Source organism: Rhamphochromis longiceps, linkage group LG3 (genome assembly GCF_057381845.1).
Source record: "Rhamphochromis longiceps isolate RC_006_pf linkage group LG3, R_longiceps_female_GT1.1, whole genome shotgun sequence".
Classification (NCBI taxonomy): Eukaryota; Metazoa; Chordata; class Actinopteri; order Cichliformes; family Cichlidae; genus Rhamphochromis; species Rhamphochromis longiceps.
The window spans coordinates 48,921,983-49,164,482 of record NC_140559.1 but is presented as its reverse complement, the minus strand read 5'-3'; the positions used below and the strand labels follow the sequence as shown (position 1 = coordinate 49,164,482).

Here is a 242,500-nt window from a genome sequence, read left to right as displayed (position 1 = left end):
GACTTGTTATTTAGTTGCCTGTTACGCCTACGATTAATGTTCATCTGTATTTTGATCCTAGCCAGCTCACGACTCTGCTCTGGGCGTCCTCGTTCACCATTAACCATGACAACTATCAGTCATGGACTGACCTTTTAAGAGCCCGGACCTCAACATTATTAAAGCAGTGTGGGATCGTCTTGACAGAGAAGTCAACAAAAAACAGCCAACATCCAAAGCTGACTAAGAGAGTTCCTAGGCGATGACTTTCAAGCTTGTTAGAGTCGTACAAACTTTCTTTTGTTTTATATACTGTACTTCCATCTCTGTTTGCACATGTGCCTTTAGATTTCTCCATCTGTTTCTCATGTTCCTAGCAAAACCTAAGGAAATGTGGGTATTTTAACTTTTGCACATAGCCATAAACTAGGTTATTAAAATATGCAAACAGCAGATGCACAGACAGACATTTCAAAAATCACAAATCAGTCAGATGGGCTAACATTGCGAACACAGAAAGGAGCACAGTTCCTACTTCTTTATTTTTACTTTTTTGGAATCAGATTTGGCTTTAGGGTCAAAGCTGTTGAATTATCACCTCAGCGGTGAGTGAATCCTAAACTGAGAGGCTGTCGGCTAGGGGCCTGTTCCTGTAAATGCTCTCACTCTCTTGCAGTAGTGCCGTGTCATACTCCATACCAAGGAAACACAGGGGCAGTAATGCCAATACTGATGCCGATACTTTTAACCTGTAATGTAGGGGAGAGCTTTTCAGATTCTGAGCACATTTGACAAATAAATCACTGTGAGCTTTACTTTCCAAAATAATTAGCTAAATGTGCCTGTCTCTGAAGTACCTTGGGTCAAATGTGTGTTTTCCGCCTGTGTTTAAGGCAATAAAAAAATAGACATGACAGTCATTACAAAAAGGCTCAGACATTTTTCATCGTGCATGTTTAAAGTACAGTTTTTCATTCCCAACATTACAATTAATTTAACACAGTTCAGTAGGATACACGCTGAACTAAGAGGACAGGGTCAAAGTATCGACCATCTAGCACTAGTATCGATCTGATACCAATATCATCTATCTTACACCCCATGTTATTCAAAAACCTGACTGGGCATCATGTAGTAGCTGGCAATTGTCTGACATTAAAACATTACTGGACAGCAGCCTTCACATGAACTATATATAATATAATATAATATAATATAATATAATATAATATAATATCTTTGGGCTACAAGGAAGAAAAAAATGTTTTGCTGAGGTGTTTCCGGATCAGTTATAAAATATCACCCTCTATATTTGTCTGTGAGACCTCTATATTTATTTCCTGACTACCTTCTCGGTAAACACCCATCTCATCTCCGTATTTATATCCTCCCAGTGCACCTTTGGCATTACTCTTTATCTACACAATAATAAACTCTTACGTCTCCTTGTTACCTAATTATATGGTTGCTGTAAAACCCTACGGTCGACGCGCATAGCTGCATATCCCATGTGACGCCTTCGGCTGATTATCAACAACATCATCAACGTTTTCACTTTGGCTCTGTCTCGGTAAATAAATGCTCTCCCCGTGATCCCATCTGGTCTCAAACCGCTCTCATCGCAGCTCGACTTATTAAAATAAAGATGAATGTTTCCGACTAATGAGATCATGAATAATTTCAGCTCAGTCAACAGGTGACCAAATTTGAAAGTTTGCTGCGAGGCACCCCGCGAGACAAACGCGCACAATGCCACAACAAGGGAAGCCAAATGTAAGGCCAGTGCTCCCGTTCACCCTCTCTCGCCTCTCCGGGTGACTGAGACAGGACTACAAGACGCAGACATATGCGCTCTGCTGCGGGCCTCGGCTTTAAGGGAGCGCGCTGTGCAATGTGCACCACCTGTGCGCTTACCGGCTGTAGCTACAGTCGCTACGACAGGCTCAGCGGAGGTCATTTGCATACTTTATGATTCCAGGTAAAAGGGGACAGCGATCATGAGAGACAGGCGGGGAATGAGAGAGAGAGAGATTGCAAAAGGCTTTCTGCGTCAGTCATAAGGGCTGCCAGTTAAAACTGCTCTTAATCCATCTGTAAGCCCCAAGATGTGCTGATGGGTGAAAGCCAAGCAACTTTGAGGTAGGTTACTTCTTCTTCGTTCTGAGAGGGTGAGAGTTTGTTTTTCCTCTAACAGGACACGTGTTTTGTGATGCTGTCTTTCTGGTGTTCTTCTGTGGGTTTTTTTCTTTTTCTTTTTTTGTAGCTTGCTCTCTCTACTCCCGAGGCTAGCCCAGGCTCAGACTCTGGGAAGCCAAACACACTCCTCTCCTTTTTATTCCCCCTCCTGTCTTGCCTGCAGCGGATAAAACAGAGCGCCCAGAGAAGCGATTATCTTAGTGGGGAAAAAATAATAATAAACTCTTCTGGAGGCTGGCTACATTTAAAATGTCAATAAAGAGGGCTGAGTAGGATATAAGGGATTACAGTTTATACCTATTTGGGGGGTTTTGTTTTACATAATAACCAAATAACATGAAATACTTGCTGTTTAGTGTTTGGTGTCAGGGAACTTAAACGTCCTCATCCTTTTTTTTTTTTTTTTTTTTTTTCTTAAATGACATCAGAAACAGCAGTATGCGACATTACGTGATGGCAGAGCTTCAGTTCATCCTTTGTCATTTTTTTTTTTTTTTTTTTTTTTAATCAATAGGACAGGGGGAATGAATGAGAGAAAGAGGGGGAGAGAAAGAAAGAAAACCAAAGGGGAGAAGAGACGGTGAGAAGGGGGGGGAAGAGAGAGAAAAAAAAAAACAAAAACTCCTGGGTCACCTGTATGGAGAAAAAAAACAAAAAAAAAACAAACAAACAAAAACAAACAGAGGAGACAGCAAATAACAAAGAGCAACATAATAATAGAGAAAACAAAGCACCATCACAATAAACTAGCTAGTCATAGATATCAGTATTTACTAAGTAATAAACGATATTGTGCAGCACGCAAGATAGACAGCGCACAGTGTGCTTTGAGGCAGCAGCCAAGAAAGCTTTAGTCCGCGTCTGTGAATACCCATGTGTGCATACCTGTGTGGATCAGCATGCTTGCATTCCAAAGGTTTCTCCATGTAATGATCTGCTAGGGAGTGTGGGGGGGGGCCACAGCCCCGTCCTCATCCTAAACGTCCTCATCCTACAGGTGGACAGATCGAATATCATAGTATCGATACCACCACTGCTATTGGTATTATATTGATCAATACTTTGTTTGTATACTCCAAGTTCAGTATGTAGCCCACTGAAATCATGGCACACTGCTCTCCACTACATAAGCTGCTTTTATAAAGAAAAAGTATCGGTATTGGTATCAGCATACTGACCCTGCATTTATTCTGTATTGATGTCAGATTGATACCACAATTTGCAGGATGGCACAGCACTAGCGTAACAGCTGAGTTAAAAGGGAGTCAAAGTGAACTTTAACCCATGCTGAGCAACCTTACTCCCATGCTAATGATTTACTCAGTGCCAGGGCTGCTTCGACAGCCAGCGAGCTAAGTATAAGCAATGCCGCATAGCGTGCACCTTTGTACGTGTCTTAATGAGTCATTTAAACGCCAGCGATTACTGTTTTTTAATTCATCAGTTTAATTTATATCTAATGAATGAGTAATCAGGGCCTGAAAATGACTGACAAGTTGATCCGAGTAGATGAGAGCTTAGAAGTATTACTTCCCTCTAACTAATTACATGTAATGACCGCTTTAATATCAGTAATAGCGTTCTGACTTATAATCAGTTTGACAGCTTAAGGTTTGTGTGAATAAAGGGAGTAATTGGTGCAAAAATCAGATGCAGGTTAAACAGGTGAACAAAAAATGTTTTGTCCAGCGTGCAGATCACAAGGACGTAAAAAAGTTTTCAGAAGAAGTTGTTAAAAGAAAACTTGATGTAAACTAGCACTGCAATCCCACTGATGCCATCAGCAAAACCCCTGATTAGGCTGATCATTTCAATTTAAGCCATCTGTGTTAGAAGGATACACTCAGTGCCTACTTTGCTCTCTAGTTTACAGTTTTAGAAATGACTTGATTTATTGTGGCACAGATTAAACAAGGTGCTGTAAACATTCCTGAGAGATTTGTGTTTATGTGGACAGATGTGAATCTCGTGCTCCACCACAAATCTACCGGAGGTTTCTTTGATTGATTGATTGAATCTTTATTTTGAACATGTTGAAAAAGTATTAAAAAAAAAAAAAAAAAAAATAGAATTAAAAGAGACAAATGAACAAAGCAAACAAAAGGAAAACGAGCAACCACAACTCCAAATAACGTCCATGTTCAAAAAGGAGCAGGAAGAAGCATAAGCTTATTTAATCCCACCCCTTTTCCACTATCTAGTATCAATAGACTACAGAATTACCTCCTTGTAATTACATTATATGTTATGTGTAATTTTTTTTTTTTTTTTTTTTTTAAATATATACACATATATGTTTCTATCTATCTATACCTACGTATATACACACATACGCACATATACACATTTTCAATAACCCCATTAACACCTGAAGGATACACAACCTACAATTACATATATATATATATACATACATACATATACACATACATATATACCCATACCAACAAACCCGTGCATGCGCACACACATGAAAATATTAGACAAGAACACCCTATCAAATCTCTACCTTTTCCCTGTACCCTGTAAAAACCATATCCTTAAACCGCTTTTCGTTCTTAAATGCAGTCATAGTTTCTTCTGTCCTTACACGTCTGTATCTCAGTTGTTCTTCATGCTGATTTTTCTTATAATTAGTGTCATAAACTGCAAAAACTGGTAGGTGATCACTGATGTCATTAATTAATATTCCGCTCACAATGTTGTTTTCCATATTGTTAGTGAAAATATTGTCAAGTAAGGTGGCACAATGTGGTGTAATTCTGCTAGGCCTGGTTATTTTAGGATGTAAACTCAAACTGTACATAGTGTTTAGGAATTCGTCGGTCATTTTATGCTTTTTTGGATTCAACAGGTCAATATTAAAATCACCACAGATAAACATAACTTTTTGATTTGTTTTAGAGAATATTTCCTCTATGAAGTCATTAAATACTTGAATACTAGAGCCAGGTGTTCTATATATACAGCTAATTATTACATTTTTTTCTTTTTCCTTATAAATTTCAATTGTTATACATTCTAGTAAATTATCAATTACAGTTGTCATACTTTCTACCACCTTGTAGTTTAGGTTTTTATCCACATACACAGCTACTCCCCCTCCACTCTTGTTCCTTCTATTTACAAAATTCACTTCATATCCCTCCAGTCCAAAGTCCATTCCTTTCTCCGCATTGATCCATGGTAAAAGGAAGTTTTTCCTTCCCACTGTTGCCAAAGCGCTTGCTCATAGGGCGTTGTGTGATTAATAGGGCTCCTTTCCAATAATGTAGCGTCTTGACCTTGTGATAAAAGGCACCTTGAGGTGACTCGTCTTGTTATTTGGCGCTATATAAAAGACCAAAACACAAACATCTTCTGATGATGCAGAGCTGAGCTCTTTCTTTGAAGTGTGTGCTTTATTTATTCTCAGAAAATAGCTTGTCAAGCTAATTCTGCAACAGCATACTCATGTCAAACCATCTTCTAAAGCAAAGGCATAATGGGTAGATGTCCTTGTCAGCCTAGTAAGTAAATAGATGTGTAGTGCTTTTTCTTCTTCTCTTTATAATAGATTCTCTCTTTACAGTGTGCCGACTGTAGAGAGAAGTATTTCGTTTATTTAGTGCATCATACTGATATTATCTTATCCAGAGTGTTCCAGAAGGGCTCATTATTTACATCTGATGTTGAGTTCTTTTCCTAACATCTAACGCTGTGCTGCGTGTAAGAAGACCGACCTTGCTGCAGTTTTCAGAAGCTAATTGTACAACTGTGAGCAGTGGGGTCAAGAATCTCTTTTAATACCAAGTCCAGTAGGGCTCTCTACTTACATTGCTGAGATTTCTATGTGTGGCTCTAAAAGAAAATTAAGATCCATTTTTGGGTCGCTTGGCAGAGCTGGCACAGGGACAGGCAGGAGACTTGCCTGAGGGAGAGCACAGGGAGGGGACTACTTGCTGGTGAGGTGCAGTGTTAGAGTGATAGCAATGCAAAGAGAAATGGCAGATTCTTGCAGCTTCATCACTTCGATCCTTGTGTCCTACAGCTGGATATAGGTTAACAGGTGAAGGCCAGATGGGTCTTCATCCTTGCATCCGCACGTTATGCCGTTTTTATTGGAAATATGCGGAAATATGTACTAGTTATTACAGCAGGCAGGACTAAAAGCAACAAAACTAAGGTTTTGGCATTTGCAGCTAGTGTTAATACATCAAGCCGATTGGGAAAAGGAAAGATGTATACATTTATACATCTGGCTAAACGTAATGCAGTCTGACATAGTAGTTCTCCAGAAGCTAAAGCAGCCACCTTGAAATTATTCCAAACTCTATCAAGGTTATAATGTTTTAAACAGTTTTATAGAGGTGTTAATTCCATTTTGCAAGATGTACTTGCAAGACGCTGTTAAATTGCATTGCATTACAGAGAGAGGTAATATAAATGGGATGGCAGAAATGTTCGTCAGTGCAACACAAAACACCTGAACAGGAATACAAACGATAACCTCCAAAGCGTGCACAGAGTTTGATAATGTGCATTGATCTGACGAAGGTGTTTTGTTTTGTTAGTGTTTTGAAAGACAGTGAGATCATCAACCTTGAGCTAAAATGACCAAGACTGGAGACAAGCAGCTTGAGAGCCCAGGGTTTCTGTGACTCTCAAACTCACAATGCAACAAATGGAAGCCCTGCATTTAGCAGCGTTTTAAGGGGAGAAAAGAGGTTTTGGAGCATTCTGAGGATATGAATGGACCAAGGAGAAGTGGATTATGGAGTGGCTTTAAAAGTTTCCGTGGACATTTTAATGTTGTCTTTTACCGTGAAACTGGGTCTGAATCCATTGTAGTCGCCATGAATTCAAACTGCAGTTTTCTGTGAAGCAGGTAGAATAAAACGTTTCAGTCCTTTTATGGATGTTGAGTAAAAGTTGAGTGCACCTCAAGTGCAGAACTGTTGATAAAAGAAACCGTTTACCCAGGTTACTTTTTTGGGCGGGGGGAGACTGACGTTATGATGCTACTACATGTGATAATGCTTTCCTCAGCTATCAGTAATGTAGGTATTGCAGTATGATACCCACATTAACGAGATCACCACAATATAGCTATTCTGTCATACTCGATACAAAGCAATATCTGTCATGTCATTGCGCCTTAAAAAAACAGGAACCAGGTATTGTGTATGCATTCACTGCCAGCTGGGTCACTCTTTTAAATGTTACCCTCTTTCATCACGAGACGTTGTGACTGGCAAATCAAATTGTGTGGGAATTTATTGAGCTTGTGCATGATTTAAGAAAATCACAAGTGTATTGACAACTCCATCATAACAGCAAATAGTACAACATATTTTCTAGTGCTGTCAGCGTTAATCTCGTTAAAATGACGTTAACGCCATAGCCGCATTAACACGGCAAATCGGCGCTAACGCATTGACGAGCTAACTGCGCTAACGCATTGACGAGCTAACTGAGGCTAACGCATTGACGAGCTAACTGAGCTAACTGCGCTAACGCGTTGATGCCGTGCAGCCCCACGCTTTTTATTTTTATTTATCTTTCTTGACCTCACTGTCTCTGCCTTTACCTGCAACAATGCTTGTGATCAGTGTGTGAATAGGCAGTGCACGTAAGCTGTAAACAAATTTCCCTTTTGTGGGATGAATAAAGTTATCTCAATTTGAATGTTAGTTATTGATTTGGTATCGATACTATCAGTAGTTTGATCGTCCTCCCACCCTAATAAAAATGTGTTTTGAGGAGTTGTTTAAAACAAATCAACAAGCTCAGAGTGTGATCGCCTCTGGTTTCAAAATCAAAGCGTGGGACGGTTAGGAGATAGAGCGTCAGAGTAGGGGTGCAACGATATTCGTATCGATATTGAACCGTTCGATACAGTGCTTTCGGTTCGGTACGCATATGTATCGAACAATACAACATTTGTAATTTATTTTATCAACTTTCCTTCTGACGATGCTGTCTGTGTTGAGCGCTCAGTGAATCTGCGTTCGACTACTCCGCCTAGGCTGCACTGTCGAGCTCAGATCCACTGAGCGCTCAACACAGACAGCATCGTCAGGAGGAAGAGCGCAGGGCAAGCTAGCAAGACAGAAGTTAAGCTCTCCTTGCAAGATGGACCTCCCCCACCCTCATTCAGATCTGGCGTTTGGAATTATTTTGGTTTTCATGTGACGTATGACCCTGAAGGTAAGCGAGTCATGGACTAAAGTAAAACAGTATGTTGGATGTGCCATGCAATGCTTAATTACATTGGTGTGAACTAGTGTGTTAGCGCAGTTAGCTCGTTAACGTGTTGGCCGTCTAGCCCCATGCACGGGGCGATCGGCGGTAGCTCGTTAACGGAGATTTGCCGTGTTGTGGCGTTAAGGTCATTTCAACGAGATTAACCTGAAAGCACTAGTGGGAACACAACGAATATGACTGCACATTTACGCCGACATCATCCTAGTGCAAAGACAAAAACAACAAGCATGCTACTAACTTTAGCCGAGTCATTTAGACAGCTGTTAGCACGTGATTCTCCTTATGCTGCTGAGAATATAGCCCAGAAGAAGCGGATAGTATAGCTTTTATTTTGGAAAGAGACATTTCTCTGTAATAAACTCTCTTTTCCAAAGATGAGTGATTCCTCAATCAGATACAGGGCTCGCAATATCGCTAGCCCGACGTCCCGGAGCTAGCGATCTTTCCAGTCGGGCTACAAAAATCTCTCTGCCCTGCCCGTCGGGCTATTGTAGGAAAAATATATGTCAATGCTTTTGCATTCTTTCAGAAATGTAGCTGGGTAATTATGTCATTGGCATCGGTGAGCCACTGTCAATATGTGACATATTGAAATCGCGTTTGAATTTGCGCTTGTTTTTTTGCTTTCACTTTGCAATGACAGCACTGATCTGTGAGTGATGATAATTTGTGCACCAATTCCTCTGACATCGTCTTATTAATCGTTAGCTTACTATGCAAACATGACAAGTGAAATCTCCCGCAGCAAGCTTAAACATGTGAGAGGTTGATCGCGCAGAGAATCGCTGAGCTTATGTGAGTCCGTGTGTAAAAGCAGCAGGATTTATATTTTAGTTCTGCTGAGCCAAATAAGACAGGTCAGGGTGAAGAAGTGACAGCCAAAGAAAAGCTTACCACAAAACGGAGAAGTTATGACAAATCAGACTATAAGGCAAAAAGAAAGTGCAGCTTTATGGTTTCATGGACAAAAGAATTTCTGTGGCTGCAATATGACGAGCTAAATAACCAGGGCTGCACATAAGTGGTCCGCAGGTGTGCATTCGCTGTCAAAATAAAAAACGCGCACAAGGGTTAGTGTTAAATTTAAAAACTGTACTTTTGAGTTAAAATATATATTTATAATTTTAATAAATGACAAATTAAAAAGGCATGAACATTTTTTTGTATCGAAAAAATATCGAACCGTGACACCAAAGTATCGAACCGAACCGTGAATTTTGTGTATCGTTGCACCCCTACGTCAGAGAGGTCTCAAAAGCTGTGAATATGAACAGAGGCCTGTCCTTGTGGAGCTTTATATGTTAATAATCAGATTTTCATAAGGGGGAATCTGCACCGACTGGAGACGAGCCATGGAGCACTGAGAGATCCAGGCGGGAGAAGATTAAAATGTACTAAATCAATACTTTCCCCCACTCTCAGTGTTTTGCATCACAAAGCTGTGATTATGAAGTCAGAGTTTTTTCTTCTATATTCAAATGTGATCCAAAATTGCAGGTGTCAGTTTTAAGGATCCTTTGAACACCTTTGATAAGCTTTAATTGAGTGCTCCCCTGTTATCTTGATATAGCGCTATCTCTTTGAACACCAGTGATTGGTGTATTGGTGTCTAATGGAGTAAAGCAGCACGATTGAGGCGACGTGCTTGTCGGTGTAGCAGCTGCACTTAATACAAATAGTACCTTTTCCCCAGACTTGCCTTCTCCGCTGTATGATTTCCCGCTGTAGCAAAGTTGTATGGAGCTTGCGATCGAGATACTTGGAGGGGAAAAAAGACGGATTGGACAAAGGAGCGCAGGGACCATTATACCCTTCACAAGGCTATGGCGACCCCCTTGTAACTGATGTTGCAGTCATTTGCTGCTGTCCTCTGCTCTCATGCTCTATGACAAATATCTGTTTTCTCTTTCCATCATCCTAAGGGCTGAAATAATGCACTTTGCTGTCCCTACTCCCCAAATGCCAGGCATGCATCAGCACTTATATCCTCTCAATACGCTCCTTTCTTTTTCTTCTTTTCCTTTTTTCCCCCAGCGCTGTATTCTTTCCCTTTTCTCTCATTCCTTGATTTTTTTTCTTGGGGCTTTCTTTGGAGCTAATGATACAGCAAAAAGCTGATGCCGGCGCCTGATGGCCGTAGTCTTGTGAAGACAAAAAAATAAAAAGAGAAAGAACTCATTTCAATTATTCTTTGTGCTCCAAGTCGTAGATTAAAATGATGATCTGGAAAACACTTCACTTGTATGGTTTTGTTCTCCGGAGAACTGTGTTCGCTGTGTTTCGCAACACTGCGGCTGCAATGCAAATCACAATCAGACTCCTCTCTTGTTACTTGTTATCTCTTCTTTAGATGTGGGATCGGAAGAGACTCCTTGAGCTCGGGCTTTTCCACAACGCTCACCCACACACGCCGTCTTTCACAGACAAATCTCTCTCTCTTTGTTTCTTTTTCCTAGATACCAATGCAATTCACACACACAGATTTTTCTGACATATGGCTCAAGTCTATTCTGAGAGATGTTGTTTACCCTTCATGCCTGACGTGATTTCAGATTGGAGGTGGTGCCAAGCTGTCCTTCTCCTGCGTGCTACATATGAAGGCGAGGCTTGAAAGCTGGGCGAGACAAATCGACAGACCAATTACGAAAGCATTTGTTGCACTCAAGTGCCCATGCGTGCTCTAGGCCTCCGTGTCATGACCGAGGTCATCGGGCGCTTGTAGAGGTCCGAAACGATCTCCTTAAAAATACACATGAACCGTGAAATATTGAGCAGCGCACTACAAGAAAAACTGCTTGCGTGTCTGATTGTAATCCATTTATCTCTGAACAATATGGATAGTTTGCCAGCAGCAGTAACGGCGTGATTCACTTAAATTGCCCTCTATAATAATATAACTTGGCATTGGTGGAAAAACTGAATTTAAGTGAGGAGATTCTGTGCTTCCTCTCACCAATATTCTCTAACTGATTATCGAATGGCCTTGAGCGCTCCCATTCTTTTGCCCATTAGAGCACTTATTTGGGCGTTTGGAAGGCCGCATCCATTTTCTCATTACGGTAAATAAAACATCCATGAAGTAGCATTAAATAATGTAGACGCATGTGGAGGAGATGGAACCTGTGCAGGAGGAGGAACTGGAGCGTTAACAGGTGGCACATTTGTCAGGACTACCCGTGGGCTAAAAGGCTCATCCGAATCCCTGCCTTCCTCACCTAGGGCAGGTGCCTGGGTCTTAAATGTCTTCACAGAACATGAGATGAAGTGCTCGGAAACATGTTTTGAGCACAGATGGGTAACATAACATGGGTGTTAAATATTAATACATTTCTCTGACTCAACACGTACAGATATGTGTGTGTGCCTGTCGCTTAACTGGCAAATACGTGTTTGGAAAATGTCATTTCAGGCACAAGGATAGGAAATTTGCTTAGTTTTTGTATTTGGTGGTTTGGACTGCAAGAATACAAAACTAAACTAGGAGGTACTTGAAACTAAACAAGCGGGCAGAACAGGCTGCTGGTGAATGAGAGATATCGCGACAAGGAAGAAGTGAAAACAAGGGGCTTAAATACTCACAAGATCATCAAGACACAGCTGGGAAAGACGAGGCGCAGCTGAACAGAATCAACTAAGAAGCAAGAGGGAAGCAAAACTGGACACAAACACACTCAGAGCGTGAGACTACCAAAATAAAACAGAAAACACACATTGAATTTGACAAAGTAAGGTCAAAGTAAGCATGAAAAGGCAAAACTTGACTTAAATATTATATAACAGAAACACAGACTGGGCATGGGGGAACAGAGAGCCAGAAACATTTGAGAATAACAAAGAAAAATATGAATACAAAATGATTAAAACCTAAACAAAGCAAAGGTAATATTTACACTGAAAACTACAACAAGGTCAAATGGGAAACATTAAACAGAAAAATGAGTCAGAAAATGCAGGACAGCCGGGAGTCAACTGCTTAAGATTAAAACTGACACTGAAACGTTTAAAAGTTACATTTTCAAACAGTAAAAACGAAACCGAAATAACAAAGTCCACTCTGGCAACTAAACTGAAAGTAAACTGAAAACAAAAGAAATTCAAAATTAAATAATAAAAAAAGAAAACTACGTTGAAAATCCAAAACTATAGCTTTCGGGCATCAGGATACGTCTGTCTGCTGTCTTCTTTTTTTTTGGATCACCCGTCACTACTTATTCTAGAGCAGGGGTGTCAAACATAAGGTCCACGGGCCAGAATCGCCCTGCCAATCAGCCCAAAGGACACCTTTGGAAAATGTGAAGAATGACATAAATTTTAGACATTTAGCTGCATTTTCACAAGTCCTATGCAGTTAAAGCAGTATTTCATTGCCATGTACAAAACAACAACAACAAAAAAATCTGAGATGCTGAAATTGCTCTTCTGTCCTTATATTAAAATATCTCAGGTGTTAGTTAACGTTTAGTTAACGTTCAGTCGTTCGGGCTTCTTAACATCAAAGCGGACGTCACAGGGTCCACAGTGCAAAATGACTTTGACGTCCCAGTCCTAGAGTGTTGGTCGGGTTTTACTCACACGTAACAGATTTGTACTCGAACTGTGCTCAAAGTCAAGGTCACATTTGTGGATTTACAGGCGATTTATAGGCAGTTACCTTGGATGGATTGCGGTCCTGATAAGATGTTGGATCGCTGCCATTCTGGTTTCTTGGTTCTTTTGTTGTGTTTTTAAGTATCTTACCCACATATTTTCCCCATGTTTTCGACATCTGGTCATCTTCATCACTGCTTGTCTTATCTTGATTTCCCATTTCTTAAACTGTGTGCCCAGAGTTCATTCAGTTTCACCTGTAAAGTTCTGTTTTTTTACTATCCTACCTTTCCACTCGTGGCCTGTCAGTCCACCTGTTTGCTTATCGCCTGTGTTCATCGCTCATGCAAACAGTCACACCAGCGTGATGGAGCAAGTTTGTCATCAACACCTGCAGAAAGTTTTGCATATGGGCCCTTACCTTTTGTAACTATGATACTGTAGGTGTATAAGTATTAAATATGTTTGCATTTAAGAAAAATGCAGAATAAATAAATTATTAATATATTATGGAAAAATGTTACATGTTTATTTCATGTATTGTTTGTAAATGTTTACAGATGATGTATGACTTCATCAGTAAAGTTGTCACATTTTGCAGTGTGCTCTCTAACAGAAAATCATGTATGTGTGAGTCCTCCACTGTTTTCTTTTAATATATTATAAATGTTTATGTTAAATGTGTGCGTGCCCAGCTGCTGCGGTTATATGTGTAGTCAAATTGACCATTCTTACATTAATTGCTCGCATAAAAACTGTAAATTGATGTAGAAACGCAGGCTAATGCCCGTACGTAGGAATCCGTAGGCATATGTTACACCTGAGCATGTGCCTTTTCTTTGAACGCATGAAACTAAGCGGACTGATTCGGATGCCACGACGAGCAGATAAATTAACTGTAGTCAGTGGGAGGACTGTCAGCTGTGGAGTTTTTAATAAAGGTCATACATGATGTAGCAGTGTAAAAATGACACAGCAGACCTATTTGTTTATTATCTGTGTAATCAGGGGTGAGTAGATAGTAAAATATGTAATAAATATTTTATGGCAGTCTTTGGTCCACATGAAAAGTGATGCAGTTGCCCATGTATTTTTCCCCCCTGACTTTTATTGTTCTCTGGTCACTAAAGAGACTGATTAATAGACAGGGAATTTGCACAAGTGTAGTCAATGAGGCAAAGACTAGAGTCTACGTTCCTCCTTTAAAGGCAAAACAACAGCAAAAAAAGAGATTTTGCTTTGATATACTTGTTTAATAAGCAGTATATATAAAACACCCTCACGGTCCTTAATAAAGACTCTTTGACTGCTAGACCCGAACTGCGTAACCTCCACGAGCTGAGCCCCCATCCTGAGATGTGCTGAGTGTAGGTGATAATAATTCTTAGAACAGGTGCTGCACCATAAGCCCCAAGGCCTGGGGAAGTGAATGATTAGTGGCACTCCCCCAAGATGCATTGCTCTTCTGTATTAAAACCAAACTCTGCCTTTTATTCCCTCCAGGGTTTATTAAGTGGGCCAGTTGCCATAGCGACACTTTGGCAGGATATTGCCAGGATAAGCCGTAATGGGTCTCCTGACGCAGTTCACTCTGCTCCTGTGGAAGAACTTCACTCTACGGAAGAGACAAAAGGTACACTTCTGTGCACTAACACCACCACCACCACCGCTTTGCAAATCAACCTATATCTGCTAAAATTGGTCAGCAATGGAGAGAAAATGAGGATGTGGTCCCAGGGTTGTGTTATCAAGGGCGACTAAGTTATTCATGGGAGGGAAAGGTAATAGGAGGGATTTACTAGGAAAATTGTCTACTATAGAAGTAAGCCCCTTTAACTCTCCCCTTAGAGAACAAGAACAATCTTACCTTAATGCCGACCAATTCAAAGTGTCACCTTCAATTTTTGGTGATCCATCTCCTGTGCATGTTATGTCACATTGGCTGGATTTTACTTCTAACAAAGCCAGTCTTTGGCCCAGTGGAAATGAATAGGGAGTGACAAATGTTAAACACTTTGTTTGAAGGGCAAATTTTCTTTCTGTTCTCCAACGAACGACCTGACCACTGTTACCCATAAAGAGTAGTGTCATTACAGTTTACGAAAACATGACCACACAATTAAAGGTTATTCATTTTCACTTTTCAAGCAATACGCCAAATTTTCTTTCTCATATCTCTGCTGCCCTCGGATTTAAGTACAGAAGGGAACTACTATCACTGACTACAGTTCAGCTGACATTTTTGCTGTTTTCATTCCTTCACTGACAGACACGTCCACCGCTTCACCTTAAGCTGTTAGGTTTTTTAGGTGTTGTGCATTCATGAGCATTTTCAGCACTTTAAGTGCTCATAAAGGGACTCAACTTAACATCAGATGTTTTCAGCAATTACACCTCGTCTGATTTCACCTGCTTTTAAGATAAGATAAGATAAGATAAGATAACTCTTTATTGTCATTGCACAGTCATACATAGTACAGTAGTACAATGAAATTGGAAAAACTGTCCTATGTCGGCACTACATATAACACAACACGACACGATATGACACATCACAACGTAACAAACAACACAACACAGTATATTAACTTAGTATAAAAAAGAAGAATAAGTGTATGTGTATTGCACACTGTTATTATTGCACATTAATTATTATTGCACCTTGTTATAAATATAAATATTATTGTTATCGTTTTAAACATTGTTACCTCCCCCTAAAAAGTCCAGGGAGGTATCCAGTCAGGTCAGCTATTTACATTGATCAGGGCTATTGCCCTGTTGTAAAAGCTGTCCTTGAGTCTATTTGTTCGGGACCTCAGCAGCCTGAACCTCCTGCCAGACGGCAGCAGCTTAAACACCCGGTGTCCTGGGTGTGTGCAGTCCCGTAGATACTTTTGCTTCTTATGTTAAGTCAGCACTTCAAGCTTGTTATCAAGTTATGATAACAACAAGTGTGGCCAGCTGTAATGTCACTATAGAGACACTATAGAGACCAATTCCAATTTCCAATTATTTTCCAAGTGTGTCATGCCAATAAGAATTTGCCACTATAACAAAGCAAAATCTACTTTTCTTAAATGCTAAATATTCTTTTCAAATTAAAAAAAGTTATGAAACTTAAACTTTAACTGTTACAGGACTTAAACTGTAAAGTTACAGGATCTTCTCTCATTGAAACAACTCAGTCAATCAATCAAATCTTTATTTCAAACATTTATGTAACAAGTGCTCATACACATTAAAAAAACCCCCACATAAATGCCAAGTCGAAGACGAACAACAAAATATTGACCATTTCCTGTTTGAAAGGGACGAGGAGGACGCAAATGCTGTTTCCTACCCCTATCTGGCTCATCTTATATATCTGTTTTGTTTTGGCACTTACCACACAAGACACTTTATCCATTTCAAGAGTTAGCAGCTGAATTTTTCTTGAAAATTGTGCACACTTCTCTTGAAGCATTTCTAATTTAAGTAAAAATAATAAAGCTTTAGATTTATAAGAAACAATATCAGAATTCTTTTCATATGAATGCGAGCCTAGTAAATGTATTTCATTCAGAAAACTTTTTCAAACAATTGTCCCTTGCTCGCGTACGTGGGCGGACATAATTGCCTGCCGTATCACCCGCACTGACCAGCAGTTCACATGCTGCGGGAAGATAACAGTTGCAGCGGCATTCCAAGGGCCTCGACCGGTTGTCAAGGAATCTTGTAAGCCTTGTTAGAGGCAGATATTGCTGCTGTAGAAAGCTGCAATGTGTTTGATTTATACCCTCGCAGTCGCATCCGCCCACTTGTTTTGTTGGGGGTTCGAGCGCAGCAGTGTGCCTGTTACCTGAGCAGAACAAACGACATCTTCAGACATTTCATCAAAGTTCGTACTTTCTTGGAATAACTCAAGGCAAAGTCATTTGCAATTTTACAACTTTATTTCTGGGAAACGTTCCTCCCTTGTTAATTTTACAAACCAGCAGAAAGAACAGTGTGGGCTCTTTTTGTAACAGGGAGAAATATGCAACTACTTTTCCTCAATAATATGTAAGAGGACAGCAGCGGTTTTGTGCATGGGATGTAGGATATTTGGCCAATGTCAACATGAAATATTGTTATTAGACAAAACCAGTGGGAGTTAGCAAGGACAATGGTGCTTCTGGAGGGCTTGTGGAGGTTAATGACCAATTATATGAATGCCTCACCAAGCATTTTAAGATTTTATAACAGGCATGAAACTGATTTTATGGTCCAGCATTCCACATAATTTCATAGGAGAAGATTATCTATTCACAAAGACTCTAGTGTCCGATGGCAAATGCCTGGGGAGCCAGACATTGAGAAAGTCCCCCATGATCTGTGTTCCCTCTCCCGGCCTTTTCTTTGGCATACATTATGATAATTCACCCTCTCAGCAGAGCTACATCCTCACTGGCACATAGACTAGAAGGAATTAAAGGTCTACATTTTAAATTCTATCTAGTTTCTTTGAAATATATGCAACGTGATTTTCTGCAGTTTTATTCATTGACAAATTCTACAACTGAAGATTCACTATATCCCTAAATGCCAAGTGAACTAAATGAAATGTGCTCAGACTCACTTATAAGGTCTCCATGGTGCCACGGCAAAGCAAGCAATATATATTATTGCATTTTCTTCACCTCTGCCTGCTCTGCGCTTTAATCATGAAGATAATAACGGATGTCTTCACTTATTATCTGGATGTGCTGTCAAATACAAAGTCCGAACATTTTGCAGAAGCGCTAATAGGGGGGAGTTTGCTGACTGAGGCTCTCCAGCCGTTTGCTCTAAGCTGGTTACTTTAACAGAAACGCTGGGAGTGCATGAAGATTGGGAGTTGGTGAGTGATGAATGTAACAAGGGCCATGCAAACCCCAGCTGGCAGGAAGTTGGCACTTACAAGTCAAGGAAGAATGAGCTGAAGTTTTAACAGTTCGATTTTTATATATGCTGTGTAATTATTTGTGGAGAAGCATATAACTCTGCTGAAACCACTTCATAGCAGGCTTTGTGTTAGAGCGTGTGTTACCCTCACTTGACACGTAAAGAAACGTTCACATTGACAGCACTGTAAGAGTTACCGTGTAGGTGAGTTTGGTAAAGGTGTAAGCTTGAACCTGTAATAACTATAATAAAAAAAGACTAGGTACTGATCAGACACGATATTAAAACCACTGAGAAGTGAAATGAATGACACTCATTATTTTGTTCCAGTGGCACCTGTGAAAGGGTGGGCTGCATTAGGTAGCAAGTGAGTAGGCTTGTTCTTGAAGTTTATGCGTTAGAAGCAGAAACAGGTGGTTGAATCATCTGTAAAACACTAAAACAGCTTCTTGGCTCTCTGGTTAGTGCGTACAAAAAGAGGTGCAATGAACAACCAGCAAACCCATGAGGGTTTATTGATGCATGTAGGGAGCAAAGGCTGTGCTGTGCAGCTACTATAGCACAAACCTTAAAGCTGGCTATGATGGAGCCATGTCAGAAAACACAGACACATATGCATGTCCCTGTGCACTTCTGATAGTAGCTACAATGGAGAGCAATGGAAGCAGGTATGTTTTTTAAGCAGGGAGGGGTTGGCGAGTGGCTGCTAGCAGAGGCAATGCAGTTCAGTGCAGTCAGTTTTCTGCTGAAAAACATTAGGCCATGATGGTTTTAATGTTGTGGCCGACTGGTGTATGTATTATACTAAGTTAAAATGAAAAGCTGTCGTGTCACATGGGGCACTTTCCTGCTAGCAGGCATAAAGTGGTTGTATTAAAGTAAGAAAGTGGTTGACATTCTTCATCCAGGAGAGGATTGAGTGGGCAAGGCGATGATAAGGAGTGAGTGATAGCTTCAGCTTGGGGAGTCACAAGCAGAGACTCCTCTCTCAATCTTATGCTTAGTATCTACATTGTAAATATACTGGGAGATGAAAAGTCTCACCTATTCAGGGCATGAAGTTATTTTCTGTCAATCTTTAATGGTTCTTGACTCAGAAATCAGCATTATTGGCTTTGCAGAAAATATATGTATATATAGCAATAGACATGTACGTCTTTGAATAATAATTTCAAATTGTAAACAACTCGGTAGCTTTGAAGTTTTAATTAATATAACCAGTGTTTTTTCTGCAGAACACCGCCAACACCTGCTGCTAGTCACTGGCATTAGAGTGTTTTTATGGTTGAGTTAGACAGCTGGTGCCCTTAGTCTACAGCTCAAACTCCAATTAGCTAAGCTTGACATATAGATTGGAAATAGAGAAACAATTAAATTCAATTTTCAATTCAATTTTATTTATATAGCACCAAATCACAACAAAAGTCACCTCAAGGTGCTTCATAGATACAGAGAAAAACCCAACATTCATATGACCCCCTATGAGCAAGCACTTTGGCGACAGTGGGAAGGAAAAACTCCCTTTTAACAGGAAGAAACCTCCGGCAGAACCAGGCTCAGGGAGGGGCGTGGCCATCTGCTGCGACCGGTTGGGGTGAGAGAAGGAAGACAGGATAAAAGACATGCTGTGGAAGAGAGACAGAGGTTTATATCAGATATGATTCAATGCAGAGAGGTCTATTAACACATAGTGAGTGAGAAAGGTGACTGGAAAGGAAAAACTCAATGCATCATGGGAATCCCCGGCAGCCTACGTCTATTGCAGCATAACTAAGGGAGGATTCAGGGTCACCTGGTCCAGCCCTAACTATATGCTTTAGCAAAAAGGAAAGTTTTAAGCCTAATCTTAAAAGTAGAGATAGTGTCTGTCTCCCGAATCCAAACTGGAAGCTGGTTCCACAGAAGAGGGCCCTGAAAACTGAAGGCTCTGCCTCCCATTCTACTTTTAAATACTCTAGGAACAACAAGTAGGCCCGCAGAGCGAGAGCGAAGTGCTCTAATAGGGTGATATGGTACTACAAGGTCATTAAGATAAGATGGAGCCTGATTATTTAAGACCTTGTATGTGAGGAGCAGGATTTTGAATTCAATTCTGGATTTAACAGGAAGCCAATGAAGGGAAGCCAAAAGAGGAGAAATATGCTCTCTCTTTCTAGTCCCTGTCAGTACTCTTGCTGCAGCATTTGGATTAGCTGAAGGCTTTTCAGTGAGTTTTTAGGACATCCTGATAATAATGAATTACAGTAGTCCAGCCTGGAAGTAATAAATGCATGAACTAGTTTTTCAGCGTCACTCTGAGACAGGAAATTTCGAACTTTAGAGATGTTGCGCAAATGGAAGAAAGCAGTCTTACATATTTGTTTAATATGTGCGTTGAAGGACATGTCCTGGTCAAAAATGACTCCAAGGTTCCTCACAGTGTTACTGGAGGCCAAGGTAATGCCATCCAGAGTAAGAATCTGCTTAGATACCATATTTCTAAGCTTTTCAGGGCCGAGTACAATAACCTCAGTTTTATCTGAATTAAGAAGCAGAAAGTTAGCGGCCATCCTCGTCTTTATGTCTTTAAGACATTCCTGCAGTTTAACTAATTGGTGTGTGTTATCTGGCTTCATGGACAGATAGAGATGGGTGTCATCTGCATAGCAGTGAAAATGTATGCTATGGCAATACATGTCTATGTTTAAACTGTGACAAAACTATCAATAAAAATTACAGTGTCAAAAAAAAGAAAATGTATGCTATGTCTTCTAATGATACTGCCTAAGGGAAGCATGTATAATGTAAACAGAATTGGTCCTAGCACTGAACCCTGTGGAACTCCATAATTAACCTCAGTTTGTGAAGAGGACTCTCCATTTACATGCACAAATTGGAGTCTATTAGATAGATATGATACAAACCACTGCAGTGCAGTACCTGTAATACCTACAGCGTGTTCTAATCGCTCTAATAGGATATTATGGTCGACAGTATCGAATGCTGCACTGAGGTCTAGCAGGACAAGCACAGAGATGAGTCCACTGTCAGAGGCCATAAGAAGATCATTTGTAACCTTCACTAAAGCTGTTTCTGTGCTGTGATGAGCTCTGAAACCTGACTGAAACTCTTCAAATAAACCATTCCTCTGCAGATGATCAGTTAGCTGTTTGACAACTACTCTTTCAAGGATTTTTGATATGAAAGGAAGGTTGGAGATTGGCCTATAATTAGCTAAGACTGCTGGGTCTAGAGATGGCTTTTTGAGTAAAGGTTTAACTACAGCCAGCTTGAAGGCCTGTGGTACATAGCCGATTATTAGAGATAGGTTGATCATATTCAAGATCGAAGAATTAATTAATGGCAGGACTTCTTTGAGCAGTTTTGCAGGAATGGGGTCTAAAAGACACGTCGATGGTTTGGAGGAAGTAATTATTGAAGTTAACTCAGAAAGATCAATTAGAGAAAAAGAGTCTAACTTAACATCAATGGTACTAAGAGTAGCTGTAGATAATATTACATCTGTGGGATGATTACTGGTAATTTTTTCTCTAATGATAAAAATTTTATTTGTGAAGAAGTTCATGAAGTCATTACTAGTTAACGTTAAAGGGATGGTTGGCTCAAAAGAGCTCTGACTTTTTGTCAGCCTGGCTACAGTGCTGAAGAGAAACCTGGGGTTGTTCTTATTTTCTTCAATCAGTGATGAATAGTAAGATGTTCTGGCTTTGCGGAGGGCTTTCTTATAAAGCAGCAAACTATTTCTCCAGGCTAAATGATGATCTTCTAAACTTGTGACACGCCATTTCCTCTCCAGCTTACGAGTCATCTGCTTTAGGCTACGTGTTTTAGAATTATACCACGGAGTCAGGTACTTCTGATTAGAGACCTTAGTTTTCACAGGAGCTACAGTATCCAGAGTCGTACGTAGTGAGGAGGTGAAATTATTAACAAGATAATCGACCTCTGTTGGGGTAGCGTTCAGATAGCTGCTCTGCTCTGTGTTGGTACAGGGCATTGAAGATGATAACAGTGGGTGGATTATATTCTTAAACTTAGTTACAGCGCTTTCAGAAAGACATCTGTGATAAAGTCTACTCTCCACCGCTGTGTAATCAATTATTGTAAATGTAAATGTTATCAGGAAATGATCAGACAGGAGAGGGTTTTCAGGAAACACTGTTAAATGTTCAGTTTCTATGCCATATGTTAAAACAAGATCTAGAGTGTGATTAAAGTGGTGGGTGGGTTCTTTTACAGTTTGAGAGAAGCGAATTGAGTCTAATAACAGATTAAATGCCATGTTGAGGCTGTCATTTTTAGCATCTACATGGATGTTAAAATCACCCACAATAATTATTTTATCTGAGCTGAGCACTAAATCAGATAAAAAGTCTGAGAAATCAGAGAGAAACTCTGTGTAAAGCCCAGGTGGACGATAGATGATAACAAGTAAGGCTGGTTTCTGAGTTTCACAGCTGGGGTGGACGAGGCTAAGCATCAGGCTTTCAAATGAATTAAAAGTATGTCTTGGTCTTTCCTTAATTAATAGGCTGGTGTGAAAAATTGCTGCCACAAACGCCCCCCTCGGCCTGTGCTTTGAGATTTCTGGTAGTTAGAACGACTCGGGGGTGTTGATTCATTTAAACTAACATAATCATCCTGCTGCAACCAGGTTTATGTAATGCAGAGTAAATTGATTTGTTGATCAATTATTAAGTCATGTACTAACAGAGACTTGGAGGAGAGAGACCTAATATTTAACAGCTACCTTGATTCTGTCCAGAGGTAATAAAATAAGCTGGTATCTCATTAATTTAATCCATACCAAACCAGGGGTAAAAAAAAGTTTGTATTTTAAGCTTTATTGTCTTGCTAAGCTAAGCTAACCTGCTATAGGTAAGCTAATATACTTGCTAAGCTAAGCTAACCTGCTATAGGTAAGTTAATATACTTGCTAAGCTAAGCTAACCTGCTATAGGTAAGCTAATATACTTGCTAAGCTAAGCTAACCTGCTATAGGTAAGCTAATATACTTGCTAAGCTAAGCTAACCTGCTATAGTTAAGTTAATATACTTGCTAAGCTAAGCTAACCTGCTATAGGTAAGCTAATATACTTGCTAAGCAAGCAAAGAAATCAGTAGATTTAGACACGCTATCATTCACAGCAAATTAATCAAATGAAAATACCTTTTCCTTTGTGTAGGTGCGACTGGTCATTGAAATACTGTGGCCTCTGTTTCTCTTCTTCATACTGGTGGGGGTGCGGACCACTACGCAACCAATTTACAAAGGCCAATGTAAGTACAAGCCTAGTTGCAATAATACATTTTGTTTTGTGAATCCATTAACAACTTTTAACTCGTCAACTTTTTGCAGATTTTGGACAAGAAAAAAGAAATGTCATGAACACGGTTAGATTAATAAGTATTCATCTCTATTCCTTTCAAAGGTCACTACCCTAATAAAGCCATGCCATCAGCTGGTGTGATTCCCTGGATTCAGGGTATGGTGTGCAACCTTGAAAATCCCTGTTTGCCTTATCCAACTCCAGGAGAGACACCAGGCCAAGTCAATAACTTCGACAACTCCATGTATGTACTGGGATGTTCTTTTTCTGTCTTTTAGGAATTTATAAACGAGGCATGATTACGAAGTTTTGGGAATGGGCCACTAAAAATCTAAAGCTCAGCTGATTTGGCTGATATTCTGTTCAAGATCATCTTCTCGTGCACCTCTGGACAGTTTTCTGCACAGCAACTATTTTTAGATAATTCAATCACTCCGTAAATGTCCCACATTTTGAATTTGCACACGTTAGCATACTAGCATATGTCGCAGTTTTACCGTCTCATCCTGGGGGACAATTTCACAAGACACTACCACGTAGATGTCAAAAAATGATGTGCATTCTTCATGTCTCTTAGCGTGATGCACTGCGCTTAGATTAGAAACTGTTGATATTGATATTTTTAAGAACATTTAGAGTAAATGTTTGTTTTTTCTCTTTTCAATTCACCAGAATTTCTGGGATGTTGATAGAGCTGCAGACTTCCCTAGTGGACAAATCTATTCTCAGCAGGGCCCAGCTGCTAGCAAATGGTGTTGACCAGTGGGCTTCAATTTTGTCACAGCCTAACTCCGCTAATGGTAAGTTCAGTGGTACCGCTAATGGTCATTTGATTATTGAAATCTTGATGAGCTATATCAAAAACCTATTTTGAAGCCATTATCAGGAAATACTGCAGAAACTGGTGACGAGCGACAAGGTCAAGGGGTGCATTTTTCTTTTTAGGCATCAGAGTTTTGCTGGTACTGACTAATGCTTCAAAATATAATTGATATAATAAATAATCAGCATCAGCAACAATCACTCTGCTTTGCCTTTGTTAAGTACTCTCCATCAAGAAAAGTATCCCCTTCATGAGGATGACAAGTTGGAGGATTTGTTATTCCCCTTTATCCCTCAAAAACAATGGCGTGTGATTATTTATGATGCAATTTGCCATCCAGACTGACAGATCGTTTGTCTTGATAAGTTGCTGCTTTGCATTAGGCTCATTTAGCCTGATGATATTCAGATTTTCATACAGCACCTAATTTGCAAAAAGGCAAAGCGGGGGTGGGCGGGTGAGGGGGGAGCGAGGTTTCTGCTGTTCAACAAACGGCTCGTGGGCCATTTGCATTTAGGGGTCGCTGGCTTGTAATATACAAGATTAAATCCATCAGAGATCTAAGCCGGGGTGTAATTAATGGGACTCGCTGTCTGAGGCGGGAGCACAAAAGGTCACTAACAAGAATGGGGAATGGAGTACTATCAAAACACTACGCTAGCAAAGGTGATTGTGTTGTCCTCCTCTTTGTTTCTTTCTTTTTTTAAGCCACGGGTTGATTAAAAACACTCCGGTGGTCTCCTCAATCAGAAAGCCAACGGTGTTCGGGAAGAGCGCGGAGCATGTTCTGCTTCCTCGTAATCTAACCCTGTCAGTCCCTCCTGATGCCCCTGTAGTGATGGGGGAGCATAATAATATGTGCTCAGCGGGAGACGCGAGGCCTTGTATAAGGTTAGCTTAGTGTATCAAAGTGTGTAATTATTTCCAGTTATTTTCACCAAACATTCATACTAATTGAACCCTGAATGGCCCGGCACAAGTGACTTCCTCCCTTTCCTCCCCCATCCAGATAATTGACTGACTTGCCTGTAGTACAAATACAAAAGTGATCATTTAATTACATTATGTCCCCCTCCCTCACCCCCCCTCCACCCCCGGCCCTCCGCATCAGTCGCAAATGTTGGAGGCCCAGCAAGCAGAGAGTGCATGCTGAATAGTATGGTGTTGTTAGCAGGATCCCTGCTACAGTGACTGTCAGCGTGCAGCGAGGACTGGTTTAGAAACGTCCTCTTTTTTAAATGCTATCTGTTGGCTGCTAATCAGGAGAAAATGGCTGGTTAACAATCTGGTACATGTTTAGCAACAAATTGTCTCCCCTCACACACTCGTGCAGCTCAAGTGTTCACCCCCTACTTGTGCCAGTGAAGGATTTAATTGCAACTGTCATCTCATTTAAACTGAAATTTATCAGGCTGTAATGCCACTCAAAGCAACAGGCATAACAAAACCAAATCAGAGTCTTCGCTCCTGCTTTTCCACTTTGTTCTGAGACCTGCACACATAGAGATACACAGGAGGTTTTCTTATTTTTATAGATTTAATGTTGTAGTGTAACATTTTCCCCACTGGCTGCACTGCAGTGATTTTGAAGACAGAGACTTAAGCTTTAACCTTGTCCTTTCAACAACAGAATAAATCCTCTGGTGCTTTGTGTGGACTGACCTTCCGTGGTGAAAGGGCTGCTACCCTGTTAGGTTTGGCGCTCCTTCATGTTTGGCATTGGTGTCCATTAGGGCAAATGGCACACTCGGCGCACAGATTTCTGCATGCATTCCCATTTGTTTAGAGTAGTATAGAAACCAAACACAGAACGGAGGCAGAGACATACAGCCTGTTGGCTGCAGAATATCTGCAGTGCAGATGGTGAGCGAGGAGGACTCATAGCCAAAGCTATCAAAACAAGGCTTGTGTCAAAAAGGAGCCAATCAAATGTTGATGCATATAAAACAGCAGCTTTTTAAAAAAGTAACACTAACTCTATATTTCTCTTTAAACTCATCCAGTCATCCTGAGGAATATTCTACGAGACAATGAAACTTTCTCCACACATCTGAAACAAGATTTATCGGTGCCAACAGCGGTGGCTGAAAGCCTCATGAATGCCCGGATTCAGATCAATCCAGTAAGTATCGCTACCAGCACGGTGGTAGTGTGTTAAGAATCCCAGCTAATTAGGAATATGGGACAACAGCTTTTTTGTGTAAATAGAGGAATTTAGATTTTACTAAAAAAGTTCAAAACAGCAAATGCGCTGCAAGCGCTGCACTCGGAAAGATGAGGGTGAAACAGCAGGTGGCGCTCCTTCTGACATCGTAATCACAAAGTGTTCTCAAGTTTTTGTTTGACAAAATGTAATTTAAAGCCGGCTGCAGTAGAAATCACAGTTGTCTGCAAATGTTCTTCGTCTAATAGCAAGTCTTATCAAAAAAGATGAAGTGGGCTCCGGTAGCACCTGAATACAGTGTGGACAGGAAGATAAAGATCTTACAGAAGTTTACGTGTGCTTGCTATTGTTTGTGTCTATCACACTTTTTGCTTTTGCCACTGTGGTGCACGAAGTTCTGCTTTTTTTGTATAAATATCTGTGGATTTAAAAACACATTTAAAATCAAAGCAGTATTTTAGCTCCTGTTCCGAAAAGCGATTTAGCATACCATCTGCTTGCACAGCAACCCAAAGGATACTACACATAATTAAATAAAATATGGTCAGATCCAAAGTTCTTCTGTTTGCCAACTTTTGCCGAGGCTGTTGTTTATTTTTCAGATGATGGGCATCCTGAGGCCAGACAGCCTGAGGAGCATCCTGTGTGAGGGGACAGATCTGGATCAGTATGTCCAATTTAGAAGCCAAGCTGAAAAGAAGGCTTTTCAGAATGTCAGCTGCTCCCTGACTCCACAGCAGCTGATTAACACCCAGCAAGTACTCCTGCAAAACCTGGATGCAAGGAAAGTGCTCTCTGAGGTGAGCTGTCCCCCCACAGGTCTCACAACTTTTAAAATTTCTGTTTGATGGGACTTGAAGAAGTTTTTGCATAGTAAGTTGGACCCAATTAACAACAACTGAAGGGATAGTGCATTGTTGGAAAAGTATTTACACTGATTGGGCATTTAAAAAGCCCTAATTCCTTCTTTGCAAGGTCACCTACATCTAGCATTCTTACAAATTATGCTGTCTGGTCTAATGAAGGTGCCATTAAAAATTTAAAATGAAGCTTTTGTAATGTGTCAGCCACTGCTGGTGCACTTGAAACACAATTTCGGATGATGTATTTTGACCTCTGTGTGCTTACCTTATATAAGGAAATGTTAATACATGTCTGATCCTGCATCTGTTATAAATACGTTACATTTATAAACAAGTATTTTGGGACAGGAACAGTGTCAAACAGTCAAAATTGGCATTTAAGAACTTTTTGCTGTTTATTTTTGATGTAACACAAACACTCATGATGCACCACATCAACGGGAGAATATTGTAGCCCTTCATTCTCAGAATACTTGTCCCTTTTAAAGACTAATTATTCCAATGGATCATTGTTTGCCCCAGTCACACAGACCTGACAGCCACATGTTGCTAGGGATAAACGTGTATTCCTGCGTGTTACTGGTCATAAAAAATGCACTCCGGCACTCTTTGCAATCCGGTCGTTAAGTGATGACGTGACAAATCCTACTTCCGGGCCTAAAGTAGTCTGCGTTTAATATGGCTTTTGTGTTGTTAATAGGGCTGCCACGATTAGTCGACTAGTCACGATTACGTCGACTATCAAAATCGTCGACGACTGATTTAATAGTCGACGCGTCGTTTGAAGCTTTGTAAGATCACAAAAGACGCAGGAATACCGGTAAGCAGTAGGATTTAAGAGTGTAATAACGGCCTGACACAGAAGATGGCAGCACTGCATGTACAAGGATGCCAGCTGCCATTAACCCCGAAGAAGAAGAAGAAGCTGTGTCCCAGAATTCATAGCGCAGCCCAGCTCAGTTTCCAACAATGGCGGCAGCTAGTTAGTTTTAATATTACTCTTATTATTCTTTCTGGGTCACAAAATAAACGTTTAACATATTTTCATGCGAGAATGTAGCTGTGTAAACCTCAAATATCTGCTCAGTTTATCAAGACACCACATATTTTCAAAAGCGCTCCGACGTTTTCGGAGACGTCTGTTACCCACTAGCTCGATAGTTAGCCGGGGCAAGGCTCACCCAAATCGTTTTCAAACCCACTGCCGTCTGTCGCTACTCAGGTTAAATATATATAAGTCACTTAGATAACTTAAAAATGTTATTGTTTGGCTTTTTTAATATTTTATTTGTTCCTGAGTAAATCGGTTTGGCTGAGATTAAAGTTATAGTTTTTACACAGCTGAATAAACAACTGGTTATCAGAAGTGTGAGATGCTCGAGAATATACTCCGGTGTCCCGTTATATTTTAGATAGCAAGGAGTTTATTAAACTTCACCGAAAGAATCTGCAAATTTCATTAAAATTTAATAAACTATCATCTTGTCTTTATTTTTAGTTAGCACATACCGTAAACACTTAAAGCTGTAAGCTAATGATAGTTATATAAGAGCAGATGCTGCTGGTGCAATAAGCTGTACGTTTTACGTCCAATGGATGCATGATCTGATTAGTCGACTAATCGCAAAAATAATCGGTGACTAGTCGACTATCAAAATAATCGTTTGTGGCAGCCCTAGTTGTTAACATGTTTAATGTTATGTATTTTCTTCTATTTAATCTCAAAAAGCTCCTAAAACAATCAGTGATCACTGTTGACCTCCCTCGGCTTTTATTACCGCTAATCATTTATTTAAGCTCAGTTTGTAAAACCTTAGGATGTAACTACAGCCCAGCCCATGCAGCAGTATATGAATGACTAACCTCGTATTGTGGATGGATTATCTCAGTTGTTCTCCTGGCTGAAGTTTGGTCCTTTTACAGCATCCTGCCATGCGATTACATTTGTTCCTGACCACTGAGAACACTCACGTTAACTTTTATCGAGTGGGAAAAAAAGTTAGCTTGTTTATATTATGCTAACATAGCTGTGTCGCTAGCGGTCACGTAGCACATCATTATATACCAGCTAGCCAAACTTCAGTAACCCTACAAACGTCACTGCTGTTTAGTTTTCTGTCTTCATTTATGCTGGAAGTGATAACAGAGATGTACGTTTTAATTTGTTTCCAAAACCCGCAGTCAGGACATGCTATATTGTATTTAGATAGAAGCTAGCGAGCTAACGTCCTGCTAACTTCTAACTCCGTTAAATGTCATAAATTCCGTTTTCATGGATGCCTGGATGTTAAACTCAATTGTTACACCTGGTAGAGCAGAACGCTGATCATTTTATTAAAGATGAAAGACTTTAGACAGTTCTTAACTCTCAATAATGCCATAGACGTCAGACTTAACGACCGGATTGCTTTGGTTGCTAGCAGCCGCCTGTATTTCGCATGGTCGACATCAACTTGTCTACAGTCACACACTAGCTGCTCTCTGAGCAGCAGTCAAACAAGTGTGTTACCAAATGAAAACGGATACAAATGTGATAGTTTCAACCACAAACAGCATGTTTGCTGCAGGAAGGCACAGCTTTGTAGGACTCAGTTCCTGGTTTGTGTCACACTTTATCAAGTTTCAATACAACTGGAAGAAGTTGGTGTTGTCCATGCGCACTATGAGTGACCACAGTAATCTGCACCCCTAGCAGTCAATGCCCACTCACCAGGGAATACACATTGTTCTTTAGCAACTGGAGATTGCCATGGTATCACCTTCTAGGCTGCATAGCTATTGATTGGTGTAGCTAGTTTTTTTCCTTTTAGTATGTCCAGATGTTGTTATGGCTAACAGGTTACATCCAAGTTTAATTTAATGCCCACCCACTGGGACATCATGCTGACATTGTCAGTTAGAGCCAGACGTCACTCATACTGAAGATCAGTTGCGTATAGCCGTAGCAAAATAAAATGAATATAAAATACTTGACCTTATGTTACATATTTATTATTAGCAACTTCTCAAGTAAAGTTAGACATTTATGCACCAAGCTGCTGTTTTACAAACTCTACAGTTTATTTGTAGAGGGTGGGAAAGAAAGGTTTGCCTAACCCCCCACCGCTGAGTTAATCTTTCTAATCCACGAGGCTATCCTGTCCGCCTGTGTTGGTGTAATTGATGGTTATGGTCATTAATTATTGGCTGTGATGTTGTGAAGTTCATGCCTAAGCAAAAATGAAATGCCAGAATTTCCCATTCTTCCTTTTGCATTTTCCGTGTGGGAGTTGAACTCAATACTCGCCCTAAATTGAGACCTAAGTAATAAAAAGCAAACGTTGAAGGACAAGATAATATTTATGGATATTCTTTCTGTATGTCTTATTTGAGTTTAATTACTGTGAAATTGAAATAAAGACAAATATATTCTGTGTCAGCCAGCTGGGTTAATTTAAAAGTTAAATGTTAGGTTTCTCCGACTGACTTTGAAAGATGAAGAAAATGTAAATCTCGCTAATAAGTCCTTCAAGGCCAAATGTAGTTTCATGCCTTACGTTCTGAGGCAGAGCTAACTGGTGAAATTGGTACATGTAATCTTTAATAGTTAGTTACAAAAGCACAATCTAGTAATTAACATGTCACTCATAAGCACATCCCTAATAACCTCTAAACTGGACTACAATGAATAATAGTAGATTATTTGTTTGAGATCCAGCCAGTAGATTAATGACTCATAAGGTGATGATTATTATGATTAATAATGATGATAATGATTATTTTAGATTTAGCTATGAACTTAGACAATGAGCTACTTTTTCATTATGAAATATATTAGTTTTACATGCTAAGTAGTGACTCAGTAAGTTCCTCATTATGTTAGGATTACTTCTCCGTTCGCCACTGTCTTTGAAAACTGTTGCGTTTTCCAGCAATTTCACTGGAACACATGTGATCAGATGAGACTTTGTTTGAAACAATGTTTACTTGAATTCTATTAAATCTTTCTGTTCCCTTTTGAGGTGATGAAAGTGTGCACTTTTCTTTGACTTTATCTTTGAGAGAAAATGCTGTATATGGGACAGCAAATCCAATAAATAAGTGATAAGGCAGGAAGTTCACAGGAGAGAGCATTTGAACAATTTAAGCCCACGGGCACTTTCAGACGTAGAGAAAAGAAGAGGCCGGACAAGATACGGTGGAAAAGCTCTTTAGCGCCTCAAGCAGATGGATGGGAAAGAGCATCAGGCCTTCGCACTTAAGGCTCGACGTTGCTGATTGATTGCGATAACAACAGTAACATAAGGGAAAGAACGAGTGAAGAAGTCAGAGTTTATCACTGAGGTAGTGATTGCCCAGGGGTAATTTGGATGTTTTCTTTTTACAAGGTTGAGGGTGGATTTTTTTGGAAATAATATCAGGATGTAATGTGCGTGAACGACAGTGAATGAAAAGCATTCCTCATTTTTGTCTTGGTGTTTTGATTCAATCCGAGTACGTGTGGTTTCTCCGATGGATGGTTGGATGGACCATCTATCCATGTATTTTCTTACCCTTATCCAATTCAGGGTCACTGGGGTAGGGCTGGAGCCTCTTGTTTTTAGAGTCAACTCACCATCTGAGACTTCAGAAAGACAGAGAGCTTGACAAATCTGTTGTGTTGCTATGGCTCACCTTAATGTGACACTGCTGTAATCTCTCCCTCTCACTCTACCATCACTGAGAGGGGGATTTTCAGACGTTTTTGCCATAAAACAGTCTCTGTCTCGTCTCCGTGCCTCGTCCTCCACTCAGTCACTAACAGTAAAAGTGATCCTCGGCGAAGCACTCGAAAATCGATGAGTAGGCAGGCTGCTGCTGACGGTGAGCTTCAGACCACTTCTTTTTTAGCATTTGAGTTTTATTTAGAAACTCAGCCGCAGCGTTGCGCCTTGATGCATGAAAATGGCAGTGGTTGAAAGGGCATGCCATTTAACTCTTCTAATTAGGCTCACACTGGACACCTTCATAATGTCACTGAAACGCACAGTAGCACTTGTCATTTTAATGTAACTTTTACTAGCTTGAGCTAGGATGGTGATGCTCGGATTCAACTTACATGTCAAAATGGAAAGAAATGGCGCGTGTTCCCAATATAACGGCACTTAAATTAAAAGGGTTGATTCTGAATTAGTGTTTTTAGCTAAAATGTGGATTTCACTTAAGAGTCGGGGTGTAGAAATCATGCCCACGATAGTTGGAGGACTTCTAAAAGTACACTTTTTAAAAAAGTAGTGCTCAATATTATTCCCAGCACATATTTATATTTATTGTTTTGTTTGGTCCTTTTTAAGCTTCCAGCAGCTTTGAACCTGAATGCAGCAGACGCGGCGACGCTGATAGGAAAAACCACTGCAAATGCTTTACCGCTGATTGAGGAGGTTAGTGCTTGTAACACGTACACGTGAAATGACTGGTTGTTTTTTGTGTTTCTTTTGCTTAAAAATGATTCGTCCTTACTTTGATATTTCCAGGTGGCCAGGTTGCAGAACTCCACGGCCTTTAAGGCTGCTAGTTCACTGAATTTCCAAGGCGACCTGATTGGCAGTATCAATATGTTTCTGTGTGGAAAGCAGCCTGACTCCAATTCCACCAATATGACCCTCGGTTTACTCTCACCTAGACAGATGGCTAACAAGACGTCAATTTCCATTACGGGCAACAGTTCAGGTAAGTGCTGCAGCAAGCTCCTTTGTAAAGCAAAGCTGTCACACAGGACTTTTGTCCTAATCATTTATCTGCATTTTAGCTCGACAGCACAGTAGGCGGTCATGGTAGCTGGGAAATGGAGAATATTCACAAGGCAGTGGCGCATAATGTGCAGCATCACGGGACACTGCGATTGATTTGCTGTAATTTTGCTGCCGCGGACATACTGCGTGGCTGTGTAGTGTTTGAAAAATGAGAAAGAGCTGAGAGTTGAGCTCGATCAGTATGTGCACAGGATGTCTGACCAGTCAAATGGAGTTTTCTTTTTGTTCTGTAGGGATTTTGATATTTGGCATAAAAATGCAGTACACATGCATCATTTAAATAACTGCTGTACATCTGATGAGTCACACAGTGCAGAACTACAGAAGGTAAGAACCAGTACTTCCTGTAGTGGAAATATCGGTGCAGGTGGGAAATTTTTTTTTGAATTGCACAGTGCAGTCAGCTGTGCACAGGATGTGACCAATTGTGCAGATCCAGGAAAAGGCACCTGTGGCACAGTTGGCATCAGAGCTGAACTGGGTTTGATTAGGAAGGCATGTGTCAGAGGCCGGTCACAGCCATAGCTAATCAAACCAGCTTTTCTCAGTCCGTTTAGAAGCCGCGTACTCCCTGCCCCGACGTGACGATGTTTTCTTAATGGGAATGAAAATCCAGACCAGCTTCTCCCATGTGGAAGCTTATGTTATTGCCTGGGTGGCGCTTTGGCACCAGGCGCAAATATATGACATCTTAAAAATGAACATATGGCAGTCTTAACTTCCCACAGAGGACAGATGGTGTCACTAGCACTTTTTTGGGGGAGATCTGAGCCAGTTTGTTTATTTATTTATTTTTTGTAATATTTAGAAAGGGAAGACAAGCATGGCAGCCATATTGTCAGCATTTGTGCTCAAATTCTCCTGTGCTGTTATGGATTTGGCTGCAGTTGTAGTTGTTTGTAGTGAGTTTGTAGTTGAAGTTAAAGTCGTCTGCAACTGAAGAACAGCCAAGTTCAAGCTGGGTGAGAAATATATATCGAAAAAACACAAAAAGTTACACTCCCCAGTTTAAGTAAACTTGGACCAACTTAAAACCATCCAGCTCAATTCTTCAGTTTTTGCCAAATCAACAGAAATCATCTGAAAGCAGTGGTTTGTTGACAGCTTGGTGATTTATTTTGATCGAAAAAAGCGAACTGTAGAAATTTGTAGAGATTTTCCTACATAGCTAGAAGTGCTATGGCTAGTGCACCATTGTTTCTCATACCTCATCCATACTGAGTAGTGTATAAACACGGTAACATGGTTCGTAGTTGTCTTGACAGCCAGATATGCGTACCTTGCAGCAGTGTGCTCCTTATTAAGGAGTTACTCCAAGTAGCCACATTGGAAGAAAGTGTGGTATCTTCACTCAGCTTTAAAAATCTGCACCTCGCCCACCTTCAGCATGCGTCAGCAGGTGACTGTGTGGATGGGCTCCTCTGCAAAATGCGAGTGAAACAGATATACAACTGCAAAATGCAAATAGCTAATGTAGAAACTGATGAATATATTCTATAAATGATGCAACATGAAACATGCCCCAACAAAATTCACGGGATATTTTCTGTAAGCAGGCACCCTGTTATTGTTTCATACTGCAGCGTATGTTTTTAGTAGACCGAAGGTAGAGTAGTGTGCAGAATGTGGTTCACCATTGTCTTGCTGAAATAAACAATAGTTCCCAAAGACATTAACTTTATGGTAGCACGTGTTGCTTCAAAACTATAAGCACTAATACATCATCACAGACTGAGAATGGACTGATCCCATATTTCGACTATCCAGGTCCAGATGTTGTTGACAACGAGCCGCTCTGTGGACTGATCCAGTCAGTTCAGCTTACTTTTTATAGTTTGAAGTTAGAGAGCTAATGTAGCATAGAAGAAGCTTAAAAAGCAAACTGACAGCAGTTTGGAGGCATTTAAACTCGAGCGATCCCAACGGCATTTTTAAAAATCCACACACTGATTCTGTCTTCATGACTGAAAAGCTCTGACGGCGATGACGCTCTCTCCGTCTCTCCTTCTTGCTTGTTCACCCTTGCTGTCGTTGTGCTCGGTGTAGCACTTGTTTGGAAGCTTTTACTGCACTTACCGTAACGTAGCGCTTGTTGTTGCCAGCTCCATTAACATTATTTCACTTCATCTGTCTGTTGTTAGTTCCTCTCCACATGCTGTGTGCGTTTGTGTGTGTGTGAAGGAGAGATTGATCAGATGGCAGGACAGTCTATCCCAAATGAGATCATGCCACGAGGCTGGCAGAAGCATCCTTCTCCTCTATTTTATGTTATGTTATTCATTTGCATGGCAGAATTTTCCATCTAGGTTTATTGACTTTTAAAGAAATTGTTCCTGAGTCACTTAACGGATTTCCTCTCCTGTAGCTCAGTTGTTTGCTCTCACAGCTAGAAGGCTTTGTGTTGTGTGTCTGTGTTGTTTGCTTTTTCTCCTTGTCCCTGTGTGAGTCTCCTCCTGGTGCTCCCTCGCCCTCACACATCCCAAAGACGATGATGATTCCTGGGTTAACTGGTTATTCTAAACTGGCCACGGCTGTGGATGTAAGCGAAAATTGTCTGACTCTCTGTGTTAGCTCAAGAACTGTTCAAAGCTCGCCTCGCATCTTACCCAGTGTCAGCTGGGATAGGTTCCAGCCGCACGGCTAAGAAAATGAATGTCTGGACGCGTCGAAGCAGTGGTGTCACAGTGCGGCTCTTTACCAGGTTGTTGCCTTGTTTTTCTTGTCTCCCAAGTAGGCCATGTTTTTGCAACTTGGCTCATGTATTTTCTCATTAACTGTGGAAAGAAGTGGCAGTACATCATTTAGTTTCTATTGCTTGTTGAAGCATTCTCGGATTAGCAGGTGGATTAAAGTTATTTGAACTGTCATAGTCTACCTGGCAACAGTCCGAAAACTTTGTGTGTTTTTCTCACAGCAGGACGGCGACCGTTATGGATAACCCAACACCTGGATGTTTAAAAGAAGACCTGGCCAGACCATGTGTCTGATCTTGATTTATGGGTGGATCCTTTAAGACTAACAGACTCTTTTTTTAATCATTTGCACCTGCTTAAGCGCACCTGAATCTATTTTTATATATTTAAAGGATGGTAGCTTTAACCACATGGGGATAAACATGTTTTAGCTGGATAAAAGTACCACAATTGTAAAAGTTTAAAGTTTTGGACTAATTCTATAAATATAAAAATATGTGTATGTATAAATATGAGTGAATCCATATAGGTGCAATTATATACAGTGGTAAACAAATTTATTATTAGGCCACCGCCCAATGTAAGGTGATTACCAAAATCCTTTTTATATTTCTTGATCCACCAGTATGCACGCGCTTACTCAAAATGACGTTTTAAGCCCAAATATAATTACTGTAATTTGTGAAATTTGAAGTTTTAGAAAAAAGCAGAAGAAATTAGTAAAGCGTATTAATATTTTTAAAATTAAAATGCCAAATCACAGCTATTTACCTTCATTCCTGACATTAGTTTTAGTGGTTGAATAATGAATTTCTGACTGATTGTGGGTATAAAAATGTGAATTCGATAGTTAATTTGAAAATAACGAATAAATTTCTTGAATAAAACATCTTTCTTGATTTTAATACAGACACAGAGACATAATTTAGATAAAGGAAACAGAAGGAATTAATTATCTCTCTGCATTTGGTCCATGGTGAGCGTGTAATTGCTGTCTACGTAAGTGCATAAATGTATAATTTATAAAGCTGCAGTGCGTTATTCTGTTTTAATGCATTTAATTCAGTTGGATGGTTCTAGATTACGTTACTTGTTATTTTTTAATGTAACATTGCCCCCAGCACAAATGACAGCTCAGAGAAAATCACTACTAGGTGATGCTATCTTTAATAAAACTCCAAACATGTTTCTTCCATAAAATCCTCGAGAACGAGAGCTTTAGTGTAACTTCCTACAGCCGCACGCTCATTAGAGACCGTGCAGCGCTGTTTCATTAAATGTCTTTTCTTTGGAGAAAACTGCACAAAATGAGATTTTAATAAGAAGCCTCTAGTCCCTGGGAAAAAAGTTACACCGTTAAGTGGGATTGCATGCTAGTGTCGGTGCAAATTAGCAGAAACATCGCCTCTTCCTTACGTGGTAGGCAGTAACATCTCTGTTAGCATGCTAATGGCTGTTTTGCATTTGCTGTGCTATTTCTTTGTGTTGGGTATGTACAGCTAAATAGATCTGGAATATGCAGTGTGTCTGCGTAATGGCCAATTACAACTCCTTTGTAAGTGTAAAAGTACACTCAAAGGAACAGTGAAATAGCAACAATAAAGGCCAGCGCTGAGGTTTTGTTAACAGCTCTGTAATGTCCCCTTCTCAATTAATTGTTGATGGTGACTTCTGCGGCGATATGAGGAAGAGTTGGTGCGGTAGCTGTTCTTACGTAACAGCGAAAGGGAATTGAAGGTTGTTTCAGTTTGTGAAGTAAAAAGGTGTCTCTGCAAATCATGTACTGACGTTATGCATTATGTAGGGAGATTTGTCAGATGTTGGGGGTTTTTTCATGCTCATGTTCAAGTTTTTTAATTATTAAAGTGGATGTTATCTCAGGTAATCCCTCTTCTCTGCAAACAGAAGCTGATCGGCCTCTTTACGCAAAAGTGAACAATCTGTGATGCACAAACAATCTTCTCTTGATTTATCAAAATAACCCCGTCATTGTCACGGTCCTGATTTTGCTGTGGGGATTTGACATTTACTGATTGTCTTGAGACTTGCACTTACAGTCCTCTGAGTATTTTCCCATCGATATATCTCTTTGAATAATTGGCAGCCTTTAGTTCTAGTTTAACCACATCTATTTTGCTGTAGCCGGCGAAGAGAAAATCCAGATCCATGGTGATAGAGTGAGAGTGGCTCTCGTTGTGCTGCTGAAAGTCAAAAGAGGCCTCTCTGTGTCTGATATGAGAGCGCGCATCAATAAGATTTATTCAAGCTTATTTGAGTCTCTGCTGAAATGCAGCAACACAGCACTATTTGTACTGCTTGTAAGAAATAAGTGCTGTTTTATTGATGCAGGGGGGTAGTTCACTTATGACTGACATATTTGGTGTATGTGTGTGCTGTACCTGTATGGATCTGTGCACCCAGTGTGTGTGTCTGCTTCAGGTTCTTCCTTTCATGAAAGGCATAAAATATGAGTAATGCTCAGAAGATAATACAACAGCATGTGCAAGACTGTGTTTGTGTGCGCGCACGCGTGTGTGTATCACGGGCATTCGTGGTGCTTCGACAGCGCTGTCTCACTGTTGTGCAGAATTGAGCCCATCTCCAGGGTGCAACTCAAATTGATTAAATTTGCGAGGTAAGTTGAGGGGTTGACTTGAGGCTCCAAGCAATTATTTGACTGTGGCTAAACCTGGTGTAAAGAACAGATTTTCTTGTTCTTTCAGGCTGCTGTTTTGTAATAAAGCAAAGTTCTGTTATCAAAAAAAAGAAAGAAAAAAGGAGTACACAGCCCTGGAGAATACCTAACCTATGTAATCCGATGCTCCCTGTAGCCCACAGAATATTCAACTGATATATCTTAACCTGATATATCGCATTAGACAAAGAGCTATATGCATTTGTCCCTGCCATCTCTAATCACGTTATATTGCTGAGTGAAGCGGTCTGCTCATATCATGTTATAACCCCTTTAATTATCAGATGTATTTATGTCTGTATTTATGAAATAAGGTTTCCAGAGATTTAAATAAAATCTACATGTTAGAGACACTCTGTGAATATTAGTGCTGGGTATAGGGATGCATATATTGCTGTTAGTGGAGGATATTCTCAGAGCACCAGTGGAAAGTCTGCATGACTGAGTGATGAAGCGGGTTGGAGTGACTCACAGCTGCATGACTTCACCGCATCCCATCCGGTGAAAGGCCGCTGCCTCTTAAAGGTAGTTTCCTAACATTATTGGCCTTTGGCCCTTTTAAAATGACACATTTGTTACTTGTGACAGAAATAATTTTTCCTTTTCAGGTTGTTACAGCAGCTGTGTCACAGCCGGAGCAGGTGGTTACGACTCAGAATGAGAACCACTGAGTTTGAAGAGGAAAAAAAAAACAGATTAGCTTAATCACATCATAGAATATGAATACAAAGACAGGTGGAAATAGTCCCGACTCTTTGGCTTTTTTGGGGGATATAATTTAACGGAAACCTCTGCATTATTGTTGGTCATTTATAGGTACACTACCGTATTTTTCGGACCATGAGGCGCGTGGGATTATAAGGCGCACTGTCGACAAACAAGCCTGTTTTCATACATAAGGCGCACCGGATTATAAAGTGCATTACATGAAACAAAACAGTCAGATAAGTCAAACTTTACTCAGCTCATTCCTCTTGCTTCCTCCACTTCTGTACCATTCATTCATTAATGTTGAATTCTCTGGTAGCTGCTCTATAAACACTGGAACAACAGTATATGTTCTAATTTTTAGTATGTAACTTTGCACTGTCCACTTTCTGCTGTAACAAAACAAATTTCCCACGTGTGGGATTAATAAAGGTTATCTTATCTTACATGAATGACTAACCTCATATTGTGGCTGGATTATCTCAGTTGTTCTCCGCTACTGAAGTTTGGTCCCTTTACAGCAATTTTCCATGCGATTGCATTTGTCAAAAAAACATCAGGAACTTTAATCAAGTGGAAAAAAGTTAGCGTTCATTCTCCAGGTTCACTGTGTTATGCTTTGGTATGCTAACATAACTGTGTCGCTAGCGATCACTAGCACAGCATTATATACCATCTAGCCCAACTTCAGTAACCCTACAAACGTCACTATTGTGTAGTTTTCTGTCTTCATTCATGTTGGAAGTGATAGCAGAGCTGCACGTTTTATTTTTTTCCAGAAATCTCTTGGTCAGAACATGCTATATTATGTTTAGGTAACTAGCGAAACCAGCGAGCTAACTTCCTGCTAACTTCTAACTCCGTTAAATTGAATAAATTCTGTTTTCATGGATGCCTGGATGTTAAATTTAATTGTTACACCTGGTAAAGCAGCAACACTGATCATTTTATTAAAGATGAAAGAAGTTACAGTGTTCGTTTGGGACCTGACGCGGACGGAGTTTTGGACCCAGATTACTATGAGCCGGGAGGCCATAACACTCAGACAATCCATCAAGCGGTGCGGCTTTGTAGCTTAGCAAAGTCCCACTAAAACATTTTTTGACAGATTTTTGAGCGCCGTGTACCGCATAAAATTGGTTCAAGGTCAGTAAACACAGCCAGAATTCATAGATAAGGCTCACCAGATTATAAGGCGCACTGCCGATTTTTGAGAAAATGAAAGGATTTTAAGTGTGCCTTATAGTGCGGAAAATACGGTACTTAAAAGTGTATTTCCAGCTTGCAAGAGAATTTTAAAGCAACCTAAAATAAAATGACAGTCCTAGTTATGGACTTCAGAACCTTTTTGGTGGGTATCATTTTTTTCTCTGCAGGAAAACCCTGTTCGCCATCAGGAAACATAGCTTTTAAAATCATAGCATGGAATTAAGATATTTTGTCTTGTCGTCTAAATGCGCCTGCAAGTGTCCTAAGGCGTGCTCAGGGAGGACAGAAGCCTGAAGGGCAAAAGCTTGTTTGATCTTGATTTTCAGCATAAATACTGGCTGTGAAAGAGAGGCCTCTCAATCCTTCTGACTTTTGGGGTTTAAGCAGGTGGTGTCGGGAAAGTCAAAATAGTGACATCGAGTTTTGCCCCTTTAATGTTGGCTCTTCCTATCATTGTGAAGCAGAACTCCTGCTCATTATGTGTTATTATAATAGTAATCATGGTCAGTATTAGACACCACATGGTACTGTATATGCTTGGAACCATTAGTGCCAAGTTACACCTGCAGGATAACACTGCAGTCTGCCTAAAAACATGGCATCTGGAAAGGTTTTAAGTTAATTCTGATGTGGTGAATTGTAGTGGTGGGGTCATGTTAATAATCCATTAAAATTTGGCTTATATCCACCAAAGTCTCCAAGGTCAACCTAATGATTTATTGGTTGAAAACTGACAAAATCCATATATAACTGAGCAACTATGTTCTTTATAGTGTGCTGTGCATTGTCAAAATATAGAAAGTATATTATATATATATTGATAGATATAGATAGATATAGAGATATAGATATAGCTATAGAGATAGATAGATAGATAGATATAGAAAGTGTATAAAAATGTAAGATATCATATCACATATGACCTGTGACCTCTCCTTTAAGATCAATAGATTGAGCTGAAGGTCACAGATCAGTGATAATAATGCTATATAGAGATCTTTTAAACCACATCTCTTATTCTCTGTATTGACAACAAGTAGACATATAGGGGATGATATATGGGGATTCTAAATATCACTTTACAGTTTGCATCCATACATCACGTAACATTTGACCTCTGACCTTAGTTTTACATTTTACATCTTCCTTTTTATATTCAAGTTGACCCCAAAATGTGTTTATGTCTTTAAAGAAAGAGAAAGAGAATGAGCTGCTTAGTTAGTTACAACTATATTGGAGTATAATATTATATAATAAGCTTCAATTATTCATGTGCCGTTACTTACAAATCAATGCCTATTATTCATTACCTACTCTCAGATAATGTCTGTGTAATCAAAGTACACATCGGTCATGCTACATTGATTTTTACTGCACTATAAACTTAGTAAAGTACGTTTAAAAAGAACAAAGAAAACAAAATGAATATATACAAAACACAATACTGTTCCCTTAAAAGTAAAAAGCACTGTATATGTGTAGGTGATTGAGACTTTCCAGTTAAAATGTGTTGAGTGCTTAGTTAGAGTAGAAAAGCTCTCACCTGTTAAATCCAGCCGGCACCGTCATGAACACAAGAAGGTGAAACAGTCACCAGGAGAAAGACGCTACTGTTATCAATGATTCACTCATAGCAGCTCTACTTTATTACAAACCACATATATAAACCTACAAATGCCAATATGGCAACACATAGCATGACACTCATCTACTTCCTGCACATATTTGTATAGTCTCTTATCCTATAAACTATGGATTATTATCTAGAAACATAGCTACATTTTTGGTATTTTTAAATGATTAAAACTATTAACAATACATCCAAAGCACATTTAGGTTATTCCGTACTGGATAGGAATGCTTCATATGATTTTATTTGGGCTGGGAGACGATCAGGCTTCTCTGTCCTCTATTTCAATCCCCGTGAGTTGCTGTATCAGTCTGTTCGGCTGTTATCTGCAGATGACAGTGGTGTCTCCTTCTACGGAAAATCTACTGCAAGCCCTTTCATCTTACAAGCACGAACTTCATATTTTTCTTAAATGCAGAAAAATCTTCCAATTTGTAGTCACTTTTTTCCCCCCCGGAGACATCTAACAGCCTATTGAACAGAGCTACCGAGCTATGCGCCACACATATGCCCTGTCTTTCAAGCGTTGCGATTGCAGGAGGTGGCATCTGCGTGTGCACTGTGTGGCAGGAACAGCTGGTCAGACCCAGATTAATTGCACTGAAAATGCTAAAATGTCCCCGGTGGGGGAAATAGTTGCCCCGGTGAGATGAGAGGAGAAAAGGGGGTGTGTTGCAGTCTTGACAAGGGAAAAATGAGAGAGGACTGGAAAAAGCACTGATGTAATGACAGGTGTCAGGACAAAAGGCACAGTTAGCAATAGAGGCAGAGAGCTATATTGACTGGCAGATGACACACTAAAGTGATCAGCCGTTTGATGGAGTGCCAAACTCCGGGAATAACACGTTTTCAGTCAGAACAATCCCGACACAGCCTAAAAACAAGCTGTCTAACCCCTGCAGATTCTCTTGCTTGCAGCGCAGGTCCTCATGTAACTTATTCAAGACTCTACCAACCTGGCAATATTCATGTTGGCAGATATGTTAAATAAGTAATGATCCTACCGCTGCTGAGCATATTGACTTTTTTTCCTCTAGAAGCTTTTTCTTATGTCCTCAGGTCTGCGTGTTTTTTTTTCTCCCTCTTTGTGATTTTAAGTAATAATTGATGCTTTTCTCCTCATAAATACTTTGCCGTGACTAAATCAATATCAATTACTTAAAGGTTTTCCTTTGATAGGACAGCGCAGGGCATTTCCAGGAAATATTCTCGCTAACATCTCGTAGATTAGAAAGCAAACAACCATCGTTTCACAATCATTGCAATAACTGCTCACGTTGTGTGTTATTCCTTTACAGTTCAGCTCTTTGGTTAAATATTGATAGATTACGCCGCTGAGATGGCTTTATGTAGATGTAAAGTAAGATAAAACAATAATAAGCCATCGCTGGAGCTTTCTTGTGACTCATGTTACAGAAAGGAGTAGAAAAAAGCAAACGACGAACTCATCATTCGAACTCTGTCGGTGCGCATGACCCTTATAAAACTGGCATTTACGAGCCTCTCCCAACAGTGTGCTGAAATATTGCTTTTATATTGTGCAAACTACAGTGAGATCTGTAGGGTCAACGTTCTTGACCCTAAAAAATTCTGTGAAATAAGGCCAGGAAACAGATTTAAGACTCACTTTAACCTCTTGAGTGAGTCAGTGGAACGGTCAAACATGAATCCTTAAATGTGCAGCAGGCTGGAATATAACGTTTTAACAGACATCTCACTGTCAAACCTAAAGACTGGATATTAAATCTGAAGCATTCTTTGTAACGGCCAGCAGGAGGCGACAACTCTGGTTGCTACCATTATTAGCATGTAGCGTCCCTCTGTTTCTCAGACTCACATTCGTCATGTCCACTTTCAAAATACCAAAATATTCAGTGTTTATTTTTGATTTTCTTAGGTTAGATAACGTTAAGTTCTTGTAATATTATTTAGTTAGGGTTTAGTTGAGTTTTAGTCTAGGTTATGTTTCACTTATGTCTCCGTGTTTGTGTCTTTTCCTGTCTTCTGTGTTAGCCTGCCGTGTCCTAATTGTTTAACGTTTAGTTATGTCCCTGTGTTCTGTGTAGTTATTGTCTGCGTATTTCATGTTGTCAAGCTTGTGTTGTCATGTTTACATCTGTCCATGTTTCATGTTTTATTTTGAAAGTTTTGTGTTCCCATGTTCAGTGTGTTTAGTTTTGCTTCCCCTGTGGTGTCAGGTTCAGCTGTGTCAGCTGTGTTTCCCAGATGTTTCTTTTCCCCTCATTACCCTTCTGTGTATTTAAGTCCTCTGTCTTCGTCTGTTCAGGGTCGGGTCATCTGTTTGTCTTGCATCACGTCTCTCCAGGTTTCAGGTTGTTTGTCATGTGGTTTTTTTTTTTCACACGCCATAGTTCCACTTCCACCTTTTAGATTCATCTTCATGGTCATTCTTTCTTGTCACAGTTTTCATAGTTAATCTTAGTTTGTTCCCAGTTTAGCTTTTAGTTTTATTTTATGTTCATGTATCTTTAGCCAAATAAATGGCTCGCCTTTGGTTATACTGAGTTTACTCTCCCGTGTCTGTTGGATCAGCTCCGCAAACATACTGGCTGCGCAGCCGTGACACAGTGGGAGGTTTTGCAGTGTCTACAGTAAGCAATGAGCGATATCGCTGTCCACTCTCTGTTTTAAGTACTGGCCAATCAGACGAGCATAGACCACACCTCTTAATCTTTAAATTCAAGTATTTTCAGTCCCATTGCTACAGGCATATAAAATTAAGCTAGCTAGCTCACTGGATTGAAGTATAATACTGTAATGGGATGCCACTCACTGACTGGTCATAAAATATCTTCCGACTAGATATTCCGCAATCAAATGTGACGGGTATTATTGGAGAGTGGAAGCATTTAGGAACCACAGCAACTCATCCAGCAATGTAATGTCAGACCAGATAAAGTTACAGAGCAGGGTTAGTACCTCAGTAACTGCAGGCATCCAAACCTCATCTGGCATTAACATCAGCACAAAAGTTGTGTGCTGGGAGCGTCAATACAATTTAATTGAATTAGACTCAGTGGCTGAGCAGCTCTTGTACGTGCAAACAGTACTTTTGGTTGTGCAGTGTATGCTCTGTGTTGTTTGTTGTTTCCTATACTGTACATTACACTTTTGATCTGGTTGGAAGTGGCAAAAATGCATAACTGGCCAAAGCAGGGGCTAGGTTTTCCAGTCCTGGAAGTGGGAAGGGAGCAGAAAAGTTTTTTGTTCAAAGGAATTAAACACATGTTACCTAGCTCATTTTTAATCAAGACTACATTAAGGAATCATTAGTATCAGTTCTGTTCTGAAAGGCAGTGATTGCATCAATACTGCCTATATGGTGCAGATGCGATCATTTGGCACGCTGAATACAGTAATGTACAGTTGTTCACATTCTTTACCGTGTTTTACAGTATCAATATAAATCAGTCTGCTCTTGTTGCATCAGTGAAAATCATTATATCCACCTTCAAAACTTTTCTTCTCCTTTTTAACAGCAGTGAACTTTTTAAACTACATAAATGTGTAATCAAACTGTTATTAGTACTATAAGTATTAATGAATACAACAGCTGAAAAGACCAGGAAGATTTTCTGAAACCTCTCATGTTCATATTTGTTCAAACTCTGCTGAGAACAAGTACCGAGAGGTCTGTTTTCGTAGCCACGTTTGAATTTTAACCTCGTGTACAATATTTATCATGTTTGCTTCTCGGGCGCTTCAATTCTGTGATTTTTGCACAGATCAAATAACTTGTCTCTCCTCTTTCCCCCAGTCCCATGAAAGAGCATGAATCCAGTATGCACTAGTTTGAGATTTAGAGTTGTTTTCGTAGTCTTGCCATGACTTTCGCTGTCTTCTCCCCTCACCTCCTCTGTACCGTAGATGCTTTTTGTCAGACTCTTGTCGACACCCTGGAGAGCACACCTGGTCTGCGCTACATTTGGAGCACCTTCAAGCCATTATTGCAGGGGAAAGTCCTCTACACACCTGATACACCTGCTGCTCGTCTCCTGGTGAAAGAAGTAGGTCTAGAGGGAAAAAGAAAGGTTTCTATATGTATGCTGACTTTTTGTGAACTTGAAAAGAATATATTGCTCTGGTCAGTTTAAGTTTGCAATGAAAGGTTCAAGCCACTATATCTATATTTATATATTCTTTTCTAAATTAAGAGTTAGCATGCAAATATATGTAAATCTTGCATACATAGGACCAGACTAATTACTGGTAGAAGGTGCCTGCAATCTGTCTATGAAAACAAAAAAGGAGGATGTCACGCATTAGTGCAGAGCTGGAAAATAAAACATTTAATCAGAGGGCTTGTTCATGCAATGCAATAAATATATATTGTTTTCAAAGACATGACATTTGTGCATGAGATTTGCATCGTTTTGATAGCTGCGTAACCAAAACAAACAACAGACATGCTGTGAGAATTTTGCATTGAAAATACATAACGAGCATGAGGAAAACCTGCCGACTTCACAGCGAGCGGCCCGGTGTTGGCGCAGGAGGCCCTCTTCACTCCAGACATAGTCGGGGTGTTTACAAGTGAATGTTCAGTGGTAAATAACCCCATTTACATTCAACACCGCGGGGAGGGATGGCAGTGTTACAGTGTGATGAGTTCCCAGGGAGATTAGCTGAAAGTGCAGTTGTGGAGTGCTTTCATGTTTGTATTGGCGCAGCGAGTATGTTTTCGGTGAGAAGGTGAGACAAATGTGTAAAATTATAGATTATTGTTTTCTGTGTTTCAGGCAAATAGGACCTTTAACGCCTTGGCTATGTTAAGGGAGCTGGCTGACTCTTGGGATGAACTCGGACCGCGTGTTTGGGATTTTCTGCAAAATAGCTCACAAGTCAATACAATACGGGTGAGACTCTCGATGGTTGTTTATTTTATGTAATGTTGCACACATTACCATGGTTGGTTTGTACAGTATGTTAAACATGGTCAAAGTTTCTGAACTTTACATTGCTGGCTTTTTTGTTTTTTACTACTCTTGGATTTGTGACATCATAGAGCAGGGATGTCTCACTCATGTACACTGTGGGACGCATAGCATAGCATCTTTATTTATAACGCACTTTACATCCAACAATGTTGGCCAAAGTGCTACAAATATAAAGCAAAGAGAAAACAGTTCAAATTACATATAGAATATCTTAAAATTCAAAATAATATAATTAATAAGAAACTAATTAAGAGACATCAACAAGTCCTGCTGTTCTGAAAGCCAAGGTAAATAAATGTGTTTTAAGACGTGATTTAAAAACAGATAAGGAAGGTGCCTGTCTAACATGTGAAAGCAACTCATTCCACAATCTTGGTGCTGCCGCAGCAAACGCCCGATCCCCTCTGAGCTCACGATTTGTCCTGGGCACGCTCAGGAGGAGCTGGTCTGCCGACCTGAGGGACCGGGAAGGTATGTATGGATGAAGAAGCTCAGAGAGGTACAGAGGGGCAGCATTGGACAAACATTTAAAAACAAATAAAAGCAGCTTAAAATGGATCCTAAAACGCACGGGCAGCCAATGAAGTGCATATAAAAATGGGGCGATATGCTCGCATCTACGAGTGCCGGTTAAAAGACTGCAGTGGAAAAACAGAAGATCGACTCACCCCAAATAAAGAGAATTACAGTAATCCAGCCGAAGGGTTACAAAGGCATGGATTACTGTTTCAAATTGCTGTCGCACAAGAAACTGCTTAATACAGCCTACTTTGATCTTAAGTGGAGTGGATCATCTCCCCAACATAGCTCCACATAAAAAGTCACCAGCAAACTTGGTGATGAGATTTACTGAAAATAAAAAATTCTGAAAAATACAAAAAAATGCAAAACGACCTCCTTCACTTTCTTTTTGCAGTAGAGCTAAATGAAGAAAACAGTAAACATACATTAGTGTCTTTTATAATTACTGCGGTGTGTTTTTTTCTCTTTGAACGATGAGCCTTACATCTGCTGCAGGTGAGAATGTACATGCTGTGTACATCATTTATTCACACCTTCTGTTAAATGTGGAGAGTGAGAGAGGAAAGTAATTATGGATAAGTGCAGGATAATTTTCATCCTAGCAGAAAGGATTATCTATAGAAGTAAAGGACACAGACTTCTCTCTCTTCCACCCTCTCCTCTCCTCCCTCTATTTTGCCTCTCGCCGTATTTCCTTGACACTGACATTACTCCAGTGTCACTCCAAATGAGCTTATAGGCAGCTGGAGGGAAGCAGACATTGGGAGCTCCATATAGCTAGGGTATTCATTACCCTAGCCCTAACCTTTACACAAATGGACCAGCAATCCTCCTTTGTCTTCATTTTCTCCCCACCCAGCCCTCTCCCTTTCTCTCCCTCTGTCCACCTCTCGTTCCGAAGCCGGTGGCTTCCGAGGTTTGTCATCTTCAGAGGTCATTCAAGGTCACGGACAAGCTTTCGTTTGATGGACCAATTGCCGTCGCCACCACAACTACATCTGAGTTGGGTGATTTAGGGTGTTAAGATGAATAAAAGGAAATACCGAGCACAAGACAGCTTAGACATAAGAGTATTTGGGAATACTTTTTGCCTTTACATAGTTATAATCTGCAGGATTACAGTTCTGGTTGCTTCAGTGACACCTGTAGGTACTGGTTGAATAAGTGCTGTTTGATAGTGCATGTAAACATCAGCCCCTTTAACAGAGGCACAACAGAAAATCTTAAAGCCCATTCCTCTGAGCGAGGGCCACTTACTGTCACATTATGGATGTTACTCTTCCCGTACTCAATTATCCGCTTACAAATGTATTACAAGAGCATGCAGAGAACACAACGGCCACAAAGGGCAACTTTGACCTTCAGATGAAGGTCTTAGCTAACCTGGGTACTCATGTAAGATAAGATAAGCTAAACCTTTATTAGTCCCACAGGTGGGAAATTTTCTTGGTCACGGCAGAAAGTGGACAGTGCAAAGTTGAGAGCAGCAAAAATTAAGAAAAAACAATAAAATATTCAGTAAAAGGACTAGATGTTATAATCCCTGACAAGGCATTGCTTTAAATGGAGAAAATCTTGAGGGATAATAATAATGGATTGCATTTATGTAGCGCTTTTCGAGACCCTCAAAGCGCTTTGCAATACCACTATTCATTCACTCTCACATTCACACACTGGTGGAGGCAAACTGCAGTTGTAGCCACAGCTGACAGAAGCGAGGCTGCCATATCGCGCCATCGGCCCCTCTGGCCAACACCAGTAGGTGGTAGGTGAATTGTCTTGCCCAAGGACACAACGACCAAGACAGACAGAGCTGGGGATCGAAACGGCAACCTTCCAGTTACAAGATGAACTTCCCAACCCCCCTGAACCACAGTCGCCCAAAACCTAACCATGGCTGTTGGGATGGCTGTTATGAGGAAAGGCAGCCCAGAAACTTTACCAGCGGCACACATCGTTGTGTGCTTTAACTTTCAGTCTTTTACTTGAGCTAATCTGCCATTTTTTTCCTTGGTTAGGTTTGGGAATTGGATTCTGATCTAGATTATCATATTAAAATTTGGGACACATCGTCAGTAGTGGACCTTGGATTCATCGGGTGTTTCGGCCATTATCACTAGACACCCTCATCCAAGGAGGCCCTGCCAGGGTTGATCAGGCCCCGGAGTGTGTCACTGGTTTATGTTAAATTGTTATAAAATAAAATAAAATTTAACATGATATATTGAAAACTGTGCACGCTAGCCTGCTAACAAACAAACAGACAGACAAACAAACATACAGAATCTGGATTAAGTTCTCTCCATGGACCCGATATTTCACCTTATCTTTACAGTTCAATTCTTCACTTCATCACATGACCAACAAGGTTAAAGGGCGCATCTCTGTGGTTTAAAATGCCACTGAACATTAAGCACCGGACTACGCGTTTAAGCGCATGCAGCAGTAGGCGGATGAAGAGATGAACTACTGAACCGGATAAAAAGTTACGGTCAATTTGCCAGCATAACTCTCTCTTACTGCACTTTCAGAACGGCTCCGATTTTTTTTATTTCCTCAAAAGACAATTTTGATGGATCGTGTCCTTAACGTAGCCACCACGATGATAGATGTACTGATTATTTTAAAAGGTCACACGCAGCGCAGAGATTACTTAATTTGACACTTTGTCCTTAGGTTAAGCAGAATATGATCAAAAGTGTTGACACTGAAATGCCACTGAGCACAGTGGGCAGAATATATCTGAATCTTTAACTCTGAATATCACACTGTAGAGGCCACTTTGTTCAATTGACGCGCAGCGCCCTTTGCTGACCAAAAGTCAGGCTCCGCATCGTCCACTTTGAAATGGTCACCACATTTAGCCGCAGCACGTGGGTCACATTTTAAAAAAGCTATATTAAATGGGTGATTTCATTGTGGGTTTGAAGTGAATTTTCCCCGTTCTTCTTATCAGTGTTTTAATTTTACTTTGATGTAAAACTGTCATTACAGGAACGGTGTCAGTTTAATACTTGGGTGTTAATATCAGAGCAACTGGAAAGCGAAGGAACGCTGTGTGAGAGAGGGAGGGGAATGACTGTGGTGCTGTAACTTGAGGGCAAACACATGTAAACCAATAGATGGGAGTCAAATAGCCTTATTCTCAAAGGGTTATTGCATAAGAAGCTTAGAAATGGTTATTTCTCTAAACAAAACAAAATACATATTCATGTAACGTGCTGTATGTAAGTGGGCCATTACTGCTGCAGCAAGGTTCAGTTTTCCTCCGCTTCTCAGCGTATTATCTTTATGAATTGGGTGCGTGATTATGGAAATTGCGTCTTGATCTATGACCCGAGATGAATGTAAGTCACACACATGTTCCTTACCATGTTAGTGAAAGGGAATTGAAGGGGAGGACCTGCGCCTTTATCTCTTTCATGGTGCGTACACGCGGCCTTGTTTGTGCATTTCCAGGGAGGAGATTTGATTTGCATTTGTTCTCTCTGTGGGTCCTAATACATCTGTACCATGCAAATGCATTTTTTTGTGCACGTACACACCCTGTGCTGTAAATGAGCTTCATGGCCATAGAGGAGAATAGCTGATGTGCATCTTAGAGCCGCAAGTACAACACTGCCATCTATCTTAATGCTGTTAATTAATTCTGCAGAAAAATGAATGTCAGCTCCAGCAAAGAGTAAAGCTGCCCCTCCCCCATCCTTTTTATCATCCCTTCTTTTTTTCTTTATTTCTCTTTTTTTTAAGGCTTTTGATTCTCATAAATATTCATTTGCATTCATACCACATTAATTTGAAGCCTCTAACAGGTGGCCATTGTAACCAACTCATTTAAATGTTAGTTATTCCCTCAATAACGCGGATGAGAAACCCTAAATCCTATATAAATAAACCCGTCTTCTTGCTTTCAAAATCAGGCTCTGCTGGTGAATCCTGTGTTTGCTGGAACCCTCAAGGCACCTCTCAATGGCACAGGGTGGACACCTGAACTGCTGGCCAACTTCCTGTACAACGGGCCTCCAGAAGATCGTCCACCCGGCATGCCACCCAGCGACTGGCGGAACGTCTACAACTCCACCTCGGAAATGCTGAAGCTTCTCTCCACTTTCTTGCGTGTATGTAATTTATCTGCTTGTGCTTTGTTGTAAATGCAAAACACCTCATAAATCCAGCTTCCACAGGGTTTCGCGACCTCTGCAGTGAAGTGAAAGATTTTCTAAGAGTGGGCTGTTCTTTGACATTTAAGTTTTTTTAAACATAATTCTCGCCCTTCCACCTCTATTCTTTCTTTGCCTTTCCTTTAGTTATTTTTGTTTATCTGATATTACCCGTGTGATTTCTTTGGCTGGAGTTGCTTTATAACCTTTGAAGTAGTCAAGCAAAATTGCTTTTTAGTAAAATCAGTGAGAGCTTTCTTTTTGGGTGGGTGGGGGGGTTGAAGAAAACAGCTCTTTTCTTTTGTATCCTTGCGCTGCTATTGTTCAAGCCAAAATCAAGACATCAGTTTTTTTGTTTTCTTCAAATCTTGCTCTCAAACTCAACTTTTGAGTCATTAGAAAACAGGCCTCTAGTGTTCATTAAACTTGAAGAACCTTGACTTAAAGAACTGTCAAATGCACAGCAAGGTCTACCACAGCATCCCTTCCCTGGTAATCATATAGCAATATTGCTATGGGCTAGTGAACCATCCAGAGTTAACATTCATCCTGTATATTGATTGTGCCACAGTTCAAAGCAAAATTGTTCTTTCTCCAAATTGCACGATCAAATATATGCACAAAGCCCAACCTCGCCCCACTCCTGCCCTCCCATATACACACACACACGCACAATATCAATCCGAGCACAGGTAAAATGACAGCTTAGGTCCCTCAGGATTTGCCGTACACGGACAATAAAATTCCACTGTAATGCAATCTATTTTCTGCCCTAATGGAAATTGCATTGCTCAGAATGGATAAGGAGCACTTATCAGACAGCCTTTACTGCAGCGATCGCTTGTCTGGATGCGTACATGTTTAGGGAAATGACATATTTTTTAGGATTGGCATTGCAAAGACGCTAAAAGGTCATTAAGACAATGTAGTCGTGCATTTAGTTCCATACATGGTGGATGCTTTATGTACACAACAAGGGAACTGAACAGAAAATACTAATGGCTAACATTATTTAAACCTGATTTTCTTACTTTTCAGTCACTGGTCAACAAAACCAACTACAATCCTTTATTAGTGCAAATCGATAGCTTTAGCATACATGGGCAGGAGGAGGCTAACAAGTTTCCAATGTGCAGACACAGGACATTAGAGGAAAAATGTGTGTTCGCCAAATGAGTCATTTGTATCCTTGAAATGATTTCTTGGTGTGAGCCAATTACTTTCTAAAGATTAAAACCCAACAATTTGTGCTCATTTTCAAATTGGCATGGCTCCTCTCTCTGTGTTGCCACCACCAGCATTAACACTAAAGACTCAGGCTGCATCTTTCTTAATTTTTTTTTAAATAGAGGCAAATTAGAGCCTCAAATTGCATGTCATTTCTTTCATAAACCTGTTTAATCCAACAGTGCCGAGATTTATAAAACATTAAGACGGGAGAAACAAACCTATAAATAGCATAAAAGGTCATTATGAAAATGCGCTGCCATGTCTTCGTAACTCTGGGGACAGAACTTAATCGCTGGCTTTAGATGAAACTCCTCTGGTGCTTACTGGGAATGTTGTGCCGCACTAATCTTATTTAAACATTAAGGGCACTTGAGGATGACACGACTGTATGAGCTGTTATAACTTTTGAAGCCTCATTAACATGGGCAGATAAAGTTGATTTGTAGCAGCACAAATAGCTGATTAAACATAGATTGGAAAGGCTCCAAAGGACGTTTGTAAATGCAGAAGAATCAGGTTCACCGAGTACATCTGTATGAAAAACATTGTGCCTACAAATAGGTTTGAATAAAGACGCTGTTAAAAAAATAAATTGTTTGCTCAAATGATGTGTTGGGTAGCATGAGGCCGCTGTTACTAGGATTAGCTACAGCTTGTACAGCTTGTCCCTATATTTCATTTAGCACTTGTCCAAACTTTGGGCCCGTGGAGCTCTTCACTGCTCTAATATCCTCCAGTATGTGCTGAACAAATGGTGTTGTTTGTGATATTTCTTTCCTACCATAGTGGGATATACAATACAGATTCCTGAGGGGAGAGATGATAAAACTATTGCAGCATTGAGATGTGTGGACAGCTGTCAGGTGTGACTGCCTCCCAGGATGGCTAGCTCATTATCGTCTCGTGAAACAGGGGGACAAGGCTACCGAGCAAGGGAACGCTAGCAAGGGTGGATCTCATTTGCTTGTCTCTACTGAAACTCAAAACATTTCCCACCCCCTGGCATCTCCAGATAATTTGGAACTGCACTCTGTGTTGTTTAATCACTAGCTGAATCATACTTTCTTTTCTAAATATCCATCTGCCTTTCTCCCAGTGAGCTCCTGCCTGCCTTTTGTGGCTGCTGAAAGACTGCAAAAACAGAATGGTTTACTGTAAATATAATAGGATGTTAGAAAAGTAAGACATTTGTGTGGGTCTGTGTTTGCTGACAGTGTTTGGATCTGGACAAGTTTGAGGCGGCCTCCACTGAAGGCCAACTGGTGAATAGAGCGCTGGATCTTTTGACAAACGGTACGTTCTGGGCCGGGATTGTCTTTGAAAACCTCCAGCTGAACTCCAGCCTCCCACCTCCTTATGTCAAGTACAAAATCCGCATGGATGTTGATGAAGTAGAAAGTACCAGGACAGTAAGGAGAAGGTATGTAACACTGTTATAAAAACCCGTTCTTTTTGCTGAATACCAAATGACTTTAACCTAATTTTATATTTTTTGTGCCATTTCTTCTGTCCCACATTTGATTGATGTCTCTGTTTGGTTCTTTGACAATACTAGACTAAAGAACTTGATGCCATATGTGTATATGTATATTAGGGGTGCAACGATACACAAAATTCATGGTTCGGTTCGATACTTTGGTGTCACGGTTCGATATTATTTCGATACAAAAAAATGTTCATGCTTTTTTAATTTGTCATTTATTAAAATTATAAATATATATTTTAACTCAAAAGTACAGTTTTTAAATTTAATGTTGCTGAAACAACAAAATAATAAAAAAAATAAATCTATCTGATTGAGAAATCACTCATCTTTGGAAAAGAGAGTTTATTACAGAGAAATGGCTCTTTCCAAAATAAAAGCTGTACTATACGCTTCTTCTGGGCTATATTCTCAGCAGCATATTAAACATATCAGGTCCCCGTAAGGAGAATCGTGTGCTAACGTCTGTCTAAATGACTCGGGTAAAGTTTGTAGCATGCGTGCTTGTTGTTTTTGTCTGCTTCCACTTGTCTTTGCACTAGGATGATGTTGGAGTAAACGTGCAGTCATATTCGTTGTGTTCCCACTAGTGCTGTCAGCGTTAATCTCGTTAAAATGACATTAACGACATAACGCGCAAATCTCCGTTAACAAGTTACCACGGCTCGCCCCGTGAGTGGGGCTGGACGGCGTCAATGCGTTAACAAGCTAACTGTGCTAACGCACTAGTTCCCACCAATTGAGCATTGTGTGGCACATCCGACACACTTTTACTTTTGTCCATGACGCGCTTACCATCAGGGTCACGCTTCACATGAAAACCAAGATAGTTCCAAACGCCAGATCTGAATGAGGGTGGGGGAGGTTTCGGTTAGTGTTGAGGCAGTAGCCATGTTGCAACAAGCTTAGCTTCTGTCTTGCTAGCTTGCGCTGCACTCAGTGGATCTGCGCTCGACAGTGCAGCCTAGGCGGAGTAGTCGAACGCAGATTCACTGAGCGCTCAACACAGGCAGCATCGTCAGAAGAAAAGTTGATAAAATAAATAAAAATTTTTGTATTGTTCGATACATATGCGTACCGAACCGAAAGCACTGTATCGAACGGTTCAATATCGATACGAGTATTGTTGCACCCCTAATATATATATGTATATATTAGGGGTGCAACGATACACAAAATTCACGGTTCGGTTCGGTTCGATACTTTGGTGTCACGGTTCGATATTTTTTCGATACAAAAAAAATGTTCATGCCTTTTTAATTTGTCATTTATTAAATTATAAATATATATTTTAACTCAAAAATACAGTTTTTAAATTTAACCCTAACCCTTGTGCGTGTTTTTTATTTTGACAGCGAATGCGCACCTGCGGACCACTTATGTGCAGCCCTGGTTATTTAGCTCGTCATATTGCAGCCACAGAAATTCTTTTGTCCATGAAACCATAAAGCTGCACTTTCTTTTTGCCTTATAGTCTCATTTGTCATAACTTCTCCGTTTTGTGGTAAGCTTTTCTTTGGCTGTCACTTCTTCACCCTGACCTGTCTTATTTGGCTCAGCAGAACTAAAATATATATCGTGCTGCTTTTACACACGGACTCACATAAGCTCAGCGATTCTCTGCGCGATCAACCTCTCACATGTTTAAGCTGCGGGAGATTTCACTTGTCATGTTTGCATAGTAAGCTAACGATTAATAAGACGATGTCAGAGGAATTGGTGCACAAATTATCATCACTCACAGATCAGTGCTGTCGCTCTCTATACACAGTTCGCACATTGCAAAGTGAAAGCAAAAAAACAAGCGCAAATTCAAACGCGACTTCAATATGTCACATATTGACAGTGGCTCACCGATGCCAATGACATAATTACCCAGCTACATTTCTGAAAGAATGCAAAAGCATTGACATATATTTTTATGCCCGACGGGCAGGGAAGAGATAGATTTTGGTAGCCCGACTGAAAAAATCGCTAGCCCCAGGACGTCAGGCTAGCGATATTGCAAGCCCTGTATCTGATTGAGGAATCACTCATCTTTGGAAAAGAGAGTTTATTACAGAGAAATGTAATAAACTCTCTTTTCTGGGCTATATTCTCAGCAGCATAAGGAGAATCATGTGCTAACAGCTGTCTAAATGACTCGGCTAAAGTTAGTAGCATGCTTGTTGTTTTTGTCTTTGCACTAGGATGATGTCGGTGTAAATGTGCAGTCATATTCGTTGTGTTCCCACTAGTGCTTTCAGGTTAATCTCGTTGAAATGACCTTAACGCCACAACACGGCAAATCTCCGTTAACGAGCTACCGCCGATCGCTCCGTGCATGGGGCTAGACGGCCAACACGTTAACGAGCTAACTGCGCTAACACACTAGTTCCCACCCATGTAATTGAGCATTGCATGGCACATCCAACATACTGTTTTACTTTAGTCCATGACTCGCTTACCTTCAGGGTCATACGTCACATGAAAACCAAAATAATTCCAAACGCCAGATCTGAATGAGAGTGGGGGAGGTGCCCTGCGCTCTTCCTTCTGACTATGCTGTCTGTGTTGAGCGCTCAGTGGATCTGCGCTCGACAGTGCAGCCTAGGCGGAGTAGTCGAACGCAGATTCACTGAGCGCTCAACACAGACAGCATCGTCAGAAGGAAAGTTGATAAAATAAATTACAAATGTTGTATTGTGCGTACCGAACCGAAAGCACTGTATCGAACGGTTCAATATCGATACGAATATCGTTGCACCCCTAGTATATATATATATATGGGTAAATATTACGCTATAAAGCCAGAAGTTCAACAAAGCCAGGCTTTCTTTGCACTGGCTGGCTCAACAGAACTTTAAATCCCAGTAGGAGATAACAGTTGTCATGAGAGCAGTTATCAAGCCAAGCTCACACAATAAGTGGCGTTTTACATGTAAAACTTTTTTTCTGTGCAAAATGATCCCTATGAGTGTCACCTACTTCAATCGCAGATGTCATCAGATGATGATGATAAAATGGGGATAAAAATCTATAAACAACATGAAAAATGGAACAGTAAAATGCAACACTGTTGCAAATAAGATGAGATATTAATGCTCCAGAAAGTCATTAATCTCAGGATGTAGCGCACAGAGCAATAAAATAAACAGTTTAATTGTAGTTAATGCTGAGTGCTGCTCTTCTTGCTGCTGTTTATTTCTAATGCGATGGCTGCAGAGTTGAGCTCTGAAACTTTAAACTTCATACATTTAATCATTAGATGTTACTGTCCTATAGCCTAATAAAGGACATATAGAAATAGTTTGGTCAGCAGATCAAGGAAAAACAAATTTTATTGCCTGAGTTGCTACTCGGTGAGTTTTCTGAGCTTTAGTAGCTGCAATTCCAGTAGATTAAAACAGACTATCTTTAGCAGCTTGATACTCTCCATACTGCATCTATACATCAGTGCACAGTTTGCACTGCTGTAACTTCACAGCTGGGTTTCATTTATAATGTAAGGTACAGCTTGAGAATTAGCACATATAAAACAAAAACTAAGCTGTCAATGAAAGAAGAAACAGATTTTTAACCAAAACTCTGAACATAACCTGCTCACTCCTACCCAGGTTATATGTTTAGCACAGGCTACCATAGTAATTTAGTGCAACAAGAGCCACTTTTAATGACACAGAAAACTGACTTTAAGCTTCACCAAGTGTCACCATTAATGATCCCTTTTAAAGAACCTGCCTTTATTTTCTCCCCATTTCAAATCTGAATGCTAATCAAGCTTTCATTTAAAGCTATAAGGCTGTGATAGGCAGTCTCCAGCAGACGTTATGACCCATCGTAGCACAGATGTAAATGACCAAATTAATTATCATCCAGTTCTATTTAGTGTTTTAGTACATTACAATGAGCATACACAATACCGGGGCTCCGAACCATGTAAATGGAACCAGACCGTAATTAGTGTTATTAATTATACCTTGTTTTCTCTGAAATTACAAAGCTTATGTAAAAGTGGCTGGTATATCTTCTCCTTAGACTCATGAGCAGAAAGCTGAAAATATTTGTCAGGTGTAAGTCTAGATATATAAAAAACAGTGGATCCTTGTCCTGTCAAGCAATCAGGTCTTTATAAATAAAGTTCCTGTTGCTCTATATAACCTCTAAAATAACTTATAATCTCGGGTAGTATTTCTGACCATTCTGGTTGTAGTTTACTTGCCCTTTGCTAAGACACATCATGGTCTGTCTTCTTTTAATAAGGTCATGGTCTCCCGGAGCCAGAGACAACCCCTATAACGACCTGCGCTATATATGGGGAGGCTTCGCCTACCTGCAGGATATGATTGACCATGGCATTATACGGGCGCACACCTCAAAAACCCAACCACTGGGAGTTTTTGCCCAGCAAATGCCGTATCCTTGCTATGTGGATGACGCGTGAGTACAAAAGCATTGTTTTTTCTTTTCTGTCAGCCTTGTAAATAGAGGAAGAGGGAAGAGAAATACAGCAACACAATGACTTTCCACTCTGTGCCACCACACAGTTCTCCTCAGTCTCTAAGCCTAGACCTATCAGATTCCCCCTTGGAAAGCTGTTTAGTTCTATTTGTGTAACTTGCCATTTATTTATTTTATGTGTTTCCCTTCTGCTGTCACAGATCACAGACGTAGGCTCTAAGACGGGGAGCACCCTTAATTGTGTCATTGTTAAAAGTAAATAGTGAAACTCTGAAATCTAAGAGTAAATGTAGTCATGAATTGATTTTCTGCAAGAGGGAGGAAACGAGTGAAACTTAGCGAGTGGAAAAGAGAGAGGCCAAACTATTGATTTTAGTCAAACCACAGGAAATTCCTGAATAGTTGGTGGATGCTGAATTATTTAAGCAACCACTTTGAATGCCTTCCTTTTTTGTACTTCCTTTTCAACAAAGTGAGCGTAGAGCAGCGCACGTGCAACACAGCTCCATTGCATGCAAGGATTGATAGCAGCCTTCCCTCTGTGTTCTTGATGTATTTATTGATATCGCTGGCTTCTATCGTGTTTGATCATCCACCCGGGGACACAAACGACGTGGTATCACACTCAATCTTCTACGCCCATAATTTCCTCCGAGTCCAGGAAAAAAAAATCTCCTATTCGCAAAACATTATAATCCCCATTAATAAAGGAAAAACCCAGCAATGCCACCAAGAGAAAAGATAATTACCAGTGAGATTTAAGACCAACAACACAATACCCACACTTTCAGTACACGCAAAGTTATTCTCGACCCATGGGCAAATGCATTTCCAGAAATTAGGAATCTAATTTTAAAGTATTATGTGGTTTGGGTAGCACAAGATTTTCAGTAAATCAACCTTCTGGGGGTTACAGGGAACATGAAAATGATGACTTCATATGTGGGCTGCAAAACTCTACAAGCCTGCTGTTGAACAGTTTTGAAGAATATTGCCCTGCGTGATGTATTTGTCTCGGAGAAATGAGAAACAAAACAAAACAGAGACATTTTGCTGATAGGTGATTTAGTGTAAACTACTAAACCCAGTGGAAACGTTCATTTAAAAGGTGTATTGTCATTTAAAGTTATCCATACTAAAGCATCACATTAGTAAGCATTAAGGTTCATGGTTAACGTGAGCTTTAGAAATGCATCTGTGTAGTGTAGTGGTAAGACTCCACACCTTTGAATCACAAGTTCGATTCCCACCCTGTATCCAGTAAGGGTCCTGGCCAGATCCGCATGCTAAAACCAAGCCCTGGAATGGTGCGTCTTTGTCTGGAGCTCTACATGTTGTCATAATTGTTCTGCAACGCATAGCATGAAAAAAATACATTATGTTGCAGAATTTAAAAACTAGTATGTGCCTGTACAAGGCTTTTGTTAATAGGGGGTCATTTTGGCCACAGGAGCTTAGTTACACTTTATGTACGTTAAAATCCCACGATGACAGTGCGTTTCATTTATAGCCAAACTTGAGCCTGACTTTACTTCAGTTGCTTTTCCACTTTAAACATCTTAAAAGTAGCATTATTTAATGAGGTTATCTTGCTAAACAAAGTGTTTGCTTTTGTAATAATAATCCAAAATACTGTGAAATAATCTTCTTTCAGTGGACAGAATTTCCCATGGACCTCCATACAGCCCTAACACGATTAGCATAGAGTATGTTTGTTATCACTGGAACTATGGCAAGCCCAGGCAAAAGAAGGAACCAAAAGACATCCCATACACTGTTCAACCCCCAGAATACAGCTTTGTTAGCACTAACCCTCCTAAACCGGTGCAGTGACCATTGTTGATTAGTCGCTCAACACCACCCTCAAACAAGAGGACAGCTACACACTGGATTTCACGTCATGAACTCGCATCATGAACAATAACAGTGAGGATCCAGCAGAACTGCAGAAATTTATAACACTGTAAATAAAACATTAGCGTCAGCACCTACAATCAGTCCTTGCACTATTGGCCCCTCCCCTTAGACTCCAACAGTACTTTTTGCCCTTTGGAGCAGCTTATACCCTAAAGCTGTTCAAACTTTATAATTATCAAGCCGTGTAATGTGTTTCAGAGCTCCCATTGGCACAAACATAAAGTGGGTGGGACTAAAGGACACAATGAGCATGTTCGGATGCAGTTAATGGCTTCCATCTTTGATATACAGCATTCTTTTATGATACAGAACCCGACTTTTCACTGAAAACGACTCCGAGAACCACCAAGAATACAAAACCTGCAGATGGAAAATGACTCTACTTGTTTTTATCACTATAGTAACAACAGCTAGCAGATTTTATTTTTTAAGATTGCTGTTAATCCACGAAATCAGAGCCACAATTTCCCTCTGGTCAGCTTTTTGCTGTGATCTTAAATTAGACAGTCATGGTGCAGCTTATTGGTACACATTGGCCTCTTTGCTTCAGCGGACATCTTCCTTAAAAACAAAGGATTAATAATTACAGATGATAAAAAGGAGCCGTAAACCACAGCAGTACCCCCTCATTCACTCCACCATTTACTCTTTCCTCTGCAGAGACATTTGGGCATTTCTATGAATTATTAACACTTGAAAACTGCTTTTTCTGTTATAAATAATAGAGAGTGAAATCACACAAAGGCAGATGCGCTTAGACACGGAGAGGCATGATGGGGAGGAACTTTGCTGGTAATTGTTTTCATCGTGAACTGTGTGTTACCAGGCAGAAAGAAGGAAAGGACACTGCGCATTTAGATGGCTATTAGTTCTTATTTCTGATTTTAAAATGTTAAAATAGTCTTTGGATGAATCATGTCCTGTTCAGAAAGTAGTGCTCTCCACCTAGAAGGCATATGATGTGTTGTATAAATGCATGGCATAAAAAATACAGTTTTAAAGTATAATATGTTTTAGTATTTAGGTTTTTTTTTTCTTCACATTGGTGGTGATTTAGTTTGAGTATATGATATTAATACAACAGGAAATGTTATGACAACAGCCCAGGAAGCCGTTGCCAATGACATCATTAGTTTCTGTCAGATCGTATCGTCATTTTTTTATTATCTTTGTAGGTCTGCTTTTAATCTCACGTAAACAATATTTCTACTCCGCTGATAAACTTCAGCTAAGAAGCCAGTATTATCTGCGCTGACCCCCAACCCTCATCATCAGACCTGCCTCGCAAATAATTTCCTTTTCGTGTCCCTCATTTCCTCCTAGCTTTTGGCAGCGGCGCGCGCTCAACGAGCTACGAGCAATCTGGACTCCTTCAGCCACAGCTGACCCTGTGGCATTTTGAAATTGAGATAACTAAACTGCATTAGCTCCCACTGTCTTCATATTCACACTGTGTACAGGACTGCAATGACAGTGCAGGATAAAGCCTGACCCCTGCGGGCTCTGATAGCACATAAACAGACCCTTTATCAGCGGCCTCTGAGCCATTGCAGGCTCTTGAATCAGAGGCATGCCTTGTTTGGATCCTAAGGCTGTGCTCCCCATCAATAGGTCTTTCACATTCACATGGGTTTGATGTTAGATAATAGTGGCCGGCACTGAACGTGCCAAATATGCAAGGATGTGTTGGGGAATACGCTTTTGTCCATCTTCAGTGGCTAATTAACCCGACGTGTGCACCGTTACTACTGAGAGGGCCTGAAAAAGCCGAGCATAATTAGAACATCTGACGCTTGTAACAAGCAAAAATCTGCAATTGATGTTTTGTTTCATGTTTATAGTGTTTCTGTGCTGTGCAGCGACAAGCTGTATTAATGATATCAGAAAATATTCCCAGCATGACTCCCTGTACACTGAAAGAGCCTTTTGTCACCGCGGCTGAAAAGAAGCTTTTAATGCTGGATAGTGTAATTCCAGCTTCCCAAAAATCATTTCTCCCTGTTTACAGGGGATGGGGAACAGAAGGTGCATGTATTGATTTGGTGTCTAATACAAAATACAAAAAAATACATCTGACAGCAGGATACTGGGGAATTTTTTGTTGCAAAAACTCTGTGCAGTGTGCAGAAATTGACATACTGGTTAAAACTATACTCCAGTTCCAGATGACAGTTTTTCTTAATGGTTTAGATATACGGTTGGCCCAGCATCACACTCAAGCCCAGAGAAGGATGCTGCTTCAGCTGATCAATCTACTGTTCACTGAAGCCTCATTAGAAATGGTCTGAGTGGAAAAAGTGCTGTGAAAAAGCAATTCTTAAGTAATGGAAACTGCCAAAATTATACAGCAAGTCTTATAGAGCAGCGGCCCCCACCCACCGGGCCACGGACCGGTACCGGTCTGTGAGTCGTTTGGTACTGGGCCGCGAGAGTTGAGGCTCGGGTGTGAAATTTATGGTTTTCAGGGTTTTTATTGTTTTTTGTCGTTATTTTGTTATTGTTTTTATCGTTTCCCTGGGTCTTTTCCCTTGTGTTATGACTAAATCTTCTCCTTTTTGATACCGGTACTGATGTTATTTTGTTGTATTTATCCGCGACACATTAAAGGCCGGTCCGTGAAAATATTGTCAGACATAAATCGGTCCGTGGCGCAAAATGGTTGGGGAGCGCTGTTATAGACGGATGAATCTAAATGTGAAATTTTTGGTGTAAACTATCATCAGTATGTACAGAGGAGGTACAATAACAGTGAGAGTGTGAGGGCGTATGGTGGAGGCTCTCCCACAGCTTGGGGATCCATTCCAACCAGCCATGTTAAAAATCTTGTCAAAATTGATGTTATTATGAAAGAAGGAAAGGTCTGACGTATGGTGACCAATAAATTCTAAAAAGCATCAGATGATTCCCAACAGACACTAAAAGAAAACACAGTGGGACACCATCAGTCATGGATTGGCCTCCCCAGAGCCCGGACCTCAACTTTATTGAAGCAGAATAGGATCAAAGCCAAGATCTAAAGAAGCGTTTTAAATGTCCTTAAAGAACTTAAAGAAATTAGATGCTACTAACAGAATTTAGGCCATGTCACCAAATATTGACTTTTAGGCTTATTAGAATTGTACAAACTCCTTTGCCTCATATACTGTATTTGTTTCAATAAATCCCTGCACCCATTCCTATTTTCCTAGAAAAATATAAAAAACGTGGGATAGCTCAAGACTGCTCTTTAATTAAAAAAAGACGTATTTTTACTCTATGCACTGTGTAAAACACCACTCCTTTCTGTTCTTTATTTTCTTGTATTAAAAGCATTCATCCAAACAAATCAGCACTTAGGGAAATCAAATTGCAGCTTTCAAACGTTTGTTGACAGTGTTTTAGAAAAATCACCGGGAGTAGAAGAAGCAATTAGTTTGAACCACCCCCAAAAGCATTTTATTTCATTCCTGAGTGGGAATGCTGCAAATCATGTATTCCCACAAATATACAAATATACAGGCATTTGAAAGTGTGCAAACTCCTCTTCAGTGTGTTTAGTAAATTTGCAAAATTATTAAAATCAGAAGCTAAAATGTATATTTTAAATTTTTAAAAAGGCACACAGCTTTGGATATAACATCCTGTGGTTCACACTCAATCATCCCACTGCCACAAACTTCCAGGAGCTCTCTGTAGAAATGTCTGATGAAATTGTTGCAAAGGATAGGTCAGGGGAAGAATATAAACCCATTTCTATGTCTTGTAGTGTTCCCAGGAGCACAGTGGCTTCAGTAATTGTGAACTGAAAGACGTTTGAAACCATCCAGACTCCACCTTGGGTTAGCTATTTGGCCAAAGTGAGTAAGCAAGCAAGAAGGGCCTTGGTCAAGAGGCCAGTGGTCTCTCTAATAGTGCTTCACAAGTCCTCTGCAGAGATGGGAGACCTGCCAGAATTATGACCATCTCAGCAGCACTCCATCAGACCTCTATGGCAGTAGTAGCTAGTTGGAAAGCACTTTTAAGACAAGGACATACGATGACCCACTTTGAGTGTGCCAACAGTGAAATCTGTCTGAGAACATGAGCAAAAAGATTCTTTGGTGAGATTACATGAGTGCTGACCTCTTGGAAAGTCATCACCTGGCTGCTTCCATCCCTCCACTGAACCATTGTGTTGGTGTTTCGTGTGTGATTACAACTAAACACAGACCGACACATAAAGAACATCTGCTCTGGCATGCAGGCTGAGACTGGGACGATGGTTCAGAGCACACATTAGTTAGTGCACGTTATAAGGAAGCAAAGCCGCAGACTAATATAATATGGATAAGTCAAATCTAAAACTGTAAAATATAAAAAAGAATCAGTAGCACTTTAAAATAATGTCACACTATTAAGCATTATTAAGGTATTAGGAAGCGCTTAATTCATCATTTATTTAGCATTACGCCTCCTTAGTATGCCATTTAAAAATTATATTATTATATTATTATGACTTTGATTATGATTAGGATAGTATTAAATGGCATACTCAGGAGGAGTAATGCTAAATAAATGATGATCTTAGAAATACATTTTTACTTAGTCTGAACTCTGTGAACATGATCCACCTTAAATTTTATTTATTTGATATATTGATTTTTATTTGTTACAAGTCTTAGTTTCTTCTTTTCTTTTTTCTTTTATATTTAGTATTATGAAACCAGCACATCACCATCAGTTGTTATCATCTTTAATACTTTAGTCTTTCTCTAAAAGAAGACGGATTTTAAAATTGTATGTTTTGTAAGTCTAATACATAAATTGGTAATGCAATTCTGCTTTTCTGTGTCTGATCTTGCTGTTAAAAATGAAAAACAGCATGCATTTACATCCTCTTTGTGTCAGAACATAGATAGGTATTTTTTAAAATTGTGGTAGCTTAAAAGTAATCCATATGTATAAATATAAACCCGTTTTCTTCTATGAATTTCTCAGTTGAATGAATTTAACAATATATCTTTTTTGAAACTGAGACAAAAACCTATTTTTATTTTTTTATTTTATTTTTTTTACTATAGTTCTCTATTCTCCCGGGAGGCTGTGCTCTGCTATCTCTCAATTTACTGAGGAATCAGTCTTCTAGCTTTCCTAAATTTAGGTCAGCCTGCCAATGTAATGGGAGCCCCGTAACACAGACCTGCCTGGAGTTCTATTACTTAAGCAAGTTTGATCGATCCGCAAATGTATAATTCAAAAGCATCTGGTGGCAAGGTTGTCAGAGTCAGACACAGTGTGCATGACTGATTTCTCTGCCTCCGGTGTGAGAAGTCACAGAAGGAGTTAACTCATGCAGACTGTCAGCTGTTACAGAGATGTTAGGGTAGAATCGGGAGCAGATAATGCCTGAATTAGTATTCACCTTGAAGCACTCGCTACTTGAGGCTGCTTACCTCCCTAGAAAAGGTGCTAATGTATCAATTTGCTCAGTATATTGATTCTGTGATCTCCTCAAGTGGAATTTTTGGGGTTCAAAGAAGAGATTTTATTTATGTAATCTTATATAGGATTTTAGATTTAGTTGCTCTGGTGTCTGAGCCTCTTGAAACTCTGTGTCAACCAATCCTTTCCTGCAGCGTTCCAGACCTCGTTTGAAAAGTGATCCATCCCGCGAGGGCAAGCGAGCATCCACAAAAAGCAAGCGTGTCTCTCTCTCTCTGTCGTTCAGGCTCTCGTGTAGCAGAGCTTCCTTCACGGTTTAAACGCTTATTTTTATTAAGTGTCCAGAACTTTTACACAAGTTTGTGAAATGTCGTCATAGAAAAAAAAGGGAAATAAACACAGGTTTAAGAAAACAATTAGCAGCTGTTTGAAAATTGAACAACAGCACTTATGCAGAGCTAACTAGCAATTAAGTGAAGTACTTGTTTGAGGTAAGTGTTCGAACTTGGCAAGTCTTAAAAATAACTTGTCAGGACTCGCAGGAGATATTTATTCTAAAGCAGCTCTGTGCTCTCAAACACAGCACGTTCACTTTGTGCTTCATCCGTTCATCTGTGCTCAGCGCTGCTTTGCTTGCATTACACCCTCAATATTTATGGAATGCAAACACAAGCGGTGTGTAGAGTTTATACTTTGTCAGAATGTATTTGATATCTCTCCTTCACTGTCTAATAAAGCAAAGGAAGCACTTTGTTATATTGGCAATGGGGAAGATATTGACATGGCATTTTGGTGGCATTATAGAGCCGGTTTAATATCCCCTTATTGTGTTGTAACAGCATCAAATCATACATCATCTCTGGCATGAGGTGAAGCACTAAATGCCCAATTGAGCTGATGCACCAAGTTTATAAAAGGTTAGCTCGGCGTAAAAATGAAAACACCTCAAAGGTATTGAGCCAGGCTGTAACAGAAGTTAAAATTTGAAAAAATGTAGGTGGAGAATAAATAAAACAAAATGTATATGATGTAAAAAAGCATCTGGACATCATTTCGTGCATGGAGAATGAGTAATTGTGAAGAATGTCCTCTTGTAGCGTAGTAGTTCTGATGTTCTTTGCTCGTTCTCTCCTGTACCCAGCTTCATTCGGAGTATTGGAAGCATTCTCCCCATGTTCCTGATACTGGCCTTCATGTACACCGTGTGCATGACCATCAAGGGTTTGGTGCTGGAGAAGGAACTCCGGCTCAAGGAAGTACTGCGCGCTGTTGGTGTGCAAAACGGCGCTCTTTGGTTTTCAGTGCTCACGGAGAACATTGTTCTGCTAGTCGTTCCCTGTGCGCTCATAAGTGTCATGGTTAAGGTCAGTAGAAAGGAGTCGCTCGGTGAAAAGCAGCCAAACACAAAGCATACGATGTAAGGATGTATGATACATTAAAACACTATAAATTCACAGTGCTGCTACGTCAGACCAAGAAAAAATACACATCCAGTAAATTTACTGTCCTTGGTCACAAGTTGTTCGGGTCACGACATTGTTTATGCTTTGTGTTTTGCTAAGCCCGCCGTTGTTAATCAGAATGAATTGCCGTGCACAGAATCAAATCACGACGGATGATTCTTGGATGATTAGGCCTCTCCTGCTAATGAAATCAGCACGCAACACAATCCTGCAAGATGTATTTAAAATTCAAGATGTAATCACGACCTGCTTTTAATCTGAGAAGTGCATTTTTATCATTCAGTAGCCAAGAAAATGGATATTTACTCTTTTTTTGCCACTTGGATGTTGCACGCTAATTTTACATGACATTTAATTTTAACTGTAAGGGGAGGGTGAGGGTAGTACCTGACATATACTTGATGCACCAGTGTGGACCTCAGTATTCTTTGCAGCCCTGTATCTGGACAGCTAAGACAAATTAGAACAAGTAATACTAAAAGCTGGCCTAAACAAAACTGCATTCCTCGGATAGAATTTGAAAGAACAGCAGAGATAGCGCCGCTTTATATAGTTTAATTATTTAACAGTATTTACATTTGCTGTATCTGATATTCTGCCAGCCATCTAATACATTTGTAATGTACACTGGGTCAATAAAATGAAAACAACAGTACAATCGAGTAGTGCACCCTCTGCACTGCAGAGCTCCTGGTGTATAATGAATTGTAAGTTTAATCATCAGGTAGGTGTAACATCACGTCATAAACAAAAGAAGATGCTATTATTCCCAAAGAGGGTAAAGAAGCAATAGGCATGCACGATTATGTCTTTCTTTGTTAGCAAGTATCTAAATATGAGAAATGAAAATAGTTGTTTGACTCCACATCTATTGATCTGGTTGCTTATCAGCGTGAGCCATCCACAGCTTGAAAAAATCAATTAAGAAATAACAAGAAATCAGCGTTATCATAAAAAAGGAGGCCGTTCACGCCTTTGATGGCGCACAATGGCAGCAGCGCCGTTGTTGGTCTCCTTTAGCTAGAGCGTGTTCTTCAACAGCCCCTTGTTTTGTAGGCGTAGTTAATGAAATAAAAAAGGATGGTTATTTAAGATTGGCCTAATCAATTTTTGCAGTTTAATTGGAAAATGTGGCTGGTAAATAAAAAGTGATATTTGAACAGCTGGATGAAATGTAATTTCCCATCAGCCTAATGTGTTTGCAAGCCATCAACAATTTGTAAACATTAATAACAATAAATTGAGTTAGTCGAGTGCCTTGGAGGAGCAACTGCACGCGGGATGTGTATTCAGATCACGGGCCCATTCTAAATGATAATTTCACAGCCATTTTCAGCACATTAATAATAATAGCAAATCAAATGGTAATTATCATAAGGCTGTATCTGGATTAGGTGTGACAACAACCGGTTTTGTCATCTGCACCTGAGTCCTCTGTCATTTTACACTTGTTTCCTCTTTCATTACGGAGGAAGTAATGCGTTTACCGTTTGGCATCCAGATGGATGTATTTACACACTTGGTTCTTATCTGAAATCAGCTGAATCAAGTTGTTTATTTGATGAGATTTTGGGCTACTAAAACTAACACCGATCAGCGCGAATCAATACGCATTTACTCTCCCGAGCAGTGTATTGTTCTTGTTCCCATAACACGAAATCACCTTGCAAAATGTTTTGATGTGTTTGTGCTCGGTCATTAAAACCGGATTAATTTGTTGTGCAGAAGAGCTGAAAAAAAGAGAGCAAACGACAACGTCAGAGACCACCTTCACAGTCGGAAAGGCCACTGATATCTGATTAATAACTCGGGCACACACAACAAAATAAATAAAAAGTAAAACTACTTGTTAAAGTGCGAGTGGTGAAACACGACTCTTAAATGTTTTAAAAGTACTTTTATTTCATTCTCTGTTATGTAGTTCCCTTGTTGATTAGCAATCTAAATACAAAACCTGTGTTAAAAACATACAGAGCTTTTATATGATAAACTAGCAATTAACATGAAAAACATCCAAACGTATACATTACTGCTACAAAAAAGGATTTTAGGATTTTATTACATACTCAATGAAAATTGTAATTGCAGCATTTTTACTTACATCTCGCAATGTTCAATTTTTCACTTTAACGTGTTTTTTTTCAGCTTCTGGAGTAAAAAATGTAACAAATGTATTTCATCTACAAAAATAAGTACTTGGTGTGAAAAGGACTGCCTTTAGCTGTTGTTTTAGCCCCTTTCAGGTCATTGTTTTGGTTTTATTCCCCTGCAGTTTGCTTCATGCAATCGTTTATAACTGCAAGCAGCTGCATTTAGCAAAAAGAAGAATAAAACCCTGTATTCTTAAATTCTAGCACCAACACCGATTTAGTGTTTGAATGTTGGTTTTACATTCATTGTTCAATTTTTAATTACCCAGTGTTGACTAAAAAGTTAGATGTATAGACTTAAAAGTTGAGATTGTCCACAGACTGCATATAATAAGGAACGTAGCCGCCCCACAGTCACCCACTGGTTTATTGACTGTATTTCTGAAGCCTCTTTTTAAAGATTTTGACCATCACCACCTTGTTTTTTTTGACACGCAAGCAGTCCTGTGTTGCCAAAACATCCAATCGCAAAGCGTACCCTGCTCTGTCCTTTGTTTTACCCTAAATATCACCATCATTTATAAGACTATATATAAGACTTTAAACTTATTTAAAAAACATCGAGAGTTTTCAGTAAGGTCATAAATGAGCTCTATAGGATTTTCTCATAGACCTAGATAATTTGTAGCATACAGTTTGTAGTATTGTCAGTGTCGTTGTTTCCACTGCCGCCCAGCTGGATAAGCGGTGCTAATTAAACTCAGAAAGAAAAAAAAATCTACCCAACAAGCCAAAAAAGCCATCTAGTTTCCCTTCTTCATCTAGTTGAGTCATGTCTGGCAAAAGGCCACGTGTGACCTCTTCACTGGAAAAGGGAAATGACAAGAGCTTGTAATGGAAATCTTCAAGGGACCGTTATTACACGCAGTATGAGGAGCAGTACATTCAATCCAAGCTTCAAAGAATAAATGGGTGAACGCCTGCATGACATTTTTGTCAGCGACCCTCGCGTGACCCCGCCCTTCCACACATCTCACAACTTATCACTTTCCAGCGCTGACCTTTCTATATCAGCCACTTCTTAGAATTTGACTTGCGCAGTGACTAGATTGACTTTTTCTTATTTAGAAATTATTTTTTTTACACTTTAAGGACATTTTTCTTGCACACAATGAGCAAAACATAAAAATAGTTGCCTGATTTGTGTATATATAGTGTATGATGTGAATGGAAAATTGATTATTCAAAGAATTAATGCTATTACGTAGAAGTCACAAAGTATGCAGATTTAAGAAAATGGAAAAAAAGTGCGATATTATCGCCAGTTACTGTGCAGATTTAACACCAGATTTAAGTATCTGGGCTGGGCTGGCTTCTCTCCACCTTTCAGGTTCCTCCGTTCGCTGGGAAGCTCCCTCCCCTTATACATGACTTTAGCCTGGATCTACTCTGTCGCCATGATCATTAAGGGTATCGTTGCAGAGAAAGAAGCCAGGCTTAAGGAGACAATGAGGATCATGGGCTTGAGAAGCGACATCTATTGGCTGAGCTGGGCAGTTTCCAGTGTGCTGCTGCTGGCTGTCAGCTCTCTCCTCCTTACCCTTATACTCAAGGTGATTCCACAATGATTAAACAATGATTCACTGAGGAGGACCCACAACGACTTTTAGAGAGTTTTTATTTATTTATTTTTGCTTATCAAGAACTCCTGAAGGTTCATGATAAATTGTTAATCAGGAGTGAAACCTAAGCACTAAAAGAAGATAATTTTACTGTGATGCTAACACAAGTTCATTTAGGCCGTCTAAATGTAGAAGCTCTACAATGAACAATCGTACAACTCCCTCAAACGGCGTCCTCTGTAAAGATGTGAATCGTAATTGCATTCGTTACAATAGCACCATTATCCCAAGAGTTCAAGTGGCTCTTTGAATTAAATTTTGACGAAGAAATCAGCATCACTGCTCACTGAGGGAGTCTGGTTCATTTGCGAGGAGCTCTCTAAAACTAGACAAGGGTCCTCCTTCAAAGTGGCAGAGTGAAAGAGTGACATGTTTAGGGATTTTTTAGATTATGTTATACAATATACAGTCAGCTGAGAAAATATGCCAGAGGATCGTCAAACAGCTTTCACTCTGAATCCTCCTGCTTGCTTGATTCTGCAATGATAACCTCCTGGATTCTCCACCTGTTTGTTATTGGATATCAAATTACATGTTTACTTTCCTCTGTTATTTTCCCCCCACTCCCACTCAATTCTTTTCACACAGTACGGCAAAATCCTCCAATACAGCGACCCCTCAGTGATCTTTGTCTTCTTCCTGGTGTTCTGCGTGGCCACCATCTCTCAGTGCTTCTTCATTAGCGTCTTCTTCTCTAAGGCCAACTTAGCAGCGGCGTGCGGTGGCCTCATCTACTTTGTCCTCTACCTGCCGCACGTCCTCTGCTACGCCTGGAGGGACGTGATGGGTTTCGGGGCCAAGGTTGCTGTGGTAAGACCGTCTTTAGCTGACACAGTTTTTAATATCTCCCCCTGCTGTTATTATACATGAGGGCTGACTGTACTCTGAGTTATATTCCCAGGTTGTGTTTTCTCGCCACTATAATCACACCGTGTCAGTCAGAGTTGCTTGTTTTTAAAAGAAATCTCGTTCTTATGCCTTTTAAATCCAAAAAGAAATAACTTTGACTTCACTGGTGCAGCTTGTTATGAAAGGAAGCTTTTTTCGTCTCCCGATAATAAGGTGCGAGCCTTCAAGATGAATTAAAGGGTCCAGTGACATTAAAATTACTACAAATTGTATTTATTGTCCATAATGTGACAATGAATTGTTTGCTGCTTGTTGAGGCTGACATATTTCGCACAATACTAAAGATTTCTTTATAAAACAAACAAAAAAATGCTCAAGTGACAGAAACATGAGACGTTTACCTGAAAGAAGAGACGAGGAAGTTGTTGATTTTTCTCCCATCCTCAGAGGGATAAAGATAAATTGTGTACCATTGCTCAACTTTCAGTGTAGCCTTTCTGCGTGACCTTTATGGTAGCGCTGGTATCATTTGTCCTCGAGCTGTCTTTTGCAGACAAAGGCACGCAATATCTTGAATCTTCATTGCAGCGTGTGCAAGTGCGTCTTCACAGAATTTTAATCAGGCCCGCCTTTTCTTTCATGTCACTTCGAGCGATGCGGTACCAGCCGTGGGTGGCCGGTCTTGTGTATCGTAGTTATCAATTTTTTGACATGGCGGCAATCAATAATATCTTACGCTGGGAGCTGATAGAAGTCACCCCTGCTTTTATCTTCAGAAACTGTTTGCTCACCTTGTTTTTGCGCAAACAAGCTGTTCCAGCACGTCGACCCGAAATTGCCTGTCTTTGAGTAGATCCTTTAAAATACAGTAATTTTGTTGGGGGGTTTTTTGAAAGAAAACTTTTCCTTCAGTTTCTTTTCACAGAATGCATGCAGGCGAGGTAGGTATTTTACATATAAAGCACAGCAAACCTTATTTAATCTCTACACAAAGTGCCATTGCTTGGTTCTCCCCTGGCGCTGAGATTTTTCTCCCCTGCTCCAAGTAGATGGATAGCCCTCTAGCCCTCTAATTAGCATGAGCAATGTTCCTCTGACCAAACCGCTATCCAGTTCATCCCGGCACTTTATCAGAGATGTGTGTGTATATTGTGTGTGTGTGCAGGTTCTCTCTTTCTCCCAGGTCGGATGAAACTACCTCGTGCAAGGGCATGCAAATTCTCCCCCACGTTGTCCTTGATAATGAAGTCCTTAATCGTAATCGAATTTCAAAAGATCACCTGAATTCATATGAAGAGTTTTTGATTGGAGCCGTGTGGCAAAGGAGAGCCGGAGGCAGTGTATCAAGAAGAGGGCCACTATAGTACAGGGTGCAGTCTGCTGTATCCTCTCTTACCTCCGTTTTTTTTTAAAGAGGTAGAAACAAGAGAGGGCCCACAAGTTCTTTCATGTTCTGGAAATCTGCAGATCTTTTCAATTAATCATCCTGTCCTGGAAAATCTTCCTGTGGAATGAATCGGTAAATTCACCTATACAACCAGGTCTACAGTGGTGCGGTGAATCTTCAGATTTTCAGCATATTGTTAAGTATTCTTTGGGCCTCCTCTGGGGCTGCAGCTGAGGGTTATTTTTATTATCAGTCAAGGTGGGCACAGGCTTAGTTTTGCATTTGTGAAGTAGCCGGCAGCATTGAGGCGGACGGGGAATGAGCGGAAAGAGAAATGCCACGCAACAAAAGCACCCAGCTGTGTGCTGTGCGCCTTAAGCAGCTATCAGAGTATCCTGCTGATCTCCAATTCATTCGCTGTCCATCACTTTACAGGTGGACAAACTTTGTGCGCAGCCATTTTCATGAATTGTGCTCGTGCAGTTTTTAAAGGAAGTGCATCTGTGTCTGCTGTACTTGTGGAGGGTGGCTTACGAAAAGACTTCGAAAGAGTGACCTTGCAACAGTGGGTTTTTTTTTGTCTGCAGCCGACTGAATGATGGCTGAATCTGCCGTTTGACACGTGTTCAATAGAAGGGGCTTCTTTTGTCTGCCTCCCAACTCGTGCCCTTTCCCCAAAGCCAAAGGAGTGGCTCCTGTCATTTCGTCAGCCATTCATAGAGAGGTCAAGGATAGGTGCCGACTAGCCCTCCTGTCAGCGCTCATCTACTGACTGATGGGCGGATGGTGACTAGAGGACATCACAGAAAGTTGCCCAGCAGTGGTCGCAGCCAGACTAGCGGTTTGGCATCAGCGCAGAGCTTTTCAGATTGTCTGCCTGGTAGTGTAACATCAGGTTTATTGTCTCCATGATGATTCGCCTCTAAAGCCTCAGCAAACACTTCTGCCGGAGTATAAATGCTGCGAGCAAATGAGGCGTGATCAAACAGCTGGCAGGCAACATGGCAATGCAGAGTGAGAGGCCATGGCAGATGATGTCGTCCGGGCAAAGCATCATTTGCAGTTTCCTACTGTGGGAAAGATCCAACATATCTTTGTTTGTCACAGACTCGTTTTAGTGTCCATCCTGTCTAAAGTTAGTCCTGAGATATGCAAACAAAGATTAGCATTTTCCCTTTTTTTCAAGTTTAATAAGTTGTACATGTAACCCTTCCTCTGGTTTTCCCCCCCGACAGGGCTCGAGTGCTGTGAGGATACTGTATCCTAAGAATGAGTACTGACACTTTAAAAATCATGGAATCATGCCGAAGATGTATCACTGCCTCTTTTTTAAATCTATTTTCTGAACGTGTGGTGTCTAAGCATTTTGTATGTAATGTCAGTATTTGTGTTGGGCTGAGAGTTAAGACGATGAGAGGCTAGCTGCCCTCATTTAAGTCTTTACACAACGCTAATAACTAGCAGCTAGCTTGCTCTTCTCTACACACCATTTAGTTATTTTTAGTTAGTTTGAACTTTCTGTAATCTCTTGAGAAAACAAAATAAGCAAACTATTAATGATTTCAATGGCATATCCTTCATTCCCAGAGTTTATTGTCATGTGTGGCATTTGGATACGGCTGCGAGAACTTTTCTAAATTTGAGGAGCAAGGCGTCGGTATTCAGTGGCACAACATCGCCAAGAGTCCAGAAGATGGGGGACGCTACACCTTCATCACATCTATCATCATGATGCTTATTGATGCTGTTTTATACTGGGTGCTCACTTGGTACATTGAAAATGTCTTTCCAGGTATATTTTTGTCTTTGTTGAATGATTTTGTTGATGCTTTTTTTAAAACATTTTTTTGGTTCGTGTTATTGTTGTTGTTGTGTAAAAATACAATGATGCGCTCAAATATCCAGGGGCATAGACTTTATGCTTTCCTCAGAGACTGTAGTTTAAAGAGCTCAGGATTTGTGCCAGGCTGTCAGGAGGAAACCTACATTGTAAAGTACCATATTCCCTTAAGCCAGGCCAATATTAAAATGTGAATAATGATCTCGGAAACTGATCCCAGGTCAATATGGAATCCCTAAGCCATGGTACTTCCCTTTTACTGCATCTTATTGGCGTGGAACGGCACCCGTGATTGATGATAAGCTCAGTTTGCTGACAGACTCCAACGTACACAACGGTAAACCCGACCTTCATATCTCACCTTTGCGGTGTGATGTATGTAACATGTCAAGTTTTTATGTGCAGCGTTTGTGACATTCTCACAAGTTTGTTCATGTGCTGGTTAGTTGGTTTAGAGACTCAAACATTAGTGGCTTACTTGTCATGTACGGCAACAACAGAGTTTCACTATGTTAGTCTTAAGTTAGCAATTTGCTAAAAAACTAACAAAACACAATTTCCAATTAGCATGGAGGCTACTTTGGTTTGGTTGTTGTGTTCTGAACATTGTGGTTTCATCTTCCTGTTTTACTATATGGATTGTAAGTTTATTTGACACATAACATTGAGTTTATATTTTGTGTTTGCAAATGAAATCACCTTAATGATCAGTTAAATGTTTTATTTCAGCATTTATGATCAGCTAATGCTGCTGATTTAATGTGCCTTTTAAACACATTTATTCATATTAGAGATTCCATTTCGCCTGCTTTTTTGCTTTTGTGTTTCATAAGTGTGTGTGTGTGTTTATACTGGTTTGCATTTCTGTCTGAAGAGCATATGGAGAAACCGCCACCTAATATGACAGCAGGCGTGTCAATCCAGAATCTTGTCAAAATCTACAAGACTGGAAAGAAGCTCGCCGTGGACGGACTGAGCGTGGACTTCTACGAGAACCAGATCACATCGTTTCTTGGCCACAATGGAGCTGGAAAAACAACCACAATGTGAGCTGAATGATGTAACTCTGACATGTTTCACTGTTTGGCTCAGTGTTCATTTCACTTCACGAGCTTCAGCTGATCTATAGTGTACACAATGCCGACTGTACTCCAGCCACATCATTTAAGTGGTCTCTGCTTTCGAAGAGTGGCCTCCTCTGTGAGGGCGTTTGTCACAGAGACTCAGCTGTTGTGTTGATAGTGGGAGCGATCTAATTGCTGTTTAAAAAATAGCAAAAAAAAGGTTGGAAGGGGTTTGGGACGACAGGAAATAAATGAAAGCCACTCGGCCAGAAAGTATGAGCGACAGAGAGAGCAAGTGATGCAAGACTAAGGGGCTAGAGGGAAGACATCCGTGCAGAGCGACTGGAACGAAACATAACAGATCACAATAAGAGAAAGGACAGTGGAAGGACTCTGTCGCACACATAAGAGCTTGCTGAGGCTTTTGCAGAGCACAGTAGCCATCAGTGACATGCAGTATTACAGTACAGTTAATAAAACACAAAAACATTTCCAAGCTGTTCATAGTTTTAACTTTTAATTTAATATTTCTGCATTTTTCTTAGTGTTAAATAGTCTGACGCAGTATTTTTTTTCAACAGTTTTTGATATACTTTATTTGATTATACTTTAGGGAAATAAAATTAGAACATCCTTAATAAATAGGACCTATTGAGTAGAATGCTATATATTTATAACACATGTCTGTTTGCTCATGAACTCCTCCTACCCTATCAGGACTAGAGCAGCCTAATTTTGCACACGTGCCTCTATATGGTAAATGGCCTGTATTTGTATAGCGCTCTTACTAGTCCCTAAGGACCCCAAAGCGCTTTACACAACCAGTCATCCACCCATTCACACACTGGTGATGGCAAGCTACATTGTAATGAAATAATGTCATCATGTTGTCTACCCTGGAGCTAAGATGACCAATTTTTTAGTACTGAACCACCAATAACACCATGAAAGCTTTATAATCTATTTAATGAGAGTAACATCTAATTTATATCTGCAATTAGATGACTACAATGGCATTTACTGTACAGTGGTACAGCAGGATGTGAGCACTGCAGAGACCCACACATGGGGATATATTTACACAATCAGTTTCATATTTATCATTTAGTTATTTATTTTTTTGGCTTTTCCCAGTGTGATTAAGTAAATCATTCCAGCGACGCCATGAACAGACCAAACAGTTCTGTAGCATGGGAATGTGCCGGTAACTCAAATGTTAAAATGGCCCAAATGTTACAGCAGATGTAAACATGTCTACAGCATGACTTATAGAGTAGTTTGTTCCACTTTGTGACAACTGGACAAGTGGTGACTCAGATGCTTAAATGATTATATTGCTTATAGTTAGCATTACCAATGCTCAACACTGAATGGGTGCCAAACTAATCAAATCCAAATCACCTGAAACTGGACCTCTCAACCATGTTTGTGGTGTGTAGGCCTTTATGTTTATGTTAGTTTACCAGTCCCACGTGCAGCTCTACTGTATGAAAGGCATTTTTGTCCAGTATAGGGTAGTTGCAAGGCAATGCAATGGCATGATAATATATCATATGTTTCATAACATTCAGGTTTCCTGTATAAATACTAGATGTTATTGTCATATTAATAAAATGAAACACAGGTATTCAGAAGATTCATAAGAAGTAAAATTAGATTAGAAAAGTTGTGTAGAAAACACAATTTCCATCCTCGTGTGGAGCCCTCTGTCCTATTGCTGATTTTTTAAAACTGTTTTACAAAGTGGCAAAAAGTATTTAGACTTTTTACTGAAGTAAAAGTTATAATGCTACTTATGTAGCGTATATGCTAACTATATTTAAAATGACTAATGTAAATGCACCCATCATGTGGAATTAAGCGTTTTAGAATCATATACATGATGTTATTGGATCAGAATTATTGATCCATTGATGGGTGTGTCACTTTAATGAAATCAGCTGTTCATGATTTTATTCTATAATTACTGCTTGGTAGCTTCAGCTATAATGATGCAATAAATCTGCATTATAATAAGTAACTAAAGCTTTCAAAAATTAGTAAATGGTATGAAGTTCTATAATTGAATTAAAAATATAGAGGGGTAAAAGCAGAAAGCTGCCTAACATAGAAAAGCTTAAAGTACAAGTACTTGAGACCTCATTAAACATGCCTGAGTAAATGCAATCAGCTGCATTGCTGCTAAGCTCTCAGTAGAGGGCGTTGGGGATTTCAAGATTAACAGAACTCTAGACCAGGGGGCCAATCATATTTCATAGGGGTTGGTGCCACCCAATGCCCCCCTTCTGGACACACCCCTGACAGACATATTTTGAGTATTATAGTAAAATACTTCAAACTGACAGCCTCTCCAGTCATTATGTGCTCAACTTTGATGGGGCAGTCTATGGATACACCTTGGCAACCATGTTTGCGAGCATTAGGTATTTTTGAGGCTACAGACCAATGGGCAACATCATGTTAGTTAAACGTATCTTTAGTCTGTGTTTCCCGCAGAGAGCTTTAATTTTCGTGCACTGGAAGCTCAATAACTCTGTTTATTAAGCAAAGATAATGTTAACAGCAACCAAAATGGATCACTTTTGTTCTTTTTTCTCTGTAGGTCTATTCTGACTGGACTGTTTCCACCTACATCGGGAACGGCTCTCATCAATGGCTACGACATTCGCACTGACATGGACAGTATCCGGACGTACTTGGGAATGTGTCCGCAGCATAATGTCTTATTCAATGAGTGAGTGACTTTAGCAGAGAGCTGTGCATTCACGTCCTGTGCTGGCCGTTGGTTTAATCGTGTTTCAACTGTATGAAAATTAAAAATGTATTACACCGCAGATCGATCACATAACAAGAGTTTGCCTTATGTTCCCCATCAACACTTCCCTTTCCTTTTCCTTTTAAAATTTAAAATGACCTTCCCTTCCTTGGCCCAGCCAGAAGTCTCCTAATGACATCATTCCCGACCATTATTCTATTTTTCTGTTTAACTTTTGAATCATCCTTTTCTTCTCTCTCACTCCACAAACTGATTACGTGAAACTAGATGCAAGCCTTACATCATAATTATGGCTGAGCACCTGCAAATTACTTTCATTAATATTAATTCCAGAGAGTGAAAGCATCTATATTAAGTAGGGTTAAAATATTCATGCAAACACAGAGGAAGGCATTACGACCTATCACAGCCTCACCTGTGAAGCAGCCACGAAACATTGATGCATGTAAGACTTTATTACGTAAGACTTTGTTTTAGTTCACGGACGTTTAATTAGGAAAATGTCTCGAAAAATACATTAATACTCCATATCGCCAGGCGTCAGTTTAGCAGGCGTTGTGATGTCATGTCCACCTTTCCAGGCTGACAGTGGAAGAGCACATTTACTTCTACGCCCGGCTCAAAGGACGCAGTCGCCAAGAGGTTAAAACTGAGATGGATCAGATGATTAAGGACGTCGGTTTGCCACACAAACGGAAAGAACTTGCCAAGAACCTGTCGGGTGAGTCTGTATGTTAATGTATGTTGCTGTATCCTATTGTGCGCACATGTCAATTTAGCCGTTGACGTGTCCTCCGTGCATTAGTTTCCCCTGGGAAGGAATATTACGCGTAGCTTATCCTGTCTATTCAGGATATATTGCTCCTATACCACACATTCACTGTACCTGTGTGTCACAGGTTGTAATTCATTGTCTGGGGGTCATGAGCAAGTCCTACTTGATAAATTGTCCCCAGTCATGGATTGCTTGTGAGCAAAATCACTGAAATATGACTTTCAAGGTTGATCTATCCTGACATTTCCACTACATTAGCACTACAGTGGATGCATTTTGAAGAGCTAAGCGAGTACAGACTGCAATAATGCTAGGACGGTGTATCTACTTCTCTGCCATCAATCATTTTATGGCATTACTTTAAAATATGGAAAGATAGATTTTGGTATATTCCGTAATCATTCTTCAATATTGTGCCCATTTTGCATGTGAAACCTTATTGTGACAGATGTTCGGGCAGGATTTGCAACGCGTTACAAGCTGAACGGCTCTTACACTAGCTTGTGCATTCCTTCAGGCCGTGATGTGTTTTTAAGCTGTGCTGTCTTACAGGTGGCATGCAGAGAAAGCTGTCCGTGGCCATCGCCTTCGTGGGTGGCTCAAAAATCATCATCTTAGATGAACCTACAGCAGGAGTGGACCCCTATGCCCGCAGGGGTATCTGGGAACTGCTGTTAAAGTACAAACAAGGTATGAGATCAGAGGTAAAAACCGAGGCTCCACTAAAAGCTTTGAAGCCCCCTTATGTTTGTAGAATTGACCAGAATGCGCAAAGCACATGTTTGATTTGTCTCAAACCGAGAAAGTTTCCAAAACTGAGCCCAGCTCAAAGTAAACTTTAAACTGACGAGGCTGAAACACGTCCAGCGCGAGAGCTGTTAAGGTAATGAAGCGGCCGGTTCCCTGCGATGTAATTCTTCTTTAGCCTCGCTGTGGGTGACACTCAATCATGGACGGGGAGAAATTGTGAATCGTACTTAAACAGATTGGAACGCGAGTGAAGACAAGTAAATCCAAGAAGAAGCTTTAATTGACATGGCTATTTAACAGAGTCCGTAATTGTCTGCCAAACCAGTCAGCTTGTCACTCTGTGTCCATAATATACTTTGTGGTTGCTGGTGGCTGTAAGCAGGACATGGACGTTATAGTAACACATTCTCTCAACAGATGTCTAAATGTTTAATGTGCATTGAGCGACATCCTGCCCTCTCTATGCCATTAGCTTTTCTCTCTCTCTCTCTCTAATCAAGTCTTCACTCCAATTGGGAGCCTGAGATAACTCCGTTATAATGAGAACCCCCTGCATATGGGCCGGTTGAGTGAGTCATGTTTTTGTGTCTCTCCACTCTTATTTCCACCGCAGTGTTACTAAGGTTTGTCATTAAGCAACAAAAAAGGCTACAGGCGGTCTATTTGTGTGAAAAAGCTTTAGGCTGATGCTGGACTTAATGCTGCGCTTCTTTACAGCTAATTAAGTGTGCAGTCCCCCCCCCCCTCACACACACACACACACAGAGACAGGTTGACCACGATGCTCCAAGGGGGTGTTTTTTTTGTGTGTGTTAAATTCACTCAGGGCTTATTTGGTTAGTGGCAGCTGAAAACTGTTAAAACCTGTCAAGATGCAGAGGAACACGAATGTGGTGTGCGTGCTCCTGCAGCTCAAATTAAACCCTCAGTGCATGTTTAAGTCAAGTACTGGATATTCATCAAAAAGCTAAAATTACAAGCTGGTCGATTTATGCATTTCAGGTGGGTTTTAATGGCTGTTCTGTCATATTTCATTTGAAAATTACTGCAGAAGGTGACGATTTAAAGTAAAAATTAGCAAATTATGAATTTTTAATTATTATCCATTACAGGAAGTTGATTACTATTAAATTACCCCGGTCATTATGCTGTAAAATGGGCCTTGAGGATGATATTAATATAATGGATATTATACATTTTGTGTTCGCCTCATGACAGCCGGGATAGGCTCGAGTGGAAGTTCTCCAGGTGTAAATGCCTTGTTGATGCCAAAGTTCAGGGGAGAATGGCCAGACTGCTTTAAGGGGAAGGCAACAGTTATACAGATAACCACTTGTTACAGCCAAGCTAAGCAGAAGAGCATCTCTGAACCTTGAAGCAGATGGGCTATTACAGCAGAAGACCACACGGGGTGCCACTTCTGTCAGCTAAGAGCACAAAACTGAGGCTACAGTTTACACAGGTTCAACAATAGACTATTTGACTTTTTATATTAGATTATTCTCTAATTCTCTTGCAAAATTCAGATGGTAGGAACTTGGTGTAAAGAACATGAAAGCATGGATCCATCTTGATTTATATCAATCTGGTCTTTAAGTCTGACGTCATTAGCCGTGCCTGGGCCCAAACTCCGCTGCAGGTCGCTAAGTCACACGATCACTGTGGCATCACTGAGAGTTAAAAACTGTCTAAATCTTTCATCTGTAATGAAATGATCAGAGTTGCTGCTCTACCAGGTGTAACAATTAAGTTTAACATCCAGGCATCCATGAAAACAGAATTTATGAAATTCTAACGTTAGCAGGGAGTTAGCTTGCTAGTTTCCATCTAAATATAATATACCATGTTCTGACTGAGGGATATTTCTGAAACAAATTAAGACGTACAGCTCTGCTATCATTGCCGAAATAAATAAAGACAGGAAGGTAAACAGCAGTGACATTAGTTGAGTTACTGAAGTTTGGCTAGCTCGTATATAACAATGTGCTACGTGATCGCTAGCAACACAGCTATGTTAGCATAATATAAACTGTGAAGCTGGAGGATGAACGCTAACTTTTTTCCACTCAATAAAAGTTAACTTGAGGGTTTCCGAAGGTTCTGGACAAATGCAATCGCATAGCAGGATGCTGTAAACGGACCAAACTTCAGTCAAAAGAACAGCTGAGAAAATCCATCCATAGTACAAGGTTAGTCAATAATATACTGCTGCATGAGCTGGGCTGTAGTTACATGGTAAGGTTCTAAAATCTGAGCTTTGAATTGATTAGCGGTAATAAAAACCGAGAGAGGCCGACGGTGATCACTGACTGTTTTTAGGGGCTTGTTGAGATTAAATAGAACAAGATACAAAGCATTAAAACATGTAAAAAACACAAACGCATTATTAAACGTGGAGTAGTTTGGGCCCAGAAGCAGGATTCATCACGTCATCACTTAAAGACCGGATAGTTTTATGGCACACTTTGGGTCCCTTAGTGCCTAATAGCATTGTTTCAGTACCACAGCCAGTACCTGAGTATTGAGTAAGTCCGTCCCTTTATCACAAAGCTCAGATCATCTCAAACTAGTTTCTTGAACATGATGATGAGTTCTCTTTACTCAAATGACCTCCACAATATCCAGATCTCGATCCAAGAGCACCTTTTGGATGGGCTGGAATCATAGATGTGCAGCAACTGTGTTGTGACAAAAATCTCTGAGGAATGTTTCCAGCACCTTGTTGAATGTTCCCCATGAATAATTAAGGCAGGTCTGAAGGCAAAAAAGAGTTCCAGCCTGGTACTAGGAAGCTGTACCTAATAACAGCTACTATATATTTTATAATATGTATCTAATATATCCAAGGATTTCACATTTTTACATATTTTTTTTACCAGGTGATATGAGCAGTAATGCAAAAGTAGTAAATATGGACAATACAAGTAAGTCATTAATGAGAGTTTAATCAGAATGAAATGCCAAAAATGCCACGAGCAGTACATCACAGCGTTACCTTTAATCCTTCCCTGACGGCAAGAACTGTGAGAAGCGATGTGCATTCAGCGTTTCAGAAGACCGAGAGCGAATATTTTCACACTTCTGTAACACGAGAGAGAGACTGATGTATAGATTTTGACAAGGCATGTGAGAAAAATGGCGCGCCGCTAAAGTGAAAATAAATAATGAATAATTATTAGGAGCGTGTAAAAATAATTTACCTGTCAGTCTGCAGTCTAATTTTCTTCTATTGTATATGTGTTTATTGACAAATGTCAACTATGCTTGCAGCACCCCCCTTTATTGTTGACTGTGAGTGCGGTGGTGTTTATTTTAGTACTGTATACAGTGCATTTTTGACAGGAGCACACAATAATGCGTGGTTGAAGGCAGTAGTGCAGTGCATATAGCATAAAAACATATCACTGGTTGTTTTTATGCCATGCTAGTTGTTCTTGAGGTTCAAGCTCCTCACAATCACTGCACCGTGAGTCTTTCAGCTGGTGTAACTTTTAAGCCGTGTTACAGTGAACATAGCGTCATCTGGTTATTCTAACTCCCCCGGACGGGCTGTAAACGGCGTGAAGGTAATTTCAAAATTTATTGATCTGAATTGATTGCCACAAACAGCCGTTAATACGGTTTTGTCCAGTAATTCATCTTACTGCCGACGCACATAATATCTGTCCAGCCTTTCCCACCACTGTGAAATCCATTTCTATCAACGTGATTTAGAGGGAAGGAAGCTAAATAAAAGAACCCAGATTTTCCAGCCTCTCTTTGCTGTGCGCAGTGCGAGTACTAGCAATTTACCTGAGCACACCCAACTCCATTTGATATATCACTTTGCGCTGTAATGCACCGCAACACACTATAAATCAGAATACCTATGTGGGCCATCTGCAGTCCAAACACATTTATTTTTCTCCCAACTCACAGATGATGCAGTGCTTTTTGATTTGTTTTTCCCCCTCTCCCCTTATAAACCACAACAAATCCCCAGGAAAATCATCTGAAAGTTTGAGCATCCCAAACAAAATGAGCTGGCGCAGTCAAAGTAAACCTCAAATCTCCTCAGCCCTCCCCCTTCATAAGCGTAGCTTTCTTCCTGCGTATGTTAAATTGACTGGGTTGCGGGCTTTGATTCAACTCGGGCATTTTGCTGGAGTTTATATAGAGTGAGATCCAGACTTGCTTGGCATAGGATAAAGCAGCAATACTTAACTGAGAAGGGATGGATTTAGCAGCTCAGCTGGTGGCAGTGCTAAGAGTGGGCGGAGGGGGTGGAGGATGAAAAGGTGGGGTAATAGTTGGCCAAGCAAAAATGCCCACCTTGGGCTGCGGTAGATGACCTCTGAATGTGTCCTTGTTTTTTGGGATGGTGTGACCTGTGCAGGATACAGGCGCACATTTAACAAGCTCAGTGTAAAAACAGCCCTGCTCAGCAGAGGCGCCTGACCTTTTCCACGAAACGCTCAGAAATTCAGCAAAGAGGTGACGTGCTATGTACTAGATGTTTCTTCCAAACTGGCTTCTCTTTGTTTCTCTCATCTAACACTCTCACAAAAACCTAAATGTTCAGGTGTTACTGTATTTTAATGGCTTCATAGTACCATAGAGCGCTTATAGAGCACTTCATTCTCAGAGTGAAGGTTCACTGGAGTTCCCAGGCAGATACACCTCTAACATTTCTGGGATTGGGCTTAAAATGTTCCTTTTATTAAAGCTCATAGTTAGGGCTGCAATCCCATGATGCATTATGCACTTCTCATATAGTAGCATTCACTTCACTGTTCAGTAAAATTAATTTCATAATAGATTTCAATAAAAAGTTATTTACTTAGGAACAAAGTGGATGTATTCAAATTATTATGTATGTAAACGGTTATAACCTGTTATTGTGATGTCATAATAAAGTCCCTATACAATTAGTCAACTATAGACAAAAAGGTTGCCGTGCCAACATGTTCTTGCAACTCGGAAAACCTTTTGTCATTTTAAGCATCTTTATATGGCATTATTATCACTTAGACCTTCAGATTTGTTCTGTTGACCTTGAAGGAGAGGTCAGAGGTCAAATGTGACTTATAAAAAGTATCGTATGAAGATTTAATATATGTTGACAATGCACAGCACACTTGTAAGAATCTTAGTTTCTAAATTATAAGGCTTTTTGGCACTTTTTGACCAATAAATCATGACCCCGCTCTACACGCCTACAAAGCTTTGTCAGAATTCATTCGATAACTGTAAACCAGCCATCAGTACTACAGGAAAGGTTGAGAGATTATAACAACCAGTAGGAATCGTTCTCCAGCACTGAATGTCACATCAGTGGGTTCAATGGTTATACCATTATTTGATCCTGATAGACAATTTTGATTGATCCACCAGTCGATACGGTGCCATCCACGGCGCTTTTCCACTAGCGTGGGAACAAATCTGTTATTAAGTATCATTTATTGAGTCTTTTGGCCTCAGCAGTTCAAAGAAATTAAGACACACCACTCTGGCAGCTCACTTTTAAGCAGGTTTCTTTCATAACAATATTACACGTGTCAGGTTAAATGTTTTTTTTTTTCAGCTTTAAAACATGGCAGGATCAAAAGTTACCCTGTGATACTGCTTTCATACAGACTGCAGAGACACGACCACGCTGTGACTTCATTATAGATCTAGCCCTTTTCTTCTGATTACCGGGGTACGTGATAATTAATATGTGTTATCTGATACAGCATGATATGAAAGGATAAGAACACCTGTGAATGATCTTGCAATGCATGCTTTAGTTGTCAGTGCAATTGGGCTCAGTTTGACGCCTCTCGAATCAAAGGACTCGCAGAACAAAAGGGAGAGCTGGAATAAAATGTGGTCTCATAGAAACGCTCGAAAGTAGGCTTAGGGTGGCCTTTATCATCATTTTAATTTTGTCCCAGATTCACGCCCACGCACTCTTCTGGAGTTTGCTTTGTTGCCATGCGGATAAGCACGAGTAAAAAAAGAGAAGAAGAAAAAAACACAGTGGGATCAACAATCCGGAGATAAGTGACTACCACGCAGATTGGGATGTTGGCTTGATTTGAACAGTTTTGATCCGTGGAATCCTTTCTTGTGCTGCTTACGCTTAATGATGACAGTTGTTGAAACAAACAAGGTCCAAACTGAAAAGAAATGGTTCAAACAGCTTTTTCTTTAATTAAAAAGAAAGCTTTGACTTGTTTTCTGCACATCATCTTCACACACGAGCGTGCACGACGTTGCTCGTCCCATTCAGGCGACGCCGTCCCAGCTAGGGCTGGGTATCGTCACTGATTTCTAGAATCGATTTGATTCCGATTCACAAGGTCCTGAATCGATTCGATCCACGATTCGATTCAATTCAATTTGAATCGGGAAATTTTGCCTCAGACAGTCAGAAATATTATAATTCAGATCAGTACATTTACATATTTTTGTATCTATAAAAAGGAAGCTGACACTTGCAAGACTTTATCAAAGGTGTAATCACACCACAGCAGGTGCCTTTGTGTCACAGTAGCTGAAGATAAAACACAGAAAAACATGAAGGTGGTTTTCCTGGCCTGGATTTTATAAAAATATTCTGCAGTAGATCAAAAACGAAACAAAACCATTAATCAAAATATGAACATTACCTCTGACGTTACAGCGGTTTTATTAGAGACACAGCGTTTTGCATTTTGCATCATTTTAAAAAGTTTAAATTTGTTCAGAAGCCTATTGAACGGCAGAAATTAGGTTTTCTTTTCGGAAGTAAGTAAAAGGAAAAGAAAAACAGCGGCCGACAGCGCTGTAAACAACGGTAGACTTGTGCGTAACAAGCAAGTGAATAATGCAGAAAACAGATTTCGGGGATAGACGGGAAACTGTTCTTGAAGTACACTGAGAGAGAGAGAGAGAGAGAGAGCTGTGCATGAAGTGTGATTTTATTGTGGTGGAAGCAAAACAGTAAAAGTCAGAGTGAATTCTTGACGATGTTTATGTGAAGCAAAGTTTGGATCTTCTTTTGCTGCTGGTCAATAATGTTTGGAGAGAGATAAAACTAACAGCTTTAGAATCAGCGTAAAAAGGGCGTAAACACAAAGCGCGGATCCGCCGAAACATCAGAGTCAGCGAGCTGTCGGCTTTCAGCCCCGACCGTGTCCGTGCCGTCGGGTGAGAAAGGCGACATCTCACCGATTCTGATCCGCGGGTCTGCGCTTTGTGTTTACGTCTTTGTGCAGAAGCTGCTCTCATTTACTGTTTTAAATGTTTGGTGGTTGTTGAAATTTTGTGACGTTTCACCTGAGATTCTGGAATTTCGGGCAAAATACATTTATATAAAAAAATCGATTCAAGATTTTAATGAATCGATATCACGTTATCCAAGCCAGAATCGATTTTAATCGATGAATCGATTATTAAAACCCACCCCTAGTCCCAGCCTCTCTCTGTTCCCCCTGCAGGCCGCACCATCATTCTGTCCACGCACCACATGGACGAGGCAGACATCTTAGGTGATCGCATTGCCATCATCTCCCACGGCAAGATGCGTTGCTGCGGCTCCTCCATCTTCCTGAAGAAATGCTTCGGCAGTGGCTACTACCTCACTCTGGTCAGAGACGGGAGCGGAAAGATGACAGCTCAGCGTAACGGCATCATCAGTCAGGCCAAAGGGGGGAAGAAAGTAAGCGCGCTTTAGGTCTTCAAACGTACTGAGAGGAAACTTACTTTAGCAGTGTTTTGATTGATAATTGTGATAATCTGCTCACACAGTGAGTGAGGCCACTTTTTTAAGGCCTTAGAGGACTTTAGATCTTTACAATCTTATTATTTAATTTAATGTTAAATCCTGCAAAATAAGGATTTTCAGCAGCAAGCACTTTGGCACAGCAGTAACCTCTTTCTCATCTGTTATTGACCAGCCTCTGACTTTCCAGAGTGCTCGCTTTCTCCTTTTACCACCCTCCCCCCCCTAATGATCTGTATTTAGTCTGCCCCAGCATGAGAATTGGCATGCGCCTACGTGCTGGATGATACTAATTGTCGCGGGGGAGAGGGGTGCTTCTCGCGTTCGCTCGCCAATGGTGCCTCGCACGCTTAGTTTTAATCAATTGGAGCAAATGAACAAGATGCACCGGTGCCAGCAGGGCGAGAGCGATTACCATTTGTCTGCCGAGTCTTCGAGGTGAGCGAAGTCATTTGTTTAAGAGAAAGAAACAAACGTGGAAACACCTTCGTGGGCGAGGTAGCGATTCAGCCCTCCTCCTTGTCCCCTGGATGTCATTTTGGTAATTAATAGGGAGAGTTTGCAATTACACACCTTTAACTGCTAAAAAAAAAAAAAAGTTTAATTGCCCCGATCTCATTTCCTTGTGATTGAACTCCATAAAGAGAAGCAGCCTTTTAAAAAATGTTTAACCTTTTTTCGTGCGCATGTCTTTGGCTGAACGACGGTGGCTTCATATTCCATTACAGGCTGACAGCATTATCTGTTGACGCATGCATGCGGCTTTATTTAGAGCAATTAAATAGAAACTTGTGGATGCCCGTTATTTGATTAATGCAAGACAGGAGTTGTCAGCGAGGCACTGTTCATCATTCTAAGAGGTAAGGCCTGATAAGGCCTTTCTAATCCAATTCTGATTAACAGGAGATAGACTGTCCTTTGAGCAGCAGCCCAGATGAAGGATTTGGCAGCCAAAGCTGGAGCAACTCTGATCCATCAGGTACCAACTATCTCCGTTTACTGTCTGTCATGTATTATGATTATTACCTTGTAAAACAGATGTTGCATGAACATTTTTATATAGTTCCTTTATATAGTTTTTAAAAACACACACAATTTTCAATGTGCGGTTTATTGGAGCGCATGCCAGTTCATCCTTTCTGAACCAGGAGAAAATAAAATCAACTCGTCATTACCAAACTAACAGATAAAACATTAAAGTATCTCCCCTCAAGATGGTTTTCAGATGTGCTGCTAGAGGGCATAAATAAAGTGATGAATTCATGTGGCGATAGTAGGATTTTTAGGATAAGAGAGATTAGAAATCTTTGAAACGCTGAAGTGTACTTTGACTAAAACGTCTTGCATGGTGTGAGAGGTTTCTGGTGATTTAACGCTGATCTTGATCTCTTGCAGCGGTAGTGAGTTGTGCGTCTTGTTAGTTGAACTCCAAAGCAGTGCTGATTGTCAACAGCCAGTGACACATTACTCACCTGTTCTCGTAAAGCGTTAAGCCGGAGCATTCAGTGGCAGCGGGGCCAACTTGCCTGTTTAGCTCTTAGATCCACTCTTCACTTCACTTACTGCGTGTTAAAGATCTTTTCAGTTTTAATCTGCAAGCAGCGATTAAGAAGTTTCACAACTCAGTTTTAAAGAAGCACTCGATTTGATTTTTGCCCATTCTCCTCACTCCCTGAAAGTCCCATTCTGTTTGCACACGAGGATCTACTGAGCTTAAACTTAAGCGAAGAGGAAAAATCTGCTTTGGTGTCAATCTCATCTGACCTGGCCGAGTCTGAGGCCCAGACGACAAACAGAAGAAGAGGTGAAGGTGATGCGTTGTGCTGCGAGAGTGACGAGGAGCATGCTGGATTCAGGATTTTGACTTTCACAGGCTTTGTGTGCCTCGATTTCAGTTATACATTTATATTTGCTCTGCTAGTTTATTACCCAGACTGTTCTGTAATAGTAAAATATAACGTTTTCATTAATTCACAGAAAATGTCATTTTTTCCTGTGGACTCACTGTAAAAAAACTACAAACATAAAAAAGAAACCAGATAGTTGTGTAACTGATGGCGGGAAAACAGGAATATTTATATAATTTAATCCATTAATATTATTATTATTTATCATTAGTTTAGGTGTAGTATGAATGGCAGTTCGGGCTTTATCAATAAGAAAAGCTGTGAAACTTATGAAAATACATTTAAACGTTAAAAATCTATAAACTCCTTCGTATTATCTAAAGATGTACAGTGAGCTCGTTTAGAGTCTTTTTTGGGCCAATTCTGGCCCCCGGACCTTATGTTTGACACCCCAGATTTACAGTGGGCGGTATATGGAGTTTTTCCTGGCGATGTGACTTTTTTACTGTTTTATTTTCTGTTTGTATTTTCTTGTTACTTTATATCTATATTTGCCCGTTTGACATGAAACAGTCAACCCCGCGGCGTCAGGTTGTCGCTGTAGTTCCACTGTAACGTCCTGACACTTCTCGGGCGTCTCGTTTGGTGGCAATGATCTGGTCTCATCAAACAACAGCTCCACTGCGTGAGGGCACGGATATTTGGCAACACAATCATTGCTCACGGCACAACCTACTCACCAAATTGCCTCTCTATCATTTTTTCGTCTTCCCCGAAGAAGTGTGGCATACGCACAAGAACACAAGAGGACAGAATGGGATTTTTAGGTAGGGTCGTGGAACGTGCTCCACGTGTAGTTCGTTTTCTCCAGCTGCTATTTTTCTTATAATGTTCTGCTTTATACATGATATTCTATCATTTGTTTGACACAAGTTTTGACTATGTTAAATATAGAAATGTTGAGAAACTGCAGAAATAGAGCAGATTAGTGCCCAACCAAATCTTCTGCTGGTTATTTGATTTGTTTTGATCATTCTCGGGCCTTGATCGCGTAAACAAAAGGTGCCCAATGCAAGTCATGATCAGAAGCAAACTCTAGAGCAGGCTCCAGGTTATTATGCATGGAAATAAAATCAGAATCAAACCTGCTGCTTCCTTTAAAAGGATTATATTTAAGACTGCTGATATAAGTCAGAAAATCCCATGAAATAAAATCACATTTCCTCAAGTGACAGCTCATTTCTCTTTATTGACAGACACAGGCAAGCAGAGCAAAACATACTTACGATTTCTCAAATATTTTCGACTGGTGTGAACCAGAGCCATTTACTTCTTCATAAAGGACCAGTGGTTGTTGAGCTGCAGTAATTATATATGAGAGGCTTTGGATCAATAATGGATGTGGTGCATTCTGCAACACTGTCTGCATAGATTCTCACTATAGAGATGGGTTCAGAATGGATGAGATGGGGGAATAAGGTCCACTGATCTGCTACAGTGCTTTTAAATGTCACCTCATCAGGTGTGTTGTGATTGCAATATGTTGCACGGCGGTTTTTAAAGGATTTCACTGGTGAAGTTTCTCTGTGCGAACGCTGAGTTTGAAAGATGCTGTTGTTTAAATATTATACGTCTCCGCAGCCCTCAGTGCCGCCGGTTCAGCTTCAGCTCTTTCCCCGTCTTTAGGAGTTGTTTTGGCATAATTTTTGTGACTTTCCATCCAGCAAATTTGTCAGCAGTGGGTCAGCTCGTGCAAAGACACGTCCCTGAGGCAATCTTCCTGGAAAGCATCGGTCAGGAGATCACCTACATCCTGCCCTACGGAGGAGCTAAAGATGGGACCTTTGGCACGCTCTTCCGAGAGCTCGACCGAGCCATGGCCGACCTTGGCCTCACCAGCTATGGCATCTCGGACACCACCCTGGAGGAGGTAATCTAAACATGGGACGGCCTTGTGCATATGTGTCATTTTTATAAATTCACTTTGCATCATATTTTTCTATTTAAAATCTCCTTACTAATTTCATAGCAATTTGGAAATATGATGACTTTATTTTGCTAGGAAGGTACAGGCACTGAAAAACAGCAAAACCAGTTTGACTAAGAGTTCAGACTGTGTGGTCACACCTTTCTAGCTTGTTAGAATTTCAAGCTTTTATTGTCATGTCTTCAGAAAAGTACTTGCTGAAATTCAGCCCCAAACCACGACAGAGTTTTACAGACGGGTGTAGTCACTCACTGTTGTCTCGCCTGACCTCGATGTACAGATTTTTGATTCATCACTCCGTCAGACTGATTGTAATTTAGCATATTTGAGCCTTTTCTTCTCGTTTCCCTTCTTAACATCCACTCTCCCACTTAGACCATTTCTGATGAGGCTTCAGATGGATCAACTGAAGGGTCAGAGGCCATTTTTTTTAAGAATTTGTTTTTGTTAGGAGCCCTGCGACAGACTGGCTACCTGTCCAGGCTGTACCTTGCCTCTCGCCCTAAAATAGCTGGGATAGGCTCCAGCCTATGGATGGATGGACTTTGTAAGGCTTCTTTTGTCCTCTGTTTTTGAGGACATACGGTTTCCCCATCAAACTGTGTTATCGTTAGTATTTTCTCATAGATTGCACTAAATAAATTTTTGCAAATGATGTTTTTGTGACAGAAAAAAGAAACAGCACTGGCTCATCCATTGAGTTATGCCTGAATGATTCATAGGTCAGTGTCAAGAGCATCAAGAAACCAAACATTCCTCTGAAAATGTTCAGGTACAAGGACTGGACGGAAAGTGAGCGAAATAGCAGCCGGTGTTCAAAGAGGAACTTTAAACCTTGAAAGCAAATTATAAAGAAAAGAGTGGTGGCTCAAGACTTCTGCACAGTACCGTAGTAGAACTTTTTTTGTTTTTCTCTTCTCAGTGATAATGGAAAAAAATGATTTGCAGACTTTTTGTAAATCTCACCCAAAACAAGTAAACACTATAATAAACCAACCTTTTTACATTTTAGCCAATAACCTGAGCTGTGGGTCTATTATTCACTCTTTCCTTCAGATCCTGTTAGTGATTTCTCTTTCTTCTACTAAGACACCGTTAATGATGAAAACCATATCTAATTTTAGAGCAAACAAATTCGTAGTGATTGATAAATTTTGGATGAACGTGCTCAATGTGGTTTTAACCAGACCAACACTGGTCTGCTTTCTAAAATTCTCCAGCGCGGTTTGATCGCCATTAGATTTTCCTCACATATTGTCCTGCTCCCTTCCTCGTTTTCACGTCATACACTTTTTTTCAAAACCATGACTCACCATCATGATATAAGAAAAAAATAATAAAAGACTTTCTCTTTGAACTAATATGTAAGCGTCATATTGTAGATTGCAAATCAATGTTCCCCAGAAGCACTGACCCATAAACAAATGACTCAAGCAGCATGTTTGCCACGCAGGCCCGTCTTGGATTATAAAGCCGAGTGACTCTTCCCTAATGCTCTTCATGTAAGGCCGACATGCATTAAACACTCACGGCCTGCGGGCGATGTGAATAATTCCTTTTGAATTCCCATAATTCAGCCACACCATGGTTATTTCATCCATCCATGTTTTCTTTTGAAGTCCAAACGCTCTGAAACACGCAGTTATTCGCTACGTGTGAAAATAAAACAGGAACTGACAAGGTATTGACGTTAATAAAGTAACGCATAAAAATAATATAGCTTTTCATACTGCTTTATGATGTCAGAGCTTGTATTTGGCACCCCCTGAATAAAATAATTCAACACATCAAATAACATTCAGTCTCCCAGCAGCGTGCCTTTTGAGAGGTCAAATGATGAAACGTAGCCTAACTCGTACACCCAAAAATGCTCACAAATAGGGAGAGTTATTTATTTCGCTGTGTAACCTGGATTCATAAATAAAGTCAAGGAGGGCGCTTCGCTCAGAAACTCCACTCGGCAGGTGTTCAAGTAAAGGTTGTGATCTGTGGATGCACATCTGTGATGTGATTCTGAACAGAAACCTTAGAGCGAGCACTCCAACATATGTAGAGGTTTATTTGTTAAGCATAGTTTTGATTTGTTTATTAGAAAAAAATAGCCACACAGTCGCTCAGTTAATGCTCCACAACTGCAGTATATAGATAATGTGCCTAATATGTTCTGTTCTTTACAGATATTCCTTAAAGTGGCGGAAGACACTGGAGTGGATGCAGATATACAACGTAAGTGGACCAATAAACACCACACTGTGCTATCATTATGATGTAGACACATCAACAAACTATAAATGTATGATTGTCAGTGTTAATGGGTTAGAAAATTTCTGTCAAATAAAAAAAATACATTTCTGTGAGGGGCGCTTAATTGTTATTCCATCTGTAGTGATATATTTTTAGTAGAGTGGCTTTGCTCAGGGCCTCTCCACTCGTCTACATGAATGTGGAAGGCCTGAAGGTGTGGAGTGCACAAGTGTCACATTCAGTGTGTATGGGATTGCTTTTTGGAAATGGCGTGAATAGTATGAAATGGAGGAGCTGAGTGGGTTGCAAAGCAGCTTGCAGAAGCAGCAGCAGCAGCTCTGCAGTCTTTCTAGGCCCAACTTTAATGGCCTCATATGAGATTTGCAAACAGGTTGCCTGAAGTGATGCTGTGGTTAATGCGTACACCCACCTTGTCCCAAATACATCAAATATGGCTGCTGTTTGAAAACTAGTGGCATCTCACAGACACCCACAGGGTGTTTTTTGGTGTGACTGTGATACCAAACTAGATTGCGGCAATAGTGAGATGGAGCTTACTACCAACTTGGCACGTATGGATGCTTGCAAAGCAGCCAGTGAGTGAAAGGAGGAGTAAAAATACTGCAACTGCTACCTTTTAGCCTCCTGGTAGTTTGACCTGTGGTATGGATGTGAACAACCTAGGTCACCTCATTGAGTTATCGCATTCACAAGATTTAGAGAAAACTTGCCCTTCTACCTTCTACGTGAGGTCGAGGTCACTAAGATTCAAACCTATATGAGATTTTTTGTGGATGTCCGTGTGGTATGAATTTGAAAATCCTACGTCGACTTCACAAACTTGGATTTCCACTCCACTGCAGTGGGCGGCGACGACAATACCTCATCGACCTTTTATGGCTAATGGGGTAAAAAGCATTTGAGAATGAAATGAAGCCGTATACAAACTCCAAACAAGGACACAACCCTCAGTCTCCTTGATGTCAAAGCTCTCAGCCAAATCTTCAACTTCCAAATGTGGACTTTAAAGACGACCCTTGGAGTCAAGGCCCCGACACCCAGGGGCATCATTTACACCAGCAACATGTAACAGGACTGGCAGGACTGCCTGGAGATGAGAACACCTTAGAACGACCCCTGAATGTTATAAACAAATCAGCCGTTTGCAGAGTAATTCCACTTCAAGCTTTTAACATCTTTTGATGACACAACAATTTTTATGCCATCGCTAAAGGAAGTTTTTGACACTGACACAGCAGGAAAATAAATGAACTCATCAAATATAAAGCAGCAAGCTTTACTTATACAAATGCAGAATATGGTTGCCACATAAGGCACGTCTGTATTGCCTTCAGCTTTTATTAGCGATGCTGCTTAATAACTAGCCATTTGGTTGAATTACGTAGACCCATTTAGGTAGCTGTAAAAGCAGTTTGCCAATCAGAACCTGGCATTTGAAGCAGATCCTGGCTCCAAAAAGGCCATTTGATTTTGGTGTCCATCCTCTAGATGCATTAATCAAAATGAACTAAAACCAACAAAGCAGCCTAAAGCAGGATTTAATTGCTGTGTGTAAAGGTCTCAGAAATCAGCACGACTGCATTAATGACGATGAACTAAGCGCACGTTCACTGGCTTCTCAGGCCACGAGTCACTTTTAAAGCAGTACTTGCAAAAGATGACTCAGATGTAGGTAGAAGTTATTTTCCTTGGTTTGGGTTCGTCTGCTGCAGTAGAGAAGGACGACTGAAATAAAAAAGACACGGCGCTTTCCAGCTCTGCTTTTATGTGTCACTGATTGACCTCAATGGCTAAATCTCCCGTTCCCATCTTTTCACAGTTTTTGTTTGCAGCCATTGCCGAGCAACCTCACTTATCGGCCTAATCTCAAAAAATCGGATTTCCTCGTGTTCCTGAAACACCTGGGTTTGTGCTTTTGCAGGGAATAATATGGCGTCTTGCAGTGCAGGTTGCTGTTCTTATTGTTATTTATAACCCTAAATTGGGTCAGGCCATAACAACATATCTTATTTGTATTCCCACAGCGACAAAGGAGCTGTTTGTGAGAGACAGCAAAAGAAGGTCCCGCGAAGCCAAGAGGAACAGCATTGCCAGCGTCCACTCAAAAACTGAGCAAACCACCGGGAAGAGTGGCAAGTCCTTCAAATTTATCACAGATTATTTTTTTTTAAATTAGGCAAACATAGATTTATTAGCAATATTTTAAATTTAAGAGTTTTAAAAGCTCGTTAAATGAACTGCACTTCCTGTTTAAATCTTGGTCTTTTTTTTGTTTCTCATCTAGAAAAGTTCACAAGTAAAGTTGAAGGTAAATACTCTGTTTTGTCCTCAATGGTTTGATCTTTACAACTGTTATTTTTTTCACACCACATCCTTTGTTTCTCAGTTATTAATTTGATATAGTTTGGCTTCAGTTTGATTGTTTCCCCTCAGGTGAGACAGCATAATACCAAGAAAAACTCACTTTCAAGCAGGCTTCCCTTTCACTACACATTATCTCACCTGTTTTTCACTCCTTAAATGTGTGCCTTGCATCACAAAACTGGCCTTTGATTCAAGCTTTTTTGTAAATTTTCACAGTGAATCCTGTAAAGAAAAGAAAAGTGCTTCTTAATAATGAAAATATGTAAAACAAAAGGTGTCCACGGCCTGTGTTTGTCAGTGTTTTCCTTTTGAGTCAGGCCTAGATACATGAAATGAGTAAAATTGCCACTTTGAGGAATGAGCTAGTGCTGCTGGCCAGTTTAACACTTAAGTTATTTTTTTGATCAGCCCATTAGTGGTGCTGAAAAGCATTCTCAGCAGATCTTTTACATAGGCATAGATGATAAATAATGCTGAAGGTTAACGCCTATTCCAGACATAAGGAAGAGCCCCAGTGACAGCGGGAGGGGATCCGCGGTCATCACCGGATGGAAGCTGATCAGACAGCAGTTCCTGGCACTCTTTATTAAGCGCTTCCACCACGCCCGAAGGAGCCGCAAAGGACTCATTGCCCAGGTAATGGCCTCAGTCTGTCATATTGATGGATTGAAGGGTTATGCTAGTAGGGTTGCATGGGAGGATCAAGGTAGGATTGCGCAAAATACATGTTAGCTTTCAAAATCAGTTAATGGCATATGTGATAGAGTGAGCTCATTTAAAACCTGGATGGAAGACTCATCCATCTTGATGGAGTCAATAGTTACGGGGTTTAAAATGTTGGGAGAGAAATCGAAACTGACGGCAGAATATGAGCGTTGAAAGATGTGAACGGCAGCGTCCAGGATGATGTAGCGTCGTGTCAGTAAAGTGCACGTCCGATGATCATCTCTATCTCCCCGACGGCACACGTGGGTGTACCAAAAGCATGCCCAGAGGACAAAAGTCAGGCTGCGATTGGTGCGGTGGAGGAGGTTTGAGTGTTTGGATCCAATCAGTCAGTTTCTGTAACTGGAAAAGAAAATGTCAATATCTGAGTCCAGGTATATATTTTTCAGTGTCAGCGTCGCACTTTGAAAGAACAGCACGTCTGCAGGCGGGAAGCCGTGAATCCGTTTGTGTGCTGGCTTCAGTTAGCGCCATCAGTTTCACCTGATCGCCCTGATTGGCACCAGAAAGCCAAAGTGACACCCATGATTTGTTTTTCCTTCATTCCACCGCGTGCTAATCATGTGCTTTCATTAGCCACGTATTAAATGCAATCGCATAACAATTACAGAGACGACAGATTGCCGTTAGCTTATTAAGTGTATGTCTATGTTATTTTGCTCCTCATAAACATAATTTCAGAAGTCAAAACCAATAAGCAGACGTAATTTAAACAAGTCAAAACCAATTTCAGTAAACAGCAGTTTTCCAGGTACTTCATTGATTATTTTCTCAACTTGTAAAAAGTGTGTTCTGACCTAAAGTGTGCTTGCGCTCACACGCGCGCACAAACTCCTTGCGTACGTAGACGTCGTGCCGTTGCATCATATGTGACAGCAGCCGTTGTGGGGAACTAACCGTAGCTGAAAACTAAAGAGTGCAGCTCATCCTTTCCTGTGTGAGAGGAAGGAGGAGAGAGGAGGAGAGCGAGCAGTGTTTCACCTTTGCGAGGTGCGGGCTCTTCTTGTAATTTGCTGCAGTACCAGCCCCCCATTAGTCACTGTCAATCTCGGACGTCCCTCTTTAGTGGGGACGCAGAGCAGGAATAGAAGGATAAGTGTGTGAATGCGGATGTACAAGGGAGCACATTGTCTGCAAGGGCACACCTCACGGCTCTTCCTCTTTATTCATTTGGTTAAAGGGTTTCTTCCCCCCCCCACCCCCGCCCTGTCATGTCAACAGCTCCCATTGTCAGCAGATATGATTGTGTAGTGAGGTAATCTGCTCCAATACAAATGGTTAGGGGAATATAAAAGAGATTGCGGCGAGAAACACAAAAGGAGTGATTTATGGGGCTGAAAAAAAGACATTTAACTTCAGAAACGGTCATTTCTAAAACCAACGGCGTATGAAGAACACAATCTAAAGTGACAAAACACTCATGAGCTGAGGCGTGTGTTCCGGAGCATTAACACCAGGAAGGCGGCCGGGCCGGATGGAGTGCTGGGCCGGGTGCTAAAAGACTGTGCTGCGGACCTGGCGGACGTCTTCACCTCTATATATAACACCTCGTTGTCCTGTTCACTGGTACCATCCTGTTTCAAAGCAGCAACCATCGTTCCCATCCCAAAACAGTCAAATGTCACATGTCTGAACGATTTCAGACCTGTGGCACTCACCCCCATTCCCGCCAAATGCCTGGAGAGACTGGTCATTAAACACATCAGAGCTGCTTTTCCACCATCCCTGGACTCGCACCAGTTTGCATACAGGGAGAACCGGTCAACCGAGGATGCGATCGCCACAGTGCTGCACACATTACTGAAGCACTTGGAACACAGGAACACCTATGCACGGCTCCTCTTTGTAGACTACAGCTCGGCTTTTAATACCATCCGGCCATACAAACTCCGTCCCAAACTCCACCAACTGGGACTTAACTCCTCTCTGTGCAACTGGATTGTGGACTTCCTCACTAACCGTAGACAGAGTGTCAGAGTGGGTAAGAACACCTCTTCCACCCTTGTGGTCAACACCGGTGCCCCTCAGGGGTGTGTTCTGAGCCCTCTGCTATACACTCTCTTCACCCATGACTGTATTTCCTCCTGCGCGTCCAATCTCATTGTTAAGTTTGCAGATGACACTACAGTGCTCGGACTTATATCCAACAATGATGAGACAAACTATAGGACAGAGGTGCAACAACTAGAGTCATGGTGCCACGACAATAACTTGGTCTTAAACACCAAAAAGACCAAGGAGATCATTGTAGATTTCCGGAAGAGGGGTCATAACAACCATCTGCCTCTCTTCATTGGCAGTGAGGCGGTGGAGAGGGTGAGCAGTTTTAAATTCTTGGGGGTAACTGTGACCGAGGACCTGTCCTGGGGCAACCATATCACCTCAGTTGTACGGAAGGCCCAACAGCGCCTCTACTACCTGAGGAGACTGCGGAGCGCACACATTCCCAGATCTCTGATGTTGAACTTCTACAACTGTGCCATCAGCAGCGTTCTGACGTATGGATTTCTAGTGTGGTTCCCCAGCTGCACCAAGGCCGATCAGCAAGCACTCCAGCGGGTGGTGAAGGAAGCTGGCAGAATTATTGGAACAAGTCTGCCAGAGATCAGTTATATCTTCCCCACTCGCTGTCTGAGGAGGGTGCACAGTATCCTGCGGGACCAACATCACCCTGCGCGCCACCTTTTCCATCTGCTGCCCTCAGGGAGAAGGTACAGGTCTATACAGGCCAGAACATCCAGACTGGCCAACAGCCTGTATCCACAGGCTGTGAGGCTCCTGAACTCTCTGCCCCCCTCTCACGGACAATAACCATATCCAACTTCTTAATAGCAATGAACTGGTCTGCATTGGTGCATCATATCTTTATTCTCTTCCCCCTCCTGCCCCCCCCCCCCCTCTTTCTTAAATAGATAACTATCATATCTGATATCATATCTCACAGTACAATAATATTGAACTGCTGAACACGTCATAGACACCTCAGCTTCACTACTGGAACTTCAACATTATGCACTCCACACTGTATATAAATGCCACTTGTTTTGCACATATTCAACTCTGTATATTTTATATATTTTATTATTATTATTATTATTTTATTTTATTTTTTTACTATTTAATTTGTAAAAATGTGTATACACACACACACACACACACACACACACACACACACACACACACACACACACACACACACACGTAGGAAAATATTTAGTATACACATCCAGAAATGCATACACTATTATATATTGTACATATATTTATTAGTTTCAGGTTGGCCATTCTTGTATTTTGCTCGTTTGTGTTGTTGTGTTTGCACATCTCTGTTGCTTGTGGGGCTCGCACACAAGAATTTCACTCGCATGTGCTGTGCCAGTGTGCCTGCACATGTGATGTGACAATAAAAAGTGATTTGATTTGATTTGAATGGGTTGCACTGTTGTATTTTGTCATGTTTCTCAGGTCTTTGTCTGAATTTCTACGAACATTATTGCTAAGGATTGTCTTATTGCATTGGAGTCACACTGGGTTAAATATGTACACTTGGGTTTTAAGGGGTATTTATTATTTTCTTCTTTTTTTTTTAGGTTGTATGGAAGCCCCAAACGCAATTTCATTGTTCTTGACAATGACAATAAATAAATAAATACCTAAATACCTAATACCTGGAAGTTGGGGACGGGTGAGTCTTGGCAGTGTCAGAATCGGGCAGAGGCGGTTATTGGTTATGTTGTGGCGCCGAGGACTTCAAGGCTTCTCGTGTTTGGGGCTCACTCTGAACTGAACTGACTGCAACTCCCCATTTAAGCACTAACAGGAAAATAGTTGATAAAGTATTAATTTGTTCAGTTTAACTGTGTTTTTCTTTTTGTTTAAAGTTGTGGATATCAACTTTTATTAGCAATAACAAGCACTTTAGTGGGCTAATCTTATACTGGGGCTTGAGCTTGGTGCAGTTCATACCCTTTATTTAATGTTCTTCTGATTGGCTGCCCCTCTAAAACAGAAGGCTTGAAGAGTATGTAGGTGCTCACAGCTAGAGCTATGGGCCTATGTATTTCACATGGACACACAAGTAGAAAAACAACAGTCTAAAACTGCACATTTACAGCAGCACAAAGCTTTCAGTCCACAAAGATTACATGTAAATACACTGATTTACATCATCTGACGCTTCAGCCATGTGTTAATATGAATATCCACCACTGTTTATATGTATATAGACTCACTGGCTTTATTAAGTGCATCTGTTCAGCTGCTTGTTGATGCAACATTAATATTAAGCCGATCACATGGCAGCAACTCAGGACGTTTAGGCATGCAGACGTGTTTAAGCCGACCTTCTGAAGTTCAAACTCAACTTTAGAAGGAGGTGATTTGAGTGACTTTGAAGGTGGCGTGGTCGTTGTTGGTGCCAAACGGACTGGTCTGAGCACGAAACCATCTCTGGAGTTTACAGAGAATGTTCTGAAAAAGAGAAAATGTCTAGTGAGCTGCGGATCCATGGGAGAAAATGCCTCGTTGATGCCGGAGGTCAGAAGAAAAATCAGACTGATTTAAACCGAGCAGTCAATACAACAGCCGCTTGTTACAACCAAGGTATGCAGAAGAGCATCTCTGAGCCTTTAAGCAGATGGCTACAGCAACAGAAGACCACACAACGGGTGACACTAATGTCAACTAAGAACAGAAAACTGAGGCTACAGTTTACACGGGCTCACCAAACTTGAGCAATAGAAGGCGGGAAAGACGCTCTATCTGCTTTTGATTAACAATGCGAGATAAATAAATAAACACAAAAGCATGGATCCATTCTGTCTTGTATCAATGGTTCAGGTGCCGATCTTCTGACGGATACTTCCAGCAGGTAAAGCCTAACCATCTCCATCTGGATTCCTCAACATGACAGTTCACTGCACTCACAGTCACCAGCTCTCCCTCCAACAGAGCACCTTTGGGATGCCCTGAAACGTGAGATTGACATCACAGATTTGCAGCAACTGTGCGACGCTTTCATGTCAACGTGGACCAAAATCTCTGAGGAGTGTTTCCAGCACCTTGTTGAATGTTCACCAAATGTCTAATCCTGTCCTAGCAAGGTGTACCTAAAGTTACCATATACCATGGAAAACAAGGAAAAACATAATATCCCTCTTTAAGACTGCAGAAAAATATTCAATGAGCTGCTATTATCCACTTTAATGCAAGCTGTGGCATTAAATTTATTATTCACCGGTGTAATTGGATTGACACGAATGGTTGTTTTGTAATGAGGCTTTTGACTTTGCTGCAAAAAGAAAAACACACACACACACCACAACACAACACATCTTATTCATCTTGTGTTTTTACCCATTTTGCATATAATCCCATCCTCTACTTTAAATCCCCTCCAAACTTGAGAATGCGATAAACTCATGCATTGTTCATGTGAGTGCTTTGGCTTTGTGAGCATAATGACTTCTCCCTGTTTTTTTGCCGATTTCTCTCAATGGAAGAAGTGCCAGCTGTCACCTGCAATTACTGCCGAGAGAGGGAGGGAGAGCGAGGGAGCAACAGAACAAGAATAGTTCCTTCTCTCTGCGGTCTGCCATTAAGCTTTTCAGTCTCATTGCTGCTCTTTATCTTCCCTCCAAGCACATTTCCGTGGCCATGGCTCCATGTAGTAAATTCAGGATTTCAATTGTAGCATCTTGAATTGGCCTTGCAAATTGCATGCCCTGCAATTAATCAAGTGTGTGCAAACCTCCCCTTTGCTGCCGAGCGCACCCCGACCTATGAATGATTAAACAGTAAAGATATCTCGCACTCCCCCCCCCCACACACATACACAGACCTTTTCGTCAGCTCTAACAATATAATGAAAAGCAAATTACATGATGAAGAAAAGAGGATTTGGAGGGTGGTGGGTGGGGGGTAGTATTGTTGCAGCGTCTGGTTTTTTTTTTAAAACACACACACACACACACACACACCCTCAAGACAAGAGAATTGCGAGAAACTAATTACATCAGAGTGGCCAGATGATGGTGGCAGTGTTGGAAGTGTTTAATCAAACTCATAAAGCATGGAGAAATGCCCAAACAAGTTGGCGGGGAGCATATTAATGTGTACACATTATTGCGTCGGTGCCCCGCCGCTGTAGATCGCATCAGTCCGGACCGCGCCACGTGGAATGCAATAACAGCGCGGCGGCTCGGTGGAGACGCGGCGGTGAAATCGATCTCTCGTCGACCGTTCCGAGTGCATAAAACGCGCGCGTGGGTCGCACGTGCAGGGATCCTAAAACGATGCATAATAATGATTGTTTGTGTTTGTTTAAAAGGAATGTGGCTCCGACTCCGTCCACCCGCTGCGTGCTGTGACGTTATATTGGCGATAAAACGAATACAACTCGCTTCCTGCATCTGTGCAGGAACTGTGCAGCACATCCATGATTAAATGGAACTTCAAGGCTTTAAAATTAAAAAAAAAAAGGAAGCATGAAGGATTTGTGTTTCTGATTTTGCTCGAGAAACTTTGGCGAGTCGTAAAACTGTTTCAGTTTCGTTACTTTCTCCTTTTTTTTATCTGCTGCAATTATTTCCCTAGACTTCAGCGAAATCTGTTTTAATTGATTTCTGTTACATTTTGCTTCAAAAGAGTAAGATAAATGTCTGGGGCAGAGCAGAAACTGTTAAAAGGAAAAAAAAGAAAGTCGTTTTTGTTTTTTTTTGACTGTTAAATTTGTCACCATCCTCCTAGGTGGTCTTGCCTGCTTTTTTTGTCTGCCTGTCTCTGATCTTCTCCCTCATCGTCCCGCCGTTCACCGAATTTCCACCCCTGGAGCTGCAGCCCTGGATGTATGGCCTGCCTCAAACCACCTTCTATAGGTAACGTGTTTAAGATGTAGTAATGATTTGTGGTTTTTCTTCGGGTATCAGTTAAAATGGCATTTTAATCGAGTTCACCCCAGATTCTAATTTAGATTTGAGCCTTAACAACAACCTGTGATTTATTTTAGATTTTTTTTAAGTTTAGGAGATACTGCTGCTGAATGATGTCATACAACAGTAACATCAGTAAGGTTATTGCAGTTTCATGAAACCGAATCAACGTGATTTTCACAGCGAAGGAATCTTCTAATAAATGATCTGTACTGTTATCCGAGGCAGATGGGGTCTGAATAATTTAAGGGAGCAGTGGGTAGTTGTAATAGCAGACATGGTTGAGTAGATAAACAACACACTCTGCAACTGTGTAGGAAAGTTCAACTTCAAAGATGGAAAAATCAAAGCGCAAAAAATACAAAAATGTTACAGAAACGGGCCTCGCCGTTTTATTTCTGAGAGATGATCTCGCTGAGGACGTCGATCTGGACACCGCCCGTCCTCGGCTGCCGTTCAGCATCATTGCAAATAAATGGCAAAGCTTGTGACAAGGCCCGGCTCCAGTGGACTTTGAAAGCACTTCAGGAGGCGCGTGCGGCGCGCTGATATGCACCACTGTAAATCACTCCATCTAATATTGCTGCTTTGGTGTTGTTACCACAGCGCCCATTGTAAGCGCATCGTGTAAATGGACTGTTGCTTATATAGAGCTTCTCCTCTAATTGCGCTCTCAAAGCACATTTCATTACAAGCCCCATTCACCAAATCACACACACACAGATCCATACGGTGCTTACTCTATGGCCCCAGCACCTGGACTGAGCCGGGCGACTCGGGTTAGATGGCCTCTAATAACTCCTGAGCCACAGCCGCCCACGGTGATGTCATAGCTTTGCAACTTTGGGGAAGGAGGATGGAAAATAATTGCAGAAATACTTTTGGAAGTCAGGTGAAGTGAAAAGTAAATGTTGCCTTTGGACTTAATTTACCATTTTTTTTGTCTTTTATTATTATTATTCTCTCCACTTTACAGCTTTTCTTTTGTTAGTTTTAGGCAACAGTAATACTTAAATTATGGAACAACCCATGCTTTTAAATAGATTTGTTAGAAAAGCCTGAAGGCGTACTGAAGTATTTCTCCAATTTTCTTTCCCCCCCCCCCGCCCGAGCCTCAAGGATGATGATGATGGTGATGAGCTGGTAGTTAAATACCTCCACGTTCACACAAAATTGCTGTAACATGACCCTTTCGATGTAACAACCTGAGTGCTGCAACAATTTAATCAACATTTGCAGCTTCCGTCAAGGCCAGCGAACTACTCGTAATTCATCCTGCGCTCCTGTGACGAAGAGGTGTTTGTTAGTTATTCAGCCTACAGGTGTTTCATTTCCCACTGAGGCACTTTGAGGAAATTCGCTCAGAGGATATCGAGGCATAATAGGTAATAAGTGTTGCCTCGTGAGAAAGTGGCTCGTTCAAGACAGAAACAAAGCTGTTGGTCGGAGTGAAGATATGATGTAATATAGAGCCTGCATTCTAGTCATCTGGATCATAAACTTTAGATTTTAGTTCTGTTTTATTTCCGTTACCACTAACTGAAACATTTTAATGCTCTTTTGCAGCAGAATTTTATGGTTGCTTTCATAACACTTTATGTAATTACAAATGACACTTCCTGCAGATTCAGTTTACATGACTTACTTTACCCTCCTGCATCAGTTTACTCTGCTACGTTTTGTGCTGCTATGAAGTATACGCACGTCTTTCTTTAGACCACAGTTTTGACATCACATGCTGGACAGGTTAAATATATAAACAGGCATTTTTTTTGATGATTTCTGATGAGGTGGGGTAAACCCTGGACAGACAGCTGTGAGGAGAAACAGCTAACCCTTTTTCTAGTTTTCATGCAACCTGTCCAGGATGTACCCAAGTGGATAGATGGATGGAGTCACCAGAGTCTTCCTAAAACTTAAAACTGACGGCATTGTTAGCAGCAGCCCTAGAACTTGTCACCGCACTGAGAGCTGCTAATAAGTCATTTAAAAAGTCTTTTAAAATGTACAGTGAGGTTTTAGGTGATTCTCACATACACGAAAGGCCATTTAAAAAATGCAACTGAACCATTGCCTTTGCCAAAATGCAGTGCTGTCTCTCTCCGTGGTGCTGAAACAGACCTAAGTGTGAGCCTCGCTCTGTCCGTGGTGCTAATTCATTCAAGTCTCGTTCCACAGTGCTGAAATCCAAAACATGCTGTATAAAATAAAAAATAAAAACAAAACATGATTTAGATGTGAAGTGACTTTATTATTTTTAAATATATGCTCATTTAAAATTTTAATAGTTGGGACATTTGCTCTGTGGACCAACAGGTTTTTTTTTTTTTCTATTCTGTGTCGTCACGTGGCCTTCATTTGACTTTCTGCAGTTATCTTCAGTTCATCTATGCTGTGTCATTTTGACTAGATAAACTCTTCATTAGTTCCGCTGTTTCTGTGTGTATGCACAAGTCTTCGTTTTACAACCGTTCAATAGTTTTATTATCTTTAATAACATGGTAACCCAGCCATTGTTAATAGCAAAACAGATGGCTGCACATAATCCATTTTTACAATCGGACCACTTCAATCGCGCTCGCTGGTGGCCAAGAAAATGACCGCGTGACCTTCACGGAGACGCCTCTAAATGAGACAATGAACACTGTATTAATCCAAACGGTTGGCCGGGCTGTGGCTACAGCTGGCAGGAAGCCATCGCTGTGGTCTCTATGAAACACTGTGTTTTAACTCCCACAGTACCCTTAAGATAAAGGGCAGCGTGTGTGTGGTTAGTAATGAGAACAGGACTGGAATGTGAAGACTGTTTAACTGAGACCGGGCTTAGATATGTACAGGACACTGGGATAATAATGAAAGGCTTCGAGGAGCCCGTACTGTACACAGAATCTCGATCAGGCTCATATCGGCTCGTGCTTGCACTGAGCTCGGGCTATAGACATAATCGCTTTACAGTCGATAATGTTTAAATAAGTGATGTCAAAGAAGTTTTGACTCTCTGGCCGAAAAACGGTTTTGGTAAACTCTGAGATTTTTCTCTCATTCTCAGTTAAGATAACTCCAGCAGCACCGAGCATTGCTATTGAGCGTTTCAACACATCGAATCCTCGAGGCAGCGTGTTTCATTTCTTCTCAGGAGTTCTTGAATGTAAAGATTTGTTTGGCATTAATGGTCACTCCAATCTTCTCTTCTTTGTCAATATGGAAAATGAATTAGACGGCACTCTAAATGTCCCAATCAAGTGCTGCAGGAGACGATAGACAGGACTTCTAAAACAAATATCTATAGAACCTCAGATACTGGTTTTTCTGATTGAACTAGCTCTGAAGTTTCACTTGATTTAACAGATTTATAACAGTCATGTTGTTTTGGACCTTATAAAAGGTCTTAAAAGTCACATAATGTTACTGCTCTTCAGTCTTTTATATATATAAACTGATGTATATACATACACAAAACTATTAACAATAAATTATTATTAATTATGACATACAAAAACTAATGTAATGGTTGTATCTCATGCCTAAACAAAACAAATCCCAGATGCCCGGGACTGTCTGGGAGTTTCATTTTGGCAATACACTGGTGGAACGTGTGTGATGATGATAGCTAAGACTCCCTGCTTCCTGCTCTTTACTCTGTGGAAGTGGGAAGATGCTCATTTAACAAGAAATACCTTGAGAATACACAACTGGCGATTAGACTGCCAGTTATAGAGTGAGGAGCTTGGTCTCAGAGTAGAGTTGCTACTCCTCCACACTGAAAGAAGCCAGTTGAGGTGGTTTGGGTATCAGATCAGGGTGTCTTCTGGACAACTCCTAGGTCTAGGTGAAGTTTTTCAGGCATGTCATACTAGGAGGGGGCCTTAAGTCAGGGGTGTCCAACTCCAGGCCTCGAGGGCCGGTGTCCTGCAGGGTTCAGATATCACCCTGGTCAGCACAGCTGAATCAAATGATTAGTTCATTACCAGGCCTCTGGAGAACTTCAAGACATGTTGAGGAGGTAATCTAACCATTTAAGTCAGCTTGCTGGATCAAGGATGCGTCTAAAACCTGCAGGACACCGACCCTTGAGGCCTGGAGTTGGACACCCCTGCCTTAGGGTAGACCCACAACATGCTTAGACCGCTGCCGCCATGACCTGGACTAGATAAGAGTCAGAAAAAGGATGGATGGATGGACACCGACATGACTTTAAGCTGGTGAATTAACACTTCCCCTGCTAGAGTAAAAGTGTTGACCCATCCTTCATGATTTGTATTTTGCTTCCAAAAAGTCGGGTTTTAAAGAATTTTGTCTTCACTGACCTCTAAATCACACAAGCATTAAAAAACCATCAGCCTGTCACAAAAACACTGTTTATTTCTGAATGTGTTGCCTTATAACGAGCAGATTTTCAGTCGTGATTTGTGCACAGTTTGGCCTAAAAGGGACATTAAAACAGTCTTTAAATTTTACTTTACCCGTAGACACCCTGTTCTCATGTTCCCCATTATGCAGCGATTCTGCCACAACAGGCCATTGTCCAAGTTCATTCTCTTTCATAATGCCTATTTAATTCTTGTTTGTCTGTTTTATTGACATTGTGACAGACTGGCTGGCGCTCATGGATTAAATTGCTATGTGGACCTTCTGTGAGAGATTAAACTGAAATATTTAATGAGGAATTTTTCATTATTTTATGTTGAATTTTACAGCAACGATGGGCCAGGAAATATGGAGGTGTCCCAGGTGGTGGAAAGCTTGTTGAACAAGCCTGGCTTTGGGACACGCTGCATGAAAGGAGACCCTATACCGTAAGTAGGCTGGGTATACACGAGTCGCAAATTAAGAATCCAGCCAAACATCAAAACCAAACGATACTGACAGAGTCTGAATCTTTGCAAGCTGTGTATGTTTGGCGAGTTGTTATGCATGCGTGTATCAGCCTCTTTCCGACAAATCCAGCAGCAGGCATGGAGCTAGGAAAAAAAAATGCTTGGCAGGATTTTGAAAACCAATTTGTAAAAACAAATTTGATCAATAAATAATGAGCTTTCTCTGCAGTCTTGATCAGGATAAGCTGAATAATGAATACCTGTTTAAACCTATGAGATGGAAATATTAAAGCGTTCGGAGTCCTCGGAAGTTCTTGTTTACGGCAGCTGCTCTGAATGGCCTGTTGTGCATGCATTATTAAAACACAAACTGTAATCTTTTAATTAAGTGGTTATTTTCCAGGAGTCTTAAAAATACAAAGCTGTATTAAAACGATGATAAAGCTTTGCTATTGTTATGATTTATCCCCCAAACACCACCAGTGTTTAAGAAAAAGTGGAAATAAGGCATACAGTGATGGATGTAGGTGACAGGGGTGATCGGTTGCCGGTGAAATATTCATGTTCATTTTCCTGCAGGAATCTACCTTGTTCCTCCACGGGGTCTGATTGGTTCACTCCCTCCGTGGATCAGTTAGTCGCTGACATCTTTCTGAATGGAAACTGGAGCATGTCTAACCCCTCCCCCGGCTGCGAGTGCGGCACTCCTAAACGGACAATGATGTTGCCCGACTGCCCGCCCGGCGCGGGCGGCCTTCCTCCGCCACAGGTTAGTGTCCGACTCCGGAAATCGTGTCTCTCTGTGGTGCAGTGGGTGGATCGGTCCGTACTGTATGTGAATTTATAGATTTATGAGCTCGATCATGTGCAACAGTGAATGTGTCAGTATCTCTCTGAGGTCTGTTGAGCGAGACATGGAGCCGCTGCCTATTCAGGGGCCACTGTACCCAGCTGGATGTGTAGCGTTCTTTCCCCCTTTTTGGTAAAATGCATACATTTACTGAATGTGTGTCATGGAGGGATAAGCTGCAGTAAGAGAGCGGAGTGGTCTAAATGTAAAAAAATAAAAAATAACTCAGTGACACAACAGCACAATAAAAATGCTTATCATGGAAGCTTTTGGCTTGCAGTCTGAAAGTCCCAGTCAGCATCATTTTGATTTGAGAACGTAAAGGTACTTACTAACAAGGAATTTGCATTGCATTGCAAAATGTAAATCAGCCTTTTGTGCTGCTTCCCTTTTTGTGAACTAGCGAGCATGCATGAAAATGGGACCAAAATTGATTCTACTGAAAATATACCGACTTGGCCATTGCAAGTGATTCAGCTTGTTCCACACACCTGTTAAAATTCTCTTTAAATAAACCCATAGTGTGTCCTTTCAGATATACCCCAACTTTGCTACCTTGTAGAGTCCCTTAGGACATTTCATAGCATGCAGTTCCCAAATAGAATCTGCAAAGGACCTCACCTTTTCTGCTCAAACTCCAAAGTCCTGAGCACTTTGGCTCTACACGTCAATCCGGTCGTTAAGTGATGACGTGACGAATCCTCTTCCGGGCCTAAAGTAGTCTGCGTTTAATATGGCTTTTGTGTTGTTAACATGTTTAATGTTATGTATTTTCTTCTAGTTAATCTCAAAAAGCTCCTAAAACAATCAGTGATCACTGTTGACCTCCCTCGGCTTTGATTACCGCTAATCATTTATTTAAGCTCAGTTTTTAAAACCTTAGGATGTAACTACAGCCCAGCCCATGCAGCAGTATATGAATGACTAACCTCGTATTGTGGATGGATTATCTCAGTTGTTCTCCTGGCTGAAGTTTGGTCCTTTTACAGCACCCTGCCATGCGATTACATTTGTTCCTGACCACCGAGAACACTCACGTTAACTTTTATCGAGTGGAAAAAAAGGTAGCTTGTTTATATTATGCTAACATAGCTGTGTCGCTAGCGGTCACGTAGCACAACATTATATACCAGCTAGCCCAACTTCAGTAACCCTACAAACATCACTGCTGTTTAGTTTTCTGTCTTCATTTATGTTGGAAGTGATAACAGAGCTGTACGTTTTAATTTGTTTCCAAAACCCTGCAGTCAGGACATGCTATATTGTATTTAGATAGAAGCTAGCGAGCTAGCTTCCTGCTAACTTCTAACTCCGTTAAATGTCATAAATTCCGTTTTCATGGATGCCTGGATGTTAAACTCAATTGTTACACCTGGTAGAGCAGAACGCTGATCATTTTATTAAAGATGAAAGACTTTAGACAGTTTTTCAACTCTCAGTAATGCCATAGTGATCGTTTGATATATGGACCTGCAGCGGAGTTTAGGTCCAGACACGGCTAGTGACGTCAGACTTAACGACCGGATAGCAATACTCTATGGACCATAACTTTAACACTACACATGGCAGCTGGGGCAAATGTTGCATGGACCTGACCTGAAGGGGTTTGATCCAGGCTGGGATCGATTGACAAGTTAAAGACACAGCATCATTGTCTACCAGCTGCCACCTGCTGACTGAACCAATCACGGCACAGAGTGAAAGCGGTGTCTCATTTGGAGCTAAATGATTTGCACTGCTGTCTCCCAATGATAATGAGAAATCTAAGCTTGACAGAGAATGGCTGGAGAAGCTGTCACTGCACTCCAATGTCATTTTTATTAGAGATGGCTTTGTCTGTTTGCTCAGGCTTTGTGGCATGTGCCTGCATTTTAAGAGATTAGAATTTGAATGGCTCATGGCTAACCCCGGCTAAATCTGCCAATATTTTCTTCCTCTTGGAGACTTATGACGGTTGAGAATTTGTTTGTAGTAGTTTACCCTAGATAGAGGGTGGAAATGAGCAGGGGAGTGTTGATTGCTAATGCCTGAGGTTTGGCTTTGAAGTATTACAATTACAGAAGCTAATTCGCAGTTTTACATTTGGATCTTTATTTCTAGACGTGGAGGTCTGTGCTGATTAGTCCTGCAAGGCTGAGTGTCTGCATATTGTTATTATTTTTTTAATTTCTCCCGGTTTTGCATGGGCTTGCGTTGACAATGACATGCTACTTCTGGATGCTGGATAATACTTTGGTGAGTGGGCAGCCCAGTAATTACTGTTTTTCCCCTGGAGGTTTGAAGGTAAGCCAGCAGATACCAACTTCCCATGGCATCTACATTGATCGTGACATCAGATTTTTTTATTCTACAATTTTCAAACACTGTTGATCAAAATGTCTTTAACGCAAACACCAGAAATAACTCATGTTGGTGAGCTAGCTCAGGTAGCCTCACAGGTTTCTTCCTGTTAAAAGGGAGTTTTTCCTTCCCGCTGTCACCAAAGCACTTGTTTTGATAGATTATTTGATTGTTGGGGTTTTCTCTGTTTTCTTTGTGTGATAATGGAGTCTTTACCACTCAATATAAAACACTTAGGGAAGTTTTGTTGTGATTTGTTGCTATATAAATAACATTTAGTTGAATTGAAGTGAACTGAGAGAAACAAAACAGTAAATTTCCTCAGTGAGGTTTAAGGTGTCAACTTCTGTGGGTTAGGTTTTAAACAGCAATTGCAATATCAGTTTTTCAAAGCACTTATAGCCTTGGTTCAGTGATGAGAAAAATTACAATACTAATTGAGGCACATGAACTGAAATGGTTTAATTTGATAATTGCTGTGACATTTCCTCTTAAACCTTTGATGCATTTGGAGACGTCATATTGGAAGTGCTAAGAGACCGTGGTTAAAAAAAGGGTAAAACTGCAAAGTCGATAACCTCCAACAAGCACGACATTAAATGATATTCTCTAAAACTACTGGGCTCATTTGCCGCTCATTTATTCCCCTACCTTATTCCTTTCACTCCCCCTATATACAGCACCACTCTGCAATCAGTGCACTTTCACACTCTGCATTGATCTGTAGTTCTTTGTTGAACTTGTGAGTCTCGCCGTGTGCTCCTTTCCACGACACGGCCCTCCAGGGCCATTTAAAAGGAGCACCTGTCCACGAATCATGCTAAAGGATGATCGCTGAGACAGTAAAACAAGAGTAGTGCCCTTTGTGTAACCTTTTCCCATCCCTGATGTTCCGTCTTAGCTCATGACAGCACTGTCAGGAGTCCCCCATTTGTTGAGGCGTTATTCTTGTCTTTGTATCCTCCCGATAGCCCCGCTAAGCTATGAAGGGCTTTCTTTCCCAAGCCTAATTTTTCATTTTTGCTCTTTTCCCCTTATCTCCATGTGCTTCTCAATTTTCAAACAACCCCTGTCCTTTTTCTTGCTCCTACTTTGGTGCTTAACTGAATTTCTACTTTATCGCGTCGTACTGTAAGTGGCTGGTCATTTTAGTACACTTAGCCACAGTAAAAAGACCATTTGTGAAGGCCAGTTTTGGCCTGCATCTTGTTAAATTCACTTGTGTCATTTCTCATTTATTTATAAAATCGAATTTGTTCCAATCCAGGTCCTGTAAATGGACTTTACTTTTTCCACAGAAACAACCTTGAGGATTTTAAGTTTTTATTGTACAATCTGCCACTAAAATTATTTTAAAGTTAGGATGAGAATAGAGCAGATGGAGAAGTAAAGATAGTGGAGAATCGGACAACGATAGAAAAGAGGAACCCATTAGATGTGCATCCCTCTAGCACAGTAGCACCACCAATGGCACAAATGACACAAAGGCCTGTAATTTCCAGATGTCCAAATTGTACGACTATACTTATCCGGTCGTTAAGTCTGACGTCACTAGCCGTGTCTGGGCCTAAACTGCGCTGCAGGTCCACATATCAAACGATCACTATGGCATTACTGAGAGTTGAAAAACTGTCTAAAGTCTTTCATCTTTAATAAAATGATCAGCGTTCTGCTCTACCAGGTGTAACAATTGGGTTTAACATCCAGGCATCCATGAAAACGGAATTTATGACATTTAATGGAGTTAGAAGTTAGCAGGAAGTTAGCTCGCTAGCTTCTATCTAAATACAATATAGCATGCCCTGACTGCAGGGTTTTGGAAACAAATTAAAACGTACAGCTCTGCTATCACTTCCAACATAAATGAAGACAGAAAACTAAACAGCAGTGACGTTTGTAGGGTTACTGAAGTTGGGCTAGCTGGTATATAATGATGTGCTACGTGACCGCTAGCGACACAGCTATGTTAGCATAATATAAACAAGCTAACTTTTTTTCCACTCGATAAAAGTTAACGTGAGTGTTCTCGGTGGTCAGGAACAAATGTAATCGCATGGCAGGATGCTGTAAAAGGACCAAACTTCAGCCAGGAGAACAACTGAGATAATCCATCCACAATACGAGGTTAGTCATTCATATACTGCTGCATGGGCTGGGCTGTAGTTACATCCTAAGGTTTTAAAAACTGAGCTTAAATAAATGATTAGCGGTAATCAAAGCCGAGGGAGGTCAACAGTGATCACTGACTGTTTTAGGAGCTTTTTGAGATCAAATAGAAGAAAATACAAAACATTAAACATGTTAACAACACAAAAGCCATATTAAACGCAGACTACTTTAGGCCCGGAAGTAGGATTCGTCACGTCATCACTTAACGACCGGATAAACAAGCCATGGCTGTGTCATGGAACAGAAATTGCAAGAGGAAGTTTAAAAAAAATCTGACTTTGAGAGTCACAAACATGAGAAATCAGGAATTGCAGAACAAGCCACAGTAGCAGTAATCACAGTGGCCAAACTAATCGACACCAAGGACATCCTAAAAAACATACAAGCAGGTGCCTCACACTCAGGCATAAGGGCATTCTGCAGAAAGTTACTTCACACAGCATGAAGGACACGGCGTATACAGACAGAAGATTAGACTTCGCTAAACATTATGAAAAGCAGTCTGATTAGTATTGGGAGCACATTCTTTGGCCAGATGAAACCGTGATAAATTAGTGCAATGATGTGGTTCACATGCTTTCACCTGGCCGGGACTTAGCGCAGTGAAATGCAAAATCCTGAAGTATATCACAGAGATCGGTGTGTGGCGATAACTAGCTGAGTGCAAAACAAGCGCAGAGACTGTGGGGTGCATTCATCAGCCTCATCCCCTGAGAAAAGCAGCTCCCACTCAATCAACGATCTTTGCAGACTTCACTTAGACACGCGTGATTCTCCTCACATTGCATTTGTCTGCGATGCATCACGAATATGAATTTAACCAAACATTTGCCACCCACTTTCATTTTCTGGCAATCAATTATTAGATAAGGCACGAAGGAATTAAAGTAAGATTGTGAGAGACAAGCCAGGAATATTTCCTAAAGACAACCAAGCAGCGATTTCTACAGAAGTGAGTGAACAGTGAACAAAAACAGCTTAAATAGTAGCTTTAGTTTCTTGGACATTAGGGAGGTATTTTGCTGGGAAAATAGCTTCATTTAATTGTTAAACACTGCAGTTTAGTTTTTATACAGGATTGCAAAAAGGTCATAGACACTGTACACAAGTTTCTAATCAGGAAAAAAGGGAAAAGTGTGACTTTGCTATCATGAAACGCAGAGATTGAGGAGCCAGAATGCAGACTGTGAAGACAGACTGAATTAACTAAAAGCAAACCTTTATTTAGGCATATGCAGATGATAAAAACAAAACGAAGCCAAGAAGCAAACAAAAAAGCAGACAGGAACAGACACAACAAACGACAAAGGGGAGACAAAACTATTATATACACACAGACAGAGTGATCAGGTAATTGAAAAGAGGAGGGTGACGAGACGAAGCTGAAAACAATCCAGACAATCAAGACAAGAGGAGAGAAGCAAACTAATGCTTTGTTCCCGATGCCTCGGAAGTTGGACGTTGAAGCTTGGGATTGACGTCACTCAGTTTGCTTCAGCAGTAAAGTCAAAAAAGCTAGGAAAAAACTGACTTCTTTACTTCTTAGCTAAACCATACGTGCAGTAAATGCACATCAGAACAATACTTAGTTTTGTGTACGTAAAAACACTGCGGCAGCACGTCCTGGTCAATGCTTTGTAACAACAGCGATGCAGCAAATTAAAAGTTTTATCCTTTCACTGCTGTTTACTTTCAGTGCCGTCTTGGATTATCGACTCAGGGTTGGTGGAGATGCTCCAACCGTCCGGGTTGGAAATCTCAGAAATTCAGTTTAAATACGACCTACCTGGAAATTTGCACAATCCTCGTATCTCCCATCCTAAGATTTAGTGCTGTGGTTGAGGGTAAAAGTTACACATTAATTATTTAAAAAATAAAATGTTTGAATTGCAGGGGGAAAAAAGCTTGTTATGATGTAAACACAAATATAGTAAATTGTTAGTGAGTTTTTAGTTATGTAAGAGCCGATATCCCACTGTTAAACCTGCACAGGTGCTTATCCACTTCTCTTGTATAGAACTGTGACCCCTAGCCCTCGACACTTCCTTCTCCAACCTCTGAAGCCTCCCTGCTGTTAACTGCAAGTCTACCAGTGGGTCAAAACATAAACTTTAGTGTTTGGTATACAGTGTAGTACATAAGGTCGTGGCCACTCTCTTAGTGTTACCGTCCACAGTGGTATCCGGTACGAGCATCATTTTTCACGTGGAGAATTGCTGCCTGTGACAATTTATAATATCATCACAGATACAGAGATATCCGGACATATATAAACAATTGAACTTCTGCATATCACGTCCTCGCTGCATCGTTTACCTGTTGACAGTAGCAGGTTGCACTAAATTGATGTTACTCCGAGGCATGGACCACCCGTGGAAGCCGAACACATCATGAGGATGTGTTCCCTTTGACCGGAAAGCCTCCCATGTTGAATAAATCATGACAAAGCGTGCTGGCTTCACAGTACTTTTCTTTTTTATCTTTCATCCTGCCGAACCTCCGAATATGCCCTTGAGAAACTACAGAAAATACAAAAGAGAAAAAAGTGTGGACATGGCACCGCAGGAGGTAGTGTGAAATCATTGTTTCCATGGTAATGGAAGGCAACAGTAAGCCCTCTATCAATTCTAAGGTATTGACTCTCATTCGCTGGTGATATTTAACCTTCAAAGATGAATAGGCAGTCATGCGTGCGGAGGAATTGATAAAGCCGCCACTTTCAATGTATTACGATTGATGTCTTTATCATTTGGAGGCTGGCCTAACTACGGCTTGTTTGCAAATTACTCTCCTTGGCCTCATCTATCAGGCTATTGAAGTAGGGCATTGGATAGAGGAAAAAAGGGATAATTCTACATGGGAAATACAACTAGTATTGTGTAACTTTGCTTCTTGGTTTAAGAATTTGCTTAAAAACAAATGCCTTCAAGTGTTTGTTGAACTGAATTTATAATGTAACACAACCCCTGACTTCTCGCTGGTCTGTTCAGTGAGGGTCGGCGAGTCCGCTGTATTTGCAGCATCTTATGTAGTAATTTATTCATGCGGTTCAGTGAAACAATAATGAATCCATAAACCTTACATATGAGGGCACGTTTTGTCTCTGACAACAGCTGTTGAAGGAATAAATCCAGTTAAGTGCTGATCAGCTCCAAACCCCACCAGGTCATCCTCAGCCAATGGCAAACACAGCATACTGGCACATCCTTTCTCTGCGGGACCCTGCAGATTTGTCACTTTGACTCCAAGCGCACACAGATTCATTTTGGTGTAAAACGACCTGTCCATGGCCTCCTTCTCAGCAGAAAGCAAGAGATGCTCAAAAACAAAAGCAGAAAGGTCATTGACTCGTGAGGCGAGGCAAACGGAGGGTGAGGAAGTCCCTTTGTTGCAGCTAAACAGAAGGAAAAGGGATTTTAGATGAAATTCTTTCACCGGGCTTGTATGCTTGCAGCTCAGTCTTTCATGTGGGGCTTTTGGTTGTGGTTAGTAGGTGCCTGTTTGTAAGCCAGGACCGTTAGCTATTAGCTAATGCTCCTGTTCAGCACAATTTAAACTGATGTGATCCTATTGGACATAATCATGCAGGACAATGAGCATGTTGAGCTGAAAAACGTCGCTCATGTATGTGATGTGACACGGGTACACATGAGTATACAACTGGCCACCTGCCACTAGCAACACATCAGGTTATAACGAGCTGAAAGAGCTCACAACAATGTAGAAGTTTGTGTGTATGATGATTCAGCAATACATCGCTTCCCTTTGTGCTACCATGACGTTATGATTATTAATACATTTAAAGTAAACCAAAAGTTTCAAATATGCAGTGCTGTGCAAAAGCCAGACTTTTTTCCTTTTTGTGATTTTTTATTTTATTTTATTTTTTTAAGTCCTTTAGCCTTTCTGAAAATCTTTCAGCGCTTTTCTTGGGACATTCTTTCCTTTTTCTCTCATGTTCAGCCCAGTTTTTGTATCTGACCAATGGTACACCAGAATCAATTTTAAATAGCATCTTTAGGCACTTTGTTCCGAGCAGCCGCTTGCAAAAAATAAAAAAAAAAAAAATCATTTGTTCCCATTTCTTTAGTTGAATCTACAAAAAAATGTCAAAGAGAGCACAGTTTGACAGACATAAAATTGTATTTTTGCACCAACAAGATGATTCCCAAAGAGCTATTAAATGAAAAGTTGACATGTGTCCTTAAAAACTTGAGGAAATTGGATAAGTGAAGGACAAAAGAAGAACTATCAAGCCTGAAAAAAAATATAACTACAGCAGATGAAAATGATCTGAAAGTCATGTCCTTGAGAAATATGGGGGGAAATCTAGCAAAGACCTGACAGAGGATGTGAGAGATGCATCGTCCTCTTCAGTGGAGGGACAAAAGGGGCTGAGGTATGCCAGATTACACAGGAGCTTGATTGGAAATCATTGACAACAGTTTTTATGGAGTTCTGAATCCAAATGTGACATTCTTGAATCAAATCATTGATTGCGGCACCGTTAGCTAATGGTGTTAGCTGTGTTAGTTAGCGCTAACTGTGTTAGTTAGCGGTGTTAGCTATTATCCATTAGCTATACGTTGAGTATCTACAGCCATCTGTAAAATGGCATTTGGCGCTAACTGTGTTAGTTAGCGGTGTTAGCTATTAGTCAAAGGAGCTTGCAAAGAAAAGCGTCTGGACTTCTTTAAGATGCTTGAAGACGTTTCACCTCTCATCCGAGAAGCTTCTTCAGTTCTAAGGTCAAATGGTGGAAAGTCCCAGATTTAAACCTAGTGGGAGTGACCTCCCACAGAGGGACAAAAGGACCCCCTGATGATCCTCTAATCGCCTGAGCCAAGGTGTGAAACTGGGTGTGGGTCCCAATCAGCCAGAGTTTCGGGTATGTTCATTGTGAAACCTGGCCCCACCTTATCATACGAATTCCTGAGGTCAGATGGCCCAGGATGTGATGTGAGTGGGCGTTAAGGCGTCTGGGAAGGGATCTCAAAACTGGATTATAGATGGCAGAGAGTTGGTGTCGTAAACCACCGCCTCTGTTCAAAGATGGTCGCTCACAGTGGACATAGATGGCTTCTTTCACTCCTCTTTCAAACCATCTGTCCTCTCTGTCCAAAATGTGAACATTGGCATCCTCGAAAGAGTGTCCTTTATCCTTAAGATGCAGATGGACTGCTGAGTCTTGTCCTGTGGAGGTGGCTCTTCTTGACTGAGAACCTTCACAGACATGTTAGCTATTAGCCATTAGCTATACGGTGAGTGTCTACGGCCATCTTTAAAACATGGTGGAGGCTCTGTCATGGTTTGGGGCTCAAAGAAGTGGGAAGTGGGAAGAAGTTCTGATTGGCAACAGCTTCTTTTTTCAGCATTAAATGAGTAAAAGCATACCCGGATAGAAAAGCATACAGCTGAACACTCTCAGTCATGGATTAGCCTCCCCAGAGCCTGAACTTTAACATTATTGAATCATTATCTTCTTCCATTACACAAGTATCATCATGCATTGACACTTGCGGTAGTATTAAATGTTGCAGAACTGCTGTATTGTAATGCTATTGATTGTTATAGTGAGTATTGTGATATTGTGGCATGACTAACTCTGTATTCCCCATTCTCCACAGTATTCAGTGGCAAAACAGGTGACTGTACGATTTGACATATTTAAGCAAGGAAGATTCTTCCCCGAGATTGCTTTTCTTTGTGCGCACCAGATAAAACTCACCTTTGAGGAGCAGCACGATGTAACCGGTGGCAAGATTAATATGAACACAGCACGCTCTCTTATCTCTCCAGTGCTCGAGTATGCCAGCTCATTCAACAGATTTGATTACTCCTCAGTTTACATTTCCCTCACCCCTTCTTGCTTACCTAGCTATCAAGCTGGAGAACTGATGTCATGCAGAATGCCAAACAGACTGAAGCTGTTTCCAGGTAATGAACAAGAGATGCAGAGCCAGGTATTACACAATCGCATAATGTCCCCATTTCAGTCTTTTTGATGGGGGATATGGACGAAGGCCAAAATAATTAGACCCATGCCGACTGTATGCCCGGGTATAAACTCATTGTACACACAGTGGAGTGTAAAGCTCTTATTTTTTTTTCCTTGGTTTTGTTTGTTTCTCAGTTCCTGTGGCTTTTTTGAAAGGGAAGCATGTTTGTTCAGAGATAAACCAAGGCTGCTGTGCTGTTCCTCCCCCTTATCTCTGATTCATAAGCCAGATGGGTCCTCTTCTTCCTCTACATTCTCCTTCTGCTTGTTTTTTTTTTTTTTTGCCTTGCAATTTGAGTTCTCCGCCTCCTTTTCTTTCTCCCATGTCCAATTTTGAATTTAGCCTTCCATCTTCCATAAAATTCTCCTCCTTTGCTTCCCTCTCCCATTTGATTTTTAACAGTTTCTCTAATCTCTCTTCAGAGCATCAAAAAAAAATCAAAAAACTATTGATTTGGTGCGTTTTAGAGCGATTCATGGACGCAGAGCCTTCTAAAGCAGCGGGCCCCAACCCCCGGGCCGGTCCGTGAGTCATTTGGTACCCGGCCGCGAGAGTGAGACTCGGGTGTGAAATGTATGGTTTTCAGGGTTTTTATCGGTTTTTAGCGTTATTTTGTTATCGTTTTTTACGTTAACTCGGTTTTCCTGGGTCTTTTCACGTGTGTTATGAATAAATCTTATTTTTTTTCGGTACCGGTACTGGTTTTATTTTGTTGTATTCATCCGCGACACCTTAAAGGCCGGTCCGTGAAAATATTGTCGGGCACAAACCGGTCCGTGGCGCAAAAAAGGTTGGGGACCGCTGCTCTAAAGTAATCTGACATATAATACAAGTGAGAAAGAATGAGTGTAATATGTATAGAGGTACATACTATGTTTGCCCAAAGCTCACACATCAAGCTGTTTGTACACAAGGGCAGATAACCAGTGTAGCTGGGGTGGGTGGCGTTGGTAAACTGCATTTCAGTCCAGGGGTCTCAATTGCACTTTATCAAGGATCACTCTACTAATTAGCAGTGTTAGCTCTTTAAATAAGCAGGGCTAAAGCAGCTTGGGGTCGTTTTGTGTGTGTGTGTGTGTGTGTGTGTGTGTGCATCACTCTGCACAAGGTGGAGTGTATTCATAGCAATGTGTCGCACCCTCGCTTAATTGGTTGTTTGAATGTACCCATTTATCCACAGAAGGGTATCTAATTAGGGTCCTTTGACATTAGAAACAGCTTTCCCCAGCTTTGGCAGGGGTGTAGATTTCAGCCAGGCTTCCCATAGCTAGGCTTAATTGACTATTATGATAAGAGTTGGGGGGAATGTGCTCCACGGTGAAGTGGATAGATACCACATGCAGAACGCTCTCTAGCTTTGTTGGGGTTTTTTAATGGATGAGTTTTTTCTGGGGCGGGTCAGCCGGAGTCTGCCTGTCTGTCTGTGGTCAGCCTTTCCACTCAGGATGCTCCACGGCACGCGGGCAAAGCAAAGTGCTTTTATATCCTTTCAGACAGTAAATAAAATAAAAGCCACTGCACCTGTTTTGCATGAGCCTGCATCAACAAACATTGCCTTTAGGATATCTCTGCATTATTAAAGCTACACAGTGTTTGGGAAAGGTCTTCTGCATCTTAAACTCAAAGCTGCTCGAAGCCATGTTTCTATATTAACGATGGATCGCCTGACTCAGTACAATGCACAGAGTGTCAGTGGTGCTGACAAACCCGCGGACGATTATTACCGAGTAGTTCCATGGGGCATTTTCAGCTCATCGCTTTGCTTTTATGGTCTGCAGCTTTAACGTGTCGCTCTGATGAATCTCATTTTTAGCAGCAGGAGGCCGTTGCCTTCAGTGAAAATAAAGGCCTCCGATCACCCCAGCTGTCCAGCAGAAACAGCAGCAAATCAGCAAGCAGCTTCTATTAGCAGGGTCGAAAGGAGAGTGGCTATTGCAGCTACATTCGTCAGCTGGCCAGAAACACGTCTCTTAATATATCTGTTTGCTAGCACCTCCCCGAACCAACCAGTATGTTATTGGTACGGGGAGGTACCAATAACATATTTATGAGGTGATAAATCTGAGTCGGTCTTGTTTTTGGTGCCACCAAGTGGTCCAGAAAACACTATTTTGACCCAAATAACAAACCAATAGTTTTTAAAAAATGCTTCAATTCAACTGTTTGTTTTTTTTTTGTTTTTTTCACAGAGGATACAGAACACGACAGACACCTTGCTGAATTTAACCGGACGGAATATGACGGACTTCCTGGTCAAGACTTTTGAGAAGTCTGGTAAAACAAGGTAACGTTTATAACTGTGTTTGCTGTTGTGAATGGCGGTGTGTCTATCTTTAGAAGATCAGCAACGGTAACATGAGCAAAAGGTCCTGCACGTCGTGCTGTCGTTCCCATCCTCGTCGTTATGCAGTTATCGTGTTCGAGCAAATCCTGCCTGGCCGCTCTGTGATGCACTTCCCTTAACCTGTCATCTCAGTGCGTGAAACCATAAAGAGCAAACTGTCAGTGAGAGGAATGATTAATTGTAAGCGTTAGGCTGGTGTGTTTGCTCAGCCCTGTTTCATCACGATTCCAGAGCGTGTTGGACATGTACACGTACTCGTGGCTGCGTGCAGCGGGGCTAGGGGAGGGTCTGTGGTGATGGACGTGGGTTACTGACCTGGTAGCCTGTCTGCCCCTGGGTGGGTCCGGGATGGGCGTGAGGGTCTGGGGGCGCTCCATCTCTGGGCCGGGGCCCTGGCTGGGCCTCGGGGCCTTGGGTCCTGGTTTGTGTGTTGCCGGGGTTGTGGGCGGGTGGGTGCATGGGAGCCCATCCCTGGCGCAGGGTGCCGCCGGCGTGTCGAGTCGCCTGTGGGGCTCTTCAACCGGTGGGGGAGATTGTTACACCTTGCAGGAGCTTTCTTCCCCTCAGGAACTCTCTGCAGGAGGGGGAGATACAGGAGAGGTGGAGGAAGATCTCAGCCTGGGCGTCTATTGTCTCATGTAGTCTGGAAGACGAGTGGATGGTGGGGTGGGTGCAGTTTTCTCTGTGGTGGGGTTGGGTGGACTGTCCCGGGCTCTGTGGGGCCGGGGGGCGCTGCTGCGCTGGGCCCCCCTTTCCCTGGCGGGTCGCGGAGTGTGGGAGTGCCTACTGGGGTCAGCGGGGGAGCTGGCCCCAGGGAGGGGTCACCTGCCCCTCCCTTCCTTCCCTCCCTATCTCCAGCTGCCTCCCTCCTCCTGCTCCACCACAACCACCCACACATGCAGGGCCTTGGAGTAGGGGTATGTCACCAGGATGCAGAGGAGGCTACCCCCCCCTCTGTCCCCTTCTGGCTGCCTCTGCCTCAATTTTATCCCACAACTTAGACATTCACATTACTCACACCCTCATTACACATACATATAGGATCTTGGGGGTGGGCACGATACACGGAGTCCAAAGTACCATCAGGGTGTACACCTCACCCCTGGCGTCGTTGCCCACCTCTCAATTTTAAATACATGTAGACATTGAGGGCTAGCAGGAGGGACTATGCGCTTACCTGCTGCTCTCTGGCAGGTAGCTCCATGCCCTCCTGGGTTTTAAATGCACTTTAGAACACACATGCATCAACACTACAATGAGCGGGTGGAGGGAGGTTTGGAGTCTTCTCTCACCCCCATTCTCTGCGGCCTACTGGAGCGGGGGGGCTAGGAGGAGTGGGCCATCCGACTGCGGTCTGGGGCCTCCCTGCTGCTGCGGAGTCGGGGCGGTCTGCCTCTCCCCACCGCAGGGAAAAGGGAAACACCACCTGGGTCTGGGTGCAATTCCCCCCTCCAGGGGCAAGGGTACCTAGACCCGGTTAGTAGAGTACGCTTGGGGAGTGTGATCGTGTGTACAGCGTCCCTTTATGTCTGTCTCCACGTCGGTTGAGTGTGAAGTACATATGAGAGCATGAGGGTGGGAATGGATGTTTGTGTCTGTGTGTGCCTGTATGTCTGTGTCTATATGTCAGGTTGGGTATCAGACGCCACCTCTCTGGGGACATCTCAGGCCCTCCAAGGTTTGGAGGCCTATCTCCACCCACCACCACTTCCCCTGCCGGTGGCGGACTCCCTCAGGTATCGGTGCGTTGGTGGTTCTTTGTATCTGGGGGTGGGTGTCCGGGTACACACCGGCTCACTCCTTGGCGGCCGCTTATTGGGGCTCGCTCGGGCCACTTTGGAGGTGGGGTGCCCCCGGCCTCTCGGCCTGGGGCTCGGTCACTCAGGCACAGCTGGCTGCCGGCGGAGCTCACGGGCGCGTCACTGCAACTCCCCCTGGCTTCTGCTCCGCGGCTGCTGAATGAGCCCTCATCTGGGACTCTCCTTAGCTCTTACTGGGACAGTGGCGCGGCTGCCCCTCTGTGGGTCTTCCTTGGTCTCTTGTGTTCTGGGTGCCTCTGGATGTCTGGAGTTTTGATCTCCTCCATACCTGCTTGATACCATAGAGGACAGGGCTGTGGCTCCCCACACTCTCTAGCAGATCATTACATGGAGAAACCTTTGGAATGCAAGCATGCTGATCCACACAGGTATGCACACAGGTGTACACATGGGTATTCACAGATGCGGACTACAGCTTTCTTGGCTGCTGCCTCAAAGCACACTGTGCGCTGTCTATCTTGCGTGCTGCACAATATCGTTTATTATTTAGTAACTATTGATATCTATGACTAGCTAGTTTATTGTGATGGTGCTTTTTTTTTTTTTATTATTATGTTGCTCTTTGTTGTTTGCTGTCTCCCCTGTTTTTTTTGTTTTTCTTTCTCTCCATACAGGTGACCCAGGAGTTTTTTTTTTTTTTTTTTTTTCTCTCTTCCCCCCCTTCTCACCGTCTCTTCTCCCCTTTGGTTTTCTTTCTTCCTCTCCCCCTCTTTCTTTCATTCTTTCCCCCTGTCCTATTAAAAAAAAAAAAAAAAAAAAAGGATGACAAAGGATGAACTGAAGCTCCGCCATCACGTGATGTCACATGCTGCTGTTTCTAATGTCACTTCCAAAAAAAAAAAAGGACATGTACACGTATTTCCTCTGTGCAGTGTGTGCTCGTGCTGTATATGTATAGCACAGGGGTCGGCAACCTGCGGCTCCGGAGCCGCATGCGGCTCTTTAGTCTTTATTTTGCGGCTCCAGGTGGTTTGGGAGAATAAATTAGAAGTAATTAGCTGAAGTGTCTTTTATTTGTGTTTAGTTCTTTTTTTTAACTTGTAGTTCTAAATTGGAAGATTATTGTGATTTTGAAATATAAAAATAAAATTATATCTTATTATTTTTTCATCGTGCGTGAAGATGAAAGTGTCTTCGTACCACGGCAGACCCGCTGCTTTTCAGCATCTCTTTATCGACCACTTTTCACACACGGTTGCTGTACGCAGACAGCCGGCTGTAGCTTTTCTACTCACAGCCCGACAACACAACAGCATAGACGGCACAGATGTTAAGGCGGCGAGGCGTGATTGCGGGTGCCGCTCAGGTGCGTCCGCCTCCCCTGCAGCGGCGCTGCAGACCACGCCCCGCCACACACATTAACCAGGTAAAATACATATTTAGGCAGAATTTTGCAAATGTATATTTTTCATTTTTCAGCAGCATAGTGCTTTTTTTCCAATTACTTTTTAAAAGTCAGGTCAAGGCTCCAAAAGCCCAAAGGCGATATAAGGGTGGCGGCTCACAACAGTTTTTGTTTGCTGGATCATTTTAGTTCAGCTGGGTGTCTTTCCTTTTGTTATATTTCTTTAAGAGTTCAAAATGTGTTAATTACATAAATAAAATGTAATTTTCTCTGTAGCACTTCATGGATTTCATAAGCAACACACCTTAGTTGCTCTGTGGATTCTTTTAAAAAGCAGTTAAAAACGTTTCTGTTCAAACAAGCTTTTTGTTGATCTACATATTTTATATTCTTTACATTATTTACATTTGATCTGTTAAACTGTGTATAATTTCTATTGATTGTATCGTTTATTTTAATATTTGTGTACAGCGCTTTGTGATGTCTGTCTGTGAAAAGCGCTTAATAAATAAACTTTACTTACTTACTTTAGTTGTTCACACAAAGCATAAAGGTAAAAAAACAATATATACAGTGTTATCTTCATTTTAGATTTTAAAAAGTATTTGCGGCTCCCAGTGTTTTCTTTTGCGTGGAAACCGGGTCCAAGTGGCTCTTTGGGTGTTAAAGGTTGCTGACCCCTGGTCTAGCATATGCGGCGCGAGCGCAAGAATGCACATCCACGTGTGTGTGTGCCCAGGGGTGTAAACGTGAGGGGTGTATTGAAATTGTCAACTTGCTGTGAGCCTGGAAAAAGCGATAAATTGAAGCATCATTTTCATCTGCAATTTTGGAAAGCTGATAAAAAAGCTCTTCCTTCAGGGCAGAGAAAAAATTGATGGACAGAGTCCAGATGGAGCTTCTAAGGCAGGGGTGTGAAACACAAGGCCTGGGGGCCAGAATCTAGCCGGCAAAGATTCCAATCCGGCCCACTGGACAGCTTTGGGAAATGTGATGTAGGGCATGAATTTGGAACTTTTTATAGACTTTTTACTGTGTTTTCATAGGGTTTTCCTGCTGGTAAAGAGCTCCCTTAGGGCCATTCATATACACCAAACTAATTGAGTAAGCAATTATAATAAATAAATTATAGTTACAATTTACGATTTACTGTTGAAATCTGCTTTTTTCCCAAATGGTCCCACAGTTGAAAAGCTTAGATTTCTTAGAATTTAAGTCCAAAGAGTCACACTGACAAATGTCTTTCCTTTGCTACAGCAGCATTTCTTTATCACGTTGACAAACTCTTAAAATTGCACTTCTTTATTGTTTCTACTTCTTTAGATATTTAGATAAATGCGAGTTAAACTTCTTTACACTGACAGGGCGTTTACACTCATCCAGCCAACGATGTAAAATGAGTTTGACATCCCTGATCTAAGCGGTCGATTTGCCTTTAATTTGTTGGAGATAGTGGCTCATTTCCAGATTCCACATTGGAATTGATACCAATATTTATCATATAAACTTCGGTGAACTTGAAAAAAATAGTTGTGAACGCAGCTTGGAGTGCTTTAATATGGCCTGTAACATGCTAATGAGCAAGCAGCATTGGCGTGACTCTGAGGGGGAGCCACAGCCGCAGGTCCCATCATCACAATGTTATATCACAAGCTGACCTCGAAAAGGTTTCACTTAAAAGTAATTTCACGTAGTCATTTTCCGGGGCGCCTCTGTAGCCTTAATAGTAAGGATGCAAACCGAGCAACCGAATCGTCCCCGATTTCACTGTCGGCTGAGTGGACCCTCCAGCCTTACTCCCCCACCCTCACTTCCTGTCTATCACCACCGCTGCGCTCAGATGAAGGCATCTATACCAAACTAATACAAATGTTATAAGCAGCGATGCGATTGTCTGTTTTATTGGATCGTATTAAGCCCGTATGTCTAATGAATGTTTCTTAGGCAATAACTTGTGACACGAGCAGAGTAATAATAGTGTTTCACATTTCTCCTATGCCCCTGATATAATGAGGACCTAAAAAAAAAGCGAGACAGAAATAGTGTTGTGAAAGCTCAGGGTGAAAAAACCGCATGTAGTAATTACAGTGTGTGTGTGATCATGCTGTTGGGGGGGGATGTGCTGAGGCTTCCCTATATGTGTGTGAGTTAATTCATGTGTGATTACCATGATAACTGCACATGAGGTCTTAGCTGATTTGTTGATTTATTTGCACAGGCATGAAAGTAGATGCCTTTAAAGAGAGAGAGAGTGTGTGTGCGTGCATTTCTGATTACTTTCCTGACACTGCAGGTACGGAGGGATCTCCGTCGGAGCAATCAACTCTCAAGTTCGTGTGACGGAGGCAGCAATCACGGATACATTCAGAGATCTAAAAGGCCTATTCAGTTCAGCTCAGGTATGTGATAAATATTGGCATTCACAAAGTCAAACTTGTTGACACCACTGGATTATTTGAATTTCTTTTATGGTGTAGAAAAGTAGTACAATGTAGTGCAAGGCCAGAAGTTGTACTGTTGGAAAATATCCCATGGGCATCTACAAAGACACACAAAACCTTGAAATTAGTTTTTTTTTTTTTTCCATCTTTCTGTTCCTGCACCACATACTGTACATAAAAATGATGGCAACAAGAAAAGACCAGCCTCAGATCAGCAGTGTGATGATACCTGAAATGTCTTTGAAAAAGAGGAAATTTGTTGCACTATTTGTTTATCCTTTGTAAGAGCATTACAGGCATGGCTCAAGGTCACGTGAGTCTGGTCTGCAACTTTGCTCTAGAGTCAGTTATCCACCCAAATATTACAGGCATTGCCATGAAATCTTCCAGGCAGACCCCCCCCATGCTGACTCCTGTTAACATTCTGTATTTTGAAACCAAGTGTCTGCAGCATCGGACGCTTTACCACAGACATTGTACCTAGAAGCCTTTGAAAATCCTCATATAATAATATAACATAACATTATAATATAATATAAGCACATTCTAACTGTACTATCACACTTTATTTAGTAGTACATTAATGAGGCGCAACAAGCTGTGGCCTACTTTGTATCAATTTAGACAAACTTGTAAAAAGCACCATAAAAACACTAGTCTACTACACCTCACACAGAAATTGACTTTATTCAAGCTCCACAGCAGCGTCAACACAGACATAGCACCACACATCCCAAACAGCAAAGTGATTTTAATTCCCAATAAAGCTTGCAATATATGACTAAATGAAATACCCAGTAACTAACAAGTGCAAACGTGGATACATTTGTTATTATTGTGCATTAAAACTGTGTGACCTGTTGCATGCTGACTTGAGTTCACAGTGCAGTTTTCTTGTTATAAGCAATAACTGACCCTCTTATAAAGTACAGCTGTGTTAACAAAAGACCCTTTAAATATGTTTCCTTCAAGCGCACCATTTAAATTTCTAATAAAGTATATAATCATATAATTGGATCTCACATTGTTCTAGGTAGTGCACTACTACTGATTAGGCCTTAATTTAAATGTAAGGTAGCTAATTAGGATATGAGCGTGTTTATTTACCGTCTAATAAAGAACATTTTCATCCTAGTTGTGTTTCGCTTGATTCAAAACAAGTTTTATTACATTCAACATAAACCGATTGCCGCTGAAGTCACGACAGATTCTTCTAAATTTCTACTTTTGAATCTACTGTCATAATCAGGATATTTAACATGTCCAGCAGGTTGATTTATAACTAAAACGCTTCAAAGCTACTCCCAACACTGCTTCCAGGTTCTCCTTGAACCTTTATCAGTGTAAAAAGTGCCACAGCCGTCTTTGTATAAACATTGCTTCGGTGCTCATTCATCTATAGAAATGACAAATAAATAAACCGCAAGCCATCATCAGCGTCGTGTTACGACCCAGCGCTAAATGTTTGTAGCAGTTTTGTGAGTGAAGAGGCTGCTCTCCCTCCTGTCAAGGCTGCGGCTCGCCGCTTTTATTTTGACTGCGCCGCTCCTAATTGGAGCGTTGAGTTCTTTATTCAGACAGCTTTGTATCTTGGATACCGGTGATGTCACTCGCGGTGGACTTTTGGACTCCGCTGATTTCTCGAACAATTGAGAGAGAGAGGACCGAATTCAAAAGGAAGGAGGAGGTTTAATTCCTTCAGATCCATTTTGTTGAGTGTCCATGGCAACAAGCTGCTATTGTCTGAGCGCCGCTGTGAATAAATCGAAAAATCTTGTGCACAAGATCGCACAATCCGGCAAATCCGCTCCCCATACCGCATTACTTAACCTTCTTATTAATGAAGTTCATTCAGTTTCAGGGTTTTCTTTTCTGTATTCTTTAACTTCTTCCATTCAGTCTGCTCAGTGCCTGCATCAGGATTCAAACTCTTAGGAATGTGTAGTGTTTTCTTAAAATTCATGCCCACTCACTTGTCACCTCCCCGTGCCTCTCCCTCTGTCTCGCTCCCTCAGAGTCTGTCGTTAACATTTTAAATTTTGGACGTTCAAACTACACCGTCGCTTTGCCCCCGGGGGTCTCCGGTCTCATCCCTCACCGAGGCTCTCTCCTCTTCTCTCCCCAGAACCTCGACGCTAATGTGACTTTAATTTGTGCAGCAGCGATGATGTAACTCTAATGGCCGGGCATTAGCCGTCCCAGCTCTGCATTCCTTGTTATTAAAGTGCTACACTGTCCTTGGGAAATGTCTGCTTCTCTTCTGCTGCCCCTGCTGCTGCTCTGCAGGCGTTGCGACGTGAGACTCTTAACTGGAAGTAACGTGTTTTTGCACTCGCAGCCACCTGCGCCAACTGGGAAGTGGGCTTTGAAATTTCTGTTTCATTGCATTTTCTATGTCTAGCAGGTAGAAAATGGAGCTCTGAGAAGCAGGAGGCGGTGGGAATGGAAAGAACAAGAGAGGCTGTGCGGTGGGAAGTGTATAATTAAGAACCCCCACCCTCCCCCCGCCTCAGAGGAGCCACTGTTTCATGTAGATAGCGTTAATGATACGCAGCTCCCCGAAATGCTTGCGTAACCCATTTTTATTATTTAAATTATTCACAGGAACAAGCCCCTTAATTTAATAAACTGTAAACTTCTCCCCGGCAGATTCCTGGAACACACACATATTAACACACTTGCCACACAGGCCGTTTGACCGCTGAACTACGCGGGCCGATTTTGGAAAAAGTCGCCGCACACTCGAGTGGCTTTATTGCCGCGTCGTGAGCCACTGCACCGATGGGGTCCTCTGGCCAAACCAGCCTTGTCATTGTCCTTGAGCGGGGGAGAGTTTGTCAAGGATTAGACGCGGCCAGCCGCTGGCAGGCACACTTCTCATCCCGTCCTCAGCGACGGCTAATCCTCAGGACGGCTTCCTATTTGGAGCCACTTGGCACAACTCAAACCCGAGTGAAGGGAAAACAGGAAACACGGGCAGAGGTCGCCCGTGCTGCTGCTTTAGGACGAAAGCAGAAGACTTGTTCTCCGCCTCGAGTACGAATAAGTAATGAGCTGGAACAGAGGGGGATGTTATTTAGCGCTCTCCTCTTATTTCAGGGTGCATTGCTGAAATGATGTGTAAACACTGTGTTTAGGCGCAGATGTTTCCAGATGTTTCTAAAGCCAGCCACAAGGTGCTAAACAATTGGATGAGTTTTGAACAGAGAGGGAAAAAAAAGAAAGAGGCACAGTATGATCTCCTCGGCCCGTTGTCCTCAGGTAACCGTCTGAGCCGAGCGGCTGGAGAGATCTCTTTTCTCTCTTCCCCCCCCCCCCCCCCCCCCCCCCCCCCTTCCCACTCCCACTCTCTCTGTTTCGCTGCAGACAGCCACTCACACCTGAGCACCTTCCTGCATTCTCGGGATGTCTTTCTTGATTTTTCTCCTCTTATTTTTCCCCGCCGCCCCGCCCCTCGCTCTCCAGTTGTCACCTGCACTTTGCCTCCGTAAACCTCTCCTCCTCACTCCGTGCCACGTTCGCTGCCCCTCCTCTTCCACAGCCCCTCTGATGAAGGCAGAAGTCCAACAGGAGGTCCATTTGCATTTATATCACACATGTAATGTGCTCAGTAGTCTTATGGCCGGGGCCGAACAGCATGGTATCAACACGACACTTTGGGAATGGCACGCCTGTCATCTCGAGCCCTCATCCCAAGGCTCATTTCACATGAAACATGAGTGCAGCAGAGGAGATTTTAATGCAACCTGTCCGGGCTACCATCGCTCTCCCTCCCTCCCATTTTCATCACCTCACCACAAAGCCCGGCTGACACTCTGAAAATCATCCCTGTGCTTGTGTTTTATTTGCGACTAAACCCTCTCCCACCCCCTTAAAGCCGATTGGTTCATTTGGTATGTAGGCTGCTTGCGTGAACTGTGAATCTTTGTGTCATGCCCACCCCCTGCCATCTTTTACAATTATTTTACATAATTTAATAAAGCAGTAATGTCGAAAAGAGGGGGGGGGGAAAAGTAACAAGAATAACAAGGGGACACCCCCAACCTTAACCCCACCCCCTCCACCGCCACCCCTCAAGTCGGAGGAAAATAAATGGTTCAGCACACCCCCAAAAGGCTCCCTGGAAATCCTGATTCTCATGTCTCTCTCTCCCTTCTCCCTCATGTTTTTGCATTTCAAAGAGCAGCGGTGGTCTTCCGAGTGTGTCCAATTAAGTCTCCCAACTCATTTCTTGTTTTCCTCTTCATTAGGATAACGTGACTGATCAGCTCTACCAAAGCGCTGAGACGCTGCTCAAGAACCTGGGAACCAGGGACAACGTCAAGGTATTGTTGTGAATGTACATTACACCGAACACGGGATGAACGTTTAGCGACCGCAGAGGTGAAATCAGCCTCGTGCGGTGCAAAAACAGGCTACAGAGGCAGCGAATACCCAAACACAAGGCCACCAACTCATCTATCTCACTCAAGCCAAATGCTTGATATAGAATTGTGATGCTTTAACTGCATAATGAGCCTCATTGTGGGTTAAGACCTGTATAACTGAATTTAAATCAAAAGCAGACAGTGCTATAAATAATTTAGCAGCTACATCCTGGTGATTTAGTCTCTAACTAAACTAAAGAAAAAAATGTGATCACTTGTTGCTATTCTGAAGCCTTTCTGTTCTGCTGTGCTAAACATAAAAAAACCCACAAAAAAACCTGCTAACCCAAACTTGAGCTTTCCAAGCGGCGATAAATGAATTTGTGTTTCCATTTTCCATCTGGTAATGAATTAAAAAGGAGTCTTGAAGTAAGTAATGCTGAAATACTGCCGAAGCTGTCCTATAAAAGTGTCTCACACTTATATTTCTCATTCTGAGGGAAGAAAATTTGCTTCTCTCCCAGAAGCACTTTGATGCTTAAAGTAGTTTCAGAAGTGGAAATGTGGCTTGCCATCATATCTTACATATTTTTCGCTCTATCACCCTCATGTATTTAGCAGACAGGCTTAGCTTACGATCTGTTATCTTGCATACATCAAATGGTATTTTAGCTGTAGACCTTTCAGAAACTGCTGGATGGGAGGAAAAAAACAAAAAACAAAAAAAACAAAACAGAAAATAATATCTATTTTTGTCGATCTCCTCTTGTGAGATACAAGAAGAAAGGAGAACACAGCAGCAAGCAGACAGAAAGAAACGTGTGTGTGTGTGTGTGTGTGTGTGTGTGTGTGTGTGTGTGTGTGTGTGTGTGTGTGTGCGCGCGCGCGCACACTTTCAGATTTCTCCACGTCCTCCTCTGTGATGCGGTGCTATGTTGGGCTGACACTCAAACACCATCCACTCTTAATTAGCGCTGCACTATCAGCAGGGAGCTCTCCCTCTCACTCCAACTCTCTTTCATCCATTCTTTTTCTTCTACAAGCAGCCTCAAACTCAGGGAATCACTTACAGTAGAAACAGAAGGCACGCTCAGAAATACAGGACAGGAAATAGCGTTGGGAATGTGCATCAGTAGCAATAATGTACCGTACATCTCACTGTGCACGCGTGCTGCACAAAGATCTGAAGGACCAACACTGTCTCATCAATGTGCTTATTAGACTACTGAGTTCAGATGCCAGAGTCGTACACAAGGTGCCCTGTGATGCACTGACAGGCCGGTCAGAGGTAACCACTTTATTCTAGAGACTTACAGTACTGTGCAAAAGTCTTGAGCCACCCCATAATTCTTTCTTAGTCCTCCCAACTTTTTGAAGGTTTTTTCTTTTTAGACATTGGCTGCTTTTTCACTCACTGTAAGTCCAGTCTTATCTGACCATTATTGGTTTAAGCCACTTAACACTGACCTATGAATCATTCAAGCATCAAAAATGCACCTAACTGAAGGAAGGAATCAGTGTTGTGACTTTATATACTGTTTTACTAGAAGCCTGTAAAACAAACAAACATATTCTTTCAATTTCTTTAGTCCAATATATGAAAGAAATTGCAAAAAAACAAACAACTTTTACAAGATCTGCGCTGAAAGTCAGTGATACAGAGATAAAACAGTGAGTGTCTACAGCCATCTGTAAAACACGGTGGAGGCTCTGTCATGATTTGGGATGCATTTTAATCAGTGATGTTGGGGATCTAGTCAAAATCGATGGAAATATGAAAGTACCATCAGATTTGATCCGCAATGCAACACCATCTGGAAATGACCATCTGTCGTTGATTGGAAATGGCTTGACAATAGCATGATCCCACACACACACAGTGCTAATGCCGTAAATGTCATGGTCCTGGGTCGTGCGACCCAGTGTTTTGTGTTTTAGCCTATTTTGATGTTTATTCTTTGTTTAGGGTCACTAAGGCAGTCCAGCCATTTGTACATATTACCCATGTATTAAGTCTCCCTTGCCCTTCGTGTGTTTATGTCTGCGTGTCTTATATTGTCAAGTCCATGCTGTCGGTTATGTCATCTCCCCTGTACTACGTCTCCCCGGTTCATGTGTCTTGTCTAATCTCCATGTTTCCTGTTTTACTTTGAAAGTCTGTATTCACGGTCAGTGTATTCAGTTTCACTCCTTCTGTCCTGTCGTTAAGTTCATGTGTGTCAGCTGTGTTCCCATGTGTGGCCACTTCCCCTGATCATCCCTCATGTGTATTTAGTCTCTGTGTTTCATACAGTCTGTCTCGCGTCGTCTGTGTTACCACCTCCTGTGTTCTGTACCTCCAGCCATAGTCTTTCCTTAGTTTTGTCCAGTTTAGGTTTTCTGTTGAGTACTACACGTATGCTGCCCTCATTCTGTTTTTGTTCTTTTCATCAGCCATAATAAAAGGCTCGTTTTGTTGGAATCCACTCCTGCATCCTCGTTTGTGTTCGCACCTGGGTCCACCACACACCTTTCCGCACGGTCTGCCTCCGCAGACCGTGACAGTACGACGCGAGCATGCCGGACCCAGCGACACATGACATGGAGATCGTCCGGACAGTGGAGTCGCTATGCGACCGATGGCTGCACTGCCCCAGAGAGGGGGAACGGGAAGAGTTAGCCCGCCAAGTAGGGGTGTGCGTGTCCGTGTTCCCCTGGTTATGGGAGACGCTGCACCCCCTCGTCAGCGACTTTCTCGTCTCCACTCTCCGACTCCGCCCGCAGCAGCAGCGGCCCGGCGAGCGTGAGTCGTCACCAGAGCCATGCTGTTGCGGTGTTACCCCGCTACCTCATGAACCAGTGGCGGTCAGAGTCGGAACGGTGAGGCTCACCACCGACACACACACTTCATCGGCTTCCGCATCTTCGCCACCGCCTGTCTGCACGGAGATGCCCGAGGCTATTGACTTCGGTGAGGAGGAGCGGCAGCAGGTGTTGCGGGCGTATCGGGAGGACGAGCTACGCTGGAAGCCCTGGCTTATCTCCGAGGAGGAGCTTCTGCCAGCCGCCCCGCCTCGGACCGGCCGCCCGTCCTCGCCGCCTCGATCGGACTACACTTCTCCCGCTTCTTATCTGGCGCGGATGTGGTCGGAAGACGAGGAGCCGCTCGCCACAGAAATCCAAGTTCCGTCCACGTCCACTTCAAGACGGAAGCGACGTTCACGTCGCCGTCGCTCATCGCTACGGCATGTGTCGCCCTCCACTGAGCTACACGAGGAAGCTGTGGGGGGCATGGATTCCGACCTCGAGGGGCGGCAGCGCGCCGCATGCGCGCAACTGCAGGAGGAGCTACGGGAGGAGCCATGGCTCGCTCCTCACTACGGTGAGATCTTCCGCGGGACACGCCTAGCCCTTGGGGGCCCCTGGAGTTGCCTGGAGCTCCCGCCTGCCGCCCCGCCAACACTCGCCGCCTCAGCCTCTGCGACGCCGCAAGAGGCTCCACTTTCCACGTCAACGGGACCCACGGCCAAGAAGAAACGGCGTTCGCGTCGCCACCGCATCGCCCGACGCTCGGAGGTTAGTGACGATGTTTTGTGTCCACCTAATCGCTCTGGATGTACTGAGAGCGAGGGGCTCGGAGGGACAATAAATGTCTCAGAGATGAAGACCCCGTGTACTGGTACTGTTAACTCTGTCACCCCCCCAGGCACCGTGTCACAGTCTGTTTTCTCGGAGGCCAGTGAAGAAGCTGTCTTTCCCGTGCCTCTGGCTACTGATATTGAAGGTGTTACTCTCGTGCCTACGTTTTGTATTGACAATAAAGCTAAGTTTTCTGGTGTTGGGCATGCTGTTTTTGGGGACGCCACACTGCCCTCACAGTGCTGTGAACCTGACACTGCCAAACCGGCCATAGGCACTTCGGTTTTGGGGATCAACCCGTGCGATGTTCTGTTAAACCCTGTTATTATGAGTGTGCAGGCTGAGGGGGAGGTTAGGGAGATAGAGGATAGAGAAGACGCTGCACACCCAGGACATGCGTCTTTCGCTAAGGAGGCTTCTTTTAAGACTGTTACGGCATCTGGAGCCTTTTCGAAGACTGTGTCTCAGCCCCTGCTATCCATTGACTATAAATCACGTGAGAAAACGTCTGATCTGACTAGTAATAAGACTGTATTCCCTTTGACTAGCACCTACCTTTTGGGGTCTTTTTTCCCTGTTCCCAAGCCGAATAATGAATGTTCTGCTTATGTAACTAGCCCAGCGCAAGAAGGAACGTCTGGTGTTGATCGGGAAATTGTATGTTATGTTCCGGCGCTAATCGGGCCCCAGGTTCCTCACTCTGCTGATGATTTGACCAGAGTGAGTGCTTTGGGGTCCGACATCAGCAACCGCTCTTCTGCACCAGTCCGCCGGGGCTGGACGAGTATTAAGGGCCTGCCGGGTTTTCCTATGTCTGTGAATGGCATTGTGATTTCTGTTAATACTAAAGTGAAGGTCTGTTTATGTTGTGCTTTCCCCTTATCTAATGACAAGGCTGTATTTTGTGTTTCCAAGACTGTCGGGGGGGGGCGCCACGCTAATCATCACAAACCAGCTAGCCCTTTAACCGCACCCCTGGGCCAGGGCCTTTTGACTGCAGTTAATGAACTGGCCGATCTAAGGACAATTCAGCCGGATTGCTCAGAGCCAGTCCACTATGTTTTCTATGCCACGCCAAGTCCATGTGCATCCCACTCACTAGCTTTCTACAGCCGCCTAGTGTGTGGGGCTGAACCCCTCCTTAACTCAGTCTCGCCAACAGGGCTCTTAGACTCCAGTAAGTGTAGTTGTCTCCCATGTGACTGCCAAATTATTGTGTTCAAATCATCTGCACCTAGTCCTGGTTGTGTTATGTGGGTTCATGCATCGAGTCTTGGCCTTAAGAGTCATGCTTCCTGGGACAACATAACTGTCACTTGTGTCACTGAGCCACCTTGCTTCTGGTCTGAAATATTGTTTGAATCGTGCTCCAAGACAGGAGTGTTTAGCTCCCCAAGAAGGGCAACTAAGGACAATTCGGACTGTGTTAAGGACTTAGAGACATCAAGGTCCTTGTCTGTCGTTGCTCCTCTGCTTACATCTGCCAAGGACAGTGTCCGGAGCTTCGTGCTCACTCCCAGGGTGGCTGTGGCGTTACCTGACCTCTCACCTGCGTCTGATCTCCAGGTAGAGGCAGTGGACACCCAGCCAGCACCTGAGCTAGCTCCCACCACCAGGGTCAGGGCAGCCGGAGGTCAGCCATATCCTGCGTTTACACCCCAGGCGGGAATGGCTGCCGTCCGGTTTGTTCCTACACCCAGGTGGGTTCCCAAAGTTATGCCAGTCAGTACACAGCTGAGCTCCGCACCCAGCCTCGGCGCTCAGGTGGGAGCGGTTGTCGCTCTGCAGGCGCCTGCACCGGCTCATGTTTCCATTGGAGGCTCAAGAGAGTCATCGCCACCAAGACAGCCTCCTGCTCTGCTCCCTGTCCAGGTGGCAGCCCTGCTCCCGGTCCAGCCAGGGGCCTCCTTAACTGTTCACCCTGCGCCTGCTGCTGGATGCCCGGGTGTGCCTATCCGGCATCCTGCAGCATCCACACCACTTCACGTCATGCCAGCTGGAGGGCCCGAGGAGCCCCTCCGGCCTCATGTCTCGTCAGCTGGAGGGTCCGAGGGGCCCGTTCAGCCTCATGTCTCCGCTGGAGGGTCCGAGGGGCCCGTTCAGCCTCATGTCTCAGCTGGAGGGCCCGAGGAGCCCGTCCAGCACCATGCCACGTCTGCTGGAGGGCCCGAGGAGCCCGTCCAGCACCATGCCACGTCTGCTGGGGGGCCCGAGGAGCCCGTCCAGCACCATGCCACGTCGGCTGGGGGGCCCGAGCCGCCCATCCAGCCACCTTCTGCGTCGTCTGCTGCAGCCTCAGAGTCGTCGTCTGCTGCAGCCTCGGAGTCGTCGCCTGCTGCAGCCTCGGAGTCGTCGTCTGCTGCAGCCTCGGAGTCGTCGTCGGCTGCAGCCTCAGAGCCGGCGTCTTCGTCTGGTCCGGCCTCATCGGAGTCGTCAGCCTCGTCTGGTCCGGCCTCATCGGAGTCTTCAGCCTCGTCTGGTCCTGTGTCCACCGGGCCTCGGCCAGTGCGCCTGACACTGCTCCGTCGCCGCTGCCTTCCGCGCGGCCGGCCCCCTGAACTGCTCCGTCGTCTCCTTTGCCGCCGCCGCTGCCTTCCGCGTGGCCGGCCTCCTGAACTGCTCCGTCGCCTTCGTCGCCGCCGCTGCCTTCTGCGCGGCCGGCCTCCGGACCGGCTCTGTCACCTGTGCCGCCCGCCTGGTCGGCCCCCCGACCTTGTGACCCATGTACTCTTGTGCCTGTGGGCTCTGGGTCGCCCCCCTGAACTTTGTTTGGACTTTGGTCTTGTGCTCCTGTGTGTTCTGTTGTTCGTTTTGTTTCCTGTTCTGGTCCCTCCGTCCTGGTCCCCCGCCTCCCGCCCTGGGTGGGGTTTTTCTGTTTTTGTTTGGTTTCTCGGTTTTGGGCTGTCGGGAGCCAGCCCTTGAGGGGGGGGTATTGTCATGGTCCTGGGTCGTGCGACCCAGTGTTTTGTGTTTTAGCCTATTTTGATGTTTATTCTTTGTTTAGGGTCACTAAGGCAGTCCAGCCATTTGTACATATTACCCATGTATTAAGTCTCCCTTGCCCTTCGTGTGTTTATGTCTGCGTGTCTTATATTGTCAAGTCCATGCTGTCGGTTATGTCATCTCCCCTGTACTACGTCTCCCCGGTTCATGTGTCTTGTCTAATCTCCATGTTTCCTGTTTTACTTTGAAAGTCTGTATTCACGGTCAGTGTATTCAGTTTCACTCCTTCTGTCCTGTCGTTAAGTTCATGTGTGTCAGCTGTGTTCCCATGTGTGGCCACTTCCCCTGATCATCCCTCATGTGTATTTAGTCTCTGTGTTTCATACAGTCTGTCTCGCGTCGTCTGTGTTACCACCTCCTGTGTTCTGTACCTCCAGCCATAGTCTTTCCTTAGTTTTGTCCAGTTTAGGTTTTCTGTTGAGTACTACACGTATGCTGCCCTCATTCTGTTTTTGTTCTTTTCATCAGCCATAATAAAAGGCTCGTTTTGTTGGAATCCACTCCTGCATCCTCGTTTGTGTTCGCACCTGGGTCCACCACACACCTTTCCGCACGGTCTGCCTCCGCAGACCGTGACAGTAAAAGCAGACCTGCCAACATCCAAAGAAGAGCTTTGGATGTGCTTCAAGAAGCCCGGAGATCTATTCCTGAAGATTACTTCAAGAAATGACAAGAAAGCTGCCTCAGAGAGTTCAGACTGTGTCAAAGAATAAAGGCAGTCATGCCAGATATTGACTTTCAATGTGTGTTTTCACATTTCAATAAATTTCCTGCTAAATGTTCCAATTTTCTATGAAAATATAAAGAAATGATGGGTGGCTAAAAACACTTGCACAACACTATACTCGCTGCATTAGGAGGCTGTAGCAGAGCTCATGATAGTCAGCCCAGAGATTATGACTCACATCCCTTTGGGACCTTTTTGTTTTGCTCTTTTTATTGACTGAAAGAATAAAAAGCCGTTTTTTGTCTTTTTACTCACGCTTCTAGAGTTTCACACAAGGAACTCTGCACGTTACCGTGCACTAATGCCACAACCTGCTGCGCCAGGCTCCACATCTGAAGTGCACCTCGTGCATAAAGCGAGCCACATCAGCAGCTTGGATAAGCAGCATTAATTGACGCCCCGCTAATGAGATCCGGATAGTAGTAAATCCGTAAATGACACAGACAACTCTTTACAGTGGTGATATTTGCCCTTTCTTCTGTTACGCTAAAGTGTTCACACTGTGTTTGCTTTCTGGTACTTTTGTTGGTGTCACGTTGATGCTAAAACACACCCAGCAGACAGATTCTGCCCTGATCTTTTATTCACTACCTCACTGGGTAGTTAATTTCTCCCTTTTCCAAAGAAAGCCACCTCAGAATTAAGAGGGCACATCCTTCATCACTGACCTGTTCCACAGTTTTAAAAAAAGTAAAGATTAGAATTGAATCTTCACTTCTCCACGTCATCTCTCGGTTATCTCTCCCTTCATAACCTGCCTGTTTTATTTTATTTTTCCTATTATTTGTCCACGAGTCTTACCTGATGTAGTTGCTAGGAGACATGGGAAGCAAATGCAAACCCCTCTACATGCTGTTCTCTGTACCAATTGTCTGTTCTACTGCAGGTGTGGTTCTACAACCAGCTGCGGCACGCCGTGGCGTCCTTCTTTAGCGTGGCCAACAACGGCATCCTGAGAGGAAATCTGCCAGCGGGACAGGACCCGCGCCAGTACGGCATCTCCGTCACCAATCACCCCCTCAACCTCAGCAAAGAGCAGCTCGCCAGTGCGGCCATGTGAGTCATCGGGCAAAAAAACAGGGGTTAAAGCTTTCTTCTTAACCTCTATTAAGTTTTTGTTTGGGTCCATATTAGGAACAGGGCTTCTCAAATACTGAATAGTACATCATTTGGTTAGTATAACTGTCCAGAAAGGTAGTGTAGTGTTAGTACCTCACAAGAAGAGTAAAAATGTTCTGCATTTGAACTTGCTGAACTTTGTAGAGTTTGCATGTTCAAGTCCAAAAAAATAAAATCAACAACTCACGCACATGGAGTAAAACTGTGACTCCACATTACCTTTAGATGTGGATGTGAGCCTGAGCCTTGGTTTGACTTCAAGCACAAGCTACTAACGGTATACTGGGAGAAAAGCCCCTAGCCTGCAGTTTTCTCCCAGCCTTTTGACGCGCGCAGCTACGACGATGCATTTTCTCGTGTTTGAAAGAGCCGCTTTTTAATTTTCTGACACTGCATTATGAGATGAAGAAGAAAGAGACTGATGGTGACCGGGGAACCGTGACAGATAAGGCAAAGAGAGAGAGGGAGAGAGGAATGAAGTGAGGGGGAAGAAAAACAGCATAGACTGAGGGAAAGCAGATGAGTGGGAGACAATAAAGTAGACAGCAGAGAACAGACAGACAGATAAATGAGGGATCGCTTCGAGTGTGCGTAGATTTGGAGGCCCATGGGAGTTCCTCACGAGGGTGTACCATTCCCTCCCCGCATGCTTTATCTTAGGGCGGATTTCTATGAGAGCTGGAGATTAATGACGTGCTAAATCATAATATATTGGCTCATACCATTCGGATATAATTGCTTTCTGTGTACGGCTCTGTGTTGTGTTCACAGCTAGTGTCTTTGAGCTGGATTGTATCCCGTAACGTCATCAATTTCCCGTTTGCGGTCCTCAGTGTGAGCGGCACATCTACTGTAAAGTAGTTAGATTACGTCCCTCTGCAGCACATCATCATACAGTGCCACGACCACAGCTCAGTAACTGCATTTCCATTCCACTTTCCCCCCGCTGCTCCAGCTCTCTCCCTCGGTCAGGTGTTTATGTGGTGATCAGGTGCTGACGACAGGCCTGAGTTAGAGAGGGGAAGACAGCGCCGGGGTTAGGGATAATTACGATATCCTGTAGGTTCAGGATGAGCCTCTTCTGCTCTCTCTAGCAGCCCGTGCAGAGCGTGAAGACTGCAATTTATGAACTGAGATTTTCAGATTGCCTCGGACACTCCTTCACCGCTGAATAAGAGCGGACATTGTAGGAGGGGAAAGGGCCATGGCTTCTAGAGCACCTGACTCAGCACAATTTGAAGCTCCACTTATCGAAATGTATATTTTATGACTATGGATCAGATGGCAGCGTGCGATACGAAAGTTTTTTTTATATTTACAAACTGTAAACAGATCTTATAAAGTGGCAGCATGTAGCATCGGTAAGCTAGCAGACAGAGAGTTGTGCACATTAAAATCGAACTGAAGCGAGTAAATATTGTACTTATGTTCATTTGGTAGCCAAAAGCACACCTCTTTTTTAACTCAGAGCGGTTTTTAAGGGGGGTTTAGACTTTACAGTTACAGTACTGTGCAAAACTCTTGAGCCACCCCTCTTACACATGCAATACAGCACATTTCTCCCTGTTTCCCTTCCTTACGCACAACTTCTTCACAGCTTTCCTTCCAATAAGCCCATTTCTGTTGAACAGTAGATGAATCAGCTGATGTCTCTTAGGTCCTGTGTCTGGTCTTTGCTGTATATTTTTTTCACTGTTTCTTAAGGACATTGCTTTTAGATACTGCACATCTGCTGTAAGTAGTTTTTAGATTTTCCACTTCCTCTTTTTGTCCTCCACTTGTCCTATTTCCACACTTTTTAGGAATAGCCTAGTTGGTGCAAAAATACAATTTTGGGCCTGTCAAGTGTGTTATCTTTGTAATTTTTCATAATCTCAGCTACAGAAATGTGAACAAATGTTGAACAACAAATGTTTTCTGCCCTGAAAATGGTCAAGTACAAGGACTGAATATGAGTGAAAAAGAAGCCAATGGCAATGTCCAAAGAAAAACTCGGAGAAAGACCAGTTAATTGCAGCGAGCCAAAAAAGCCACAGTCACCAAAGGCCAAAAAAAGTATCCCGCCCATCCTGTCAAAATATTCTGAAATGCACCAACCTCGGCCTTAAATGAATCCCTGTCACTGACACTTCCACAATGTTGTGGTGAGACCGCAGCTAAACCTGCAATTTCGATAATAATTCATCCCCATTGACTTGCTCCCTTGCTAGCTTTTGGACACCAGTATTTCACTGCACCGTCTAATTTGAAGTGACACTCCCCTCTAGTGTACTTCACAGCCTATTTCAATGCAAGCGATGTCATGAGCCACAAAATTGTGAAGGGCTGCGCAGGTGGAAAGAAAGTCGACGCTTACACCCACAGAAATTACCACTTCATTCCCACAAGGTCTCCGTGCTTTATCTCGCATCGGCACAGAAATGGAGCCTCCCGAAATGTCAGCGTTGGCACCGTTTCATTATTGAGAGATATGCATTGCTTCTTAATTGCTGGGGAACATCAATTTGGCAACTGACAAAAATGTTTCATCTTGCCGCGCTTTTGAATTTGATGTGTAATTTATTTGCAATCAACGAATTATGACACTTTCTGTTCTTGCTGCTGTGCAAAAGTATACTATTGATAACGTGCACATCACACAGCTTACCCTATGATTGTCTCTGGAGCTCTCTACCTGCATGTTGCTTTATAATAGAAATAATGACCGGAGTGTTGTACAGCCAATTTGTTATCTTGTGTTTTTAGCATCTTTTCAGCATAACAATCCCCTGCAGCCACTCTAAATAAAATAATAATAATAATGAAAACTTAAGGAAGGCAACACAAACTATAAAGCTTTACTCCCACTGCACATCTTCCCTGCACTTGCATTAGTAGTTAATTAGCAGATTGCTTGTCCTCTTTTCACAGCAATTAACCACCTTCAAGCATTCAGCCTGCGATCATTCACAGCTTTGTCCCCTACATTACCTCCCCACCCAAACAGAGCACGCAGCCCTTGAAAACTGCTAGAAATGTGGGCTGGCACGCACTGCTGTTAATGATTTCATATTTACGTGTTCTAATTGCGCCTGGTTGGCGATGATAAATATGGACATGTAGCCACGCAGGGTAACTTATTTCATATGCTAATTAAGCAGCGGGAAGACTCGTGAAAGATTATCAGGAGGCAAGGGGTGAGGATTTGGGAGGGTTGTGGGGGCAGTTGGGGTGGTCAGAGTCACAGATCGCAGTTTTATCCAATGCTAAATGAGCAGACGCAGTAAAGGACACTTCCAAAGGTAGCGTGGCATAAATAAAGACGCACGGCAGGGGAAATTTGAGAGATTTGTGTGTGACACGGATATTGTTGCGGATGAATAAGTCTTCTAAGATTTTAGGATGTGCTGTTGGACAAGCTGGAAAGAGACAAAAAGGAGCCCTAAACGTGTCGTAGTTTCAGAAGGCCGGTGACATTTAAAAGCTTCTTTTTTTAAAATTCTATCAGGTACAAACAGCAATCAGTCAGTGCTGTAAAAGCTAGGCTAATGTAGACATCAATACTAACAAGAACATTGAAACGTTAGTTATCTGACTTATTTTTGCAGGTGTAGCGGAATTAGTTTAAATGCATCGTTGCCTAGTGTTAAATTTGATTATGTCTTAATTACAGGAAATGAGCCAAAAGTTGTTTTGACATTGTTTCAAGTGTCATCAGGCTCATTTCCTGATAACAGACCTGCTGATTTTTAACAGAAACTCTTAAAACTGGTTTTATACACACAAAACACTGAATTTCTCCCACAGGACAGTCCGGACTCTTCCACGGCTGTTCTTTATTGTCACTGATGTCACAGCAGTGATGGCCTTGTGAATGATATTAGAGGTAGTAAATAGTGCGTTCTCATGAAAATAGAAAACCAAGTGCGCCCATATTCCCCAAGAAGTACATTAAAATACAGTGAATACCTCATAAGGATGGAAAACCGAAGGTTCATGGACTGCAGTTCTGTATTTCATAAAGTCTGTTATTATATGTGTTATATCTCTCATACTGCAGTTCATGTGGATGATTTTATCCAAAGCACCTTACAGGCCCCGGGGACTTACTCCGTAGCTTTGAAAACCTAGTAGGTGCCACAGACTGATAAAAGATGGACGTAGCAAAAATGTGATGTGAATCAGAAAGTACCCAACACCTCAGTTACACTGAAGTAAAAATAGGATGGGAACCTTCTTGTGATTAGGGAAAATTTGTGGTTGCCCAGTGAATGCACTGACTTTTGTTGCCATCGGAGGTAGATTGCAAGTAGTTGGGATGTCCAGAGGTTGTGCCAGCAACACTGATTACACAGGTCACCTGGTGGGAGGCAACTTGTCTCCAAACTGTCACAGTCTGTCTCAGTTTAGCAAATAAGTGGAAGTTGCTTTGAAGATGGCAACTGACTGCGAGTGGTCACAGACATTTCAAAAGCAGGGATCGTGACATTCTGCTGCACGGCAACATCTGTTTTTCCCCAGTGTGACTGCAGCATTACACCTACATTCTTTCTAATGGCCAGCAGGGGGCGATTTCACTCAATGCAAAATAATTTTGGGTTCTATAGAAATCTGTTGGAAAACGACCCTTTGGACTGTGACCTCAGTATACAGGGAGTGCAGAATTATTAGGCAAATGAGTATTTTGTCCACATCATCCTCTTCATGCATGTTGTCTTACTCCAAGCTGTATAGGCTTGAAAGCCTACTACCAATTAAGCATATTAGGTGATGTGCATCTCTGTAATGAGAAGGGGTGTGGTCTAATGACATCAACACCCTATATCAGGTGTGCATAATTATTAGGCAACGTCCTTTCCTTTGGCAAAATGGGTCAAAAGAAGGACTTGACAGGCTCAGAAAAGTCAAAAATAGTGAGATATCTTGCAGAGGGATGCAGCAGTCTCGAAATTGCAAAGCTTCTGAAGCGTGATCATCGAACAATCAAGCATTTCATTCAAAATAGTCAACAGGGAAGCGTGTGGAAAAACCAAGGCGCAAAATAACTGCCCATGAACTGAGAAAAGTCAAGCGTGCAGCTGCCAAGATGCCACTTGCCACCAGTTTGGCCATATTTCAGAGCTGCAACATCACTGGAGTGCCCAAAAGCACAAGGTGTGCAATACTCAGAGACATGGCCAAGGTAAGAAAGGCTGAAAGACGACCACCACTGAACAAGACACACAAGCTGAAACGTCAAGACTGGGCCAAGAAATATCTCAAGACTGCTTTTTCTAAGGTTTTATGGACTGATGAAATGAGAGTGAGTCTTGATGGGCCAGATGGATGGGCCCGTGGCTGGATTGGTAAAGGGCAGAGAGCTCCAGTCCGACTCAGACGCCAGCAAGGTGGAGGTGGAGTACTGGTTTGGGCTGGTATCATCAAAGATGAGCTTGTGGGGCCTTTTCGGGTTGAGGATGGAGTCAAGCTCAACTCCCAGTCCTACTGCCAGTTCCTGGAAGACACCTTCTTCAAGCAGTGGTACAGGAAGAAGTCTGCATCCTTCAAGAAAAACATGATTTTCATGCAGAACAATGCTCCATCACACGCGTCCAAGTACTCCACAGCGTGGCTGGCAAGAAAGGGTATAAAAGAAGAAAAACTAATGACATGGCCTCCTTGTTCACCTGATCTGAACCCCATTGAGAACCTGTGGTCCATCATCAAATGTGAGATTTACAAGGAGGGAAAACAGTACACCTCTCTGAACAGTGTCTGGGAGGCTGTGGTTGCTGCTGCACGCAATGTTGATGGTGAACAGATCAAAACACTGACAGAATCCATGGATGGCAGGCTTTTGAGTGTCCTTGCAAAGAAAGGTGGCTATATTGGTCGCTGATTTGTTTTTGTTTTGTTTTTGAATGTCAGAAATGTATATTTGTGAATGTGGAGATGTTATATTGGTTTCACTGGTAAAAATAAATAATTGAAATGGGTATATATTTGTTTTTTGTTAAGTTTCCTAATAATTATGCACAGTAATAGTCACCTGCACACACAGATATCCCCCTAAAATAGCTAAAACTAAAAACAAACTAAAAACTACTTCCAAAAACATTCAGCTTTGATATTAATGAGTTTTTTGGGTTCATTGAGAACATGGTTGTTGTTCAATAATAACATTATTCCTCAAAAATACAACTTGCCTAATAATTCTGCACTCCCTGTATATGTTCCTGATAGGTTTATAGTCCCTTGCTTGTCTATAATCTCAGGAGGTCTGTCTGCGGACCTGTGCAGGTGGAGGCCGACACAGTCCTATTTTATGTCCCTCAGTTTCTCAGTCAGATCATCAAGTCTCTTTAAAAACACTAAGATGGTGACAGTCACAATCCTAAGCTCAACATGAACATGAAACTAAAAGAGTTTAAAACTAAAGGGTCATGGTAGCTGTGTCCATCTTTTATATACAGCCTGTGATAGTAGACAGAATGTAAATTCTAATGATTTTCTTTGTGTGCGCCATATATTTTTAAAGCCAACGTAGTCTACATCACCTCAGAATCAAACTTTATATTTAGCCCCATGGACAAAGTTTAATATCCACTTTCTTTTGCCCTGGTAGACCCCTAATAGCTCGCCAGTCAACTTTTTCTATGCTGTGTCCTCTTCAATCACAGGGCCACAACCTCCACTGACGTCGTGGTGTCCATCTGCGTTATCTTTGCCATGTCCTTCATCCCTGCCAGCTTTGTCCTCTTCCTAATCCAAGAGAGGGTGAACAAAGCCAAGCATCTGCAATTTGTCAGTGGAGTAAACCCAGCTGTCTACTGGTTGGCCAATTTTGCCTGGGACATGGTAAGTACCAGCTTTATCTGACAGCTGTGTCTGCGCCTCAAATATTCTCTCTTTCTGAAGCTTCGGCTCTGTTACCTGACCCATTAAAGCCAGGTAAATACTGTGTAATATATGCTATAATGTGATTCACCCCAGCAGTTTTCGCCTGCTTTATTTTATACTACCCTTGTAATATACTACTTTGGGCCTTTTTTTGCCCACCTAAGGCTAAATGTAAAAATATCCATCCACTGTAATTGACAATGTAGCTTTGACACTGCTGGCTACTGGGAAAAGCTTCACCTGAGACAGTTATTGGCTGAGGCGTAATTATCGACAGCAGCTGCCCCTGCTGGTTATGCTCAACAGGCTTATCGGCAGTTTCCCCGAGGCATAATGGAAGTAAACATTTCATAAGGTACCTTTGGTAAAGAAATTGCATCAGGACACTCATCATTATGGTGGATAAATGCTGTCTGGGTGGAAGACAAATGCACCTAAGGAGCCTGTCTAATGATTCTTGCCCGAAGCTCCCCGCATTACCATGCACGCTCTATCAACAATAAGGATATTACAGTGAATCTAGTCTGAAAGCTCTTTAATATTTCAGTCTAAACTTTTTCTGTAATAAACATGTATCATTGTAACCTGATACATTGTATGTCTATTATCTGCAGTATTCCATTTATTCGCCAGGGGGGATATTAATCCGAAGGGTGATTATATAATAATAGCATCATCAGTTATGTTTGTTTACTTCTGTAGGGGGAAAAAAAGTCGGCTAGTAAAAAGCGTGCTGTCTGGTTTGATTTGAAGTTGAATGGATTTAAACAATCGTTGGATAAATATTAGTCTTAGATCAAAATTTTATAGAGCCATTGTACATGCATCCAATTCAGCGTGTCACTGAGCGACCGCTTGCTTCAAACACACGAGAATCAGATGGCTGTTATTCACTGGATTAATTAGAAAACTAAAGCCGGATACATTCGCTAATTAAAAAGTCATCTACACATTTTATAATTACACGGTCTTTCAGTTGGCGTAAAAAAAAAAAAAGTCATAACGCTTTAATGGAGTCGTAACCACCCTAAAGAGTGACTTTTTTAAGCCTGTGCTTTATTTTGACGTGTGTGTTTGTGTTTACAGTGTAACTACATCGTCCCCTGCTTCATCGTGATTGTGATCTTCCTCGCCTTCCAACAAAAAGCCTATGTTTCCCCTCCTAACCTGCCGGCTTTGATCCTCTTGCTTATTTTTTATGGGTGAGTAAATGACATATTTCAGAGTAGCTCAGAGAATTATGGCGTGCCCAGATTTCTGGGATGGGCTGTCTTTTAATATTCATTGATTGACTTCTGAACACTTCAGGTATCCACAATAGAAAGCTGTCATAGTAGTGCAGGTATTGGCTGAAATGTAAGTTCTTGGTACGCACTGTAATATTTTGTTGCCCTACCTTTAGCGCCGATGACGGCACGTTAGAGGTTTGCCGTGACAACGTAAAGGGATTAAGATCTCAGTGGGGTTAAGGTGAGGTCTCCGCTGTGGTGGTCGATCCATCTGTGAAAAGGACGTTTTACTTTCACTGAACCCATCTTTCACAATTTGAGCCCGATAAATCCTGGCATTATCATCTTGGAACATGTCCACGCCGTCGGAAAGAAGAAGAAATTCATTAATGGAGAAACTCTGGTCGATCAGTAAATGCAGGTAGTTAGCTGACTGCGTTTTTGAGGAGATAATGTTGCTGAACCTTGACCAGTTGAAGCAACCTGAGATCAGGCTTTTACTGTAAGCACGAGGCGTGATGATGCATCACTTCACCCGCCTCTCTTCTTAACCTGATGTGCCCGGCACTCAGGAACAGGGTAAATCTGGACTCATCAGACCACATGACTGTTTTCCATCGCTCCACAGTCCAACCTTTAAACATCCCTGGTGAACTGAATTGTTTTTTTTCCCCAAGTAGCCAAACTGATAAGTGGTTTTCTTAAGGCCAGACAACTGTTTAGTCCTGATCCCTGGAGTTCTCTTTACATTGTGTGTGTATAAATGCTTTTACTTAGCTGCGAGTTCAACTATTAATTTGACCTCTGATCATGATCAGTCATGATTTTCACATTTCTTCTTTGAGTCCCTTCAGCCTTTTGTACTGTGTTGAATAGTTTAACCCAATTTTAATAGTTTTAGTAAACTTCTGAATTGTGTTGTTTGCTTGATACAGACCATTAAATCTGACCCTTCTGAAACAGAGAACATCTTTTCCACGACCACAGGATGTGTCTTTTTACGTGGTTGTTTAAGAAATGAGAAGCTACTCACTTCAGTCAGTCAGTCAAGGTTAAATAAGCTGTTTCCAGCTGAAACGTGTCATTATATTACATTTTAGAGATCAACCACAGAAATTAAAGCCATGTTCAGCTGCGGATGGAGTCATCAAAAATCCATTTAACTGCCTAAAAAGGGTGCATAATGTCCATTTAGACCGCTTACATTGTTTACCTGATGTCACCTTTCTGATGAGGAAGTGAAGCTGTTTCACTCCACCACACTCAATGAACAAAACCAGTAGTTTACCAGTAGTTCAAAGTTTGTTTGTCCACTGCTGCTGCTTCGGTAAATTAGTTAGTTTGTGTTACCGTGTGACTTTTTTGTTAAAGGGATAAAAATCCATCACGCAAAAATTACTCAGTAAACCAGCAGCTCCTGTTTTCTGTGAGGTAAAAAATACAGGGAGCAACAGACCTGTTCAACTCACACGTGCAACTTTAACACTTGATTAAAGTTTACCTTCAAAGTTTGTGTTGTTATTCATTGTTGAACCAGCCTTTCCACGCTGTAGGAGAACTTTAAAAGTGATCTGGCACTACCTCAGAATCACCAGCTAAGAAGCATTAGCTCACTTCCACGCTGCTTACACTTCCTTTGTTCATTTGAACTATTAAGACTTTCCCAAATGAAGATGACATTTGGCAACTTCCCCTCCCCCATACACTTAATGAAGAGTTTTGACACCTCACGAAATGTCAGTAAATATGTGGTATGATGACCATTTGAACAGGTTCTAGCAGGTAGTAAGCTGTACAGGTAAAGACTACCCTTTTGTTGCATAACCAGTCATTTTGTCCTAAAAGCCGGCTTGAAGTATGACAGAAACCATTCAGTTCAGAAAAAGGGGACAAGGGTTTCTCCTTTTAGGTGTCCGAGGGGTAAATAGTTATCTGCGACAGTGTCAAAAAGCCCCACAAAGCCAGAGTAATCGAAGAACTGACGTTTATGCCACTAATCTTTAATTCATATCTCCAATTCAATCCAGTGCGTTTATTACAACGTATTTTATACATTTTCCGCAATAGTTTGTACTTTGTGTAATACTTATACTACGTCCATTGAAAGATGCACCAGTGCACACAAATAAGTTAGTAATACTAGTCATTGGAAGTGACACACACCAAACCCTAAGCCTAACTATGATCACGTCCTAATCCCCAACCCTGACCCTGACCCTAACCACATCGGTCGGCTTTTTCCACCCTGCAAACCTATGACATCGTAACATTGATGATGATTGGTCACTTGCAATGTTGCAACTGGACCAACATTGGTTTTGATGATCCAGGAAGAACACCACCGCAGGGATATCAGATACAGCTATGGCACATAGTGAAGGAGACATGCTGTGTAGCTTAGCTCGTACAAACAGGTCTGTGTGCTTCTCAGAGTGAGGCTGCAGTCTGTTTCCAAAGATTCCTAATCTAAAAAGAACTGAATCAGAAAGTTACACACACGCCTCTGAAGTAGGTCAAACTGAAACTCCAGCACTTGAGTAAATGTAATGAGATCAAAACGTGTTACTTTCAAATTACATTCAAAGGTCTGGTTATATGACAGGGGTTTGCACCGTGGCACCACAACACCAGTGCCTCACTTGATCTGCTTGTGATACCGAGCTTGAACCGCTGACTGCCGAGCGTGGGCAGCATTCAGTTGGCAGTGCTTTCATGGGTCACTTACTGAAAATGCAAATGATCAGAGGAGGCCATCAAATGGCACAGCTGACCTGGTAATCCGCATTTGTGAATCGAAAATAGCAAGGATTCAGTAGCTGCTAGCATGATATTTGCCGTTATACAAATTGCCCTCGGAGAGTTTAACGAGCATGGATCGCACTGGAGATCACCTTTGTTATTTTAATTTCTATATTTTATATTTTGCAACACTGTTTTACTTTGTTTTGTGTTTTGTTTTTTTAAGCTGGGCTATCACGCCCATGATGTACCCGTTCTCCTTCATCTTCAGCGTGCCCAGCACAGCTTACGTGGTGCTGACCTGCATCAACCTCTTCATTGGTATTAACAGCAGCGTGGCCACCTTTATCATGGAGCTCTTCGATGATGATGTAAGTGTCACCCTCACCACACGCTCACACGCTCACACACGCATACAGAGTCTGTGCAGACGGAAAAGTAGGAGACACACATGCATGCATGCACATTTTTAACGCGACAGGCGGCACACTTCCTGTGAAACAGCAGGCGCAGACTTTCAGGCTCCATAAAAATGATATTTATGCAGAAGCTATAGCTGCGGATGGCTAATTGACTTGAATCATAGATAAACGCTCAGTGTTTTTCCATTTTTTTCTCCAAAGCAAAGGCTTTCATGCGCGTGGGTGGGGTGTGTGCCCACCTGGTATAACTTTTAATATATTTCCTTTATCCTCTCGAGGATTTTTCAAAGGAATTATTTTGCCTATTCTTTTTAATGTTAAATCGTTTGCTGAGAATTGGGTCTTCAGAGAACTTTGCTCATCCATCTTTCAGCAAGTGTTCATTTTAACTGCAAGCTGCTCCAGTCTCAGTGGAATGAAAAGACAAAGACACCAAAAACGAGCTAAATAAGAAATACAGAGCTCGGTTTGGAGAGAGACAGACTGTCAGTCATTGTACTGTTTTATTAGAATTTAAATCAATTACGTAAAAAAGAAAATATCTGAATACGCAATGTGTGCAAACAGCCAGGACTCAGACAGAACAACCTCAAGTTTTTTAAACGATTTCTCTACTTTTCTGACATCTTTCTCGTTTGTTCTCTGATCTGAATACGTCTAAACACATTTGCAGCCTTAATTGTTATTTGCACGATTCCCACGCATCGCCCGCTCTCTCATTTGGTTTTTTCCCACCTCACCACGTATTTTTAGCCTCGTGCTGATCAGTCATCCCTTGTCAACAGACACAAGAGCACGGTGCGGTGCCGAGCTGCGTTTGCATCTGACGCTTCATCAGAATGTCTCCCACATCCCCGATCTGCCACTTCAGACGCAGCGTAATGTCGTCTCAAAGACTCTTGCCTCTGCGCGGTCTGCCCCCTCCGACACGCCTGCCTGCGACTTGATCTTCTGGCGCCCGCTCCGTGATGGCATGGGATGTTTCCTGTCTCCTAACGAGGCGGCCTCATTTGCATCGTGATTTCATTATCGCCGACATTCATCATCAATTTGTATTTTTCACGAGCGCGTCTCTCCTCCAAGAAAGTCACTGTGGTCATTTTGTTGTGTCTGCATTCTCTTTATTTATTGATGCGACGTTAGCGGAGCGTATTACTCATAAAGGGCGCCATTCCCGATAATTTAATGGACAGCGCTTTGCCCACGGGCCGGTGTAAAGGGACGGATTTACTGCCCATTTCGCTCGATTGAGGCATTAGGAGCAGCGTGTTTCTCTGAGACTCGATGGGGACGGAGGTCCGAGATAATTCTGCTAATCTGACCCGATTTCGCCGCCGATAAGAGTCTGACGGGTCAACATCAATCAACTCACATGTTACAGCTCTCCAGGTTTCCATGTCTCCCCCAGTTCAGAGCTGATATCTCCCCGGAACAGACTCTTCACAAACTAGCTAGCGCAGATATGACAGTGGCCCGACGTGCTCCAGTTCAACAGAAACGGCAGATCCTGCACATGACAGCTCTATCCAGCCTTCTCCTCTCGCAGCTTCTGCGATTTCAAAGCTGCGCCTCATCACTTTCAGGCTCCTCTGCGGCGGCGGCGGCGATATTTAAACAGTGTCGCTCAAAAGTAAAGCTTCCGGCTTTCAGTCTGTTTTCTCTTTTCAAGCACTGGGTGAATCTAGATCCCTTTTGGGCATAGCACCATTTTTCCAGGGGAGAAAATGGGAAGAAGGGAAAAAAAATAAGAGTAGCAGAGTGGGAAAGCAGCGCTGCAGTGTTATAGACTTGGTGCCCTAGTTTTGTCTTGAGACCAATGGGAGATTTTCTTTCCCTCAGGACTGTCCAACTCCCTGTGGATTGCATCAATCCCAGCCTGCCTTGTACGCTTGAAGCGCTGTCTGAGTCAATACTTCCACCACGTGCCTCTAAGAGATAACCGCAGGCACCCATAGATTTTTCCAGGATAAATGTATCGGTGTGGCGGCGTGGCCAGGTACCGCTTACCTCATGTAGTGTAATTGGAGTACATTGTTTTTTAAGTCCAGAAGAATTTATCGACGCTGTGTTTAAAACAGGCAAAGGTTTAATGTAGTCGATTGCTCACGACAGAACTCCTACAGTATCTCAAAACCACAGGAATATCATCTCTTGAAAAATGTCTTCCCCAGCTGTTTGAGCCATACATCCTCTGCTTGTCTGCTTTCATTGTGATTCGCAGCATTATGAATGAAGCCACGCTGTGGGAATAAGCACGTGTAGGGATATGGGTCAGATAAGCACAGCGCAGACAATACCACCTTTAAAAACCATTTGAAAATGATTTATGGGCACATAGCGCAAACACAAGGGGGGAAATTGTCCGGCGTTTTATCTTCTTCGACAAAGAACCTCTTAGATCTCCTTGATGAACACCCAGTCAGGAGGAGATATGTTATTTCATGTATCGATCTCAAATTAGGTCTCGCTGCTTTTTGCATTCCTCTGCCAGATGGATGGGCTGCTCTCTGCCAAGGTCATAGCTGTTGTTTATTTATTTGACTTTCTTATCTCTGTTTAGGCTTAGTGTTGAATGTAAAGAATAGAGGTGCCTTTAGCAAATCCCCCGATGCTTGCATTTGAGTGGTTACATACATTGTGAACATCCTGGGGGATAAAAATATGTTTGCAAACGCCAAGAAAAGAACGTTAGTTTCAACTTTGAGGGTAAACTTGTTTTCTGCTACAGCAAATTGTTGCAGTAAAGTATATCTTTCCTCCATATACTGTCAGTAAAGGCAATCAAGTAATTGGCTAAAGAGAAAATACTAATACGCAAATATAAATTAGTGATTTAAATGATACCATTTAACCATTTTTCTCCTTAGTAAGCAGGGTTCAAGTGTTCAAAAAAATGTAACCAGTAACAAGATGCACCAATTTTTGTTGAATATGCATTGTTATTGCAGCTCTTCTTACCCTCCTGTCCTCAAGCAAATGTATAAGTGTAGATAAAAGAAATGATGAATTGCTGCTGAACATCTAAAGACGTCTAAAGGTTTGCGTCGACATCGTGATCAATGAGACCTTTTCATCACGGTCTTGGATCTGCCCGAGAGAACTAGGCCAGCAAACACTTATTGTAGTGTGTAAGTTTGTAAGTTGGATTGTTGCTCGTCATTTCTTGTTGCGAGAATTATTATACAGTAAAAATCTTAGAGTGTTTTATTACTATTCCATTTTATTTTTATCAATGACAAGGACCTTTCATACAAAGTATCCCCATATAGTCATGGGAAAAAGAAAAGTACACCTATGGTTGTAGATATCCTTTGCGACACATTTTCACTCTGTTGTAGATTCGATTGGAATCTTTGTCCTGCTAAATGATCCAGTTTCAGCCAAGCTTTTGCAGACCGATGGTCTCACATTTGGAAGACATTTGTTTTGCAGTCCTGTGGCTGTAAAACAAGCCCAAATCATCACCCCTCCACCACCGTGCTTCACAGTTTATTCCCCCTCAGTCTCCATTAAGCAGTAATTGGAGAGCCAAACCTCTAAACTCATATAGAAGCAGTGAGGGTGGAGTTTTTGTTAAATGAAGAATGGCTGTGTATATGTCATGTTTTGTAGTTCATCCGAGGTTGCATTTGCATGATTTTAAGCCCTGATACATCAAACCTTAGAACTGACACAGAGTGTACTTTCTCTTTAGCATGGCCGCAGATCTTTAGCTATATTTGGAGCTACTGTACACTAGTATCTTTGTCCCCTTTGTGATCAGATTTGTTCCTGGCTCCAATGATCACAGGGATAAGGAGAAGCAGTGAAAGCAAGAGTGCAAAAGCTAGATAGGATCAGTAATACATCTGTCTGCTGAATATGGAAGCAGCATGTGGTTAGCTTAGTATGAAGGCAGGAAGGAGCTAGCTTGAGGACGCCTGTAAGTTACTAAAGCAAGGCAGATATACAGCAGCAGCACCATATGTATTCTTAATGTGCACAGGCTAAATGTGCCCCCACACCTCCTTGGGAGAAAACAAAGTCTTGTCAACAGTTTTATTTATTTATTTATTTTCTTTGTCTGCCTTTCCCCCTCGATCACGGTCTCACTCCCCACCTGCTAATATCTGACAGAGTATGTTGTCTTATTTAAAAAGTGTCATGTTTTACTTGCATTTACACAATAAGCTGACATCCAGTAAAAGTGCAGACTGAAATATCTTTAAATCTGGCTTTTTATTAAGGCTGGCAGACTCATAAGGCCTCACACTCGCATTGTAACTGCCAATTGAAAGCTTAGTCACTGAAACTAATTTCACAGAGCTGTTACACGCATGCATGAATAAATTCTGTGACAATAATGGCCATCATTTGGAAATCTTGCACACAGCTTTAACAAATCGCACCTCTGCTGCCGCCCCACCTAATCTCGCAGGCTCGCCCAGAAAACAGAAATGATGAATTTGTAGTCTCTATCCATGTATGCAAGAGCTTTGAAGACTATGCAGCAATAGAGCACTATGCATAATGCATGAACTCGGTTGTGAAGCCACAGTAATATGTTGCCTTTTTGCTCTGCCTTCTCCTGTTTTACCCCCTCTCCTGTACTTCCTTCCTCGCTTGTGCCAGTCCGTTACAGCCTGGTCCGCTGTGTCTTAATTGAATTAATTGTTGCTTTTGTACTTTATTAAGCTGTCAGTGTTCTAACCACCGGCAGGTCAAATGTGGAGAGAAAGGAACTGTACAATTTGAGAAAGGAAAAAAAGTTGTTTTGTGGAAATACGCTGTCAAGATAAGACTTTATTTCTGCCTATGCCTTGTGAAACACTGAAACAATATGCTTTGGGTTTGTGTTTCTGTCTTTTTGTTGTTGTGGTGGTATGCTTTATCAGAAGAACCAAAAGAAGACAGAGTACCTGTGCTTTTCTTCCTCCCACCTGTGACTCTTTGGTGTCTGGGTGTTTCCTTTAGCTTTAGTTATGATTTTAAGGATGAGCATCTGCTTCCCTGAGCATCAACTCATCTGTTTGTGTTTGCACATACTGAGCTCTACTGTACGTGCTCCTCCCCAGAGATCACACGGTACGTTCCCTTACGTCTCCTAAATTCCAGCATCGAGAAGGTAGATGAACCTTGATGCACCGAGTTCCCTCGGCATGCTATTTGGTGCACCGCAATACACCCGCGCTCAGCGTGCAAGCACAGCGCAGGATGTTTGCTAATTATGTGCACTTGCATCAGGGAGCTTCAAGCTATTTTCCAAAGCTCTCACTCTGGCTCTGCTGATTCAGGCCTAGAATTGTCAACATATTGAGCTTGTAACTGTGCAATTCCCAGTCAGGGTTTAAATATCCAAAACGTCCTCGTGCCACTAATGTGTATCCTGTGTGTCTGTGTGCATTTTTCTCAACAGAATATCACCCACATCAACAACATAGTGAAGCAGGTGCTGCTGATATTCCCACACTTCTGTCTGGGCAGAGGGCTGATTGACATGGCCAAGAACCAGGCAACGGCCACACTCTTCAGCAACTTTGGTGAGAGGATGATATCATAGTATGGAATACAGAAAGGACTAAACTGTTTCACACAGTAGTGCTAGATTTTAAGATGTGAAATGGGTTCGTGTGTTTTTGGACAGTGACACCACAGTGGTCAATGAAGATGTGATTGAAGGCCAGACGTTCAGGTTTAATTCAAGGGGTTCGGCAATGGTACTGCATTAACAGTTCGGGAATCTTATTTTTATGCAGTCCCTGATTTTTAGTGGCTTAAATTTCATTGTCTTGTGAGGCCTTTTCCCTAGAACTCTAATATGAGGTCCAAAGGGACATAGATGTAAATAAGGGAGGCCATCATTAGGCTGAAACCCCCCCAAAATCCAGCAGAAACACCACAAGGCCCGAAAGACCACAGAAGAAAGTGGATGATCTTTCCATAGTTAAGAAAATTCCCTTCACAAGATCCAGCTAAGTTGAGACCACTCTCAACGAGCTAGGTATGCAATCGTCAAAGTCTACAATCAAGATGCAAACCACTGGTTACACTCGATTGATTGATTAATTAATTGGGGGAAAAAATCCTTTGGACAAATGAAAACAAAATGAATGCGAATGAGGATAATGCGAAGAGAAAACAATAAAGAGAGGAAAGAGCAGCTGACGAGCCGTAGCATACTGTATCATCTGTTAAACGTGGAGGGAACACATGGGCTGAAGTGCACAGGGCTGTACTCTCTGCTCAGATTCAGCCAAATGCTGCAAAACTGCTTCTCAGTGCAAATGGACCAAAACCAACCCGAGAGTTTCACACAGAACAAATGGGATGTTCTTAAGTAGAAAAGTCATTCACTGGATCCCAACCCAACAGAGCATACTGTTTTAGTTACTGAAGGTAAACGTGAATGCAGCAAAGAGCTGCAAACCAGCAGCAACTGAAGGCGGCTGCAGTAAAGGCCTTAGCAGAGCTTCTCAAGGGAGGACACACAGCATGAGTTTGAGACTCAGTATGGAAAGCATTTTCATTGAAATATTAAAAAAAATCTTTATATTTGAAAAGATGCTAGCTTGTACAATTAATTTTGAGGCTCTGAAAATGGGGGATGTCTAAAAATGACAGTTAACATAAATTTTTTGCAAAACCCACCAAATTAAATCTGAAAGCCGGCGCTTCAATCACATCTTATTTGATTTAAAATCCACTGTGATGGCGTACGGAGGCAAAATGACAGAAATTTTGTCCAAGTTAGTGCAAAGTACCCTTAGATTACATCCGGTTAGATTCATTTGGCTCTAAATGGATGTCATCTAAGGGTACTTTGCATAGTAAGCTCATACTTTACAGCATTTCAGCGAGAGAGAGAAAAAGCATCAGTCTCCTCTTTGGGAAACGCTTGGCAGACATTCCTTTTTAACGGGATAAAATCTGAACCAGACTCAGGTCGGGGCAGCTGTCTTGCCTCCACATGTTGGGGTGAGAGGAGAGCAGAGTGAGAAAAGATGAGTGTTGGAGAAATAACAGGCAATAAACACTGGGCAGGTTGGTACGGCCAATAACCGCAGATCAGAAACACGAAGACCGTATCTGCAGAAAGGTGAAGGAGAGGGAGCACAGGGAGGGGAAAAAAGACCACAACAGAATAAAAACACAAGTTAGTGACATGTACAGGTAATGCATGGGCAGAGAAAGCTAGCTCAGCGTGTAAAGCGGATTAGCAAAAAAAGAAGAAGAAAAAAAGAGCGCTGGTATATTTATAAAACCCTTTAAAACATGCTTATCTCACCCCGGTGCCTCAAAGTGCCACCGATTTTACCAGACTCTGTTTCCTCTCACTCAGCAGTCAGCTGCAGCACCTAATTTATCACAGCGGACCGCTTGTATAAATTTCCATCCTGCTCTCCTATACTTTGTGCCTCTTAAAATATTTAGAGCAACTTGCGCCGCAGATTTCTTCCATTTTACTTGCAAACCTCGCCGTGTCTTTTAGTAAACAACAACAAACGCAACTGCACCGCGTGCTGCTCTGAAAACAGCCAGAATAAATGTTCTGTGGATCTTTGCAACGAAACATTTGCATAACCCGTTTCTGCATCACAGTCGCCCACCACACTGCTCTGTTCTCTTACACTGGCAAATGACTGGAGCCTTTAAGTTATTGGAATACCATAAAATATTGCTAGAAATGTACACGCCATCCAAAAATATAATAATAATAGCCCACAAAGGAGCATTTATATGGCCCTGTGTCTCGTATTCCACCCGTTTCTCCACTGATACGATGCTATTTCGTTCTAAACGTTAGTTCTCCAATATTTGACCAGAAACGCACCTCCCTAGTGTCCACTACAGCTGCACACTCTGCATGAGTTAAATTTAGACAGGATAGGGAAAAAAACAGTGTAATGGTGCTTGTGGAGGTGGAGCCAGTATTGAGGAGGTCATCAAGAAGCAGAGAGGCACATGCAAGAGGAAAAAGGGGTCTTATCTGTGGAGAGATGGAGCAGGAAATAGCGGTTTGAGGAATCATTTGCGGCGGCGGTTGGAGAGAAGGAAGAGAAAAGCAATCACAACTTAAAAAGGCTAGTGTGGAAAGGGGCTATTTACCCGAGAATGAGACTGAAAGCTCTTTTCGTTTTTCTTGTCTCCTTTGCACCCCCCACCCCCGCCCCACCCTTGGCCTAAAGGGCTGTAGAAGCCGTGAGGGAGAGGGAAAGAGAGCAGATATGATAATGGTTAGAGTGCTGGGCTGTCAACGGTTTACTTTACTTGCATGTTCATTAGCCAAAAAATACAAATATGGCTTCAACATGAAAAGTACAGGATGTCAGCAATTTCTTCCCATGACATAGGTGACAGCATTTATTTTTTTTTATTATTATGCAAAGGCTAAGTGGCTTTTTAAACTGCCGCCTTTCACCAACAAATGCGTCTCAGCAACACCAGCGTCTGACAAAGACACATTTGGCTGTCCGTGAACGAAAACACATCTGCTTATTTCCCTTTTGTTTTGACAGCGTGTCCGTTAACTCATCCTCGGGGCTCGCTGTTAAGGGTTGGAAGTTACTGTGACGTGACACGTGGAAATAATCTGTGTAATTACCTGCTTTTCTCCTGTGTGCGTCTGCTAATTTTCTTATCAGGGGAGGACCGTTTCAAGAACCCGCTGAGCTGGGAAATGGTGGGCAAGAACCTTTGTGCCATGTCCATCCAGGGAATTGTCATGTTTGCCGTTACAATCCTCATCCAGTATAAATTCTTCTGCAAACCAAGGTGACTGTAAGAAACTTTAAAACAAAAAAACAAAAAGAAAAAAACAACTCTTCCTTGTGTTTTGTCAGATAAACAAATTCTCTCCTGTTCGCAGCTGTTAGGATTAGTAATACGCTCTATATTGACTTTATATGAAACATCTGTTGCTCTGCAAATGTGTTTTACCAAATTCAAACCAATTATGTCTTTCTTTCTTTTTTTCCACTCTTTTTTTGTAGTGTTTTGTACTCTAAAAGCGAGGTTGCCATAGGAACTAATGCCCGTGGCTTCATCTATTTATGAAAATTGCAGAGATTGTTTCATTGAGCTTAAACTTTGACCAACATAATTTGTCACGCGAGTTCGTGTTAATTTTAATGAAGGGTATTATGCCAACTGTGTTTGACTCTCTCTGCTAGACTTATTTCAGGGAAGTGGCTGCCTGCGGAGGAAGAGGATATCGATGTTGCCAGGGAACGAAGGCGGGTGTATGAAGGCGAAGCCCGGAGCGACCTTCTGAGGATCTGTGACCTCACTAAGGTATCCAGCTTTGGTGCTTTATACATTTTCAGTGAGGTTTTTTCCATTCTGTTCTTGCTCGTACTTGATTTAATTTTGTTCCATCGCCTCTTTGTAAAAAGTGTAATTGTGTTTAAGCCTCATCTTACCAACTGGGGCCTGTATTTTTTTTTCTTTTTGTAATATCTGAGTTTTTTTTTTTTTAATTGTTCCAATATTTTATCACTTTTGTCAGTCAGTTTGTTCCCCACAAATTTACCCCACCATGGAGGTTATGTTTTCAGTGTTTGCATGTCATTATTCTGCCTGAAAACATGATAACTCGAAAGGTTTTGAATGAATTCTGATAAAACTTTGTAGGGGTGGAGAGTGGGGTCGTTTTAACAGCCCATTCAAATTTGCCCGACATCCACCGATGTCTTCAAGGTCAACTTAACAATTTATTGGTAGAAAATTAACAAAAAGCCTTAAAAATGAGAAACTATGAGTCTTACAAGTGTGCTGTGTTAACCTATAGAAAGTCATGTATAAAGATTCAAAAGTCACGTCACCTGTGACTTCTGATCCTTCCTTCAAGGTCAAAAGATTAATTTGAAGGTCACAGTGGCAATAATGCTTGATCGAGCTATTGAAAACTGTTTCTTACTGCCATTGTTGCATTGACAACATGCAGGCATACAGGGAATGAGGACCAATGACCTCTTTTTCAAAGTCAAATAAGGTCAAACTGTCTTAAAATGTCTTTTATCTTTAAACCTGCTTAAAATTCTCTTGCCTTGTAAAGGTAACGTTTAGTAAATATGATGTCACATTTGAGATGCAGCTGGATCTACTGTATCTGAGAAAGTTGACCTCTGCCACTGATTCTGTTCATAATATTTATGGACAGAATATCTAGGCGCAGCCAAGAAACTCTAGGTGGAGGGCGAAGAGTTTGGGTATCTTGTCTCTGCTTTTTACAGATGATGTGCTTCTTTTGGCTTCATCGAACCGTGATCTCCAGCAGCCTGCACTGAGGCTGTTTGCAGCCAAGAGTGAAGCAGGTGGGATGAGAATTAGCAACTCTAAGTTCAGGGCCGTGGTTCTTAGCTGGAAAAGAGTAGAGTGGCCGCTCTGGGTCAGGAATGAGTTGCTGCCCCAAGTGATGGAGTTTGTCTTGTGCTTTGTTCGTGAGTGGGGAGAGTGGTGTGGGAGATTGGCAGACAGACTGGTGCCGCCTTGGCAGTGATGCTGATATTGTACTGGCCTGTTTTGGTGAAGAGTGAGCTAACCGTGACGGTGAAGCTGTCAATTTACCAATGAAGCTTCATTCCTACCCTCACCTGTGGCCGTGGGCTCTGAGTAGTGACCGAATGAATGAGATCGTGGATTTCAGCAGCGGAAGCAAGTTTCCTCGGGAGGGCATCTGGGCTCGGCCTTACAGGAGCTCGGTCATTCAGAGCAGAGCCGCTACTCCTCTGCATGAAAAGGATCCAGTTGAGATGGTTTAGCCATCTGACCAGGATGCCTCCTGGGAACCTCCTAGGTGAGGTGTTACAGGCTTGTAACGCAGACCCAGGACCTGCTGGAGAGATTAGATCTCTGGAGTTGCTAGTTTTGTGTTTCAATTATTTTATATTGGGGTCAAAATGAGCTTGGTTGGTTTTACAATAACAGGGTACTCATGAAGATTGTACTTGGGATATTGAGTGCAAAGATTTGAACTGAAATGTTGAATAATAAACTCTCAGAATAATAATAATGATCTCTCTTTTTCCTTATATGTCATTAATTGCATAACTAATAATACTCAAAGAAGAAATTTGGTTTGATGATGGACCTTCATCCTGTAACCTCTCACCTTTTCTTGCAACCTGATAAATTCACCCTGCCCTCTGCATGTCCTCGGCTTCTTATTTTATGACTTACTGCTATAGATTATGTTAATGTTTACTTTTTTATATGTGGAAAATTGTGTAGTCCACCTACAATACTTTTTGCAACACTCAATACCTATATTTCTGAATCATTATGCATCATTGTACTCAAATACTTTAGTTCACCTGAATATGTGGACGTGTGTGGGCGAAGTTTACTCCCTTCATGTGCTCGAGCAATATTCTTTTCCAGGCCAAATGGGAAAGACAGGTTGGTAGCCTGCAGCTGTGCGCTATCACAAACATCATAAGTGGGCACAAGAACCAAACAAGATTACACTTTTAGAGGTGGAAAGGGTGTGCGCTCCTATGTAGCTCTGGCCCTCCTTCCCTCGGTGTGTGTGAGACTGAGCATACTGTGGCGGTGCGAGCCTCAACACCACCAAGATTAACGTCTCATCCACTGGCAGATGTTCCCTCCCTGCGGGCAGCGTGGCAGCAGGAAGTGTCACCACAGCAGCCTGCTTTGCAGCTCCAGTGCCGACAGCTGGACGATCTAACAGCCTTTTGCTTCTTACCACCTCTCTTCGCTCCTTTACTCCCTCGGTCTGCTCATTCTCACCATACTTAATCTCTCACTCGTTGCTCACGAAACACAGTTGTGCGCCACACTCCCTAGGGTAATTACTGAACAAAACAGTTGGATGGGTAATGTATTACAAATCATCTTCAAAGGCAAAAAGTTGGGCCGGGTTGTAGGAATGCTAGTTGTTCAGCTAAGAGTTGTAGAGCTAACGTCTTTAAAGTTCTTAAAATCATTGTTGCAAATGTGCCTTTCAAACAGTATGAAAGTATTCACTCGGTTTGGCTGAAATAGTCTGCTGTCGACAAGCACTTCAGTTATTACTCATGTGCACGTTCGCAGTTGACAGCACGTCTACGAGATGAGACACAGTGGCCCATCGCCACACAAACACAGCGGAGCATTGGCAGAAGGCATCAGGATTCTTCCTGCAGTGCCCTCATTGACTCCCTCCACAGCTGTGCCCCATCCATTGGGGGGGTGTAGATAATAAAATGATCAATGAGCACATGGCTTTGGTGGCCATGTGCCACAGGCTGGGTCCTGTCATAAATCTGAGCATGCCTCTGAAGCGATCGACAGGCCATCAATCATCTGTCAGATACCTGCTCCTCCCCTTCCTTATCCTGCTGCACTAAACAGGAGCGTTTTGCTATGCGCCCCACCTGGTAGCCTCCACTTAGCTGCTGCATTAGCGTCGACACCATAATCGATGGAAGTGTGTCCGTCTGTGAGCATTTTCCAGGCCCAGTGCTGTCAGTTTAACCTTCCAGTCACTCACTGAGATGACAGGGAAAGTTTCAAGGAACCTTGTGACAGCTGTTTGGATTAAGGAGAATGAGTGATGAGTGGCACCTTGGCATACTACAAGTGTGCTAATGTGCTAATGTGTATTGAGGGCATTTAAGTCGTTCAAATGAGACTCCTTTGGCAAGAGCTCTTGGTTTTACATTTAGAGAGGGCGTACATTTGTCTACAAAAACATTTATACATAGATTCAACTGTTCATTAGCCTAAAACCTATTTACCCATTTTTGAGTGATTACCAGACTCGACTTAAGTGATTTTGAGGTTTTTCAGCTTTTTTCCAAAAAGTATATTTTCTGGCAGTTTTCCCTTTCTTAAATTTCATCTTAAAAGGCAAACTAGAGCCTGCTTGTGACTCCATTTGCATCGTGTTAATAATTTAAATTTTTTAGACTCACACCAGTTAATCAGGCATGGCAGTAACTCAGTGCCTTTAAGTCTGTGTAGGTTCTCAGTCATCCAGGTCATTGTAGTCTAAGGCAGTGTTTCCCAACCTTTAGAATAGAATAGAATAGAATAGCTTTTTATTGTCACTGTTACAGGAACAATGAAAGGCAGTTTGGCATTTCTCCATGTGTGTGAAGTCCACAATAGCTTAAGTATTTACACAATAACAGACAAATTGTACATTTACACAAGAAAGATATGTACAAGTTATATATACACCTGCAAACATACACGCACATACATACATATATGCATCCGTACATACATACACATACATATTTCCACATACATGCTTACATCTATATACATACACATACATGCCATCTAACTAGCAGGTGCATTGAGAGTGTGATCAGTGATATTGCACATTGAGTGGGGGGGGGCTTGTTGGAACTATACTAAATAAGGTTGTAATAAATACAGTTTATAGAGTTACAGTTTTAGGAGCCACGGCACATATTTCACATTAGAAAAATCACACCACACACCACCAAACAAACCTGTCACAAAAAGCATGTTGATCATTTTCCCCCTTGCACCAGGTATAGCAGAATTAGTTCGGTTTGTCCCCAGTATACCTTTTTTGCTTTCTTCTGACCACTACTCATGCTAGGGCCTTCATCGGTGTAGGAATTTTCTCCAGGACCCAGGTCAGATTGACTATTGTTTCTTTTCAAATATTTATCTATCAAATATTTATCGCTGCGTTGTCTTCTTCGTCTTTATCATCTCTAGTGGAAGAGAATGTCATTATTCAGCCTGTTACTCAAGCTGATCGCTTAGAGTACTAATCAGGTGGAACCAGATAATCTTCCACAGCACACCTGATCATTTCTCACGGCACACCTATGTGCCGCAGCACAGTGGTTGGGAAACACTGGTCTAAGGAGCTTGGAAAGTAAGCGACTGGACTTCTTTAAGTTACTTGAAGAATTTCACCTCTCATCCGAGAAGCTTCTTCAGTTCTAAAACCAAATGGTGCAGAGTCCCAGGTATTTAAACCCTAGTGGGAGCTGTCCGTTAGGAGAGTCAATGACCCACTATTGGTCATGTGCCTCATCACATAAGACAAGGTGTGAAAAATGGCGTGGGTCATTATCATCATTATTTCAAGTAAAACCATGGTGAGACCTTACCTCACCCTATCACGTGACTTATTGAGACCACCTGACACAAGATGTTAGGGGGTTGAGGCGCAGGGAAGGGATCTTTTTAGGCCTCTTTTACTCCTCTTACAAACCAAGCTCATTACCCTCAGTACCTTTAGGCATGTTGGCGTGGTGAAGACAACCAGCTGAAGTTTCAACATAAGCACGAGAATGGGCAAGAAATGCACTGAGGCTACAATTCACCAAAATTGGACTATAGGAGATTGGAAAAATGTTGTGTAATGGTGTGGGGGATATTTTCTTGGCATGCTTTGGGTCTCTTAGTACCAGTTAAGCATTGTTTAAATGTCGCAGTCAACCTGAATGTTCTTGCTGACCATGTCCAGTGGCGGTCCTAGCCTGTTTGGCGCCCTGGGCGAACACTCCCTCTGCTGCCCCCCGTTTCTCGTTTCGCCTCCTCTACTTTTCTCTTTTTTCTAAACTGAGCACCTGATGGCTTTGAACTTTTTTGTCCATCTTCCATTGGTTTTAATTTTGCACTGCAGTATGAACACCCATCCCCCAACCCGAGGATCACCACAACATAACCTAACAGACCTACACCTTAGTTCACAGATTGACCCTGTCTAAGGTGTATTTCTGGGATTTCACACAACCCAGGATTCAAATCATGAATACATAATGGGCTTGGATTTACAACATTATGAATGAAATGTGCTCTATTTGGAAGCAGCCGCCCCCCTCCCCTTTCGACGGGTTGTGTGTGAGACTTTAAATCATCAAACTGTAAATTATAAATTTTAAATTGTTATTGATCCCTTTACCCCGAGTCCTAAAGTGTATATTTATTTTCTTACTCTTCTTATATTTATTGTTTGTTTACTTGCACTGCTGTAACTGGAGCCTCGTCATCTCGTCTCTCTATATACTGGACTGTATGTAGCGGACATGACAATAAAGTTTACTTTGACTTCAGCAGCGAGCAGGCGCACCGAGGGCTCTCGCGCTCACTTTATAGAATTTCGAAAAAACATCGGCGCAAATTATAAGTCTGTATCATGATGTCCGGTGTTTTCGTGTTTGTTGGTTTGATTTTATTTTGTTTTATTTTGCAAGTTGGTTATTAGATGCTGCTCCAGCCAGCCAGAGAATCCCCCGCCAAGCAGCAGGCGCACCTCGCAAACGGAGGGCGCCCTTACTCCCAGAAAATGGGCGATAGAAAACCGATTGGTGCCTATGCTATTCCCAATATACGCTGGCATGACGTCGGGGCAGCATGAGTACGAGCAATTTATTTATTTTTTTAACCGATGCCCATGATGCCGCCCCCCACCACGATGCTGCCCCGGGCAACAGCCCGTGTCGCCTGTATCAAAAACCGCTACTGACCAGGTCCATCCCTTTACAAGCCTGTACCATCTTGTGATGGCTGCTTCCAGCAGGATAAAGACCATTTACCAAAGTTCAAATCATCTCAAACTGGCTTCTTAATGAGTTCACTGTCATTTCCAGAAGTTTGTACTTGTTCAAGACGTGAAGAGTGGTGAGATCGAAGGGTACACGTTCTTTTAACAGGGCTGTGAAGGTAAAAGGTGTCAAAAAATGTGAACCTTTGCACTGTGAGTCATGATCTGCAGTACTGTTTAAAAAAGAAAAAGGACCGTAAGTGTACATGGTTTAGCCGGAAATGCAGCATTTGAAACTCAAGACTTGAGATGTTAAAACCTAAATCTGTATTTTAGCTTTTTAGGTGCCGACATCCTATTTTCAAAGCCGTCTCATCTGATTAGATGTCGGTCTGCTTATCATGACAGCTGCAGCGGTACTCGAGCCAGAGGGGAATTATCCTTTAATTGCCTTCCTCCATACATATATCTCTCGCTTTGATGTAGCTTTAGCACCTAAAACTATCACTGAAAGGTAGTATATGTAATCCAGATTGATAAATACTGAGTGCAGCTGCCAGATGGTGCTGGAAAAATGATGGATCTGTGCTACTCCTGCTTTTATCAGATGCTTTTGATGTGCCAACTGTGTAATAAATGTAATGTCATTGTTTGTCAGACTTAAATGGCAGACTGAAATTCGCATTTACTTCGGATACAAAGTTTTAAAATACCAAGAAATGTAACATTCATACTAACAAAAATTTAGCAACACGTTTTTGTTCCAGTGCAGCTCTCCAATACGAGAACATAACCATGCACAACACTCACAGAGAAGTCTTTTTTCAGCTTTTATGAAACCAAAACAGACACTCTTAACTCAAAAGGGCACAGTGCTGTCCTTGATTTTGAATGCTAAATATCTTAAACTGTCACACTCTCCAGTAAGAACAAAGGCCTTGTCTTGTCTTTCCACATGAGAACAAAGCAACACTGATTCCAAGTCACATTGAAAGCATACACAACCCATATGTAGCCTTCAAAGTAGAAGGGCACCAAAATAAATGCTTAATTTTGTTGGATGTTCATGATTTTTGTTTAGAATTTAACAAAACATTTTCATTTGAAGTAGATGTTTCTATATTTTGCATTTGTCAGAAAAAAGATGAAAGTAAATCTATGGGAAGCCACCTTTTTATTGAAAGTGTAACCACACAGCCTCGACATGATGCTGACTCACAATCCAATTACAAGAAATTTTTTTGTTCTGCATTGTTGAAGATATGATTCTAGTTCTGATTGGAACTTGTGTGGTCAATCAAATGGTCTGTCTTGGTTTGGACAGGCATTGATTGCGATGAGATGTTAAACATTAAATATATATTAAATATACTGGTTATTTTTTTCCTCCCCATACAGCAACAACAATATCTTAAAGCAGGATAACGCCAAAAAAAGTCTCCTCTGCCTACCCAATTATAATCAAATATTCCACCTACAATTAAAGCTAAAATATGTTAGTTTAGTGAAGCTAACAGACAAACAAAGCAATTATATGGCAAATATAATAGAACAATGCATATCTAAAACACTATATATTACCTTTAGGCATTGGTGGAGTCCTCAGCATAGCATAAAGGAGGTTTAACTAGCCAGAGCTTATATCTAAACCATATGTTAGTTTCAGCAAGTATGCCACCAAAAAATAATACTAAAGTAAGATCACAGCCTATCTAAGATGTTCATATCTATCACTTTACCCACTGGTTTATCTTCATGTCTCACATTTGACATTTTTCTGTTGCTAACGATTCTGCTGGCTAGCTTGGTTAGCCATTCAGTGTTATACTAAGTGGGACACTAATTTTGGCTAGCATAAACAGGCTTAGAAATGTAAATGGTAAATGGCCTGTATTTGTATAGTGCTTTTACTAGTCCCTAAGGACCCCAAAGCGCTTTACACAACCAGTCATCCACCCATTCACACACACATTCACACACTGGTGATGGCAAGCTACATTGTAGCCTCAGCCACCCTGGGGCGCACTGACAGAGGCGAGGCTGCCGGACACTGGCGCCACCGGGCCCTCTGACCACCACCAGTAGGCAATGGGTGAAGTGTCTTGCCCAAGGACAGAACGACCGAGACTGTCCAAGCCAATTACAAGGCGAACTCTTCAGCCACGATCACGATTCAAATGTACTCACTTGAAAAATTGAAGAACAAGTTCCTTTTTGTCTAGATCCAGTAAACCCTGAAAAACATGCTTCCCACCTGTGGCTGAAAACAAGCCATACTTTTAGGTCTTAATAATTTAAACATTAAAAATGTATCAATATTAATCAGTTACTTAGCAGTTCTCTATCCACTGTCTCTCGACACTATTAAATATTTCTTAGCTACAGAAGTATAGAGATAATCTCTTTACTCATTGAAGCCAATTTCTAATATAATATGTTTTCTGCTCTTATTTGTTTGCTTGTTTGTTTGTTTTGTTGACTGGACCATATTTAGACAAGAAGAGAGTTTTAATGATACCGCTGGCTAGCTTGGTTAGCATGTCAGTGTTTTCTAAAGGGGAAGCTAATTTGGCTAGCACAAACAGGCTTAAAAGACATACTCACCAGTGTTGCCAACTCAGCGACTTTGTCGCTATATTTAGCGAGTTTTCAGACCCCCTTAGCGACTTTTTTTCTAAAAAGCGACAAATCTGGCGACTTTTTCTGGTGTTATTGGAGACTTATTTATGACGACTTTTTGACGTGAAAGCGGGTATCATTTTTACTCTCAACAAGCAGCGGGTGCTGCCGTGGGCACCTCGCCTGTTCCAAAGCGCTCACGGGCGGAGGATAGTCCTCCCCCAGCTGCTATCAGGGCAGAAGACGTTCACACCTGTGCGTCCAAACTGCAAATGAATCGCGCATGAGCGAAGCCGCTGCTTTCGCACTGACTGTACCGCAGTCAGTTTTTCTTTTACTGTTATGCTGTTTTGTGGATCACAAGGTTTAAAACTACTTATAAACACACACACACACAAAGTAACTCCACCAGAGTGCCTATTTCGGGTCACTTTTGCCGGTCCAAGCCCGGATAAAGGAGCAAGGTTGGAATTGTGACATTAAAAATAACAATAATTGCTAAAATAAATTTAATTTGTAGTTCTAAATAAATTCTAAATGCATTTAGGACGTTTTTTACTCACTTTGTCTCTTCCACGATGTTATTTCTCTCTCCAACAACGTAGGTTACAATTATATTAGCATGACCAATTATGCAAATTAGCGACTTCTTGCAACTTTTAGGACAGCCAATAGCGATTTTCCTTAATCAGGAGTTGGCAACACTGATACTCACTTTAGAAACTGAACAACAGGTTCATTATTGTCTACAACCAGTGAACCTGAAAAAAAGGTCTCCGCCTGTAACTCTAACTGGTAACTCAGCTAACCACCCCCAAAGGAAAATATACTTTTAGGTCTTAATAATTAAACAGTAAAAATATATCAGTGTTCACTACTTATTCAGCGTTTCGCTATCTCTTCACACTCTTAATTATTCCTTACCTTTACTCATAGACCTCTGGTTATAATATAACCATGTGTTCTCAATTTGTTTGAAAAAAAAGAGAAAGAAACCAAATTAAGCAAAATTGTTTTTAGGTACAGAAAGCAACCAAAAAGGGTCTGCTGAAGGCTAATTTGCTGACTTTATCTAGCAAAAATTTAATTTGTATTATTTTTTTAATGTGAATTATTAGTTCAAATATATTTTGTGGTTTGGGAATTTTTTTCAGATTTTGAAAGTTTGAGAACCAACTGCCTTACAGTTTTTACTAACCAGCAAATTATCTGTATTTCTTTTGTAAAGCTGCTGTAAATCTGTATCATTAGTTTGCTCTCAAGTTTTCATTTTTGGGGAATAAGCCTCAAGTGGCCATTTGAAGAACTGCAGATTTTTACACCTTGACATCAGTTTTGTTTTTCAATCGAGGATGTTGTTGTATGAGCTAAATGTAATTTCACAATTAAGATTCAACCCAAGAACTCCTTGATGCAAGCAGCCGTTCTCCAAAAATGATGAGGTCGTTTAATCTTCCATTTAATTGACAATTTGTGTTGAGCGGTCTTATTAAACTGGGTTTAAGACTTCTTTAACAGAAAAGATGGCGTGCTTTTTCACCAAGGTCGTCACAGTGTCCCAGTGTCAATACTCTCCCAGTTCTCTAAGATACTGGAAAAACTCTTCATAAAAAGATTTGACAGTTTTGTGGAAAAATATGAATTAATGACAGTCAGTATGGGTTCAGAAACAACAGATCAACAGCTTTGGCACTGATAGATCTAATGGAAAAGATAACGGAATGTATGGATAATAAGAGGTATGCGCTCGGAGTTTTCTTAGATCTAAAGAAGGCGTTTGATACTGTTAATCATGAAATTCTATTAAAAAAACTGGAAAAGTACGGGTTTAAGGAAGTGGTTTTGGAATGGTTAAAAAGCTATGTAGGGAATAGGCAACAATATGTACAAATAAATGAATATAAATCTAATTTGATGGATATAGCTTGTGGAGTACCTCAAGGTTCAGTACTGGGTCCAAAAATGTTTATTATGTACTTAAATGATATCTGCAGAGTATCGGAGATTTTAAAGTTTGTAATATTTGCAGATGACACAAATATACTGTGTTCAGGTGGGGAATTGCCACAGGTTTTGGAAATGATCACACAGGAATTAACGATATTAAAGAAGTGGTTTGATATAAATAAATTATCATTGAATCTAGATAAAACCAAATTTATGTTGTTTGGAAACCAAAAGAAAAACATCGAAGTAGAAATATGTGTTGACAATGTATATTTAGAAAGAGTAAATGAAATAAAATTTCTTGGGGTGATCATTGACCACAAGCTCTGTTGGAAGCCACACATTACTTATGTTCGGGGGAAATTGGCACGGGGCATTGCCGTCCTGGGAAAAGCAAAGCATATGTTGGATCAGAAAGCACTGCACATTTTATACTGTGCTTTACTACTGCCATATATGAGCTACTGTGTAGAGGTCTGGGGAAACACATACAAAAGTAACACACAAACAATAACTATAATACAGAAAAGGGCCATTAGATTAATAAATAATGTAGGGTACAGGGACCATACAAATGCACTCTTTGTCAAAATGCAAGCTATTAAATTCCAAGACTTGGTGAAGCTTAAAACAGCGCAAATAATGTATAAAGTCAGAAATAAATTGCTTCCCAAAGAAATCTGTAAATTGTTCATAGAAAGAGAAGGTGGGTATAACTTAAGAGGGAAATGGAATTTAAAAATACAAAGTGCTAGAACAACTTTAAGAACTATGTCAATCTCAATTGCAGGAGTTAAATTATGGAACAGTCTAACAGAAGAAATAAAAGACAGTCAAAACATAAAACAGTTTAAAGTAAAATATAAAAACCTAATTTTAAATAAGTATAAGAATGAAGAAAACGGGGTTAACCCAGGACGGTAATGTTGCTGGTAATGGTGTTGTGGTTCTTTTTTGGTTGTTTTTTTTTTGTTTGTTTTGTTGTTTTTCCATAACTTGTGTATCTGCAAATATACACATTCTGTATTTTTCATATGAAAGAAACTATACTGTGGTGGGGCTTGCTAATTTCTTGTTTTTGATTTATGTATGTTATGTTTTGTTTTACTTCATATGTTTATATGTTTCATATGTTGTTTGTTTAATTTAAGACAAAAAAAAAAAAATTAAATGAATGAGAGGTAAAACTTGAGGGGGTAGGGACAAATAAGTAAATACTTCAGCCTACTCCTTTTCAAACAAATAATGGAATGATATTTTGTAATGATTGTGAAGGCACATGTTTGAAATGTTTGAAATAAAAATGAACTGAACTGAACTGAACTGAACACTGTATTTCGAGGCCAGTGAATGTGGCCGAATGCGCTGTCCGTGCATAAAATAAAATGCTGGTCATCTAGTGACAGTGTGTTGATGGTTATTGAGGTTGCTAAAGTGGTACTCAAAGTCAAGACAGATTTGCTCATGAATGCTGTCACTGCAGCCACAAATACTCATTTTTATGTCCTCTCCCTCTCTCCTCTGCGCAAGTGTCTAATTTTTTTTTAATAGCTTTTCCCATCTGGCTCACTCTAAATGTTGCAAATTATCCCTTCTTGTTAAAATTTGTTTCCTTCGCGTTCTCTCACACTCTCTCTCTCTTTTTTCCACCTGCTTCTTCCATCTCACTTCCTCCCTGCTGCTCTGGCCTATCGCTCCATATTTTCTCATGCCATCCTCTTTGCTATCTTTCTCACTGTCTGCTTCCCACACTCCCATTGCCTCCCACCTTCTCGCCTTCTTTCTCTCCTTTCCTCTTGCTGGTTGGTTGATTCATTTTATTGTCTGCTCCCTGCAGGTATACCCTCGGAAGAGCACCCCCGCTGTGGACAGGCTATGTGTGGGCGTTCCTGCCGCAGAGGTGAGCCAGATGCTGCTGTATCACACAAGCACCTTCTCAAGTAGATTGTCTGTTTGCACTTCTCCGTGTTGTGGGGCTTTTTTTTAACAATCGTACTTTTGATTACTTCGCAAAAATCAGTTTCTGCAGAAAATAAAATATGAATGACATGAATTGTCCGACAGTACTGACTCACGAGAGCACGAGGGCATTGAGTTGGGCGATTGCACTGACAGTGCGAGTGTATTTCTTGACAGTTTGAGAGTGTTTGGCTCAGTGTTTTCTCAGAGTCAAATCAAAATATCTTCCACTCTTCTCAAAGAAGACATTAGTAGGAACAGTGATCTCCTTATCAGGCTTGTTTGTGTAGTCATACTACAGCTAAGCATGTCTCTACTAAAGATACAAGCAGGAAAGAAATGGGTGTTGTGTAGCAGCAGCATGTGGACTCAGTGATTGTTGAGTTCTGTGCACTTGGCAGGAGGAAACCAAACAGGCCAACGCCACGGAGGGAACTGGACAACTTATCTGTGTAAAACTCATTATATCATGTGGGATATCACACACACACACACTCACTGTCACACGCAGCGTAGCACTAGAAGCTTGATTTAAACATAATCTCAAATGCTGACAGGCTTTCGTGCTCGGCGGGCTTTCCGCTAGTATCCTATCCTCCCTTCCAATGTTGACTCAAAGCCCAATGTAAATGCCAGTGGAATATTGTGATTCACGGGGCTCTGCTGATCACACACTGCATTTCCATGCATTATTTACATCAAGCTTAGCTCTCTGTGCATTTGCAAGCACAGGTCACAAACAAGCAGGGATCAATGAATGACAGAAATCAAATATTTATGTCCGAGCCAGAGCACCTAAGGCGGGTCACATGACCGCGGGGCTCTGCGGGGACAACTTCCTGCCACATGCCCTCTAGAGGGAAGTAAAATCAGCAGCATCAGGAAATAAAAAACAGAGAGAGAGAGGGTGGTGTTTGTTGTAGCAATTTACAGAGTGAGGAAGAAATGCTTTGGGAGTGTTTTTTTATTTAGTTTTTTTAGTATTTGTTCCTGTGCGCCTGCCGTGTTGATTTACAGTCTTGTTGTTTTGTTTGCACACAGAATATATCAATTTGTTATTTTGCTAAACATCGACGCAGTCGAGCATGCAATATAAACTGCAGTCCCAGTTACACGCAGCAGACGAGTATTTGCACAGTCTATAGGTAAACTTCATTAAACGTGTTAATGAGTGGTATTTATTATAAAAACCTGCATGCTATAAACTGGAAATGTCATCCCAGGCCGGTTTCCCCTGCCTGTTTTTCAATGACACCGTAAAACACTGTTTTCCCTAACGGACGCCCCCGCTCATTGTCCCCGCCAGTGTTTCGGCTTGCTGGGAATCAACGGAGCTGGAAAAACCACCATGTTCAAGATGCTGACAGGAGACATCCCAGTCTCCAGTGGAGAGGCCTTCCTAAATGGATACAGGTGAGGCCCTAACTCCCACTAGTGCACCAAGTACCTCATCATAATTAGCCACCTAGGAAGGCTGCTCAGATGGGGATCGAGCTGTATTTTTTTTATAGCTCACATCCTGTTCCACAGCTACATTCATTCTCTGTAATACCGCTTTCTATTTTTCCATCTCCGGCACTCTCACTGTCTTTGTTTTTCCCAGCTATGCAGTTCCACTATCTGTTATACATTTGGCTGTCTCTGCCTCTCCTTCAGCTTTGGTTTTCTCTCCTTACTCTGAGATTCTCAGAAATGCTGAAGACTCGGCTCTCGCCTTTTCCCCCTCCTTACCTCTTGTACAGCTTACACATATTTCATTCCTTTTCATATCCTCACCCTGCACCCTGCTCTGTTTTTTTTTTGTCTCAGCCTTGCAATATCAGTGGTAAGAAATCTTTGTACATGCCAAAAACAAAAAAAATAAAAAATACCCTGACACTCGAGCACTTGAGAGAAAGAAAGTTTGCTCTTCCTTATTTTTAGGAACAAACAACCGTGTTCCGTTGCCTTGGCGCGCATCTCTTAAGGCGGCACGGCAGAGTGCGGTTGAGCCGCGGCTGTTCATTCGCACGTCTTGCAATTGACTTTGTGTTCAACGAAAAACAAGCGGCAAAGAGAGCAGTGCTTTGCTCAGCAGTGTTTATGTTGATTAATGTAGGTACAAAGGAGATCAGAGAAAAATCCGAGACCTTTAGGGGGAACGAAAACTAAAAAGAAAAGGAAAAACAGATGTGATTACACCCACTCTGTTTTCAGCTCATTATGCTTTCTGTGCATTGGCAAGAACGATTAGTAGAAGAGAAAAGGCAGCTTCTCTTAAATGGAAGTTTATGCTCTCATGGCAGTCGTCTCTCTTGTCTGCGTCTGTGGGCTCACAGAAAATAGCAATGCCTGCATTTAGCATGCTTTTACTGTTCAGGAAAAGCTAGCATGCTAACCGCAGCAGGTGGCTCATTAGCTGCCGTTATTTGATGAAGACCAAGAAGGAAGTGGATTACCTCAGTTACCACAGAGACGCTAATGCACATCATCACATTTATAAGTATGTATTTGGGCTAATTAACCCCTCTTGTTGGAATCCTCAGTCTTCAAAGATCATCCAGAGTTTAGAGGTTTTAGTCTCTATACTAAGCTAACAGCAGTGTAGTCTGTGCAAACCCAGTGCCAAAATTGTTGAGATGATGCGTAATATGTAAATAACAACAGAATACAATGATTTGGAAATCCCATAAGCCAAAATTCTATTCAAAATAGAAAACATATCAAATGTTTAAACTGAGAAAATAAAGTGAAAGCTCCTGACTGCAGGCCAGTTCTGCACTTGGACTCTTCTACTCCAAAGTCATGTTGTTGCAGTATGTGGTTTAAGGTTGTTCTGCTATAATATGCAAGGCCTTGAAAAAGATGCTGTCTGGAGGGGAGCATACGTTGCTCTAAGACCTGTTTATAAAACACAGCGCTGACTGTGTTTTTCCAGATGTGCAAGCCAGACTGGATGGGGCCTCTCCTCTTTAGTCTGGCAGACACAGCATCCATGTTTTCCAGAGAGAACAGTTTTCAACTTTGTCTCCAACCAATTCAGTGAGCTTTGGCTGTAATGTCATTATAGAGCCTTAACCTGCATTTGTGGATCGCACGGTGAACTGAGACAGCACACAGTGATTTCTGGAAGCGCTTTTGAGCACGTGCAGTGATTTCCGTAACAGAATCATACCTGTTTTTAATGCAGTGCCCGCAGGTCCAAAGATCATCTGCAGCCAGTGGAGATTTTTGACCCTGTCACTTACATACAGAGATTTCTCCAAATTCTTGGGATATTTAAAAACAATTCTGTACTGTACATGGTGATATAGTCAGTGTGTTACAATGTGTCTTACAGCCGCACCTGTTCTAGAAATGTGTTGGTGCCATTAACTTTAAAATAAGCAAATATCTTTCTTAAAATATAACATTTGACATGCTTTCTGCAGCACGTTCTCATGGCAACACGTAACATACAGACACGTGTGACAAATTGTCGGTATGTTATGTGAGCATGGCATGAGAGCCAGATGGAATGAATCTTTACGTCCTCATCATGAATCGCTTTAGATTACACTGTGATCGGGTTAAGGTTATGGTGAGGGCTGGAATGGAGGACTGGGGCCTCAGTTCAAAGCGTCGATTATCACCGCGAGTGCATTCTATTCATTTTAATTGAGAACCCGTAGCGCTTCATAACGACATGGAAAGGTACTTTTCCCGTTACTATGAGACGTGTCGGACAGTGGGAACGGGCATGCTCTGGTTCTATTGTAAACAAGATATGGATTAATGAGATTTGTAAACAATTGTTTTCAGTTTTCCATTTGACAGTTTTTCCAACTTTCTCAGGAATTGTATTTGTATTTCCAAAGCGTTTTCTGGCTTATGGCACTTCCCCTCTTGTGGCCAGATGCTGCACATAAATTCCCAGCCTTATTTGTGATGGAAAATAATGTTCAAATTCAGTCCCAAATCCATGATAGATGAAACAGAAAAGCAAAAGTGAAATCATTAATTAGTTATGACTTTTGTGAATATGATTTTCTCTATTGAAAAAAAGAAATACAGTAGAAACCAGGGCATTAAGAGTCTTTAAACTTGGGGCCAAGAGATCCTTTTTACAAATGAAATACAGCCAGACGCTTTGGATAAATCTGACACCGACAGAGCCTAACAGCGGTTAGCTCGGAGCAGCTGTTTAGCTCATAGCGAGTCAGTCACTCTTGAAAATGTTATTGCAAAAAGAAGAAACTTGAACTCATGCGGTGTGATGGTACGTTTTAAGCCTGTTTCATGGATGCTTCTGATTGGAGGTCTGCAAGCTTTAATGTTCATGACATGAAAGAACACTGAAGCATTAACAGACTTAAATAGTAGCACTGTAGTGGTGCTTTAATTATCAAAGGACTATTGCTCACTGTTATTGTGAACTTTTACTCAGAGCTAGAACTCAACATATAATTAGATTAATGGAGTTTTCGGTTCACAACACGACCTTGTTGAGCTCTAGCGGACTCCAAGCAGCAGGTGAAAGAGATTTCAAGTGAACATTTGTTGAATGTTACTAAGAAAATAAGAGAAAAAAATGCTGCGAAAAACATTTGTTGCTGCTGCTGAAGGTGAAAGTATTAATATAAGAAAATGTTTTCTGTGTATTTGTGTTTGTATTTGATAAAACAGAGAATGTGTGTTGGGGACATTTACTTAAGACTGCAAATACAGGATGTGAAATGAACCCGTCTGCTGCTTTATGATAGTCTGGAGGAATTTCACTGAGGGTTGACTGGCTCACCTCTGCTCCTCTAATTCTTTTAAGTTATTGTGAATATCTGACAACTTTACTTTCTACGCCAGTTTGAATCTTCTCCTCTAAAACCCAGCTTGACATCTACTTCAGTTATGTTGCTGTTTGCTGTACAGCTTTCGTCTCTTTGTGTTTCATGTCTTTGTGCTGCATGAAGACTGCATGTAATACAGTCTTCAGATATTTTATTAGAAACACGAAGGTCACCCAGCGTTTGTGTTTCTTCCGCAGCATCCGAACTGAGATGAGGTCCGTGCACCAGAACATGGGCTATTGCCCCCAGTTTGATGCTCTCGATGAGCTGCTGACTGGACGAGAGCATGTGGAATTTTACGCCCGGCTACGAGGGGTACCGGCAAGAGAGGTCGCCATGGTAATCTTCTTAATTGAAGCCTTTGTTTCACTCCTGGCTAATGGTGTGCATCACCACATCTGCACCTTGGCTGGTACCAAGTATAGACTAGATAGAAAGCTATTGAAACAGCATCACTATATTTCTTTAGTTTTAGATTATTTTGTTTGTTTGTTTGTTTGTTTGTTTGTTTGTTTGCTGCACCGAACAGAGTGCATCTAAAATGCATGTAGGGCAAAGTGAAGTACATGTCAAAGTGATAGATAACCTCTATGAGAGAAGCCATACATAATGAAAAATGGCCAGTAGAAGAAAAGGAGCAGCTTGTGGGTTATGGCTCTGCATTATTCACAATGCCCAGTGGTGTGGCCCGCCCTAGGCGGCCTCCCCGCACTCCTCACACTGCCCGCTTCTCCAGCACTCAGATCAAAAGAGGAAAAGGCTGCCGGTGACCACAGGCCTCAGACCTGGTGCCAGGGCTTTGATGCCTTAGCTTCAGTGCAAAGGGACAGTTCTGTGCGGCTAACAAAGCTCTTAACTTTGCTGCAAAAATTTCCTCACTGCAAATTCTTATTTTTTTATTTTTTTTTATTTTTTTTTGCAATGGCAAGTCTCCATCCAAACAAAGTCCCTGTGCCTTATTTGCATAATCAATAAACAAATGCATCCACGTGCATGAAAGGAATTCATTGGTGGTCCTGCAGCCTTCATTTAGTGCAGCATGCACATCCACAGCTCTGGCCACGCTCCTGCTTTCTTGTGTTTGATGAGATGTTGTTGAAAACAGTAAAGTACCTCCACAGACCTGCCATTAAAGTCTCACGGTGACACCAGCTGTCACGCCCTGTCCTTGAAAAACCACACAGCTCACATATAATAGTCAAAATATCATCCATCACGCTATCATGAGTCCAGTGATGGGGCTCAGGTGAACACTCCTCTCAACACCACAATGGCTGCTCTGTTTTCTCTCCTCCATAGGTGGCTGAGTGGGGGGTCCAGAAGTTGGGGCTAGCCAAATATTCCAACAAATCAGCAGGAACCTACAGCGGCGGGAACAAGCGCAAACTTTCTACAGCGATAGCCCTGATCGGCTGTCCTCCAGTGATTTTTCTGGTGAGATTCAGCTTTATTAATATTGTGTATATTGTGTATGTGGTGTACAGCATAAGCTGTTTTCTCTTTAAATACACACATGCAGCAGCGTGAATACGACAGGTTAGAACGTCTAGTAAAAGAAGAAAGAATAAGATACTGATCAGACTTGCAAACCCTTACTGAACGATTTTTAAAGTAGATTAATTGCGGATGAGCAGGCTGTGCATCTCAGAGGTCACTCAGTGGTCGTGTTTTAATTCAATTTCATTTTCCGGGAAAAAGCACCGGTCCTTTTGGAAAAATGTGGAGCAGACAGAATTGTGTTTGCACATATTAAGTCCTTCTTCATCAGATCTTAAAACCGAGAGCCAACACATTTCCTCACCCGTGGAAGAATAATGGAGGAGTGACCCAGAATGTGCCGCGCCGCCTGTTTTCAATTTATGTGTATTAGGAAGTCGTGCCGTGGCATTATGAGGGACAAACGTCAGCGGCCTTAAGCACTTGGAGCTTCACACGGGCTTGCTTAATTAAAAACCTTTCATTATGATTTTTGCAAAGCTTCCGCAAATCCAGTCAGCGTATCACATGGTCTGATGTGATTTCCTGAGCTTTGATGGCAAAATAAGATGTAAAAATCTACACTTTAATGCCTGTTTTCGCCTTCCTTCCCCCCCAAAAATGTCTCCAACTATTCAACATTATTCCTGTTTCATTTGCTGCCCATCAGCTGTAATTAACACATTACTTTGTTTCATTTGCAGCAGTTCATTGGATTACGGTGCTAATAATAATTTTATTTAAGTAATGACTCCATCCATGTTAAATTAAAGATGTAAAGGAGTAATCTTTCCAGACGTTTCTGCCTCAATTTGTAAGCTATCAAGCTGCACTGTGCTAAACCTTGAGCCAGGCTAGCCTTCGTTCCAAGTCAGCGGGGGACCCTGTGTTGTCAGCTCCCCGTGTCAATTTCGCCACTGCGCGCGAGCCCAATGAGCCCAGGCGGCCTTGAGGCAGCGCCACATAGAGTTTGCACGGGGGCACATTGGGCACGGCGATGGAAATGTCCGTGGGATTTGTGGGATTCTGCTAGCGAGGATAGAACCAGGCGCGGAACGAAGCCAGCCTGTGGACCGAGTACTGTCGATGTCTAATCAGGCATGGACAGACAAGCCCCGAGGAAAAAGAAGCAGCGAGTGACTGAGATGTGTGAGCGTGCGCCGTGCTGCGCTGGTGTGTGCTTCATGTTTATGTTCCCATCATGTGAACATGGGTCTGGTCAGAATTCGCCTTTGTAGTGCAGAGCTTATATAGCTCTCGGCTGCGCTGAGCAGATTCAGCGGCCTTCGGCACAGATTGGACCACAGCTCCAAAAATATTCCCTCTCGTGATGTTTTGATGATGACGATCAAAGAGCTTTGTGATACTAGAGCCTAAAAATCCATGTGTTTTTTTCCCCCCCTTTTCATTTCATCACTTCTCTGAAATCACACCGATCCACAGCTTACCTGCTTGCGTGCACTGCCTGACAGCTCATTCTTAAAAGAAGCGCCTGGGTGGAACTGACTGAAAGCTTTTTGTTCATTGCAGGATGAGCCGACCACCGGGATGGACCCCAAAGCCCGACGCTTCCTGTGGGACTGCATCCTGAGCGTCATCAGAGAGGGACGCTCAGTCGTTCTCACGTCACACAGGTGCAACATCGCATTTATTTGATGCATTCACACCAAGATGGAGTCAAAATATTTTGACTCTTCACCAGGGAAAGCACAGCACCCAAACAGTCCACCAATGAAAGCGAGCTATAAATATTGTAATTATAATTGATTGGAGCCACACTTTAGTTGAAAGGTATTGTTTCCTGTGTGGCAGTTAATATTGGCTGCCAGAAACACACTGGCTGCTATAAAGCAGTCATGAAGCGTGAGGGCATATTGACTGACTGCCGCTTTTTTTTTCTTTCTTCTTTTTTCGCCTCTGTGAAAAGAGAAACTGTCAATATCAGTGCTGGAGTCTTTTCATTATCCAAGGCTTCCCGGAGCAAAGTTAAGTTTACTATTTCTTCTGTAGCGCTGGCCACCAATTTAAGATATGGCGGGTTTTTTCTGTCTTTTCTTTTAGCAAAGTTGAAAAATTAAAAGCCACATTTCTCCGGGAAACCCACGACGTTGACGGCCCGAGTCGATATGGAACATTTAACAATTTGCTGCCTGTTTGTTTGACCGTTTACCAAACCCGAGTCGTATGTGAGGCTGGCAGGCAGCGCCTATGGAATGAATGATTCTTATTACACGTGCTGCTTTCGTGGAGCGTTTGGCGTTTGTCGTCCCGGGCACGCCGGCTGAGCTGCATCCAATCGTCCATGTCATGACCAGGTGGTTTTGTTTTGTTAAGTGGCGCGCTCGCCAGGTTTTTACAAAGTCATAATCCTAATTGCGTCATTCCTCAGAAAGGCATTGCAGGTTCTGCCCCGGATACAAATGACTCGTACTCACTCGCGACGCCGAGCGAGATAAAAAATTAGAGGGTGAGAACTACAGATGGGCCCTTCGTCTCCCTCTGATTACTGAATTTGCTGTACGCTTTAGATGCTCAAATTTGAACTGGGAGTCAACATGAGTGGGTGAGTGAAGGTGTGAGTCCACGTGGTCCAAAACAAGAGCACTCAGAGAGCGCCGCCCCTCTGAAAGGAAGGGGCTGTACTTAAACTTTGATGTTTTAAGCTGATGTCAGCATAAGTTATATGGAGATCCCCAATAATGACAACTGCATCGTTTTCATGAATCATTTGTGCTGATGTCAGGAGTGTTAATGGAAACCCAGTGTAGTATATTAAACTTTTTGTGAAGTCGTATAATGTTGCATTAAAAAATAGCATTTTAAAGAGTTCAAACAAAGAAAGTGCTCATGTCCTCCAATCACTATTATATTGCTTTAAAGTTTAGAGATGATCAAATAGAAACTAAAGCTTTTAATCAATTTGTGTGACCCTGACCTTTGACCTGTGCCCTTGAATCATTATTTTCTCATCTTCACCCATATGGTTGGAGCAGAGTTGGCTAAAAACCTGAGATTTTAAGACTGATTCATGAAGTGAGTAATTTTTAAAAAATCTCTGTCATCACTGTGATGTTGTACAGCTCTCTCCATGCCCTTTCATATGAGATATTACTCAATATGGTTTCTCAATTTTTTTTTTTTAACTTGGGTGCTAACAATGATGGTCATGATCAAATGTTTAGCCAAACTTGGTGCTCGTTACTAGGGCTGAACGATATATCGCATTTGCGATAATATCGCAACATGATCAAGTGCAATTTTCTAACCGCAAAGGCTGCGATTATACTCTGGACATGTCCAAATTCATGGGCTGCATCCTCCTGAGGCCGCATTTGTAGACCGATTACGTCACAGCGACGCGCCGAAGGCTGTCCAAATTACTACCATATCCCAGAATTCATAGCGCGGCCCAGCCAAACTCCAGTTTCCAGCAATGGCGGCCGCTACTAAGTTTTAAAATTACTCATACTAATCTTTCTGGGTCACAAAATAAACTTTTAACATATTTTCAGGCGAGAAAGTAGTTGTGTAAACATCAAATATCTGCTCGGTTTATCAAGATATCCCATATTTGCAAAAGTGCTTCGACGTTTTCAGAGGCGTCTGCTACCCACCAGCTCGACAGCTAGCCGGGACCTCGAGGGTTACTGATGCGGCCGAGAACGGCACAACTCCCGGCACATCATTTTCAGATCACCGCGGAGTTTCGCTGCTCGGGTTAAACGTAATATATAAGTCACTTAGACAACCTAAAAATGTTATTGTTGGGCTTTTTTCAGTGTTTTGTTTGTTCGTGAGTAAATCGGTTTGGCTGAGATTAAAGTTATTAGATTAGATAAAATAAAACTTTATTAATCCCCCGGGTGGGTTCCTCCTCGGTTTTCACACAGCTGACTAAACGTCAAACAGAAAACTTATTAAACAGAAGTATGAGACAGTCGAGAATTTACGCCAGTGTCTGGTTATATTTTAGATAGCAAGAAGCAGACGGCCGAGTTTATTAAACTCCACCGAGACAGCGGTGACGCTAATCAGAACTAGCCTTCTGATTAGCTAATCAGAAGGCTAGACCGTCCAGTTTGTGTGTGTGTTTATACAATTGCTATTATGTTTGAACTTTATGTGTAATGTTACTGACTGCAGAGATCAGTAAGATGTGTGTATTTTTTATTTATTAGTTTTATTTATTTTATATTATTTTTTAATTGAATGACTGTCTAGTAGTTCACAGATGTCGAAAAACTGAGTGTGGTAAAGCCACTGATTTTTTTTATGTATATTTCTGCAATCTGCACATTGTACTGACTTTCATTTTAATGTTTACACCAGGGTTCCTTGTCAGCACTTTATGCTCAGATGTTTGTAAGCTAAAAATAAACTATTGTGTATGTTCAAATATACTGTTGTGATTGAAGAAGTTAAATAAAAATGTCAGTCATCAATTCATGCATCACCTCATGTTATCATAACAGAGGTCTGTCTTCCAGGAAAGAACAGTTTAAAATTAATGTAATATAGTATTGGCCATACTATATGATGTATTGCTTGTCTTTGTTTAATAATACAGAAGACAAAGACCTTAAAAAATAATCGCATATCGCATCGCAATCGCAATATTGGGGCAAAAAATCGCAATTAGATTATTTTCCATAATCGTTCAGCCCTACTCGTTACCCTGAATGCCTCGTATATTGTTGTGTAATTTAAAGATGATCCTTAAAAAATCGTGGCTAATCTAAAGTTTTCATCGATTTTCACATTTGATGTGATCTTGACCTGAGTTTCAGAAGTTAAAGACATAGACAAAGGCATTTTTTACAATTATTTGTTTTTGCTACTTCACGAGTCTCCTCTCTTTCTTTCAATAGCATGGAGGAGTGTGAAGCGTTGTGCACACGCATGGCCATCATGGTAAATGGTCGCTTCAAGTGCCTCGGGAGCATCCAGCATCTGAAGAGCAGGTAAGGGATGTTTTGGGGTTTTTTGCCACTAAAACAAAGACGGAGAAGAGGAGAAAGAATTAAACCGCAGAAATCTTTGAAGTAACTTGAGTTGAGATGAAAGAAATCGCTGTCTCCCACTGAGGAGCTCTGTTATTTATACTGTGTATATAAATAACACAAAACGGTGTGTATTGATAATAAAAAGAATATAGGAGTAGATTTACGTTTTTAAGGAAGAATGAGAAACCTTGCTTATACTACCTGGATTGTTTCATTAAGAAGGAGCTCAAGAGGAGAGCCACAAAAATGAACATTCGCTCTCGTGCTGCGATGCTACAAATGTTAGGCAGCATGTTCGTCAGGGTGCTGCTAGTCGACAGGGCTGACCGTACTGATGATACTAAAACTTCAGTGTTGATAGCAGTAATGCATATAATGTATGATAATCTGAAAAATTAGTGTGTGATTGCAGTTTGTATAGTTAAGGCTACAAACTCTGTCACTGTCTTCATGCATCTTAATTTTGCCAAAAAAGACGAAACACAAAACACCAAGTCATGGATGATTTGACTGACAGATTATAGATATGACAGAAATACTGTTACTGTGATTGTTTTTCATTCCATCATAAATGTGAAATGACTCATTTGTAATATGTTTGCTTAGTTAATCATGTTTTATTTAGCAGGTAAAAATAAACACATGTTAATGCTGTAAACGACCCATAGCCGTAGAGTTCCGGTATGTGGTGACGTCCTTCTCTTCTCATCGCCTTCATTTCATACCTTGATGTGGTCTTTCTCTTTTAAATTTTCTCCATATACGCACTCATCAACCACTTCTTTAGGTATACCCTTTCATTTGCACGTACAAATATCCAATTAGCCAACCACATGCTCGCAACTTAATGCATTTAGGCATGCAGCCATGGTTAAGACGGGATGCTGAAGTTTATCCTGAGCGTGAGAATGGAGGAGAATGGTGATTGAAGAGAGTTGTTGGTCCTGAGTGTTTCATAAACTGCTGATCTCGTGGGATATTTCCACACAGCCATCTCTAGGGTTTACAGAGTCTGAAAATGAGAACATATTCACTGAGCAGCAGTTCTGCCGCTTGATATCAGACAGCAGAAGAATATGGACAGACTGCTTTAAGCTGAGATATTTCTCAAATAAACACTTTTTTTAACCTCTCCAAATGTCACCAAAATTGGACAACAGAAGGTTACAGAAATGTTTCCTGATCTGATGATTCTCAATTTCTGCTGCCGTGATTTTGGCATAAAAAACATGAAAGCATCATGTTATTGGCGGTGTAATGGTATGTTGTACCATCTTCTGATGGCTGCTTCCAGCATGATAACTGTGCACCGTGTTACAAAGCTTAGATCATCTCAAAATGGTTCACTGTACTCACAGTCATCCAATAGCGCACCTTTGGCATGTAGTGGAAGAGGAGATTCACATCGTGGATGTGCAGCACCTGTGTGATGCTGTCATGTCAGTATGGACCAAAATCATGCTGTGAAGAATTGAGGCTAATATGAAGGCAAAGGGGGTCCAAAGTGGTACTGACAAGGTATAGGTGTAGAAAACGTGGCTGCTGAGTATATACACATCTGCGATCATGATTATGATGATATTTACCCATAGTAACCGTGAAAGCTCTAACCTCATATATTCAGACAGAAGACTAAGTAGTCGTTTATTTTCCATATTGGCTGCACTGTATTGATTTTACCTGAAAAGACGCAGTCACGTATGCTGGGCTGGCGTTTCCGTTCCAGATCTTTCGCCATTACCTCAAATTCACGTTTGTTTCTCTTCTCGCACATTCTGTTTCCGTCGTCTCTGTCCTTATTCACAGCGTGAGCGGCCATTGATATTCGTCAGGGCTTTTAATGGGTTTCTTACATCTCTCCATCATAGATATCCCCTGCTGTTAACTCTTAGCGCTCAGGTCTGCTCTCTGATATTCATCTGACATTTTCCAAGTCCAGCACGTACGCCCCGAGCCCTGCATGTAACAGTGAGGCCAATCCATTACCTTAGCTACAGTGTTGTGACATTATTATTACCACTCCTTTGTGCAAGCTGGTAACTGGAAGAACATTACACACACACACACACACACACACACACACACACACACACACACACACACACAAGCACTGCATTCATGACAGGAATATGTTGTGGCAATCTCTGGGTGCAGGGAAAGATCAATACACCTGGGATGAGGGGTGGAGCAGACCATTTTTCAAGTTGTGCGGGGGATTAGCAGAAACACCTGCAGGAGCAAGGAGGGGTCACCGGTGTCAAGGGTATTTCCCATCAAGTATGTTAATGTCATACAAAACATCTGGGCTTTTAGATCACTACGGGGAGGGAATAGGTAGATTATAGATGGTGATTAAAAAAAAGAGTGAGAATTGGGGGTGATAGGAGCTAAGAGGCAGAGGACCGGAGAGGGAGAGCAATCAGGCCCGCCCAGATGTTCGTTGATCCTGCGTGTCAATTGCATCCTGTCGGTAGGGGCACGGGCAGGGTGGGGTAAATAATGCATGAACTGCACAGGAAGTATAGGACGGGTAAGAGCCTCCAGAGCATGGCTGGAGTCTGGAGAGGGGATGGACGAGGGATGAGGACAGAGGATTAACACGTGTCCTACTTAACTCCACGTGATATCAGGTAAAAGGGACTCACTTCACAAGACAAGCGAACGAGAGGAAAGTCAGATAAGCGTGACGTCTGCCTTTTTTTATTGGGTGGGGGGGGGCACTTTTATTTTAGATCTCACATGGACAATTTACATGCCGCTGAAATGCTATCGCTCAGTTCTCGCCACGCAGTGAATAATTTCTAATTAAGCATCCCTATCTCCGCTGCGCTTGCTGTAATTAATGTTTCATGAGGTGTGGGACCCCGTTAATGACTGAAAAGGCAATTAAGGAATGTCTTCTCAGTTTTCTTTTCTCGTCACTATCCTGCCACATGTTTGTGCTGTCATGTTGTGAGACACACACACACACACAACTCACCCTTGAATAGCCATCATTTTGTATATGCCTCCACATTCTGGCTCTAATGGGGAAATGAAGGGGCTGTTTTTCACAAGTGCACAAGCAGCTGCCAGTCAGACCAGCGGGGGTTGAAGTACGGGGTGGGGTGGGGACATTGTAATGGTGGTGCACGCAGTTGTCACACGGCGCGAGCGGATGACCTGCAAATCTGGGGGGGTGGAGGGAGCTCCTTCCCTGTCCCATTTTCCCATCTCTTTTTCATCACAAACCCTCGAGAGGAGTGCAGATCTCTCTCCACGGGGGCAGTACTCACATTTTGACCCCCTGTTGCTCGCATGTAATACATGCTCACCCCTACCACATTCTCAACTCTTGCTCCCACCCGTCACCTCCCCCGACTGACTCTTCTCCTTCAGAAGCCTCTCACCCTGTTACTCTTATTTATTCCCGACTCTCTACGAAGGTGGCGAGGCTTTCAGCCCAGTCATCCAAGTCCTTGTTAGCACTGCCCCCTTTAGTTCGACAGCACGCGTGTATTTATCACACAGATGCCCTTCTGCTGCCGCACCCACCCCTGCCTTTGGCGTATTAGTCAACCCTCAAATGAGCCAAAATGGCCCATTTCAGACCACTAGAGACGTAGTCAGTGTGCGAGAGGAGCTGAAGATTCGGTAGGGTGGTGCGTTTCAGAGAAATAGGGCAGCCATCTCGAGTAGCCTCTCCATTATCTTCCACCATGGGTGTTAAAAACACCCTGTCTTTTTTTTTTTTTTAAACCTGCCCTGGCATTGAGCCGCTCAAATCAATCACACTTCTAGAAATTTATGAAAGGCTGATGGGCATGGGGAGAAATAAATAAGTATAAAATGCACAAGGGGCTGTAAATAGGGCTTCAGTCTAGCAGCATGCTAGTCTGAAGGTTCCCAGGTGTTAAATAAACCCAAATGAAGTGGAGGAACCAATAAAAGCAGCTTCAAAGCTCCCCTATAATCTTGTCAGTTTGGAAGGACACCCACTAGCCTTTGCAGGATTTTTCACTGATTGATATCATTCATATCCCCACTTCACCGAGTAGCTGCGGTAAGCACACCCCACAGCCTCCAGTCAGATTTTCTCCTTGCTTAAAGCACATCATGAAATAAAACTAGGATGCAAAGTGCCTTAAATGCATTAAGGTAATGTGCTTCGAGCGCTGAGGAGTTTTTTACAAGAGCCGTGTAGAAAAGTTTGGATCCATCCCCCCACCCGAAGTTGACGTTAAGAGAAGTCCAATAAACTCGCCTCCCACTCACTCTGCGTCAGCTCTGCAGGTGCGCCATTAACTAAATAGTTTACGGTTTTTAAGTGCATGTCACCCGCGGAGATGAATGACAAAATAATTCTCTTTACAGTGTACAGTGCGTCGCCAGTGCAGGTGTCATTTAGCCTGCCAGAACATTGGCTGTCACAGATGAGGTGCAGTATACGTCCCATCCATATGTATTTGTTCAAGATGAGCAACATTTGATTGTGGATTGATAGCAAATAACCAAAAGTGATGAATTGCACAGGTGACGCTTTTATCAATATTATTAATTTCGGTTTATGAAGCTCATGCTTATTGAAAATGCAGTAGTCATAACTTTTACAAGCCACAGGATGGCCTTCATATGAGCCCATGCCAGTGCCTTGTAAATACATCTTAGATATTTCTTGCCATGCAATCACACAGGTAAATTAAAGTAACACCAAAGGTGACCTTGTGTGTTCATTTACAGTTCCATAATTTACTCTAAGACTCTGCTACAGTAACTTTAAGTGATTCACAGCTCAATAGTTATCTCATCTCGGGCCTTCGTTTTGAGGCAACTTTCCTCCGATTGGCTGCCCCTCACAAACTGCTTTAAGCTGCAGTTTTGCTGTCGAGGAGTGTTCCCTGTGACGTCACAAAAATGTATCTTTTTTTTTTTCTTGGTAGCCTGAAGCCAGCTCTTTTAGGTCATAGAGAACATTTGGACACACGTGACATCATTAATTGAAACTTTGTAACAGTTTCATATGAGCGCACGCCTAACAGTAACATAGTCTCTCTTTAAATTCTAAGGTTTTACATATAATCTGGTGCTCAGCAGGTCAATGCAATCTCAGATAAACAACAACACGGGGCAATTACGTCATGTCATTATTTATTTAACCAAACAAAGCCAAAATGCAGAAGTAGAGTGAAACGCTGAGCGCAGCCTTACTTAATTTTAAGATCAGTTTTTTATTATATACCTATGCATAACACCTTAGCACTGATAAAGGATGTTTTTAATAAGACACTATGTGATAGTTTGAACTCATTCATACTTTGAGTTTTATTTAAAGCTGATTTAAGTCAATATACACTGATGAGGCATAACATTATGACCATCTGTCATGAGATGATCTGTCATTTGGCTGCCAAAACAGCCGTGACCCACTGAGGCATGGACTCCACTAGTCCCCTGAAGGTGTGCTGTGGTATCTGCACTAAGTGTTAGCAACAGGTCCTTTAAGTCAGGCTTGGTCAACTCCAGGCCTCGAGGGCCGGTGTCCTGCAGGTTTTAGATCTCGCCCTGGGTCTACACACCTGAATCAAAGGATTAGTTCATTACCAGGCCTCTGGAGAACTTCAAGACATGTTGAGGAGGTAATTTAGCCATGTTAATCAGCTGTGTTGGATCAAGGACACATCTAAAACGTGCAGGACACCGGCCCTCGAGGCCTGGACACCACTGCTTTAAGTCCTGTAAGTTGTGAGGTGGAGCCTCCATAGACCTAGACTTGTTTGTCTAGTACATCACACAGGTGCTCGATTAGGGTCTGGGGAATTTGGAGGCCAAGTCAACACCTCAAAGCCGCCGTAGTCTCCTCAAACCATTCCTGAACAAGTGGGCTCTTCAGGTGTGTGCAACTGAGCACTCTGCATACCATGTTGTTATGCCGTACGTTAGGATGCTCTCTATGGTGGCTCTGTAAAATGTCACCAGCAGCCTCTCCTCCAGGTTGTTCCTGTAAAATGATTCATCAGAGCAGATGAAGAAAATCTCACAAGAGCTTCAGTTTGGAGATACTCTGACTCAGTCGTTAGGCCATCACAGTTTCCCCTCAAACTCGCCTAAATCCTCATGATTGCCCATTTTCCCTGCTTCTACCAGCAACTTTCAGGACAAAATATTCTAATATATCCAGGTGCCACAATGGAGACATAACCAGTGTAAAAGTCCATAATGTTAAAGCCTGATTGGTGTATATGCTCTTAAGTATCGTACGAGAGATCCACAGCGCACTATTCCATCTACAACAGTAACTTAAAAATCCCAGTTTCCTTGTCTGCATGCATGCACACAGCCAACAGAAGCTCCCGTTCAGGTCTTAATTTTAAACATGAGGATACTGCAGTGTCATCATGTGCTCTGTTAGCACACAAGCAAGGATACACATCTACAGACAGGAAAATACACTTTGCAAATTGAAAAAGAATATTAGCAAGCAAACACGGATATAAACAATGCATGTTTGATACAGGCTTTGAAATGTATTTTATGAGAAAGGTAATATATTCACATTATGCTGATTTATTCTTTTGCCTTTTGTTTGTTTTGTTTTCGGCAAAGAAAATTGCTAAGGGGGACTCAAATTTACAGTAGGTTTCGATATTTTTTGTCACTTCTATTTTTTTATGGCTCCCTAAATTGCAGTTTAACTGGACAGAGATTGCCCATGCATCCCTCTGTCCTTACACTGTTAATGGAGCCTCTGCCTCGAGCTCTTTTAGCTTCTCCTCCAGGAGCTAAGAAACTTTTTGGATGACTTCCTGCCTGATCAAAGCATCAGACCACCCAAGCCATAACGTGACCTCATGCCCTCCGTTCCCCCCACCCCGCGGACACAAATACAAGGTTTGGCAGTGGTGAGGGTGACCTTTCCAGACTCCCTCAGATGAAGTAAGGCAGCCGAATTATTTCCTGCCTGTCATGCCCTTATCTGTGTCTGGCTGTTGTTTGTTTTAAATTACACGGAAGAACGACTTTCCAGCGGACCAGGGCGAAGGAGAGGATCGAGGCAGAATAATGAAAATGAAGAAGCGAGAACTGCGCCGCAGACATTACAGCGGCTCTGCCATGCTGTGTTGCGCCGCTGTATCGTATCTCTAATGTAAAATATTATGAAAGGATTAGCTGTGACAAAGTGGTGCAGTCATGACTGTAAATATAATCCCTTCATTATTTTCTCGCGAGCTATATTCAACCCCAAGTAGCACAGATCTCGCTTTTAGTTTCTATGTCGCCAGTTTAAAGTTAATTATTGTTTCACACATGCAGCGCCATTGTTATGACCACGCCAAGCAGTGCAAGCTCTGTTTGTTGATAGCTGAGTTTACCTTTCCCCCAACGCAGCCAGAGTTTAATTGAGGAGAGCCAAGACAGACAGTGTATCAGAGATTAAATAGCGTGTTTTGATGTGAATACAGAAACAGAGAAATGCTGGTTTGGTTTTTGTGGGTTTTTTACACAAAGTACTGCCCGTAGCTTCTGTGTTGCTCCTGCAATGAAGGAAAGACAAAGAGAGACAGAATGGGGGGGAAGATAATTCATAAGGCATTTTATCTCTGTCATTACTGTAAACTGTTCAACTAAATGCTTTCTTGGCCTGTTGGATCTTTGCAAAAAAATGTTTTTGCACCTAGCTGATCATGAGAGCTGCTAGATACAGTAAACACGCAGAGATTGTGGTCACAGACTTGACAATATGAGCTGAGCCTGAAAGCCTGGTCAAACGTTATAGGCTCGTGGTACTTGGACTACAAATGGACACCAAAGCAACTTCAGTTACCAAGAATCCTTGGAAATACTATATATGCATGTGCAGACTGTTGTTTATAAAAATGAGCCAAGTTGTGATATACTAGTTTCTCTCTTGGGGACACCAGTAACCATGCTGAAGAACAGTTCAATTCAAGGTGCCTTATGTTGTAAGGTAAAGACGCTACAATAATACAGAGAAACCCCCCAAAAAGTGCTTGGTGACAGTGGGAAGGAAAAACTCCCTTTTAACAGGAAGCAACCTCTGGCAGAACCAGGCTCAGGGAGGGGCGGGGCCATCTATCCCGACTGTTTGAGGGTGAGGGGAGGGAGACAGGACAGACAGTTATATGCATGGATATATATTGTATTTACATAATAACATAGCCCATAATTAAATTTAACTGTAAATTCTAGTCTTTACAATCTTCAACAGCACTGAGGTTTTTAGAGGGAGGAGTGGGGTGGTGGGGTTATTATTAAACTAATCCCATAATAACAGGATTGTAATGCTGTCCAGCTTGATCGTGCACACTCTAGAGGAGCAGAGCGTGGTGACATTATGTTATTCTTACGCAGGGATTGTGAGGAAAACATTTGTTTCACATTAGAAGCTGCAAATAATTTAAGCACCCAGAGGACTCGCAACACAGCGCGCGAGTCCTCTGTAGCTTACAGAAAGCCAATGTGGGATGAAAACATACACATTTCTAACCGGATCTCTTGGCGAGCAGATTCACAGTTAGTCTTTGGGCTCAGCACTTGGCCAAGATAAGTACACTTGGGTTTTCACGCGACTGACTATTAAAAACTATTAATCTGTGAAACAGCCAGTTTTGTATGAACCTTTCATGGTGGAAAGAACCAAATAGATGCGTAGCAAAAGCAAAGTATTTCATAGCAGAGCTGAGAGCAGGGATTAATCCAGTGTGGAGTAACATCTTGAATGGTCAAAGGGTTGCCCAAGCAGTAACACGCTGATACTTGTAAGCCACCCACTGTACTATCCACATGCAGTGCACTACATAATATGTTTTAGAGATACATGGGGATGCTTTTGATCACCCGTGGTGTGCAGCCCCTGAGGAGATCACAGCACAGGCACAGTTCTCAGATCCTCCCTGTTGGTCGGCCGGTTGGATGGAGGCTGTTGTTGTTGTTATTGTGGACGGACAACATGCTAGCATGCGCCATAGCATTGCAGTATGTGGCTTAACTGAGTCCTTGCTGTGATAAGACCCACTTTTGAAAGGAGCATTAGAAACTCTTATGCATTCTTAATGAAAATGAGTATTAAATAAGAGTTGCCATCAATAATTTATACAAAGTTGCATCAGGCCTGGACTGTGGCTCCTCAACTGAGAATGATTTAACTGAAGGTGTGCTGCAACCCATCCTGGGTGTGCGATGCATTTCTCAGAACTAGCACAGAACTTTGCTTCCTGTCTCTCTGGGAGCATGTAGGCCTGTAGTTTATTCACCATATCTCTAATTGTCACTAAGGGAGCCCCTGACTTTAATTGCATGTAGCTTCACACTAGCCGCAATGGACGTTTCCATGAGTAAATCCAACATTAGGGAATTAATTAGGCAGAAAACAATGGGTCATCAGAGTGCTAACGACAGAATAACAAGGCACAGAGTTTTATTTGGTGCTCACCAGACACAGCACACATTCGGAAAGATGTAGAATGCTAATTAACTTTAGAGCTTAGCTATGACCCATTTTCATTTGTGCCAACACTTTATGTCCAGGATATTGTTCGTAGCGGTGTTGCATTCTGACACATTTTCAAAAATGGCATGCTGACTGTTCAGTGGAGCATACTTTTGTTAATGTACCCTCTCATGTATGATGACTTATTTTGCTGTTTTTCTCAGCATGCTTTAGACAAAGTTTGTATGTTCAGATTATTAGAGAAGCATTTAATTATTTATTTTCACGCACTGCTATTTTACGGTTAGCGAAACAAACAAGCTCATTAAGACCATATCCAGAATTGTTACCAAACAATACAAACAGTTCACTGGATATGTAAGCGCCCAGAAGACACGTGTGAGTCGTCAGAGGTGTCATCAGAAGTGTCATAACGAATCTCCTTTACCTCCGTTTTGTTCTGCAGCAACTTCCTGAGGGAAGTCGCTGTCTCTTTAGCCGCTCGATGCTCGAGTCTGTACTCCAGATAGTGGCTTACCCTCTCTACTTGATGCTGGGTTGGTGATGTGTAACAGCTTCCTGGCTGAAAACAGATTCTCATTTGGTGCAAGGTTGCTGAGAGCAGTGAAACTGAACCAAAATAGTGACGTGGCAGGCAGTGAAATCAAATCGTTTAGCAAAAAGATGCTAAAAGAGTCTATGGGGGGCAGCATGGCATGGCAGCACTTCGTCAACCAAATGAATGCTTTCTTTTATATTAGTTACACACATAATTTGGAAAATACATTTTTTTTCTATCCGCTACCAACATACTTGTTAAAGTTGAGCTGGCTTTGCGGTTCGCTGTGTCTGACTCACCTGCTCCTCCTGCTTACTTAATCCAGGAAGCTAGAAATGGCTGGGAAACATGAGCGCAATTCCGTTTTCAATACTTCATTTATATTCCTTCTCCTTCCTGGCACGTCTGTTTGTTCTAGTACACATCCCTGTTCTCTGTCGCGCTATGGCATGACAACAGGAGAGGAGAGATCATTATTTGGCACTAACACGCTTGTTTGCGGCTCTTCTCTTTTTTGTCTGGCACTAAATGTGTCATAATGACCTCTCTTTTTTTTAGATTTGGTGATGGCTACACTGTGATTGTGAGGGTCGGTGGCTCTCCGCCCGCACTGAAGCCAGTCGAGGACTTTGTCCAGAAGACCTTTCCGGGCAGCGTTCTCAAAGAGAAGCATCACAACACGCTGCAGTATCAGTTCCCACACGCACAGGGAGCTTTGGCCAATATCTTCAGCCAGTTCACCAGGCATCAGCGGAGGCTGCGTGTGGAGGACTACTCGGTGTCCCAGACAACTTTGGATCAGGTGAGGTGGAAAAAAGGAAAAAAAAAGAAAACATATGCAGTTGGGCACTAACACAATTTTGTTGTTTTGGCTTGATTTTCAATCAAGTGAAACGATCACAATTCATTATTATAATTATGCATCATGGATTTCAATAGTGTTTCAATAGTTGGACAAACTCATAGGATTGCTTTTCATACTTGGATGAAAATCACTTGACTGTTTGAAGTCGAGAACTCTGAGATCAGATGACTGACTTGGCCGTTTATTTTCTAGTGAGAAACTCCTGAGTTACTTTTGCAGAATACTTTGGGTTATTATTCTTTCTGCCTCATCCGTCCTTGAGTGTAACCAGTGCTTTGCACCTTGTTGGAAACCCTCTGTAAGTCCATTCATGAAGGCGTCTCTTGATTGTAGACTTTGACAATGATATGCCTACGTCCACGAGAGTGTTCTTGACTTGATTAGCTGTTGTGGAGGAGTTTTTCTAAACTGTGGAGAAAAAAAAAATCATACCCTATACTGACTCCCTTTTGGGGCCAGCCTCTAAGTATCACCTTGATGAACTGCACTTTTTTACCTCTTCTGTGGTTGCAGCTCTGGAGGTTTCCTCTTGTGTAGTAGGCAGTCGTGATCCTCTTTAATCCGTAATAAAGAAAAAAGTAATATGAGAGATGTGAGATCTCTGCTTGGAAAGAAGTAAGGTAAGAGCGTAAACTTGGTTTACTGTTAAATGATGCATTTTTAAGTGTTTTGATACCTTCAAGCAGCACATGAAAATTGAAAGCAAAGATCAAGCATAAAAGTCGAAACAAAAGTAACATCCAGAGGCAGCTTTGAAAAGTGTCACAGCTCAAATCTGTGAAATGTGATTATGATGAAACTGACTGTTGTTGCTGCGTTGAGCTGGAAGCACTCTGCCCATCTTCTGTATATAAGAACAGCTTGAGCCTTCCACTAGGTGGTGCAGGCCGATGCAAAAGCGATGCACCAACTAAATTTAGTGTAATTCTACAAGCCTACTGTAATTCTGTTGCTGCTCCCTTTTAATGGCTCACTAGCTCATCAATCAATGCATTGACCATTTTAGGTGCTCCTGTTTAATGCAGGTCTGCCCAGTAGCGGATAAGATTTAAAGATCTGTCATTGTCTACACATTGTTTTCTGCCATTTAGGCTGTCAGACAGACCAATGAGGAGTGCACTGAGTTTGGACGGCCAAGATTGTTCAGCCGCCAGCTACCAGTATTGATCCCAAATCTGGACTGATTATATAAAACTCGTGCAGCCAGTATCTTTTTGTTTTATTTTATTCCAGCCAGAGTGCACTAGCTCAGCTTACTGATTGGCGAGATAAACCGAGCGCTGCGTGTTGTGGACTGGATTCACCTTGTGTCAAATCAGGCAGTGAGTGGCAAGTACGTGTGTGTCTTCCAAACCCACCATTAGCTCAGCAGCAGATGAGTAACCTCTGAGGGGTCCAGAAAGGTCATCTTTCCACTCCGCCACGGGTGAAAAAAGAAAAGCCTTAAAAAAGAGAAACAACAAAATTGACACAGATGCGTTGAATTGTCTGTTCGTTCAGTTGTGCAATGTCACGACTGGATTTAAATCGAATTATGTCTTATAAAGGACACTGCACAGATGATCAACTTGTAGATTACCCATAATTCAAAATAAATCAGTCTTCTGCAGAATCTTTAAGTAAAATCTGCCCTTTAGGAGTGTCAAATTTAATGAAAAGCTCAATGCTTCAATTTGGCCTGCAAGGTTTTTTTCTTTTTCCATAAAGCGTTTTTAACAGGACTTCACAGATCAGCGGTGAACCTTGCATAATATCTGTTTTAACATTTATGTCTTCTTGCCCCACATTCTGCTCTGGTCAATATTTACCAGATCAGAGGCAGTAAATAAATCATTCTTGGACCAGCAGGTCACAGTATTAACACACAGACGGGGGGAGGGCTGGAGAACCTGTGGAGACCCAGACAGTCACCTTTCAGCTGGTGATTTATAGAGAGGAGCCTTGACCTACAGTATAACACCCAACTTGCACTACAATTAATATTGATCCGCACGGCCTTGAGCTCAGGCGTTAATGCTGATGGCCAGGACAGTGCAGGGCAGGGATTTAAAAGGAAAATGTGACTTTCACAATGGTCTCGTAGAAGCGGCTTCTGCAGAAACGAGAAACGTTTGCGGCTTTTTCTGGCACCGTCGCCGAAGCACTAATGGAGCAGCCGACCTTTTCGATCCATATATCATCCGATATGTATGCATGTGTTGATTATAAAGTTTCTTTACTTAGGTCCCCTCTTTCAGTATTTTTTTAAACGCGCTTTTATTTCACAACGCGCCTGTGAACCGATACTACCTCACGCTTGTGAACAAATGAAACAGACAATATTCTGCATATTTTGATGTTTTTAAGCAACGTTGTTGTTTGAGTTAGCGTCCACTTTTTTTTCAAGCATCAAACATTTTTTGACCTCCCAGCTTTAGTCAAATAATCTGGGAGACAAAGTTGGAATTTGAAAACAGGGAAGCATTTAGCTGCAGCGTTAGCATGTACTAAAAACAAAGCGTAAGAATAAGAAATACCAATTCAGATATTCCTCCACAAATCATGATGTAGTCCCTGCAGGATGACAATATATTTGCAAAATGGCAAAAGCATTAGGCACCCTAATAATAATAATAATAATGATAACTGGTAACCAATTGAACCGAGTCCCATGTTGCAAAGAAGCGCATCGAAAATGTGTACCTGCACTCGGCCAAAAGTGTACAAATTCAGAGCTGTCGCTGGATAAGCAGTGATTTTTTTCCTACTGCTGTAGTATTTATAATCTAGTGTGACTGACCCATCACTCACCTGATAACCCTGATACTGCTGCGACTCATGATGATTGTTCAGAAGCGTTAAATACTGGTTTGTTCACACAATTAAAATCTTCCACTTTTAGACATTGTGAGAGATTCTGTTTGGGATCTTGAGATGAGCAGGAATATTTTAATGACATGTAACGAATGTAAAAACAGCCAGTTTAAATTCTGCAAGGACTTCTTTGATGTATAGCTGAGGTTAATTGGCTGATTCGCGTCCTTCCCCTTCTGGGTTCTGCCTCAGTGGGTACCAAATAAACACCCCAGCGCACCCCTATAATGTAATTAATGCCTGTATCCATCTGTTATTAAGAAAATGCCACTCAGCAGCGCTGGTGCATGACGTTCAGGTCATGAATGGATGGTTGGCTAAATGCAGAAAGTGAACATTACGAAATAATCACACCGCAGCGCACCGGAGGAATTTAGCCATGCTTGTCTCAGTCAAAAAATGGCTGCATCATTAAAGCTCCCACGCTCAGTTTTGCAGAAAGTTCAAGACAAACAGCACTTTGCAATTCTGCTGCACAACTACGCAGCCTTGACTATGAATATGAAATGCTGTGCATGCCTCAGCACATCAAGCCAGTGAGTCAGAGGCCAGCAGAGGTGGGCGGAGGGTGCATTTGTTGTCATTCTTATCCTCGTATTTATTCTCTGCTGAGAAGATGTCTTGACAACGGTGACCTTGATACACGCTGCTGATGTTATGACATTACTAGCTCAATGAGCTTACACTTAGCAGCTTCTCTATAAGGAAGTTTTATCCACGTAGTTACACTATTCAGTAAAAAATGACTGTTCATGTGGTTTTATTGTTATTATTAAAGTTTTCTTTAACCATTCAGTTCAGGCTTATTTATATAGGGCCAAATCACAACAGTCTCCTCAATGCATTTTATTCTTTAAGGTATAAAGCACTTTGTGATGGCAGGAAAGAAAAAAACTCCCAGAGGACAGAGAAAGGATAAATAGCAAAAACCTGAAGATCAGATCAGATCATTTTAACTTTATGACAGGAAGTATCTTTGTTTGAATCAGAGTAACATGGCTTTTTAGTTTAACCCTGTGTGGTGAAAGAGCGTACGTCACCTCTTCAGCTGCTCACGTGCTCTGTGGCCAATAGATATCAGCGTGATTCTGTTTAGGCGCATGACGTTAGATCGCAGAGGAACCAGAAAAACACATTGTGCATATTCATGTCCTGAACTGAGCCAAGAATTCTCTCATAATGAATGTCTGCATGGAAGACAGATCTACTTAAATGTCTAGATAGGCTAATTAATGTTCCCGCGAGCAGGAGAGAAAAGCACCTGCTGTCACACAACATCGTGTCTTGTTTAACCTAAAACATGGAAACAAAACAGGCAAAATCATTTAATTATATGTTTGGAAGTGAAATATACTTTGTGCTCACACATGGAGTTTGTGTGGATTACACATCAAGTCATTCTTGATCTTTATGGACTGTGAAACCATAGATAGATAGAAGCTTTTGCTTTCAGCAGAAGTTGGTATGTAGTTAATTTTTTGTCTGTGTGCTCGGCACGATTTAAAAATGCCGGCAGGTGTTTTTGGGCTCCTCTTTGTTGCTAAAATAGACTGATCACCTGCTAGCTTCAATTCAAGGCTGAACACGGGAATAACTAATGGTATCAATATTCTCATCTAACTCTCAGGAAGAAAGCAAACTGCTGTAGTTCTCAAACGTCAGACTCTAGATGTATACGGCACATAAAACGAGGTCATTACTTTAGCGATAGAAAAGCCGTATTTTCACTAGTGAAGACATGTTGTCAGTAATGACAACGTAAATATATCAGAGTAATTGGCAAATGTATGTCCTTTGTTCAAAAGATGGAAGTTAATGCTAATAAAGACTTCATTACCATTAAATTATAAGGTTTCAGATTATATTCACCGGTTAATTAAAAACAGAAGCCTCAAAGGCTGACTGGATAGATCTCTATTACCCGTCTGAGCTTCAATAAAACAAAAGAGGGTTGTTTTTAAGCCCAGAAGAACAGGCTACTAATGTTTATTTCTCTTCATCCATGGCCTTCTGCATGTGCTTATTTGCTATTTGATTTAGCAAGTGTGTATCTGTGAAGAAAGGTTTAATTGATAGGGCCTCTGAGTAGCTGCTGATGGGATTGGCTTGGAGGACAATTTTATTTATTTTCCATTTAGATTTTAAGTGCAATCTAGTAATTCGCGTGTCCTGTTATATTCACACAGCCAATGAAAATGGTTAAATGGAAAAGCAATGCTCTTATCATTTTATATGATCCGCTTTGTTGCCTTTTTTTCCTCTCCCTCTCCGTCTGCAGAGAGTCTTTGTGTAGCTTTACCGCCGATGCTAAGAGACTAAAACGCCCGCTCGCCTGTGATGTTTACAGCACAATGAAATACACACTGCTTTTTATGAACGCCATAGGATTGATTTCGTCTGACATTAAATGGGCATCACAGAGAGAAGAATGATTGTTTTATTCTCTTTCTCTGCTGGTCAAAGATGTCAAACTGACATTCACTGTGTGAGCCGAGACGCTTGCTTGATGCTCCGTAGCCCTCGACTGGCATCTCATTCTCATGCACCCCGTCGTCCGTGCCGCTATTTCTGTTTGTTTTAAAGGCAGAGGGTGGGGAGAGAGCGCAAACGAGAAGTGTCCACGGGCCCTTCAGCAGAAGTTTATTATCTTGCCTTTGCTTTTAAGTACTTTCTTCTCCTCATTTGTATTCCAGGTCTTTGTGAATTTTGCGAGGCAGCAGCACGATGAAGAGGACTCTGAGGCCTATAGCAACCCGGTGGATGTTTCAGACGAGCTGCCGTTGGAGTATCTGAGGAGCTCCCAAGGAGCAGAAAAGGTGTAACGCGCACAAGAAAAGAACCGCATCTACAGTCGTCCAGCGATATGCCTTTAAAATAAGGGAATCTGCAGTACTTGCACTGGCAACCAAATGAGTTCCTAACCTAATTTAGCTTTAATTACTAAATATAGCATGCCCCTGCTTTCAGGGTTTATCAGCAGGCTTGCAAAGTTTCCAATTATTCATGATGTTTTCCATAAGTGTCCCTCGCCAAGCCAGTTTTTTAACTCATTTACAAATGCCTGATTTTGTAGCCTTCCTTTCATTCTGACACCGTAAATAGTTGGTTACAGTGAATGCTACTGCAAAGTTTGTGGAGTTTTCTAGAACTCCCTGGTTTGACACAAGAAGGGCAGGTTGCTGCACTAGAATCGTGACGTATTCAACTCGATTATCCAAATTCTTCAACATGCAGAGTCAATCAATTTACATTTAAAATAAAATAATTATTTTTCTTTTTTACCACACAGGCTGATTTCCATTTGACTAAAACCAACTTTAAGAGCAAAGCCTGACAAAAATGACTTAATAAGATTGTAGGTGCGAGTGCAGGAAATGCTGTATTTCACAAAGGTTAAACAACTGAAATAACACCACTTTGGTTTTGTTTGCACATTTATTGTAGATCATTCCACCACATCTCCCCCTGTGCTTCCCCTAGCATTACAAATTGCACGGCACTACCTCAGCCTTGACCTTCAGACTGACTGATGCTTTAGACTCCTATCATTTGTTTACATTTGCTGCTGATTGAACAAAGATAAATCAACTCAAAAAGTCTAAAGCAGCAGTTAGTTTCAGGCTGCCATCCCAGCTGCTGATAGGCACTCCAGTGATAAATAACTACTCTGCCACATGTATTGGCTTTGTATCTGAAGGAGCCTACAATTAGCTGTAGATGGTGTTCAATAACAAGCACTGAGTTTGCAGCAGTGGCTGTCGAACATGTTGCGCCTGCAAGAAAGGTGCTAAATGTTTGCACCGGCCAAAGCTTGCAGGGCTTTATCTCTATTATATGTAGGCATCAGGAATGTAATCGAGCGCACGTCAAATGTTTCATGAGATTTAGCAATGAATGTGTGAGCAAAAACACATTTTTATTTATATTGTGTTAGCTTATAAGGCCTTAAATTTTAAGATCCTTCTGCTGTATTTTTGCTGGCTTTGGCACAGTTCACCTTCTACATAAGTAGTTCTGCCTCTGAAGATGTGGTCATAATCTTAACTCATTCACTGCCAATGGCTGGCAGTGAATGAGTTAAACCCATTGACTCATTCACTGCAATTGACGGCTATAGACGTCAATGGCAGTGAATGAGTTAATCACACATAATCCTGTTTTCTTTTTATACTTTAAGTTGCATTGATCAGATACGGGTACCTAGCTAGCTAAGCTTGTTAGCTTCCTTCTTAGCCACGGACGCAATGCTTGGTTACTCAAAGCTAACTTGCCATACTTGCTAGCATTTTAGCCATAGCTAAATACCAGATGTGATGACACATGGGTGAATCTAAGACATCTATTGTAGGACACAGCATAAGCACAAAGGAAACTGAGATAGATTTTCTTATTTTTATATAGGACCAAAATTTGCATAAAAACTAGCATAAACTCAGGACTTCACGGAGTTCAAGTGAGAATGTTTGTCCTTTTCTAGACTTCTGTACAATTGTTCCTTTTTTGCAACTCGAGGAGTCACCCCCTGCTGGTCACTGGAAGAGATTTGCAACATCCATCTTTTAAATACAGTCTATGTTATCACTCATTCCTTTAGCATGTAAAGCCTTTGTTTGGTCTGGGAAATAGCTGATTGCGTTACTTAAATTTTCAACCACCTATGGTATCAAGAATGCGTAAAAACTACAGAAATATATTTTTTAATGTATTTTTTTAAAGTTATTACATCATACAATTAAATTGTACAGACATATGTAAACTTTGGGCAAACTGTACACCTTATACTCCATTTCCCAAGTAAAAGTTAACTCAGGAAGGTTTTGTGTGCAATACTTAAATGCTTATACAGAGAGTGACATTTAGTTCTGTCTTTTACTGTATGTACTGTGCGACATCAAGAGGTTATGTCACTGTCTCGCGCAGCTTGCGCTCGCATTACGTTGCGCTTTTGTGTTCAGGATGTAAATAAGTCCACACTTCACTCCTCACAGGCTTTCTTGTTTGCTTTCAGATCCTGACATAATTTGTATGCTTTGCTAAGTCCTCACATTACTATCATGCACGTTGCAAAAATAATGAATCCTGTTTGCACTGAATATTGCTCTATGCCAAGACAAGTGATTAAACATTTGCACAAACTGTAAGGCGACTTTGACTCGGTGTTTGTTCACTGCCGTATTTGTCCAACGAATCACCGAGTTCCAGTTTGAAAGTCTCTCTAGTTCAACTTCCTGCATGCTGTCTTATTGTTGTGTCCTTCCTTTCACTATTTCGCGTCTTTCACTCTGCGCGAAGGTGCCAGCTGCAGGCTCATATTTTGTTTTGTCTCTCATACATTCGTAACATCAACCGAGTCCATGGGACGCCAGAATTCAAACCGCACCACACTGGGTAAGGCTTTTTATTTCACATTTAGCAGAGTGGCTCCTTCTCAAGGGCGAACAGACATTTTGTCTGCCAGATGCCTGCAAATGAATTTATTTTGCTGTCAGACTATCACACAGACTCTTTTAGCGCGTGGGCTTCCAATTTATTTATTGTACTTTTTTTTCTTTTCAAACCAATTTAAAGCTAGTATACCTGAAGTTGGACCAATTCTTCTCCCAGTTTCATTTCACTATCACAAAACATCACAGCATATGTAGTTTTTCTTTTCAGACACAGTGTCTACCAAGATTAAGACGTCTCATTTGTGTCTAGTAAAACATTTCTCACACCCCTCTCAAGAGAAACCCTCGACTCACCTCCTTAACTATCATCTGTAATTTTCTGTCCAATTTATAAAGATAACTGAGGCATTTTTCTGTTTTCTAGCTCAGGTGCTAATGTATTTGTTTTTGTTTGTTGAGAGGCTTAGAAAGTGTCTGCTCCAGATTTCACTACATAAAAAATACAGCATGTTTCTAACTTAAATACAATATATCTTTTTTTTTTTTACTTGAGTATGTTGTGTTCATATTTGCAAGTACTTTTCTTCTTAGGATATGTTCTTAGACACACTTCTGCACATCGTTACTTCTCACGTTTCACCTTGTTACCATCCATCCGTCTTTCCATCCATCACTGAGGTGTTCCCAATCCAGCTGATAATATCAACTGGCTGATATTATCAGCTGGAATATCAGCCAGCTGACCCTTGGGTCTCCTTCCAGTCACACCCAGATCACTTCAAATAGGAGGTGTCCAAGAGGCAATGTAGTCAGAACAACTTCCTCTGTTCCTCATCTGAGTTCATCACCCTATCTGTAAAGGGGAGCCCGGACGCCCCCTTCTTTCGGTCACAGCCCACAAGGCAGAGGGTGGCAATGTAGATTGACCAGTAAATTGACAGCTTTACTTTCACACCAGTCTGTCTCCTGCTCCTTCCCTCCATCACTCATGAAGAAGCACGAAAGATAGTAGATAATTCCATAAAAGTTATGAATAGAATAAAGGTCAGCACTGGCAGAGTCCAACACCTTTGCCTTACTGTGGAAACGGGGGGACCTTAATATGTATGCTCTTAAGCAGGGGTTAATTAAGTAACTGACCAGGAGAGCTGATTGTCTGGGGCTAAACAGAAAGAATACCTTAAATGTGTTAAAAGCATTATCTTTAGGTAAAAGATATTTAATTTTACTTACCGTCTGATACAAACACATTAGCTGGACTACAGTTTGTCTCCCGTCCATCAACCCAAACCAGTCACGCTGCCCCTACCTCAACCAGGTATTATCAAAGGCTTCTTCCTGTTAAAGGAGAGTTTTTCCTTCCCACTGTCGCCAAGTGCTTTCTCTCATCTGGTTGTATTAGTCTTCTCTGTCATTGTAGGGTTTTAATGTTACGTTGTGATCTTGCGCTATATAAATAAAACTGAATTGTATTGACTTTAATAAGAAAACGTCTGATAGTGCAAGAAATGTGAATATATAGACATTTTTTATTTAAGAGTAGAGCATAAAAAGCATCCTGACGACACCTGGGCTGTGGGTTGTACACGGTACTGTGACAGCACTGTCATGACTTCAACAGGGTTAGTGAAGCTGCATCTCGATGTCTCGAGCTGACTGTCACCAGGTTGATGGAGACACCACGGGACATGAGAAATCCCTGGCTCAAAGTGTGTCATACTTTATTGTCCTAATGGGGACTATACTTTCAAACATGAACATCATATTGTAGTCAAGACTTGAAACTAGAAATTAAGACCTTAAACGAAGAGACGAGCTACAGAATTGATGAACTGAGCACCAAGTAGGGTAACTTTCCTCAAAGGTTTACAACAAGAGTCGAAACTCCCTGCTGGCTGTGACAAAGAACATAAGTTTGAGACTCCCTAAAGCTACGTCTGTCTCTTACATACAGTCTGAAGAAACCAAACTTAATAACAATGACACTAAATCCAACAAAAGGTAGCTATGCAAAGAGACAATTGAGGCCGATTAACGAAGGCCACTTATTGTGCCTCAGGAAGTAGAGTGGATTGCGTACTAATAGGAAGGTAGACGGTTTGATCCCCAGCTCCTCTAGTCAGCTTGTCAAAGTATCCTTGGACAAGATACTGAACCTCGAGTTGCCTCTGATGCATCAGTGTGAATGTGGGGAAAAGTGTTTAGTGGCTTGTAAGAATGAGTAAATGAAGTTTGAAGTAAAAAAAATGAATAAATAGAAGTGGTTTCTACTCAACTGGAGTAGAAAAGTATCATATAAGTACAAGTCCTAAATTAGCTGACATGTTTGCCAAGGACCAGAAATGCAGTTGTGTCAGTGTGTTAATGCAAAGAATATAAAAAGCAAAGATTTCATTTAGAGCTACATTTGATCTCTTCTCTGATGTGATCGCACATTTTAAAAGAAAACATCCACTCTGTGGTAGTTTGTAGGTTATTATTTGGTATGAAATGATGAATGGAAAAACACCCAAGCAGTACAAGCAATTTCCATTTCAAAGACTCCACTCCTAATTTAAAGTTTTAGGCGTCGGGTTTGTCGTTGTTTCTTTTTCCAGTATTTCCTTTCTCAATAAATAATTTTTGTAAAACCGGTTAACTTTAAAAGACGAGTTTGTAAACAAGCATATATTATCCTCATAGCTGGTCTTTATCAGTCACGATGTACACAAAATACTCTCCGCCATCACTGAGCATTTGGCCAATCTTGGTGTCAAGTACAAGATTACAATAAAAAGCATTGTCAGTTGGAACGGGAAGATTACAGGAGTTAGAGGAGATTCAATGATCTGCTCGACAGGCAAGCTTTATAAAAGCCCCTGCCATTCTTTCAGGCTGTAATCATCAGAGGTGTGGACTCGAGTCACATGACTTGGACTCGAGTCAGACTCGAGTCATTAATTTTATGACTTTAGACTTGACTTGAAAAAATGTTGTAAGACTTGTGACTTGACTTGGACTTTTACACCAATGACTTGGGACTTGAATTGGACTTGAACCGGTTTACTTGAAAAGACTTGATATTTTACCCCAAATATAAAATTTAACATGCATATTATATAGAGATTGAAAATGTGACGTCATTCACGGGTAGAACCGCAAAGGATTCTGGGAACTCGTGGCAAGCGGTACTAGCGCACGCAGGCTTTCAATTAAAATCAGTTATACAGCGATAAAAAGAAACACAAAAATGTCAAGAAGCTGTTGTATTATTAACTGCAATAGCCGGTCGCATGACAGCCACGGGAAGCCGACGGGTAAAGAGATCGGTTGTTATCGGATTACGTCGTTGAAGAGAAATTGTTCGAGCCATGTTTCCGAAGTAACAAAGACGCGACGGATGGCCTGGATTGCAGCCATTCAAAGATCAAATATAACGTCCCAGAACACTCCAGCTCACAGGTTAGTCTGCTCCAAGCATTTACACAAAGGTCAGTCTGCTGTTGTAGTTAATGCGTCATTTTTCTTAACATAATTGGTGATATAGGTTACAAGCAAGAACAGAAATTGTCGCGCTATGCTCCTTTATTTATTGTGCATAAATAGTGAATTGTCCTGACACAATATTGCGTTTCGCTTCTGTTATTATGGTACATTGACAAAAACATATACTTTTATTCACAGGATAAAACAGGTTTTTTGTATCACTAATTGCCCAGTACGATTACAGCATACAATATTGTTGTCACTGCTACATTTCTGTGATGCTACCAGAAATTATTTCCACTACTAATTAATTACCGTTGAGCTCAAAGGTCCTATTAATAAACGGTTAACGAATGTGTATTTATGACGACGATTTGTGAGACTGGTAAACTTATGATACGTACGATGGTCTTTCGTTCTACACGGTGCGTTTCAAGGTCCTGTACCCATCCGTCGGTAAACTGTACCTGGGCTTGTTGCAGTGACCTGAAGTTACTAAACTTCATGAGTGTATGCACTCACTCCAAGAACCGTATGATTATAAATATGCATATAAATATGCTACAATGAGATAGCTGACTTCATCTAACTAGCAAATGTTGTCCAGGCTACGTTGGTGATACAGTTTTTTTTTAATGTGTATGATATTTTTGTCATGCGATTTTAAAGCTGGTCCTACAACCGCATCCAAGAATAACATGCAGCTTATCTCAGAACTGTCGGTGAAAATTATTCTTGGAGCTAAGTTTAATTGAGCTGCATTTTAAAGAGGTGCAATTTCACAATTTGTGTATATTTTCTAAGTTCACTATTTTGTCATGTGTTGAGAAAAACACAGATTTAAAAATTACATGGTCTAATATTTACATTTAGCATAACTGCAACATTATTTTTTCGTTTGTTTTTTTTAAAGACTCGAAAGGACTTGAAATTCAAAGTTTCAGACTTGTGACTTGACTCGGACTTCTACACCAGTGACTTGAGACTCGACTCTGACTTGCCTGACATTACTTGAGACTTGACTTGAGACTTGAGGATAAAGACTTGAGACTTACTTGAGACTTGCAAAACAATGACTTGGTCCCACCTCTGGTAATCATTCTCCGTGCTCTGAGTTTGCTGTTCTTGCTTCAGGGTGCCTTTTATAGGCGGCATAGAGTAGCTAGAAATTGGTACAATATCTTTGTTCATTCTCTCTTTTTTTTTTTCCAGTGAAACTACTTCTGAGAACTTTTTTTCTATCTAGAATACTTAAAAAAATATGAGCCATTTTTGTGCTTCTCACTTTGAGAGTCTGTCTCAGTGCCATGTTTTTCTTGGTTTCTCACAGCAGCTAAAACAGCAGCTAAAACCCAAGCGTAAAACATTATAGACATTAGGTTTTATACAGTCAAATCTTAATCACAGGGTAGAAGTTGTTCTTTTTTACTTCTTACTTCACAATATCATGTTTCACCAGTCATGATGAGAATGTTTTTTCCTGCCTGCTTCTTCAGACTAACGCAACAATACCCTTAAAAGTTGTGGACTACATTTGAATCTGGACAACAAAAGGAAAAGATAAAGATTTACAAAAACATCTCTTATTCTATCCTTCCTAAAAGTCAAACATCCAGGAGTTGTTGTATAGAAAGACTATTTATAAACTGGCATCCTGACGCCACTTTTTTGAATGTACTAGCTTTTATGCTGCTAGCATGCAGGTTTTTATGGACGAGACCCTTTTATGGATGAGATTAGCTGGATTATCAGCTAATGCTAGCAGGCTTGGTTAGCATGCTTCAACCATAAACGGCACTGTGTTACACCACTCCAGGACAACTTGGTGTAAACAGCAAACCCAGTTTATTTGGGTACTCCAGAACCATGGCTTTCACATACAGAACCCAAGAATACTCTCTTCTCTTTTTTTTACGGAACATTTTTTTATTTTCTTTTTGCCGTGACTGCCCTCTACTGGTGGAAAACATGTAGCAGCCAAAAACCCAAACATATAGCTGAATAGCCCAAATACCAACAGATTTATGCAATAGGGCTTTGGAGCGTGATGTCACGGGGGTGGGCGTGGAAAGGATTTTGGCCCGATCCGCCATTTTGGGGGTCTAAGTAAGGAGCGAAAGCATAGCCATGGTTCGTACTTGCTGTGCGGTCGGCTGCAATGTTCAATCTTACGACCGGCACGGGAATAAGTTTGGATTGTCTTTTTATGCTTTCCCAACCTGGAAGCAACATGAAGGAGCTCATGTATCGGATATTACCAAACGAAGGCGTCTAGCCTGGATAGCAGCCGTGAGACGAGCTGATATCAAGTTCTGTTACGTCTCCAGATATCAGTTGGTGTGCTCAAGACATTTTCATTCCGGTAAGTTCTAAATATGTTCACATCACACTTTATAGCTGAATAATATCATCGTTGGTGGTCTCAGAAGTTATAGAAATTGCGATCAAACATAGAATGGAGTGACTTGATTGGTTGATGTAAAGACAATAAATGAAATGAGACAGGAAGGACACAAATTGGCGTTAATAATTTACCCGATTATCAATGTGTTAACTTGCATGTACTTTACAATTATGGGCATATAATATGATAACGATATTTTAGCAGTTAAAAGCAGCTCAAAAGAAAACGGACGGTATAGAGACCGATTGCGTCCAGAGGCGAAGCAGCGGTACTTGAAAAAAAATAGAGTGCATCGCAAATCTGGACCCATTTGAAATACGGCAGTGGAGTAAAGACCCAGACGACTTACCGCCACTGTCCTACCCCGATATCTTCACGTATCTTGTTTGTGGAGTAAGCGCTTACACAGCGAACCAGTTTCGTAATTACAAGTCACTGGAGGCGCACATCCAATTTACAAATGGCTGGGTGCAAGATTTGGCTATTTTCAAGCCGCCAAACTCTGAGTACGTCGTCAAAGTAAGTCAGCTGGAGTGCACCGAGTGAAATAGCCATTTTCCACCCCCACCATAATTAATGTTACACATTTATCATTTAACCTCTGGGGGGTCCTAGAAAAATGCATACACTATCAGGCTTAGAGGCACAAAATGACCACGCCCTAAAAAGCGCTGTAAAAAATTTATATATTAATATTTTTTTCCACTTTAAATTAGCCAGTCTTTTAGACCTACTTCTCCTTGAAATATTCATATCAAGTTTTAATTACATTTCGCTGATTTTAACCCTTTATATCCCGGTTTCGTCACATGAGCGCACTGCTTTTTTTGCCCCAAAAAACAAAAAACTTGAATATTTTCCAAAAAAAACATTTGAGGTAATATTCAATTGTTATTATAATTAGGCCTTTAGATGGACCAAAGATTGGCACCAACAATCATTTTGACCTGCCATTATTTTTCTTGAAGGAGCACATTAAAAAAAATGCATCCAAAGGACAATTCCCCAAAAAGTGCACTGTAAAAAATTTATATTCATTTTTTTTCCACTTTAAATTGGTCAGTCTTTTAAAACTACTTCTCCCTGAAATATTCATATAAAGTTTTAATTACATTTTCGTTGTTTTAACCCTTTAAATCCCAGTTGTATTACATGAGTGCCCTGTTTTTTTGCCCCAAAAAACAAAAAACTAAATATTTAAAAAAAAACAAAAACATTTGAAATAATATTTGATTGTTATTATAATTAGGCCAGGGGGCGAAGCGTCTGCTGCTTCCCAGGAGGAGTGCCTCAATCGCGGGTATGCCTCGCGCAGCCGCGGGGCATATTGTTTGGTCTCCGTATTTCCAGCACACACGTCCGATACCACGTGACAACAAATACGTCATTTCCTGTTGATTAAAAAAAAAAATGCACCGTCTAACCGATCTGGGGTCAGAAATGGTCCCAAACGAGCAGCGGCCCAAGCTGCTGCTGCATGCGGGGAATCAGTGTGCCTCTTCCGGGTGTCTGTCTCGAGCAGACCGCTGGAAAAGGTGGATGTTGGAGTAGGCGTCAAAGGCGGAGCAATGGCGCCACCCGGTGGCCAAATAAAAAAAATTACAATTCTAAGGCCTCTAGTTCAAAATGAAACCGAAAGTTAAGCCATCACCCGGACGTTAATTTTAAAAATTCTGCAATAAAAAAAAAGCGTTTATGGGTTTTAATGGGCACAAATCGACCACTAAGCACAATAGTGTAAGTTTATCGCTAGCTTAGCCACTGAAGCTAATTTCCGGAAGTCATACTGAAATTTTAACAGTAAATGTGACCGAACTTTTTTTTGCAGACTTTCGCTATATTCCATTCAACACAGTGCAAATGGCGTGTAAACGAACAATGAAAAATGGCACAAATCGACCCAAGACCACCCAGAGGTTAAGCATGTTTCTTGTCGTCGTCGTTCCAACACAGTGTGTTTGTTTTGATTCGTAGACCCCGAAAATGGAGCTGCGCTCCCACAATGCATTGCGGCGTGACGTCAACTCCAAAGCCCTATGTTTTAGACATATTTTAGCTTTACACTTTACCAAGTGCTACAGCTGCAATGCACAGACACAGATATCTGCTAATTTGTGCTAATTAACGGACTAATAAAATACTAGCATGTCACTTAGCCAAATAAAAACAGATACTAAAACTACAATATACACGCAATGGACAGTTTGATGGCAGTGTGATGTGTCCAGTGGAAGCTTCAATACAGTGGCCTGACCTACTTTTAGAGCCAGGAACTGCAGTTTTTAGGAGAAAAGTGATATTTTGTGGTTAAACTTTAATGATGCTGCAAGTTTAAGACCTATGAGGTGTTTTTTTTCTTCCTCAAACTACAGAAACTGTACTTGTGTTCATGCTCAGTTCTTCTCCTGTTACTTTGCACTGTTCTGTGAAAAATAATGCATGTTGTGTTTTGTGCGATTTCCTGCATGAAACAGCCGTTATTTCCAGGAACGGGAAGATTTTCAGGGGAAAGAAAAAGTTTTTATTTTTCAGATACGTAACACAACGTGCTTTTGGAAATCAACAATGTAAGTGTTTTAAGATTCACTCAAAAGTATTAGGCAATGATCATTTTTGCTACTGTTTCTCCTGAGGTAGTGTAAATTCTGAAAAAACATCTCTCACACCTTGAGTCGGCTGCATGTGCAATCATTTAAAAGATGATATAACATCTCTTAAATTCAATAATTGAAATGACTCCAGAGTGCCAGTAGTGGGATGATAATGTTTAAACAGGCCTCACGCTGTAGCCGATTGAGGTTTTTACAACTGACATGTGGATTTTAATATTAACCTTGCTGATTTTTTTGATAAATACACTGGGCAGCTCACCAGGTTTTTTAAAGCAGGATCCCGATGAACGACCTTTGAAGGCTTCAGTACGCAAATTATTATTTTTCTTTAACTGGATTTTAACAAATTAAAAATAAACGGCCTGTGGCAAGAACAATGTGTTGCCTGAAGCTGTGTACATCAAAGCAAAAAGCTGACATTTGGGAATTGCTACCACTAGTTGCCCTTTTAAGCCTTTATTGTGATCAGAAGACTATTTTAAAAGCTAATTATTCTGAGTTGATATTTCTTTTCACTTTGAACTTATTCCAAGTGTTTGTTTGATGTTTTCTTATTTTAGTCATGTATTCATTTTTTAAGAACTTTGTTGGAAAGTATGCCTAGACTTCCACATGCAGAGAGGAGGTATGCTAATAATGGATTTAATGGTCAGCGCTCTAAAAGTGTCCAAAAATTCTCAAAATTTTTTTTTTCAAATGTTCTTTTTTCTTTTTTTTGTGATGTTTCGTGGGTATCAGGGTGAAATTAAAAATCATAAGCAATTTGATTTTTAAAGGTTTTTCATTATTCTGCTTGAATTTTGTAGATAAAAATTAACTGAATGAGGCTATTGCCCACAGCCATGGCACCCTAAAAGCAGAAATGATTTTTTGCGCCCAGTACTCAAATGCAGGCCTCACCAGTGAAGGGGCGGTAGACCACCATCTGATGGTATTGATAGTCCAGAACTTTGAGACACTGGACCTCTTCAAGCCTGTTGGAGCATTTTTATTGGATTGCTTGGATATCCAAGAGGTTTTTGTGAGTGAAATTCTAGTATTTTATTAGTCCCTTATTAGCCCATTGCATGCATCTATTTAAGTTCATCTGCCTGCCTGCTGCTGCACAACTGCAAGTGGCTTTGCAACCCACCCCCACCACAGCTCCTCCTTTTCCACCTTTCTGTGTTTTTTCACTAAATCAGACTCATATCTGTCATCAGTGATGCCTGCTTTGTTCTGTGCATAACCATCCCAGCAAACAGAAATACCACAGATGGAAACAGCAATCTTCTTTTGACCACAGCAGTCCTGACTACAACTCTACAACTGACTACATTCAAAAAATGTGGATCCAGGATGTCAAAGTAAATAGCTTTTAAGCAAGGGTGTAACCGGCCCTCTCATCTTCTGTACCACTGTGGTAGACTGGAGTCTGTTTTTCAAACTTGACATTTGCAGAAAGACTGAAAAAAAAAATCTTTCTGTTGCCTGCCAGCGGTGTTGCAAATTCAGCCGACAATCGAGTCAAACAATCGTTCTGCCATCATTTTCTCTCCACCGTGAATGAAAAGGCTTGATAAGAAGGACCAAGACAGATAAGCTGAGCTACAGCATAGAGAAGGTAACTATTTCTTTTACATTTTTTGCAGAGAAGACAATTGGACATGTAGGAAAAGCATTTAGTGCTTATAACACACTTAATGATACCTGAATTTGATTAATCTGCGTCAGGGTCTTTGCACTGTTTCTCCTGAAGCACTGCCACACTGTCATGGCTGCTGAATACATCCGTGACATCGTTAACGTTTTAAGTAACACTTGAACTTGACAGCAAAAGAGATGAATAAAAGTCTCACATGTACCACATCCAAGGCTCTGGGTTTGTGAAGGCCGTGGAAGTAAGTTTCAGAATCCCACTGCAAGAAAAGTAGAAGCAGGCATTTCTTTGGCTCAAGCCTCTGCAGTGGACGTTGTGTTTCTTTGTCCAGACTAGCTGCTGTTTGTTCTCCGTACAGTAAACCCCATCACAGGTTGTTCCTGTCTGCAGCTGGTCCAGAGTATCACCCTTTTCTTGGGCTCCACTGTGGAAAAACTTCTTTTTTTCTTAAAGATACGGTGTAGCTTCTCAATTATTTCTCCCTGATTTGTCTTTATAGTAGTTGTTGCAGTTGAGTGTTAGTCATGGATATTTCTGGATTTTCTGAGTTAGGGTTATGTCGTTAATCCCCCAAGCCCCCCATGAAGTGCAGCACTCACTGATTTTTTGCAAAGAGCATTGCTTTTGACCGTTCTAAGCAAGTGCATAGCTTTGTTGTGTCTCTTCGATGTGTGACCCTTGTGGCAGCTGGTGCTGAGGTTCAGTGGGTGGGATGCTGTAATGATGCACTCTGTCGCTGGATTCATTTTAATCGAATCTTTAACAAGGCAGGAATGCAGCAGAAATTGTGGCACTTTTAGTCTAAGGGCTATTCAAGCTACACCATATGCTTTTATTCTTCTTCTTTTTTTTTAGCAGCCACACACCTCTCTGGGGCTTCACGCTGGGGGATGATGAGGGCTGGAGCTTGCTCTACAGGCCTCTATTCTTTTTTTGATTGGTGTTCATTTAGGATCTCCTGCAGAGATGAATGCTGCTACACGGCCGCAAAGTCAGAGACATTTCTCACCGCCCTCCAGCTATTCCTTCCCCCCCCCCCCCTGTCCGGCCACCGCGCCCATACCGCTGCGCGTGTTTACTGAAGGTGGTGGGTGGAGTTCAAATGAACTGTCAGCTGCGCTGACTGATTGTGGCCATTTTAATAATTTAGCTTTCTTTAAGTCACCTTTGCAATCAGCGAAGAAGTCTTTTCCTTCACAATTCATTACATCATGTCTCCCTTGGACTTGCTTAGTTTATACAAATTATGTTTTCCAAGGTAGGGGGAGGTTGATTGGATTGTACACTTCCACAATTATATCAATGAAATATTAATCATCCACAGACACTTTAGGGACAAACAATCAGATGCGGTACATAAATTCATTTGTCTTGTGCACGTTTTTTAATCTCCCTCTTTTTCTTTTGCAACACCCAGCAAATATATTTCCACAGTGGATTTTATGGCTTTTTACCTGCAGGTTTCACTGCAGGCCCACAGAAAATGCACCACTCATACAGTGTAAGCGTGACTGAATGCCAAGGCTGTTTTACTTATACAATGAAAAACTTGTTGCCCTCACATACTACATTCCATTCAGCTGATGGTTAAAGCTTTTTTCTGTTACTCATCAAACCCAAGGATGTTACGTGACTTATCGTGAGTCAGTTTTCTGCATTTTCCAGTCGGTTCCAAATTAAAAAAACAACAAAAAAACACCTGCCTGCTGACAAAAATGATGCGTATTTGCTGCTAATTTGTGACAACAAATATGCTTTGAGGCGGCATTTTTTGAATGAAATTATAACGGACCTCAAAGCGTCATCTAACCATCTGTTCAAGAGCTATCCGGTCGTTAAGTCTGACGTCACTAGCCGTGTCTGGACCTAAACTCCGCTGCAGGTCCATATATCAAACGATCACTATGGCATTACTGAGAGTTGAAAAACTGTCTAAAGTCTTTCATCTTTAATAAAATGATCAGCGTTCTGCTCTACCAGGTGTAACAATTGAGTTTAACATCCAGGCATCCATGAAAACGGAATTTATGACATTTAACGGAGTTAGAAGTTAGCAGGGAGTTAGCTCGCTAGCTTCTATCTAAATACAATATAGCATGTCCTGACTGCGGGGTTTTGGAAACATATTAAAACGTACAGCTCTGTTATCACTTCCAACATAAATGAAGACAGAAAACTAAACAGCAGTGACGTTTGTAGGGTTACTGAAGTTTGGCTAGCTGGTATATAATGATGTGCTACGTGACCGCTAGCGACATAGCTATGTTAGCATAATATAAACAAGCTAACTTTTTTTCCACTCGATAAAAGTTAACGTGAGTGTTCTCGTGGTCAGGAACAAATGTAATCGCATGGCAGGATGCTGTAAAAGGACCAAACTTCAGCCAGGAGAACAACTGAGATAATCCATCCACAATACGAGGTTAGTCATTCATATACTGCTGCATGGGCTGGGCTGTAGTTACATCCTAAGGTTTTAAAAACTGAGCTTAAATAAATGATTAGCGTAATAAAAGCCGAGGGAGGTCAACAGTGATCACTGACTGTTTTAGGAGCTTTTTGAGATTAAATAGAAGAAAATACAAAACATTAAACATGTTAACAACACAAAAGCCATATTAAACGCAGACTACTTTAGACCCGGAAGTAGGATTCGTCACGTCATCACTTAACGACCGGATACTGTACTTCATGAGATAAACTAACTCTTAAACACTTGAATTAAAAAAAATTCAGGCAGCGTCCATTGCAGTCGGAAGCCGTGAAAACAACTGTAAGCCCGATGACAAGAAATATATCCAAACCACCTGAAACTCGGGTCTCCAGCAGAACACTTGGCAAATCTGAAGTGGATCAGATGAACAGTTGTTGGGGTAGGTGAAGAACAGGTGGACAGACATACAGAGATTTGTCAGATTATTAGCAGGATGTTCACATAATTCAGGCATACATGAAACAATCAGCCACAACATCGAAACCATCTTTGTTTCGTTGTACAGCCTGCGTTTGTGCCAAAGCATCTCTAACCTGTTTTGGCACAGACACAGTGCATGATAATAGTATCCTGTGGGTGTTGGCAGTGGATCTTTACTGGCCTCCGAGGAATCCATTTGTCCTGGTCATCCTGCGACACTTTTGCTGTTGTGCCCTTGAGCCGATCATGAATAGCTTTAGGACTGTGGCAGGGTGCAGTGTCCTGCTGTTGGGGGCTATTGTTGCCGGGGTGAGTGCTTGGTCTGTAACAATGTTTTTGTGGGTGATGCAGGTCTAACTAACATCCAGATGAATGCCAGGTTTCTCAGGAGACCATTGCATTGTTAGGACATGATCAATACTCACCACAGATTTTAATCCTGTAGCTGATTATTGTACAATATATATTCATAGTGTGAAAAAGAACATTTTCACAGGACTTTATACAACCCATGATTCGGTAGCTTGTAGAACCTCCTTTGAGTTTTCTATGTGACTTTGTCAGTCTCTTTGTTGTCGATGAACATTGCTACAGTTTATTGAGGTTTTTGGCCATCTGTTCATGTGTAGCTCTCTTAAGGTAATGCCACGGTGTTTTCAGTTTCAGGTGGAGTCTAGACTTTGACTGGATCATTGCAACACTTTGATTTTTCTTTCCCTTTTTCAGTCATTATGTTGCTGTGCATGAGATTATTGTCCTGTTGCATGATTCAATTTCAGCAAAGGTTTAGGTGTCAGAAAGATGTCCTCACATCTGACTTCAGAATACTTTGGTATATATCTTTACGATGGCGCCGGTGAGGTCGGCTGCCGTCACGACTGCTCCGACCACTTTTTCTTTGTCTTTGTTTTTTAAGTTAGTTTTCAGCGTTTCTAAATCGGCAAAATCATCACCATTGGGTACATTAGGTATGACAGTGACACTCTTGTTTCTATTGGTATACAATGTACTCACAATTCGAAGTTTTTAACTCCGGATCCGAGCTGGCCGAGTGAGATCTCGAGGGAGAACAAAGGGAAGCGGCGGCGGCCTAGAGGGAAGCGAGCCGGCGTCAGGAACAGGCTGAGAGCTCGTGCACACCGCACACCTCTGCCTAGCATCCTGCTCGCCAACGTCCAGTCACTGGAGAACAAGCTTGACGACCTCAGGGCCAGGATAAAGTTCCAGAGAGACATTCGGGACTGCAATCTCCTCTGCTTCACCGAGACATGGCTGAACCCAGCGGTGCCGGACCACGCCATCCAGCCGGCCGAGTTCTTCTCGGTTCACCGCATGGACAGGACACGGGACTCGGGGAAGTCAAGGGGAGGCGGCGTGTGTTTAATGGTGAACAACAACTGGTGCAACAGTGCGAACGTTGTTCCTCTCACACGCTCCTGCACACCAAATCTGGAACTACTGTCCATCATGTGTCGTCCTTTTTATCTACCTCGGGAATTTACATCGGTCATTGTAAGTGCCGTTTATATTCCACCACAAGCGGACACGGTCACCGCCTTATGCGAGCTGCATGAGGCACTCACACAGCACCAGACACAACACCGGGACGCTGCGCTTATTGTGACGGGGGACTTTAATAGCGCCAACCTCAAACGCGCAGTGCCGAACTTTTATCAACACATCACCTGCCCCACCAGGGGTGAAAGGACACTGGACCACTGCTACACTACGGTCAAGGACGGCTACAAGGCACAATCCCGCCCCCCGTTTGGCAAATCTGATCACGCCGCCATCTTCCTCATGCCAAAATACAAACAAAGGCTGAAACAGGAAGTTCCGGTTCAGAGGAAGGTCGCGCGCTGGACGGATCAATCGGTGGCCGCGTTACAGGACGCACTCGATGACGCAGACTGGGGCATGTTCAGAAACAGCTCCGACGATGACGTCAACGTGTTTACGGAAGCGGTTGTGGGATTCATCGGGAAACTAGCGGATGATACCGTGGAGACAAAGACTATCACAACGTTTCCCAACCAGAAGCCGTGGGTGGATAAAACCATCCGCGACGCTCTGAGATCCCGCACCGCTGCCTACAACACGGGACTCATGACGGGGGACATGGACCCGTACAAAGCCGCGTCATATAACGTGCGGAGGGCGGTGAAAGAGGCGAAGCAGCGCTACGGGAGGAAACTAGAGTCACAACTCCAACAGAGTGACTCTAGGAGCCTGTGGCGGGGACTAAGGACAATAACGGACTATAAAGCACCAACAACCGGTATGACGAACGCGGCCGTGACTCTGGCAGACGAGCTGAACACTTTCTATGCTCGCTTCGAGGCTGCAGCTAAGGTCTCCAACAATGCTAGTGTTAGCGGCGCTAACGGCTGCAGACAGGAAGATACTGCCAGCACCGGAAACGTGCTCGTCATCTCCGAGCATGAAGTAAGGAGAGCCTTCAAGAGAGTGAACACCAGGAAAGCAGCAGGACCAGACGGCATCCCAGGTCGTATCCTAAGAGACTGCGCATACCAGCTAGCTCCTGTGTTCACTGAGATATTCAACATCTCTTTATCTCAGTCGGTGATCCCCACATGCTTCAAAGAGTCCATCATTGTTCCTGTCCCGAAGAAACCCCACCCTGCTTCTCTCAATGACTATCGCCCTGTAGCCCTCACCTCAGTAGTGATGAAGTGCTTTGAACGCCTGGTCAGAGACTTCATCATTTCTTCACTACCAGACACACTGGACCCACTACAGTTCGCTTACCGTCCAAATCGTTCCACAGACGATGCCATCTCTCATCTCCTCCACACATCACTCACTCACTTGGACACTAGAAGGGGGAATTATGTTAAAATGCTCTTCATAGACTACAGCTCTGCATTTAACACCATAATTCCCTCCACACTCACCACCAAGCTGGAGCATCTGGGACTCAGCTCATCTATGTGTCAGTGGATCTCCAACTTCCTAACTGGCAGACCACAGGCAGTAAGGATGGGCGGACATGTCTCAGCCTCCACCACTCTCAGCACTGGAGCCCCCCAGGGGTGTGTTCTGAGCCCCCTGCTGTACTCTTTGTACACATATGACTGTGTGGCCACTACCAGCTCCACCACCATCATCAAGTTTGCTGACGACACCGTCGTGGTGGGCCTGATCTCTGATAACAACGAGACGGCCTACCTGAAGGAGATTAGGAATCTGGAGAACTGGTGCCAGAGGAACAACCTCCTTCTAAACGTCAGTAAGACAAAGGAGCTGATAGTGGACTTCAGCACTAAGCAGGAGAGGAACTACCAGACCCCCGTCATCAACGAGTGCCCAGTGGAGAGAGTGGACAGCTTCAAATACCTCGGAGTTCACATCACGCAGGACCTGTCATGGTCCTGTCACATCAACACCGTGGTGAAAAAGGCCCGACAGCGTCTCTACCACCTCAGACGCTTGAGAGACTTCCAACTGCCCTCCAAGGTGCTCAGGAACTTTTACTCGTGCACCATAGAGAGCATCCTGGCGGGAAACATCTTAACCTGGTTCGGGAACAGCACCATGCAGGACAGACGAGCTCTACAGAGGGTTGTGCGGTCAGCTGAGCGCACCATCCGCTCCGAGCTCCCTGACCTGCACTCAATCTACAGCAGGCGGTGCTGGACCAAGGCCAGGAAGATCGTGAAGGACCTCAGCCATCCCAACAACAGACTGTTCTCTCTGTTGAGGTCAGGAAAGCGATTCGGCTCCCTGAAGACCAACACAGAGAGACTGAGGAGGAGCTTCTTCCCGCAGGCGATACGGTCTCTCAATCACACCACCACACAGTACTGACCCACACATATGGTTCTTACACACACACTGGACTTTCTGGACTTTGGTTTTGCACAACACTGGTCACTATATTCTTCATTTCCGGTTAATACTTGTACAGCTGCTGTTATTGTGTATATATTTATTTATATTTAGATTTCTTCATACATTCTTATATAGTTCTATATTGTGTATTGTGTATTTTGTTGTACAGTTATTTTATTTTCAACTTTAATTTATATATTTATCTTTATCTTATTCTTCCCAGTTAAATTTACCCTTCATTCTAATTTGTGTTGTACAGTTATTTCATTTTTAACCTTAATTTATATTTTATTCCTTCCTAGTTAAATTTACCCTTTTTAATTTTTCATATTTATTTCCTATCTTATTCATAGCCTTTCCTTTTTTGTTTTCTTTAGGTCACGAGCAGTTGTCCAAGCATTTCACTACATATCGTACTGTGTATGACTGTGTACGTGACAAATAAAATTTGAATTTGAATTTGATATGGAGGAGTTTGACTTTGAGGTGCGCAGGTCCTGTGGCTGGAAAACAAGACCAAATCATCACCTCTCCACCACCGTGCTCCATAGCTGGCACAAGGTGTTTTTGGTGATATGTTTTGGTTTTCACCAAACACGGTGCTGCTCATTATACCAAAACTCCACTTTGGTCCCAACCATTTTTAGAAAGAAGAAGCTTTCTCCTGGCAGCTCTTCCAAACAAGCCATACTTTCATCTTTCTAATTGTACATCATGAACGTTAACGTTCAACATGCTAACTGAGGTCTGAGTCTGAGCTGTACCTCCTGGGAGTTTTTGCAGTGCACAGGTGAATGCTCCAGACCAGGAAACTGACAAACCCTCTGCTTTTATAAAGGTGCTCACGCTCGCTGATGATCAGTTAATTAAGGACATTTGATTATAAGCACCTACCTGCTGCATTCCCTCTTAATTCCTATGGAAACAGTGAGGCTGTACTTTCCCTGTGTCATTTTTTTTTTCACATGTTCACTATGTCTGTCAAAATAGCTTTGTGGTAAACAATGTAAGCATATTTTATATCCGTCCAGGTTAGATTGTCTTCATCTATTTTACTTTTTACAATCGGGGGGTAATGTGAGATATGGGGGGTGAGGAGTGTTTGTTGAACTGAACCAGGACTCCGCAACAAAACTCATGATTGATTAACTTGCTGTGTGGAGTTTCTGTAGCCTGCGGGGTCCATAAAAGTTGGAGGGTTTGGCTGTTGGATGAGCCAAAACAAATCTGATTGCAAAACCCTGTGACATCAGTAATGCATGCTGGACTTTTTGTATGCTGCGCCCACAGCAAATTGTTACTGAGATGCAGGCCAGAACACATGATAAAATAACTTAATCATGTTTTTGTCAGGCCGTAGTACAGATCACTCGTGTCCTTTCAATAAGGCATGCTTGTAGATGCGAGTAGTATTTTGAGAATTAATATTTTTTTTGACATATTTCTCTCTGTTCTCGAACCCAGATTCCTCCCCTGTCATCAGGTTCGGTTTGTTTTATTATGTTTTCTTGTCCATTAAAGACTGCCTTGAAGTCTCAACAGCGGTCGTGACTTTGTTTGTAACCTTGTCTGAAAAGCGATACGCTTGCTTGAAAAGGCAGCAGTGCTCTCGTTGACAATAGAGGCGAAATAACGAGCAGGCTCTCACTGCCTCTCGCCACTTCAAAACCTCACTGTCTAATGGGCTGGTGAAGATACTCGTTTTTTTTTTTTTTCTTCCAACAAGGTTGCTGGAGGAAAGGAAGGGGGAGTAAAAAAAACAGAGGGGAAAGCAAAACCGAAGGAGAGTTCACGGCCCAGACTCTCTCGTGCCCTTCTGTCCCCCCTCCTCTCCTCCTAATGCCTCCTAGCGCTTTCCAATCTGTTTTGCGGCCGGGCATGCTACCCCGCCACTCCCAGTGTTTATCCGACATCACGAAGGGTTTCGGCTTCCCCCGATTCGCTGACAGCCCGAACCCTTCAGTGTGCACACAAGCCAACTTCAGCAGATGACAAAGTGCTGCCCGGGCTGTCGGCAGAACCACGCGGCTCCCAGCATGCTTTGCCCTCAGCACGTCACCTACCTGGTCTGGCACAGACTCAGCCCGGGAGACCGCCTCATTATTCACTTTGACAGGGTTTTATGACCCAGCAGCTACACCCGGGCTTGTTCTGGGAGCACGAGCAGATGCTTGATTCAGTAGCTACGGCACTGTTATCGAACTGTAGATGACTATGGAAGCATGAATATCTGTAGTAAGGAAGAAAGTAGTTAGTCGGGGTTGTGGTCTGTGTTTATTTTAGCACAGAGCAGTTCTTGTTGGTGCTGACATCACAGGTAGCATTTGAAACATTACAATAAAATACAAATTTAAACTGGATTGCTATTCAGAGCAGGGTTAGTTATGAAGAAAGCAGGGAAAGAACCTATTAATGCACCACACACATCTGCCTGTGGGTGCATACTGATCAGCAAAGCTTGACTGAGCACAGGATGACTCACCCAGGTCTTTATTTTGATGGGGCAATTCAGGGGCGCACTTGAAGAGCCACCCAGCCGTCCCTTTGGTCTCGAGTCTGTTTCCAGAGACGGCCTGTTGCCGAGGCTTGTGGCAGCACCGAAATGTTTCCACAGGCAAAAGGTTTCTTTTCCTCCAACACATTTTCTCACCCCTCTTACATCAAATGAGGTTTGACCTTACCGTCATTGGAATACAAAGTATGCAAGACAGAGGGCCAACTGTTTAAAGGCAGATCCGAATGGGGGTGCCACAGCTTGGAAACTAACAGTATCAGCACGCTGCACTCCCACTGATAAGCGCAGTCGGCTAAAAAGGAAAGAGATACATATGTTTACCATCACTATACTTTGCTGCATCAGGAAAAAAAACAGTAAGGACGTGCAAAATGGCTGACCTTCAAAATGCTGCAGCAGCAGTACAAATAATCCCGGCTTTCTTATTGAGATCACTAAAGGCAACATCTGAAAGAAGGCAGCTCTAATATCTTAATAGAAAAAGATCAAAACATTCAAGTGTAGTTTGCTGAACTGAAATTATCGCTCTGTACTTTCATCTGCATTTTTCACTCCTTTTTTTTTGAAACAGTAACTCCGTGCCCTTATAGCTAACTCATTTCTTGTCCTGTAAACAGGGAATAAATTATGTGATGCACGCAGAATGCAGAGAGGAAAAAAGTAAATACGGTGGAAATATCCTAATGTATGGTCTTAGTAAACTTCCATATTTTGCTGCATCATTTTAGCATGTGCGTGCTTGCATGTAGGTCTGTATCTGTAGGTCTGACAGTGTACAGCGCCAGTAAAAGGAAAGGCCGATCGATCAGCGGGAGCTTAACAGCTTGACTCAGAGCACGTTTTGACTTGCTGCTATGTGCTCTTCGGGATTTCTGAGCCGTGGTTATTCTATCACTGAATTGTAAAGTCCAAACTTCAGACATGCTGGCTGAGCCCAGTAGACTATGATCTTACAAAGTCTAAAATTTGCAGGGCTGCTTAGTTGATGTGGGTAAACAAACCCATTACAAATCCTTCTAGAAACAAGCCTTATCATCTGGCCGCTATCTCTGTATCTTCAGGATAACAAAACCCAGGCCCTAAATGACTGCGAAGAGGGCCGTTAGTTTGATTTTATAAAGAGCAGACCTCGTATGCTAATTTCCAGTTGCATAATTTTGTTCTTGGATGAGTCACTTTCCATGACTCACAGGTCAAAATAAAACTCATGTAGTTTATACAAGGCCCCTAAGTTTATTCACTCTTTTAAACCAGCAGTTTAAAGTTACAGTGTTTCACCATTAGATGTCAGTAGATTGCGGAGTGTAGTCGGCTGTCTTTATTACCCCTCCCCATTCCAGTTCACAAACAGGTTTTAGTCCAGCAACAGAGATCAAATGATTAAATTTATAGTGTACCCCATAACAAGTGTGGCTGGCTAGCATGTTTCTACCACTGTTTGGACCAGATGCAAATTGTTTAGCTTAAGATGTTTAGCTGAGTTGAGTTGTTAATGATACACAGAAATGGTGGTAAGTGCTACTCTTAGCCTTTATTAGCATCTGTTAGCTGCTGTTAGCTGCTGTTAGTCTCTGTTAGCCGCTGTTAGTATCTGTTAGCCTCTGTTAGCTGCTGAGCCACAGTTAGTATCTGTTAGCCTCTGTTAGCTGCTGTTAGTTACGGTTAGTATCTGTTAGCCGCTGTGAAACTGTCTTTAAAGTGAATGTACTTTTGTTCGACTCCGATACTTAGCGAATAACCTCTCATGGGATGTGAGATTGGAATCAAACTGTTGAGCAGAGGGAAAGTGTGATTATTGGGACACTCAAGCCTAACATTAGCTAGCGTGTAACCAGCTGTTGTTGTTTAGTCAACTGTCCAGTGACAGGAGGGTCCCATGTTGAATCTGCTGTTTAATTGTGATAATATCAGGAATAAATTAGCATGTTTATGCATGTTTTTGTGTGTTGGCTTTCAGTTTAGGATACGATATTCCTGCCAACGAATAATTAAAACAGTGATTATCAGCAGCATCAGTGCAAAAACAAAATTGTTATCCATTTGAGCTGCTGACTGGCTGTTGAAGGCATGGACAAATCATGTTTGGCGGTACAGACTTCTCCATGAATTCCTATTCAGGATTCACTGCTGTTTCTCTCTCATAATCTCTCTGGTCATAATCAAATCTTCAAGAGGTTATACTCAAAGGATTTCTCCCTTGTCTGGGCTTTTGCTTTCAAGAGAAAGCATTTGAATGAAATTGTAATACAGAGCTGTCAAAATGAATTAGCAGCAACTTCCAGACATTTTGATTGTCATCTAGAGAGTTCACGACCAGATGAGCTCCCTGCCATTGTCAGCAAGGATTGAAGACCTTGTTCCAGACCTTATTTCAAAGACAAGAGCAAGTCTTTATCACCTGGTGTCTTTTATGATCATATCAGCAGAGCAGTGAACTGTGAGAAATCTCACTAGTACAGACTAGCAGACTCAGTGGAAGTCCACACAGACACCACACCAAATATTCACTTGAGAGACTCTGCAGACTAGATGAATTTTGGCAAAAGCCTGCTCTAACCCTTCTGCAGAGCCCACAAGTCAGCAACTCTGGGCAAGCGTGTACTTTTTGGGATTCAGCATGACTTCTCTCTTCGTCGCCCCGAGTTGTCGCAAAGCACCTGAAGGATGCAAAGAAACAAGAGGCCCAAGAAAAAGACGCTCAAGTGACCGACTTCAGCTCCGTTGCCCCCAAATCCCAGCATCAACCGGAGTGACAAGCTTAATGTTTTTGTTCTTGACGCCTCACGCTTGAGTGACTGATTTATTTATAGAGGTTTCGTATATGCCTGTAGGTAAAAAAGAAAATTAACTGATGTGTGTTTTCAGTTTCTTTTTCAGCTTTCGAGGAGCAGGAGTAAAGAAAAGGTTTTCGATCCGACAGCATCAGCAGTGCGAAGCAGTAAACGCTCGCTCTGCCACCTGATTGTGATGGATTTTGATGGTATCGCCTTTCATGCTTTCTTGGGGTGAAATAAAGCATTGTCAAAACAACGTCTTCAATTTTCTTTGCGTCTCGTCATCGTGTTTATGTTTCATGTTTTTGTGTACGGTGGATTGCAGCAGAGAGCGAGAGAGAAAGACAGAAAATCCCCTCACCGCCTTATGGGACAGTAAGAAGTTCAACTGAAGCCTCTGAAGAAGATCTCAAATCTCTAATTCTGGTGTGATGATTATTTGCAAGCATAAGACTTTTTTCTACTCGGTGCAGGAAAAAACTGAAGCAAAGCAGCAATAGCAACTAACTACTTTTTCCTCAAATTATCCCCAATAATTGCTTTTCGGAGTCCTGTTATTCGTTATCAACCCAGACCACATTTTTAGAGCCATTCGCTGACTGCTGCAACCTGTGCATGTTCTTATCTTAACCTCTCTAGTTAGACAGTTAATCAAACCACTTAGCTTGTCAAACGGATCACCTGAAACCGTGCACAATGGCTCTCGGCTTAGAGGGAAAGAGAGGTTTGCAAAAGCGGGGTGTGTTTGTTTGGTCCCGGCTTTGCAGCTGGCTGTTTGTGTTTCTACCAGCTTTGATTGCTGTGCTCCAGCCCACTTGGCATCCCACATCACTGGAATACATTGACAGCGGAGAAGAGGAGGCGATGCTCCTCTGCACGAAGTTGTCTCTGAGGATAGGACCAAGTGAAGAGAGACAGAGAGGAGAGAAATGTGTAACATTCGCTCTGTGTTTCTATAAATAAACACCCCGGTGGCATCACGAGGTGCAAGTCAACAGTAATCGTAACCCAACTTCTCATTAGGTGGTTCAGATAAGCTCTGTCTGATGTGACGGGGGTGGTGGTGGTGGTGGGGGGGATGTTAATTTCTCATATTTCCTTTATTTTAAAAATGTCTTTAAAGACGGGTGAATAAGAGCCTCATTATTAATAGACAGGGAATTGGAACTGTCCAACTGGTCTTTCTCAGAAAAATAACTATTTAAAATAACCACGATCGTAGCGCACAGTCAAAGGAAGTACTTTTTTTTTTTGCTTTTTTAAACATTTGAGTGAAAAACGAGCAACAGTTTGCACAAATCACCATGAGAAAGCAGCATTAGATGGATATGAGGAGACAAATAGGGGTCATTACGAGACAGAGAGGAAAAATAGGTATGGCAAAGCAAAAGCTCCTTGAGAGCGAGCGGCCTTACCAATGAGTCATTATGTGAGGCCACAATGGGCCTGAATCCTGCTTCGTTAGACATCTTTCCATTTTACATCAAGATTGTTCAAGGAAGTAGAAATTCACCGAAAAAGCAAAACATTACCAGGAAATCATTTTTTTTCTCCCCTGCCTGCAGTTATTATCAAAACCAAGAAATGGTGTTCCTCATAATCGCTCTCATTGTACAGAAATACAGATCAGATACTCTATATGGTACTTTCAATGCCATGTCACTTAAAGCTGCATTAGACAGGATGAAAAGAAAAAGCAGAATATGAAACCAAAGGTCATGATTTCAGTAAGAACTGGCAGACCCGAAAGTGCAGAATGCATACAGCCAATTCTCTGTTCAGGAATTTTAATCAACTTAAAGATAGGACTCGAAGGCATCGACCGATCTGAGAAGAGCAGGCCAACGTTAAAGTGGTGTGAAAAGAACGGCCAGTGAGTTTCCAGAGGTGAAGCTGGCTTATGACTGACTGGTGGCTCAGAAGAAAAACAGAGCTGGAGGTAAATACCAGCAACTAAATGCAAAGGAAGAAAGGCCAACCTTGAAATGAGAAAGTAGGCAGATGAGCCGCTCCTCATATATTGCAGGTGAGCGGTTGGTGACGAGAAGCAGGTGTGCCATCCGGGGAACCAGCTGGAGCCGTAAGTAGACACGCCTCCGGGAGGCCCTCACAACCTCAGGGAAAACGGTTTCCTCTCAGGAAGAGCAGGTGTGCTCCAAACATCACATTTCTCCTGGTGCAATAAATAGGTAAAAGTGGAGCCTCGCAGTGTGTGAGCTGTGGATTTTCTCTTTCTGAAACTGTCTGTACACACACACACACACACACACACAGAGACCGAGGTATACTCAAGGTCCCCGACCACTCTTTCTCCTGCGTGTGCTTCATTATTGACAAGCCAAGGCTGTATTTGAGTTTTGCAAAGGATCTGAACCTCACTTTCTCCCCACTTTTGAAAGTTACTACCATTAACCCAGTAGATCAGTACTTCTTACTACTTTAAAAGACTTCTTTGCTTTTCAGTTGAAAAGATCTAAAAAGCATCTCTTCATAGGCTAGATTTCCCAAAGCCCCGAGGAGCTGCCAGGGCCTCGTTCCCTCTCTGACCTTTTGAATTACAGTCCTCAGAAGTTATCATTGCTTTTAGATTCAGTGGTAGCAAAAACATGGTGGGTACTCCATCTTTATTCGCAATAGACTGACATAAGATATCAATGGATAAAAAATAGGCGTTCAAGTTTAGCTCATTTTTTATTTTCACTTCAGTTTTATTTAAGCGCTGAAGACCAGTGTTGGTCAAGTTACTTGAAAAAAGTAATCAGTAACTAATTACTGATTACTTCCCCCAAAAGTAATCCCGTTACTTTACTGATTACTCAGTTACTTAGTTACTTTTTAAAAAAACGATTTACAACCTGAAGAGGTGATAAAGCGATAGATCTCTCAGCCCAATTCGACTTTTTCTGCATAATCCATCATACAAAATGTAATCAAATGGAAAAGTCTCTTTTTTTAACTTGTTTTATTAGTTTTAATCTTTTAACTTTATGCCTCAAGCAAAAATTTAATTATATGCAACATTCTCTGACTGGAATAAATTAGTTTAACATTTAAACCTATTTTCTGCACATTCCAGCACATAAAATAAAATATTTTTTGTGTTTACACTCACTCTTTCAAATAGATGCAAGTAAAACACAGCAGAAAATAAATAAAGTCAAAGACTCAGCGGTCCTGTTGCTCTATTTTCACCTGTAAAGCAGGACTGAGGTAGGCGGAGGTTTATCCTGGTGCAGGTGTGCCGCGGTCAGTTGAAGGATCCGCGAGTTTCTCTGTGAATTTCCCATTACGTCGTTGCGCACTCTGTGCTTGCTTGGAAGTTTAGGGGTTTTTTTCGCTGTAAAAAGAAGTTTTCTTCCCACGCACGATGGACGCTAATGTTTTTGTCACTTTTTATGGAATCAAACTCAAAGTAAGGTCAGTACTTCCACGCTTTAAACGCTGCACGCTCATACTCTCTCCCACAATCGATATGTGATCCATTGTTGATCTGCACACAGCTGTTGTCACTAACGTGGCACGTGAGACATTCTTGCAAAAAATCACGGTTTTAGTAACACAGTAACGCAGCGTTCCTACGGGAAAGTAACGGTAATCTAATTACCGTTTTTGCAATAGTAATCCCTTACTTTACTCGTTACTTGAAAAAGTAATCAGATTAATCAGGTTACAGTAACGCGTTACAAGTAACGCGTTACTGCCCATCTCTGCTGAAGACCCTACAACAATACAACTAAAGCAATTAAATGAACCCACTTGGCAACGGTGGGAAGGAAAACCTCCCGTTTAAAAAGAACCAGGCTCAGGGAGAGTCAGCGATCTGCAACGACCGGTTAAATTCAGAATAAGCCTGCCATCATTTAGCCTTTACTGTCTGAATTGCAATGCCAATCTTGCTGTGATGGTCAAAATCCAAAGTCTTTTTAGGCTTTGAGGGAACGGTTTGATATTTTATGTCGAATTGGTTTCTTGAATTAGACGAGTAGACTGATGCCACGCGGTGTTTCTGTAGTAGGTGCTGAACTGGAGCCCACTGGAGACAATTAGTGGAGCTTGGCTTAAAGGCTGTCGGCTGCAGTGACTTCCTCAACTTTTGTCACATTTGGTTCGTAAGCAACCAGTCGAGACTCTGCAAACTATGTGACACCCTGAAAACCACAAAGGACACACATCCTGTTAATTACTGAGCCTCACAGGTACGTGCAGACACATTTTTCTTTTAAACTTTTGCTATAACCTAGCTATCACCCTCCAGCTGTTGCTTCATACTAATCGCACAGGCATGAGAGTGGTATTGATCTGCTCGTTGCACTCTCCTGCAAGAATGCAAAGAGCCATGTTTTTGGAGCCATATGTCCAATCCCTTAATTAGGGCTGCCGTGGAGATATCTGGCAGTTTGTTGTACAACCACTTATTTGTGTTATTTCCCAGCAAAAGCTTTATTTTTATGTTCCATGATCTCTTAGAGTGGAAATTGACAGCGAGCTGCAAAGCAGCTAGACTTGGTAACTGCGGCTATACCCAAAAGATACACAGGTCTCTGTGCTGACCCGTCTCCAAATCACTATCTGTGCAGTGTAAATTTGATCTGTTATCTCCCGACAGAACCAACCATCTTCATGAATGTCATCTAGGTCTGATGACATTCATGAAGACGGACACTTTTAATATTCAACGGGTGACAACTTCACATGGACTTGCACCCTCGGTATCGTTCAGAAGCTTCTAGTGGGTCTTCTTCAGCCTCTCACACATGCACACACGCTCCTCGCTCTCCTGCTGTTGCTGGACAGAAGGGGACATCTTGGATGACATTCTGGAGCAGATGCAAAGACTCCATTACGGTTGCCCCCACCATTCCACGGCCACATTTCCTCTGTCAGCGTAAACACAGCAATGAGATTCTAAGGGAGGTGACCAAGAGCTTGGCCTCATCCCCCGGCGCAATCTGTTTTCAGGAACGGCGGAGCAGACGCGTGGCTGCGTTAGGCAAATGCGCTCCCACAGACACAAAGAGCGCCGTGCCATATGGTCGCGCTCCATAATGAGGGTCATTAATGTGTGGCTGAAATGAGTGATTGACGTGCGGCGGGGCGCGCTGAGTGGCAGGTCCATCCGCATTCGAAAAGACGGAGATGACAGCGTGTCAAGGCCGCACGGGTGAAAGCACGCGGGCGCAGGTTCTCTTCTGATGAGCCGCTGACAATGTCAGAGCTTTCACCTGGCGTGACCGACCCATCTGGATGAGACGATTGAATTGTGGTGGATTTTTATGTTAAAAAGTTTAAGGAGCTTTTCTGCTTCCTACCCCACCACCTCTTTTTTTGTCTGAAATATTATTGATGCCATTTTAGTCTAGTCTGTTCTGCTCGGTTTGGAGTGCTGTCACGGCTCGATATGATTATATTTAGGCCCTTTCGCAGGCAAAGGAGTCAGGGGACTTTGAATAGTGGAGGCAGATACCTCGAAATACAGCAGACTTTTATTGGACTCTAGAAACAGCTCCTACTGAGAACAGTCCAGAAGATGAATGGCAAGCTTAACCTCTTTCTGAGGTACAGCTCTTACTAATTGGTGCTTCTGACAGCAGCTAGTGCATTATAAAGGGCCGTTCTTACATTAATAAACAGCTGGACGTACACAGCATAAATATATCAACCTGCAACCTCAGTGCTGAATCTTTCAAAAGCAGCATAGTTTTACTTCACAGTCTCTTTCACATTTGATCCATTTTTAAAGATAAAATGACGTTAGTGTATATAAGGAGGAATCAACATCACTAACTTTTCATCAGGAAGTAATTTGGCACCTTGGCAGCTGTTTCTCAAGGACAAAACAGCAGCAGCAGCTCACAGGCAAAAATTATCTTTGCCCAAATAAAGGTAAAAAAAAAAAGCAGATGGACAGCATGACTGCTAAAGTTTCCTCCTCACTTTTCTTTTGTTAAAAAGTTAGCTGCTCTAAAAAGGTGGATCTCAGTATAATTGATTGTGCTTAGAGAAAGGAAAAGAAAGTCTCTAATGAAACAAACTTCTGAAAAACAAACTTTGTTAATGCCAGCTAAATGTTCACGTTTCATTTCCAGATTCCTCAGGCAGGACCTGAAAAACATTTTTTATTACTTACAGAACATGCCCCTGGTTAAACATTCAATTCTTTTAAAAAATGCCATTTCTAATATTGGATACTTGTATTTCCAGCTTTCAGTGTGCCAAGCAGTAACTTTTAGGCAAACATTTAGCTGTTTATTAGAACTGCAAATCAATATCTACCTGAGCGTCTGGCTGCTCTTACCTGAACTTATTAGGTCGTATCTGCTGTGACAAGAGCCAGACTGATGTTTCCAGCCATAGATAAAATGATTGAGCTGTAATAAATCAGATTACTTTGGGTTATATGTGGGGAAACAAATAGCCGCTTCGGTGATTATACACAACCAAATAAATGTTTCTTCTTGTCAACTTACAGGAAAATTGGAAAGCTCATAAAAAAATAAAGAGCAGGGCAAAATCAATAACGCAACAAATATTGGTCTGCATTTGGATTTGGATTACTGGTGCATTTCAACCTGGCAGCCACTTTTCTCAAGTATCAAAATGTTTGTAAGTTTAGTTTATGACAGAGGCTTTAAAAGCATTTTCTTTTAAAATGCATGTGGGTGTATGAGGTTTCTTTTTTACCAGTACCTTAATACTCTTGTAATAATTTCCAAGGTGGTTTCAAATGCAATATGCTATTATCGGTGAGGGACATTTCAACCTGAGGATGGTTGCATATGCAAGGACACTTTTAAGAATGATGCCATTTAAGGCAGGATTTCTGTGTGTTGCTAAACATTAACCATTTGTTTCAATGTCAGAACTTCACTATAATCAGCTTGTTGGATTTCTAATTCCTCTGCTGCATGTGGACAATCTCTGTGATCATTTTATTGCATGCACTCGCCAGACACTTTATAACGTACACGCTGCTAGTACCTTTTTCCTTTAGAGCAGCCTTAACCCTTTGTTGCTCAGATTTAACAAGGTGCAATCTGAGGAAACAATCCTCAGACATTTTGGTCCATATTGATGTGATAGCATCACACAGTTGCTGCAGATTTGTCAGCATCCATGATGTGAATCTCCTGTTGCACCACATCCCAAAGGCGCTGGGTTTGATTGAGATCGGGAGTGTGCCAAGCAAAACCACCAGCCAGCAGCAGCCTGAAGTGCTGATACAAGGCAGGATAGATCCATGATTTTATTTCTAAATCATGTCGTTTTCCAGTTGTTGCAGCAGCCAACATTTTTACAATCTTCTACTATCCAGTTTTAGCGTGTCTGTTTGAATTGTAGCGTCAGTTTTCTCTTATTTGCTGATAGGAGTGGCATGCAGTGTGGTTTTCTGCTGCTGGAGACCATCTGCTTCAAAGCGTTGTGCATTCTGAGATTCTGTTTTGCATACTTTGGTTGTAACAAGTAGTTATTTGCGTTTCCCTTGCCTTGCTATCAGCCCAAACCAGTCTGACAATTCTCCTCTGAAAAGATAAATAATCATCATCTCAAAGAATATAACATCCCAAAGATATTTCTTTCAACAGGCCTAAAACTATGTAGATGCAATATTTAATCAGTGATTTCCTTTAGTCACCTAAAGAGTAAAGAGCTAGCTTATAGTAGCATAAAGAAAAGAGTTAGCTTATGTTAGCATGGAGGCTAGCAGCCTAACAGTGTAATGATGCAAGATGACAACTGGAAATCACAGTTTACCTCTCACTATTAGGTTTTATTTATCTAGAGTCATAAAGTCATGAATAATAACAGTCAGAAAGTTTCTGTTCGTGGTCCAGAAGTAGTCCAGCATATAGGCCCCATAAATGAACAATTTCTAGCTTTTAAGAATGAAATAAAACTAATATAAAATGAATGAGAGTGAGAGAGTGCTGGCAGAAATCAATGTTTCCTCCTATTTCCAGTGTAAGCTAACGGTCACGTTGCTGTATCTTCTCATTGAAAGGTAAGACAGCTGTATCAATCAGCTTATATGTGTAAAAAATTATTTTAAGTGTGAAATATCCATTTAGCTTAGCTTAGCATGAACACTAGAAATAAGGGACACCTCTATGGGGGCACTTGCTTTTGTTTTCTCACCCCAACTGTGTCGTAGCACAGCCCTGAGCCTGGTTCTGTCGGAGGTTTCTTCCTGTTAAAAGGGAGTTTTTCCTTCCCACTGTCGCCAAAGTGCTTGCTCATAGGTGGTCGTGTGATCGTTGGGCTTTTCTCTGTATGTATTATTATAGGGTCTACCTTACACTATAAAGCACCTTGAGGCGATTGTTGTTGTGATTGATTGTGCTATATAAATAAATAAAATTGAATAGAATTTTCCTGGATCTTTACAAAGGTGAAGAAATCTCAACTTAATACTTAAGTCCAGCCTATCGCCACCCATAAAACTATAGCTTGTGGGGCCTTTGTATGCATAAAAGAAAGATGATATAACATTATAGAATGCTGGCAGATGTATTTCATTTTTAAAAGGCATATTCAAAGTTTTCACCTGTTTACAGTCTTTATGGCAAGCTGTTTATCATAGGACTGCATTATCTTATTAACAGAAAGATATGAGGTTTATCAGTCTGCTTATTTCACGCTCTGCATGAAGGCAATTTGCATATTTCCCCACAGACAAAACGTTTACTAGTACAAGGATTGGCACGTAGTAGTCCTGAAAGTTAACGTTTCTTTTTAACTATAATTTTACTGGGAAGGAGACTTCATCAAGGCGACCAGCCATCAAGATTCTCTAAATTATGATTACTTGAAGAAGGCTTTCCAGGCAGTTCGTAATGCCAACGCGATGAACTGGGCCACTGAGGTCTTTTGATTGCAAGAGAATTGCAGGGACCGGTGAAAAGCAAAGCCCAGGTCCCAGCATGTGGGTCCAAGGGCACATGATTGACATTTCCAAAGACCTCTAGGGCCACAGTGAGAGCCTAAAAGCTGCCGGATTTCCAGCCGTGTGAGCGGCCCCCTCGAATGCCCATCAAAGCCGAGGCTGTGTGTGTTCCACCCACATTAGGCATCTCCCACTGTCAGGGAGACATTAACAAGGCAGGTTGTGCTCTGTCCTCTTCACTCAAACACCTGGCTTTTCCTGTTGACTGTTCAAGACATTCTGTCTGTGAGCTTCCTGGGAAGAGGTGATGGACGGGGCATCGCTGCCTTCAGGAGTCCTAACACACATTTTCCAACCTTGCTGCCATTGCTGCGACTGCTTTCACTGCTGTGATATTGAAAAGTAAAAAAAAAAAAAAAGAGTGCCACCTGGTGACAGCGTGCCTCGGCGCTCTGAATGTGAGGTCATTAAGTTGATCGAAAACGGTTATCTCACTCTCCGATTGGTTCCCAATGGTTACAGTTCAGCAGTGACAGTCATTTAGCAAATTAAACACTGACTAGAAGTGGAACTCGAGAAGCAGACCTCACCCCCGCAAAGTCAACCTGATGCCCAAAGTCTTTTTTGTTTTTCTCACTTTGTCAGACAGCCTATGGGGAAATTAACTGATGAAATCATGCTGGCAACAGGGTTGCTATAGAAACTTCACATATAGGCTGGAGTTTGTCACCAGAGAAAAAGCAGGAGAGAGAGAGAGAGAGAGGTGGCTGTGTTGAATGCTCACAGGAGAGGCATCAAAGGTGAAGTCATTTGCAACACAACATTAATGCCGTGGTTTATTTCTTCTCTTCCTTCCTCGCCGCAATAATCCCTTCACATCATCAGGCCTAGCTGCAGAAACCGGAGAGGAGGGCTGTTTTCACCCTGCAGCACAGTCTATCATAAATATTAAGGTAGACACTATGATTTTTTATTATGAGATTATGAACTGGATTCGACAATGAATTATACCTATTACCCGTGAACAAAACACTCTTTGCTGTCAGGGCGCCTTTGTGTATCTCAGTAAATCACTTTGGAAATAGCATGTTTCTGTTGAACTGTCCAACTGTGAGAAGTGTCAAGGTACATACTGACATTGTATTGTCGAAATGCTGCACACATCTTGATCAGATGTTCTGTTACTGGCCCCTAGTGGTTCAGGTCAGAAGTAAGACTGCAGCAACACAATGACTTGAGTCACGTTTGTGGAGTACAGTACAATATAGAGACAAGTTAAAGACGCACAAGACAAAACTAAAACCAGAGGAAAACATGTTTGTTTCCCAAACTGATTGAAAATAGTCAAATGGTTGTGCTGGTTGTTCATTAGCCTGTGACAGAGAATAACCAGACATGTTTGGTTTCAAGACAAAACGAGGAGACTGAGAGGAAGTGTCGAACAGACGGCCTGACTTTGAGGCAGAATGTGTCAAATCAGTAATTTCTTGTATTGCCTGGACTTTAAAAACAAGAAAAAAATCCATCCTTACCAACATGTGGGGGCAGGTGCAGGGCAGAATAAAATTAACATAGAAAAGAATTACAGGTCTGTAAACTGGAGAATTTCCTTATTAATACATTTTGATCTGACAGCAGGGTGACACCTTAAATCACATGTGATGGGTCACATGACCACGACCAATGATTCTTATATCCAATCAGAATCAGAGGTCTTATATAGGACAAACTGCTGATAAATAAATAATCTACTATTGACACATATTATGTTTATGTAGAGTGATATCTCCACATGCAGGTGCCACCAAAATATCACTTAAATTTTTTTTCCCTGAAAACCTGTACAATAAAGTCAGATCAAGTCTTATCCTTTCTCTATAAAAGTTAAAATTCTTACAGCTGAATTTAGTAAAAGGAAAAAAAAAAAGAGAACAACAACAACAACAAAAAGCTGTATTTTTATGCTATGTATTGTTACATATATGCATCTATGACTTTGCAGTCATGGAAAGCAAATATCAGGGTGGTGAATTCAGTATAATCAAAATTGTGCTGCTATTTACCTTACACCTATTTACCTGGGGACCAGCTGCAAATTTTTATTTTATATATTTATATTTAATTTTGGAATCTATCTTTCCATGATTAATAGTAGTGATGTGCGATACCACTGATTTCCTTTCCGATCGATACCAAGTAATATTCAGGGTGGTATCGACGATACTGATCCGATACCGATACTTTATTTTATTTATTGTATCTCAAATTATAGCATGATAATGATTACAGGACATCAGATTACTTGTTCTTATCACTTAATAATGCAGGGTTCATCATATAGAAATAAAAAAACGAAAGTTGTGCCTATTTGAACACCTTGCCTGCCTGCAGCACTAAAGGACTCCGTGAGAGAGGTCTGTCTCGCCCTAGCAGCACCTGTCCCTGTCCTCCTCTTCAGTTCGCCTCAATACGCTCGTCATATTCTGTGATATGATTTACTCTGAGGTGTTTCACAAGGTTAGTGATGTTGCCACAACCATACATGCCAACCCTCCCGATTTTTCCAGGAGAATACCGAATTTCAGTGCCCCTCCAGAAAATCTCCCGGAGCCACCATTCTCCCGAATTTCTCCCGATTTTCCACCCGGACAACAAAATTGAAAAACCATATCGCAGAATTCATAGCGCAGCCCAACCAATTCCAGTTTCCAGATACTTAGTTTTAATATCACTCTTATTTCTCTTTCTGGGTTGCAAAAAAACTTTTAGCATATTTTCAGGTGAGAATGTAGCTGTGTAAACTTCAGATATATGAGCCGACTTCAAACCCCCGCGGTCTTTTGCTACTCAGGTTAAACATGTATAAGTCACTTTGATAACTTAAAAATGTTATTGTTTGGCTTTTTCACTGTTTTATTTGTTCGTGAGTAAATCGGTTTGGCTGAGATTAAAGTTATTAGATTAGATTAAATTAAATTTAACTTTATTAATCCCTCGGGAGGGTTCTTCCAGGGTTTTCACACAGCTGAATAAACGTCAAACAGAAAATGATTAAACAGAAGTGTGAGACGGTCGAGAGTTTACGCCAGCGCCCGGTTATATTTTAGATAGCAAGGAGCAGACGGCAGAGCTTCACTCCACCGAGGGAGCCTGTGACGTACTACCCGGCTTAATTTAGACCGCGAAGGCCGGGTCCTAAGCAGCCTCTGAATTTGGACACCCCCGCTGTTTCCGGGCCGGCCAATAATAACGGTGATATTTAACGTATTTTATCTGATAAATAAACACTGTACAATTTATTTATCATAAACTGTTTTAGCTCTCCCAGCCTTTCATTTACACCAACTTTCTGGTGATTGGCTTCTCCTCGTAGCCAAAAGGTGGGCGGGGCAGCTGTGCTCATAGTGACATCAAGAAAAAGCCAAGAATAAAAAAAAATGTCTAAAATGGATCTTTTAGAGCATTTTGAATTACATACCCTGACCTCGATTTTTCTACTCTGTTTAATACGAGCGTCCTCATAAATACACCGACATCCTTCATTAGATCTCATTTCAGTTTAAGACCGGATGATAAAAAATGTACCTGTAGAGAACAGAGATTAAAAGTGATTAAATGGTGGAATTCATTTATAATCGGTTGCAGTTGCTTCGGCCCTGATTTATGGCTGTCAAAGCCCATCCTAATTTCAGTCTGGGTGACAGTGAGTGTCGGCACTAGTCAGACTTTAGGCTCTGACATGAGAGATGCAGCACTGTCTGCCATCCCTCACTCTTTCCTCCCACCAGTCTTGATCCTCCTCCTCCCATCCCGCTCCCCTTCTTCGTACCGGTGTGACTTTTAGAGGAGAGGAGTGAACATTGTCATTGCATATCTCTATCAAGTATCAGTACCCCTCCTTTCCCCCCCCCTTAAAAAAAGTCTTCTGAAAAAAAAAGAGGGGAGGAAAAAAAGTCTGTTTATTTCTGCCCGTTCTCGTCAGACTGCCAGTGGGTATAAGCAAATGTTTGCAGGGAGTGTGAGCATGCACACAAGCGCACGGTGAGGCGTTCAAAGCCAGATGCAGCCGAATTGAGACTCTCACACTAACCCTAACCCTTACAATGCGTTTTCACATTGTAAACAAACGCACAATACTCTCCCCACCTCTTTCTGTAGTTATTGTCGGCAGAGTGACGCCTCACTTGGATCCAAGCTTTCTTAGAATAAACCTTACCTGAAGTCGAGCGAGAGAGAGAGTCAGAAAGTTGGAATGTCACCTTCTGTTAGTTGGCATCTCTGCTGGGAGGGCTACGAGAGTGCAATGGGGCACAGTGGGGGCCTCTCTGAACCTTAGCTCGGGGACAGATGGCAGGTTTGGACCCTTGAACCTGCTAATGAGCGGGTCGTGCCAAGCGGTGTAGGACACGGGGCTATAGGTCAGGTTGCTCCATCAAAGCCGCGGTCCGTCGTGTCAACGGGGTGATGCCACGCCCAGCTGCATAGCTGGCGGTAATATAGAGTACAGTAGTTAACGACTTATATTGGCTTTCTTGTGACCTGAATTAAAAACTGTCAGACACAAGCTGCCATTTTTATTGCCAAGGTGATTCATTCTTTATCAATTGTATGTACCTGCAAAAATTCACAGCTGGTAAAACACTAAAAAAATTGTTTCATTTACATAACATGTTTTGCTATTAGACTCAAAAGCTCTCACAAACTTTAAAGGGTGAAAGTTACAGAGTTTAAAACAAACCTCACAAGGGTTGGCCACTGACACTAGCATCTAAAATCTGGGCACTCCACACCACCAATAATAAAGCAAGAGGGTATGCTCTTACATTATTCATATATTCATACATCACATTAAAAGCACAAACAGTAGTTTGTTTTTTAGTTTATTTGATATAAAAAAAATTCTACTTATAAAGGGGCCTTGAGGTGACTGTTCTTGTGATTTAGCGCTAAACAAATAAAATCAAGGTGAATAAATATATGTAGTTTGCGTTGCCCCGCCATCTTGAATACAGTGGCCAAGAGTGTTTTATGTGGTTAGCTTTGAGTCCTCAGCTAGAGTAGAAAAGCGCTATATAAGAACTAGTTCAGTTTTCCTAAAAAACACACTTTCCCTCTGATAAACGTTCTCACATCGTGTGAGTTATTTCGCATCAGTGTAAACATCAGTAGTAAAAAAGTTTTTGCTAACGCCGGTTAACAGCAGCTAGTGTTAGCTGCTGTTAGCAGTTGGCTAGCACGGTTTTCCTTATGCTAGCCAGTGTTGGCTAGCATAAGGAAAACCGCATCGCTTAGCAACAGAAAAGTTCAAGATATCCTCAACAATTCACCTCAGTATAGCTGCCAGCAGACAGAAGTGGGCTTCACTGACTAACCAGTGCTTTTCAGACTGCAAGTTTTACTGCTTGTTTCAGAGTAGTAAATACAGGGTTATGCATGTGAATTGGGATAGGTATGAAAAACAGACCTCAGTTGACTGCCATCTGCAATCTGCTGATATCTACCATGTTTTTTTTTTACATACTGTAACTTTAAATAATTTTTCTACCATAACTTGTTTTTGCAGAGCCATTTTTCAGTTTTTATTGCAGACACAACGCACGCTTCAACTGTAAGAAATCGTATGTGCTTTGTGAAACAATTATAAACAGATTTTCAAAGTCATGCTTATGTATGAGTTCTCGTAATGTTATTCTACACAGCAATAATCTATAACCAAATAATAATAAGTGACCCCCCCAAAAAAAGTTGCATTTAGATAAGGATATATTGAGACTCCCCAAACTACAAAATGAGTCAGTCTGGCCACCCCTATTAAAAATGTCTGGCTCTGTGTGTAATATGGCCTCATCTTGTTGTATGAGATGGAAAAATTCACAACCCTTGTAAATACACGTTAAAGTAAGCTTAAATGTGGAAAAAAAAAAAAAATTAAGATCAAGTTGATTTTGCTAAATCAAGCAGCCATTTTTATTCAGAATGTATTGTTTTCCTTAGAGTTCGGCATGGAAATACTGTCTCAGGAAACCATAAATGTACATTTTGTTGAAACATATTAGCGTTGATCAATTTGCTTCACATTTGGATGGCACTGAAAAACATAACGAGACTGTGAAATGTACATTGATTTGTAATTCCAAGCTTAAAGTAACTTGGGAGGCTGCCAAATTCTATCAAGTGGAGTGAGCTTTTTTCTTAAAGCAAACCTAATTTTCTGTAATTGTTAATTCATCATCCAGCATTTTAATGCTTGGGAAAAGTACCAGTAGTTATCTTCCACAATGTGAGCTGAAGTAAGACTCATTTGCTGAGTCAAATGAACCAAGAATGATGCAGAAAGAATCGGGCTGTTGTTTAGTGGTAATGACTTTATGAGGCACTGTCAGAAATTGCCTGACCACAAAGGTATGATAGAAGCACATAAAAATATATAAATGACCTAAAGTTTCTGCAGAGAAGT

At 41.8% G+C, this 242,500-nt stretch overlaps 1 protein-coding gene across 1 annotated transcript; it reads left to right on the top strand.

Annotated features, from left to right (window-relative positions):
* Window positions 1-1,981: 1,981 nt before the first annotated feature.
* On the top strand, window positions 1,982-204,674 carry LOC146675130 (phospholipid-transporting ATPase ABCA1). The gene is made up of 50 exons (XM_085400190.1): window positions 1,982-2,118; window positions 14,512-14,641; window positions 23,097-23,190; window positions 23,343-23,484; window positions 23,913-24,040; window positions 26,067-26,185; window positions 26,830-27,027; window positions 32,403-32,489; window positions 32,583-32,778; window positions 45,685-45,824; window positions 46,557-46,673; window positions 51,197-51,394; window positions 53,881-54,086; window positions 58,392-58,568; window positions 67,048-67,270; window positions 71,730-71,951; window positions 74,965-75,169; window positions 75,438-75,554; window positions 76,092-76,263; window positions 78,884-79,015; window positions 79,639-79,778; window positions 80,385-80,522; window positions 88,025-88,245; window positions 89,212-89,287; window positions 91,880-92,085; window positions 94,320-94,368; window positions 96,432-96,539; window positions 96,692-96,715; window positions 97,268-97,407; window positions 104,245-104,372; window positions 109,124-109,222; window positions 109,823-110,012; window positions 122,791-122,885; window positions 128,404-128,509; window positions 132,802-132,876; window positions 141,153-141,322; window positions 148,024-148,201; window positions 149,330-149,445; window positions 152,438-152,582; window positions 158,029-158,152; window positions 161,255-161,384; window positions 161,783-161,903; window positions 174,494-174,556; window positions 175,922-176,028; window positions 179,615-179,756; window positions 180,717-180,851; window positions 182,424-182,527; window positions 185,762-185,854; window positions 196,441-196,684; window positions 202,294-204,674. Exons 2-50 carry the CDS (start codon window positions 14,576-14,578, stop codon window positions 202,420-202,422), a joined length of 6,735 nt encoding a protein of 2,244 aa, XP_085256316.1. The 5' UTR covers window positions 1,982-2,118; window positions 14,512-14,575; the 3' UTR covers window positions 202,423-204,674.
* The last annotated feature ends 37,826 nt before the right edge of the window (window positions 204,675-242,500 follow it).

Bases quoted from the DNA above. Each gene is read 5' to 3' on its own strand.
- LOC146675130 (XM_085400190.1), top strand. From the start codon at position 14,576: ATGGGTCTCCTGACGCAGTTCACTCTGCTCCTGTGGAAGAACTTCACT. The intron at 148,202-149,329 runs GTAAGTACCAGC...TTGTGTTTACAG, and splicing joins CCAATTTTGCCTGGGACATG to TGTAACTACATCGTCCCCTG. The intron at 161,385-161,782 runs GTGACTGTAAGA...TCTCTCTGCTAG, and splicing joins AAATTCTTCTGCAAACCAAG to ACTTATTTCAGGGAAGTGGC.